Source organism: Micromys minutus, assembly GCF_963924665.1.
Source record: "Micromys minutus genome assembly, chromosome: 30".
NCBI classification, from domain to species: domain Eukaryota; kingdom Metazoa; phylum Chordata; class Mammalia; order Rodentia; family Muridae; genus Micromys; species Micromys minutus.
In genome coordinates, this window is record NC_137965.1 from 11794116 (window position 1) to 12037908 (window position 243793).

The 243793-nt window shown below is 42.8% G+C and overlaps 3 protein-coding genes and 1 pseudogene across 9 annotated transcripts; 2 read left to right on the forward strand and 2 right to left on the reverse strand.

The window, feature by feature from the left end:
• The first annotated feature begins 71695 nt into the window (after positions 1-71695).
• LOC308439801 (actin, cytoplasmic 2-like) lies at positions 71696-72686 on the forward strand (annotated as a pseudogene). The gene has a single exon. The product of its transcript is annotated as an actin, cytoplasmic 2-like (transcript).
• A 27317-nt stretch (positions 72687-100003) lies between these two features.
• Positions 100004-148626, forward strand: TAB2 (TGF-beta activated kinase 1 (MAP3K7) binding protein 2). Of its 6 annotated transcripts, XM_080941964.1 has the most exons (9): positions 100004-100355; positions 119260-119400; positions 121810-121873; positions 127447-127634; positions 132924-134424; positions 142190-142350; positions 142554-142647; positions 143639-143719; positions 146685-148626. In XM_080941964.1, exons 4-9 carry the CDS (start codon positions 127533-127535, stop codon positions 146825-146827), a joined length of 2082 nt encoding a protein of 693 aa, XP_080798090.1. In that variant the 5' UTR covers positions 100004-100355; positions 119260-119400; positions 121810-121873; positions 127447-127532; the 3' UTR covers positions 146828-148626. The 6 variants fall into 6 exon arrangements, with proteins under 6 accessions (XP_080798090.1, XP_080798091.1, XP_080798095.1 ...); XM_080941965.1 differs by lacking the exon at positions 119260-119400; XM_080941969.1 differs by lacking the exon at positions 142554-142647 and having other exon boundaries at positions 146685-146822.
• Positions 148627-168388: 19762 nt separating this feature from the next.
• On the reverse strand, positions 168389-203602 carry ZC3H12D (zinc finger CCCH-type containing 12D; the record flags this gene model as incomplete). Its single annotated transcript, XM_080941733.1, has 6 exons — positions 203547-203602; positions 196895-197278; positions 183947-184086; positions 173650-173884; positions 170321-170427; positions 168389-169167 (listed from the first exon to the last, which is right to left on the reverse strand). The coding sequence occupies exons 2-6, from the start codon at positions 197206-197208 to the stop codon at positions 168389-168391; spliced, it is 1575 nt and encodes a 524-aa protein (XP_080797859.1). The 5' UTR covers positions 197209-197278; positions 203547-203602.
• A 9871-nt stretch (positions 203603-213473) lies between these two features.
• On the reverse strand, positions 213474-242733 carry PPIL4 (peptidylprolyl isomerase like 4). Its single transcript, XM_080941654.1, has 13 exons — positions 242647-242733; positions 238666-238733; positions 238521-238585; positions 237195-237312; positions 235932-236074; positions 234978-235074; positions 234114-234230; positions 230959-231083; positions 228738-228804; positions 226012-226123; positions 224186-224282; positions 221283-221430; positions 213474-215094 (listed from the first exon to the last, which is right to left on the reverse strand). Exons 1-13 carry the CDS (start codon positions 242714-242716, stop codon positions 214849-214851), a joined length of 1473 nt encoding a protein of 490 aa, XP_080797780.1. The 5' UTR covers positions 242717-242733; the 3' UTR covers positions 213474-214848.
• Positions 242734-243793: the final 1060 nt, after the last annotated feature.

Below are 243793 nucleotides of genomic sequence, written 5' to 3' on the forward strand. Positions count from 1 at the left end.
GACTCAAAGGTAGTAACAGACATGGGCAATATTTACTGGGGAAAGGGGAAGGTTTCTGATGTGCCTGATTGATTGGGGGCTGTTGAACTTGGGGCACTGAAGTTGGCCGAACTAGACGACCACATCATCTGTAATTGGCTAGGTCTGCATATTTGGCTTTCTTTAATTGGTTTTAAATTGGAAGCAGAAACAAAGATTAGGGAAGTTGTTTCTTATTAATCAAGTCTTGGCCATTTGGAGCTGATACTTACAGTGTTGTGGCTTAGCTCCTAAGTTTTTACCAAAGATAGAGGGCTGGCTTTCCTGTGAGTCTGATGTATAGCAGGCTGGCTTCCTGTAAGTCTGACCTATAGAACCCTGGCTTCCTGGGCTGTTTTGCTACAGATAAAAGAGTTGGCTTCCAGGGCAGGCTGGGGCCAGAGCTCCATTTTCCTAGACAATAGAATTCCTGATATTTGTATATCACGTCTCAGTGGAACAGGTAAGAAAAGCCATCTATGAAGCAAGGCAAACTTCCATGCAGCTAGTATAAACAAGATTTCATAACTACAGCTTTCCTATGCCTTATCACTGTCATGAGGATGTGGTTGACTTGGCCTCATGACTTCTAGATTAATTTTCTCTTATGCTTGGGGCAGGAGAAACCCAGCAGCCTTCTGAAAAGAAAAGATGGCTCTTTAAGCCTACTTCCTGAGTCCTGGCCACTCCAGTCTCTCAAGTGCTGATCCAGAACAAATTTATTTGAAGGGAATAGAGAATTCTACAATTTAATTTAGATTAAAATACCTTACATGGATCCATATATGACTTGAAAGTATTAATTTTGGATGTTAGTACTCAATCAGACTTTGCTTAAGTCTGCTCCAACTGCCTTAATAAAATGCAACAGGCTGGTTGGCTTAGACAACAGACACATTTTCTTGAAGTTTCGAAGACTGAATGTTAAGATGCTAGATAATTCCATTTTATCTGAAACTTCTGTAAGCTATAGTGAGCTGCCCTCTTGTCATATATGCATATAGACTTGTCTCTGTGTTTGTACCTATCCTCATGGCTCTTTGTCCGAATACAGTCACATCTGGCATCCCATGAACTTGGCAGAGACACAAATATCTATCCCATAATCTTTCTTGAGCCTCCAGTTGTTCACCTAAAACTCCCACCTAGAAAGTGGGTAGTCACCAAGACTACTCAATGGTAAAATTTTAAAGTTACACCTCTCTACCCACCCGACTTTGTGTCCTCATTTTCTAATATTCACAATTTGAGCTGCCCATATGCTCTAGGGTGTGTCTGAATTCATCAAAGTGTAGTTTGCCCACCAGTGGCCATGCTCTTAAAAAAAAAAAAATGAGCTCTCTGTCTCCCAGCAGCTAGACGTTGCCAACAGCTCCTTCGCTATGGGTGAGATTTTGTGTCCACCCCTCCGATCCATGTTGGGATTTGCTCTAACTTGAGTTGCACAGGTCTTGTGCACAGTCACAAGCACTGTGAGCTAGCTCATAGTCTGTGTCCCAAAACTTCTGTTTCTTTGTAGTCACTCACTGCTCCTAGCTCTTAAATCTTTCTGCCGCCTCTTCTCCAGTGATCCCTGCCCAATGGAAAGAGGGGGGTATGAGATATGTCTCAGTAAGGAATGAGCATTCTAGCCTCTTACACTCCACATCCTCACCAGATGTGGTCTCTGTGTAAATCGCATACTCCTATGATTGGAGTTGAGGGATACACTAACCCATGGATATGATGCTAAGCCATTAGAAGTCAGTTTAATCTTATCATTTCATGAATGATTAGTAGGTTCTCTCCTAGGGCCTATGACAGTGACAAGCATGGGCTTTATGCTGGGAAGTTGGCTTTAGGCCATTCAAAAAGTGGTTGGTTGTTCCCATGTCATTTGTGCCACTGTAGTACCACTGAGCATATCTTACCAGGTTGGTCATTATTACAGCTCTTGGGGTTCACAGAAGGGTAATGCTAATGATTATTTTTCTCCTCCAGTAGTGAACATAGAACCTACATATGGAAGCTATTGAGAAGAGATAGAATTTGGTCAATATCAGCTTGATTTCTCCATGTTCTGTGACTCAGGTATGTGGCATCTTTAGCAATACAGCTCTAGAACTCTTAATATCATCCTATACTACTCCTGACTATAGTTAAGTTTTCTTTCTTCTTTTCATTTCTTTTCTAAATATTTCTTTGCCACTCTCAGTTTCTTTAAAGTGGATATTTGGTGATTCAGACATCCCAAAGAAACCTACTTCTAAACTGTTACATGGAGTTCAGAAACTAAGTTTCTTAAATGGATTAAAACAATGATCCCAGACGTCAGAAAGGAAAGCATATATATTTGATCATAAAATTGGTATAAATAAATAAGCAAACAACTATTCTTCTTACCTTCTGAGCACGTCAGTAGTACAAAAAATAACCCCCAAAATAAAAAAAAAGTTATTATATGAAACTAAAAAGCAAAGCAAATAATGACAATTTACAGGATAGAAAAAGTCTTTGCCAACTATATTTCAAACAGAGTAGATATCTAGAGTATGTAAGGAACTACAAAAATCAAATGGTCCCTCACAAAACAAATCTTGCAATAAACCACAGGCTAGTGAACTGAATAGATAGTTATTAAAAGAAAACAAACACATATGAACAGTAAATATTGGGAAAGGCATTCGACCTCACTAGTCATCAAGAAACATAGCGTTAAAATCACTTTGAGACTCCACCTTGCCCCAGACTAACATCAAGGAAACAAATGATTATGAGGCCAAGATGTGGGCAAAGAGGAACCTTTATCCATTGCTGGTAGGAATTAAACTGTGGTGCACAGCCACCATGGAAGTCAGTATGATGGTTCCTCAGAAGATGAAAAACAGAACTACTGATATCCAGCCCTCCTGAGTATATAACCAAAGAACTCTACAGCCTACCTAACAGAGATAAGATGTACCTTGAATCTAAATAACAGAGATACCTGCACATTCACAATTATTGTTGCACTGTTAATATTAAAATTAATATTAATCTTTAAAAATATAGTCAGGCTAGCTATCCATCAACAGACATATATATATATATATATATTCACATATATATATATATATATATATATACATATTCACATATATATATATATATATATATATATATACACACACACATACACAAGGGAAGTTTATTCAGCCACAAATAAAAGTGAAATCACATTTTCAGGAAACAGACGTTAAGTGAAATAAGCCAGGCACAGAGAGACAAATGCCGTGTGGGTTTTCCCCCTCCTATTGTCTAGATTTCAGTTTAGTTATTTTTCGCTTGTCTATTTATTTTTGTATGTGTGTAGGTCATGAAACTACAGAGGGAGCCATAAAAGGAAGAAGAAGGTTTAAGAGGGTGTAGGTAGGAATCTTTTTCATGCATATGTCACACAAAGGCAGAAGTGGACCACTGAAGGCCCAGTGAGAGGAAAGGCCCAAGCAAGGGTGTTTAGGGAATGAGAACAGTAAGACCCAAGCATTACGAAGGGGCCATGGTGAACCTGATTGAGCAGACATGTCTGCCTGGTCAACAATGCTTTAAAGAGATGCATCCTAATAACCTATTTTTACTCGATAGAATGGAAAAACCTGAAAAGAGCCATAACATTCCACATTGGCAAAGCAAAAAATTAAATCCACTTACATACAGCTATTAAGAAGGGAAAGAAGAAAATTTATATATATATATATATATATATATATATATATCTTTAGAAACTTAAGCACACATATGTTCTGACCAGTTAGTTATCCAGTGTTTGAGATTCAGTCCTGTAAGAAAGGGACCGATGTACAAGGTTGAGAATGTTTGTTGAAATAGGGTGTTCATCTTGACACTCTTGAATTATGAGAGGAAATGACAGCAATCCATCATCTGGGGGAATGACTGGATAGGTCTAGTGTGCACATACCACGAAATATCATATAAACATTAAAATAATGACTTAGACAGGGTACTGATTATAAAGGCATGGGTGAGTTGTTAGCGCTGATTTCATGTAGTCCCGTTAGACTGGGTCACATGACCACTCTCAGCCGCAAACGAGGTCCCAGGAAATAGATATTTGCTTGCCCAGTATCTAGTAGAGAAAGACAAGGACAGAATGTGATTTGGGACAGCATACTAGTATCCAACCTTTTCCCACAGGTACTATGGGTTTTTTGTTTGTTTGTATTTTGTTTTTGGTTTTTTTTTTTTTGTTTTGTTTTGTTTTGTTTTTTTGTTTTGTAATTTTTAACCTTGTTTTCTCAAAGAGCTCCTGAGATGTGTGCTCCAAGTTTTTCTTGAGGAAATGGTTGATTAAGGAAGCTTTAAGTGCATCTAACATCTTGTCGTGGAAGAAAGGCTATGAAGAATACTAGAGTCTGGAGTTTGTTTAGGGAGCTAGCGTGAGTTTCAGCATCCCTTGCACTGCAGTACTGGTGAGTGTCACAGCATGTATGCCGGGCTTGGGGAGAGCCTGGCAACCTGCTACCAACTAGACATTGCTCCCTCAGTAAGCTAAGAGCGTGTACCACACTCCAGCTAGAACCAGAAAGGGGAAGCAGAAGCAGCTGTAAGCACACAGGAAGCCGAGCTTCTGCTCACCCTGGGAGCACGGAAGTGGTCTCAGCAGCGAGAGCCAGTTCTCTGTTTAAGGGTTTCCTGAGGCCAAGTTTGCTAAGAGTTCTCATTTGCAATGTATTATGGGGCTTTAAGGTGCAGGCTTCACAAAAGCCAGGTAATTACTGCCATTTCTGGGAAACAACAGCAAATGTTGTAAAGATTACAACTTCAAATAAAACCAAGTATATGCTGCCAGTTTAAATATTAGAAATGAGCAGGATTATCTCACAAAACCAATACAGGCTGCACGAGCCAGCCAGGAAATAGGCGGATATGTACCGTGCGTTCTCAGGCCACGGTATAAAAGGCCTGGCTGAGGAAATTCTGAAAGAGCAGGTGAGAGCGGAAGATGTCAGAATGAACGCTGGTAAAAGGAAATCACTTTACTGCTATGGAGGTAGGAAGGAAAGGCCATTTAAAACAGACAAAAGCATGAATCTCTAGGACTCTTCTCCCTTTTACTTTTAGGTCTTCAAAACCATGGGCTTGACCACCAACGTCCATGTAAGAACTCCTCAAAATAACGACATTATATTCTCCCAGTCCTTGGGATCAGTCACTTGGAGGGGGAGATTGTACATCAGAAGGCTGCTTTTTGTTTTGTTTTCCCTGATCACACAAGATTATCCAAGTAATAGCTAAATAGCTGGTCCTTTGCCCACGATAAGAAGATGGCTTTTTAGAAAAGTTTTGTGGTTCCATGGCTACTTTAAATCTGGGTGGTCTGAAAACCAAATAACCAGTCGTTTTATTACTAATTTTTCTCAGTGTTAGTGGGTCACATCCCGGGCAATTTGTACCATATTTTCCTGCTCTTGCTCTAAATTCGCTTGTTGTTAAGCACTCTAAGAAGTTCTAGAAACACTTAGAATGTGACTAGCTTTGAGGGGAGCTGGAGATTCCTATAAGCAGAGGCAATGCAATATGTTTAATTCATAATATAACTGCCGAGTTTTATTTATGCTTTATTTTTCTGAGACAGGCTCTAGCTTTATACCCAGGGCTGGTCTGGAATTCACTATGTAGCCCAGGCTATTCCCAACGTTGCACCAGCTTCCCTGCCTCTGTTTCACCAGAGCTAGGACATTAAAGGCAGGTACCCAAGAATAAACTCTTAAGAAAAACAATCCAGGTCTCATTGTAGGTAAAATGGATGTCTTTATAGCTAAGCCTAAGTGTTTCAGTTAACTCGACACATTAGGTCAATTGATGGAGAGGAAGTTAAAAGTTACGTCCTCAGCAAAGGAAATATAGCTATTTCCTTTGTCTTATAATATTTGTGGTGCTTCGTCATTGCTGGGCAGGAGGAGGCAGGAATGCTGAATGCAGTTCATGGATACAGGATGCAGGATGCTGGATGCTGTTTAAGGATGGCAGATTACGGGTCTCGTTGACTTGCTCTGCCTTGGAATGCCACTTAAAGAACATAAAAGAGAGTAAGTCCATGAGAGGGCTGAGGGCAGTGGGCCAGACACTTGGAAGGATTTCAGATAGCAAGTATGTGGGATCGTATTGAGCTAAAAATCTGCTTTTTATAGACTCTGGTTACTCTCTAATACAGCCTTATCCTAACTTACTACATCTTCAATGGCTCTGGTAGCAAATAAGGTCCCATCTGGAGTCACAAACGATTAGAAGTATGGCATGCCCTTCAAGGGAAATAAGGCTTACCCCAAAGCACTGTCATTTATCTCGGGATGTACATCGTAGTCTCTCCCTCTTCACAATCCCCACTCTATTCTGTCTTTCAGTATTGACCCTGACCACTTACATTTTCCAGACTACTTGCCAAAGTGGCCTCTGGAATCCAATAGAAGGCACTGGCAAGAAGCTGGCAGATGGGAGGAAAGACGAAGCCAGGCTCTGGTTCTTTTTCTCCTCTGGGCAATGTCTCTAACACTAGCCAAGAGTACCAGGATTTCAGCTCCCACTAGGGTACTGGCTCCAACTTGGAGGGTCTGTTGTGATGCCAGCCTCCAGCTGCTGGAGTCAAAGCTGTGAGTGGCTACCTCTCTGCATCTAAACTCATGTTACTTCATCATCCTCTTTGCTACTTCTCTGCATCTAAACTCATGTTACTTCATCATCCTCTTTGCTACCTCTCTGCATCTAAACTCATGTTACTTCATCATCCTCTTTGCTACCTCTCTGCATCTAAACTCATGTTACTTCATCATCCTCTTTGCTCTGTCAGCATTTCCAAAGCCTTTATAATTGACTCTCTTAATTACATTCCCTCCGCTGAATACCTGGCATAGATTCTTGTTTCCCAACAAGACTCTCGACTGATAGAAGTTTCAAGAGACGCCAAGGCCTGTGCTAACAACTAAAGAACAGGAGCTAGCCAAGGACCATTCATGTGTGGAGGGCAGGCACCCATCCCGTTCTCTTCCCAGCAATGGTCAAAAGGAGGGCATGTGAGAAACAGTAGTTGCAGTGGTACAAAGCCCTTCATCTCTCTAAGCAGAAAGCCAAGGGCAACAGCCAAGGTTGGTGAATGAACTGAAAGAGGACAAAGCATATTTCTAGCACAATACAAGTAGCTATGAACAGAATTAACGAAAGCTGTTAGCAGTTACCACATTGGACTCAGACTTGGGGGGAGTGGGAATCAGCTTCCTCGTCTTCCTTTTCTCTTTTCTTATGCTATTTGAATTTTTGTAAATCAGTGTGTCTGTTACTTCTTGAATTTTTTTCTAGGCCAAAATACAAAGATTTTGGGTCTTTGAATAGTAAAGAAACAGCATTTTTAAAATTGGTCTTTTTTTTTTTTTTTTTTTTTTTAGTTTCTGACTGGGCAGGAAGGTAGAAAATTAGAAAGTAGGCACATGAACAAATATGCTACTGATATTAAGCTACTATATGTGCTATTACTATTGCCCACTAACTAAATAATTATATAATTATATAGTTGTGAATGGGAAAAATCATTACAGAGTACTTTATAAGGTAGGAAAAAAATGCCTCTTTCTTGATATGGATGCTTTTGGGGATTACTGATTGTGAACACATTTGATCAAGATTTTATATATATATATATATATATATATATATATATGTTTTTTAATTCTCATTTCTACTTCTTATATGTAAGACCAGAAAGAATAAGGGGCTCATTTCTCCTTCACAGCACCAAAGGCCAGGAAAGAACTTGAACCATAGCCTGCTCTGGACATGAAAAACTGCAAGCTCTTTTCTACCACCATGCAAGGTGCCTGTTTTCAAGGCAAACCAAAGAAGAACAATGGATCTGGAGAAAGGGACAGCTGGGTTTCCCTTCTCCTGTTCACAGTGTGAGACTCTTCAGCTCTCTAAACTCCAATCTTTACTTCTGTCAAACAAGACAACATTTAGTCCTTATACAAATGTCATGAAAAGCTAATGAGATCAGATGAGCTAGGAATCTGATAAAGTCCTTGCATGGAGATAGGCCTGTAAAATATTACCATTATTAATGAAAACAGAGATCAAATATGGCTATGTGAAGTTGTGCATAAACCAGAAGACCACTGTTTTACTAGTTGCTTCTCCTCCAAACACCTAGGTGCTTCTTAATCTCTGCTTCTCCTCAGTGTAGCCAAAATACTTACTATCTGTTCTACTGGACATTTTAAATGGGCTGAAGACGAATGGGAACAGAAGCAGACAATCCCACACAAACCCATCACTTCCAGCCTTCTCAATGCTTGCCATGAGTACTGGGAGCAGACTGAGATGAAGCATACCTTAGTGAAATGGGCTGAGAAAGATGGGAGTCCTAGAGACATATAACTCTGGGTTCAGGGTGTGAACTGATTTGGGAATTCTATTTGTAGTGAGTAGGTGAAAGGAAGATGCTATCCAGAAAGAGGGCCCAACATCCCCAACATCTGTTTCCTAATTTCTGCATTACCTCATATCCCCAGGAGCCACACAGACAAATGGACGTAGACTGAGAAAGAAAGAAAGAGCAAGAGAGGAGAAGAGTGAAAGGGTCTTCTGAGCAGCATAGTTAGTCCCAACATCAATCATTTGATTTGCCTGTTATCTAATTTGACAGTAACAATACAACCACTTAATGGTAAGACTCTGTTGCTGAAGATACACTTTGGTAACTGGACAAGGAGAAAACTAGTTGTTACTGACCAGGAAGCATCCTCCCTGCTAGATATTTTTTGTAGCACCAGAAAATGCTATGTAGACTGCTAGGGAGAAGTTATCAACACTTTTACTTAGCTTTGAACTTAATGAGCTGCAATCATGAATGGCTTGGAGATATGTGCTCATGCACGAAATAGTGGCACAGATGTTATGTGGGCAATCAATTGTTTTCTAGTTGCATTTAACCTACAGGATTAAATACATGCCCGATACTATAAATCTAGCTAAGGACTCATAGTTGAAGAGCATACAAGCCCTAGGGATGAAAGTACTACTATTATTCTGCTAAATAGACATTGTATCACACTGGCCTCCAAATTCATACTTCTATTTTCAAGTATTAGAGAAACTCTCAGGCATCACGAGAGGCGTTTTGTTTTTCATGCAGTGGACAGTGATTAAAACAGAAACTCAAAACTGCTCACAGTACACGTCAGTAGAAAGCCCAGCCACAAATGGGAGATCAATGTCATCTCCTACCCTAAGGCTCAGGTACCATCTTAGAAGAGGGGAGGAAAGATAGTGAGAGCCAGACGTCAGGAAGGACTGGAGCAACAGAGTGTCTTCTAGTTGCGACACAATCACAGCACTCACAACCCCACAGCAGCTATGCTTGTCTACACAAGACTTGCACAAGATCTAGTCAGTCCACATTCTAGCACAGAGGGAAGAGGCACTCATGGGCCTCTACCCATATCTGAGGAGCCAGGGAAGGAAGGCTCGGTTTTCTCTAAGGGTATAGCCCCTGGAAAATCAACCATTCTCCAAAGGACAGTCTCACACCCAGGAGTACAGTGGACTTGGTGGGCTATTTAAAAACAAGCAAAACAAGGAACTCAGAGTTGAGCAGAGAGGAGGATCTGGGATAAATTATGGAGAATAGTAGGGTGTGTGTATGATAAAAATACATCCTATTAATTTTCAAAGAATGAAAATATTGCTTAAATCATAATATCCAGAAATCTCAATAGCTTTTCATGATAAAGGCTGGGTTTTGTCTTCTTGATTATATGCCTGATATAGATGAGGTGGCTTGCTTCCATTTTGAATGCGGGCCAAATGGAGCACACGGTCTCCATTAGGAGGGGAGAGAGCTGGGGAATCTCAGGGAAGATCGTAGTGGAAGGTCTGAAAATAGTGTGTTCTATTTCTATTTGCCACTGTAATCCATGCCTGTTTCTTGCCATGAGAACCAGGAAATGCAGAATATTGCCACTGAGTCAGCACAGAGCACCTGTGCCACACCCATTTTTAAAATGTATCTCTCTAGTTGCTTTGTTTTAATTGCTATTGCTGAATATGTGTAATTGTGACTTGGGGACTGACTTAGTCAAGACAAGAGAAAGATATTAATTAACGTTTAAGACCGAATCAAAACAAGTATTGGGCACACCCTCTTTGGAAGCATCTCAGTACGATCATTCTAGTAATGAGTTAAAAGATGCTGTGTATTTACAATGGACAAAGACAGAGCTGCCTTTATATCTCCAGCCACAACGCTGAAAACTGCCAACATTAGAGCCTATTTGTTTTTATTGAGAGGAGCGATTGTTGGCCCGAACACAAGGGCTTCCCATTACTCTTTCTGGAAGAAAAGCAATGGGAACTTTAGTTTCCCTCTGGATGACTACCAGCAACTGTCAAAGGAACCAAGAGTTCACATCTCTCTCTAAAGAGCACTAGAATGCTCAACAGTCCATCCAGACTACAGTGGTGTCTCCAGTAGACAGAGGTCCAAATCTGAGCTCTTTTGTATCTCATGGAAACAATTCAACTTGTAAGCAGAAAACACCCAATGCCTGACCTAGAAGCTATATGAAACTGGTGGCTAAAGGTGAAGAGATGAACACTGGGCCAGTAGCAACTTCCCTCTCAGAATTAATGCTGTGTCTGGCAGAATCAGGCGGTGGCCTCCCATAGAAGGGATTACATCTTAGTGCTGCAGTTGAATCGAGGTCAAACCCTTAGGCAGAGAGGATTTTCTCTGAAGGAAATTTCGAGGTCAGGACGAGCTAGAAACAAAGCTGTGTCATGTGGAACACAGGGCTCCCTCATTTATCTTTCTGGAAAGGGCCATGAGATCTCTAACTTTCTGCTGGATGGCTAGCCACAACTATCAAAACAAGCACACGTTTCTCATCTCTCTGCAGGGCACTTAGAGATGTCTCAAAGCTCAGTTCTAGAGGTCAATTCACTTCTGGTTGTAAGTCTTCTGAGTGCTTTCCTTCGGTTTCGGTAGCAGATCGGTCTTCTCAATCACAGGAGAAACAGAGTAAATCTCACTACCTGAAAGATGTTTAGATGTGTGCTTTCCAATTTCTGTCCTTTTGGTCTCTCTACCCACCACCGTCTGGCTTCTACCTTTCCAACGCCATGGAAACAATCTCAGCTACCTCTGTGGCCAAAGCTCCATCCAATGAACCCATGTGAATCCTCTCCCACTGAGCACTGCTGTTTTTTATGCTCTCCTGTTTTCTATCTCCTGTAATTGCTGACACTGTGACCATGTCTCTTGAATGTCACACTGCCATCCATCTCCCAGGCACTACTAATACACTGGACAAGACTTTCTTCAAAGACTATTCCCTCAAGGACTATGCTAAATCCCATTAACTCCACAACCTGAAAAATGGCACCAGGATTGGCAGGAGAAAGACAGACAGGATGAAACCTATGCCTGTTCTCAAGGGCACATGCTCTGCAACTCACCCAATGGCCCCAACATGTAACCAGGCTGAAAACTGAGTCCTTGCAGATTCCTCCCCACAGCCAAAATAGTACCACATACAGTCAGATCTCCGTTAATATTTTTAAATTTGTTCCCTCATCTTCTGTGTGGTCAGCATCAAAGTTCTGGCCTTTGTGATATCTCACATGAACTGCTGGGGATAATTCACCAATGTCCATCTTGACGTCAGCCACACTCACCTCCAACCTCTCCTGTATTTTGCCTACAGGCTAATACTTAAAAATGTCAGTTCAGGTCAGCACAGTAGTTTTCAGTCAGCTCCTCTCCTGGCTTTCTGTGTGCTGGCTCCTGCCTGCCTTTCTCTCCATGTCTGGGTGACTTTTGTTCACAACTAATAGGCTTTCAAACTAATAATCAGTGTAGAGTTTTCCTGAGCATTGTTGGCACTTTATGGAACGTCCAGGCAATGGCCTTAATTTTGCAGCTCAGGTGCTTTGTATATCATGTGTCTCATTCCCTTTTCCATCCTGGATGTTGTATATAAAAGCATAGTGACCTACATGCCCAGCAGCCATCTCATACTTGATGTGTTCGAACTAGAAAAGAACCTGCAGAACCTGTTCCTCTCGGGTTTGTTTCCATCTCTATGCTTACACCAACAATCTAGGACACAAACATGAGTCCAAGCCCTTCTGATATACTCAAGTTACCTGTCGACTCCACACCCAACATGTATCTCCGTCCTGCCATCACATGGCTCCCTCTGTAGCTCAGGACACCATTCCAGGACATAACACCCACCATGTCTTTCAGCACCATACCTCGCCTGCTCAGGACCCCGGCTTCTCATGCAACTCACATTTTTTGATGAACCTAAGCCAGATCTTGTCTGCCCCTGCTTAATACTCCAGTGGTGTCCTTGAAACTTACAGAAAAATTCCGTTTTAGAGCCTTCTGTGTCTTAGCCATGTTCTTCCCCTTCCCTGATCTCCTTTAACATATCTATTTTTCCCTCATTCATTGTCCTGTAGACACACTGGACTCCTGTGTTCTAAATACTCTAGCCCTTTCTTATCCAAGATAGGAAACCCCAGTATCCATGGATACTGTTCTCAAATGCTGGCTCTTCCCTCCCCTTAGCTCCCAGCTTTGCTCTCACTTTAAGATTACCATGCCTAGACCACCTGTGTCCTAACACTCCATTTTTGTGTGTGATGGTCCTGAACATCCTGACTTGTTCATTAGCTGCTTTTTTAATTATTCATTTTTATTCAATGTGTATGAATGTTTTGCCTGTACCACATACATGTCTAGTGTCAGAGGGACTAGAAGAGTGAGTTATAGATGGTTATGAGCTACAGTTGAATGCTGGAAACCAAACTCAAGTGAGCTACAAGTTGTTTTAACCACTAAGCCAACTGTCCAGACCCAATGGCTCAATTTTCCTAATGGACTCTCTCCTCCCTTCATAACAATTTAAGATACACAATATACACAAGGTATATTGCTGGATCTACTGGTGGAACTCAAGTTATTTAACAATAGGTATGGCATAGACTCTGGCCCATCAGAATAGATGCCTCTTTGAGCATTTAGATGTAGTGGCTAGATAAAGTATTGTTATGCCAATGGCTCAATAGAGCATTAACTCTCAATAAAGGTCAGTTGGGTTCATGAACCCAACTCATTCTTGCTTAGCTTCATTGTCCTGTCATGGACCTAAATCTATCCTGAACCATGTGTATGTGTCTACAACTGGCTCATCATGAAAGAGGGACAGAAACCAATTTCCCATTGACAAGCTCAATGTTTGGGCATTATTGCATCCAGTTGTCAGGTCCTGAGCCAATCCCTTAACTTCTAGTCCATCTGTAAACAGATATATAGCAACAATATACCTCACAGATGGCGGTGAGCAGTTCCAAACAGAACAGGTCAGAGTATCCATCCAGTTACACCCGGGGAGATGTTCAATGAATGCTAGTCTCACATTGCTTGTCTCCACCCTTTAACAGCTCCATGAAGATCAAATGAGATGACATATATGTACTGCTCTATAAAGCATGTGCACGGATCAGATCATTGATGTTATCTCAAAAAAATAAGCTATTCTAGAGTTGAGAATATAGTTTGTTTTCCAGGAACCATAAAGAGACAATATGGTGATTAATCCTTATGGCCAACTTGATTGCATTAAAAAAAAAAAAAAAAAAAAAAACTAAGAGATTAGTTTAAGTACACCTTGGGGGTATATTGTGATGCTGTTCCTAGAAACAATTAGTGAGGAATAGAAACCTAATCAGAGATGTAATCTATTGATGGGTGAAAAACTGAATAAACTTCCAGGAGGTGATAGAGCTGGGGGGTGGAGGGGAATGGGGAACCTGACTAGAGAAAGTAGGTCACTTGGGGTATGCTGTTGAAAGATACATTTGTCTACCCCTTTCTATTACTGCTCTCCCTCCACCCCCACCATGGCCTTCTTTCTGATGGACCAAAACTGAGTCAGAATAAATCTTTCTATTTCTGAATTTTTCTCTCAGTAATTTGAAAAAAAAAAAAGGCAGGACCCATCATGGGAAGGCCAGTGTTCCAGTCTAGTAGGTCCATGCTTTGTCTATGCTTTGCTGGCTAAATGTCATAGTGAAGCAAAAGACAGCAGCACTTGAGGAGCAGTGTTTCTGTGCTATACAAGCCTGCAGAAAGCTAAAGAGTAGACCTACTGGATACTTTCAGAGGGGTTTGCTGCTGGGTTCAACATTTCCACAGCAGCATGAACACTTCATCCTTTAGCTGTCCTCCCAAACCAATGTCTCTCCATTTATCTGAAAACAAAGTTTATCCAGGTTTTGGTCTCCAGTGACTTTGGCTGTCTCATCTTTCAACTCAGCCAGGCTCTTTCTATTTCTGTTTTCTGCCTCCATCTACAACAGGAACATCCTCGGACAGGTGTAAACCATACCCTAAACATGGAGCTGGGCTTTCATGTTCGTTTGGAGGTATAGAGAACCCCAGTCAGCTCACATCTACCAGCATCCATGCCTCCTCCAGAAACTCTGCTAATTACAGTGATTCTGACCGAGAGAAACTGAGGAAAGGAAGACTGAAGGAGTCTCTACATCCAGCACTTTTAGCTCAGAATGTGTGCACTACATCAAAGTTTTCTTACCGACACACTTCAAAATGGCTCCTTCCACTTTAACTGGCCAGTCTTACTAACTCTGCACTAAGCTGTTCAAACTGGTTATTGAAGTCTTCAGTGCCTTCTGAGTTTGCTGTTTTGGAACAAATTCCATTCCCACGGCCTCTGGCTTGCTAGACGTCTTTGGAAAAGAGGGTGAGAATGGGTTGTAGAGACGGTATCTCCATTCAAATCTATCTTCTGTGCACATGCCCTGCAAAGTCAAGAAAGATGCTGCATTTCTCTACCCCAGGTTCTTGATAAGCTTCTCTTGAGGCAGAGGAGGAGGAGAGGGAGGAGGGGGAGAAGGAGGACAGGAGGAGGACACCTACTTCAAAGGGGTTTGTAGGAAACTGTTATAGGGTATAGTATAAGCCTGTGAAGGGCTGAACACAAAGCCAAGTACAATGATAATCAGAGACTAGCTGTCCATTGTATTTTACTGTTTAAATAGGTGAAAACCTACTTGGTGAATCCAGCCAAGCACATTCATTTACATACCATTAGTGGCTACGATCCTCAAAGTTGCTGAGTGGCATCCTAACAACACCATAGTATGGGTACAGCATGCGACCCATTACAGGCAAAGATTGACAACCTTTGGATTCGTTTTCTCCCTATCACCACCATCAAGAAAAGCTTCCACTGGGCACAGGTGCTGCTAATACCTTTCCAGCGTTTCTTTCTAGATCTTTGCCAAATCTTTTGTAATCTTGGCCAGTTTGGAGTGGCAATTGTAATTCCCATACTCCTTTGCTACCAGAAGTGGCCATATGACAGAATCCTGCCCGATGGGATACAACTGAATCTTTTATGCATCTCTTAGAGAGAGCATCCTGAGGGGACTTCCCTACCCTCACTCCTGAAGCCTAAAATGCTAAATGTGGAGATGACAAAATAGGAAAATGTGAAAAGTGTTCTTATCTTAGAACATGGTGTGGCCTAGAAAACGAAAGCTCTACTTAGCAGAACTATGAGACTGGAGCAGCCTAGACTCTGCTCTTCGACGCTGCATACTATCTGGAAGAATATGCATCATGTTAAGTTGCTTATTTGGAGTCTTCTCTACTTAGGCAAAACTAGTCCCCAAAAATACACTAAATAAACCAAGCGAGAAAGACTGGGAAGCTGATCATGACTTCCTTGGCCTCTGCTTGACACTCCCAAGAAAAACTCTTTGTGGTAAAATTGGCCCTCGGATACATTGGTTTGGGCAACATGGAACCATTTATTCTTACCGAAGGCCAACACAGCACTGCACATGTCTTATGTTTACTCAGGAACAAAAGAATAACACTCATTCAATGAGAAAAAAAAAGATTTAGAAAAAAATGCTTATCCAGGGGAAAAAGATTAATGTAGATTGAATATTAAATATGGGGATGAATAAAGGGAGAGTGGCATTAAGTTTGAAGACGTGTTCGAGTCTCCAAGTCAAGGAACTGACTCCGTAGACATAGGCTTCCAGCTTGAGGGATGAAGACAGGATGTCATCTTCTTGCAGATGAGCAGACTGAAGCTGGGGGACAATAACTCATTCTGCTGCTGAGCAGACCTAAACCCCCATCTGGCTCAGCTCTCTCTTGGTGTGCTGTGAATGGAAAGGGACCTAGGGCAGAGTTTAAGCCTCCACAGCAAGTCAAACCCAGGACACAGGAGGCGGGAAATAGCCAATGTGTCTGCATAGAGGGTCTATGATCTTGAGCTCTGAGTCTGTTTGGTGAACTTCTCCATGGAGAGATCTGGGGAATGCTCACTAATGAGCACAGGATGGAAACTAAGAGCTTTTAGAATACCATTAAAATCCCTGACTGCAGACAAAGAGACCGCTAACATTTTGCCAGATTTATAAAAGAGAAACGGTGTCCAGCCAACTTGTGGACTTTCTTTCTCATCCACATAGCCTTCCCTTATGAACGGTCTGTCCTTCATTACAACTTATTCAGATGCTCGCAATTTATCTCGGGGGATTACTGGGAGTGGGAGGGAGACCCACAATAACCAGAAGGTCACAAAGACCACACAGAACACATTCTAGACTCTAAATCACCAGAAGCCAGAGACTCAGAACCTCCCAAGAACCAAAGAGGGCAATAGAAACTAAGGAACAAAACACCCACCAAACAAAGACAAGACCAAATTATCAGTACCTAAAATTACACTTATCCTAAATCCAGATTCATAGATTCAAGCACAAAACAGTAACAGCCAAGACAATATGTCTCCTCTAGAGCCTGGCAATCCTACTACAGTAGGGCCTGAAAATTACAACATTGCTGAAGCACAGAAACACACACACACACACACACACACACACACACACAAAACAAAACCAAAACAAAAAAAAACCCAAAACCAAAAAACTTAAAATGCCCTTTATGGATATGATGGAAACCCTTGAAGAAATCTATGAACACATAGACAGTGGAAGAAAATGAATAAAACAGTTCAGGGTCTAAAAATGAAGCTAGAATCAGGAAAACCCAAACTGAGGGAAATCTGGAAATGAAAAATTTAGGAACTCAAACAGGAACCACAGCTGCAAAGCTTCACCAATAGGAGATGGAAGAGAGACTCTTGGATTTTAAAACTATGATAGAAAAATGGATGCACTGGTCAAAGAAAAGGTTAAAGCTTAAAAAAAAAAAAACCCAGGGAATCTGGGACTCTATGAAGAGCTCAAATCTAAGGAATACAGGAAAGACACAATAAAGGCAGTTAGTTGGAAGAGGCAAGTTCAAGCACCAAGTGGATACATTAAAATTTTTGAGAGACCTCTTACTAGTAACTTAACAGCACACTGGGAAGCTCAACAGCAACCATCATACCCCAAAGGAGTAGATAACAAGAAATGAACTCTGGGTTGAAATAAATAAAATACAAACTAGCAAATTAACAAAAATACAATCAATCAGTGAAGCAGAGTTTGGTTCTTTGAGAAAATTAGTAAAACTGACAAAGACTTATCCAAATAGACCAAAAGGCAAAATATGGATATCTAAATTTAGAAAACTAGAAATAAAAAGGGGACACAACAGATATAGATAATCATAAGGACATACTTTTAAAACCTATACTCCAACTAACTAAAAAATATAAAACAAATGGATAATTCTCTTGACAGATACTACTTACTAAAATTAAAACAAGATTAGATATGCACTTTAATAATAAATAAGTGGTTTAATTTAATGAAATCTATAACCCCTGGCGAAATAGAAGCAGTAATCAAAAGTCTCCCAACCATAGTACACTATCAGCACATATAGGCACATGATTCTGTTACATCAAGTACTGGCCATTTAGAAACTCTATCACTTCAATAGTTCAAATGTGGATACATTTCTGCCCAATTATAGGCCTGTTAATATCAGTAAAAACCTTGTCACGGATGCTGTTGAGACCCCAGAAGATTCAGCTTAAGCATCTCATTTTCACTTGGAAACTCAGTTTTTATCATTGTCAACAAATACTGTCGATTCTTTCCCTTGAAATGCTAGGCTCATTTTGCTCATCGTCGGGACAGATGGCTGCCATCCACCCAGGTGTCCGTTTGCCTGTTACTCATTGTTCAAATAAATAAAATGGGGTTTCTGAACAACCAGCCAGCTAAGCTCAGAACCCAGCAACAGCTGGCTGCCTTCTTAAGCCCACTTTTGTGTCTGCACAGTGCAGCCCAGTGATGATTCAATGTGCTGTCTTCTTTGCCCAGATGTCCAAACACATCTACACCTAAGGATCTAGCTCCCTGAAATTATTATTTTAAGGCTTGCCAGGTACACACTTAAATGATACTGCCAAATCTTACGAGCAAGTGGGGGACAGCAAAGGACATGGAGACTCTTACCACAGTTTGTGTGGCTGTCTTGACGTGTCCATAGCATGGTCATTTTGGGCTATGGCTATGATGTCACTAATACTAATGTCAACCTAGTAAAAAACAAAAGGTATCTGCATGTTGTTTATTATAAGACAGTCTTGACCTCATGACTGCCCCTTCCAGGGGTTACAAGTATCTATTGTCAACCCAGAGGAGAATCTTAAAGGCCAGCTTTTTTTTTTTTTTTTTTTTTTTTTTTTTTGGCCTTGACCCTCCTATAACAGAATAATTAATATATCCTGCAGTTGAAACTTTTAATTTTATTAGACAGAATCTCTACATTTAACCTACGCTAAGGTTATATATATTTGTTTATATGTTCTAAGCAAATTAGTATTGTACTAGACATCAGTCCTGGCATGAAGACAGAGAAGTACATTTCTAACCGAGTCCTGGTCTGACATTCAGAAAGGCTAATAACCCATTCCGTATTTCCATTCTCTTTACCAACTGGAGGAACGTTCCTCATCTCTTCTTGACCCCATGACTGTGTGTACAATGATTAATTACATTTGCCAACCTCACAGGGCTGAGGGAGGCCCAGCTAGCTGGTAAAACATTACTTCTATTTGTGTCTGGGAGGGCAATTCCAGGAAAGATTAAGGCATGTATCAACACTAAGTAAAGAAGATCTCTTCCCACAGTGGAGTACCATAAGTCAATCCAGAGTCAAAGTCCAAAGATAACAAGAGGGAAAGGGAAAGGTGAATTCCCTCTCTCTGACAAAGCTAGAACACTCACCATCTCTTACTCTTAGATATCTACACTCCTAGCTTCGGGCTTTGGGGGTTGAACTACAACAGCCCATTGGTTTTCCTGAGTCATCAGCTTTTGAACCATGAGATTCCTTAGTCTCCATAATCACATGCACCAATCCTCCATAATAAATCTTTGTGTGGGGAGGGAGGAGAGATGTCCCATTAGTACTGAACACCCTTCCTTCCAGAACGCTCTGACTCATACAGCTGATAAAGGTAACTGGGCTTGAAAGAAACACATCCATGGAAGCCATACATACTCTTTTCTTCCTGAAGCTCAGGGCGTCTGTCAGGCTTTTATCTCTGTCACCAAACTGACTTAAATAAGAGAGGAAAGATTCATTCTGGCTCTCAGTTCCAAAGGGTTCAGTTCAAGGTTGGTTGGCCTCACACATGTGGGCAAAGCATCAGTATGGCAGGAGAACATGACAGTTCTTCACCTCATGATAGACAGGGAACATAAAGAGAAATACAGGAAGGAGCCAGGACAAGATATAGCCCCAAGGACACACTTCTAGTAACCTACTACTTCCAGCCAGTTTCTACCTCCTAAGGATTCTTCCCCTCCCCCAAATTCACCAACATCTGTGGTCTAAGTATTCAACATAAGAGTCTGGAGGGGGTACTTCCTACACAAATCATAATACCTAATCACAAACAACAACAAGATATTTCTTTTCTTTTTCAATAGTTCTAGTTCAAGACCACCTGTGTAGGGATAGTACCTCCCACAGTGGGCATAGCCATCCTATACCAATTAACAACAAAGACAACTCCCCCACAAACAGGTCCTGCCTGATATAGGAAAATCCTCTCAGTTGCCCTCTCTGCCCTCTCTTCTCCAAAGACTCTAGGCTGAGTCTAGATAAGAGTTAAAGCTAACCAGAATAACCACTTTAATGGGATAACAATAACAACAAAATGTTAAGCAATATTACCACTTGACAAGGTGATTGAGTGTTGTTTAAAGCACGCATGCCATCTTTCAAATGCACCAATAATTTAGCCTGAATACAAATATTCCTTCACTTGGTCTGAGATGACACATATCTTCCCTTAGAAAAAAGAAGAAAAAATACCTTCTAGATGGTCTTAAATAATTTTACTTAAGTGAATGCAGAAATTAGGTACCACAGTGTTTGGCTCCTGGTGACCTGTTTGAGCCAGATACACAGAGTACACACTAGTCTTTGCCTTTTCAGATATGCAAAGCTAGGAAGACAACAATTTTACAGTGGCATATTGGACACATCCCCAGTCAGTTATAACTAGACTGCAGCTGACCTTGGAGGAAAATGATGCTGATGATGGCAGCTCATGAGCTAGAAAAGGTGATAACAAACAAGATGTGATCATGTATTTTGGCACTCACTTTGGATGGTACAAGGAGTTAATTGCATTTAAGTATTATCTTACAATGTGGTGACCCAATGGTTTTTGGATGATAGCCCAAACTCTCCCTTTGGAAATAGGAAAGACCTATTTCTTTTAAAAGCAAAGAATCATTAATTTTTCCTCTCTGAAAGTTCAAAACCCATTTTGCTGGATCAAGTTAAATTGCACGAATTTTCCCCATAAATTTTCCCATCTGGACCGTCAAAGGCTGACAAGTGTATCAGCGGCTCCTGGGTTGGATTCTAAAAATGATGGATCCTGTTTTCCTTTCTCCCCAGGTAATCCCCGGTTTAGGGTGACTTACACACCACTTACTGTGATTCTTGCTCAGATTACATGAAGGAAATATTCATCCTGTCAGAGTCTGGTGCCTGTCCAGGGATGCATGCCAGCCTACACTACCACATGAGGTAAGAAAGAACACACACACAAAAAAAAAAAATGTCTCCAAGAACAAAAGAGCAACAGGAAGAAACTAGTCCTCGAGTGGCAGGCTAAGACTGTGTATCTCCTTGCCTGTTAAAGGTTGATTAGGAGATTAGTGCTGTCCGCAGACCTTAGTGTGGGAGTTAAGCAGGTTCTTGACAGAGAAAGAGGACTGACGAATGAATTAAGGCATTTTCCTCCTACGGACACACTTTCTCCCAACGTGTCACTGTAATTAATAGCGTATGTTGCTCTGGCAAATTTTCAGCTCCATGTATGTACAGAACATTGGGGTTAATTGGTCTCTTTCTGGAATTTGTGTTTTGGTCAAGTGCTTTTAAATTCTCATAATAATCTTTTTTAAGATGACATTTTTCTACTAAAATAGACTTAGCACTGCAATTGTATATTGTATATTAGCACCAAACAGAAGAATAAGAAAAAGGCTGGTTCCAGAGTTTGCATGTCAAGCAATGGGCATGGGGAGGTTGTAATTATTCCAAAAGTCGGCAGCAGAGACACAGATCTTTCTTTTGGAAAAATCAAAAATGTCAACGTTTGGTTATCTCTAGGTGTTTGTGTTTTAAAACTTGACCACAACCTTAATTCAATCCATACTTTGGAGAACCAGAAAGAGAAAGAATATGGAGCCATCAATGCGGAGAGGACACGGGATTCAATATCAAAGGACAAATTTTCAAATTCTTTTCAGATTCCCATGGAAATGTAAAGTTCTTTGATGTGACCAAGAAGGACAGGAAATGGGGCAAGTATCTTGTGGCCAGCTGGAAGACTCAGACAAAGCAGAGTGACAAGTTACTTGGGTGATTCTGTATGTCTTTCAGATCAATCTCCCTGTTGGGATATTATTGGAAATGTTGTCTCCCAGTTGACAACAGGAAAAAATTTTTAAATCTGATGGACTGTGAATAAACCCATCCAATACCACCGTGAAGCATTGAAAACAAGTTATTCCCCCAGAGGACTTTATTATGAAAGTATGTTCAATTATTAGGTAGACCTGATGTTTAAAAATTAAGGGAAATAAGATAATAACAGGTCTAATATTCTAACACACACACACATGCACACACAAGCACACACACAATGTAAAAGAATGGGGTTGGAAGCAGTTAGAAGAAGAAAAACACATGCTAAGCATCCAAGATGCAGACTCTTGTTCTGGGTCAGGTGGGAACCTAGCTTTAGAATAAGGCCTGCTCTTTACAGAGCACAAAAAATAAATAGATATACTTAAAGTCACGGCTCTGTTCTAAGGCTGAATCAAAACATAAATAACAGATCAGTGGGGATACGTTTCCTCAATTTTTCCGGACTCCAAAGAGTATGGGCGTGTTACTATGACTATGCTGATAAGGTTGCTCTGTGTGTGAATATTTGAATACATAATTAAGTGTGCAAGTGAGTAAGTCTGAATATGCATGTATGTGTGGATAGGACCACTTTTGTGAGTGAGTATGGAGTGTATGGGCTGGAAGGTACCAATGCATGAGCATCATAGGCAGCAGCCATAATCATCTAAAGCCTTCCTCACAGATTGATGACTTAGGATCCTTTGCTCCCTTCCCCAGGTCAAATAATAACAATAATAATAATAATAATAATAATAATAATAATGTTTCATCCTAGTTGAATTTGCTTCAGAAAACAGAGGTCAACGTAGACAGGCAGATCTTTAAACCCTTTGGCCCTCACCACAGAACAAAGTCTGTCTGCTCACTGAACACCATGTTTTGAAAGACAGACATCTGCATCTTTCTAACAACAATATCAGAGTGCCTTATTGTAGCCTGGGTCCCAAGAAGCTACTATTTCAAACAGCCAAAGATTAAACTAGGAAGTACTAGACGTTCCCAAATCCAGACTTCCGTAGCATGCAAATTAAGACAACGTTTAAAACCCAAACATGTTGGAGACATGGACCGATGGAATGTTGAGTGGACATCAATGGAAGTTAGTTAAATGCTTACCTAAAGGTGTCGCTGCTCTTCAAACAAGATTATTTCAGACTCTGGTGGGTTCCAAGACTCAACTGAAAAGGGTTGGGGGGGAAGTGTCCACATACTCCCCCCCACACACAGAAAGTATAGATTTCCCCCCTCTTCCTGAGGAACATGGACTCGTTTTTCTTTTTTAAACAAACTTTGGTAGCGGGATTAAAAACTTTTTTTCTCGATATGCTATCTCAATAGCAGAAAGTAGAAATAACAAGGAAATTCCTATATTTTTCCCTATAGGTACTTAGAGGTCGTCAGTTATGGTATTGATATATTTCACCTAGGATTCTTTTTCAATTACTTTCCTTTCTTGGCTTCAGAAAACCCTGACCCCCTAACTTTATAATTCACTATGTTCCGTATATATAGAAAAAGCATAGCTTGCTTGTTGCAGAGTCTGAATCCTTATCCCAGCTGTAAGCAAGTCTGAGAAAACCAAAACACTTGATACAGGCTTCCAGAGAAAGGGCATCATGTTACCTCCAACTCGCCGACAGGGCACATTCCCACGATGCCCAGCCAGTGGTCAGGGCTAGAGGGGAGCAGAGGCACTTCAGGGCATTCCTTCAAGGGTTTATGATATCACAGGAAGTAAGGCTGTCTTGCAACCGGCCTTTCCCCTTTCAGGAAGCTCTAACTGTCCTCATTTACAGTTGCCCTGGAGAGCTGTTTCCAGATGTTGGGGAAAGCCTCAGCCATTCCTTCTAAAAGCCAACACAACTTGCTGAAGCAAAAAGTTTCCTCATTGTGGAATTTAAAGTAACCAGTGGGGTGGCAGAGGCAGTCTGGGGTGCTCTTATTACTGGGTGTGGGTTCATGAAGATTTTTCTGAATTAGTTTCTTTGTTTTGTGTGCGATGTCAACTCCTCTTAATGTGTCTTTAAAGTTCTGCTAGGATACTTGAAGGAGGGAGCTTCATAGCCCGGGAGGGAGAATGGGCAGGACATACATACTAACTCAGCCTTAGGAATAAAAACCAATCAGTACCTGTTGTCCTCCAGTCTAATCAGCACTGCCTGGAAGCCACTGGCCTCTGTGTGCCTATCCAGATAAAACAGCTGCAAAAATAGAAGTGGCCCAGCCTTGAAACCCAAGGCAAATAATAATTGGAAATTTAAAAACAGAGTTTCTGAAACGAATCCATTTGCTCCTCACTCCTAATAACAACTTTTCATTTGAATTATGCATCAGCGTGAGCATTTGAATTACAAATGTACGAATTATTCATTATTTGTGATGTGACTAAGTGGTTTGGCTTTATGTTGAAAGCTAGTGCTAAGCTTGCCTGGGTTCTGGATGACAAGGGGAGGGTGGGTATCTGGGGACCCTGACAAGGCTGGTTGTCCTTCAGACTGACAGTGTATAGAAAAGGCAGGGAACAGCATACTACACAATCTTAAATTCTGACCTATTCCCACCAAGAGATGTCCCAGTGTCTCCTGGCTCTGCAGCATGTAACAGCTGCTACCCACTGGCACCACCTACATCCTAAACCAGCTGGAGACAGAGTTCTACGTGATAAGCCTGTTACATTTGCAGAGTAAGCAGGAACACCTAATGGCTGGGCCCCCTAATGACTCAGGGACCAGGCTCTGACCAGCCACAGCAAAGCAGGGGGAAAAGAAATAATTAAAAGAGCCTTTGTCAAAACTCCTTCTAAATCAGTCTTTTTAATGTGCTCAATTTAAGAGTCCCTAAGTGCCCATTCTATTGCACTGGTCTCTAAGAACGATAGAAATCCCCCTCTGGTGGGGGGGGGTTTGCCATGGCCAATTAGTGAAACAGAAGTGTGTGAATGTGTGTCTGAGTGTGTGTGTGTGTGTGTGTGTGTGTGTGTGTGTGTTTCATGCATTCGTGTGTTTAAAGAACCAGCACAGATGTTAGACTCAAAGAGTCCCCATGAGAGAAGGACGCATTGAACCCCAAATAGAATCATTCTTTTCTTGTTTGAGAGACCCTTAGAATGACAGCAGCAAAGAGTGGCCTGGGTGATAGAAAAGGTTCATACATGGGGGTGGGGGCTTTAAAAGCGGAAACTTACAGAAATCCACAGGGAAGATCAGCAAGGCAGCTGCCTGAAACCTAAGGGTAGGCATCATAAGGGACCAGAGGGAGCAGGGAGACAGACAAAAAGGAGAAAGCAGCAAAGATGCCAAAACCAAGGGGTGTGGGGAATACACAGTGTCAAAAAGCAAATGGAGGAACAAGCCTGTAAAGAAAGTGGGGTGTCTATGTGTGTATGTGTATTTCTCTGTGTCTATGTGTCCATGGGTCTGTGTGTGCCTATGTCTATGAGTGTTTGTGTGTGTGTGTCTAATCTATGTTGTCTGTTTGTGTATCTGTGTAAGTCTGAGTGTCTATATATATATATCTGTGCATCTCTCTCTGTGTGTGTACATCTGTGTGTCTATGTGTTTGTCTCTGCATGTGCTCGCATCTATGTGTGTCCATGTCTGCATATGTGGTGTGTGTGTGTGAGTGTGTGTGTGTATGTGTGTGTGTGTGTTGATAACAATGGGATGCTTTTGCTACACCAGACCAGATGCCTTTCCCTTTGCTGGGTGAAGCAGTCACTGGGGCGAGAGGGGGGTGTATTTAGTGCCTGGGGACTGTGAGCCACATCAGTGCTACAGGGATTTATTCCATGAGAGAAACTGAAGCCCCTACAGTGTCTGGAAGGGCACAGAGAGCAACCCTGGCTGTGTAGGGCTCAGTAGATAGAGTTTCGGGGGATTTCATGGAAACTATAGATAGACCTGCATGGAGAATTCTTTCCTCCCCTCCTGCACTGGGGAAGATTCTAGTCTCAACCCTGCCAGTTCTAATCCCAAATTTGAACCTTGTAAGGGATCTGTAGTGCCAGCGCTGCACCATATTTGATTGTTTTGAAAGCACCGAGAAAGAACACTGCATTGGTTTGTTTGCTCTTTTAGTGGTCAAGCTATTTGAAACCAAAGCTTTAAACCTCTCCGATTCTAGGTACAATTGTTAAAAAACACTGGCTAGTTCGAAGCTCTGGAAATACCTCTCCAGTAAGTGGGTAAGAAGTTAGAATAACCACAGAGGGGGCAGGGAGGGGAGAGGGAAAGAAAAGAAAGAAAGGCTTGGCTCCAAGTTCAGCTGAATGCCCTAAGGTTCAAGTTTGGCTGAATAGACTTTGTGTAATGAAATCCCAGCTCTCCTCTCTGCTCCTCCAGGATGAGACTGATGAGATTAATTAAACAATGCAAGAGACACACAGTCGGCTATGTTCATTAGGATTACCTGTTAGTAAGAAACAGCGGGAGCCAGGGAGCTAGTTCTGTCAATAAAGTAGTGCCTTTTGAGCAAAGGACTCGAATTTGAGCCCCAGAACCCAAGTAAGAGAGCCAAAGTGAGGCTTATGTGTAATCCCAGTGCTGGGCAGGCGAAGACAAGAGGATCCCTGGGGCTCAGTGGCCAGTCAGTCTTGCTTAATTGGTGAGCCCCAGTTCCCAGTGAGACTCTTAAAGGAGTAGATGATATTCCTGAGGATAAAACACATGTACAGGCACATGTATGCTTGTTTGCGTATGCACACACATGTGTACACACATGCACACACACACACACACACACACACACACACACACAAAACAATCCCCCAAAATCCAGTAACCCTCCAGTTTCACTCTGCATGAAAAGTGAATTTTTCACTGAACCTTCTACCCCCCTCTGCAGCATGTGCCCCATCCTGTGCCTGTTAGGACTAGTGACAAAGCTAGTGACAAAGCTGCTGTCCAGTCTTTACAGGCATTAGCCCATGGAAACGCGTGAAGCCTCACAAATCCGAGAGCTGTGACTTTCCTGTCCCTCGGCCTAAGTCTCTGTCTCCCCTGATCGGCAGGGTAAGGGGCTTGAGCCTTGTGCCTTAAAAGGACTGGGGAGCTAGTTTAGAGTTCAACTTGGATTAGCAATAGACGTTTGGTAGTGCCTGGGGGAAGGGCTACAGGCTTTCAAATGAAAAGTGTCGGCTTCTCTGGCTGGAGACTGGAGCCAAGCTCACTGATCCATGAGATGGTTGGCTCGGTTCCCTGACCGATAAGCAAATCAATTGTCCCAACCAGCCGCAACGTACCGTACCGGGAACTCGGCACGCTGAATGATTCTATAGCTCTTCGCCCTACAAGGCTATGAGGAGGAGCTGTAGTGAACAGAAGTTCTATTTCTGTCCTGCCTTACTGTGAACACACTGGCGGTCACAGGAAAGATTGGGAAATGACATTAAATGTGTTTCAGGGTCAGACGGATCCTCGGCCTTTCTGGAGAACTGAGAGCAGGGGGCTGCTTCCTGGGCACACTGGCTGCACTTTTTTTTTTTTTTTTTTTTTTTTTGGCAAGAGAGCAAAGAACTGTGGGAGGAAATCGGAGCTCATTCTCCGGGCATGGCGGCCCACTTTCAACCGATACTCACAGAAGGAAAGCCTTCAAGAAATAGAAGGCAAATCTCTTGGCCTTCAGGATACTTAGGCGGTATCCGAGGTGGCCACGCTAGCCTTGAAGCCTTGGCAAGGCAATTCGTGTGCTTCTGGGTTTTTACATTCATCTCTGAGGAACGTTAAGACACGGGAACAAACTGCAGACAATGACTCCCTTTTACTGCACACGGAATCGGCAGCCTTGGGAACTTGAACAGTAACTACTTGAATGCCGAAGACTTTAGAAAATGTTAGAAAGGGTGGTTAGGAAAGAGGCCCGCCCCTGCCGTTACATGCTGATGGGATTAGATGCTTGACTGCATGTTGCAAGCTGTTCTACAAAGGTGTAAGTCACTGATTATTCATCTTGATTTGAGAAGGATGCTTGCAGCAAGCTTAATACATCCTAAATACCTTTTCTCTATAATACTGACAGCCTGAAGAAAGCACTTCAAACAATGCTGAAAGAAAAAAAGAAAAGAAAAGGAGAGCATGAATATTCCTAGAGAACAGAGAAGATTTTTATTGAGGATTTAAAGGGGACAGTGGGCATAGAGAAGAGTCCAGGCTGAACACAGTCAGTAGACCATGAGAGAAGACATAGGGAGAGAGAACAAGAAAGTAGCCACAGACCAAGAAACTCGTCCTGGGCCAAGAAACCAAGAGACCAGATCAGCAAAAATGGCTGTTAGATAGAAATCAGGCTGGGGGTGGGGGGGAAGCAAAAGTCTGGCTCCTGGGAGGGAGGGGCTTAGGAAAGGGGGAGGGGAGAAGTACTGGGAGGAGCTACCGGAGCAGAATGAAACTTGTCCCAAGTTTCTTTGAGACCTAACAAAAGGCATGCATCTGATTGCTCTTGGAAGAAAAAGAGTTGAATTAAGCTAAGGTGGAGTTTCTAAGTTACAGTTGTAAACCATGTGTGAAACTCCCCTTTGGAAAGTGGGGGAAAATTAAAAGGGTACCTCTGGTCCTCTGTAGGAAACACACATACTTGGGGGAGGGAAGGACGCTTAGACCTCTTCTTCTAACTGACGTTTCTTAGCTTTGGAAAAGGCACAAAGGAGCAAAGAGCAACTGGCCCTTGCACAGAGTATGGGAGAGGGTTGTCAGTTCCAGGGCTCCCCATACTGTACTCCTGAACAGAAGGATGGCAGCAGGGACATGTTGGAAGTGTGGATAGGGCACACAAGGTTGACCTCCTGGGCCATTAGTCCACACACCGATCTGGGAGCACAATACTGTGAGACAAGGAGGATCCGTGTTCTCACAAGAGCGGTGAATCCCTACACGGAATTGTCTTCAGAATAGAACAAGTCTGAGAATACGTGTTTTGGATCCTGTCCCCTAAAGGTGCTGCCAAAGGGTTCACAGTTAACACTAGCAGGTATTAACTCCTCCTGTCCCAGAACACAGCAGAGCTTAGACGTAGCTCCACATATGTAGCATACAGAATACCTACCTAGCTTCTTCATACTCCATACTTGAATAGCTAGGTCCTTATGGAAATCCACTAACCTGAGGGTATGGGAGAGCTTGTGAGTAAGAATAAATGAAGAGAAAAAATAGCCAGTGAATCAGTACATGAGACAGTAACAGTCAGTAAAATGGCTTTTCCAGGCCTAAGTTATGGCTGGGGCTACTAGCATGGTAACCAAAATCTCGGCATACAGGTAAGTCCCTCTCACCATCTCGCCATCCCAGCTCTGTGCTTCCATGGGTAGATTCTTTCTGCCAAGAGCACTCACAAGTCTCACCTCTGGAGAGTAGCAAGCCAACCTGGCTTTATCCCTTACAGAGTCTGCCAGGGGCCAGCAAATGGCCTCTACCTTTATTCTTTATGGCACACATAAATGCCATGGTAGAACCATACATCTTCTCCTCCACTGTGTGGCAAAGCCTCATACCATCCAAACTGTATCATCCCTGTCTCACCAACACAAAACCACAGCCCAACACAAATCCTACATGATCACACCAAATGACCCCCACAGACCCAGATGTTCTTCAAATGAAAATCTTTTCGTGGGGACTTTTTTTTTCCAGTTGATTAGCACTGGCTTTCTTTTGTGCTAGCATGACTTGGTTGTTCTGTAGATTTTTTTTTTCAGAGATTGTTATAGATTTAATTTTTAACGTCCCTCCAACAGGTTCAAGTCCAGAAGGCTTGGCACCCCGTTGGTGGCACTACTGAGAGAAGGGGAATCTTCAGGAGGTGAGTCTAGTGGAAGGAAGTGGGTCATTGGAGGCTTATCCTTGAAGGAGAGATTCAGACCCTGGCCTTCCTCCCTTGTTTTGCAACGTGGATACCTCAATGGTTTTGTCCAATCCCTGGAACAAAGTGCTGGTTCACCAAAAGACCAAGAGCAACAGAACCAACCAGCTAGAGGCCTGCAACCATAAACGCTTCCCCCTTCAAGTTATTTACCTCCAGCATGCTTGTCACGCTGCTGGACGTCTAACACGAGACCCCAAATTCACCATAACCTACACTGAATATGGCCCATTGCAAGCTCTCCACAGAGGTCACATCATCATTTTCCATCACCCTTGTCCCTGTTGTTGGGATTCTGTAAACCCCACCTCTCAGTTACCTAGCAACAGCCAGGTATACCCCACCCCTCAATTACCCAGCAGTGGCCAGGTATGCTCCCGCCCCAGTGACCTGACACTATAAAAAGAGCTGCTTGACCCCTCCTCTCTCTCTTGGCCTCTCTTGCTCTTGTGCTCTTGCAGCCTTGCTCTCCCTCTTCCCTTCCCTTCCCCCCTCTCTCCCATGTGCTCATGGCCTGCCTCTACTCCTCTACTTCTCTCTCTCTCTCTGCCTCTGCCACCCTCTTAACTCTCCCATGACCTGAATAAACTCTATTACATACTATACCGTTGTGTGGCTGGTCCCTCAGGGAAGGGATTCCCAACATGGACCCACCAGAGGCATCTCCCTTGCCCTCAGGCCTCGCCGCACCTCCATGGGCCATATGCCCCCCACTCTCTTCATCCTTCCCCTAACATTGGTGCCGTGACTCGGATCGTTATCCTTTCACAACATTGGTGCCCTGTGACTCTTCCTTTCAGTGACTTTTCCTTTCATTGGTGCCCCGTCATCTTTTCCTTACACCTGTAGCTATCCCCCCAAAGGCAAAAGCCAAGATGTGGTCAACCTCCCAATTATAGACTTGCATCATTTATTTATTTATTTTTGAACACTTAAAATTTTGAAAGTTTGTCACTGTGTGTGACATGCATGTTTATGAGAACCCAGCAGCCCTGACCCTGCCTTATGAATAATTTCTGTTTTCCTTTAGAACCATCTCACCCATCACTTGTGTTTTCAGTTATGCTTTTAATGAATGACACCTGCATGATTCCCCAACAGCTCCTAGCATGAAGCTTCTCACCTAGCAGGCTTTAAATAACATTTTTTTTTTTTTTTTTTTTTTTTGGAGATGTAATAGAAACTCACAAAAGCAGACTTGATAAAAATCTGAGCTTTCTCTGATGATAGCTGTAGGCTTAAAAGTGAAATAGAAGAAATCTTGCCACTTGGGGGTTTTAGAAACCAGAATAATAAAACCAAGGGTCTCTAGAGTTCATCTCTTTCTTTTTTTCTCCCTCTCTCTTTTTTTTTAAACTGGATATTCTCTGTATTTACATTTCAAATATCATCCCCTCTCCCCTTACTCCCATGCCCCTCCCCCTCCCCTTGCTTTCTTAAAGAGCTTCCAGAAGGAGAAGCTGGTGCTGATTGGGAGTTGCAGGAGAGAGATAGAGAGAACGGTCAACAGGATGCAAGCCATACCTCTGGCTAACTATAACCCACCCATGCTCCTACTTGCCGTGGACCAAATCCACTGTTGACTTTGGGCACTCCAAAGAGCACACATGAACAGACCTAAGGCTCCAGCTACATATGTAGCTGAGGATGGCCTTGTTGGGCATCAATGGGAGGAGAAGCCCTTGGTCCTGCCAAGGCTTGATGCCCCAGTGTAGGGGAATGTGAGAAGGGGAGGGGAGAAATATCCTCATAGAAGCAGGGGAAGGGGAAGGGGATGGAGGGTTTACGGAGGGGAAGTTGGGAAATGGGATAACATTTGAAATGTAAATAAATAATACCCAATATAATAAATAAATAAATAAATTTTTAAAAAGAATAAGAAAGAGAGAGAGAGAAAGAGAGAGAGAGAGAGAGAGAGAGAGAGAGAGAGAGAGAGAGAGAGAACCAGCTGCTCTTTGAGAAGACCCAGGCTCAATCCTATATTGCACATACATGGCCCACAAACATACATGTGGGCAAAGCAACCAGATGCATAAACTTTTTATAATCTATTTTTTAATGTATGAAAATACAAGAGGAGGTGACTTGACATCAGCAGTTCTTCTGATAAAAACAAAAAAAAAAAAAAAAAAAAAGCCAAGCGGTGTATTGATAATGATCCATCCACACGTCACCCCATCTGAGTCAAGAACGTAACACACTCACTACAAGTGAAAGCGAGTCCCGTTTGCAGTTGTGTAAATAGTGTTCAGACAAAGGCTAGGAGACATCTGACCAGAACCTGAACTAGGCAAAGCACCAGAAGAAGTTCAGTCCCACACAGTAACAGGAACCTTGATAAACTGGGCTGGAAGCCAAGAGAAACAACACTGAAATGGCCTCGTAAACCACAGTGCCGAGCAGGTGTCAAAGGAAACAACATTCAGTCAAGGAAATCTTAGGAGGGCGGAGCAGCCGACTCTAAGATCTTCCTCAGTTATGTCGAGAGGGGATCAGGTGTACTTTATGTAGTGACAGATGAACTTCAACCTCTGGGATAAAGCTGGAGGGGCTACCCGGTATCAATTATGGCCTTTTCTAACAATCGAAAGTTATCCGATGGCTTGAACACAGCTATTCGGTGTTCAGGACCAAGCTGAGGACTCAAACAACTCAGGACTCCCGAAGTCCTCAGTATCAGGGATCTCTTTACCATCCTGCCTGCCACTGCTTTGGGAATAAAAGGCTTCCATAAGCTCAGTGACGCTCTTCGAAAGGTCTAGGTCAGGAGCATGAGTTCTAACATACGTGCATAGTCACATGCTTGTCCCTTGACTGTCCCAGGGAGGTGAGAGAAAGATTCAGGAAGGTGGGGTAGCCATTTGGACTTATTTGTCTGACCTAAGATGCTTCACAGAAAGCAGATTGTTCCTTGAAAGAAAAGCAGGGTTATGTGAGAAAGGGGTTAAGGCCCTCCCCAAACAAAAAATAGCCACTAACAAGAACACAGGATGAAATTCTTCCTCCGTATTATATCAAGGTGCAGAAATGGGATGTCCCACTAGGCCATGCACAGTCAAGATAGTCAAGCCCAGGTTATGGGATCCAATTGACAGGGCTCCAACCTGAACTTGGAATTCTTTGAAATTTTAAACTCTGATCTCTCGAAGTAGTTTCCAACTTGAAGATATGTCAGGTTCCTATTAACAGGTTGGTGGTTTTGTTTTTTTTTTTTTTTTTTTTTTTTTTTTTTTTTCTTTTTTCCAAATTATTTCTACCTATTTCTTCTAATATCACTTTCTTCTTCCTCTCTAGCTGGGAAATCAATCAAACAAACAAACACTTAGACTGTGAGAAGGCTCAGCTGGGAAGGGTGCTTACTGGCACACAAACTCGTGCACACTCACACTCACAAACACATGCACGTGCACACATTCAATGCAGCGATTATTTTTTTAATCATCACATATCTGCAAGCACAAAACCTGCAGAGTATCAAGCCAGGTGACACCCTTACCCATGGAAAGGGGAGAAGCTCATTGGCCTCCACCCTTAAGTAAGCTATGTAGAGTTAGTGGTTCTGAAGGAGGGGGGTCCACTTCCTTTAAGGGTATAGCCCCTGGTAGGAAGAACATTCTCCAGAAGGCGCTACACCAATGAGACTAACTCAATAGGTTTTCATTTTTACTTTTTTACATTTTTTTTTTTTGGCTTTCATTTTAAAATGTTTTATTGGTTATTTTAAAGATTTTTGTTTCCCAAGAAGACATGAAGTTAGGAGGGGTGGAGAGGTAGGGATGAATCTGAGTTTGGAGGCAGAGTAAACAGACAGTGAGAAATGATCAAAATACGCTGTTTAAAAATTCTCAGAGAATTAGTAGAAATGTTCTATTTTTTTTTAAAGAGAACCATATCTGAGTTTTATTCTGTTTGCTTCATGCCTTCTACTGTAAAAAAAACAGCCCAGACTAAAGAGAAATGATGCTAATTAAATTGGAAAGTTCTTTTTTTATTATTTAAAAATCTTTCATGTACTAGGAATGTCTAATTTATAGTTTTAGGCAGCATAAAAAATATCTTCAAAAAAAAGTGGAAAGGGGCTCGGTTGAAGAAAATTAATAGTTGAAGCTATCTAACAACGCTACAAACGTTGGCTTCGTCCACTCCTGTTTTCTTTGGAGTGGGTCCAATTTTCCCCTTGCATAAGAGAAGAAAGGGGTTGTTTGAAGCCATTAACAACACCAATAGGAGGAACATTTGAATTAATAACCCAGAGGCCAGCCAGCCAGGAGCAATTTGGAGCATAATCTTTTCCTTTGCCTTTTGTCACAAGACTGATATTTTTTGCTGCATTATGCTTGATCTGACATGCTGCTGCAGAGCCAAACAATTTATCTCCCAACTCCCTTTGTTTTTTAAATTGACCCCAGTTAAGTGTTTTAATTTATTTGCACTGAGATCCCTCCTGTGGTCTGTGTTGGGCGCTTTGAAATGAGATTTCTAAATTGAAAGCATTTCTTGGAATTTGGATAGAGAGGTGTAGGAACATACAAAGGTGATCTTATAAAACACTAAGGAAACAGTGAGACAGAGTCATGGTTTTCCTTCCGCTTCCTGTAAGTTTTTGTGAATGTTTTCTTTTACCTTATTTCATTTATCTCCAAGCGCTTATTGGTCTGACCTTACTTTTAGTGAGATCATTGTATAATAGCTAGAAGATTCGTGGTGGCTTCTATGTGCTCAGAAGCTGGTCCCAGTTCATTTCCTCCTCTCCACCCTCTTCTTCCTCACGAGAAAGAAGCTCCCCTGTTCTCTTCCCTCAAAACACCCTCTGCATGACCAATGACATTCTGGCATGCTTTGGAACTGATAAAGTGGGGCTCTGGGCCCATTCTGCACTAGAGTAGGGATATGAGCCATCCTGCCCTCTGTTCTTATGTATGACAATGGCTTCCAGAGTACCATACTGTCTTAGTTAGGGTTTACTGCTGTGAACAGACACCATGACCGAGGCAAGTCTTATAAATAATAACATTCAATTGGGGCGGGCTTACAGGTCCAGAGGTTCAGTCCTTTATCATCAAGGTGGGAGCATGGCAGCATCCAGGCAGGCATGGTGCAGGAGGAGCTGAGAGTTCTACATCTTCATCTGAAGGAAGCCAAGCATAGATTGAGCATCCTTAGGCAGCTAGGAGGAGAGTCTCCAAACCCAGCCCCACAGTGACACAGCTTCTCCAACAAGGCCACACCTTCTAATAGTGCCACTCTCTGGGCCAAGCATATGCAAACCATCACACATATTATAACAACAAAGGTTCTGACTTCCACTACAGAGTCCACCTTGAGGTCTAATGCCCCATACCTTATACCTGACAACCAACCTCCTCACAGTGCAGGAGCACCATCGTGACCCAGACAGATACCAGTAGCCTCAGAGATGAACAGTAACACTCACTCCCATGGCTGTCCTCTGCCTGGCAAGGTCTGTGACCCAGCAATCTAACAAGGATGGAGGTGAACAGCCATGAAGCTCTACGTCGGAAGTTGGGGTTTCTAAGACCCCTCTTCATGTCTCTAAAGGTTTCTACTTCTTGTCTCTTACATCTGGCTCTTCACGGCATTTTCTCCATTCCTTTCTTCTCCCTCAGTGAGGAGTCTCAAGCTGTACTTCACTTCTGTCTGGGATCCCAAACCTAGCATCATCCACATAAGACACTGACGCGCTTCACACTGAATGCGTTAAGTCTCACCAGTCTGACCTGGTCAGAGCCTCCCCCACCCAGAGTGACATGACATCAGGGACATCTAGCAATTCCCACCGAATCCTGTGGTCTGAGTTACTCCCACTGTAAGAAGAGGTCCTGAGCGACATGACCTGCACCCTGGAAGTTGTCACAATTTTACCTTCTCCTACAACTCAAATGGCCCTCGATCCCTTCCCCGGACTATATAAGCATAACCAGCCCTCCTGCTCCATGGCAGCTTCTTTGCTTACCCATGTAGACTATGACACCCTAGGTGGCTCAGCCAAAATATTCTGTTACTTCTTTAATGTTTGTCTGGAAAGCCACACACTGACCGGAGATGAGAGGGAAAGAATATCCAATCTTAGCCATAAAAATCACATTTATCATATCCAGATGGCTGGTTCAGCAGAGAAAACAGCAGCAGAAGAAATATCTACTAGACGCTGATGAAATTAGCCCAACCAGCTATGGAACCGTCAGTACCTCACCAGCCAATACCTATTGTGGAACTTCTCCTCCGGCTCTAACTCCAGTGCCTCTGGGGAAGGGACCCCTGCAGAAGACACCATAGAGATTGTGCATTGTGTTTCAAATGAGGCTGACCTATCTGTTAAGTCACTTGATGGGCAAGTACTCACTAATGCCAGGGCCAGTTCCTTGGTCACCATTATGATCATCTTTGCCTGGAGCTGCCACAACCACAGCTTGTTGGGATTATGTGGTGAGTTCACCTGGACGCAGGAAATAGAAGCTAAGCTATCTGATAGGCAAACCGTGGCTCCACCCACAACCTTACCATCACAGAATAGTCCAGATTTGTAGTGTTCTCAGCATATTAAGTTGCTGCCACATGGCTCTAGGAAATCGGAGGCAAAGGTTTCAGTATGGAGGTAGGACCATTCGCTTCAATTTAGTGAGCTTAGACAAATGCCAGAAAACTCAGTTTGCACTCTGAGAAGCTGCCGCTGCAAATGGGTTTATTTCATCCCTGTGTCTCTTTGATCCCCGTGGTGTTGATGGAAAATGGGCTACCCCCTGACCTTGGCACCCCTCAAGGGTTAGTATTATAAATTGTTGAATCCCCACTGACCACTTGAGTTCTTGTCATGAACCAGGCACTGAGCTGGTCTCTAAGGACATGTGCTGAACATGAAGAAGCAATTCCAGTCAGTCTAGGGGTGAGTATCTCAAAGTATGGACCAGGTTTGTCTTCACAGGGTCAAGGACACTCTGTTTATGTCCTCAGCCACAGGCTAGAAACAGATCCCAAATAGAGAGCTTCAGGGACCCAAGTGTGAATCAAGCCAGGTAAGCAAAATGCTTTGCAAAGCACTGAAAAACTGCCGGATAGCATCACCATCAAGTTTATGAAATTACAGTGGTAACAGAACGTCACAGCCCTGGTAACTTCAGCCTCAGAACCATTACCTGCATTTCCCTACTTGTTCCACTTACTTTTTATGTCTTTATTATCATATAATTTATACAACACATCATCAGTAAGTTATAAACATATAATAAAAAAAACTTTTGAGTGTTTTCATTCCTTTTTAGCTAATGTAAAGTCAAATGAGAATTTTTACCTGATATAAATACTTAGGACTGTAGACTTGATTTGAATATACGATACAGATTAAAAATGCTTTCTAAATTTGTTTATTCTTCTCTCACATATCACATCCCAACCACAGTTACCTTCCATCTGTCTTCCCATCCCCCCCACCCACCACTTAAATTCTCCCCCAGATCCAATGCTCTTCTTCCCTTCAGAAAAGAGCAGGCCTCCTAGGGATATTGACCAATCATAGCACATCAAGGGATATTGACCAATCATAGCACATCAAGTTGCAATCAGACCAGCCACAAACCCTCATATCAAGGCTGCACGAGGCAACCTAGGAGGAGGAAAGAGGTCCCCAAAGCAGAGACACCCTCACTCCTTCTGTTAGGAGTCCCACAAACACAGAGCTACACAACCGTTACCTTTATAAACTTTTATGTTGGAGCCCCAGTGTTAAATAAGGCTTCTGTAGAGGTAACTAGGATTAAATTCAGCTATAACGGTAAGACCTTAATGCATAAGCTAGTGCCCTTATTATGGAAGAGACTCAAGAGCTCTCTCCCCATCTACATGAGCACAGAAAGGAGTCAGATAAATGTACAGTGTATAAGTGTCTCCCTAGAGGCCAAGAAATGAGACCTCATAACTTCTCCAACACCTTGAATTTGAACTCCCCAACAGGGAGTTCCATGGATGAAGCTTCTGTGAGTTTTATCCATATTAAGGCAGACTTTTTGGTGACACAGCTACTTTTGGGTTACTTTACAAGTAACCCTCACTCATGCTCTGGTAAGCAACTCCAACACACTCACTGGTTCACCAAACTAGGCTTAGATGGGTGTCTCTGATCCATCAGTGAGCTATTTGGAGTGAATAGTTGATTATTCAGATCTCTGTGGGAAAGATCATAAAACATAACTGGCAGCTAATCAGGGACTAACAGAACTAAAAATGAGTTAGTGAGAAGGTATGTGGTCCCTGTAATAGGAGATGAGATATCAAACTGAAGCTAATCCCTCTGATGGGAGGAGGGCTTTGGTTCCTATAAGACTACTTTGCCCATATGCAGAGATGATGCACCTCCTTGCTATGGTGGTAGTTATATTTTTCCTATGCTCTTCAATAAAAGAATACAACCAAGACTGAGCTGAGGAGTGAACCATCCTCAGGGAGGATTCCAAGGACCTGTCTTCCTTTTCGTGGTATGAGGTGGCATCCCTTCATGATTACTAAAGTGTACCTTTTAAGTGTACAGACATCGCTAAAATGGCCAGTGAGCAAGATAATAAAATAATATAATAAGGGGTATCATCTACAAGAAAGACCCCCATAAGCACGTCATTGTATCAACTAAGTGGTCTTCTCTGTGGGCAGTAAGATGTGTGGCCAAGGCTAAGCTTTTTATCTGGAAAGTGCTTGCCCATTTGAGGGGTAAATTACATGGGGATAAGAACACAGAAGTGATATACTCCTCGATAACCTGTAGTTGGCAGGAAAGGTGAGAAAGGGGAGGATGAGATGTTGGTGTTGATTGGCTTCCTTTTAAATGATAAGTTCGCTCTGCCATAAACAGTCCTTCCTGGGTCCAAAAATTTAGAACCTAGGCGGGAAAAATAGGCCAGCAAAGAGAGAAAACAAGACAGAAACGATAGGAGATAGCTCAGGTTCAACCATTAATAAAGATGAAGGCGAAATTTATAGAACAACATACAAACAGGGGCCTAAATAATGGCCCAGTAGAGGAAACTATAATAATTGGGAAAATTCCACATCTAAACTACTTCAGTTGGTTTTTTGTGACTGTAGGACATAGTAGAGTCTGCTGGCCTTGAAGTTCCAATCTGCCTACCTCCACCTCCCAAGTGCTAAGGTTTGAAGCTCTACACTCAGCTGGGAAAACTTTTAAACAAGAAGTGAAAGGCTCTCGTGGCCTGGGTCACAAGTCTATGGTCCATGGGAGCACCTGGGATGAGTCTGTGATGCAAGAAATGAAACCGCTATAACTGCTCATCCCTCCATAAGACAAAGGCTGCACAATCTGATTGATTCATCTGGTGGTGGGGAGGGGGGTTCTTCTGAGCCCCATAATTGTAGGAGAAGGTCTCGCAGATCTGAATGATTTAGACGGACATATAAATCAGGATTATAAATTGATGAAGCATCAAAGGGGTGAGAGAGAAGGACAAAGCCAACAAAGGGAACTAAGTCACCCTTTTTGACATCTAAGGTAAATATGTCAAGCCAGAGTTCCTAGAAGAAAAGAATTAACAGAGAGCTAATGTCATGCTAGTGGGCTTCTTAAAAGGTTTAAAGACAAAAAAAAAAAATGATTCAAAGAAGACATAAATGATAAACAGCAGAGATGAAAAAGATTGTTTGTCCTAGAGATGGGGGACTTTTCACCTCTGAAACTTTTCACATTTTTCCCCTGCAAGAAAGTATTATTCTGGAGGTGGGGATTGTTCACCCAGACCAAGGCTCTTGAAGCAGCTAGGTCCTCTTTATGCAAGAGCAAGACCAACACTGCTGGTCCAGAGCCTGTCAGAACCTGAAAGCTGGTTTCAGTGGCTGTGAAGGCAGGCTGAAGCATGTCCTGCTCCCTTTGGGCCTGAGCCAAACTAAGCAGAGCGGGCCAGCCCTGCCAAGACTAAGGTAAGAAGATATTACTACAGAAGCTTCCTCTAAGATTCCTTTCATCTTGGAAGAAACTTCTTAGGAAAAGATATTTACAGTCAGTTGAAACAACAGGACTGCTAAGCCTTAGAATCTAAGGGGGATGTGAAATTCTGACTCCTGTCCAGAAACTCATTAAGTTGGGAAGTCAACAACTCAAAATAGCTTCAGGAAGTCCCTAAAACTGACTAGATTCACTATGCCCTACTTCCTCAAGTGTACATAAACAGTAAAGCTGGCTGAAAGTCAGTATCAGATAATTCCAAATTGAAAGAAGGAAGAGGAGGAGGAGGAGGAGGAAGAATACAAGGAAAAAGAAAGAAATGGGAGAATAAAGAAGAGGAAAGAAGAACGGAGAATGAAGAAAGAAGAAAGAAGAAGAAGAAGAAGAAGAAGAAGAAGAAGAAGAAGAAGAAGAAGAAGAAGAAGAAGAAGAAGACAAAGGCGACTTACCAAAATGCCTTAAAAAGAAGACCAGCCAAATTGCCTAGAAGTGGCTCAAACTACCTGGGCCACCCAGAAAGAACACCAACAAACCTGTTGCACTGCCTGCAGGTTGTACAATGCACTTCATGTGTCCAGCTTTTGTGACCTGTCACCCAAACTGAAATGGGCTTTGAGCTGACTTTGAGTCATTTCTGCTCTTGTAAGTAACCCCAGTAAAACCCACCGGTTCACCAACTTGGACCTTGGTGGTATCTATATTTCGGCTTCCTATCAGGGGTGAGTAAATGTTTGCTCATATCCTTCCTGGAATCTCTACAACAGATAGACAATGGTCCTATAGCAGGAGCAGCATCCCAAGATGAGGAGCCAGGATAGTGAGGGAAAATGACCTTCACATCTATAAATGCCACTGAACCCAACATGGCTTTTTTTTTTTTTTAATTATGATTCATTAGCTATGCCAACAAGTCTTGTCTTGTATCCTCTTGGCTACCTAAGACTACAGATGCTTGCTTGGAGCACACAGTGGCGAGCCTCCAGGAACTCCAGGATGCCCACCCTCTGTTAAAAGGTTACATTATATAATCCTGACTCCTTGAGTCTTATGGATCTGAAAAAAAAAAAAAAAGATGGAAGAATCTGAAAAATGTTAAGGAGTTTGAATTAAGGTACCCTGTGAAAACAGGAAAGGGAGTTCCCAAGAGTCATAAATCACTGAGAGAAAATCTCAAATGCCATGGCTGAACTACTCCCCTATGCTGCTCGGGAAGGTCCTCAACCGCGCCCAAAATATAAGGAGCCCTGTCATTGCTGTTGGTTTCACGCCAGAATCAAATGACAAGTCCCTGCTGCTAAAGTCACCACAGACTTTGGCTGCAGGACACAGGTAAGTCAAAATCAAGCTTGGCCAGAGCTGTAATCTCCTTCCCTGCTGTCTGCCTCTCAGAGTGGCAGAAGGCACCAAACGGACTGCTGGGAACGAATTGTTACCCACAGTCTTGCTTGCCCATGGACCCCGAGTACTACAGAAGCAACGACATACCAGGCAAGGTGAAGCCACTGCTGTGATTGTGACTCAACTGTAATAAGTCCAACCAAAAGAGATGCGTATACGAGTCAGCGTGTATGGTAGAGTATGTGTTCTGTGTGCTAATGTGGGTGCACAGCCGTGCACACAGAGGAGCGGGAAGAGGACTTCTAGGACCCTGCTGTATCACTCTCTGCTCTAGGGAGTCATGGGACTGAGGGTGGGATTTTTTCCACCACACCGCTGCCTCTCAGTTGACCTTACTCCCGCAGGCAGTCTGGTGAACTCATTGACCCACACCAAGCTGGACTTGGGTGGGTTCGTGTCTTTGGTCTGCTGTGGGTGCTCAGTCTGAGGTGAACACAAGTTGGTCAGTTCATATTTCCCAGGGAAGCTCCAACAACAGTGAAAATTACTTTTCACTTATTATGATTTTTTTTAAGTTGGAACCTAAGAAGACTAAGTCAATTAATTTTAGGCTATGTTTAATATTAGCACTTGATAATATGTAGAGAGAAAAAAAAAAAAGATGTTCCCAGGTTTTGTTTTGTTTTGTTTTTCTTTGTAAACCATACTGACCTAAGATTCACAGAGATCTGCCTGCCTCCTAAGTGCTGGGATTAAAGATATGCCACAGTGAGCAAGTCCCCCAGCCCAGTACCACACACCCAAGTGAGACCTGACTTCACGAAGTCCTGACAGGCAAATCAGGCCTGAAATGACACCTCTACCCCCAGCTTAGTGCCCTGTGAACTGGGCAGGCAGAATATGCCCAAAATGACCCCCACCAGGTTTCATGCACAAACAATGTCTAAGACAAACCCCACCACAAGGGCAGAGTGTTCAGAGCAAGCCCAAGATGACCCCCAGCCTGGTGACCTCAAGCCACAAGGTACAGGTGGGGCATAGCACTCCTGAGGTGACCCTAGATACCCGAGACCCTGGGTACCACTAAGATGAGCAAGTAGGTGGTGGAGAGATGGGAGAGAGAGAGAGTAAGAAGCAGAAGGATGTGTGCACAGTGAACAGAGGCAGGCTGGAGATCAAGGGATAGTGTGGAAGTACCTGATATGCCCCACACTGAGGGGCAAGTCAGGGTCTGTGACCCTGCAACAACGAACTTCCGTTACAACCAAAAGCCAGGCAGACACATCTGGTCTGGGCTGCCACCTGGGGCCATGTTGATGTCTGAGGGCTGTACAGACCTGGCCCCACTCTTTGCCTGGGCATCAAGAAAGAGCTGGCCCAGAAGGCCTGAGAGCTGGAATGCAAGCCCCGCTCCTTGCTAGCTGCAACATCCAGGAAGGCACCCCACCTCCACTCCCCTACCCTGCACCTTGCTTAGAAAGCCCAATAGAGCTGGCTCTGGTTTGGGGGGTGGAGGAGAGGCTGCAGGTGACCTGGCCACCAAGGGTGGGAGTGTGGAGGAGTTGGCCCTGCTACTTGACTGCCATGTGGAGGTTTGGGCAAGGGGCATCTGACTCCTGCAGCAGGCAGGAGAACTGGGCCCAGGGTCATAAGACTGCTAGCGCTGGCTATGCCCGTTGCCTGCCTCAGCTTTGGAAGTGCTTGTAAATTAATTCCGTTAGTCATTATTTCAACACCATGAGTAGAAACGTGATGACTACGAGATTTAATTTAAACACGAGAAAGTTGAGCTGACCACAAATCTTCAAGACTATGTGCAAGAGACCTCTGAACACAAACCTCCAGAAATTCATTCCACAGACTGTGATTTCTCTTATAGGTCAATATGGCCACCAGTCTTAGTTAGGTATGAAGAGACACCATGACCAAGGCAACTCCTATAAAAGACAACATTTAATTGGGACTGGTTACAGAGGTTTAGTCCATTCATGATGATCATGGTGGACGGCATGCAGGCAGACATGGTGCTAGTGAAGTGACTGAGAGTTCTATATCTTGACAGACACAGGCAGCAGAAGGAGACTTGCTACACTGGGCATAGCTTGAACGTATAAGACCTCAAAGCCCACCCCCACAGTGACACACTTCCTCTAATGAGGCCACACCCACTTCAACAAGCCCACATCTCCTAAAACTGCCTCTCCCACTATGGGCCATTTAAACATTTAAACATTTAAACACATGATTCTATGGGGGTCATTTCTATTTAAATCACCACATCACCAAATCACATTTTATACTGGCTTTTATAAGCATACTCTCCTGAATGGGCCAGAGAGAGCGTTGGGGAAAGGTACATATTTCCTCTGAAACATATTTTTGTTCTGACTGATGTCTATTCTCTCCCATGCCTCTCAAGGACTATTCTTGGCAACAACATGCTCCTAAATACCCATACCCTCTATTGCCTTCCACAGGCTCTTTACTAATTCTTACCACAAAACCTTATCTGCCTGTGCAACTTCCTGTTAGGAGACTGTTGTAGGTAGAAAATAGGAACATCACTGTTTGGTATGTCTCCCTTCCTGCCCATTAAACATGTTTGCATTTAAGCCATAATCTTTTTTGTATTGGTTTATAGACCCATCATGCATTTCCATTGCATTTGATTCATGTTTATCTGAACAATAATAGAACATGATGATACACTCTTAAGGCTTAAAAAAAAAAAAAAAAACTCAAGTAATAGCCCTGGGCCACATCAATACACGCTAAATATCAATAGAAAGTAATATTAAAATGTAAATTAAAACCTACTAGCACTTGGAATTCTAAATAAGTTTATTCTTTTATTTATTTTTGATGTATAGTATTGCAAAGTACATAAAGTTGTATTTGAGCAGAACTGATCTCTAAAGAGGCATTTCCCCCGCAATTGAACTGCCAGGAAAAAATGGAGTGTATTCCAAGATGTATGTTTCAGAAAGCCAGCATGGGACAAAAAACACAGTTTTGCCCTTGGCAGACTCAACGCTCCAAATCCAAAGGCGCTTTCACCACACAGAAAAGAAAATAGAGTGCTTGCTACAAAAGCATGAGTTTAATCTTCCAGAATAGCCTGTTTTTTTGGTTTTTTTTTTGTTTTTTTTTTTTTAAGCCAGGTATCCTTATAAGTCAATCACTGGGGTGGCAGAGATAGGCCACCGATAGAGTTAGCCAGCCTAATTGACAGGTTCCAGGACAGTGGGAGAAACCAGTCTCAAGAATCAAGGTGAGACTAGCTAGATGACTCGCCAGGCAGACAGGCTTGAAAGCCTGAAAACCTGAGTTGGATCCTCGGATTCTACCAGGTAGCAAAAGACAAGCTACCCCTTAGAATTGTCCTCAGACCTCCACATGCATGCCGCTTCATGTTCACATATGTATATCTCAATGATGAGATAATAAACATTTTAACATATGGTGGACATCACCCAAGGGATGAAACCCAGCTTGATGTCTGATGTCTACATGAAAAAGAGCCGTTGGCGAAGAAGAGAGAAAAGGGTGTGGTCTTTTTCTCCTGTTCAATCTCCTATCCAAGATCTGACCCCCAAAGAGGTCATCAAATTGACACAATGCCTAGACAAAGTATTCAAGGACAGAGACCACGCATTCCCTTCTAGACAGGAGGATTAACAATAGTATTTTACTTATCAGGCAGTGGGCCGTAAATATTGCCTCTGGAAACCCAGTCTTTCAGTTAATCTGCTATAAATTAACATTCCCCAAAACTAGAATCTGAAGCTGAGATTCTGTTAGTGTCTCTACATAGGTTCAATATTTAAAAAGAGGAGGAAGTGACTATACCTGGTATTAGGCCAATGTCTGAAACTGTCATGTGCTGATTTGTAATATCAACACAGGGGTTAAATCTCTCCTTACAGAAATCTGTCCCTGTGCACAGTTTTTGTCTGTCCAACCACAACATCATGACAAGCCAAAGGGCTGCCAGCACTGCCCCGTTGCCTTTCCTGATTTAGGTAAATAGATATTTCTAGGCCAACACTCTCCAGACATGAATGTTATTTCATTAAGATATATAGTGACATAAAAATATTTATACTGTCAATATATCTTGTGCAGCTTGAAAAAAAAATCTAAGACAGGTCTCCAAGTGGTCTCATTCTCCCAGATCAATTAGGCTAGTCAGAAGGAATGATGGATGTTGGAGACGGCATTATGTTTGTTCATAGGAGGCTAAGAGTGTCTAAGTTGTATGCTAAGACATGAAAATGGGCTTGTACAAACCCTCCCCTCCCCCCACAGCCTACAACACAGAAGACTCTTCACCTAAGCCATTTTCTTATATGTTCTACCTCTGCTGTATCTTCAAACGAGACATGAGTGAGTTGTACTTTTACACAGACTCTTCCTTGGCTTGATGATTGCCAACAGTATTATCCCATTAGACTTTTAAGTTGACTCTTTTTAGCAGGGCCTCTTTAACTGGTCCCATTCAAGATCCTCACCTTGCCCAAGAGTTACCACAACAATACAGCATCAAAAGGAAGGAGTCCATGAAAGGAAGGGAAATTGATTCAAGGAGCTGGGTAGAGGTGACAGATGACTCTTCCTTAAGATTTCTGTTTCTTTTCTGAAAGCATCTCTTGAAATTCTCATCATTGTCCTCAGGACAAGGGACAAGCTTCCAAGAGAAGATGCCAACACACTTCCTCACCGCCACATTCTCTCATCTAACTTGGCTGAACGGAAAGAGAGTGGTCTCCCCCAGTGAGCCTCAGCTGCTACTGCTGCATGAGTAAACAAGGGAGTTTGGAAAGCCCATGGATCCAGAAACATGGGCAAACTAGGGAAAGATTAAATACACAACAGTAAGATGTAGGGACCGATGGACATAGAAAGATGTGAACACAAATGCTGACACTCTCTGGTGTGTTTGGAAAGAGCCTTAAAAGGGGAAAGGATCCTGGGGGTAGATTTACCCATCCAGCTACCATACCATCTATCCATTCCACATCTATGGTGCTTACTCTACAGGCAGGCACTGTGCCAAATGCCAGCAACACTGCTGAAGGACACTTGATTGCTGACCTCGGGTGGATCATGGCCCAAGAGTAGGAGGAGAGAAGAAATAAAAGTAATCATGCAACAGGCGGGGGTGGGGGGGTGGGGAGGCACCCAAGGAATGGTGCCTGCTGTGGACAAAGTACAGTGGGAGGAGTCAGCAATTCCTAGGGATTCAAGAAGGACTGTCTTTCCCAGGGGTGGTGACAGAACAGAACCTGAGATGATAAACAATGAACACAGTGGTCATATGTGGCAGGCTCAGTCACCACATGCAAGCATGTCACTTGTTTTTAAGTTTTGTTTTAGTTCTCATGAGGACCTGTGTGTGTACTGAAGAATTCTCCTTGTTTCAAGATGCACAGGAAGATTAAACATCTTTCCCAAGTCAAAACACCCTGTGTGGCTAAGCTAGATTGAGCTCCAGGACCCACCCTGGGACCCTCAGTGATAAGACTTTGCCAGGCAAATGTGAAGTGATATTTTTAGGGGGGTCAAGGACATTTTTGGAGAGACAAGAGAGAAGAAGGAGAAGAGGATATTGAGTGTCCAGAGATTTCAAAGATCCAGCTTTGAGGAAGGAGATAATGGTTGTGATGAAGATTCCCCGTGGCTACTCAAACTGGGCTCAGCGCAGCTACTGGAAATACACAATAGCAACCAGAGCAACCAAAGACATTGGAGTGATGTGTGGTGCTCCTCAGTCCTCCCAGAGTCACAGCAGGAGAGTTTAACTCTCTTCTCATGTCAGATAACCTTAAACTGTAGTTTCATAAAAATTATCATAACTCTTTTTTTCTATTTGATATCTAACTAAAAGTGACTCCTTTAACACAGTGTGTGTGCGTGTGTGCGTGTGTGCGTGTGTGTGTGTGTGTGTGTGTGTGTGTGTGTGTGTGTGTGTGTATGTATGTATGTGGGAACTAGGGCTTGATATGTAGGCTAGGCACAACCATGTGCTACCACACCAGGCTTTTTATACAGCTGCTAGGGATAGAAGATCCTAATTCTTGCACAACAAGCTCTATACCAACTGAGTTATCTCCTTAACCTTCCCATATATAAAATTTTAAGAATCTGGATAGATGGCCCAGCAGTTAAGAGCACTGCCCTTGCAGAAGACGTAATTAGTTCCCAGAACTCAAGTGGTTCATGACTACCTGTACTTTCAGCTCCGGGGGATCTAATGCCCTCTCGTGACTTTTGTGAATACCTGTACTCATATGCATGCATGCACACAAACCACACACACACACACATACACACACACAAATTCACATAATTAAACTAAAAATAAATCTATTTTTAAATCAAACCTTAAGTATAAAGTAATCCATAAGCATTTAGCCAAATAAAACAAACCATAAGTATATAAATAAAAAATTTGGTTGTTAAAAACTGCACACAAGTTATTTTTTGTCTCTTGTTCCCTCCAGGTAATAGTGCTACCACAGTCCATGTGTGTAAGAGTTGGGTGTTGCTTTGTGTGAGTAAAATTAAGGTGTTTCCCACAGTTAGCTTTACTCACAGACAGCACCCTAACCCCTTCTGTTAATAGTCACACACTATTCTATGCCATCCGTGCTGTGGTATACCAGAAGTCTCCTGTGTTTTTAAAGTAAGACGATTAAGCTTCACTGTCGACCTTAACTGCATTTAAAATCACCTGGGAGATCAGTAAAATTCACCTCTGGAATGATGTTCATGAGGATGCTCCTAAGAGGGGTTAACAGAGAGTGGGATGCACTCTAAACATATGTGTCCCTGTCTCATGGCCTCCACGACTGGGTAGTGGAAAAGGAGTAAGTAGAAAGCCAGAAGACCCCCCAGCACACACGCACCCTCTCCTCTCTACCCCTTCTCTCTGCTTTCTAAAGCGAGCAGCTCTTTATCATATGCTACCATGATCTCTAAGTGCCATGAGTCAAAACAAGCATGAGCTGAAACCTCTGGAATCAGAAATTATACAGTGAATTATACAGAAATTATATATTATCTCTTACATCAAACCCCTACTCTTACCTTTTAGAGGACGATGCTTCCTAAAATTTGCTCCTTGGAGCCAAATGACTAGGTCCAAAGTTTCTGTTGTGTTTCAGAGTCTACTTCTTACAAGACAGTGTTTCTCGGGTAGGTAGCATATAACAGTTGACAGCTAATGGAAGTGTATCAGTGTTCCTGAATGGCTTCTTCAACCTACTTCATTGGCACCGTTGAAACACACACACACACACACACACACACACACACAATGTGTATGGGCTTGTGCATCTATCTGTATGTTTATTTGTATGTGCGTATGTGTATATATAATTTTTACACGTATTTATTTGCGATGTGCACACGTACGTGTGCACACCATGGCAAGCATGTAGAAATCAAAGAAGTCTCACAGGTTCGTGAAAGTTGGTTGCAGGGATTGAACTCAAGTTGTTAGGACTAGCAAGTGCCTTTACTCACAGAGCCATCTCGCCAGCCTGAAAAGGCTTTCTCTAAAAGCACTAATTGAGACATCTCAAGTTGCCTTCCACTTGACCATATGTTTTCAAATTAAAGCTCAATGTCCAAACAATCCAAGCCCATAGCAGATGCTCCTAGGCATTTAAGTGGTAATTGTCGTGATCAAGCACAGGAAGCTGGTGGCTCAGGCAGGATGACCAGTTGTGATTCGGACAGCAGCTTGTAGTTGCTCTTTTGCTTTCCTTTCTCTAATAGCTGGACCTTTTGCCATTTCAAGCTCTCTGGTGAGCCAACAGAATGAAAACAACCACAAGTGCAGAAGTTCTGCTTTTTCTGCTCTGCCTGCCTTCAGTCTCGGTGCCCTGCCATTGGATCAGCTTCTGTTTCTGACAGTCCTCTTCCTGCTCCTCGGCTCTCCCCATCTACCTTCTTTTAGTCTCTAATCAGTCCTCCCTCCCGGACACCACAAGGTTCCTCGATCTCACAGTGGCCTTGGCCTCTTTCCTCAATGTGCACTCCCATAGGAGGGAGGTCTTAGTCCCTTGCGTTAGCATCAACTTCCCTATGACCTGAACAGAACTTGCATTGCACAGACTGGAGGACACAGGTGACTTTGAGCATGTCATATACTCCCCAGATTCTATTCCAAGTGATTCCCATACATCACACTTCATTTATCTCTCCATACAACTCTGAATAGTAAGCTGCAGATGACCCTTTCCTGAATATGGAAGGATTCTCATGTTCTCAAGTCCTGGGCTCTCTTAGTGTCCCAGATATGCACTTTTGATCTGGCTGAATGGTACTGTAAGCATCTATGCTCTTTGCCTGCTTTTTGTCCCCTGCCCCAGTGCATTCTGGGTATCCCAGTGCATTCTGGGTATCCCAGTGCATTCTGGGTATCTGGTCTCTGTAGAGATTCTAAAGCCTACCAACCTCCTTATTCACTTTCATCATGGTCACATGTTCCTCTTATCAGTCCCAGGACTTACCTTCAGACATAGAGCTCATCAGAGAGCTGTTTGGGGAGGAATCTTTTATGGTCAGTCAGTCAGATCTGTTCAACTTCCAAAGTTACAGTAACAGTTCAGAGGGCACCATGATGGCCACTTGAAGACTTTTTCTTCTCAAATCCCAAGCCTCCGAGCCCTGTCCGCCTTTCCTTGTACTTTAGGTAAACATTCTCTATGGAGTTGGTGGAAATTGTATGTGTATGAACTTCCCTCACCGGCTCTCACACACTTTCTGCCAAGGTGTGAGGAGCACTGTGCTCACACAAATTCCACGTTGCTCATTAAAATTTACAGAAGCTTGCAATGTCCCTAATTCCTTCTGTGACCCTCTGGGGCAATGAAAGCTTCGGGTAAGCTAAGTCGGGAATATTTCTTTACAGCCCTGCTGTAAAGGATATGGGACACCCTGATGAGACTGCTGAACTAACCCCTCCCCCCCCCACAGCTTTACTCCAGCTGTGCTTCTCTATCGTGAGGTGTGGGGGGGGTCTCCAGCATCCTCTCCCCCCTTGCCAAGGGAACACCAGTATTCCCCACTTTCTAGCCACTGTCTTTCTACAAATCTTCAGGTATATGACAACCCTCTTCCCACTTTCCCTCGCCCATCCATACCAGCACACAAAGGGGGAAGTAATTTGAATTTTCTTTCTAAAGAATAGGAATTCGTATTTAGGCCGTCTCTCTGAAATATCCACTATGGGCTATTTGCACAGAGAAAGGAATCATTGTTTCTGCTTGGATGCTGAGGGAAGACTGTAGTGCTGACCTAACATGAACTGGGTCCTCAAAGATGATTTCTCTAGCAAAGGTCAAAGGTCAGGAAGGACGCTATAGACAAAGGCAGCATAACCAATGAACAAGAGGAAGAGAAGACATGGAAATGACAAAGGACATGAGATGTCACTGTATGGGAACAGGGTACGGCAGGGTTTTCATGTACCACCCAGAGCCGGAAGAGAAAAGGCTAGGTCCCCAGGAAACACTCATGTATGGATGTTGAGTGAGGGTGGGTGGAGCCAGATTTCAAGGAGCATTTTATGGCATGTTGAAAGGCCTAAGCTTTGGTTTGTAGCAGTGAGAACTCACCAAGCTTTCTTTAAGCAGGGAAATGGCATATTTACATGTCTTAAGAGTATGTGTAAGGTAGGTTCTGAGGGAGGCCATTTGTGAAGAAACACTTTGGCTCACAGTCCAATGGACTTGGCTTCAGCTTTTTCCTTCTTTTGCTGTAGTTTTGTCCCAGTCTTGATTATTCTCAGGAAATCATACGCCTACTCCCCCTGCCCCCACCAGTGATGGCTGACCTTCAGTGGCTACTTGGAAGTACATAGGAGCCCCATCTCTGGGTGTGTCTGTGCAGGGTGTTTCCTAAGAGAAGCCACTGAAGAAGGAAGACCCACTGTGCTTCAGTGGGCTGGAGTGCAGACGGAATAAAAGGGGAAAGGAGAAAGCAAAATGGATGCCAGCATTCCCTATGTTCTGCTTCCTGGCCCACTGAAATGTGCAAAGGCAGCCTCCCGAATCCACCGAGCCAGGACTCGTTCCTGCCCCTAAGCCTCTCTCACTATGATGGATTGGACCTTCAAACTGTGAGCCAAAGCAAATCCTCCCCTTAGACCATGTTTTGTCAAGTTTTTGGTCTCAGCAGTAAGAAAACTAGCCAACGTTCCACACTACCCCCTAAAAACCCACTTAGCGTCAGTAATAAGAGTTTGCCACATTGCCACAGAGGTTCCCAAAACCGGAACTTTTTTTTTTCTTTTTTTACTCTCTTGAGAAACCTCATTAGCTCACACTCATATTCAGAGATTCAGAGGGCACGAGGTCTCTTGTTTTGACAGTTTTTTTGACCTTCTGATTTCTGTTCCTGTTTCCACTCTAATCCCCCACTGGATGTAGATGTCACCGTGAGTTGATTCCCCTCCCTCTTCCTGTTGCTGGTCTTTCTGTCCCTTACTCAACTCTGAGTGACTGTAAGTGGGGACGGGCTCCACAGCAGGATAGGATCCCTTAGAATTGGTCACATCTCACTCTGCTTGGTTTGTTGCTCGTTGCTACCCTTTCCCCACATCCTATAAATCTCTAGGTACAAGGGCTGAGGGAAATGTATCCCATGCAGTAGAAGGAAGCGTTACCCCTCATGACTCAGAATGAGTCTCAGTTGGAAAAATAAGTCATAGCCCTAGCGTTTCCCACTAAAGAAAGGATTCTCGCTCTAAAGGACAGGATTTGGCATCCAGTCAGTCTTCAACTCGGTTTGCTTGAAAATCATTCTGGGTCTAATCCTGCAGCGGTCATGGATGCAAGGCAGTTCCACACAGGAGTCCTGGGGACTTTGAAGACTTTCTTGTTGCCAACATCTTAGCCCCAGGATTAACAGATCACTCACCAAATGAAACAGAAGAACCTTCTCCCAACACAAATGGATGCTCATGAATTCCTATGCCAATCTCGTTTGTAAAAAGTTAAGCACCCATGCCATAATCTGTGGCCCCTCCAAAAAGATTTTTCCCCCTGGACTTTGTCAAAACAAGCACTGGATTTAAAAAAAAAAAAAAGTCTAAAAGCATTATGAAATTCAGCCTTGCTATTATGAAGACACTTGTGCTGCCTTACAAATTCTAGTTTTCCTGGAAATTGTAGCTGCTCTTAAGCCAACTACGGAATGACAGTCAACTTTCTTATTTTTCCTTTTTGTCTGAAAACATCTCAAAGAAGCTTAATTCATGACAGTGTTTGCTTGAGATTATTCCTATTAAATATCACAGAGATTTCAAGGACCACCAGACACTTGAGCTACAGGTGCGAGAGGACACAAACAGCAAGCTCTGAACAAGAGTATTCTTTGTGCTTCTCCTAAACCTGAATGTGGCCGTCCTAGGAAGAGGACGTGAAGTTGGCAAACTGTGGAGCATTAACTCTCGTTTTTGTCTTTTTTTTTTTTTTTTTTAAGTGCTTTGCTCATCATGAAAATCCCCGCATTACTTTTGAGCTTTAAAAATATTCCATAATGGTACACAGGGATGCAGCGTTCCCCGTGCAAGTGAGAGGACCTAAGTTCAGATCCTGAGAAGCCATGACAATCTGGATGTAGCTGTGCACATCCATAATTCCACTTTTGCTATTGTGGTGGAGGTGGAGACAGAGTCTCTGGAGGGGCCTCGTGGCAAATGTACAAAGACAGGGAGACCCTATCTCTTTTAGAAGGCAACCTTTGGTTTCTGTCCTCACCTTCAATACATGCAATATACACTTACACACACACACACACATACATACATCATATACAGAATAAGTTAAATTTTCAAATGCTTCGTTGGTATTTATCTTAACTAACTGTCTGGACATTCCCTAACTTTTAACCCATGACCATGTTTGCTCTGCTTGCTCCCATCTCACCACTGCCTACATCACTGCCATAGTTCCAGTGTTTCCCAGTTACACAGACAGAAGCTGTTCTTCCTCAAACTCTATTGTAAAGTCTGCCATATGCTTTGCTTGAACCAATAGAATGAGACAGAAAAGAATAGTGGTGTTTCACTCCCAAGGTTAGGTTTTGTTTGGGCTGCCATGAAGTCACTGTCTCCAAGATTTTTGTCACTGTGACCAGGAGAAATGTCCTTTAGTCTCTGGAGGAGAAGCTATATGGAACAGAGGATAAAAATAATGGAATGGAGCCACCCCAACTGAGCCTTATCAAGCCAAGACACAGACTGTGAGCTTAGTCCATGCTATCACTGGGGTTTTGTGGTTTCTTGGTACTTGAAAATGTAGTACACACATCACCGTTTCCCCTTGGTCAAGCTGGTTATGAGTTAATCATGGTGATCCCACAAGCATTCGCCCTGTCAATAACTGAAGAAGAGGGTGTCTAGTCCCACTGGGGACTTCTAGACAGACAGACAGACAGAGAGATTTGATAAGAGACTTCAATACAAAATGTTCCTTTTTCTTCGGAGCTCTGCCAAATTCTCCCTCATTCTTTCTTGCTTCTTTGTGACCAAGAAAGCTCTAAGCTCCATAATCAATAGTGGCTGCCCAAAGGTCTCCAGGGTAGCTAGCCTGAGAACAAAGGCCATCCACAGAAGCCTGCAAAGCTGTGTAACCACGAGAAAGTGGAGTAGTATTTTTAATTTGTAACAAAAGTGGGGGAGGGCTTCTAGATTGTCACTAACACAGTTTGCTACAGATCTTGACCAGGTTGAGTTGGTTTCTGCTTCTTGTCTTCAAAAGATTCTCAGCAGTTGCCCTGGAGTGTAGGAGTCTGTCTGAACTCAGATTAGGACTCCTTATGTTCTTCCACATGTTCTGAGTGAGCCTCTCAGTGACCTACAGATCATAGTCATTACCAACGGGTCTATACTGCTTTCTTCTGCCCCCTCCTACTGAGAGTCCCACATGGTTTTTTTATATTCTTCAAGCCCCCTCCTTCTGTTGTGTACCCACACTTACATAAATAGGCTCTTACTTCCCTTACCCCAGGATATTTCTATTTCAGGATGAACAAGAGAAGGAATGATTGTGATGAGTTACAGCATTTTTATATGGTAAGACAATATATATCCAACTTATTAATTTGGCAAATATTTAGTCAACACCTACTTTAGTCTGGGCACTGAACTGTAGAATACTTGATAAGAAGATGCTGAATAGAAACTGTTTAATAATCAATCTACAAAACATTGATACAATGTCTGGTTTAGATACAGTACTCAGACGAACTTTGAACTGTAGATTTTGAAGTTGATGCCAGAATAAGTAAAGACTTCTAGGTCTGTTGAAATAGAATCAATCTATTTTGCATAGAAGAACAAAATGAAGCTTATGAGGTCTGGGACAGTTTTGAGGTTTTGGGTTGTTTGTTTCTAAGGCGATTTTAGAATAGTCAGCTTTGTGAATGTGTGTACATGCATATTATACAGACAGAAAAATAAGGAGAGGTTTGAATGGAGGCTGGATCTGCTGTGAGAATGTGCGACCTGCATCTTACTGTTTCCTCGCCTGGCTCCAACTCGCCACTCCATCACTGCATACACAAGGACACAGAAGATGACGCCTTTAACAGATCCAGTTCACCTTACAGTGCTTATAGTCTAGGCTCACCAGATAACTCAATCGGGAAGAATGCAATTTCTTTCTTCTTGCAGTGGCCCTGGGCTTCAGCACATCTATGCGAAGTTACTGTGTAAGCCAGCAAGAGACAACGAAACAAAGGAAAGCAGGTTTCCCCCATTAATTATTTATCTAAAATTATATTTTAATAATAAATTACAATCGTTCGATATTATTATTATTTATATATTTACTCACTTTACATCCCAATTGCTACCCCTGCCTCCTGGTTCCCCCCCACACACAGTCCCTCCCCTCCCTAGTCCTCCCTTCCCCCTAGTATTACCCCACCCTGGAACATCAAGTCACTTCAAGACTAGGTACAGCCATTTCCATTAAGGCCAGTTAGGGGACCGGGACCCAGAGACAGGCAACAGCCCCTGTTTCGGTTGTTAAGGGATCCACATGAAGTCCAAACTGCACATCTGCTATGTGCAGGGGCCTAGGTGTCTCGAGCCCTGTGTCTCGCCGGCAAGAACGAAGTGAGACAACAGGATTCTTTTGCGAACAACCTTTATTGTACAGTACTCTTGATCAGGGGACCACGTGAAAGAAAAATGCACTGCTTATATATGCCCAGGAGACTCGTGTTGCCACCTGATTGGTGCGCCCTCCAGTAACTCATTAGTATGCCCTGAGAGCGGGCTGTGACGTGCATGCGTGGTACATGCGCACTGCGTCCCTCGGGCTGGACAACAGCTCTGTTTGCTGAGTCATCGGCGGAAAGCTGGCGCCATCTTTGGGTGCGGCACAAATGGCTTCCAACACCTAGGTTCAGCCCATACATGGTCTTTGGTTGGTGGTTAAGTCTCTAAGAGTCTCCAAAGGTCTAGGTTACATGACTCTGCTGATCTTCCTGTGGCGTTCCTGTCCTCTCCTGGGCATTCAAAAGAAGATTTTTTTTTAAAGAACCAGAAAACCATCTTTATATGGAATCTCCTCACTTTATGTCAGATCTGACATTTGGAAAAGAACTTTAGAAAACTGTTTCTCAAGAACATGCTTATTTTTGATCCCCACAAAAAAAATCTGGGTTCACTTCAAAGAAAAGCAAAAGGGGGAGGAAAGGGGGAAAAGAGTGGAATACCACAAGGCCCTTTCTGTGGCCGTTAAAGAACCAGGGTGGCTAACACCCTCCTCCCTGGTGTGCAGGGAGCACCCAGCTTTCTTTTAACTCTGAGCAGCCTGCCTGTTAAAAAAAAAAAAAAAAAAAAAAAAAAAAAAAAAAAGACCCACATGGAGCTGCAAGGCTTCCACAAATGCTGAGGGGGAAAAAAAAATGCACATTTTAAAAGAAAAAGTGAAAGGAGAAGAAACATTGTACAATATTCATCTGTAAGCATGGACCCTGCCCGCTCTCCAAATGGAACGTGGTGGTCTCATCTCAAAGAGCTGGTCCATTATTCCAGAGAGAATGTTTGAAGGGGGCCGGAGGGAGCAAAGCTCAATCTGAAACAGAAGGCTGAAGTGCTCCACCTGAGCAGGGAATTCCAGCTGCACACAATCGTTAGCATATGTTTTAATTTCATCTTAATCGCCAGTGCCGAAGACAAATCTTCATTTTCTATGCAAAAAAAGTGACCTACGCAGAAGGGGTTAAGATGCAAGTCTAACTTCTATATAATCAGGGATTTTTAAAATTAAATAAACTATATTAATTATGTTAATGAGATATAGATATCTTTATTAGAGATAGAGATATACTTCATTCCCAGCATTTTTAATATGTTTATTGAACTATAAAAATTTTGATTACACTGGGGAAAATTTTTACATATGGGAAGACACCCAGTTCCCTTCCCACAACCCAAGGATATTCCTCCCAAGCCCATGAATATTCCAAAAATATTGGGTGATTGACATGCACTTGATCTTAAGGAGCAGACGTCTTTAGAAAATTACAGGCTTTATATTAATTTTTTCATTACTTTTTCCTTTACTAGAAATTTACCTCCATGCTAACTGAAGAATTGTATCCTAGAAAAAAAAATAATTTTTAAGTATCTCAAATATCAGAGAATTTGAGGTCAAAAACTCTTAAAGGTAGCAATTTCACTCTCCTTTGAATCAAGTCAGTATAAATTAATTCGGACCATAGTTTTCAAGAAAGGCAATCTGATTCCAAATATTTCATGTGTAAAACGAAGAAGAAACAAAACAGAGCTAGAAACCACACAGCCTTCTAAAAATTTTCCTGCTAAGAAAATTGCCACAGTCCAAGTGGTTTGCAACTGAAACACAAGTTGAGTTGGTCTCATTAAAGCCAAACCTGGCTCTCAGCAGACATTACCTATGGCTGCGAGGTTGAGTTCTGGACAACAATCAGGAGCCCTGATGGGTCCAACACTTGGGGAGGGGGGAGATTAAAGCCCACAAGCACTGATGATCATGAATTTTCATATTTGCGCTGGATAACATTTGCATCAAAAGCTTCCTTTCCTCTGAGCTGAGGAGCATGGGAAACTGTACTCAGATGAGAATAAACTTCGCCTGCCCGATGGAAATGGAGGGAAAGAAACCCTAGAGAGCAGTGATTCTCAACCTGTAGGTTGTGACGCCTTGGGCAATGAATGACCCTTTCACAGGGGTCACCCAAGACTACCAGAAAACACAGATAGTTATATTGTAACTCATAACGGTAGCAAGATTACAGGTATGAAGCAGCAACGAAAATAATTTTATGGTTGGGAGGAACTGTGTTGAAGGGTTGCCGCATTGGTTAAAAGCCAATGCTCTAGAGAATAGGATCTATATTTCTTTCATATGACTCTGCTCTCTCTCTCTCCTCACTGAAAATCATCAAAATATAGCCAAAAGGCAGCTGATGTTTGGCCCATGGGCCTTCAAGAATCTTCCAGGCTGGGTCAGTAAGTGTGACCCACGAGCCTCTAGCCTCAGAATTTTTTTGATAAGGGTAGTGAATAATAGTCTCTGTTGTTATGACAAAATACCTGAGGGAAATCAGCTTACAGGGGCGAAAAGGTTGGTGTCAACTATGGCTTCAGAAGTTTCATTCTGTTGCTGTGATAAAGCACTCTGGCCAAAACCAACTTAGAGGAAGAATGGGTTTGGGTCAGTGTACAGGACACAGTCATTCATTAAGAGAAGTCAGGGCAGAAATTCAAGCAGGAACGTCAAGAAGACACTACAGAGGAATCATACTTACTGGCTTGCTTGCAAACATGTGCTTACGTAGCTTTTGATATAGCGCAGGACAGCCTGCCCAGGATGCCACCAAGAGTGGGCTGGGCCTTCCCTCATCCATCAATTAACAGTCAAGACAGTTCCCCACAGACATGCACGTAGGCCAATCTGATCTTTGTAATCCCTCGACTAAGATTCCCTTCTCTGGTGACTCTAGCCTTCATCAAGGTTGACAAAGCTGAGTAATGTCAACACCATGGCTGTTGATAATGCAGATTCGGTGGGTCCTTCTTGGTTGGAATTTCAGGTGACAGGGTCTTAGAATCTGCATTTTAGCAGCTGTCTGATATTTGGGTAGAAGTGATCTCAGAGCTACAGAAGAGCAAGACAAACCTGAGCAGGGGTAGGGGAGCTCAAACAACCTACATGAGCTCTTCATCCATTCCCTACTCCTCTGCTCTAATAACCAGAGCAGTCTAGGTAGCACTGGACCTTTGGGGCAACCATGTTTGTCATGGTAACCTTTCCCTGCCTAGTCCTGGGAATTGCCCCTCCTCTAACTAATGTCATACAGTGTCTTTGTGTACATGGACTGAAAACGAAGGGTCTCTATACCAACAATGTTCTGGCTAACATTTAATAATGGCCTCCCCAGGGAACACAAACCTCTGGCTTATAGTAAGCACTTGCCAATTTTTGTGATGTAAATACTCCCACTGTGGCTACACCTAGACCACTGAACATGAGCTCACTGAATATGAATTTATGAAAATATAGGCACACAATGGCTCTCACAAGCTAGTGAGAGACAGCTCTGGCATACAACTGTCTACACACACACACACACACACACACACACACACACACACCACACACATCACAACCATCACCACCCCATACCATATATTTACCACATAAATACACATCACTCTCCTCTACAATTTATCATTTTGCATGCCTATATATAGGGGGAAAGTGTCCTTGTTGTCTATAATTGAACGCATGACTGTTCTTCACTACCTATGCATTAGTTCAGAGTTTTCCCCCTAATTAAGTCAGGTTCTGCATCACAGTTAACCTGTCGTGGTTTTTATCTGACAAAATGCTAACATGCTTATGAGGAAATATGCAGATTAACCATACACACTCAACAGGTATGGATGGCCTAATTTTCAGAACATGTGTATATCATGTGACATGGTAAAGAGGAATTAAGATCACAGGTAAAAGCAAAGCTGTTAATGTCTGATGGTAAAATAAAGAGGTTATACTGACTATGTGGTTAGGATTGGCGTTATCACAAAAAGTCCTTAGATAAGAACAAGGGGACAGAAGAGTCAGCGTCCAACTGATGTGACTTAGGGTCCATTGCCAATTTTCAAGATGGAGTAAAAACCGTGGCCAACATATCAAAGACAGGCAATAGACCCCAGGAATGATGGAGAAACAGACTTTCCCTACCATACCACAATAAAACCCAATACCACAGACACAAGGGTTTTAGCCCAGTGAGATCTATTTTGGACACTAAGTTCCAAAACTGGAGAACAGGCTTGTGTACATTGAAGTTTACCATTGTCTTTGAAAGAAGCAACTGGATTCTGGTACACTTTGTTTTCAGAAACAAACTTTAGCAAACAAACAAAACAAGGAAAATGTATAACTAAAAAGCCATAAATATCCCTAGAAATGTTAATCCCAGTTGCCTACAATGCAGGCAGAAAAGGCCTATACATGATGCTCCCCCTACACAGAGACAGAGACAGAGACAGACATACACAGAGAGATGAGAAGGAAGAAATGCCTTTGCATGTACAATTGAGCACACACTGGATGTGTGGTAGGGATGCTAACCTAAGGAAGCATATAAATCTCCCTAAGAAACACATTAGATTTCTAGGAAGCTTCAACCTGTCATTTTCTCTCAAGTCCTCCCTTAGCCTCTCAGTTCCACATTACCTCATCTGGATGCCTTAAGAAGCTCCGTGAGACAGCAGTATGACCATCAACCATCAGATGTGGCACTTGGCCCGGCCCCACCTAAGCAAAACCGGATATTCAGAAATCTCCAGAAGAATTAGACAGCCTCTCTTACAAGTGCTTATTAATAAAAGGGTGTGGAGAGCCTTGAAATATAAAATAGGCTGTCTCATAGAGTCTATAATTTTCTGCCTTTGAAACTTCCCCACTGGGTTAGGAGACCCATTAGTGAAACTTGTTTATTTTACAGAGGCAGGAAGATGAAGCTGACTGCCCAAATCACCCTTTCTGCTCATTGTCAAAACCAAGCCTTCAAGATGACTGCTTTGCTCAAGACCTGCTTTTTCCTCTACAGTTCATGACCTAGATTCTGTGAAAGAAGAAACTGAATTCTACGTATTAAACAGTCAAAAAAAAAAAAAATAGACGCTGACAGTTTTGATAAGCCATGTGACTTTTATAGGATTGTGAAAGAGGGCGGGGCTCCCAGGCTCCTTCTCTTCAGTTTGGCCTCACAACCTGCTATGGTTCGGATATGTCCTCTAAAACTTCATGTGTCAGGCCCTTCGTTAGCATTTGCAGCGTGGAGAGGTGTGAACCCTGGAAGGTTAGTGGTACACTCGATCCAAGTGTGCTTCTGTGGCTCCGGGGTATTTTCTCTTAGAGAAAATACGAATGATTTCAAATACATTTGGTCTGATGAGGCAACATTGGGTCATAAAATAGGGCAGCAGGCTGTTTTCTAACATGCTTCCATTTCTACATAAAGGGACAGATAACTGACCCGGGACCCACCTCCTCGGGACAGGCTCCTTAGTCATCAGGAAAATGCAAATCAAAACTACTTTGAGATTTCATCTTACACCAGTCAGAATGGCTAAGACCAATAAAACCAGTGACAGTTCATACTGGTAAGGATGTGGAGTTAGGGACACACCCATCCATTGCGTGGTTGAATGTGCTAATACCAGCACTGGGGCAGGGGGGTTGAGTGGACCCTGGGCTTGCTGGACAGCCAGTCTACACTGTGTGGTGAATACTAAACCAATGTCAGACCTGATCTCACAAGCCAAGTGGGAGATAAAGAGATGGCTAGGAGGTTATGAGCACTTTCTGTTCTTCCACAGGACCTGGGTTCTGTTTCCAATACCTATTTCAAACGCCTTATAAACACCTATGTCTCCAGCTCCAGGAGAGCCAAAGCCTCTGAGATCAACCACAAACACGTGGTAGACGCACACATAAACTTTAAAAGTAAAAATGTAAAACACAAAAACAAAACAAAACAAAAAAAGTTGACAGTGACTAAAGACAACATCCAAGCCTGACACAGACACACACACATTCTCATAGAGGCATAAACATTCACTTACACACACACACACACACACACACACACACACACACTTACTCTCACATATTTATGCAGTCACACACACATACACATATATTCACACATACACACATATTCACACACACACACATTCTCATACAGAGGCATAAACATTCACTTACACACACACACACACACACACACTCACATATTTATGTAGTCACACACACATACACATATATTCACACACACACACATATTCACACACACACACACACACACACACATACACATACCCACACATACATTGCATGTATCAAATTTTCAAGTCAAGCTGATGTGTGTGAGTTGTTATTTTTCCTTGTTTTTATTTTTTCCCTCACCTCTCAGGAAAAGGCATATAGTACAAACTTTAAGACCACAAAAAAAGAAAAAAAAAATGACACCTGACCCTGCACACGTTATGAAGTGGTGCTTCTACAGATATTATGTTGACTGAAAGAGGCCAGGCTCAAAAGAGTGAACATGGTATCCCCATGCATGCAGTAATCAAAAACAAGCAAACCTCATTTACAGAGACAAGCCAGAGCAGTTATAGCATGGGAAGAGGGTCAGGGGGTGGAGTGACATACGGGTTGACAGGAGAGCCAAGGAGCTCTCTGGGAAGCATGAATCTACTCTCTGGATCCAAAGAGCAGCTGCACAGGTGTAACTATATAGAAGGCATGCATCGTCCTGGGCTCAAGTCTTGTGAACTTTTATGTATGTTATTTCTTGCATAAAATCTTATTTTCCAGCATTACATGCATAATTCCATAGGACCTTGTAAAGACAATGCATTTCTATTTGTTGCAAGTATGAAATACTGAAAAGTTAGAGGCTGTATTTGCTTTGAGAAAGTTGAAAAGCTGGTATTTGACTCATCTATTGGGTTTTACATCGCTAGGGTTGGGCACCACTCACAAGCAAGAACTCTATCCCAAGCTATACCCCGAACCCCTCGGGTTTATGTCTCTAAGCTTATATTTTCTATTAAAAAGCTCAATGGCCCTTTCTCACATACTTTACCTGAAACGGAAAGGCGAGGTGAGACGAAAACTCTTCAAAGAGTGACCATATTTTGATTGTCCACCATTTTGATTTATAGAAAGGTGACCTATGCTTTTAATCCCAGCATTCTGGAAGCAGAGGCCTGAGGATACCTGTGAGTTCAAGGCCTCTCTGGATCACATCACAAGTTCCAGGCCATCAAGAGATAAGGGATGGGGGACTAGCTCAATACTAACAAACAGAAATTCACAATCTGTGCTGGCATTTGAAAATGTCCAGTGTCCTCTTTGCTGTGCCAAGTTGCTCCACAGTTCCTCTCTCTATAGGAAAATTAAAGGGGCATATAGAAGCAGGCTGGGAAGTTGTGACATGCGAAATAGTTTGTAATTGTCTTGTTTAAGAGTTTAAAGGAGAGGACGTAAAGTAAACTACATCTCTACTGGTATGGGGACAGATTGAGGCCCGATACTTTCAATTTTAAAAATGAAAGAGCTATTTTACAGCATGTGTTTTTCATAGCATACTTTATACCAACAATTCTAGGGTTTCTATTAAACAGAAAAACAAACTTTAAGTCTGGCAACCACAAAGATGAACGGAAGCAAAGTCTCCTCCTAAGCAAGACAGACTCTAGGCAACAACAGAGCGGTGATTACCACAGCATAGCAACAACACTGTTCAAGCCCAGGGTTGCATTTAATGATGGCTGACTTGGGTCTAGGGACGTCTGACTGCTGATGGGGATGGAGGAAAGGAAAAAAAAAAGGAGAGATCAAGTCTCCTCAGGGAACAGCTGAGCCACCTGGCCTAGCTAAGACACTGTAGCCACAGCTTAAAGAATTCTGTGGACCGAGCCTGACCCTTCCATGCATTCATAATTTTCCAGAGGTTTTCTCTGTGTATAGGGAAAAAAACATCAGCATCCCAAGAGAAGATCTGGACCCTGACTGCACAGACCCCAATTCGAATGAGGAGTCTTGTCACTAAGCAGCTGGGACTTCGTCTACCGATGGCCTTTAAATGTGATATTGGTTCAACATCATCAACATCATCGACAATTCCCATTTTTTGAAAAAAAAAAAAAAAAAAAAAAAAAACTCTTTTTTCTCTTTGCCAGGCAGTTGTGAACCAATATCACCAATCTGTGGAAGCCTAAGCCCTGCATTATAATCAGGCTTATTTTATATATTATAAGCAAAGAATACTATTGGACTCTCAATGGTGGCTGCGCTCATATTGGAAGCATCAAAATCAACAATGACAAGATCTGCTTTTCTGCATAAAAATTCCAGGTGCTTGAGTTGTTACCTGACAAAGTAAGTCCTGGGCTAATAGAGGGGTCCTTGACTTGACTCCTCAGCATATAGGGGTCCTTGACTTGACTCCTCAGCATATAGGGGTCCTTGACTCCTCAGCATATAGGGAGGGGTCCTTGACTTGACTCCTCAGCACATAGGGGTCCTTGACTCGACTCCTCAGCATATAGGGAGGTGTCCTTGACTTGACTCCTCGGCATATAGGGGTCCTTGACTTGACTCCTCAGCATATAGGGAGGGGTCCTTGACTTCACTCCTCAGCATATAGGGAAAACAACCTATATGTTCAGACATCAAGAAGCAACCAGTTTAGGAGATAGTGAGATGGCTCAGTGAACATGAGAATGTGAGAGGCACAAACACGAAGACCCGAGTTCAAATCCTTGTCACCCACTAATAAAACACTGAGCATAGCCTAGCAGCATACCCTTCTGTTGTGGTGAATGGAGACAGACTCTGTGACTTGCTGTTCCCCGGTCTAGGTCCAAGTTCAGTCACCAATCCTGACTCAATGGAACAAGATGGAGAACCATAGAACAGGATAGCAGTGTCCTTCTTACCTGGCTTCTACATGAACATGTATACACACATGCACATGCACGTACATATGTACACACATGCACACACATGTAGCAAATCCCTCTCACAGTCCACCATCTTCACTAACCTTCGCTCCTTCCCTGACCAGCTTTGTCCCATACGTTAAGTCCAAGTGGACAAAAAAAAAAAAAATGGAATTTCCTATTTAAATTTCTCAAGGCTTTTGCTTTTAATTCAATGTTCTTTTGTGGGGGAAAAAGAAAGTTCAACTGACACACTTTAGGAATAATATCCTTTCCTCCTGAATTTGTGATGAAGATGAACAGCTCCTTTCCAGAGCTGTCAAAATATTGCCCACTTGTTAGGAGCATTGAGTCACTTTATGGTTACTACAGAAAACCAGATAGTTTTCATTAGAAATAAATCAGTAGTTATCCATATCAAAACAATTTTTTTACCTAAATTTAACAAATTCCCATTACTACGCAGACACAGAAACCTCAATTTAATTTGGCAGCCAACTCTGCACAAAATGTTACGGTGGTATGTACTATCTGCTTGCCAAGCTGGATCAGCCACCACCCTGGAGGAATTTCCAGTGCGAACAATGTGTAAGAGAGGTAAGTTGGGAAAGCTGGCAAAGGCCTCGAGGAGAAAATACCATGTCAAGCAACCAGAAATGGCTGCTCAGATGTCATCAGGTAGAGATGGACAGAACATTCCAGATGAAGGGCACAAAGTTTCTCCAGTGGTTGAAAAACAGCTTCCCTCCCCTGCCCTGCGAATACAACTTAATAGGGTTCTTCGTTTCTACAATCCAAGAGCTCAATTTCCCTAAAAGAAATCGTTAATAGGTATGGGGGAAGTAGGCCAGCTGCTGGTACACTAGAGTCACCCAAGTGGGCCAAGGCAAGCAAGCCTCCCAGGAGGATCCCTCTCACAGGCTGGTTGGTAGGCGGTCATTCTGGGGCAGCAGATCTCTCCACTTTGGAAACTGGAGAGCCTGGCAGTGTTTCCTCTCCTTTCCAGGGCATCCTCCCAGCCTGCCAGCTGCCAGCTTCAACCGAGGCTGCGGAGAGAGAGTCTCGGGGTAGCCCAAAGAGATGCCCGCGCTGTAGCTTGCCAGGTGGATTAGAACGTGAAAGGCAGAGTTCTGGAGAATGATCTCCATGTCAGACCCGGAGACCCAGAACCTCCTAGATCTCACAATGAGGCACAACTCAAGTGTGCCCCGGTTGGTTGCCGAGACTGACTCTCTTACTTACCTTACAGAGAAATACTGTCTTTGCCCTGCTTTGCAAGGTTCAGGGTGAAAGAACCTCACCAGAGGTATTGTTTCGAAACTCCCAAGACCAAACTCAGTGAGAGCTTTGACCTTAAAATGGCCAATAAATAACCAGTGGCTATTTGTGCCTAATATAAAGAGTAAGTCCCCCTGACCCTTAATAAAGAGCTATAATCACGGCAGGGGAATTCTTAACCACACGCCAGCGCAATGCCTAATGACAGGGAATGGAGCACCAGGACCCTTGCAGGAACTCTAACATGTGTACCAGCATGTCAGACACAGCCCCTGACACAAGGCAAGACATGGCAGGAAGCAGCAAGGGGTAAGGGACTGTCGAGTGTAAGGGAAGTGTATCTTCAGAGAAGAATAATAGTGACTAAGTAGCAAGGTCCAAGCCACGGGGGGGGGGGGGGGGGACACATAGATGAACCAAGGTGGGGGAAATGTTAGGGAAGCCCACTTGGTTCCTTTAGGTCACTGTTGATCAAACGTTTTCCATTCATGCTAGCTGGAGTCACTTGGGAGTTTGGGACATCTTGATGCTTAGACTCGTAGCACGTCTAAATCTGATTTAGACAGACACTGAGTTGGAGCCTGAAAGTGCACGGTGTGGGGGAAATACTGTGTTGACTCATTTGAAATGATGCTGGAAAAAATGCATTTTAAATGACTAGGGTTCAGAAGCCATTTTTTTTTTAAGCACAGCAGTTTCCAAGGTTTACAGTTTTGTGGGTCTCTAATGGAGAAGACCTTACATAGCAAAGCCAGCCCCGCCAGCATGCTCTTTTACAATGCCTTTGGAATTCGGTTGAGGTTAAAGATGTTTCCATAACGTAAGTCAACACCTTCACTCCCTTCCAGCATCTGAGCATTGCTGCCCCTCTCTTATTTTGCTGTGGCCTTTCTCGGCTTCCCACAGTTGGGGTAGAGTTTCACATCCGCAGGAATGGAAATTACCACCAATAGCTCACTTTCCTCTTCTGTGGTTCGTGTTTGTGTTTTCGCTCCCGCTCCTTTAAGCTTCCTCAGCCCCTCCATCTTCCCTCCAACCACTCACCCCCCTTTCAAGCACAGTTCCAACCAGCATCGTTACTGAGAGTGAAGTTAATGAGAACAAGAATAAAGGGCGTATAACAAGGACTATATTACAGAGTTCTGAACTGGGACTCATGATGCTGAGATTCAACTCTAACTCCCCAAGCCACACACAGAAGCCTACAATAGCTCCCTGATGCCTATATAAGGTAGGAAGTCCTTAGCCTGGAATCTGAGTTTTCCACAATCTGAAATTGACCCACATCAGTCACCCACCACAGGTCCCACATAAATTCTCTTCTCTGGCCAACTGGGAGGTTGCCCCTAAGTAAGGCGTACTAGCTCCTACTTTGCTGAGTGTCCTGCTTGACTATACAGTCCTGCCCATGTCTTGCCCTCTGACGTACTATTGGTCTGAAGCCAATCCCTGGGTGTTACCGTGAGTTACCGCATGAAGTATCAGAAGCAAGGTCATGACCCCTATTAAAAGCAATATACATTAAGTGATATCTACTTTCAGATGACGTCATCTTAAAAGTTAAGTTCAGAAATAAAGATAAGAGCAGTCAGCCTCTGGTGTTCATTAAATATGAAAGAGGTGAAGGGTCAGACCCGTGTGCAAAGAGGATATTTAATACACATAGATAAAGGCATGATTGGTTTGTATGAAATCTAGAGAAAAGAATTCTCAAGGAGCCCATATTGGCTGGATGTCTGTGTCATTCAGCTGAGAGTCCAGGCATTCTAATCTAACTGGTAGACTGTTCCCTTAGGGGACATGAACGCCACACTGCCATAACCTCATCACCTTGCTCATTAGACTGCCCGTGCTTCTCTTTGTCCTGGTTTTCATATGCATTCAAGATCCATGGGGTCATGACTGGATTTTTCAGTAGCCTGGACCACAGAGTGAGAGGGTACCAGAAGCATGAGCATCCTGAGTCCACAGCATCAAAGCAGAGATGTGGCTAGGACTAGCCTTCTATATTTCTCTGTTGTAAACTAGTTTTTGCCTGAGCTCATTGGCAAGAACCTGGCTGACCAGGCACATTGAATAAACTAATAATCTAAGAGTCAGAATGCACATGTGGCTCTTGTAAAGACTGTCTCCGAAATGAGCCTTATACGAAAGGCCATTCCAAAACCCTAGGGTCTCTGATAATCTATCCACAACCATGACTCGAGTTTGCTTTCACCAGCAAAGCTACAGTGATGAAAGAAAGAGAATTCACACCAATTAGTTATCTTGGCAAAACTGGAAGACAAAAAAAAAAAAAAAAAAAAAAAAAAAAAGACCATCTTTCTAAGACTTTGAAGACTTCAAAACATAGCCCTGCCCTGCCACCCAAGATTGGGGAGCAAAGGTTTGGATCTTATGAAAATTTAGAAGCCTGAGGAAGAAAAGAGAGGGTCTCTCTACAACGCTGGAATTTTGTCAACAAAGAAAGGTTCCCTGCAACTGATGCTGGTATTTCTGATAACATTGGATGATGGATCTCTGTAAGGCATCCAACATAGACCTCACAGGCCCCACCTTCCTCTCCCTGCCAACCAGTCTTTTCCTAGTTCGAACTATGGGAAAGATCTCAGCGCAGTCACAAGTACTTGTCAGCCATTTTGCCCCTTCATGGCAATGCAGAGGAGAAAGCTAGGTCTGGAGCCAAGACCCATTTACTAGCTATGTTTCTGTGTTTAGGTCTATGTTCTTGTTTCTTTCTCATCCACTTCAGCATTAACTCCAAGAAGGTAGGAGTTTTATTTCTCATCACTACAGGCTCCACAAATGGTTTTTCCTTTTTTTTTTTTTAAAGAAAGTCCTGAAAATAGACAATATAGACAGTTTAAAAAAAAAAAACTCTTTTGCACATTTTAAAAATAACTGCTGACCATCCTATGATAGTTTGAATGTACAACGTCCCTCACAGGATCGTATGTTTGGATTCTTGGTTCTCAACTCCCACACTCTTTTGGAAGATATGGAAACTTTAAGAGGTGTGTCCTAGATAGAAAAATTAGGTCAGCAGAGGCTAGCCCTGGAAGGTTAGAACTACCCTCTTCATCTCAGTGTGCTTCTTGTCTGCTTACCGAATTTCCCACTACACAGATAGTCTACCTCACAACGGTACCAGAGATATGAAACCCAGTGTCCATGGACTGAGACTTTTAAAGCAATGAATGAACCCAGACACATTTTTTTTAAATCTTAAATTGTGTCTGGTTCTTTGTCACCTGGAGTCAGGCTAACTAATATATACCCCCACAAGTCTTCCTCAAAGTTCAAGAATCTTGTCCCTGCAGGGTCCCCATTAAGGAAATGGGCTCTGGAGTATGACTGAGCTCGAATTCAGGCGGCATAACTTACTCAATGTGTTCCTTAGACAAGTCTCTTAACCTGTGGGTCTACCATGTTCTCCTAAGGATGGGGGTCCTTGCATATCTCCTAAGAAGAGGATTGTCACAGTGAGTGACCTACAAATGGTAGTGCATGCTTGTCTTCCCCAAATCATCACTTCACCTCCTGACTGTGTGCATTGTGTGAGATAAGAGTCCACACTTTGTCAAAGACAGAGTGTGCTTTCCATGATTCCTCTGCTCTGGGCATCTGCCAGGGTCTCCTCTTCACGGACATCAAAGTATTAGAAAGCTCGGGAGGAATTCACAATTCCCTGGCTACTTCTCACTGAGGCATGGGAGATTCCTCGGCTCTGAAGAACCAAAAGTGAGCCTGGGGTGTGGCAAGAAGAGGAAACTGTTGGTAGTGAGTATTGTACCTCGGAATACATTTCCTGGTAGTAATGAGTGGTGAGTGTCGGAAGAGAATCAACTGCAGTGAGAAGGAAGGAAGGAAGGAGGAAAGAAAGGAAGGAAGGAAGGATTTTCCTTCTACATTTAAAATAAATAAAATGTATTTTATATGCATTTTTTCTTTTTGGTTTTGGGGTTTTTTTGTTTGTTTTGTTTTTGTTTTTGTTTTTGTTTTCTGAGACAGGGTTTCTCTGAGTAGGCCTAGCTGTCCAGAATTTGCTTTATAAACTAGACTGCCCTATAAACTCAGAAATCTACCTGTTGTTGCTTTCTATGTGCTGGGATTAAAGGTGTCTGCAGCCACACCCAGCTATGTAGATGCAACTTCTTAAATCAAGTTATCCCTATTTTCTAACTTCTATAGGATAAACCTGTGCCAGTTGTATAATAAAAACCTTTTAGAACGCACTATCAGTGGTTCTTTCCAAGTCCTTCGGTTACAGAATAAGCCCAAATTTTCCATCTGAGCTTCGTTTTCAGTATGATTTTGTAGACTGAGCCTGCTTCCAGGGCCTGCAGCTGACACATCCTGCTCAAAGCACTCACTGTGGGCCTGGCAATGCCTTCAACCTCTTACATTTTAAGGTTCCCCATGCAGGGATAAAGGGATGCTCAAGAACATTGGGTTATGCTGGCTGTTGACCTTAAGGCCAGCTCAGTCTACAGAGACTTCCAAGACAGCCAGGGCTACAGAATAGAGATGCCGTGTGTCAGAAGACAAACAGAAAGGAATACTGGTTTTTTAGTTAGTCAGTATTGACCAGCTATGAAAATATAACACACTGTTTTGTTTAAGATGAAAATTTGAGTCATAGTATCTAAGTATAAGCTATTTTCATTGCTGGGAAAAGAAAATGATTTTTTTCCTTGCGTGTATCATAAACATCAAAACTTCAGTAGCCTTGGGCCCTGAAAGTTGGGACTCACTTTGGATGACATGGAGAAAGAAGATACTCTTGGTCCATTATCACAGTTGATAACGTGTGTACTTATGACACCATCAGCACAAGAGATTCTTGAGAGGTTTACTTCGGGGGCTGGGAAGATAGCTCAGCACTGGGTATTCTTTCAGAAGGCCCAGGTCTAATTCCCAGCACTTATATAGTGATTCCTAACCATCTATAACTCCAGTCTCTGGGGACCCAAAGCCTCCATGGGGAACCAGTACATGGGTGATGTACATCCATATACGCAAGCAAAACACCTGTACACGTTAAATTAAAATGAGTAACTTTTTTAGCTCACCACCCTATTCTTTTTTCCCATTTGACAGTAAGATACAATTCACGGATTAATCTTTCCAGTGCAGAGTTGTTCAAGTTCCAACAGGCATAGTGTTCTCTGTACCCAGCGTGCCAGTGGAGTGGATAGAATTCAGACAGCGGAACAGCTCCATTGCCCTGGTCAAACCCTTTCTGTTCCTTTGCAGTTCGACTCTCTGCCCAGCCTCAGCTCGACTGTGTGTCTTCATCTCGCCTTTTTAAGATTACCCTGCCATTCACTGCATAAAATAAAACCTTCCAGCATGTGCCCTTGCCCCCTTTCACTGAGAGGATGCATGGAGGATGTTGTGATGTTGCTCCAACTGTCGGTAACCCATTCCTTTTATTGCTGAGTGTAGGATTACGAGGCTATGTAAATGTATCAAATTTTGTTTACCTATTACCCAGGTGAAAGACATTTGGTTTCTTCCCAGTTTGGAGTGATTATGAATAGAGCCACTGTAAACATTCACACACAGGTTTTTGTGGGAACATGGGTGTCCATTTCACTTGAGTAAACATCCAGGAGAGGAGATCCTGGGTCACAAGTATGTATACATTTAACTCCTTCTGAAGGGCTAGGCCCTTTGTGCCCATAGCAGGAGATCAAAGTAATAAGTGTTCCCTGCCCCAGATAATGTTTGCAGAGGTCCACTTGTGTTCAATTGAATGGTTCTAAACAGAACATTTGATGGTATTTGAAATCCCCAAATGGTTAATGAGATTAAACATCTTTTTTTATGAATTTCTCTACCATCCATATATCTCTTTAATGAAATAGCCTGTTCTCTCATTCAATAGTTTGGTCATTGAGTTTGGAGAGTTCTTTATTCTAAACATAAATCCTTTTTCATGTGTGTGTGTGTGTGTATGTGTGTACATATATATGTGCATGTATAAGATAGATAGGTAGGTAGGTAGGTAGATAGATAGATAGATAGATAGATAGATAGATAGATAGATAGATAGATATAGATAGACAGACAGACAGACATTATGGCCTAGAGTGTGACTTTTCTCCTCATTCTCTTAAATCAAATTATTCTTTTCTTAGTTGAAAACATGTCTCTTAGCTCACACTCCACCACCGGCTTACATGCACTTTCTTCCACTGCCCCATCACCCCATCTTTTGCCGATAGCAATGGAAGAAGAAATTGACACTGACAATGTCTCAGGCATGTACAAAGCTGGCTTTGCAGGCGGCGAAGCCCCAGGGCCGTGTTTTCTTCCATCATTGGGCGCCACCGACACCAGGGCGTCATGGTGAGCATGGGCCAGAAAGACTCGTACGTAGGTGACGAGGCCCAGAGCAAGAGGGGTATTCTGACCTTCAAGTATCCTATTGAGCACGGCATTGTCACCAACTGGGATGACATAGACAATCTGGCACCACACCTTCTACAATGAGCTGCATATAGCCCCTGAGGAGCACCCCCTGAGCCCCAAAGCTAACAAAGAGAAGATGATGCAGATAATGTTTGAATCCTTCAATACCTAGCCGTGTACATGGGCATTCAGGTGGTGCTGTCCTTGTACACATCTGGGCATACCACTGGCATTGTCATGGACTCTGGTAATGGTGATCACACACACTGTGCCCATCTATGAGGGCTACACCCTTCCCCACGCCATCTTGCGTCTGGACCTGGCTGGCCAGGACCTGACAGACTATGTCATGAAGATTCTGACTGAATGGCGATATAGCTTTACCACCACTGCTGAGAGGGAAATTGTTCGTGACATAAAGGAGAAGCTGTGCTATGTTACCCCGGATTTTGAGCAAGAAATGGCTACTGCTGTATCATCTTCCTCCTGGGAGAAGAGCTACGAGCTGCCTGACGGGCAGGTGATCACCGTCGGTGATGAGCAGTTCTTCTTTCCAGAGACACTCTTTCAAGCCTTTCTTCCTGGGCATGGAGTCCTGTGGAATCCATGAGCCCACCTTCAACTCCATCATGAAGTGTGATGTGGACATCCGCAAAGACCTGTATGCCAATACAGTGCTGTCTGGTGGTACCACCATGTATCCGGGCACTGCTGACAGGAGGCAGAAGGAGATCACAGCCCTAGCACCCAGCACAATGGAGATTAAGATCACTGCACCTCCTGAGCACAAGTACTCAGTCTTATAAGTTCATAAAAATGTACAACCTTACCTGCTAAGCAAACATATATATTTCAAAACCAATAGCCTGGGGTCCAGACTGTAGGAACTCACCACAGAGCCATTCCACTGCAGAGCTTGGAGAGAACATCTTGGGTGCACATGGGGTCCATTTTCCAGCCATGCCTCTCCGTTTCTTCTCCTTCTGGATCCAGAGGAACCAGGTGGCACTGAGAGACTACATGCAGCTCCAGACAATGTTCTGGTAGATGGGCACGTGTGAAGAGGGCGTGAAGGAGCGCCAAGCCAGGTCTTCAAGAATGAGAGGCGCCAGGGACCGTGCTGCCACAGAGAACTGAGTTATCAGAGGTCTGTGGATGCTGTGAAAATGACGGCATTGGAGTTGCCAGGCCGTGCTGATCCCCGCCCCACACGCTTCGCCCCCCGCCCGCCCCACACACTTCGTTCTTACGTCTTAACAACAGCTAAGCAGAGGACATCACAAAGTTTTAAAGAACTACTCTGGTTTCATTCTGTTATTGTGACAACCGCCACAACCACGGGCAACTTACGAAAGGAAAGGGTTGATTTGTAGGTCACAGGTTATTATCGGGGAGATCATGGCAGAAACCATGGAGGAAGGCTGCTTGTTGGCTTGTTAACCCTCTCATTCACTCATTCTATTACTGGCCCACGCTCAGCTTTCTCATGCAGCCCAGAACCACCAGCATAGGGACGGCGCTGTCCACACAGTGGGCCCTCTAACACCATTTAACACCCCCCCAAGTTATGCTCACAGGCTGATCTGATCTAAACTATCTCTCAACAGAAATTCCCCTCTCCACTGACTCTGGGCTATGTCAAGTTGATAGTTAAAGCTAACTGGGATGGGAAAGCTGTCATATAGTACATTAAGAAAAAAAATGAGCAAGGGTTCTGTTTAAGGATGTGGATGATGTCACTGGCGTGCCAGGACATGCACTAGACAACCTTACTTAAGGGTGGAGAGCCAGCTCCCTTCTATTAGGCCATGGAAGGAGAAAGGTTCTCTTTCCTATGGTTCTCCCAGCTTCCTGTGCTCGGTAAAGCTAACTCACCAGAACTTATTTGAATTTCTCCCCAAGGGAAAAGAGGAAGGAAGCATAAGTCATTTCCTTCTACAGATTGACCTAGAAGTCACTAACGTCCTTAGGCCAGATCTTAATCACTTCTCCACAGCCAAGGTGGAGCTGGGCAGTTGTGAACTATTTAAAACCATCACTAAATCACCAACTAGTGGTGGCAATCCATCATGGATGGGAAACGGGGGTATTTTAATTAAAACCACATCTTCTTCCAGGCATGAGGGCATGTGCCTACAATCCCAGCACTCACAATGTTGAGGCAGGGGGATGTCAAGTTCCAAACCAGATCATCTTAGTTATGAAGAACCAGAACATCCCAGTTACCTTTTGCTAACTACAGAAGGCTTTACCCACAGTTGCTTCTGGGTGACTGAATTAACTGAGAGCTGCCCTTGCCTTAGAAAAGATGAAGCTGAGGGCGACAACATAATTCTATCAGCTGGAATCTGAAGGAGGCTGAATGTACTGTGTCAGACGCAGCCATAGAACCAACATCCAATTCCACTCAAAATGTCCTGAAGACTGAGTTAGTGGGGACATAAGGAGGCTATTGAGAAACTGTCCTTGTGGGGAATATATTTTCTTTTCTTTGCAGTGAGAGACAATACCTTCCCTATCCTAGAAGACAGAGGGGTTGAAGGCTCTTCTCCTGGCTGACTGAGAAAGACTCGGGGAAAGCACTTCTGAAAATCAAGATGCCACTTCTTGACCAGGAGCGGTTCCCTCACAGATACCCAGGATAATAACAAATTCTGGTTTGAGTCTGGATGAGGCATTTCCTGAATGCCTCTGTTTCTAGTCCCCACCATCAGAAATTAGCACAGACTCTGTGGCTTAAGGCAATGCACACTCACCGTGACCATACTGGAAGTCACAAGTCTCCTTAAAACTAAAACCATGGTGTTGACAGGATTACGTCTCTTCTGCAGGCTCCAGGGGACAATCAATTTCTGGGCCTTTCTGACTTCTAGAGGCTTCCTGCCTTCTTTGGCTCACAGCTCCAATCCTACCTTTATGCCAGAAACTTCAACACTCCAACCTCTGCTATTTCTCTGACTCTGTCCTTTCTGCTTCCCCCTTAGAAGGAGCCTTGTGATTAAGGCAAGTTCACCTAAAATATCCAGGATGAAGGTCCCACTGAAATAATCATCTCTGCAAAGATATTTTTGCCAGGTAAAGTATCACGTTCACAGGCTTGGTCAGGATGTATAGACTTAGGGAAATAGTCTTCTACATTTCTATCATGACATGAGATTCTCAGACCCTAACATATGAAAGTCAGTCACCCTATTGCCAGATCTTGGGAGCACATGAAAATGTCTTTTAGTCATCATCATCTTCCTCTAGTGGGTAGAGAGAGCTAAGAATCCTGTAGCACACCAGACAACACCTCATAACAAAGATGCCCAGCATGAAAAGAATATCAGGATTAGAGACACTACAAAAGGCAAAAATGAAATGATGCTTTTCTTTTCATTGATCTGAATAGGGAAAAAAAAACAGAAATGGGCATATGGGGGTGAGGAACATGAGTTTCTATTCTTGACACAGAATGGCCACTTGCATTTCCTGTAAGTTGAGTGGCTCTTGGGGACAGGTGCTGAGAGGAAGAAGACCTTCAGGCATCCCAGTCTGATGGTGTGCCAGGCAAGAGGTGGTATCAAATAACAGGGCAGACTTCTGGGGGCAGGGGTGAGGGAAGGGTGCTGAGCAATCTGGAAGAGGTTGAGCCAATGGCAGACCTTCCGGAAAGGGAATCACACAGTGGGGAGGCTTTGTGTGGTCTCCTCAGAGCATATTCATATGTCCGTGGGACAGCCTCAAGACAGCTGCCTCAGGAAAGGCAGCCTCAGCCTTAGGTCACAGCAAAGGAAGCAACAGCACAGACGGGTGGTTGGGGTCCATCCTGTCATCTGTCTTTAGGTCCTCCAGTTGGAGCACAGAAATGGGGCGGAAGGACAGGACACATGCCCCCTGTTCTCAGTAGCTTTCAATAGCTTGACTGCCCTGTTTGAAGAAGAATCTCCAATGTGCTGCCAGACCACAGTTTAAACTAGACTCTCTTTAGTACGTTCTCAGTGACCAGAAAGTCAGAGGAGTGGACGAAGACGCTAAAGGATCTGCAGTTAACAGAGGGGAACAGACGGACATGGATTCGTTAATAAGAAAATAGTCTTGTTCTTCAACCTCACTAAATAAGTCTTCAAAATAAAAGCATCTCCTTGGCTGGAGTCATCGGGCAGAAAAACAAAGACCTCTGAGCAAAAACTGTGATGGAGTGTGGTACCTGAGCCCAGAACCAACAAACTCCGTGGTGCTTTAGAATCTCTGTGAGAGAGTGTTCCTACCTTCAGTCACCTGGGCTACTCATGAGATCAAGTGACCCAGCTAAGGGACGCCAAAGGCAAATTAGGTCGATGTGACCTACATAGCTGGCTTTCAGCAGACTGCTCAACCTCACGGTAGAAATGTTTCTTTCTCTAAATTCTAACCGAAAGCCGTTGGCCGCCTGGCTTAATAGAAGAAATGTATTGATGTATTAGCTTGGCATTGGCTCAACATCTATCTTAGTTGGGTTTCTACCGCTGTGGTAGACTGTGGACTGTGACAGAAAGCAAGTCGGTAGAAGAATGGGTTTATTTCAGCTCATGGTTTCAGGTAACTGTTTATCCCTGAGGGAAGTCAGAACAGGAACTCAAAGCAGGAACCAGAAGCAAGAAACTGAGGTATTAGGCCATGGGGGAATAGTGCTTCCTGGCTTTTTCCTCATGCCTTGCTCAGCCTGCTTCCTTATGTAACGCCAGAGCACCTACCCTAGGGTGGCACCAACCATAAGGGATTGGGCTCTCCTACATCAATCACCAATCACAAAAAAAAAAAAAAAAAAAAAAAAAAGAACACATTACAGACTTGGTCACAGGCCAGTCTGCTGGGGTATTTTCTCATATCTTAGAATAAGCTAGTTCTTTTCTTGCAGAAACATACCAAAAATATTTTGAGCTCAAAGTCCCTCTGTCTAATCATTACATTTTTCTCTTTGTACTATATAAATTTCCTATTTATAATTCAACACCTAAGTTACTGTAATTATCATCCCACCCAACAAATTTTTGTAACTTTTATAATTAACGTGCCTATTGCATAAGAGAAAAAATTCAAATCCTTCCATGAAATTATCCAAATATTAAAATATAACAGCTTCCATACTCCAAGCATCACTGGGATTAATTTTTAATTTTTAAAAATGTAACAAATTGCATAATCATTACACCACAAGCTAAAAGAATTGTATAACATCCCTGTGTGCAAAAAAAAAAAAAAAAAAAAAAATACAACTGTGAGGGACACAAAGTTAGTTAGATCCCTGATAGGCGACTAGACAGGGAGAGGGGCAATGACCTGGTAAGAAAGACTTCTGCCTCCTTCCTCAGTCTCCTGTCCTGAGACAAAAGCCTGATTTTAAAACAAAGACCTTGTGGGCTTTTCTATCACCAATAGGACCCCCTGTTGATGGACTGGCCCAACAAGTTCAAGCCTGGATTCACGAATGTTTATATAACAGTTGTGAGACAATCAGACATCCTGTCTTCCTTCAAACCAACCAAAGCTAAGTTAGGGGAAGACGACCCTTCAAAGTCTTTGAAACCCCCAACCTTCAAGGAGGAGCCTGGCTTCTTCCCCAGTAGCTCTCACCTCTATTTTATGGAAGGTCTTTCCTTCCATGTGCTGGTTTCATACGTGTTTTCTTGCCTCTAATAAAAGCTTTTCTTTACGGGGTGATTCTGTTTTTGTTCTCTATATTTGAGATTCCCCTCCCTACCTCCCATGCTACTTAACACACTCAAGAGTTTTCCTTACTTTTAGTTAATGAACTGGCCAAGCATATTAACCTAATCAATAACCCTAGATAGTAACAACTACACAAGTAACACTTAGTGTGACTATTGGGTAGGAAAGGATGGATTATGATAGAAACCTGGAGGAGGAAGGATGCTCCTCCCTTCAAAAGGGATCAGAGAAAAACTGGACCCCATGAGTTAATGCCTGAAGAACGGTGTCTACAGAAACAGACAGGGTCGAGCAAGCCATCAACAAAATGATGGCCACTCTATGAAGTCTCGATGCATTCTCACTTAAAAACTCTTCTATCTTAGAGGAAAAGAATAGAGAAAGGTGGTATGGAGAAAGAAAGAATGCAAGAAAAAAAGAAAAAAAAAGAGATGGATACTTGGTGGGAGAAAAATGATAAAATGAAAAATGAAGGAGTAAAAGCTGCTTTGGGGTCCACACAGAGGACCCTAGTCATTCTGTTCAAAGCCAAGGTCAAGCAAAGCCCTCCTTCCCCCATTTCTCATGCCCTGCTTGCTCCTTTCACTGCTACAACCTGGCATCACTGCTATCAGGAGGTTCCACCTGAACCTCTAACAAGATCCCCCACGCCCTATTCTCTATTGCCTGCTTCCGTCTTGACTGGTCTCTCTGGGTTATTCACCTTGTGTCCTCTCTCACAATATACTTCCTTATATCCAGTGGTTTTCCACCATGGGGGTGTGGATTTTCTCCTCCCAGGCTCATGTATCTATGTCTGATACAGATTTGGGTTGTCTCAATGGGACTGGAGCAGGTACTATTGGCATCTAGTGAGCAGAGACCTGGAGCAATCCAGAACTCCCTACAACAGACAGGTTGGCCTCACACCGCATTGAATTTCCTGCCTCCAAAGCTGAGAAGCTGCTGTGCTGTGCACTCACCTAGCATATTCATAGCCCTTCATGTGTATTCACAGCCCTTCATGTGTATTCACAGCCCTTCATGTGTGTTCACAGCCCTTCATGTGTGTTCACAGCCCTTCATGTGTGTTCACAGCCCTTCATGTGTGTTCACAGCCCTTCATGTGTGTTCACAGCCCTTCATGTGTGTTCACAGCCCTTCATGTGTGTTCACAGCCCTTCATGTGTGCTCACAGCCCTTCATGTGTTTACAGCCCTTCATGTGAGAAAATGCTTAGGAGTAGGGCATGGTGTCACAAACCTGCAATGCCAGCACTTGGGAGAGGGGTGGGGGGATCAGGAATTTGAAGTAAAGCTATTCTTGGTTACATCCCTATCAGAGAGGGGGAGGAGGAAGGGAGGGAGGGAGGGAGAAATGGAGGGAGGAGGAAGGAAGGGAAGAGAAAAACAGGGAAAAGCAGGAAAGAAGGAAGCTTGGTTAAAATGATAATTAAAAATCTGATTAAATGTTTGATTTTACACCTTGTTTAACTGCAGTTGTGGCTCCCAACCATTCATAACTCCAACTCCAGGAACTTGAAAGCCCTTTATGACCTCCAAGGGTACCAGGCATGCACGTGGTGTAGATACATACATGCAGGCGAGACACTCATACACAGAAAACAAAGCAAAGAAATCTAAATGAAAACCAATTTTAAGCACAACTTTAGAATCAGTGACTGGAGAAACTAATGTAATTCTAAGTCAGGGGATGACTAACACTATAGGTTTAAACAATGCCAGAAAGCATTTCTAGAAAATATGCCTATATTGAAGAGAACAATAAAGGAAACTGCAAACATTTTTATAGAGGCAGAATCAATCATTAAGCTAATTTTAAAACTGCACTGGACTACGCTGTTGATGATGTTTCAGTAAGTAAATTAAAGTGCATAAAGGTTATGATTTAAGAAATCCAGCAAGGTTTTTATTTGGAAAGGAAAACACCTCTACAAACCAACAATGACCTTATTCAAAACTATTCTCAACAATAAAAACAACTTCTGGGGGGAAATCACCATCCCTGACCTCAAGCTGAATTACAAATCAATTGTGATAAAAACTGCATGGTATTAGTACAGAGACAGGCAGGTAGATCAATGGAATAGAATCAAAGACCCAGAAATAAACCCACACACCGATGGTCACTTGATCTTTGACAAAGGAGCTAGAAACATCCAATGGAAAAAGGATCACCTCTTCAACAAACGGTGCTGGTTCAACTGGCACTCAGCATGCAGAAGAATGCAAATCAATCCTTTCCTATCTCCTTGTACAAAGCTCAAGTCCAAGTGGATCAAAGCCCTCCATATAAAACCAGGTACACTGAAACTAATAGAAGAGAAAGTGGGGAAGAGCTTAAAACACATAGGCATGGGGGACATTTTTCTGAACAGAACACCAGTGACTTATGCTCCAAGATTAAGAATTGACAAATGGGACCTCATGAAATTGCAAAGTTTCTGTAAGGCAAAGGACACTGTCAAAAAGGAAAAACCAGCAACCAACAGATTGGGAAAAGATTTTTACCAACCCTACATCGTATAGAGGACTAGTATACAATATATACAAAGAACTCAAGAAGTTAAAATCTAGAGAATCAAATAATTCTATTAAAAAATGGGGTACAGAGCTAAACAAAGAATTCTCAACTGAGGAGTATTGAATGGCTGAGAAGCACCTAAAGATATGCTAAGCATTTGTAGTCATGGGAAAATGCAAATCAAAACAACCCTGAGATTCCACCTCACACCAATCAGAATGGTTAAGAGCAAAACCTCAGATGACAGTAGATACTGACAAGGATATGGAGAAAGAGGAACATTCCTCCACTGCTGTGGGACTATAAACTGGTACAACCACTCTGGAAATCAGTCTGGAGGTCCCTCAGAAAATTGGACATAGGACTACCTGAGGACCCAGCAATACCACTCCTGGGCAAATACCTAAAATAAGCTCCAACATCTAACAAGGACACATGTTCCACCATGTTTATAGCAGCCTTATTTAGGAAAGAACCCTTCAACAGAGGAATGGATACAGAAACTGAGACACACACACACACACACACACACATACACACAAGAAATGGAGTACTACACAGCTATTAAAAACAAAGAGTTCATAAAATTCCTAGGCAAATGGATGGAACTTGAAGCTATCATTCTGAGTGAGGTAACCCAGTCACAAAAGAACACACATGGTATGAACTTACTTATAAGTGGATACTAGCCCAAAAAGTTTGAATACCCAAGAAACAATTCACACAACTTAAGAAGCTCAAAGAGAAGAAAGGCCAGAAGGTGGATGCCTCAGTCCTTCTTAGAAGGGAAAACAAAATGCTCAAGGGAGGAAATAAAGGGACAAATAGAGGAGCAGGGATTGGAGAAAAGATCATCCAGAGACTGCCTTACCTGGGGATCCACACCCATATGCAACTACCAAACCCAATCACTATTGCTGATGCCAAGTAGTGCTTACTAGCAATAACCTGATATGGATGCCTCCTCAGAGGCTGTGCCAGAGCCATACTGATACAGAGGAGGATGCTTGCAGCTAACCATCAGACTGAACATGAGGACCCAAATGAAGGAGCTAGAGAAAGGACTGAAGGAGCTGAAAGGGTTTACAACCCCATGGGAAGAACAAAAAATTATCAACCAACCAAATCCTCCACAGCTCCCAGAAACTAAAACACCAAACAAAGAGTTCACATGGAGAGACCCATGACCCCAGGTGCATATGCAGCAGAGGATAGCATTCTCTGGCATCAATGGGAGGAGAAACCTTTGGTCCAGTAAAGGCTCGTTTTCCCAGCGTAGGGGAATGCCAATGTGCTGAGGTGGGAGAGAGTGGTTGGGAGAGGGAGCACCTTCATGGAGGCAATGGGATGGGGGATGGGATTGGGGGAAGGGGGTAACATCTGAAATGTAAATGTAGAGAATATCCAATTTTTTAAAAATCCAGCAAAGTTTTTATTTGGAAAGTAAAACACCTCTAAAGCCTCTACAAACCAACAATGAGCTTATTCAAAAATTGAGTCTTTTTATAACAATACAACCTATTTCCTTAGCATTTTAATCTTGAGTCCCTTTGTTTTTCTCTAATTAAAAAAATTATATAACGCAAGATAATTAAGATTTTACTGTTTCTCAATTTACAAAGCTTGAGTTAATTTTTTTTTGATGAAGCAAATAGATTTTTCCAAGTACATATCATGAGGTCACCTCTGACAAAAAATGTTGACAGGCAGAGTGGTTTTCCAAATGAGCTAGGCTGCTCTTAAAAATAAGACCAATGACTCCAGAAACTACCTTCCAGACCAGGCTTCCTGATAACAGGCCTTTGGCAAGGGGCTCAAATAATGGTAATAATATACCATTGCCGAATTTCAGGTTTCTCTTTTTTAGTTTAGAATTGTTCCATTAAGGAAAGTAGAGTATGACATGCAGAGAGTTTAATTCTTCTTTGCAGTAGAGTATAAACTTTTTGTATAAACCTACCATCTCATTCAGGATGATTAACAACGTGCCTTTTTTAATTCTAGACGGAGGACTGGAAGCAGCCATTTAGTCTTGCGTGTATGCTTGCACGCATGTGTGCTTTGTGTGAAGAAGAAAAAAATAGACATGGGTAGGTGGTGAACGGAGGGAGGAAACTAGATGGGAGAGGGAAACAGGAGCAATCAAATTTGGGGAGGACGAAGGAAGAGACAACAGGGATGAGGGGAGCATCTCTGAGACAAAGCAGAAACCTAGGATGTTGGAAACTCCCAGATACCTGAGGGCGACCATAGCTAAAACTCCTAGCAATGGAGAATATGGAGTCTGAAACCAACATCTCCAGTAAGCAGGCAAGACTTGCAATGGAGTGATGGAGACACCAACCTTCCCATAGAACCTTTCGACCCACAATTTGCCCTGCCTACAAGATGTGCTAGGATAAAGATGGAGCGGAAATTAAGGGAATGGCCAATCAGTGACTGGTCCACCTTGAGACTATGGCATGAGAGGGTCTATTAATCATATTCTTCTATACTTGCAAACTGGACCTAGCATAGCTGTTATCTGAGAGGCTTTACCCAACAGCTAATGGAAACATGCACAGACCCACAGCCAAACTTTAGGTGGAGCTTGGGAAATCTCGTGGAAGAAGGGGATAAAGAATTGAAGGAACCAGAGGGGTCAAGAAAACCTACAGAATCAACTAACCTGGGCCCACAGGGCTCACAGAGACTGAACCAACCAGAGAGCATGCATGGGATGGACCTAGGTCCTATAAACATATATAGCAGATGTTTAGCTTGGTCTCCATATGAGACCCTTCACAGAAGCATGAGTTGTCTCTGCCTCTGTTGCCTGCCTTCGGATCCCTTCCCCCTAACCTGGGCTGCCTTGGGTAGGCTCAATAGAAAAAGATGCACCTAGTCCTACTGCAACTTGATATGCCAAGGTATGTCGATATCCATGGAGACCTCCCTTTCTCTGAGGAGAAAGGGATGAGGATGGGGAATGGGGGCAGAACAGGTGAGAGGGAGGGCCTGGAAGGAGAGAGGGGCAGCTATCATCAGCTGTAAAAATAAATTTTTAAAAAGAAAGAAAGAAACAGTGGTCAGCTCCGAAGTATAAGAACCCACACCTATCAACTCTAAATCAAGGAACCGTGGCCCACATTGTTTTGAGACAGGCTCTTACTCTGCAGCCCTGCCCTGCCAGGAACTCTCAGTGGAGACCAAGCTGGCCTCAAACTCACAGAGCAGCCCCTGCCTCTGCCTCCCAAGGGCTGCAGTCCACAGTCCTAGGACTCTTCTCACTTATTACCCTCACCCATATGTATTAGTCGGGGTTCTCTTGGGTAACAGAACTTACACGATGAATCTCTCTAACTGCAGAAAAATCAGATTTATTAGAATGACTTACAGGCTGTGGTCCAGCTACTCCAACAACAGGCAGCTGTGAATGGAAAGTCCAAGAATCCAGTAGTTGTTCAGTCCACCAGGCCAGATGTCTCAGCTGATGTTCAGTAACTGCTGGAATCCCAAAGAAACTGGTTCTAATGCCAATGGAGGAATGGACTTGCTATCAAGGGGAAAGCTCACAGGCAAAAAGCTAGAGCCTCTGTCTTCACGTCCTTATATAGGCTGTCAGCAGGTGTAGCCCAGATTAGAGGCGAGTTTTGCCAGCACAGATGATCTGGATTAAAGGAGACTCTTTTCACCTCAAAATCTAGATTCAAGGCTGTCCATTCCCAGCTCCTAAGATCTGAATTAGAAGCAGGTCTTCCTACCTCAGAGATCCAGATTAGAAGTGGACCTTCCTATTTCAAATTAAGCCAAAATCTTTTATGGATATACCATCCACGTTTGGGTTTTCAGTTAGTTCCAGATGTAGTCAAGTTGACAATCAGAAAAAGTAGTTACACCATGTGAAAAGCATTTGTTATCTGTATCTTCATTTGATGTTCCCAATATTTCATCTTTATTCATGAACATATGGGGAGTATTCGAGGACAACCATGACTCTTGACTAAACATGTTACACATTTGAAATTGTCTTTTATTTTGAAGTAAGTACTTTTATATGACCACAGACTCAATTGTTACCAAAGCACCATCTGGAGGAACAGAAGTTATCAAGGATGAAGGCAGATTTTCCCACTTCAACGCTTTAATTGCTAATTTAAAACTATATAGACCATTTGTAAACAGTTTTAACTAGAAAGTATACAATTAAGCTTGATTGTAGAAACAAGAAAAAATAATATAAATGAAGTCCTAATGCTAGTTCTAATATTGGGGAAAGAACCACCACTACCACCACCAGCAGCAGCAGCAGCAGAGTAGGTGAAGTGGCCAGCTTGAGTGAAGGCCAAGAAATTAAAAAAACTAAAAACTCTCCTTTTGTCATGGCCTTTAATCTAGGGTGCCCCTCATGTGGGGGATCTCCCAAATTTATTAAGACATTCTACATAATTTTCCACAGGCACACCCACAAGCCAAGCAATACAGACAGCCTTTCACTGAAGTTCTTCCTCCAGGCAATCCTTTGTGACATTGAATTGACAATTGAAGCTGACCATCCTGGTATATATTATTATACAGTAAGAACAGTAAATGTTTGTAGGCTGCAGATTTAGTTCAGCCCATGGTATAGTATTTGTGCCAGCTTTGCATTCTACTGAACTACTTTAAATATATCCTATTCACTTATCCACTCAAGTAGCTGTCATATCTCTTACGAACAGGACCTGGTGCCAGGGACTAAGGAAGATGGGAAGGTCAAGATGATCTTCTGTCATCGAGGACATGGGATCTAAATGGAGAGGCTAGTTTAATAGTCTGAATGACACAAAGCAAGCACTTCCAAAATCCCAAAGATGGAAAAAAGTATTTGGAAGAAGGACTAGGGAAAGTAGCTGTAGGTGTGGTGTGTTAGTTTGGTTCCTGTTGCCATCATCAAGCAGGAATCCAAGACAGGAACTAGTGCAGAAACTATGGGGAAATGCTGCTTATTGGCTTACACAGCCTTATTTCTTAACAACCCAGAACCATCTATCTACCCAGGGGTGGCACCATCCACAGCAGGCTGGGTGTTCTCACATCACTCATTAATCAAGAAAATGCTGCCACAGAACTGCATTCAGGCCCATCTGATGGAAGAGAGTCAGCAGGTGAAGTTCCCTCTTTCAAGATAACTTTGACTTTGTTAACTAGCTAGTTCGATAATCAACCCATGTCATTAAAGATAAACACTGAAGAAATCAGTAAGGGGTTTGGTGGTGGTGATTTGGGTTTGGGTTTTGCTTTGGTTGCTTTTTCCTTTTGAACTTTGTTCAAACAGCTTAGAAATTTGGATCCTAGTTAATAAGTGCTTAGGAGTTTGAGATTCAGTGTGGTTCCCTATCTCATATGTCATAGGTAGCAGCTTTGTTCAAAGCCTGTCTTTTCTTTTACGCTCTTTCTGTTTCTATTTCTCATCCACCAGCTTTCTCCTGAAGGTGATCCAGCTTTCCGGGTCCTGAATTGACCCAAGGAATTGTTATCTAAAGTTTCAAAACTTGTTTTTCTGATACCTGATGCTATTTCCCCCAAGAAGAAAGAGCTCAGTATCTTTAAAGATGTTTTTGAAGTGATTGTATCTCCATTTTTACTGATGGGCACAGTAGATTTTTTTCCCCAACTAACCAAGTTTCCCACAGGTTTTTTTTTTCTGTTCTTCCTGTAACAAAAGCCTCTGCATTCAATCTGCAACAGTCCTTGCTCTCCAAGATCAACTCTCTGGGGAGTTCCAAGACAGGCATGCCAAGGTTAATGAAAAGACAGTGCATTATAGAATATGTTACATTCTGAGAGACAGAAGAAATGGCAGGCAAACCAGCAAAGGGATGGCTCTTGATCCTTTCTGACCTCATCAATGAGTTGGTTAATTTTGCAAATGTATAACATACGCAGGTGAACACGATTCTCCCACTCTCCCTTCATTTTGCCTAAAATACTCGACTCTCCTGGCTAACAAGCCTTAGCACTCTGCAAGTCTGAAAATATCACTTGGGAAATGTCAAGAACGATATTTATAAAAATTAGGATGTCTTGGCCCCAGGGGAGATGGTTCCACAGGCAAAACCATTTGCAACCATGCCTGACATGGCAACCTGAGTTTGATTTCTGAGGCCTACTTGGTAGAAAAAGATGTTTCCTACAAATTGCCTTCTGACCTTTACAGGCGTTCCGTGGCATATAAACACACACACATAGAAAAAGATAGATGATAGGTAGGTAGGTAGATAGATAAATGGATAGATAGATAGATAGATAGATAGATAGATAGATAGATAGATAGATAGATACATACGTACATACATACATACATACATACATACATACATACATATATACATACATAGAATAAAAACAGGCTATCTTTCTGTTCAAATGTCTTTCTGAAATGTTGATTTTAAATGGCATTGGCTTGGGGTGAGAGTATTCATTACTTACATAATCTACTATCAAGTTCTGCTACATGAACTCATACTGTAACTTGGCTTGTGACAACCTTAAAATTCAAATGTTGCCATAAGTTGTCACTAAGAATATCTTTCCTTTTCTGATTGCCCTATCCAATCTCACAAGACTGCTGGGATCCGGGAGCCATCAAATCTATAAAATCTTTCTAATCATTTCCTTATCTCAAACCTCTTGTCTAGTCTTCACTGCTCACAGAGAAAATGTTGAAAATCAAAACCCCCGAGGTTCTCATGTGGGAAGAAAACTAGTTCAAAGGAAAAACAAAACCATAGAACATAGAGTTCCATCCTGGTGCCGACTGTGAGCGAAACATACACAAGAAAATTATTCATAAATCTGAGGTAACATCCTTTTAAACCTTATTTAAAGAAATGCTATAGTAGCTGAAACTGGAGCCTACAAGAATTTCTATAAACATGTCATTTTTTTCCTCAGATTCAGACACATAGGCTTATTATTATAAAAGTCTCCAGAATTCACAAACTTTTCCATGCTACAATGGCATGCGTTTCAACATTTATTTTGAAAAAAAAAAAAAAAAAGATGTTTAGAAACGTTTGTGAATTTTTTTCTAGTAGGCAAACCAATAATTAGGTCTAGACAGATGAAAATTATCTAGTGTCTCTCCTTAACCCCACCTCCGAGCACCACAGCAAAGACTGTCTTCATGTTTTTTAAATTTACATTGGAATTTTATTCTAAGAGAAATACCAAGAAAGAGTGGGGAATGGAGATTATACTCCAGGTCGAAGAACTAAACAGTCTGATTGAACACACACACTTCTGGGGTGGCCAGGGCAGGCAACTGACAGAAGGAGTGGCTGGAGGAAATGGCACACAGACACACACCACACACACACACACACACACACACACACACACACACACACACACACACACACACACATGAGAAAAGAAACGCATTACGTTCACCATGCAAAGTTTTCGGTCTCCATTTTGTACTCTGTAAATGTTTTTCTTTTCTTTTTTTTTTTTTTTAAAGTAAGAGCTCCCTTTTAATGCAAGTGTTTAAAAATGTGCATCCTTGCACACAACAATTGTACCCCTATTTAGCTTGGGGCCTATATAAATGGTAGATTCTTTACTATAACCCCACCAAGTCTGCCTCCTTCCCAGGGCACCACGATCTGAGACTTAGTTGTTAGTCCTTTGTGGATGGGTAGCATGGTGAGTCACAGAACCGTTCTGAGATATGACGGCCCCTGAGACCCACAGAAAGGAGGTGGGGTGGGTGGGTTTGAGTTGGTGGATTCTTCTGCCAATAGTGGCTATAGGTTTTCCTTCACAGATAGAACATCTAGTTCTGTCCAGGTAGGCCTGGAAGAAGTGGTTAGGAAAGGGCATGCCGCTCTCTGGGATGCTAAAGCTTAGGATCTATACAAATGTCTGGTGTCTGGGGACAAGGCAGCGGCAGTCCCCTTGGTTCTCTTCAATTCTCCCACCCAGACCCTCCAAGGGACAGACTCATCCCTGATCCCGCCAGGGTTTCTTTTTCTTCCCCTCTTGTTTAGCCGTCTTGGAAATGAGGTTAGTCCTCTGTGATCGTCATGTTGTTCCAAATTCTCAGAATATTTTATGATTTCCAAAGGTCTCCTTCACTGATTTAGGACAGGAAAAATATAACTGTGCAAAACTCGAGTCTTAATAATAATTTTTTTTAAAAAAAATCGGCATTCCCAATTTGGTTAAGCAAAGGATCTAGGGTTGGTGGGGGGTTAAGAAATGACTTCTGGATGGTTTTGTTTTGTGAATCGATCTAAATATAATCATATTCACCACTAAAAATTGAGAAAATGTCAGCATGAAATGATCCTACCCAAAGACAATCTCTTTTATGGTTTAGAATCCTTTTAGACTTTTTCAGACATATTTCCATTCAAACACACAGTCACTCTACCAGAGGACACTGTACTTTTTTTTCTGCCATCTATTGTGAAGTCTACGTACCTTCTTCACTCATCATAATGGTGCGCCGTCTTTTCATGGCAGTGTGTATAGCTCCCTTTTAACCGCTACATCGTATTCTATTCTGCCAACGGACTTTAACTTATCACTTAATACGATACGTAATTTTCTTTCTTATTTTTCAACTATTGTAAGCAATATGGAAGGTCATATCTGCAACTACATACCTACTCCTTTTTTTTTCTTCCCCCAAATAGATTTTCTAGGTTAAACTGTTTACATATTTTAAATTCCAATGGGTGCTGCTAAAGGGCCAATGCAGCAAGCTGATACTGCTCAGGCTTCCACTACCAAGACATAAGAATGCCTATGTCTCCAGAATGCCAGAATCAAGATCCTCTCCACCATTTATAGACAGACGAATCTCCAGTTCCACCTCAGTGAAAGTGACCCCTGCAGCTGAATTTGTTTTTCTGTATTGATTGGCCATTAGCAACGCTTTTTTTTCTTTAAGTCTTCCAGCTGATCAGAACTAGGATCTGAGAGATGGGAGAGTAAATTTTTTTATTTTTTCTTTCTTGTGTGTATGTGTGTTTGCTTGTCTGTAGGCACATTGTGTACATGCATGCTGGTTCCCAGAGAACAGAAAAGGAATGTCAGAACCTGTGGAGCTGGAGTTCCAGCTGATGTGCACTGAGTACACAGACACACACACAGACACACAGACACACACACACACACACACACACACACACACAGTATGGGTGCTGGGAATCAAACCCAGGTCTCCTACAAGCACAGTTAGAGCTGAGCCGTTAGCATTCTTAAACACTGACCAATTTCTCCAGCCCAACAATTCTTTTCTTCTGGTTTCTCGTTGGCCTGTGAATTTCTTCCTTATGACTTTAATAACCTTTATAATCTAGGTTCTAAGTCGGTCTCTGTTAAATATAAGTTCCATGAAGGCCCAAATCACCTTCTTCATCGAACTATAGTTAACTCAGTGGTTCTCAACCTTCCAAACACTATGACCCTTTAAATACAGTTCCTCATGTTGTGGTGACCTGCAACCATAAAAGTATTTCATTGCTGTAATTCTGCTACTGCCATGAATCATACTGTAAATATCTGATATGCAAATGTCTGATACGTGAAGCCTGTAGACACTGTGATCCGCAGGCTGAGAACCGCTGCTTTACCGCAATGCTTAACCTAAGGAAGACATGCAGATGTGCAGAAGGACTGACCCCGCCAGCGCACGCTGGACTTTCCCAGTGTGTGACGTATCTTTTAAGCTTCTTTTAGATTTCTTATTAATATTATTATTATTGTTGTACGTGAGTGTGCATGATATGGGAAGAGGGTTGTGTGGAAGTCAGAGGACAACTTTTTGGGAAATGGTCCTCTCCAACTTTATATGGGTCTCGGAGCTAGCGTCTTTACCTGCTGAGCTATCTTGCTGGATATAGCCTTATTCTTAAATAGGTACACACATGCAAACACACATGCACGTGCACAATGACTCATGCTTGCAATCTCAGTAGTTGGGAAGCTGAGAGAATTGTTAAGAGTCTGAGGCCACAGTCCTTCTTAGAAGGGAGAACAGAACACTCATGGGAGGAAATAAAGGGACAAATAGAGGAACAGGGATTGGTGAAAAGATCATCCAGAGACTGCCTCACCTGGGGATCCACCGCATATGCAGCCACTAAACCCAAGCACTATTGCTGATGCCAAGTAGTGCTTACTTGGCAGGAACCAGATATGGATGCCTCCTCAGAGGCTGTGCCAGAGCCATACTGATACAGAGGAGGATGCTTGCAGCTAACCATCAGGCTGAACATGAGAATTCCAATGAAGGAGCTAGAGAAAGGACTGAAGGAGCTGAAAGGGTCTGCAACCCCGTGGGAAGAACAAAATTATCAACCAAACATACCCTCCACAGCTCCCAGGAACTAAAACGCCAACTGATGAGTTTGCACAGAGAGACCCATGGCTCCAGGTGCATATGCAGCAGAGGATGGCATTCTCTGGCATCAGTGGGAGGAGAGACTTTTGATCCAGTGAAGGCTCATTTTCCCAGTGTAGGGGAACACTAATGTGCTGAGGTGGGAGAGGGTGATTGGGAGAGGGAGTACCCTCATGGAGGCAATGGGAGGGGGAAGGGGATAGGATTGGGGGAAGGAGATATTTATCTGAAATGTAAATGCAGAGACTATCCAATAAAAAAGAAAGAATAAAAAAGAGTCTGAGGCCAGCCTGGGCTATATAATGAGCTCTAGCTTGGTTTAGCCTACAGAGCGAGACCCTGTCTCAAATACAAAACTGAACAAGCCACAACAAAGTTACCCCTTACAAAAGTTCTTAACTATCACGTTATCAATACAGTCTTTGTGCAGAGCAGGTCATCTACACCAGCTGATAGGAGGCCCCCAAGATCTCCCCAGAGGACTGCGGGGTCTGGACTCCATTCACCTAACCCTTGAGAGACTTGGAGCCCAAGGGAGTGGGAAGGTCTGGAGGGGTGGGAGTGGGGCTGCAGGCATCCTCTTGGAGATGGGGGGAGGTGTGGGATGAGGAACAATCAGAGGGTAGACCGGGAGGGGAATAAAGTCAGGACTGTAAAAAAAAAAAAAAAAAAAAAAAAAGATTAAAGAATAAATAAATATGCAAACAAACAAAAAAGAAGGGAAAAAAAGGCTACTCTATAGCCAAGTCTGTAGTCATTTTCTTGATTAAGGATTGATGTCAGAGGGAGAGCCCAGTTCACTGTGGTAGGTACCACCTCTGAGCAGGTAGTCCTGGGATGGATAAGAAAGCAAGTGGGTCCGTCATGAGGAGCAATCCCATAAGCAGCATTCCTCCATGGTCTCTAAACCAAGTTCCTACCTCCACGTTCTTGCCTTGAGTTCCTGACCTGACTTCCCTGGATAGTAAACTACAAGCTCCAAGATGAAATAAACCCATTGTTCCCGAAGTTGCTGGTCGTAGTGCTTTATCACAGCTCAGAAGCCCTAAGACATCCCGTGTTGTGTTCGAGCTGGAGAATGTGCATGTATCAGTCACGTGACCCATCCTAACGCGAATGACGGGGATGGGTGGGCAGCTCCCCGCTCCACAGCACTTTACACTTTGCTCTCTCCACACAAGTCCAATCCCTGCCCTAAGACCAGAAATGATCTCGTCCCCACACATCCAAGAAGATGGCAGACCCAAGATCTTTAATCATCCCTCTTTTCCTAAGTTTAACTATCTCGTTACTGTCCACATTCATTCTTCCTGAGATACAAAAATAAATCATGAAATCACATTTGTCTTTGAGGGTATAACTCGATGAACTTTTGCATACCGACATGCATAGATAACTGGTCAGAGGGAGTGATAGACCATGTCTGTACTCCGGTTGGCTCCCTCTCGACACTCCGAGATCCACACTTCTCATCCTGTTCCCCATGGAGGTGACTGCTAGGCTGGCAACTCATCATCATAACTTTTGTCTGTTCTTGAGCTTCCTGCTTAGAGGACTGTGGTGGTGTGAATAACAAGGGCCCCTATAGGCTTCTATAAGTTTGATGCTTAATCTCCACTTGATGAACTCCAAGGAGGTGTCGCCTTGTTGGAGGAAGGGTGTCACTGGGTTTGAGGTTTTAAAAGCCCACCTCAGGTCGGTGTCTCTGTCTGCTGCCTACAGATCAGGTGTAGCTCCAGCTACTTCTCTAGCACCAGGCCTGCCTTCCTGCCTCCACACTCCCCGCCATGATGCTAATGGTCTAACCCTCTGAAACTGTAAGTAAGCCCCCAATGAGAGTTGCCTAGGCCTTGGTGCCTCTTCACAGCAATAGAATTGCTGGGATCATGATGCTGTTCTTATCTAGTTTTCAACGTCTCACAACCTCTGAATGGCCTTTCTCGTTGAGTGTTTTACTAATTCATTCTTTTTAATATGGAATGATTTAAGATATAATTTTGGTAGGACAAGAACTACCGTTTTAAAGTGTAAAATTCAGAGGGATTTAGTATATGCAGAGTTGTAAAGACTACACACACACACATATACACATGCCACCAACATATTTAGGACATTTTCATCAGCCAAAAAAGAAAAAAGAAAGTCAGTATTGATGAAATATTACCCTTTTCTTCTCTTCCAGCTCCTGATCACCATTAATCTCTCTATTTCTGTGTGTGTGTCTATGTCTGTGTGTCTGTATGCATGTGTGTGTCTGTGAGTCTGTGTGTGTATATATTGACCTATTATGGACAATTCACATATGTTTTTCAATATGGAATTTCTTATTTTTGTTATTTTTCAATTTGACTGACTTTTCAATTAGTTGCAAGTTATTCAGATTTGTCTAAAGTATAACGCAGGTTAGCACCTCATTTCTCTTTATTATCAAATAATAGTCAACTGTGGGTGTGTCATATTTTATTATCCACTCATCAGTTGATAAATACATTTTTTCCTACTTCTTGGCATTATGAATACTACAGACAATTGTGTTCAAATACATGTATGGCTGTATACTATTATTTATCTTATGAAGAACATTTTAAAACTTTGATAACACCTAACCTACCTGGTTTTCTTTTTATAGCTCATGTTTTTGATGGTATAGCTAAGAGACCATGGCCACATCCAGGTAAAATTTATTTCTATGTTTTTATTTCTTAAAGTTAGGTCTATAACCTATTTTGAGTATCTAATTTTTGTATCTAGTATAAGGTAGAGTTTCAGATGGATATTTTTGACCTGAAACCCTGTTCTCCCAGTGTGACAGTTTGATGAAGGAGGAGGATGCTCTCTACTGCTCCTTTGAATTTTCTTGGCAATCGCTTTGAAAGATCAACTGATTATTGATAAATTAGTCAGTTCCATTTGATTGCTAAGTATATAATAAAATATTACACGACTTATTAATTTCTATAAACAAATACCATTGCCAATTTAGGGCAATTAAAAAATAAGGATGCTGGGCCAGGAAAATGGTTCAGTGTTTTAAGTGCTTTCTGTAGAAGTCTGTTGATAACCTAAGTTCAATCCGCATGCCAAGGTTAAAGGGAAGAACCGACTCTGCAAAGTTATCTTCTGACCATGTATGTTCATAGCATCCTCATCTTACCTGCTGAACCATCTTGCCAGCTACACACACACACACACACACACACACACACACACACACTTTTTTAAAGGAACAAGAATGTAACTGGCAAGATGACTCAGCAGGTAAGGGTGCTATGAACATTTGGGGTTTGCTGTCATGAATAAATGTGTTATGAATATCCATGCATGTGTTTTTAGTGAACAAGTGACAGCCAGATGTATTAGAGCTCTCTGGATAAACTAAGTCCATTGGTTGAGCTGTTGAGCATCTTCCTTGCTAGTTTCATTTCTTTCATGAAATGTCCCTGTTATCTACTGGCTGTTTAGAAGTCACCTCAGTAGAGCACTTGTTTTGGAGTCTTTTAGACAGGCTTAGTGATGCTCGTCTACGATCCCAGCATGTGAGAAAGAGGCAAGAGGATGAGGAGTTCAAGGCTAGTCTTGGCTGCATAGTACATTTAAGGCCAGATTGAACTGCCATAAGACACTGCCTCAAAATTTAAGAAAAAAAAAAAGAAAAACCTCCAATAACAACAACAGCCTTTCTCATTTTAAAATCTAATCTGCTTGGTTTTCTTACTGACTTACAGAATTCTTTTTGCTGATTCTGGATATGAGTCCATTATCCAGATGTGTGTATTAAAATAGTCTCCCTTCCCAACCCCACTCTTGATCATATCTTTTGATTAGTACAAGCTTGTTTAAAAACTTTCCTGCTTAGGTCTATGATCATCTTGAACTAATTAGTGTATATGGAGTGAGGTAGGAGTCAAATATCCTTTCTTTCCAGATGAGTAGCCAATTGTTCCAGCACCATTTGTTCAAAATATTATCCTTTCCTCGCTGAACTGTGGCAGTGACTTTGCTGTAAATCAAGCTCCCAAGTTCTATTTCTGGATTCTCTATTATATTCCTTTGGTATATCCATCTAGTCCTATGCCAATACCACACTGTCTCAATTACTGAGCCTCATAATGAACTTTGAAATTTTGTAGGGTAAGTCTTCCAGCTTTGTTCAGAGTCATCTTGTTATTCTAGGCCTTTGCACATCCATAGGAATAGTTTTCAGTGCGTGTGTGTGTGTGTGTGTGTGTGTGTGTGTGTGTGTGTGATTTATGTGCGCTCACACACACACATAAATCAGTTCTTCTCCTAAGTCAAGCATTCTTTCTGTGCTTTTGATGTTATTCTTCTATATTTCTCTTGGATGATCCAGACTCATTATTTCACCCCCTTCAGATCCTACCCCCACCTCCCGCTTCTCATCTCTGCCACCCCCAAACCAGAACCACATTTCCTCTCCTATCAGCTCCTTTTTCTATGGTCCTGAGTCATTTGGCAAAAGCCCTCGGGGTATCTTTGACTCTTATCTCCCCATCTTTCCTATTCAAAACCCGTTTACCTGTGAGAACCAGGGAATAGTCTGTGGTTCAAATATGACCCAGGGGGAGAGGTGAGCTATATTATATTCTATTGTCATAACAAAATATTTGACAAAAGCCATTTAAGAGAGGAGGTTTTGGGTCCGAGGAAGGCATGGCTGGTCACATTGCATCCACAGTCAGGAAGCAGAAGGAGATGAAGCAGCTGCTCACGTCCCTGTGGGGCAGTAGACCATGGCAGGAAACTTGGTAAGGTCAGGTGGGTTGGAAGCCCCAGACCTCACACCAGAAGACAGTAGGAGCATCACATGGCCCCGGTACCCCATGGACAGGGTCTCAACAATCAGTGCCCCAAGCCCCTCCACATGCAGATAAAGCATCCCTAACAACTCAGACCAAGCCATAGAAAGCATCTGCCGTCAGACTCAAACCCACCTCAAAATGCATAGAAGATCCTACCCAGAAGGAATAAAACTGTGTGAGAATTACTCTATCACTCTGAGAGCATCTGTCACATAAGAATCGTAACACTTACTTCCTGGGGAAGAGGGCTCTCTCCTGAAGCTTTAGCAGCTGGAAGTTTTCCTGGGCCTACCTGGCCTGTCCTAGCAGTGTCCTGCTGTAGCAGCAGCTGCAGAAGACAGCTCCAGAGACTCCCTATACCCTTCACTTGAGTCCTTCCACCGGGCCAGAACCCGCCCCCTAACCCTCCAGATCTCTGTGGATATCGTCCATTATACGGACTGGAAGGTCACTGTCTCTTTCTGGTTGTCTGAAACCCCAGTCCAGGAGGTAGTCACCCACTTGGAGGCAGGTCTTTCCACCACAGTTAAACCTCTCTGAAAACACCCCCATAGAGATGCCCAAAGATGTGTCTCTCACAGGTGATTCTAAGTCACATCCGGCTGACTATCGACCATCACCATCACAAGAAAACAGAAAGCTGTTTTAGAAAACATGTCCTCCTCCTCCTCACCTTTTCCTTCTAGATGTTAACATTCCAGATGCCTGCCACGACTCGGACCATCTTGTTAGCCTGAGAAAGATCTGAAAGCCCAAAACAGCAGAGCAGAAATGGAGAGAACCCAGATGCTGACTGTATTACTGCACTTGAGTCTTTCAGACCAATGTCTACTCTGTTTTGACGTCCCCAAATCTGGGAGATAGGGACCTTTATATTACTTAATGAGATGTTTTAGCTTAGCCTGTCCTCTAACTCACTGGAACTGAGGATGCTACGGAAGGCCTGGCCAGTCTGTCAGCACCTCACAAGCCCAAGCTAGGATTCTAGGTGTGCACCATCTTGGATCATTACTTGTGACATTTAAATCAAGAGTTGCTAAATGTCATTAAAAACGATCTAACAGATCACACCATAGCAACCTCACAGAGTCTCTCATTTGGGATACTGCACTGCTATATAATCTGTGCCTTTGACCCAATTTAATGTCCTTGTTGGTGGGGAAGGGGTCTTGAGTCACTTACCAACAAACCCCAGTGATCAGTCCATCTTTGCCTCCTCAGTGCTAGGATTAGAGATACATGCCACACTGACTCAATTTTATTATGGGGGGGGGGTCTAGAGATCAATCTTCAGGTCTATCCAGCAAGCACTTACAATGAGGTGTCTTGACAGCAGAAAGAGCATCCTTTATATATACATATAATTTTATTTACACTGTAGCTAACTTCAGACACACCAGAAGAGGGCATCGGATCTCATTACAGATGGTTGTGAGCCACCATGTGGTTACTGGGATTTGAACTCAGGAACTGTGGAAGAGCCGTCAGTGCTCTTAACCACTGAACCTCCAGCCCAAGAGCATCCTTCTTAAAGAACCATTTATTTAATAATGTGCCCAGCCGTGTGCTTCTCTCACTTCTCTCCTGCCTTGTTCAAGCTGCTGAAGCCTAGAACCCTCTGGCTTCATCTCCACCTGCCACAGGCAATCTCCCTCTTGAAACTTGCCCGGCTTCTCCTGTGTCCACACCCTGCAAAGTAATCTCTCCTCTCCTAAGCTTCTATGGTGACTATCACCGTCTACCTTGTGCAGATGCTATTTATACAGTATAATCTCTTCCACTACCAGTTCTCCTGAACAGCATTTTCTGTGAAGATGGAACACGTGGCTTATTGTGCACTTGAAATGCAGGCAGCGCAACTGTGCGTATGGATTTTAATTTGATTTAAATAATCGCAGGTAGCTAGAGCTCAACTGAATCAGAAAGCACAACACTACACTAAGATGTTGTGAATACCGAGAGGATTCCTGTAGCTGCTGCAGAGAATGCTCAGAAGACACAGTCTGCCCTTATTTTTATTCTAGTCTTGTGGCTAGAGAGGACTATTCAACTCGATAAACAGAAATCACACTTATCGGCTACATAAAGGCATCCCTAGCTATTTATGTATCAAATCAAACAGATTGAAAATGTTGGAAAACATACCCAGATAACCCAAGCCTCCTGTCTTGTTTGTGGGGCGAAACTAAGAGAACCAATCATCTATCTTGTGTTCACTTGAGCTAAGGAAACCCCCTAGGAGTTGAAAGTCCTTCTGTTTTGCTCTGTTGCTGCTGTGCTGAGGCTGAGGCCCAGGGCCCCACATAAGCGTATGTTCTAACACTACAATGCATCTCTAGCCCACATTGGTTTTTCTGAAAGTATCTGTTCTGTAATAACGTCAAACATCAGAAATTGCAAGATCTTTTGGGCCTGAGTGATTTTTGAGAACTGGACGGATGTTGCCCCAAACTTTCAAAACATGTCGAGACAGTATAGATGGCCTAGATTCATCAAATTTGACTTTTAAATTGCCTCTGGTTGACCAAGATTTAAAACTTAGCATCACTCTTTCTGTATATGTATGGCTTATATGAATGTATACACACAGAGATGGCATACAGGCCATTTTTCTGGGTCACCCGGAGGAAAGTTTTTACCTCTTTAACACTTCAGCGTGTTTAAGAATATTAGAATGCAGATCGAATGTGGGACAGTTAACGATAACACAATACTTATGTTCTATCAGTACTGCACGCCCAGCTTTACCCCATTATCCTAACAAAATACTTTGTAACTTTCTCTTCTCCAGAAAGGGATCAATGTTGGGGTCCCATGTCACATTAAGATGTCATGTTCCTTAGCTTCCTTTAATCCGGGGTCTTTGTTTCTTGCAAGATCCCAGAAGTTTTTTGTTCGTTGTTGTTTTATAAAGACTAGTTCTTTCATAGAATTTTCCTCTCCACAGCTGTCTGAGGCTATCTCTTCATTAGAGATCCGAGTTCTTCAAATTTGGGCAGGGACATACCGTTACATCTTCTCTTCCTTTACTCGCACCCATTGCATTTGTTTATATAGAAAATATATTTCTATTAAAATGTATACATGTACATTTCATAAAACAAATTTTGAACAGAAACTATTATTTTTACTTACCCCAATTCTATTATTACAGAAGTGCATGTTTTCACTGTTTAAGAGCAGTTTACTTAATAGCTTATTCAATTAATCTAAAGTCATTATACTGACTATGGAAATAATTCCTCAGAGAACTGCTGTAGTATTAGGTTCAATGACTTGTCACTGTGAATTAATGAAACAGCACCTACTATGTAAATTATAATTTACTTTTACTACACACACACACACACACACACACACACACACAACTTTTACAAAGTATATCCTTTTACTTTTTTAATGTCATCTCCAACCTAGAGAAAAACTTAAAAAGTTCCAATGTTGTAAATCATTAGCACTCTGACTTCTGAAGGGCTAAAAGTTTTTAATGGGAGCTAAACCCCAATATTTTAGGTTTCTTTCTTTTTTTTTAATGAGTGTGGTAAAGGAGGTGAAAGGGTTATATTTAAGCGTTTTTAAAAGGAGGCTTTAAAAAAACAATAAACTTCCGCACCTATGGAGCCTATACTGATAATAGAATAATAAAAAGTCCTTCGGGATTTTTCTCGGTAGTATGAATTTCTTCAAGGAAGAAACTGGCAGCAATATGCACTTTGGACAGGGTCAGGAAAAAAAGAGCTTTTTTTGCCATGTGAAAGCGCCAAGATTTTTAAATAAATATTTTACACTGTGAGAAACATCTGAACGTGGAACACTTCCCCCGCCCCCACCCCTGAGGGAAACCATCTTTAAGAAGACAAAAACTTGAAGTGTCCCCCTCTCTCCCCTCCAAGCTGAAGTGTCTTTGGCTCTGGTTCTAGGACTTCTAGGAACGTGCAGTTAAAACCGAAACAACTCCCTTGTATGATTTAGATCATTTTTCTCTCCCGGCGTCCCCATCCCCCTACACCGCTGCTCAAGGAGGGTCCCCGAGCCAAACTCCGCTCGTGTCCTGAGGCTTCCAAGACTCGTCCCGCACCGCCCGGGCCCCGTCCGTCCCGCCGGCCCCCTTCGGGTCGCTGGGCAGCCCGCGGCCTCGGCGCGGCCCGGCTCCAAGGGGGTGTGTCCGGCTCGCAGGCCCGCAGGCCCCGCAGGCCGGGCGCTCGCCTCCGCCGCAGGCCCACCGGCCCCGCCACGGCCTGCAGGGTCCCCGCCCGTCACCCCAAGCGGGGCCGCCGGCTCGCACGGCTCGCACAGCCCGCCACCCGCTTCCGGACCCGCGAGCCCCTCGTCGGCGCGCGCAGCGGTCGGCGCTCAGTTCCCCTCCCTCCCACCCTGCCTTCGGCGCGGCCCGGCGGGACGTGAGGGACCCGCACTGTCCTCCTCAGCCCGGACGCCGGACGCGTCGCCTCCAGCCACGGCGAGACGGGCGTGGGGACGGGGGCGGCCGGAGGGTGGGGCGTGGACAGAGCATCCCCGCCACACGGCGGAGGGAGCCCTCGTCACGGCCGCCGCCTCAGATCTCGCGGTGTTTGCCGGCCGCCGCGCCGCCATATTGTGAGGCCGTATTTTGATGCGGACTGGGCTGGTGGAGCCGCGGCGCGAGCGAGCGAGAGTTGGGGGGGTGGGGGGAGGGCAGGCGAGCGGCCGGGGGGTGGGGGCGGAGGGAGGCAGGGCGGCCGTGCGAGCCGGAGCCGAGCAGCGGGCCGCGGCGACGCCGCCCGGGCCATCGCTTTGATCCGCGCCAGGCGCCGGCGGCGGGGCGCCCCAGGCCGACCCCCTCCCCTCCCCCTCAGCCGCGAGCGGCGGCGGCGGCCGGAGGGAGTTGGCGGCGGCGGCCGGGTGGAGGGGGCTGAGCGGGGAGGGAGGGCTGAGGTGTCCCCCCTGCCGGGTGGAATCGGCGCTGGCGGCGGCCGTGGTGACGGAGGCGGCAGCGGCGACGACGGGGGAGACGGCTGCCCAAGTGGGAGAGGCGGCGGCGGCGGCGGCGGACGAGGAGGAGGGGGAAGCCGCGGCGGCGGCGAAGGGTAAGCGGACGGCGCTGCGGGGCCTCGGCGGGATCCCTAGCCCGGCTCCCCGCGCCTGCACTGGGTCGGGGACCGGCTCTGCCCGGCGCGCGAGGCCCTAGTGGGACGCCCGCGCCTTCCTCGCCTTCGTCCCCGCTCCGCCCGGGTCCTGCCCGCGGTGGCGAGGCGCAGGGAGGCCCCCCAAGTCCTGCAGGGAGGGTGGGGGCGGGGAGCCTGGGGCCTGGCCTGGGCTCCGGGGCGTCGGGGGAGGGGGACCGGGCCTGCCCTGGAGCCCAGCGCCGGAGAGAGCCGGGGGTGGGGGTGCCTTGCCCCCTGCCCGCCCCCAGGCCTGTGATCTGGAAGTGGGAGGGAGGGAACCAGACGCCTTTGGGGGAACCCAGGTCTGGATAACGATGACTTCGGGGCCCGCGAGTTAAGGGAGAGCCGGGGAAGTTTTAAGTGCAGGGTTAAGAGGAAGCACCTCGCTCCCTTTCCTTTCCGATTTTGCTTTTCCGCAGCCTTCCTCGAAATGGGGAGTATACCCCGCTGTGACTAGGTGGCCCCCTTAGAGTCCACAGGTCTACTCTGATTTTCTTGACCGATTCACCAGCCCGACCGTGAGGTGGTGGTTGAAAGCGGGAGGCTTAACTAGGGTCACTGGGCGTTGCTGACAGGTGACAGGTGGATCTGTCGGTTGCTGATGCTGTCGAATTGTTGGCTCAGAGTTGTAGACCGAAAGTGTCAGGGAGCATGAGTTTGTATTTACGTGTTTGGCCAAGTTTCATTCCATATATAGTATATTTGAGATGCTAAGTTTCCATTCAAGTCAGCTTAATTGTTATGGATGAATTCTTCAAATGTTTCTGATAAGAGGGGTTTCCAGGAGAGTGGAGGAGATTTGCAGCCACATGGAGCTTGTATTCTAGTCCCCGTGAAGGTTTGGTTCCCAAAGCACTGCGGGCTGTTGGTAGATGGGCTTTTACTCATTGGAAAGTTCTTGGACACAAACGCAGTATTCGAGGCAACAACCAGACACTGGAGCTTTGCATCCATTTTGTCAGGTCTGGGTAAGTTAGTAAAGTGCCACATCTTAGGGTTAGGTTGATTGCCAGTTTATAAGACGAATTCGTTTGTGTCCTAGTGCACTCAAAGATAGTGCTCATTATGCAGGTTCAGATTGTGCCAGGAATCTCACCGGGTACAGATGAGAGTTTTTGCTTGCTTGCTTGTTTGTTTTGCTTTTAGTTATCACTGTTTACCACCCTTGGTACAGCAAGAGTTTTGACACCTTTTCAGAAACACCCTTAATGTCTTTGTAAAAGTGAATCCATGGTTTCTTTTAAAACCACACATTTTGAAACCTTTTTGAAACTATACATATTTCTAATAAATGAACAGTTGCCTTTTCTTTTACTATATGCTTTAGCTTGCTACTTTTATTCGAATCCTTAGGAATAAATTTCAGATTCATGAGTTGAGCTAGTAGCCAGATAGTCCAGAAAGGATTCTGTAGCTTTTCAAACGTGTGTGGAATGAATATGTCGAATGGTGGTGCTATCTGTGTATTAGCAGGAAACAGAACAAAAATCCCAGTGATTCAGAACCTCTGCTTGCCCTGTACCGATGTGTAATAGAGAGTGCTTTATGCTTTCAGTCTTAAAGAATCAAACTGAAAGTTGAATATGGTAATTGTTATGTTATCCACTGAATACAATGCCGTGACTTCAACTTTCTTTTTGTTTCATCAGATAGTTTTTTCTGAGTTAGAAATGGTTTCCAAAGGACACTGGAAATAACACTATCAAAATGTTCTCTGTGACCTCCTATAATAGAACCTGGGTTTGTATAACTCATAACTAAGTAGATGAAATGATCAAAGGTGAAGATAATTCGCTTCTCGATGAGCAAATTTTAAGCCAACCCCACCTGATTGAAGAAGCCACCTGTTTTTAATACTCTGGAAAGAAGTGCCTTCCGTTAGTAAGGGTATGGTGAGATACGTAGTTGGACACCTAGTAAAATGAGGCAGATTCTGCAGTTAGGTAGGCACTGCCTAGACTCCCAACTATGTCCTCATTGAGTGTTTTATACTCTGGCAAAGGTCTTAATATGATTGTTTTGTGCCTTGACAGAAATAAAAGCTTTATTCTACTTTTATGTAAGGAAAATTACCAAAGAACTGGTTTGAAATCAGTGGGCCACCTTCATTTTGAGAAATAAGCATAAGGCATAATATGGATTGCTTGAGTTTATGAGGTATGTGATAGAAAAGTCCCTGTAGGATGAACTTTCTAAAACAAGTTACACACACGTGCACACTAAATCCTTATTTTATGAATATCAAGATACTTTAGAAAAGAGGTTTTGCCTTCCTATCTTTTTTAAAAGTTCCAGGAAATATTTATAATATAGATTATAAAACATGGATTAAAATTTTAAATTTTGTTATGTCTCTGCTTAGCAAGATTCATGAGCCCCAAGGAAGAGCAGTGATGCTTTTGTTTTGACTTATGCTGTCTTTTTAAGATCAGGATTACACAATAATAGAGGCAGGTGTGCGGGTCAGTGCTCTGCACACATGGAGAGGTAGATGCTAGCCGAGGATTGGATGAACAGTTAGGAAGATGGAAATGTGGGTATTAGATGCCTGCCAAGTATAGGAAAGTAACTGATAGCCACTTTTGATGGCCACTCACAAGCTGTGTGTGTCTTCACTTAGTACTGTATTCAAATGATAAATTTGGAGACACTAAAGTTAAGTGAAAATTAAATATATGTTCACTTTATTGACCTCTGGCTTATGTTCCCATAAGTATTTACCAGTATTTTAATGTTTTATGTCATAATTATTCTGATCCTTAAAAATTCAAGAACACACACTTAGTCAAAAAGGCAAAATCCCTAAGTACTCTCGGAGTTGCTAGGTACTGTGCATTCTCCTTGGTTAATCACTGAACTCAGTGTGAGGTTGGTAACAGAGGACAGTATTGAGGGGAAGGCTCTGTCTTTCATTTTCTGAGTATCCTCATCTCAGAACAGCCTGTTTATTATGATGGTGCTTTATACCCACGTTCACTCTTCTAGGTTTTGTTTTTTAAAGGAAATGGGAGGGGAATTACATATTTCACTTAGGTTCTCTTGACTCAGAGAATTGCTAGCTGACAAGTTCATGTTTGAAGATTTCAGTAGAAATTTTTACGTTTTGCCAGGCTAAAAGTGCATTAATTCAAAACTTAATTCATGAGGATATTTACCACCATCTTTCAGTGGTGTTTGATTAAATAAGGTTTTGCTGAATGTGACTACTTTATTGGCCTTTGTTTGTTTGAGACAGGGTCTTGATTTGAGCACTGCCTCGATCTTATAATGCATGCCCTTGCTCTCCTTCATATCATAATCATCACTTCCATTTCAGAATTTTTACTATACACAGAGTATTCTGCTTATAAAGAGAGTGCTATGATCATTGAATTTCTACTGGGTACCAAGTTTTCATTCACTTTTCAAGTTTTTATTAAGCATGACTAGTAGTGTCTGGGACACCTAGATCCTAGAGACACAGGACTGAGCACAGAGAAAATTGTCTGTTCTCATAGTTACATGTTAGTGGTACTCATCAAAAATGAGTAAAATGTGTCTGGGGGAAAGCAGGGAAGCTGAGCAGTGGACATTGTTTGATCTGAGATCTGCAGTGAGTACCAGTCTGGATTTCAGAAAATAAAACTATCCAGTGACATTTTTTCTTAAACCAAGAATATCCTTTATAACTTGGAAACAAAATTGTATTTGTGCTTCTGAATTACAAATTGTTACAGCGTTTCAATTAGTAGGGATTTCCTATTGTTAGTACTTTAGAAAGCTACTTTGTGACTCAGTAGAAAATTCTGGAATTTACCACTCTTGTTTGAATCCAAAGTTTTGGGCACATTCTACTTTGCCACTTGATTTAAAACCAGATTTGATTTCTTAGCTTCTCTTAGCCTATTTTCTAATCTGTAAAATAAATTGGATAAGGTTTCTGTTGATTAAGTGGTACATTGAAATACAAATTAAATGCAAGAGATAAATTGTGCCATTTTTGTTTGCTGCCTTTCTGGAGCTCTGCAAAATAAACACTGCCGAGTTGGTAACTGAAGCAGGTTCTGCCAGCACTATGTGGACGTTGTGAGAGCCACATTTCGTTTGGCTACTTGGAGCAGCCTTGCCTGTAATAGAATTTAAAGGACTGTCGCTGGTGCTTTCTGGAGAGTTGATTTGTGTCGTATCTAGTCTAATACAGGAGGACCATTACAGCTTTCTGGTGAAGGAGCATTATGGGCCTGTCATTTAGCTCAATAAACTGGATCTGAACACTTTGACAAATGGACAGCAAGAACTGAATAAAATGCCAGTTTATGCAGACACTTGAGGCATTTAGCACAGTGCGTGCATGGCACAAAAAATGTTGAGTAATACCAACTGTCAGTTTTTCTCCTTTATTGTATAGAGTATTTCATACCCTTTATACAATATTAAGGAAAACATTTACAAAGGTGAAATGTGTAACTTGTGAATGAGATTTTGAAGAAAAACAGAATAGCCATTCGAATTGCAAATCTTTGTAACACTGGGAGATGACTGAGCTCCTCAAAATGGAGCATGGCTTCCTTTCCTCTCTGCCTTCACAGGTTGGGGAGGGCATGGCCTGGAGTTAACAGGCTGTGTGCTGAGTGGTTGGTATTGGCTGCCTTTTGTTCCACCACTAATTGTGTGTAGGTTCTCAGAAACCTTTGCCAACCAGCTGGCTTTGAACACACCAGAGCTCTGCCTGCCTCTGCCTCCAGAGTGCTAGGACTAAAGGCGTGCTCTGTTCCCTGTGTTCTGTCTGTCCTGCAGCACTGTTCTTTGTAGTAATCTCCTGTCTGAAAGGTTATGGGCCACACTAGACTAGGTTTTGAGTGTGTGAGTTTTGTTTTGTTTTGAGGAAGAGGTTTGCCATGTGCCCTGAGCTGACCCAGAGCTCACTGCAGTCCGTCTGCCTCTGATGCTGTGATCTAGATAAAGGCCTGGCTGGGCTTCTAGCCTTAATGTAAGTAAGCATGGCCTGCGTTGTTAGGGAAAATCTTGTAACTTACGTATTTTTAAGTCTAGCAATACTTTTGAGAAAGAATCCTAGAAATCTAAAAAAATGAATTAATTAAATTACAGATAGGCAGTTGGTTATTAACTCTTTATGCTGTTGACATGAACATGAAATGGGGTGATAGTACCTCCTCCTGCCTGTTGAGCAGTAGTTTGCTCAGTGCATGCTAAGCAACGGTCTGTCATTAAGGTAGCACCTCAATCTTTCTTTTTTTTTCTTTCTTTGTTGTTGTGTTGTTTTGGGACAAGATCTAGCCAAGTTGTCCAGACTAACCTCTTATACTTCTGCCCTAGCCTTCAAAGTACCTGGGGTCACAAACGTGCTACCACACCCTGTGGGATATAGCAGCTTTTAAAGGCAAAACAGAAAAATAATTCACGTATAATTATATACCTTAACTAACTTTAGGTTGTTTATCCTTAAGACAGTTGATCTGCAGCCCTGTATGAACTGAATGGCCCAGTCTTTGCTGCCATTCCTAACAGGAGAATGATGGTGTTTGCACAGAGAGAGGAACATCCAGCACTCTCTTCACAGTGACCATTCTCTGTATGTTTAAATGGTAGCACTGGTCGGCTTTCTCCTGATGCAAGCATCCATTACCTAATGAGTAATGATTCTCGATTCCCTAAAATTTAAAAGCTGAACTGGCCAAAAGTCCTTGAGCCATTTATACAAAGTATTTCTTGAATTACAAGAAAAAAGATCTATCACTGGGCCAAAGAGATGGCTCCGCAGGTAAATTGCCTATAGTCAAGCCTGACAACCTGAGTTTGATCCCATGGACTACCGTGGTAGGAGAGAGTGTATTTCAGACCTCCACACATACCATGGTAGGTGCATGCACTCACACACTTACCCAACAGTATAAAAACAACCAAAACAGCCCTCACAAATAGTGTTTTTTTCAGTGTGTTGAAGTCTGGCACACTATGGTCTTATTTGGGAATTAAATGAAATGGTAGTTGAGTGTCTGTAGTTCTGTTATTGTTTGTCTGCTAATCAACTGTGGAGAAGGTCCGTGTGGCTCCAGGAAGAAAGTCTGGTTCACCGACAGGTCCAGCAGAGGAGAGCGGAAGTAATGTAAGAACATGTACTCTATTACTTGCCTTGCTAAAGAACATGGCATTCTTGTTTCATTTAAGGAACAATAACAAAGATGTGACTTAATTAAGGTCTTCTAGTTGAAGTCCCAGAAGCTAAATACTACTGTCCATGTTGGGAAGGTCCATGGAGGAAAGAAAGAGGAGGCAAGAATGTAAAGATATGCGTATAGTGGAACTATATGAATGCTGATTATTATTAAGAGAATTATTCAAAGGCATGGGTTTATTATATAGTAATTTTGATTAGTGAATTTTTACTTTCTAGTTTGTTAATTGAGATATTAAATAAGACTATAATTTTTGCATTAGTGACTTTTCATTTGACCTTTTATACATTAATGCTAACTTGACAGTGTTAGCAGATTAAGCACACCATTTGTGTGATCCAAAGTTACTGCTGGTTGTATCAGTGCACAGTCTATGGCAGTTCAGTAGGATTTTTTTTTTATGACTTATCGTTGAGAGAATAAACTTTGGGATAGAAATAAGTTTATCTGAACAGTTTGATCTTGCAGAACTAGTCGTGGGGTTTTTTAGGCAGAGAAAGTCTGAATCCTAATGAGCTGAAGTTACAGGTATAGAAAACTAAGTCACCTGATTTAATTCCACTCAGAAACTGGGGACAATGCTGCTTTTGAGTTGATCTGTTTAACTTGTCAGATTGTCAATCACTGTTGTATCAACTAAGTAATTGATTTCAGTGTGTTAGAGGTTTAACTTTAAGAGATCTGGCTTTAAAATCACCCGAGTCTAATTTCAGATTACTCAGAGATAGTAAATACTGTTGTTTAACTGTTATCACTGGAGCTCGGTTGCTGATATCATTCAAACTTTTAAAAAGACTTTATTGTTTTGTATTATGTGTAAGTGGGTTTATACTTGTGTGTGTGGGGTGTATACACAAGACTTCTCTTACAAAATGAATATTGTGTTGCCTAATTTACATAGTAATTGTAACTATATTTTCTTTAGTTCTTGTATTACCTAGCACAGTATCTACCTGGAGCCTAGTTGGTGTCAGTGAGTTAGTTGTAGCACCAAAAATGAAAAAAGTGATCCTATATCTTTTAAAAACCCAACTGTACGTAAAGCCTCTTGTATAGTTATATATTTGCTTCCATTTTTTTTTTTTTTTTTTTGGTTATAAATCTAGTTTTTCCAGCACTAATTTTTTTTCTTGATCTGTAGATTGTGTCTTTGTTTTTATTTTATACTAATATTTATGGATTATAGGTCTCTATTGGTGCTTATTATAAGTAGGTATAGTTATAGAGAGAAGCAGGCAATATAGGCACAGACAGTTTTGATTTAAAAGTTTTTAAAGAATATCTGTAATCCCAGTCCTGGGGATTGGAGGCATGAGGAAATAGAAGTTCAGAGTCATCCTTAGCTTTATGGTGAGTTTGAGTCGAGCTTGGAATACATAAGACTCTTGTCTCAAATGGAAAAAAAAAGAATTCAGAACAGATTACATGTAAAGCCACTGAGCACAAACATGTTCTGTATATACACTGAGGGTAACTGTTGGTGCTCACTCTGTGACTGGAATGTGGCACAGTTGAGCTCAGATGAAGTAGTACTACCCTATCTTCCTGATGACTTCCCAGAAAGGGGAAAAATAAATACAAGTGGAAATGGGGATTTCAGAAGAAAATTCCCACTTCCACATATGGTGATTCTGCTTTCTTATATATAAAAGTATACTTGCACACTTAGATTTTTAAGGGGAAGTGATTGGTTGGCCTGAGTGAGACATCCTTATTCTCTTCATTAGATTTTCCACTCGTGAACAATGACATAGATTTGGAGGATGACTGTCATGTCCCGTTGATGCAGTTTTGAAGTGGAATGAGAAGTTCCTTTTGAAAAAAAAGATATCCATGGGAAAATGGAGCTAGTGATCTTATAATCAGTATTTCAATGTTTATAGTGTCCCATGATTAAAAGAACCAGAAAACACTTCAGGTCTTACTTGCTTCAGTGACACACCTATGCAAAGAAATTTCACTAGAAAAGGTAACATGGAGGTAGGAAGGTCTAAAAATGATAGTTCTGTGGTACATTAAGTTCTAATGGTTTGTAAGATGGAAAATGAGGAAGAGGACAGAGTGTGAAGATATTTGTGTACTCTGTAAAGAACACTTTGACTTTGTCTTGTTACTGATGGAACTCTAGTACTTAGCATTCTAAAAAGACTGGCTGTAGTGGAGAAAATGCTGGAATAGGGGGGAAAGACAGGCTTTGTCTTTTTTAGAGTTGCCAGGGATCAGAATTCAGGCTTTGAAATAAAGGAAATTGGGTTAGTGACTGACGTGAGGAAGGAAAACTGAGTGTGAAGTAGAGGTAAAGGATCACATGTTCGTGGATTGAGTTCCTGGTGATCCTGACAACATTCTCCAATATAGAACAGACCAGGGGAACAATGAAGTTTGGAAGTTGTTTGAGTTTTGTGTAATGGTTTTAAGATTCCATTGTAGGGGGGGAAAGACATAATTTCTATTTATATGGAAGAAAATAGATTTTTGTGCAGGTAGTATTTGAGCAGGTATTTGAAATACAGGATGTAGCAAATTCAGAGACCTATTCATGGAAACTTGTTTGCTATCTTCCAGGAACTGAAAGGCCTTAGGAGCGAACATGAGTGAGGGAATGGGAAACTAGGAAATGCTATCTAAGTGTGTACATTCCCTGTAGGGCTTTTGATTGTGGTAAAGACTTTAGATTTTACCCAAGGTGAGCAAGGAAGATGAGCAAGGAGTCTTAAGATAAAACTTAATTTGCATTTAATTTGCATTTTCTTTACATCTTAGAACATGGTTTATTGTTATTTGTATATTTTTTTCTATATGTGTGTAGATTTAGGTAGTCATCATTGTTAGACTGATGTCAGGGTAGAACTTTTAATCATCATCAACTCTTTTGTCTTGTTCCTTTATAGTCTGTTTCCTTCGACCTTAACCCCTGACAAGCACCAATTTGTTCCCTACCAATACTAGTTTCATCACTGAGAGTTGCATAAGTGGAATCATGCATTATGTTACCATTTGAGATTAGCTTTTTATTTTAAGTATCTAATAACCCTTGATCCAAGTAGATTGTTATATGAATCAATATTCATTCCTTGTTAATACCAAAAAGCATGATATTGTTGGAATATACTATAATTTTTTTATACTATAATTTTTTAAAACATTCATTAGTTTGAAGGACTTTGGGGTCTCCGGTTTGACATTAGGAAAATAAAGCTGGGAGTTGTGTGCTGGGTGTGCACATGAGTGCACCAAGGTAGGAAGTGATGAATCAGCCGGTTCCTTTCACTTAAGCAGAGGATTCTGAGGTGTTCTTGCTGGTCTCTGTGTTGCTGGACAGAAGTACCACTTTACAAAAGACACCTTGCCTATTTCAACAGAAAAGACTAATGATTGGAAAAGGTTTTTTGCTTTTTGAAAGTAGCCAGATTTTGTATAGTTACTTCAGTGAGCAGGTCACTATTCTCACTAATAACAAATGAGATGTGGCCATCAGCACAGGGAAGTGTACCAAATAGTGGATGTTAGTCACAATATGGCATAGAAAATCAATAGTATTCCTACTAGGCCCAAGAGATGTGGCATATCAATATGTGAAAGGGACGAGGGCACTCAGATACATATGTAAGAGCAAATGGACTGGATACAAAGAATGTGAGAGAAGCAGTCATTAAGGCTTTTCAATTGAGTTTGTGTGCGAAATACGACACAACTCCCAGCCTAATTTTTATAGCCCCAAATTAGAGAATCCAAAATCCTTCAGATTAGTATATGATTAAAGTGTAGTACATCTAGCAACAGTATAGTTTCAGCATTAACAAGGAATGAATTATTGGTGCATAAAACACTTTTGTTGGATCAAGGGAATTGGAAAAGGCATAGAATAGGCGATTCTCCTTTGACTGCTGTTTGGTGTGAGCTCCTTTCCAAATCATGTTTTGTTTCCTTTAGTTTCTAAAAGTAAACATGGTTGGTTGTTGGCTGGCTGCCTGCCTTTCCAGGATATTGTGCCATTTACATTGTACTTAGAAATGTATAAGAATCTGTTTTTTCTGTGTTTTCACCAGCACTTAATATTGTCAGTTTTTTCTTTTATCTCAGCCAGCCACATAGGTAATATCTTATCGTAGCTTAATTTGTATTCCCTAATAACTAGTTATGTAAATATGTTTTCATGTGCTTCTTTGCTATTGATGTATCCTCGGTGGTATGCCTATATTCTATATATATATATATATATATATATATATATATATATATATATATATATATATATATTATATTTTTTAATGAGTTTAGAGATTTATGACATCTAGACTTTGGTCTCTTTAGTGATTTTTGCAAATTTTCTCCTAGCATATGACTTTTATCCTCTTAACAGTGTCTTTTATGTATAGGTTTTTTTGTTTTTTGTTTTAGTTTTTTTTATAAAGTCTAGCTATTTTTTCTATTAATTTTATCTTCTATGTGTTGTAACTTTTTTTAACTCTCAGAACTCATCTGTCTTCAAAGATTTTTTTTTCCTGTTATAAAAGGTTTCAAGAAGCTTTGAAGGTATTATACAGAGATGTCTCTATCATCTATTTTGATTTAATCTTTATATTAAGTTCTGATGTTTGGGTTGAATATTTTTGGCTTGAGAATAAATTGAATTGCTTTTACAACTTTGACAGACGTCACACGACCATAATTGCAAGGGTCCATTTCTAGATTTTTCTATTCTTTTGTTCTTTGGATCTGTCCTTCCCACTAATATTACACTATAACTACATGGTAAGTTGTCAAATTTCTCTAACTTTATTCTTTTTAATTGTTTTTGCTCTTCTGTTTTCTTTTCATATTAGTATCACTGGGATTTTGGTGGGAATTATATAACACTTATAGGTCAGTTTTAAAGAAAATTTACATTCTTATTTTATTAACTCGGTCCACAAACATAGTATCTTTCTCTGCTTACTTAGTTTTTTATTTCTTTCCTGAGTATTTTGTAGTTTCCAGCATACAAAGCGTACACTTTTTTTTTTTCTTTCTGTAGATTTATACCTAGGCCTTACAAGCAGTTGTAAGTGGCTATTATGTTGTAAGTTTGCCTTTTAATTGTTCATTGTTAATGTATACCAATATAGTTGATTTCTGGGGATACACATTGTATTCTGAGACTTTCGAAAACTATTTAAATAGTTCTGTGAGTTTTCAGTGTCTCATGAGCACAGTCCATTTTCATTCCTTTTCCGTGTGTATGCCATTTTCTTGCCTTACAGCTCTTGCTAGCTATTTTCAGATCTCAAGATGTAGTCAGTCTTTGATCATGAGGGATGTGTTGGCTGAATGGTTTTTGTAGGTGCTATTTATCAGTTCCCTTTCTAGTTCAAGTAGATTAAAATTTATCATGATTGGGTCTTAGACAATGCCATATACTTTTTATACATCATTAACTGATTATATAGTCTTTAAACAGGTAACTTCCGTTTAAAAACATTACAGTGTATAGAATAGATTTATGAAAACAAAACAAAGATGTAAGCAAAGAAAATGACTGAGAAGTCATTGAAAATGATTGCAATGATCCAGATGAGAGGCAATAATGGCTGGAACCAGGGTAATAACAGTAAAGGGTGAGAAAAGGTCAGATTTTGGATGTGTTTCAAGCCCTGTGTGGGTAGGAACTGCTGATGAATCGTATGTGAGGCATGAAAGGGAATTCAAGAATGACTCCCAAGGGGTTTGGCCAAAGCAGTTGGAAGCATGGAGCTGCTGTTGACTGAGTTGGGAAGAGGAGGGAAATGGCAAGTAGAGACTGGGCTAGGCAGTCAGCTTGCTTTTGAACACATTAGCTCTGAAATGCCTTCTAGACTGAGAATTCATAAGATCAACTAGGCAATTCATTAAATATTTAAAATGGAATTTAGGCATGAGATTGAGGCTAGAAATAAAAATTTGTCAGCTGAGGAAATACAGATTTGTTATGAATTGTAATTTCTTTCTGTTTAGTATACTTTGTACAGTAGCAAAATAGTTTGCAAAAGTGTAAATTGGTTCTGTTTATCAACAAACAGTTGGATATATGGTGTTAAGAACACCAGAAATCATACAGTTGGGAGATTATTTTGAGGATGGATATTTTAAAGATTACATTTATTTTGAACCATACTTATTTGGTAGATGAGTGGTTCTAATATTAGTCACCAAATAATAGTTCTTTATTAATAATTCAGAGCTTTGTACAAGCCTTTATAAACTGAAGTAGTCCTCGTAAGTATTTTGAAGAGCTTGACATGAGTAAGTCCTCAGATGGTATTCTGACAGCATTTACAAGTGATGAATCCATGATGAACAGGTACAGTGAGTTTGATGCCAGTTCTTTTGTGATTTCATGCAGCTGTCTTAGGGCTTCCATTGCTGTGAACAGACAACATGACCAAGGCAACTTTTATAAGGACCGAATTTAATTGGGACTGGCTTACAGGTTCGGAGGTTTATCATTAGGTGGGAGCATGGCTGTGTCCAGACAGGCATGGTGCAGGAGGAGCTGAGAGCTCTACATATTGATCTGAGGGCTGCTAATAGAAAACTGGTCTTAGAAAATTAGAATGAGGGTCTTAAAGCACACGAGAATAGTGATATACCTACTCCAACAAGGCCACACCTCCTAGTGGTGCCATACCCTGGGCCAACCATATACAAACCTTCACACTAACTTCCTTGGCTTTGTTTTATAAATTTCCTTCCTTCTTACCTTTCCTCTTTTGCATTCCCTACATCAGTACCCAAAGTCAATACCAGTCAACTCTAAAATCCCTTGATTCTCATAGGAACAATATGATAGGGCCCAGTTTGTATGTTGGGCATTTAAGAGGCCTGTTGCTGTTGTAAAGTACAGCTTAGCAAAGCTGTTGAGTAGGACAAGATATCAGCAGAACCAGAACATTAAGGTGGTAATAGTGGGATGGATTCAAGAAACTTGGTGGAGTGATCAGTGATACTTAGCCATTGATTGTGTTAAGATAGAAAAGAGTCAGAGGGAGTACTCGTGAGGTTCTTGGCCTCAGAGCCACACTGCTTACAATGCATTCTTGGGTAGGTGTTAGTGAATTGAGTTTCAGTTAAGTTGTTTAGGCTGTGTATTGTCAGGATGCTTGGTTTACTTGTTCCAGACCCACCCCTTCTCTCCCTCGTCTGAATTCCATTGCTGTTAATCTAAGAGCTTCCCTTTAGGAAAAAGTATTTTCTGTTTAGTCATAGCAAACTGCATAGATTATTATGTGTGGAGAGCAATCCCTTATTTCCTACCCTCATTCCTGTTCTCCTTTTGAGGTCTGCTCTGACCTTTATGAAGATTACCTAGAGACCATTCCAGTGTCATTACTGTCATCTCACCCCACCTCCAGGCCATGGGTAGACTCGTTTTTATAGTTTTATATGTGAAATAAAGATGTTGGAGCTATTTAAAGAAAACTGCAACCACATGCTGTGTTTACAATTCAAATAGTAACCAGCAAATAGGACACCATTCATCTCATATATCACTAGGTGAAATTGCATAAAGTAATTAAAACTACATCGTGTGTGTTAATAGATATATATTAATAAGTGTATATTTTAGTTCCAAGACTATTTCTTTATATTTCATGTTTCTCTACCTTCTGAAATAGGGAACCTTACCTACCTTGCATACTAAACCTTTTTATAGAAGACAGAAATAGTGTTTGCTTCATAGCTTCTGAATGAGTCAAAAATCCAGGTTCTAATCCAAGACCTGCCACTAAACTGTGTAAGAAACTTAGTCCATAGAGTTTAAGTGTGTATTGTGGGTACTTAGAAGACACTTTAAAATGAAGTATTTTCTTTCTACTTTTAAGGTATTCCTTCCCTAATTTACTAACTTAAGTTAATTAATAAATTCATGAGATTCCTTACTGCCCAGTAAATAAGTTTGTGGATTTTTAATGAGTACCTAGGTTCTCATTGGGGTTTTAGAATATCCATTTTAGCTGCTGTCTTGGGTTTACTGCTGTGAAGAAACACCATGACCAAGGGAACTCTTACAAGGATAATATTCAGTTGAGGCTGGCTTACAGGTTTAGAGATTCAGTCCATTATCAAGGCAGGAACATGGCAGCATCCAGGCAGACAGGGTGCAGGAGGGGCTGAGAGTTCTACATCTCCATCTGAAGGCTGCTAGAAGACTGGCTGGCTTTCAGGCAATTAAAACTAGGGTCTTAAAGCCCAAGCCCACAGTGACACACTTACTCCAACAAGGCCACACCTCTGAATAGGGCCATTCCTGAGTCAAGCATATTCAAACCACAACAGCTACTTAGTGGAATTTTGGCTTTCTTGATGTATTTTCTGATATTTGAAATTGTAAAACAAAGGACTGATGTTTGATTCATTAAAAACATTTTACTTATTTTGTACACTTTATATATCAATATTGCATATAGGCAATTTCTAAATTATTTAAGCACATAGTCCATGTCACCAAAAAAGTAAAACAATACAAGAAAAATGATGACTCGTGGTGTTTATTGGTCCACAGGAATATTAGTAATTGTAAGTATAGAGCTTATGAAGACTGAAGCATGGGAGAAGGATTCAAGAAGGTCAGAATAGAGTTGATGATGAAGAAGTAGTTTTAGCATGTGTCAAAAAGGAGAAATTGCATTTTAAGCAAGAACATTGTTCACTGAGGGAAGAAAGGGGTTTGAATATTTTCAGAAAGCCTGAATTGATTCCTAAGGATATAGGGACTGATGGGAAATAAAAGCAGATCAATTTTAAGAAAACAAATAATAATAAATGCTGGCAAGGGTGTGAGCAAAAGGAAATCGTATGTATACTGTTGATGGGAATGTAAGGTAGTCTAGCAACTATGAGAATCAATATGAAATCTCAGAAACCTAAAAAGAGATCTACCATGTGACTCACCCAAACCACTCCAGTATTTGCCCAGAGGCATCCAACTCAAATCACAGAGGTACAACAAAGAAATGAATGGATGAAGAAAATGTGGTGTATGTACACAAATGGAAATGCTTTCTGCTCAAAAGAAAATGGATATAAGTAAATTGAGTTAGTTTCAGAAAGACAAATACCATTTACATTCTCACTTTCAGATGTGATAAAAATACATAAAACCATATATTTTTTTTGTATGTAACATAAAAGTAGATGTAAGACAGTGGTGGGGTCAAAGAGGACTAATGGAGAGAAAAAGGAAGAGGGGACTGGAATGTGTTCAGAATGCACTTGTGTAAACAGTCCCTTCTGTAACAGGGTCATGGACGATGAATATACTCAAGGATTTTTTTTTTTTTTTTTGAAACTTAAAAAAAAAGTAAGTAAATTTAGCAGTAAAAAAAAAAAAAAAAGTAAGTAAATATAGTACAGGTGGTAGATGCTTACCTAGCTTACCTAAGGCCCCAAGCTCAGCATAACATAAGCCATGCATGGCAGTGCACACCTGTATGCCACTGGGGTGGTGGAAGCAAGAGGGTAAGTAAGCTGCCCAGAGAGTTTGAGGTCAGCTTAGGATATATGGGACTCTGCCATTTTTCTTTTAAAGGTACGTTTAATAGATTTTTAATCTAAATCGCATGACCCTAAAGATACCTAAGGATGGATTTGAAGGAGAGGTGCATGCGGAAGTGAAGGGTTTACACTGTAGAGCACAGTATAGTGTTGGCAGTGCTGTTTCTGTTGTGTGAAATATTTTTTTAAAAAGGAATCCACACTACTGCCAGCAAGGCACTGGCAGACAGACTGGCCTGCTCTCAGCCCGACAGACTATGCTCAAATTCCCAGCCATCCACCCCCTGTGGTTAGCTGTCACAAATCCCTGTAACCTGGTAAAATCAAAACTCTAGAGGCTTGTATTTTATCAGTCAGATTTATATTAGTAAATTCTCAACCCACAAAATGTCCTCACAATGGACTCAAAGTTCAATTGATAATAAACACAAACTACACACCTAGATGGGGAAAATTCACCCTGCTTATTATTTAATCATTTATATGACATTCCCAATACTTACAGCTCCTAGGACTGTGCAGTTCTTGCTCCTCTTCCTCTTCTATTGGTTCCATCTTGTCTCCTCCTCTCCTTCCCTCCCTCTCTCTCTCCCTGTACTCTCAGCCCGCCTTCTTTTCCACTGCCCATCACAGGCTTTCACCTTTTCTTGTGCTTGCCCTCACCCGCATATAGATCACGACCATGTTTCTCTATAATTGTTTTCATCTTGTGCTTTTACAGCCCTGTTTTCACTGATTGGCTGCTCTCCTCTTCTCTGGTGTAACCACTCTTAATTCCAGTATTAATATGTATTAGGGCGTGCCACATTGAACCTGACAAATTACATTTTCAAAATAACATAAATGTATTTTATGCATTCAAAACCAAAAGCTACTGAGGAAATCTAGCTTTCTTGACCTCTGATATAGACACCCAAACTGTTTTCTTGGCTTTTTTTCCATGTATAAAATATTAGTTAACAAGCTAAAATGTTACTGTGAGTAATAAGATTTCAATATAGTAGCTAATTATAAAATTATGTTGATTTATCTTCAGTGCTTTCCCTCCTTGGGAGTCTTTAAAGAAGTGAAAGTTCTCCAAGAGAGTTAGTGACAGGGAATCTCTTGTGACATTTTCCCCTTTCTGAGAAATGAACAAATAAAATACTATCTCTTCATTCTGAGTGACACACTTCCATGTAAGTTTTTAACTATTTTGAAAGGAGGTTGTGACATGAACACATCTTTAGTAACTATAAGGAAATGTTTTTCTTAAATTCCTGTGGCTGGTGACACTTGCTTTATACTTGGTAAATGGCAGAGGAGCTGTAATCTGATCTTAGAGCCATATTTGGTAAATAATAATTTTCTGTGAAACCCACAGTTCTATCAGTAAGAGGGAAATTATTACCCATATGTGGTAGAAAGCTACTCTTTTCTTTAACTGTATAAACATCAAGTTATATCATGGATTAATTACTTTCCTGGGTTTGTTGTTTTAAGTTCTGAATCCTAGAGCCAAGTTTTACCAAGACTATCGGCACACATACTGTTGGCAAGGGAGGAAAAAAACCTTGTTTTCTACGAACTGTCTTTGTATCCTTAATGTATATTTTACACCTTTGTTTATCTTCAGCTGTGCAAATTGAACTGTCTCATATGTTCATTCTTGTAGTTATTCTGAAGCCAGTGTTGATAAATCACTTACATCTTTTAAAATGTGATGCACTTTTATTACACCTAGAACTTATTAAACATGGCTGTTGCTTTAGTATTTATGAAATTGAAAGCTTACATTTACCTCCATGTTCAGAGCAGAAATAAAGCAAACAGAAAAGAATATATTTCATTATTTAGTGATGCAAAACAATGTATTTTAAACTCGATGTGCGGCAGGCTTTGGGTGCTTTGTGTGCACAGTAAAATTTCAAAGCAGCCCAGTGTGATAAATAGCCTGTTGTCTACCATTTGGTACAACAGAAACTTTGGGCAGGAAATTTTTAATTCAAGGCCATATTGAAGTGAGATTTGAACTAAATCTTCTGTCTTCTGGGGTTCTTTTCTCTAAAATAAGCCATCACAGAACATAGAAAACATATTTTCCAACAGGAGGGAAAGTATTTTTTTCTGTGCTTTTGCTAGATTGGTATGTATGGGAAGTGCAGGGATTTACTCATTCAGCATTTTACCTGCACTCCTTCACTGTTTCTTCCCGTTACAGCCCTCAGATAAATAGAGCAAAGATTTGTTTACTTAGTGTGGGACTCATTTCTTACAGAAACTTTTAAAGGTCCAGCCTACTGAGAATCGAGTACAAGGACATCATTCCTGGTCTCTAGGAAACTAACTAGGCTGCCACTTTTAATAGCCTACTGTTTGTCTAACTTCTAGAGTTGCCAGCTTGTTTTTGTTTTAATATGGGCCTAAGAAATATTTTTAAAACAAATGAATTTGTCTTGGTACCAGAAAAACACTTCCCAATGTGTTAAGAACCACTTTTTATGACCTGTTATCTGCTACCGCCTTTAAGCATTGGAACTTAAGCCAATGCCTTTACTCCCCGCCTTCTGGAGGCAGAGGCAGACAGATCTCTGAGTTTGAGGACAGCCTGGTCTACAGAGTTCCAGGACAGCCAGGACTACATAGAGAAACCATGTCTTGAAAAGCTAAAACAAAAATAGTTGGAAATTGAAATTCATGTTATTGCTTGAATATATCTAAAATATTTTCAAGCAAGCTTCCAACCGTGGGAAATAGGAGAGCAGTTAAGAGATAACAGGAAACACGAGAGGGAGGAGTAAATAACCTGATGATAAAGAATGTGTAATTCCAAGTTTATCAGTCACAATAGGTCTTACAGCTATTCTGTTACAGTTTGCACTGATCTCAGGCACAGGCTAGTGTTAGGAACCATTGGAGAGTTCCTAAAGGCACCTTTCCACTTCCCAGGATGGGGACTAGTGAGGCTTGGGCACGTGAAGACTACCTACTGAAGCAAATCACTTTCCTTGCAAGCTGTACTGAAGAAGTCTTTTCCTACTTGAATGTTCTCTTTGAGGCTGTAGGACTGTTCCTGCTTTCAGACCTCATGTTGTCTGCTCCACCGTTCTTATTCTGCCTACCTCTAGGTTTACTGTAGTTTCTCTTCTGCTTTCAAGGCTCCAGACCCAGTTCCTGGACCTCCTCTGGAAAAGAAGTATCCAGTAGAGATGAGCTCACTGCAGTTACTTAGTTAAACATTTGTAAACTGCAGATGAGCCAACCAAGGACAGCTACAGTTTGAATTTTTCTATTTCCAGGTATGGGAAAGTTGGGGCACTCCAGCTTAGGCTGTGTGGATCTATAACAACACACAGTTCACAACTTACAGTTCCCTTGCTTTAACCTGAGTGGCGTGGTAATCTCCCTAACATCTAGTAACACATGGCTAGCATTGACTTGTAGCCTAACTTTGCCTGTCTTTCTAGTTAAGCTTGTTTTGTTTGCTAGTGGTAGCAAACTAATGCAAAAATAGTTTAAGAGAAATGATGTGGTGGAAGGGCTATATAGTCAAGTCCTGTAAATGTGTGGAATAGTACACTGGCATTCACTGAAAAGTAAGCATAGAACAGCCATCCTCCTCCAGGGTTCATGTGTGAAGACAGTAATATTGGGGATTACGTGAGTGAAGCAGATTCACTCCCAGTGTCCTTAACTGTTCTGTTTCTGCTACATTCTCCAGTCATTTGAAATGATAGGGTTTATTTATAGATAAAACCAAATATTGTATTTACATGGCATATGTTTCTGAATTCAGTTGTATTTCAATTAACTTGCATATATACGCAAATATATATTACTTGATTGCTTGAAAGATGTATAATATACAGACTCTGCATCTTGATATTTTCTATCAGTTTCTTATATTTAGTAAATTAGATGTCTTACTCCACTAAGAAAAAGACTCAATTTTCCTTAATGTGGCAATACAATAATTTATTTCTTCGTGAAGGCAGTTGTTATTTGGATGAAGGGGAGGAGCACTGAGATGGCTCTGTAGTTAAAGACATGCCCTTGTCACCAGACCTGTTGCTAGGAGTGTGATCATAGAGATCCAAATAGTACAAGGAGAGACCAAACTCTGGAAAGTTGTCCTCTGACCACCACATGTTAATAAATTATATTCGATTTCTCATTTTCATGTATCAGGTTACTTCATTCCTTATAAGTGTTTATGGTTATGCTCTAAGATCAGACAGAACATGAGCTTTTCTAATATTCTAGTTTTCTTTTTTTTAAACCTATAAATAAGGATTTGTTAACATGCTTAGTCCCTGTTTTCTTTTAAAGATATTTATGATCAGGATAAGTTATCTGAAAAATTAAATGAAAGAGGGCACTGGAAAGTAACTTTGTTTCCATAGTAAAATGCTAACATGTTGGAAAGAAAATAAGATACAAAGTGGAAAATACACACAAGGTAGTCAATTATATAATATGTTTGTCTCAGATTTATTGCACTTTCCTTAATCCATAGAAAATGGCAGCACCCACCACAAAACCACAAAACGTCAGTTACTGACTGTGGCTGACCTGCACATTCCTCTAAGAACTTGTAAAGTAGTAAGCAGTGGTCAATATTCATGTCCTTAAGGCGCTGCACTACATGAAGAAATTGGAAAGGGTTTTTGTTCCCTTGGTTGGCTTTGGTTTTTCAAGATAAGAGTTTCTCAATGTAACCTCAGACTGTTCCTGGAAAACTTGCTTTATAGATCAAGCTGGCCTTGAACTCAGATTTTTCTACCCTCCTCTGCCTCCCAAGTAATGAGATCATAGGAAGGTTTCTTCGTAAAAAGAGAAGGCATAAATTGTGCTACTGACTATTAATGTATATTGCTTTTCTTTGAAAAGTTCATTATTCTAAGCCTGTAAAGTTGTCTGGTTTTATATAATACTTAACTTGCTCACTTCAAATTATTAAATGTGTTAGGTTAGACCATAATAGCTAACTTAAAATAATTTAGCATTTGGATAACTGGTTTGGCCTTTTGTTCGATTGGCACCTAATTGATTTTATAGTGTGATTCCATATTATGTCTATGACAGAGTCGATGCTAAAGATTGTTTATAATTTCATCTTTATATTTTGTTTTTTATTGAAACAGGGTCTCTCTAGATAGCCTTGGTTGTGCTATAACTCACTACATAAACCAGGCTGACCTCAAACTCAATTCATCTGCCTCTGCCTTCCAAGGGTTAAGATTAAAGGCATTTGCTACCGTGTCTGGCAGTTCTTATTTATCTTAAATGACAATAGTACTTAAATTTCAGATTTCTTATTTGAATGGCTATAATTCTTTTGTTTCTATCATAGAAAAATAATATTGACAGATAATCTTGTTAAAATTGTAACATCATACATCAAGAAATAAAATTCCAGTAATTTGTTAGAAAATACTAATGGCCTGGGTGTGGCAGCTCATCACTGTAGTCCTAGTGTCTAGCAATGGCAGGTGGAGGGAGGGAGTTGGTGGTCTACGTAAAGAATCTCAGGCCAGCTATTCACCCTGTCTGAATAAGAAGAGGAGGAAAAGAAAAATGTTGACATTTTAAGGCTGATTAGTGGCATTTGTACATTCTTTAAAAATGAATCAAATATTAAGTATTATATTTATATACCATAGCAGCAATGTAACATGGATGCTTAGATTATATAATTCTCTTTTTAGGTTTCAATTGGAAATCTTCATTGAGATCAGAAGAGTCTATAACTTACTATAACTTTAAAAGATGGTAGGTAACATCAACTATTCTGACTGCACTTCAGTTTTTTATGGTAAAGACATTACTTCAAAATAACTCATTCATAATGTCAACCATTCCAAAAAGCAGCATGACTTTCTTATTAGGAAATGCTGGTAGGGAGAGAAATAAACAGCCTGCCTTTCCATTGGACCCTGGAGAGGTTACTGTTCTAACAGCTGATGGTCACGGGGGTGTTGATATGTATCTAGTTCTGTTAAGATTTGATGTATATGTTGCTAAAAATTCCTGAAAGGATCCCTCCCTAAAACAGTGCAGAGCTGATAGGGGCAAAAATGAGATAGGAATACAGCTTTCAAAAACTTAAGTTGTAAATATTTTTTAAAGCTAAGAACCTTTATAGTACAGTTTTATTCATGTTAAAAAAATTAAGAAATGTCCAAGTGATGGTGATTCATGTCTTTAATCCTAAGTACTTGGAAGACAGGAGCAGACAAAGCTCTTGAGTTCCAGGACAGCCTGGTCTACAGAGTAAGTTCTAGGACAGCCAGAGCTACACAGAAAGCTAATCTTGGGGGGGGGGGGGGGGTGGGAGGGATTCAGAAATAAACAAAAGTAATAATGTGTAAATGCTGTAAGGAATATTTTACTTTGCCTCAAGCAAGACCTAAAATTTGCTTGTGAAATTGAACTTTATGAATTACTGAACAAAAAGTTCTGAAACCAAAGAAAGAAAACTGTAACACAGGGTGTGGCTAGTGCAGTGCCTAAAGAGGGTTCCAGTCCTCTTAAGCTAGAGTTACGGGTGATTAAGAGCCATCCCAACATGGGTATTGAAACTGAACCTGGGTTCTCTGAATTAGTGTAAATTCTTAACTACTAGCCATTCCTGTGTCCCAACCATATACTTTTAAAGTACTTAGTATACGCAGTGAATAAGATAGTCTTGCCACTTTGAAATGGTGAAACTGATGTTTTTGTGTCAAAATTTCTTGATGGCAGTCAGGGATTGGTCCTGAGCAGTGGAATTGCATTGTTAGAAGTAGGTAGCACAAGTCCACTGCAGCTTTCTAGCCTCTTGAATGCTCTGCTTCTTCTATACAGCAGCTTCCCACTACTCTCCCAGCTTAGCATTTCACAGTCTCCAGAAAGTCACCCCAGAGTCAGTTTTCGAAAATACTTAAATGGACTCCTTGCCTTCTTGTCCATAAACTGAGGGAGAATCCTAATGTGTTTGAGAAGGGAAATGTATTTATTTTCTTTATATTATTGTTTGATATTCAGCAGGTACATATTTTTCTTTGTTAAAATAATTAAATGTTTTACAATTAAATTCACAGTTTATAAGGATGAAACAATAACCCCTGCACTTAGGAGTTTGAGGCAGGCAGATCATAAGTTCAAAGGCAGCCTGGGATATATAGCAAGATCTTGCCTCAAAATTTTTTCAGTTTTTATGTAATATTAAAGCTCTACTTAAGTGTAACTCTGGATCTCTAATAAAACCTACCCTACAAGTGAGGTTTCACTGGCCTCTTCTGTCATAGCAACTGCACACCCTTATATGGGTTCCCTTTCCTTGGCTTCTCCTTTCTTACCCACACATCCTCATCATTTCCAGAGTTGACCTCTTTATGGTCTTGTTTCATCTCTAACAATATTCATAAAGCTGAACTTGATGAGTTTCCAACTCCCTCAGTGAAGATCCATTTGAATACATAGTACAGTTTATACAACTTCTTGAGTACTTGGGCACAGGCTTACATGCTGAAGGGATCTGTGTTTCGCTGTCCCAGTTTTTCTAGCATACATTAATCATTTGTTCTATGAAGACTGAAAAAGAGCACCTCAAAGATTAATCAACTTCAAAATTCTGCAGCCTGGGGAGCAGGAAGCCCTGATTGCTTAAATTTGGTTCCTTTCAACTTTGTGAGAACCCACAATATTCAAAATAAATAATCATTGTTGCTACCTGTATATACCTTTTTGCTCTAAGCTAGACAGGCTTAATAATATAATTAACTTACAGTGTATAATCCTGTAAACTTGAGTTTTTATGTTTTATAAAAATAAAATGATAGTATTACTATTTTATTGATATTTGATTTTTTTTGGTTGTCATTGTCATCTTAACATGGATTATCCATTTGAGTCTCATGACAGTTGAATACTCTTATCATCATTTTAGACATTATGATAACTAGAGTATTAAAATTAAATGATTTGCCAAAGAGGACAGTTCAAAAATCCTCAGTTTTACTTAGCAACTACTGTGTGTCAAATATATGTGTTTATATATGTTAGTTACTTCATTTAGTTTGAGATGAGATATAGTATTCTTTACTTCCATTTTTAACTATTGATATATTTTTTTCCTTTTTGTTTCTTTACCCTTTTTAACTTAAAAAAAAAAAAAAAACAACTTTAGAACCTAAATTGAATAGTGTTTCTTTTAGGATATTCTACTTTTTAGGAAATCTTTGTCTCAGCTAACATTGCTACCTTCTTTTATATTGCTTTAATATAAAAGAAAATACTTCTCATGTTTACAGTGTGTAGATTAAGAATTTTAAGTTCTGGGGGAGCTTGGGTGAATGGCCCAGTCTGAGTTCAGTACCTAGAACACATATATAAACATGCTAAGCATGGTGGTGTGCTTAAAATCCCAGTGGTGAGGAAGCAGACAGGTGGATTCCATAGGCTAGAACGGCTGCAGTTCCAGGCTAATGAGAGGCTGTGTTTTCATTGCTGTGTCTGTAGGGCAGCATTTCCCTCAGGTCTCTACATAAGATAGTTACCAATTTATGGTGGTGTTCCAGTGAAGTCTGGAAGATTCTGTGTCTTGTTCATCTCCTCTACTTCCTGTGCTCTGTACTACACATTAAAGTAGTAAACAGCGTTCTGTGAACATATTCCAATATTCCACCATAGTCTTTAGCAGTACTATTAAAGGATACTTAAGTGGTAACTGACAGGCAAGTGACACCACGTTTTCAGATAGGCTTGGCTTGGTTTTTGAGACAGGGTTTCTCTGTGTAGCCCTGGCCGTCCTGGAGCTCACTCTGTAGATCAGGCTGGTCTCAAACTCAGGGATCCACCTGCCACTCGAGTGCTGGGATTAAAGGTATGTACCCAACATGCCTGACTCATAGATTTCTTAAGATTGGAATTACTAAATTTGTTCTTGTTCCTCAACTTGAGCATAGTACCCTGTAAGAATTCTGTTGCATATTTCCTGCTAACCAGAGGTCATGGTTCCTCCACTTTGCAGCATTGCTCTTCACTGAGTATTTTAGAAAGAACTGAGGCAGGAGGATTGCCCCAAGTTCAAAACTACCTTGGGCTAGAGTGTGAGCCCTGTCTATAAATGCTATTTTGCTGGCCATAGGTGTCATTTCTCAGGTGGTGTTTAGATTTTGTCCCTGGTTTTTAACAGTTAAAGAATATTGAGCCTTTTGTATGGTTTTTCTTAAATAAGTAAATTTGCATCATTTACTAACTTGAGAAAATGTTAATCACAATTCCATCAGGTTTGTTTGTTTTTATCCACCTACTTACCACGTACTGTAGTTTCTGATCTCTAATTACAAGGACATTAAAGCTGGTACTTGAAAGGGTCTGGAAGCCCCGCTCCACTCACTCATAGCTCTGTCCACCTTCTAGATTGCTTTATTGTCTCCTCTTTCTACTCTAAATAAGCATGTCCAATGCAGTTCTGTTCCACATATTTTAGTTCTTAAATAGAAAAGTGCTATATACAAATTTCATGTATATGAATACAAAAATATATTCTACTTATTTTATTAGAAGTCCAAGTATATTCACCCTTGCATTTATCAGATACTTTCAAGTTCATATTGCTAATTCCAATAGCTAAGTCATTTTGGGTTTGTTCTCCATTGGTTGCCTTTTTCTTAAGTATGGTTTAGTTTTTCCTGTTTGATTTTAATCATTTAGGATATAATTAAGAACAGGGATGGTTTATAGAAAGTCTGGATTTTTTTATGTTCCCCCAGTGGATAGTGGTACTTAGTTTGTTTTAGGGGACAGGTAACTATGCTGAAACCAAACTACAAGCCCCTGAATCTCAGATGGGTTATTTTAACCTTAACCTGGCTCTTCCAAGTGTCTCTCTCATCTAAGTAGTTCAGAGAGCAAACCTAGTGTACAGTGTAAGTACTACACAAGATGAGCCTTCCAACCCGGGTCTCTTTCTTCATGACCTGCTCTGTCCTCTCAGAAAGTGGGCATAAAGTATAGTCGCACGTTTGAATAATGTTCCTCATTTGTGTCCTCATTGTCTAGAAAAGCAAGCATGCTGTGCATGTTTTAATAATGGAGGAGATTAGAATTTGTTTTCATTCATCTTTAATGAAGGTGTTTCATTTAGATGTTTACTTTTTCATTCCTGATACTGAGTGTAAATTATTTTTTCTAAGTTTAAGTCATTTGAAATGTGCTTTAGAAACTGTAATGTGAAAAAAAAAAACTTCACAGTAAAATTTTCATCTAATGATGTTGCATCCTTTGTGAGCCTAGATTTGGTCTAGTCTTGGGAATATAGTAGTTAACCTCCGAGGTCTTGATCCCTAGAGGTCATTTATAAACATCACAGGAAAAAAGTAGTATGTGGATGTGATTTAAAAAAAAAAAAAAATGGGCAGAATGATGAGGGAAGCTGTTTTCAGTGGATGGTATTTGATAAATGAATGTATGGAAGTAAATGAGAGCCTTCAAGTATCTGAGGGAATGTTAAGGAGGGCAGTTAAGTTCAAAATCCTCAGAGAAGATACCAGAAGCCCATTAGCCACTGGGGAGAATAGGAATGTGGTAGTTACCGAGGCCTTGTGGTATGCAGTTTTGAGCCACAGGAGTGGGAGTATGGCTGCTCCTGTGTACTGTTGACAATGGTAGCTTATGGGGAAAGACTGAAGGTGTAGGACACAGGGAAACTGACACAGAGAACAGCGAAGGTAGAGAGGGGGCCATTAGGAGACTTACAGTCATAGCTAAGTTGGAGTAAGGTGGCCAGAAAAAAGCAGTAGGGGTGAGAAAGAATTGTCAGATACAAAGTACATTTGCAACTAAACACAAACATGGGAGAAGGACTTATGTAAACAGGAAACTGCCTATGTGAGTGATAATGGATAGCTCCCGTAGGAAAGACTTCGGTATGCATTTCAGAACTGAATATAAAGCAACAAGAGATTGCAGCATTAAGTTTTAGATAAAATACATATGGTCTTTTAGAGCCATGTTTTAGATACTTAAAGGTTTTAAGTAAAATGAGTAAGGTTAAAAAGGTTAAAATGAGTAAGGTTAGAAAGGTTAGTGGTTCCCGATTCTCCCTGAAAGAATGAGGGAAGACAACATCACAGCAGTTTCCTAATTGGATACATCTTAGCACTGTCATTGTAGAGCATACAATATAGAGGAATTAGATCATTTCAAAATTGTCTGTTGGAAACAAAAATATGTATAGCTATATGAAAATCATTAAACCTAAAGAACACTTTTATAGTTTAGAGTTAGGTGCTGTGATTGTAAATCCATAGCAATATTCATTCTAAAGTCAGTTCTCAATAATTTTTTTTCTTTCACAGAAAATGCTTGGCCAGAAGAGATGAGTACTAATTCCACTCAGGCCTAGAATTGCCTATTGAGATAGTCCTGAGCAGGCGACATACGAATGGCCCAAGGAAGCCACCAAATTGATTTTCAGGTTTTACATGACCTGCGACAAAAATTCCCTGAAGTGCCTGAAGTTGTTGTATCCAGGTGCATGTTACAGGTTAGTGTTCAATGATTTCTGGATTTATTGATACAATACTATTTATAATATTAATTAATCTGACACGTGTTAGATATTGGAGGGTAACTGTTAGCATTACTGTGCTGTAATGAAAGCTGACCTTTGGTGTCTCACAGTAGCATGGCCTCTGACAAAATAGGGCTCTCGGTACCTGCCTGCAGTACAGGTCTTCGTTCTGCCCTCCATAGTCTCGCTCCCTTTTCCTCATCCTCTCATCAGAGTTGTAAAATCCCAGATCTTTGTATGAAAATGGGAGGGGGGGTTTTTGATTCAGAAAGCTTGTTCTGCTGATTGATACATTTATCAAAACATGTGAGTCACTTATCTCTGACATGAGGAATTTTTGTATGAACAGTGCATAACTTCCCATTTGTGAGGAAAAATGTTGTTTTATATTGCTAAGTTTACTTTATAAGTTTTCCAATTAATCTTTCTAATTTCTACGTTTTCTTAGTGTATAAAATTCTAGAAATTCATAATTCTAAATATTTAGTGATAGTTATAGCTGGCCGGCCATTCATCTAACCTGGAAATCTTCCTCTCAAAAAGTATTTTGGAGATCCTTCAAAATTTGACAGATTTTTTTTTAATTTGATAATTTCTGAAATTTATATCCTATTTTGTAGTGACTTCCTGTGTCATCCACACTCGTCATCTTTTATCTGTCCTTCCAGTCGCTCTGTTTGCTTTCAGCCTTAACCTAGTTGGAGTCCCACCAACCTATCTACTTCCTTTCTAAATGAAGAGATTATTGTTTCCTGTCAGTATAAATACAGGTTGCTATCTATTTGCCTTTAAATTTTTTTTCCATGTTCTCTAAGATGAATTTTAGGTTTCTTGACTATAATACTGTACACTAGCCTGTGGTCTGGAGTTCCCGCTTACTCCATAGCTTGATGTTATACTCTACACTATAGTTAGCCTCAGGTACATGACATTCTCCAAACTTAACCTAGTTCTTTTATACAGGGGTTAAACATGTGTTTTAGAATAAGCAGTCTTGAGTTCAGATTTTGATGATTACCAGTAGGAACATCTATTTCCTTATTTTTACTTCATTTTTTTTACTGTTCAATGAAAATAAAAATCTTCACAGAAAAGTATAATCCAGGTAAATTAACTGGTAGGACACGACTCAAAGTTCTAAAGAGTGACAGTAATGGAAGTTCCCCATTATAAATACTTGGTGAATGAATCAGTAGTTAGTTCACATTTATAAATGTAGAATATAAAGAAAAAAAAGAAAAAGTCAAGTATCTTAGTTGGGTTTCTATTGATGTGATAAAGACCATAACCAAAAGCAACTTGGGAAGGAAAGAGTTTAATTTCGTCTTCTACTTCCAGGTTAGTTCCCACTGAGGGAACTCTAGGCAGGAACTGAAGCAGAAGCCATGGAGGAGTGTTGCTAACTGGCTTGTTCAGTTTGCTTTCTTTTAAGCACCTGAAGCCACTCCAGCAGCAGTTATTAATCAAGAAAATTTCCCATAGACTTGCCTGCAGGCCAATCTAATGGATTAAATTCCTCAACTGAGACCTCTACTCCCAGATATGGCTATGTTGTGTCCAGTAGACAGAGACCAACCAGCATAAAAGTAATAAAGTAGGAGTCAAGGTTTTAAGAAGGTAGGAAAAGAGCAGAAACTGGAAAGAGAGGGGTAAGGTAAAGCCTTCTCTTAGAACCCAAGTCTGTCTTTACTAATTAAGTAAAAGGTAGAAATTTGTAGGAAAATAAGGGTGGGTGTTCAGAGAGGCGTTGAAAAACTAGAAAAATAATGTAATTTTCTTTAACAAATTTCACAGACTTGATGTTGAATTTATTTGTTTATTTATTTATTGAAACAGAATTTATGTAGATCTCAAACTTAAGAAATGACATGTCTCTGCCTCCTGAGTGCTGGGATTAAAGGCATGAGCCGCCACTGCCCTGCACCGTTATATTTAAAAATCAGTTAACTGGGAAAGAAATCAAAGTCTTTCATAGAAACTTTTTATATAAACTTTTATAGACCTGCTTGGGGTACTTTCAAAAAATAAAGAACTCTAATATAGACTCCAGTATAATATTTTTTTAACTTTATTTTTTTTTAAAAAGTACAGATTTTTAAGCATTTTTGCATAAAAGTATACAAATACAATTTTATAAGGTTGTAATTAAGTATTTGTGGGTACATATACATACACATATGTATATATGTAACAATAATATAGGAAAAGAGGTTATTAATTTGAGGAGATAGAAGAGAAACTGGGAGGGGCTGTAGGAAGGAAAGGGGGATGTGATACAGTTCTATTTTAATTAAAATATATTCTTTTTTTTTTCTTTTTTCTTGAACTTCACACAGTCTGTGGGTTGTTTCTGGGGTGTTCAGAGCTTTCTGGGGTTAGTATCTCATTATCAGTGACTGCATATTATGTCTGTTCTTTTGTGACTGGGTTATCTCACTCAGGATGATATTCTCTAGATGCATCCATTTTCTTAAGAATTTCGTTAGGCCATTGTTTCTGATAGCTGAGTAGTATTCCATTGTGTAAATGTACCACAATTTTTGTATCCATTCATCTACTGAAGGACATCTGGGTTCTTTCCAGCTTCTGGCTATTATAAATAGAGCTGCAATGAACATTGTGGTGCATGTATCTTTGTTGTATGTTGGAGCATCTCTGGGGTAAATGCCCAGAAGTGGAATAACTGGGTCTTCAGGTAGTACTATGTCCATTTTTCTGAGGAACTGCCAGACTGATTTCCAGAGTGGATGTATCAGTTTACAACCCCACCAACAGTGGAGAAGTGTTCCTCTTTCTCCACAACCTCACCAGCATCTGCTGTCATCTGAGTTTTGGATCTTGGCCAATCTGACTGGTGTGAGGTGGAATCTCAGGGTTGTTTTGATTTGCATTTCGATGATGGCTAAGGATGTTGAGCACTTCCTTAGATGTTTCTCAGCCATTCGATATTCCTTGATTGAGAACTTTTGTTTAAGTCTGTACCCCATTTTTTAATAGGGTTGTTTGATTCTCTGGTATCTCGCTTTTTGAGTTCTTTGTATACCTTGGATATTAGGCCTCTATCTGATGTGGGGTTGGTAAATATCTTTTCCTACTCTGTTGGCTGCTGTTTTGTTTTCATGATGTCTTTAGCCTTACAGAAACTTTGCAATCTCATTAAGTCTTATTTGTCAATCTTTGACCAGTGTAGTCTTGATGTAGTGAGAAAGCTAATGAAGCCTTCCCAAGGCAGAAGCACTGGGGGAGGAGGGAGATAGACCAGCCTTTTCTCACTTCTTGCTTGCTCTGCTTGTTCAAGTGCTGTGTGTGGACCATCAGTTCCTAGCGAGTTCTGGCATTTAATCTGACTGCTTGTAGACATTTTGACGTGCTTGATTTCTTTCTGGCTCCTAATTTTCCAGTGCTTGGATTTTTTTCCTCTCATGTCTAAGTTGTGTTAGTTGGTCTCTTGTTACTCTCATGCATTATCAGATACTGACTATTGCCTATCTTCTAACGGCTGCTTTGTCAAAAGAATATTCATCTCGATGATGTATGTATTAACAGAATTGTCTTCCCAAAATGCTTACTTCTCCGTTCATCTGTGTTCAGTAGCTCTCTCGACTGCTTAAGAACAACTAATGTAGTGCCGCTCGTTTCTTTAGATCCTCCATTACTTAAGCCCAATCTCCTTTTGCAACCATTCAGGTTTCACTCCAGCTAGAGTTACTTCATTCACTATTTGGAACATGGTTCACCTAACTCAAAGTCACCACCCTTTCACCAAGAACCTAGGGTCTCTATGTTAGTTTGGGTTTTGTTTTGAGGAGAGTTGGTGGTTGCCTATTTTCTCATCCAATTTGCATGTGCCCTGGGAACCATCAAGCTGTAACTATCTCATTAATCCAGAGGTGTGTGCACACTAATGTGCATAGGTGTAAGTATGTAAACACATGTCCATGAGTAGGGGCCTGAGATGAGAGAAACCTCTACTGTTGTTTTCTGGAGCTTTTCATGTTGTTGTTGTTTTGGAACAGATCACTGAGTTATTTATTAGTCTAATGTACATGTGTTTAGGGCTGACCACTTGGAATTGGAGGGCTCATCCCTGGAGAACACTGGGTCTCCCTCTAAGCAGCCATTGATTGCCTATAGCTCTTCATGGGGGGGATGGTGCCTTCCCCTGTCTATGCTGGCGTGCTAACTGTGTTGTCATCAAGTGGGTCTTATTTAGGCAGCCATATTAGGATTTCATGGGCGAAGCGTCCCTGTCATTCCAGAAGACACTGTCTCACAGCAGGCGTGTCAACTGGCTCCTAAAATTGTGTCATCCTCTCTTTCCATGGTGTAGAGGTTGTGTTGTGATGATTGATGCTGGACACCCCGCAGCTGATTACTCTCTGTAGTTTGGCCAGTTGTAGATTGCTGTAATGCTCTCTGCTGCAAAAAGAAACAGCTTTAATGAGGGATGAGAGCTACACCTGACTGGTTTTGTATAAATACTTAGAATTTAGCTGGGGTATTCTAAACCTAGCTAACTGTCCTTGGTAGATAGGTCATGGGCCTAAGAGAACTGACTCCAAAACTGTCTACCTGATTGAGTTACGGGCTCTTAGTGGGAAAAGCTCAGTTTTATTTGTCATTAAGTCTCAATGATAAGCTTAAATATATATGGCTACGTATATGATTGGTGTTTTGGTTTGGGTTTTGCTTTTTTTGGCATGTTGCTCTGGAATGGGTTCTTGTGGTGCTCTGTTGAAGGCAGAGACGTGAGCTCAGTTCTGTCGTTGGCTCCTTTGTGCTTGTGCTTCATCTGTAGATGTGTGTTTTATGCAGAGGAAGCGTAGGTAGACTTGATAAGTGAGCTTTAAAAGAATCTAACAATTGGCTACATAAATACTGATATTTTTCTAAGTACTCTGAAGAACTTTGCATTTTATCATTTTACTTTAAAAAGAAATTTAATTATACCTTATATTCTTAAAGTTAATTACTTTGTTCATTGTAAAAATTGTATTTTTAATTAGGCTGCATTTTACTGTATTTGGATGCGTCCATTTTACTAAGTAGCTTTTTAGACAATGATTTGGTTACTAATGTTTTTACTATACTAATAATGAGAATTAATAACTTAGACATATACATAAGGTAGTTCTCAAATTAAAAGATGTCTCTTATGATAATATTATCTATTCACTTGTTAGTTGTATAGTTTCTGTGGTGATGATAGTCTGCGTTCACTTGTCATGTCTAAGATTAACCTGTTCTTCCTTTGCTCTGTAGAACAATAATAACCTGGATGCCTGCTGTGCTGTTCTCTCTCAGGAGAGTACAAGGTATCTTTATGGTGAAGGAGACCTAAATTTTTCAGATGAGTCTGGAATTTCTGGTCTACGCAATCACATGACTTCTCTCAACTTGGACTTGCAGTCACAGAATGTTTACCATCATGGAAGAGAAGGAAGTCGAGTGAATGGAAGTAGGACTTTAACACACAGCGTTAGTGATGGACAGCTTCAAGGTGGGCAGTCCAATAATGAACTCTTTCAGCAGGAGCCACAAACAGCACCAGCTCAAGTTCCTCAAGGCTTTAATGTTTTTGGAATGCCCAGTACATCTGGTGCTTCAAATTCAACACCACATCTTGGATTTCACCTAGGCAGCAAAGGGACATCAAACCTCTCTCAACAAACTCCCAGGTTTAATCCTATTATGGTAACTTTAGCCCCAAACATACAGACTGGCCGTAGTACCCCTACATCTTTGCACATACATGGTGTACCTCCGCCTGTACTGAACAGTCCACAGGGAAACTCTATCTATATCAGGCCTTACATTACAACTCCTAGTGGCACAGCTCGACAGACACAACAACATTCTGGCTGGGTGTCTCAGTTCAATCCCATGAACCCTCAGCAAGCCTATCAGCCTTCACAGCCTGGACCTTGGACTACTTATCCTGTATCCAGTCCTTTGCCACATACCTCAGCCCAGCAGCCGAATCAGCAGGGCCATCAGACCTCTCACGTCTACATGCCTATCAGTTCTCCAACTACTCCACAGCCGCCAACAGTTCACTCGGCCGCTAGCTCTCAGCCCTCTGCCCATAGCCAATATAACATTCAGAATATTTCAACAGGACCTCGAAAAAACCAGATAGAAATCAAACTTGAACCCCCACAAAGAAACAGTTCTTCAAAATTACGTTCTTCTGGACCTCGACCTGCCAGCACTTCCTCATTGGTTAACAGCCAGACCTTAAATAGAAATCAGCCCACTGTTTACATAGCTGCCAGTCCTCCAAGTACTGATGAGATGATCTCCCGTAGTCAACCCAAGGTCTATATTTCAGCCAATGCCACCACAGGAGATGAGCAGGGCATGCGGAATCAACCTACACTCTTCATATCCACAAACTCTGGGGCATCTGCAGCCTCCAGGAACATGTCTGGGCAAGTGAGCATGGGCCCTGCCTTTATCCATCACCATCCTCCCAAAAGCCGAGTATTAGGTGGAAACTCGGCAACGTCTCCTCGAGTGGTGGTTACTCAACCCAACACAAAATATACTTTCAAAATTACAGTTTCTCCAAATAAACCCCCTGCTGTTTCCCCGGGGGTGGTCTCCCCCACCTTTGAACTTACAAATCTTCTAAATCATCCTGACCATTATGTGGAAACAGAGAACATTCAGCACCTCACGGACCCTGCTTTAGCACATGTGGATAGGACAGGCGAAGCCCGGAAACTGAGCGTGGGATCTGATGATGCTGCCTACACACAAGGTGAGGCTGATGTTGACGGGCACTTCTCCATGCTGGACTTGTGAGGTCAAAACACAAGTGAGCATCAGTGTGCCTTCTGATATGTTTAATTTGTTTGTGGTACTTGCCTTGCTACACCAAGTGTTCTTCTGCTTGACTATATCTCTGGCCCAGCTTCCATCTATAAATGTCCTAAATAACATCATTTTAATATTTGAAATTATTCACAAAAATTTTAATATGGTTATAGTCTGGAGTTTTGTAGTTACTAGCTCTTCAGAAAATCAACTTAGCTTGTTTGTTTTCAAATATTTTTCTTTATTTTGTTTCATAGTATGAATAATGTTTTACCTTCCTGTGTATATTTGTACCGTATACTTGCCTGGTGCCCACAGAAGTCAGAAGAGGGCATCATATCCCCTGGAACTGGAGTTAAGGATGGTTGTGAACACCCATGGGGGTGCTTGGAACTGAACCCAGGTGATCTACTATAAGATGACCAAGTGCTCTTAATCACTGAGCCATCTCTCCAGCCCCTTTATCCTTTTCTGACACACTGACCTTGTACCTAAGTTTCTTAGAGGACTCTGACCCTTTGCTTTTGTTTTGTTTTAAACTGATGCATACGAAGTGATTTTTCATCCATGCTACACCGTGGTATTTCCCCATCCCATAATCCTCTATAGAGAGTTTAAAACGTCAGGTTCCCAGGGCCCAGCTTAAACGTGCACAGTTAGCATCTTTGTATAGTGAGCTGGTGCACTTGTGTATTGTAGAGGTCAGTGAGGGATTCTATTTGTACTAGAAATTATGTTGATATTACCCCAAATTTCTTTTTTTTTTTCTTCATGTTCAGCAGTGCTCGAGTTTCTGTAACCTACTCAGTTCTTTTATCAGTCTTAGTTGCCTCTCCTGGCAGAATGGCAGGTTCCCTGTGTTTGGATATTTGCTGCTTCTTAAATGTAGAGCAAAGTTTTTAGGATGATAAAATATAATAAAGTAGACATTCACATTTAACTGGACATTTTAAATATTAGTTATTTGTATTTAACTTAAATGAGAAAAACAAAATGTTCCTTAAATACACTGTCTCCATATTGTTTTTCTTCCCATTCTCTGTAGAATCTACTACAATCAAGTTTTTCCCCAGTGCAGTCACCCAGAAAACTACTGTCAAGGTCTTTGGTGATGGCATTGTTACATCCTCAGTAGACATCTTTGAGCCTTCCTCTCCCTTCTCTGGAGATCAGCCACTTCTTGTCCACGAAGCACTGTTTCAGTGTCCTCACTGTCTCCCTGTGCATTCTCCCCTGTCTCTGATCACCTCTTTGCTCCTCCACTTCTTTGGTTCTGGTGAGACCATAGTCTCCTAGCTCACAATTAATAAAATTCTTAACCTCTTTCCTATCTGTTCTTTGAGTATCTCATTTGATCTTTTGATTTTTGTTATTTATTTAGACAAAAGAGTCCTATGTGCTCCAGTTCTACTCAAGACAAAATCTTTTGCCATAGTTTCCCAAGTATTTGGATAATGAATGGGTCTCTGCCACCATGCTTAACTCTGGCCTTTGATTTTAAAATAACATGATATATACCTTAAATTGGTAACTCCTAAGCCAGACTTCTTTCTTGAGTTCTAGGTACCTTGTCTGCACAGTCTCCCCCTCAATCCCCACACAAACCTCCCCTGCACTGAAATGGTTCATGGGTTTCTCAAATTTACTGAATCTTGAAACAGCCTCTGACTTTCCCACCAGTTTATTTTCCCTTACTTACTGGAACTGAATTTTCTAATGATTAGAATAACCTTGGGAACATTCTTGACTCCTTCATTTCACATGCATATCTGCCAACTATCCTTCCAAGGCTATCCAGACCCTGTCTTCCCACTCACATAGTCTGTGCCCTCCTAAATGCCACAACCTCTCAGATCAGTATTAGCACCTGGCCCTCACCTTGCCTCCTTGTGGTCTACATGCACCCAGCAGCCAGAGGGATACTGTTCAGAACTGTCAGGTCCTGTCACTGTGCAGGTGATGGCTATCTATTCACAGTAAAAGTTCTTGTGCCTGCCACGCCTTCTCATCTACCTTTTGGCTTTGTCTTTTTTACGTATATAGAATATGAGTATGTGTGGTTATAGGGTGTTCACACATGCATACTTGTGTGCTTGCATATGTGGGTAGGAATGCATGTGCTTCAGCATGGAGTGGAGGTCAGAGGACTCAAAAGTTTTCTCTCCTTTGACCTTTACATGGTTTGTGGGATCAATCTCAGGTTATCAACCTACGAGTGTCAAGTGCTATGCCCACTGAACCATCCTGCTAGCTCCGATTTTTCCTTTCAGCTAGTACCTCACTTGATCCGTTCAGCCCTCTGGTCTTTGTGGGTTGCCATGAACATAGAAGAAAGGCATCCCTTGGTGCCTCTCTACTGTTCCTACTATATGGACTTTGCTGAGAACCCACTGAGCTATAAACTACATTCCTCTTCCCTCCAAGAAACCTGGGGAGCTGTCTCCTTTCCCTATGCTGTCATTGGGCTGACACTCCTCATTAAGGCTGTTGTCACGGGGAAAGAAAGATACATAGTATGTGTCACAGAAGCAGACTAGCACTCAGTCTCTCTCCTCCAAGCAGCCTAAGAGTGATTTAGATGGCAAAGTGTGTTTAAAAACTTACATACATAAATTAAAATTTAATAATAGGATTTCAGTGTCTTGTCTCCAGCCATACTTGTGAGTCTGTCATCCTGTTAATATCAACAGAAGCATCAATTTTATTGAGCAATTGCTTCAACTTGAGCATAAAATAGAAATTCAAGTTAAAAACTTGTGAGTTGAGAAATGTATTGAGTTTTGTGTTTCTCGTTCCCTGTCGTCTCTCACCAACTCTTCCTTACAAGTCACAGCACTCCTACTGGAGATTTAATAAAATCCTGCTTGTGATGCAAATTCAGTGATTTTTTTTTATTTCAAAAGAAAACATAATTTAAATTAGTTAGTTTTTAATTGGTTTAATTTTATGAAGTGCCTCCCATAGAATTTTGCTTTATTTCATTGTAATCACATTACTAAATAATCCTCTCAATAATTACAAGTTGATATCAAACTGCTTATGATTTGTTTCAAGTGAGTCTCCCACCTGTTGGCTCTTCCTCTCTTTAAGTTTGGTGTCACTCTTAGAGTTAAAGCCATTCCTTAAATGTGCAGCACTCTGTCCAGGGTTACCAGTCCACTTCCCCATCAGCGCCATCAGACAGGATCCCAGTGACTGCAGATCTGTCAGCAGCTGTTAAATACAGTCTCTAGTAACACTCTCCTTATAATCACTCATATATAAATATACATACTACATCCATATGGATATCTGTAAATATATGGGTTAAATCACACCTAAGCACAGGTTGATGAATTGGACTTACCAGGGTTGTATCTGGACTGCAGACATAGACTTCCTCATTCACTAACCAGTACAGTGTGGCAGCTGTTTGTGTAATGTTTACATATTAGATATTGTCACTGAAAATCCAGAGGTATGCAGATAGTAACATTTTTTCTTTTTCTGAGACAAGACCTTTCTCTGTAATGCCTAAATGAGCTTTGAACTCAGGCTTTCCCTGCCTCATGTGCTCTATCATCACAGATTAGCTGATGAGCTCTGTTCTGCACCATCCCCACACAAGAACCAAATAGGAAAAGTTCATCTCTGCTCCGTGACACGAGAAATGCTAGCAAATTCACGTTCCTGCAGGAAGGGGGTTTTGGTAAAGCTAGTCCCATCATCGCCTCACCCAGCTCTAGGAAAACTGCATCCCACCATGTGACTACCACAGGAAATGCGGCCCCTTTCTGTGAAGTTTCTAGACCTCTGCACTAGTCTGTGTGCCCCATATGAGCACTTTCATAGTGTTCACACAAGTGTTCTCCCTTCTATCAAGTGAATAAATGATTGGGAAGAAAATACTTCCTTGTTCTGTCACATAGAAGTGTGCTGTGTGGAGGTTTTTTTAACCTGTCAATGAGGGAACGTGAGTGTCCTCAGGCACCATGTTTCTTACGTTGTGAGCATGCCTGTCACTAAGGGGCCTAGTCTACTTTTCTTGTAGCTTTTTACTGAACTCACTAGTGTTTACAGTGCTTTACTTTTGTGTATTCACATTTGCCAGTCTTTTCCCCTTCTAGTTTCTGGTATTTATATCGTAATTAGAAAACCTTTCCTGTTCCACAATTTGAAAAAGCAGACAGCAGAAATGTCCTGTGTTTCTCTTTGGTTACAGTGATACTCTCTGAAACCACAATGAACTAGCTTCATGACATTCCATCACAAACTTGAAGACCTCTATGTGTCTCCTTTTCTCTCTCTCTCTCTCTCTCTCTCTCTCTCTTTTTTAAAGATTTGTTTATTTCTTATATGTGGGTACACTGTAGCTGTCTTCAGACACACCAGAAGAGGGCATTGGACCCCATTACAGATGGTTGTGAGCCACCATGTGGTTGCTGGGAATTGAACTCAGGACCTCTGGAAGAGCAGTCAGTGCTCCTTAACCACTGAGCCATCTCTCCAGCCCGTGTGTGTCTTGAAGTAGAGCTGTCTAAGCTGTAAGCAGACTCTGAAGTAAGCTCTACACAGTGTCTGTGCCTCAGCACTGTGAAGCTGCACAGAGAGCCTTAGTTATGTACAGATAATGCCAGCAGTGCCTAGCACAGGCCACAGTTGTGTTGAGGGATTAGCTCATGTCTTGTCAGTCCTGAGGGTAAAGGATGTGGATGTCTCTGGTGCAGAGCTTCCGCATCATCTCTGTTTCCTTGTTGTGTCTGTTCTTTGAATTGCAGGCCCTGCTGCAAGATCTGATTTCAGCTAGCCTTAAAAATAGCAAAACAAGTGAAAACAGGATGCTTCAAAAAGCAGCCATCTTTGAATCTTCTGTGATTCAATCACCAAATAAATGTCTAGTAGTAATACAGCAATGTATAAAGCAGATATAATCTCTGCTGCCCACATATTGCAAGTCCAGAAGAGTTTCAATTTATTTTAAAAGCTGACATTGTACTTTGTTCATTCTAGCTTCAATATGACTTAGTCATATACCTAATTTAGGCATATTAAATTATATAAATTTTAGATTTGAGAAGTAAGGGTTTGCTACATTTTAGTGATGAAAATTATCTTTTTTAAAATCTAAAATTGTTATGTCCATCAACCTGAGACATTTTACAATGGATAGTCTTTAATAAGTGCATTCTTTTTTAATAGTTTTGAGTTTTATGTTTCTGTAAGAACTAGGCATTATTTACAGTGCCTAAATTATTAAAATCTAGAACTTGAAGTGTCTTTATAATTTTTAATAAAATTAAGAAAAGTTTGTGTCCATCAGAATCTGGCAGTTGTTACAAGGCAGCTTTTTCTAGAGACTCCTGAACTCCAGAAGCAGTGTTAGGACAGTCCTGGTAACCAAAGCTTCTGTTGGGTTGTGCAGAAGCTGGGAGGCATGCTTTCATTACTTTTATCCATTAACTTAATTTTGACAAAAAGACTTAAAAGCACTGGATGTGTTAGTAACACACAGACACACCCGTTTTCATCTGTTTAAGGCTCTCTGGAGTCCTGATCTTGTATCTTCTCTTGCCCTGGTCTCTCTGTCCCAGCAAACTCCACAGGGTGAGGAATTGCCTTTGCAGTCTGTCCCTGGGTTATTACAGTGTAATCACCTTTCAGCTTATTAGAAGAATGAGTAAGTGAGATGTTTCTATTACAAAGGGCATATATCTCAGTTTGTAAAATTGACTTTTTGGACTGGAGAGATTGCTCAGCGGTGCTGTTTATTATAAAGGACTGGGAGTCAGGTACTTGCACCCTCATGGAGATTCACAACCATTCCAGGGCATTCTCCATCCTCTTCTGACCTCTCCAGGCACAGGGAGTGCACACGTGCAGTCATATGTATAGAATCAAGTAAATATCTTTCAAAACTTTTGCTTATCTCTATCTCAAAGTGCATTTATTTGGGTTTTGCATCTGCTGTGGTCACTAATAACAATATAAATTATTCTTGTCAGTTTTTTTTGTTTTCTATGTCTTTCGTGTCCTTTCTTGGTTACTAGGTTTAAACATACATTCTTTCTCTCTTTGTTATTTTAATTTAAAAGCTTTTATTTTGTTGTCGCACTTGATTTCTTTCATTTGTGATCACAAACACTTGGCATGCTGGACTTTTAAGAATGGGCTTCTGTGTAGATGTAAGCATGGCCTGTAAAGGAGTCGGAGACGGTGGGGTTCACTGGGCCTGGGGCAAGGACCGGGAGTACTTACGAGGTTGTTCTTCCCAGTTCTCTGGTTCTAGTGTTTTTGTTTGCTCTGCTTTCAGCAGTCTGTCTCCAGCATTCTCACTCACTCAACCATGATTGTCTCCTGCTTTTTGTCATTTGTCGTTACGGTCCATCTTTATTTCAGCAGCTGCCCGTTGTTTGTGCATTCTCCCCAGCTTAGAAATCTGTTTATTCATCTGTACTCTTTGATGATTTAGTTAGGTGAACAAATTGTTCCATTATCTTCTAGGGTTATATTTTCATTTTCTTCAATTTGGGGACATTTTTATCCAGTACTTTTCAGATCTTGATTTTTCTCCACATGCTCTGCTTGCCCCTAGAGTTCCTTTTTAAATGAACAGGTAAACAACATTTAGGAAGTGATTGAGTCTAGAAAATGCCATGTAGCTAGCCCATTTATCAAACATACACACAACACGTCACTGTGCTGGATATCGAGACAGTTGTGATACAGTGCTAAGTATTTGTGTATCCAAACATTTTTGAACATAGGAAGCACTAAAATTACTGCAGGCTTGAGGTACTTTCTCACATCAGCTTGTTTTTTTCTGGGTAGCATCATCTCAAAGTGTCTTTCCAATCCGGTGTCCTAAAAGACAAAGTTCCCATCTCTCCGGGCTGGCTCCCAAAGAGATGCACCGACTTCGACATACATCTTGATGAACTTTCTTAGATAGCTCAGCATTTATACTACAAGAGTTATTGCTTCTTTTAGAAATCCTGCTAAAGTAATTTTACAAAATGTCATCTAAGAATGAGAAAATATTCATCTAAATATTACTTTTTAACTTGAAGTTTGAACAATTTGTTATATTCATGTGGTTTGAAGTCAAGAATGTTTGTTATAATCAAAATTATTTACCCCATATAAAATGTCTGTAAAATTATCATGTTAGAATCTCAGGCATAGACTGTGGTGTCACACTGGAGGAAAGAGGTTTGTCCTTTCAGGTGTCAGGTGTGAACTACCAGAAGAGCAAATTAATTAGGTTAGTTTAGTAATCTAGAATCTTTTGTAGAGTAACAGACTGGGCTGGAGAGATGACTCAGTGGTTAAGAGCACTGACTGCTCTTCCAGAGGTCCTGAGTTCAATTCCCAGCAACCATGTAGTGGCTCACAACCATCTGTAATGAGATCTGGTGTGTCTGATGACAGCTACAGTGTACTTGTATACATTAAATTAATTAATTAAATCTTTTTTAAAAAGTAACAGACCTCAGACACTGTCTTCAGCCATGATGTAGGTTTCATTCAAACTACTAAACCATTTTTAGGTAAGCAATATTTGCTTAAATAATTAAAAGTTTCCAGGTCAAGATTTTGGAAAATGTAAGTACATCCCAGTATTTTGTTTTAATGTAACTCTGGGGTTCTTGGCAGACTGTCACATAATGTGTGTGTGCTCGAGAGTTAGCTGCCGGAGTGGGCGGGTCCTTACACATGTGCTCTTGTTGCAGCTCTGCTGGTGCACCAGAAGGCCAGGATGGAACGGCTTCAAAGAGAGCTCGAGATGCAGAAGAAAAAGCTGGATAAACTCAAATCTGAGGTCAATGAGATGGAAAACAATCTAACTCGAAGGCGCCTAAAGAGATCAAGTTCCATATCCCAAATACCTTCAGTAAGTCGTATGCAACTGCCGTGGCCTATGCTTGACCAGGAGAATAGGCTGTCTGCCATAGTGTAAGGCTTGCTCTAGTTTCCTGCAAATGCTCTTGATTCATACTTGTTTTTCTGTCCTTCTCTCCCCTGCCAACTCCATTCTTTGTTCACTAATGACATGAGAATTCAATACAAACCTTTTTACATGGAATTATTTTTCAGCTCGAAGAAATGCAGCAGTTGAGAAGTTGTAATAGACAACTCCAGATTGACATTGACTGCTTAACCAAAGAAATTGATCTTTTTCAAGCCCGAGGTAAAGTTCAGTGCATTCTCAGCTGAAATTCATTGAGTTGATTTGCCAAGTCTTGTCCTGTGGCTGAGAACAAGCTTATCAGTCACAGTCTCAGAGTGTTTAGCTTTGGAGCCAGAGAGCGCTAAAGAACAGTTGGCTTTTTAGCCCCTCTTCCCCCATAAGCATGTAGTTGGTTCAGGAAAGCAAATATACTCAGTAGCCTTCAGCTCCTCTGTAGCCTTCTGCTGTACCTGTGGAAAGAGAAGACAGTGATGGTGTCTAGCTGCATGTGAAAGGTTTGGCTTCTGTGCGCACTGTTACAGGATTCATTAGAAGGCCGTGTCTGCATAGCTCCCCTTTCCTTTTCCCTTTTGAGAACCGCGAGTCGTCCTCTCAGCGGCACTGCCTGGGATGGTGGAGGAGAGAATGACGTAAAGTGTAGTCATGTTCCATGGACAGTGATAGTGTTTGATACTTCTCAAGCAGTTAGTAGCCAGCATTAATTTCTTATTAAAGTAAAAAGTACTGAGATTTTGCCTAGTTCTATAGAAAACATTAAGTTTTATCACTGAAACCTAATTATTAAGTTTGGGAGACTAGAAATAGAAAAAATTTAAAGAGAAAAGGGAAAGTTAACAAAGAAGTCTTGAGTCCCATTTCTGTGTTTAATTCAGCATCCATTAAACTGAAAGATGATGTATTTTTCTTAAATTGGTGCTAAAATGCCAATAAGCTATCATTTTAATTTGTCACATAGAACCAGGGATCTGCTTCTAATTCTGTCTTACAAGCATTAATTACACTTCTTCCCAGTTTATCATTTGCCTCTGTTTATGAGTACCATTTTATATCTATATTTTGAGATATGTTTTCAAAGTCTTACATATAACTTGAAATTAAGGGTATAATTTAAAGCATTTCTTCTGCTTATTTTTAAAAAGAAATGCTTGTTTTAAAAAGTAAAGTTTTTTGGGCTATAAATATTGATATAATTCCTTTTTATATATTTCAGGACCGAATTTTAACCCCAGCGCTATTCATAACTTTTATGACAATATTGGATTTGTAGGCCCTGTGCCGCCCAAACCCAAAGGTCAGTGTGTCCATTAAATGGGAACTGTTAGTTACATTTTGGAAAACAAACCTTAAAAAAAAATTTTTTTTTCAACCTTCCACTTTAGAAGTGCTTCCAACATTGGCTTCTGGAGTAAATTCATCAGGAAGATACTTATTTTTATTTACATTCTAGGGTTTGGGGAATTTGCAAAGATGTGATGTCTTTAACTTTCTAAAGTATGTTTGAGATCTTAGTACCTCTTGTGGACTCCCAAAACAGAAAGTTTGGGTTTATAACAAAGTGCAAAGATTTAATATCTTTACATTTTTAAATAGTGGTAAGGCAGGCACTTTAGAGAAATTCAGATTTTGAAAACATTGTCCTACATAATTCTGAGTCATATATCCTGAATTCCAGGTAAATTTCAAAAACATATTATCTAGTAACATTTTAGCACTCAAAGTCACAGAATTTGTGTTTACCGAGCTAAGACATGAAATAAGCCTGTGTATTTGAGCCAAGCATTAGGATATGTATACAGATGATACTGTGTGCATAAATATGACTGGCTGAAGTTAAATATCCAAGCATGTATATTTAGGTCACTATTTTCACTGTTAATTATGATGCATAATTTTCTCTAGCCCTAAGAGAAGAAAAATAAATAATTTGTAAATGAACACACAATATTAAGAAAGCAAATTAAGAAAAAAAAATTAAGCACAGAATGTGGACTACAACAGGTAGAAACCAAGTGAAGGAGGAAACCACATCATGTCAGTGGACACACGAAAGCACTGGGATGGAATTCTGTCCAGTCATGGTCAAAGCATAAAATCCAAACTTCCTGTGAAACGTGGTGGCCTGGATTCAGTCAGTGGAGAGAGATAACAACTGAAGCTGTCCTCTGTCACCCGTGCCCTGGCATGTATGCACACACTCCACACACATAACAAATAAAAACATATAAAGAATGTTGATAAGCAAAAGGGAATTTAACCTTGGCATCATAAAAGTCATTTATCACAAGACAGGTGTGCCCATAGTTCCTACTCTCTGTGGTACACCGCTATCACCTGAGCAGTGGAAGAAGGGACAGAGGCATCCCCCTCAGAGCTGCCTCTCGGTGCGGAAGTAGAGTGGCCACGTGGTCATCTCCAGCTGCAGCTTCGCTTTTATTAGACATAGAGAACTGTTTCAGAAGTAATGTATAACCTTTAGACGGCTCTCATTAGTGTAGTGCTATAGTCTATCTATGAGTTACTGCTCTTTTAATAAACCTTTATAAATCAAGTTTTATAGATATTTGTGTTTTAAGAAAAAAAACATTATCAGAATCAGTATTAGTTTCAAGCATTCACTGTTCAAAACCTGGTGACTGCATTAATGTTGTAGTATATAAAACCAGCCCACAAAAATCAGTTATGTTTCTTTATATAATTATGCAAAAGAAATTCAGATATTAAAAAAAGTTTCATTCATAGTAATAATCAAAATGTTAAAATAGAAGTAAATTCCACCAAAGAGGTAGAAGAATTTTATACCAAAATTATAAGCACTGAGGTAGGAAATTATCAGAAACATTGGTGGTTTTATTTTGTTTTTCAATGTGTATTGGTGTTCTTCTGTCTGCCTGTATCTGTGTGAGGGTGTCAGGTCACCTGGAACTGGAGGTACAGACAGTTATGAGCTGCCACATGGGTGCTGGGACTGGAACCTCAGTCCTGTGGAGGAGCAGCCAGTGTGCTTAACTGCTCAGCCATCTCAGCCCCAGTCTACAGAGTCTATGAAAATTCCAGGGTCATATAAAAATAAGAAAAATATTCTAAACCTCAGAGAGTTGTCTCAGTAGGCAGAGCGGGCTTGAGTGTGGGTGGGGCTGGAGATGGCACACAGCTGTTGCAGAGCGGGTGACAGGGACAATGATGCTAAGAGTTCAGCGCTGGCAGAGCATGGGTCAGAACAGGGACAAGCGAGGCACCAGTATTCACCTCTCACCGTGCCCCTGTTAGTAAGTGATGCAGAAAGCGGAATCTCCAGATGCAGGGCAGGGCTGACCCCTCCATACAGACAGTGGTGCAAGTGGAGCTGCAGGAAGGTCGGATGGTAAGGGCTCTTGGTGCTGGCCAAGCCTTGGTGACCCAAATTCAGTCCCCAGGTTGGCTGCACATGGTAGAAGGAGAGAAACAACCCACATGCTATAACACATGCATACTCACGCATGTACATACACAAATGCACAAATGTAAAAAAAAATTAAAATTAACTAGATTATAAATTTAAATACAAGGTGAAACTTGGTGCATGGAAACAATGGCATTGTTGAAGGCCAGATTTGCATATAGCAGCTAAGGAGCTGTATACTAAAGGCCTGTGCGCCGCAGAAGGTCCTGCTGTGCTAAGCCAGATTTAGGCTCTTACACCCTGTCTGAGTTTTAAAGAACATGGGGTGAATCTTTGACTCTGCCTTACTTTCTGAGCATGTTACTGCCACAAGTGTAAACACCCAGCACCGAGGACATCCAGGCAGAGGGCTTGGTGCAATTTAAGGTCAACCGGACTACAAGGTGGGACCCAGCCTCAAAAGGAGGGGGCAGAGAAGTTTGTCTTTTGTGTTACTAAAGACCTGTTTTTTTCAGTAGATTAAAGACACTACATTGAATGGAGACTTGTATTCCTAGTAAAAACAATGTAAACACGGCTGGGGCAGGGGGCAAAGTCCAGGATCACACTCAGCAGAGTGTGACAGCAGGACGCTTGACAGTCTGATGTGACAGTCAGCAGGGATGGTAGTGAGCGCTTACCCTTCCTTCTCTTGCACTTGGAGATATGACTGCTGTGCTCTCTCAGGACATGGAAGTGTTTGTGTCCAGTCGTATTGCTCTTCCCCAAGGGGAAGCACTTGTCAGTTCAGACACTTGTTCCATCTGGTCTCCAGTTTGGTAGACTTTGTGATTTTTTTTTTTAACTTAAAATTGTTTTTTCTTTTGCTTCCTTGCAGATCAAAGGTCCACCATCAAAGCACCAAAGACTCAAGACACAGAGGATGAGGAGGGGGCTCAGTGGAGCTGCACTGCCTGTACGTTTCTGAATCACCCGGCCTTAATCCGCTGTGAACAGTGTGAGATGCCTCGGCATTTCTGAGCCAAAGGCCCCGCCTTCCTCTGAAACCACATCTAACGTTCAAGAGCGTCACCTGTCATGGGGAAGTGTTTCACTGCCACATAGCAGTTAGTCCAACTGAAGGTGTGACGAGACAGTGGGGTGCTGTGTTGAGTGTCAGCCCACAGAGCTAATGATACCTCAGTCTAATGTCATGGGCAGTGGGAGTCACCACCTGAAAGGTGACCTGAGACACCAGGCTGCCTGCTGCCTGACCATGTCCAGTGTCACCGTGCCAATGCCCAGGTGTTCCCAGGACTTCTCCCCTCTTGTCACTACTGATCTTGACGGGAGGAAGGAACAGGATGATCGCTTTTTGTGTTTTTAAAGCTTTTGGTGAAACACTACATACACAAAGAAAAGGAACAAGGTTTGACTATTTAAAAACTCTGCTGCCACATAGTGCCAGTAGATGCAGGAAACGTCACAAATCTGTGGTACTTTTGGCCTTGTCCTCTGTCTTCCCTGAGGACGTCTCTGTGAAGCCAGCATCTAGGTGTGAGATCAAAGGAAAGCAGTGTGTCTGTATAATCCGCAGTGCGCTCTCCAAGCCTTTCCTCCTGTACAGATCTCTCACGTCTGCTTTGATTTCTTCATTATCTTCTTATATTTCTATATGTATAGTGTAATAGACTTTTGTTAACTAATGTTCTTTCCCCTTTAGTAAGCACGATCATGGTCGTTTTTTAAGCCTTACCTGAGAAAAGCAATGCCATAAGATAGAAAGCATTAATGAAATGAAACTGTGCACAACGTAACTTCCCTCTCCTCCTCCTCCTGTCCTTTGTCCCCTTGGTGCCAGTGCTCTGAGAAGACATGCAGGTGCTGCATGTGAGCTGCAGGAAACACTTCAGGCATGTCGGATGGTCATGCTGTACACTGACGTTAAGCAGTGGGTGACCAAACATGTCGTTTTGTCTTCTCCAGCAGCTTAAAGCAAAAAGTATTTAAGCCCACTGCCATCTTGCCCCAACCCGTCTGTGTGGTATCCCGTAGAACTCCACGGGAGGTTCTTGTTGGAAAGTGCAGTTTGAGAAGCAGCCACAGCAGCCGTTCCCACAGCCTCTTCTTCCTGGGAAGAAGTGTAGCTGCCGTACAGTTGGTCCACTTCTAACCCTGACGTGGTCACCGCCGTGTGTATTTATAAAACATAGTCATCTTTAGGACAACTGAAGAAAAGCTGGAAAAAGAAAGAAAACAAGCAGACTTGAACACTGAAGCAACCTCAGACATCTCTTTATTTTGATGATATATTTTTGTAAGGAAAATAAATATTCATATGATCAGGAATGTATATAAATAAAATCAAGAAAAAGTAACAGTATGCATTTTAAAAGAATTATGAAATTATCAGTGCTTGGAATGGGGCTAAGGGAGGTGCTGAAATATAGCAAAAAATAAAAGGAAATAATGTAGATTATCCCACTGTAATTGTTCACAAGTGGCTATGTTTTAAATAAACAGGATTCTTACAGATGAGTGTTAAAAAGGTCAGAGCCTTGGCCTCCGGGCTTTGCACCATATATAAAGAGATACGGCAACCATAGGTCACTAGTCAGCAGACCCCAAAACCCGTACATTTGATGCATTGTGTTAAAAGTAGGCCTTGTTTTTCAGCTTCCTCTGCAGTTCTATGTGAAGATTGGTAAATCAGTTTTTACTTGTTTTATTAATAAAACGTAATTTGGATATCTTGAGTTGATGGTTTTGTGATTTAGCTGGGTAAACTATCTTTGTAACAGATAAGTTATTTATAAAAATTAAAAAAACTTATATTCTAATGTGGATTTTGTGGCTTGTCTTTGAAGTTTGCGGGACAGTTTGTACCCAGCATAATGCTCCGTAGTTCCCTGAAGTCAGAAAGCAGCCCCTCACTCTTGAGTCTTCTCATGAGCTCCCAGCGGCCCCTCTGTGGATTTGTCAGTTTGCGCAGACTGGTTTCTTGCAGAATCTCACCAGGCTCCCATCCAGTCCCTAGTCCATCTCAGCTCCCCAGACCCTGGACGCTAGGGTGCTCTGCCACGGCTGGCTGTCAGGCTCACCTGATAAAGCAGTCCGGTTTCAACTGAAGGAAGAAAGTGGGTCATGGCTTCTTCCCATGGAGTACTTCAGCTGTTGGTTTCTTTTTTATTCTTAAAAATTCTACCCTATTCAAAACACGTGACTTTCTGGGCCCTTTGACCTAGGAGTCAGTTCATGTTTACTAAGCCCCTTGATACATTGGTCCTGAGTGTACAATGGTGCTTCTCTTGAGGGGAACTCTCATAATGGGATTTTGCAAAAAGAAATAAGACTAAAACAAGCAAAGTCATGTCTACTGGTATCGTTGACGTGGTCTGCGTGTGAAGCCCACCTTGAGCTTTTGAAACCTAGTGAGAGAAAATCTTTTTTTTCCAAAAATAGGAAGCTTGGACAGGACAGTGGTCTGGAAGCCAACTTTAGAAATGACTATATTGAAAAGAGCGTCACACCTGAAACCTTCACAGGAGCATCTGCCACCTTAGACACGCTCTATTCCCGGTGAGGGAACTCGCTGAAACCTTAGCCAGGGCAGCGTTGAGGCCACAGAGCCCACATGGTGGGAGTTGATGACCAGTTGTCTTCTAAGTGCTTCACAGGGGTATGATGTACTCAAGTGTGCACTCGCACACACACAAACGTGCAAGCTTAAAGGCAGCAGTCACCTTCTGTTACCATGTCTAATACAGAGACAAGCTTTTGTAAACAAAACTGAAATTCTTAAGTCACCATTTTTGCTCTTTGGGTTTGTTTGTTTGTTTTTCCAGACAGGAAAACGGTGTAGCACTCACTGGTCTGGAATTCACTTTGTGGACCAGACTGGCCTGAAACTCACAGATCTGCCTCCTGAGTGCCGGCACTAAAGGTGTGTGCCAACACGGCCTAGTCCTTTTTAGCTTATTTACCAGGTCTTGCTGCATAGTAGCTTAGGCTAGCCTAAGGCTCATTGTCCTGCCTCAGCCTCCCAAGTGCAGGAATTACATGTCCGTGTGCCACTGTGCTCAGCCATTTGCTTTCTCTCTTAATTGCACGTAATGTGTGTCTGGGTGTGGGGTGTATGTGAGTAATACCCACAGAGTCCAGAGGTATTGGGTTCCCCAGTGTGAGCTCTCTGAGGTTCCCTCTGCCTTTCAAGGCCTTTTCCTCCACAGCACAATTAACAGGTGAGATGCCCTGCATTTTGCCAGTTGCTCTGAGGACATCTCCACGGATCAGTTGGTGTTTCAGTCACGGAGACTAGAAGTCCCCTTGATGTCAAAGGTGGGTTGGTTTGCAGAGACTCGGGGGATGGGGGAGCTGTACATGGAAGCCAGAGGACAATTGATTCTCAAAGATCCACCCACCTCCGCTTCCCTAGCACTGTGAGTGGGGGCCACCACACCTAGCTGTGGGGTGGGGGCTGAATTTGGACTCTTACTTGCAAAGAATCCACCTTGCCCACAGCTGACCTCCCAGCCTGCTTTCCCAGGTTTGGTTTGTCTTTAATGTCTGGCTAGTCTAAGGATCGTGTGTGTGTGTGTGTGTGTGTGTGTGTGTGTGTGTGTGTGTTTCTGTTGTTTGTCCAGCTGTCTGGGAAGTGTGTGTTTTATAATGAAGTATAACAAATTATTTCTCCAGGATGACAAATGCTGTATTCAAAAGACACTCTGGGGATTGCCCGCTTCGATTTTTTGTGTGGCCTAAAATAAATCCACTGACCACTCCTTGCCTCTCGCTGCAGGTGTCACACCTGGGAACACAGCCACCAGGGGTTAGTAGGCTTGCAACTGGCTCCCTGCGCCACTTCTGGTTCTTAACCTGTTCCGGCATGGTAGTGTGTGACATACAATACAGGCAGAGAGAATGCCTCATCGCAGGCTCCTGTCCAGCAGTCTTTCCGGTTCTTAAGTGTTCACTGAGCTTGCCTCTCTGCCTCTGCAGGATCAATTCCATAAAAGCCTCGGACATCTAACATGGCCTTGTTCCCCTAAAGGACCTTGCACATCCCTACCTCTGTCTTGTTTGCCCTGGCTCTCTAATTGAGTTTAACCAATCAAGGATAGGGCCAAGATTGTGGGGGCCCCTGGGACCCACGTGGTGGAAGAACACACTGACTCCCCAAAGTATTCCTCTGACATCCACATTTACATTATGCCTGTATGCCCCATGCATGTGTGCATACGCACATACATACCACATTACAGTGGAGTGTTCTGCCAACTTCACATACACACACACACACACGATAAGAGGTCAGCAGGATATGTAATCAGTGATGTGCCTACCATGCACAAGACCCTAGATTTAGTCCTGGTGGAGTAAGGGACATGGAGACTGGTAATTGGTGGTGGTGGTGACTCTATTTAAGTTTTCGAGATAAGGTTTATCGGTGAAGCCCTGGCTGTCCTGGAACTCTCTCTGTAGACTAAACTGGCCTCAAACTCGGAGATCCTCCTGCCTCTGTCTCCTGAGTGCTGGGATTAAAGGCATGTGCCAACGCTGTCTGGTAATAGTGATGATTGTTAATCTGAAAGCCAAGTAGTGTTTCTAACATCTATTCACCCTCACCAGTGAGTGCAGCCTTTTGGAGCTTCCAGTGTGTTCCCATAGTAGCAATCTTATAAATGATAGGTTCCCAGGCTAGACCACTAATGGAATGCTGATATAGTCAGAATGGGGTCCATAGTGTAACAATGGCATTAGTAATCGATAATTCTTAGTAATGCCATTGTTCGGTACACAGCTTGTGCTGAAGGAAGGTAAGAAGGACGTCTATGGACAGTCTAAAACATTCACAAGGGACCAGTTGAAACCAAGATCCCTAAATTTTGTTATGTCTAATTGATTTTACTTCAAAACTGAAAATTGCCTTTTTGTGGACTTGTGTTTGAGAGGCTTGTATTTTGGACATAAGGGTTTTTTAAGAGGGAGGAGGGGGAATTAGAACAGAGAGGGACATGAGAGGATATTTTCACAAAGAAAAAATAACTGAATGCCAAGTGAATGATAACCCTGTGTTCCTGTGTCCCAGGTTTCAGACAAAGGCGGGAACCACGAGTGTATTTGTATGTTAAGTCCATGTAACCAAGACTCCGTATAATATGTGACATGAAACAGGTCTGTGGCTTATTATAGCAGCTGGCTCGAAGTCCTAATTACTACCTTTGTGGTTTTAACAAGTCTTTCCCATGGCCTTGTGCTAAACTGCCAGAGTCAGCTCAGAACAGAGCAGCACGCACGTTTGCATCAGGCACTTGTGAATCCAGACAGCCGAGCTTTGCGGAGCTAGTGAGAGGCACGCCAGGCATTTCCCTGCTGCGAGGAGTAAGGGAACTTTGTCGTGGTCATGAATGACCCAGAATGTAAGTCGCTACATTTCTAATGGCCAGAGTACAGCCTTAGGCTTTCCTGGTGTACCTCTCCCCCCACCCCCTATTCACTACAGCCTGTCTTCTCCCTCCATCCCTAATCAATAATGCACTTGCTGCGAGTGTGCTGGCTTCGTGTTGGCATTCTGAAAGCCCAGCTACAATTCTCTAGCACCGGAACTGGACAACCCTAGAATTAGAGACTCCGGCAGAGCTTTACTATGCCTCGCCTTCGCCATTCTGTGAGCGGGACGTTTGATTTTGTAATGCCTCACTGACTGCTCTTTGGGGTTCCAATGGGCACGGTACAGAGAGTCTAACAAAAAGCTCCCTTCGTCCTCAAAGAATATAATCTGGAGGTGGTGTTTTCCTCCTTCTTACTCTGCTCGAAACAACTGTCTTCCCTGATACTTAACACAGTAAATAACATTTCTCACAGTTTTAGAAGCCTGGGAAAGCCCAGAATCAAGATAACAGTTGGTTCGGAGTTAGGTAAAGACCATTCCAAAATCATAGAATCTTCTTGCCTTACCTTCAGGAAGTCAGGCTTCTGGGCCTCTTTTATGTTGTTTTACTCTGTTGGTCTTCCTACGTAGCCCAGGTTGGCCCCCAGTTTGCTATCATCTTTAGCCTACCAAGTGCGGGATTATGTGTTTGCACGGCCATGGCCCTTACGAGAGCACAATCCCATTCCCTCAGCCTTTGTGACCTAATTACCTTCCAAATGTCCCTCGGGAGCCCTGATCAATAGATTTCAAGGCCTGGTTTAGAAGAGAGACACAAACAGCAATCCATAATGTATAGAAATTTAAAACCATCAATACTTTGTAAAGGAAGCTAAAAACGTCCATGAGAAAAGTACCCCCCCATGGGAAGGGGTGGGGCACAGATGCATTCAAGTTACCAACCAGAGATCCCACAGGAATCAGCAAATAGAGAATAAAGCCCCAACCCATGGGCAACTAGAAAGCACAGCCGCCCTCCTGCCGAGGAGCAAGCGTGATCTTTACTGTTGCTAACATATCGTATGTAAAACTTCGCTTGCGTTAACAGGATATAATATAAACCACTCCCTCACTATGCCTTCATGAGTTATATCCAGTGTCTGCAACTGTCTACAAGAATACTGCAGCGAATACCCAGCTCCCTCCTCTCCTGGAACCTTGGGCTTCCACTCCTACAGCATTGCTCCTTTAAATAGGGGAAGGGGCCTCATCACCCCACTGTGTGGAGGAGGAGGAGAAGGAGAATTCTAAATTTTTCTTTCCTAGCCCCAGCTCCCGGAATGACTACTAGGCCTTGGCTCAATCACTGACTAGCTTGTGACTTGTTTAACCCATTCAAACTATTCCGTCTACCACTTGGATAGTTACATCTCCTCAGTCTCTGCTTCTTCTTCCGGGCCTTCCCCAGCCTCTTGCTGAGATCTCCACCCCTCCTCTCTCAGCATCTCCTCTTATCCTCTCCCTATTTCCCAGAGTCCTCTATGTTCCTGCCAGCGTCCCGCCTACTGTTTTCTGCCTCAGCTCATTGGCCATTGGCTCTTTTATTGACAGGCGATACTTAGATTCTCTCTTCACCTGTACTTATCGTCCCGCACAGCCAGTCGGGTTATCGCCAGGGGAGGGATATGAAAGATTCTCTAGGCCAGGCATCAGGCATTCTCAAAGTCTGGATTCTCTTCACAGAGCTGTGCCTCACTTTTGGTTGCTCTGTTTCCAAAGTCCTTCCATTAAAACACAAAAATTTGTCAATTTCTTTTTCTATAGCTAAAATACCACCAGCTGTGTTCCCAAAATAATAGCAGGTAGCCTGTCCAGCAAGCCCCCAACCGTGACCAGATAGCTAAGCTCACTACAGTTAACTTTCACCTGGAACGGCCATTGCAGATTTATTCAAGTTACAATATCTAGGGGGTACAGGCTGTGACACTAAATACATAGTCTCCTCCTGGGCTCAGCCCTCCTGGCCCAGGACTAATGTTATGCCATCCACTTCGTGAAATTCCTCATCCCTATACTGACAACCTTGAAAATGGCGTCTTAAGGCAGCCGAGGTGGCCCACATCTTAGTCCCCTCACTGGAGATAGAGAGGCAGGAAGATCAAAACTTCCAAGTCATCCCGGGCTACATAAGGAGTAGGGCGCTGGGTTACATGAAACTGTCTCACAAAAGAACTCAAATCCAGAGAGCAAACACAATGCCAAGTGTGTGTGCTTTTAGTGGGGGGGAACCAAAACAAAAAAACCAACAGAATCCTCTTTTGCAATTTTCAGGCTTCTATCTTAAAGACCCTCATGTTCATAGCTCAAGAATGTAGCCTCAGGCACCTTGGTTCTAGTTTTATCTGGATGCTGCTCCTGTTGCTACTGTAGTTGAGGTAGACTGGAAGAAAGCAGGTTCAAAGTCAGGGGTGCCTCAGTACCCTGAGGGCTGGAAACTTTGCCCCAGACCCTACATCGGCTTCCTTTTCCGCTGTAGTTTACCAGATCCTGCTTTGCCTCCTTCCTGCTGCTGAAGTTGGATAGAGATCTGCAGCTGACATTACTTCTCTCTTGCACACGTCTGCGTGCACTCTAACAGGGAAGGGGGAGAACACGGCACCTCAAAAAACACCTTCCACATTCAGCTCAGCGATGGGGAGGGAATGTTGCCTGAGTCCTTCCTCTAGACCGAGTCCTCGCTTCCCACACATACCCGATGCTGTCTTCAGACGGTGGCTTGATATGTGGCATGAGCCCCAAACTGCTGACTAAACAGAACGGAAGTGGGGGGGTGGCTGGGGGAGGGATTCAAATACAGACAGCATAATTACAAGGGAACATTTTACGTTGAAAACATTGCTTGGCCGGAAAAAATTGAAAGAGAAAAGCTTGAGCAAGCTCTTCTCAGTCCGGCCTTCAGAAACGTAGTCTTACAAAGTCAATCTTGCTGTGGTCCAAAGCAGAGGGTTTCCCTATAAAAGGAGGTTTCGCTTCAAAAGACGGCATTAGCCGACAGTAGGAAAAGATCCCTGGGAAGAGGACTCACAGGGGAGTGAAGTGATCTGTGTCCACACTCTACCTGTCCAGGGCCATGCCGGAAGTCACAGTGTGCAGACCTAAACTGCGCTGTTCCCTAGGCTGCGCCAGAACGAGGCCCTTCCTCTCCAACCTGAGTTAGACCAGCATTGCTCAACTTCACAAAGCTGTAAAGAGAAAAAAAGCGTGGTAACAGGGCAGTCTACAAGCCTGGCAACAAAAGGATCTTCCGGCCAGCCGCAGAGACAACTGGGAGACGGTGGGTGGCTCCAGGTCTCAGACTTCAAGCTGCTCCGAATCTGCAACTGCTTTCTGCCCAGTAATCCGGAGAAGGCAATATGCCTGGTATAGCACATTTCCCTAAGGGTTTTAATGGACCCTCATTACTAGAGATGCCACCCAAAAGCAGAGAATTGAAGTGAGGAGGCATCTCTGGCACACCCCAGTGTCCTAGCCTTAGTCCAGTTGGGGGAATGGCATACCAGATGGTGGAGGCCCACGGTAGCACACGCCTTTAATCCCAGCACTCCAGAGGCAGAGGCAGGCAGATCTCTGAGTTCGAGGCCAGACTGAGTTCTAGGAGCCAAGGCTACAGAGAGAAATCCTGTCTCAAAACAAAGGAGAAAGGAAACGGGACTGGAGCGATGGTACTCGCTGTTCTTGCAGAGGTCCTGGGTTCAGTGCCAGCATCCACGTGGTGGCTCACAATCTACAGTTCCAGAGGATCCAACCCCCTCTTCCGAGTGGATGTGTATAGTGCACATACATACACTCAGACAAAACACTCTTACACATAAAAACGAATCAATTAAAGAGTGTTTTTAAAAGCAAGTTAAGGGAAGACCCAGAGTGTGCTCCCTTTGAGAGGTGAAGCTCAGGCACGGGTCCTCATGTTGGGATTAAAGTGTGTAGCACCACACCCACTATTGTTTAGAGTTTTCTTGTTGTGGTTTACTATGTAGTCTGAGCTGGCCTGGAGCTCATGCCCCCCCCCCCCGGCTTTCTGAGTGTTCTATTACAGGTACATGCTGCCATACTTGACTGGGAAAGGGCTTGACAAGTGACCCAGCCTTCTTTTTCTTCCCACCCTAATTGGCATACAGACAACTGTTTCCTTGTGACACATTTGTATGCGCGCACTCCACCCTACTTCCGTTTCCGCTAGCCCCTCTCACTGCCTTTCCCATCCATCTTGCTGGTCCCTTCTTCCATGACACATAGAATTACCTCCCCTTGTTTCCCACTCCCTTTGTCTTAAATCTCTTCCTCCCCCTCATAGCGCCCTTTCTACCTTCATGTCACATATGTTTACATAGATGCATACACTCACATACATAGACGGGTGCTGGGAATCAAACTTGGGTCCTCTGGACAAACACTCTTTTTGTTGTTGCTGCTGCTGCTGCTGCTGCTGCTGCTGCTGCTGCTGATGATGATGATGATGATGATGATGATGATGATGTATGGGTGATTCGACTACATATTTGTGAGCTAGTAGTGTGCCTGGTGCCTACAGAGGCCAGAAGAAGCCTCTGGAACTGGAGTTACAGGCAGTTCTGGGCCACCATGTGAGTGCTGGGAACGGAACCTGGATCCTCTCGGAGGAGCATCAAGGCTCCGGAGCACTGAGACATCTCTGAAGTTTCCCCTAGTTTTACTCTGGTGCATGTGGGTATCTGTTCTCCTGTGTGCACTCCTGGAAAGATCAGGTGCCTGGAGCTGTGTGTGCGAGCGCTCAGTCCCGTTGCTCTGCGCAGCTTCGTGTCTAAGGCTTGATAATCACCTTACAAATAGCAAAGATGCAATGACAAGGCACAGACGGCACCCTTCACAGTGCTGCAGCTCTGGGAGCATTCAAGAAGCTACAACCGGAAGGAGTTCGCCGCGGTTTCGTTTCCTCTTCCGGTCCTTGCTCCCAGCTTCACGGCTCATTTCTGCATGGGAATTTACTTTAAAAAAAAAAAAAAAGCTCTCCTGTTCCTTCTTCACACGGATTCTTCTCCAGTCTGGTAAAATCATGCTCCATCCTTTATGTCATGGGACCAGCGGTGTAGCATGTCGCGTGATGCGGACTTACTGTCAAAAGCTCCTCTTGTGTGGCATCAAGACCAGACCATCCCTGGCAAGTGAGCACAGAAATGTCTGGACAAAGAAGGGTCAGGACACCAGGAACCATGTCACCTGGAGTTCCTGGTTTATCTGAAGTTGACTCCGAGCTCTTGCAGGGACAGCCGCGTGCTCTATTTACAATTTATCCATTACAATGTGCTGAGGAACCAGTGGGAGGAAATTCAGCAAGTATCCTTGGGAGTGGGCACAGCAGTCAGGATGGCCATGGCCATGGTTTTTTTGTTTTTGTTTTTGGTTTTTTTTTGGCTTTGGCTTTTTTAATAAAGTTTTTTCATGCAGAATATTCTGATCACAGTTTCCCCTCCTCCCAGGTCCCCTCCACCTCCACACCCATCCAACGTCACACCTTCTTGTGTTTTGTCTCTTTTAAAAAAACAAACAAGCAAATCAACCATAACAACAACAATGATAATAAATAACTAAAACCAGGCAACAATAACAGTAGTAATAACAACAATAACAGTAATAATAACAACAATAACAGTAATAATAACAGTAACAGTAATAATAACAATAACAGTAATAACAACAATAACAGTAATAATAACAATAACAGTAATAACAACAATAACAGTAATAATAACAACAGTAACAGTAATAATGACAACAATAACAGTAATGACAACAATAACAGTAATAGTAACGATAACAGTAATAACAATAACAGTAATAATAACAATAACAGTAATAATAACAATTTTTGGAAGCACAAGAAACACATGCACACAGAAACAACACCCATGAAAACACAAATCCAGAAGTCATTATATACTAGCCAAAGACTAATAATCTTTTTAGTGGATAAACAAAGCAATATGAGAACAAAAAGTCCCACGGAGTTTGCTTCGTTTTGGTAATCTCTGCACGAGATCTGCCCTTAACTGTGGTTTACAGACCCCGTAAGGCTCCACTGAAGAAAGTTAATTTTTCCTTTACAAGCAGATGTCAGTTGGAGATAGCATCCTGGTTGGAGACAGGAGCTTATATTCTCTCTCTCTCTCACCACTGGGGCTCCGTCTAGCTTGAACCTGTACAGGCCCTTGTGGTTTCTCTGTGTAACTCTGGCTGTTCTGAAACTCACTCGGTAGTCCAAGCTGGCATGGAACTCATAGAGATCCTCCTGCCTCTGCAGTGAGATTAAAAGTGTGGGCCACAATGCCCGGAGCCACAGTGGCTCGTAAGCTCTGTAAACTGCCTTCCTGTACCCAACAACTCCAGGTCCACTTGGCAGACAGACTTAGAAGCCCATGCTGAGAACACTCTGCCCGTTTGTAAACTGTGTCCTTGGTTAGACATCTGCACTGAGCAAGAGAGGAGATGCCAGCCAATTTTGGCCCATAGCCGTGGTTTGCAACACATTCGTCGCAACAGAACTCTTTCCAAACAAATCTTTACTTTGAACATATACAGCAGCAGAGAAGGGAGCTTGCTAGGGTCTTCGTGAGTCCAGGGCCCTTTCTGCCCAACCTTCTCCTCTTCCTCCGTGACCTCCAGGAAGCACTGATTTCAGTCAGTCCTGTTATAGATCTTGAGGCTGTTTTTCAGCTTCATTGAGACCTGTGTTCTCTAAGGGGTTTCTTCCCTGGGCGATACCAAGCCCATTCAGAGAAGACATTTGGAAATAGAGAAGTGACTGAGGCCGGGAGAATGAGACAGTTGGGGCCGGGGATTGGAAGGATCTTTGTAGGGAGGAGACTTCAGGGAGTACGGCAGCCAGGCTGGGAGGACTCCCCTGGTCAAAAAAACCTATACACATAAATTTTTTTAAACTAAATTTTTAATTTGTTTCCTTGTGCACTGGTATGGCGCTAGTGATTTTTTTTAGGGTTTGTTTTTGCTAAGGAAGAGCTGGGAAGGTGGATGCCTAGTAACCGCTAAGCTTGCTTGTTACTAAGGACTTTGGCAACAGCATCCGGGGCTGTAAAACATGAGTGACTTTGTTTATATCTAACAATTTATTTTGGGTGGATTCCAGAAAGTTTTAGGCCAAGATATTTTTATGTCTCTAACTATCTTGGCCTAAAGAAGGAGAAATAAATAAATAGTGGGCAACAAACTAGGTCGATTTCTGTCTCTTCCCTGGGAAAATGGAGTTCTAACCATATTGCATCTGAGGTCTCTATAGGATGAAAAAATACTCACATGGTATTATTAGAAGAAAAAAATGGAATTTTAAAATTATACCTGCGTAGTCCCTTTAACCACACTTCAAAAGAAGAAACCCTCACATCCTGAAACTCTAGAAGAAAATGCATCGAGTGTTATCAGTGTTTCTCTTGCTACTTGATTTCTTTGGTTTTTTCCCCTAAAATGTGACTCCCCTGTGTTGGGTTCATCTGACATTTATTTATCTGCTGCATGGCGCAGTGTGTGCATAGAAGCCCGAGGATCATGAGTTGGCCTTGTACCATTTGAATCTTGAGGGATGGAAACCAGGTCTTACAGCTCGGTGGCTCACACCTTTGTGCATGAAGCCATCTTGCTGTCTTCTTTCTTTAGTATTTCTTTCATATTCAAATGCGTGGGTTTTTTTTTTCCTTTTGAGAAAGAAATGGTAGGACTTTTTCATTCAGAGTATAAATGTGTGCTGTGAGTGTGTGTGTGTGTGTGTGTAGATACACAGATGGGGAGGGTGTAATTTCCCTTAGGAAAGGAGCAGAAAGCTGACTCCTCGGATACCCAGTACATGACAGAAAGCCCTGAGGCATCTTCTCAACGTCAAGGCCGGTGTCAGTACCAGTGACTTTTTATATTTCCCTGGGGAATCTGCAGTCTTGATTTGTATTTCCCAAGGCAGAAAGAGAGGGGGTGGTGGCTCAATAAACCACCAGCAGAGAGCCCCTTTGAATGACAGGAACAGAGGAGAAAATCTCCAACATCGTGGGACACAGTTCGGCCACAGCTGGGCTTTGCAGACACATCCACTGGCAGACACAGCAGCCACGAGTCACATGGGACCGTTGATGTATCTAATTAATTAAAGTTAAATAAAAATTAAAGCCCATTTCCTCGGTCACACTGCTCACGTGTCCATGTGTTATGTCTCCCAGGGAGCAGGGTGGAGCAGAAACGTCCGTGTCAGTGAGGAGCTTAACCAGCAAACTCCCTGTGCAAAGATGGCTCAGTGCTGCAAAATCACGAGGCTGTGTGTGGCGGCACATGACTGGGATCCAAGCGTTAGGGGTGCATAGGCAAGGGCCTGCAGGTTCAAAGCAATACGGTCTCCACAGTAAGATCCAGGCTAGCAAAGAAAGGAAGGCAGGCAGACAGACAGACAGAGAGAAAGAAAAGAACTCTGAAGAGTGAAAGAATGTAATTGTTTAAGTTTGCTTTCTGTCACTATGATAAGCACCATGACCCAAAAGCAAGTTGGGTAATATGGTTTGAATATGCTTGGGCCACCGGAAGTGGCTCTATTAGGGGGTGTGGCCTTATTGGAGGAAGTGCGTCACCGTGTAGGTGTAGGCTGGGAGGTCTCCTCGTGCTGAAGCTCCATCCAGCACAGACAGAGCCTCCTCCTAGCTGCTTGAAGGCGACAGTCCACTGGCTGCCTTTTGGTTCAAGACATAGAACTCCTCCAGCCCCATGTCTGCCTGGAAACTGCCGTGCCAGACTCTGCCACATCAGTCCACTATTGAGAAAATGCCCCACGTGCCCGCGGGCCAATCTAATGCAGGTAATTCCTCAGCGGAGGTTCTTATTCCCCAGTGAGTCAACTTGGTAGCCAAGATTAACCTCAACAGTGATGAACTGAGCCCTGGAATCCATGATTTAGTCAAACAAAAGTCAAAGTATGAACAACAGGCAGTTAAAACAGACGCAGGAAAAAGAATGCGTTTATAGTAATGATATGTACGACAAGAGTAATGAAAACTCCCAGGTATCTAGGAATTTCATTAAAATGCGTATCAATATCTGTTTAGAGAAAATTATAAATTATTATTAAATAAAATAACTGAATCAAGTATGAGAGATGTTAAGAGGCCGTTCACCCATGTAACTATATCCTTTAGAGTTTTCTGTGTTTAAAGTAGTGTAGTTTGACTTAAGATATAAGATGAAAATTTGCCTTTCTAGCTATCCATGATGTCCACGCTGTTAATATATCTGTCAGGTGGTAAACGTGGCTTTACTTTTCATGTTCAGTCCTCAACTACTCCCTGGTCGCTGGCTGGTAGAGCCCAGATGCAGAAGCGTGGTACCCAGGTCAACCAGACACGCTGCAACAGCGACACCTTGTGGTCATAACAGTGAGCTTCAGCCTCCTTGCCCCAGCCGCAGCAGAAGGGGCTGAGAGAAATCGTCTTTTTATATGATCTGTCTTTTGAATTGAAAGTTCTCTAATACATACGTAGTCGGGTCTCGCTAACATCCCTTAAGAAACTTAGAATATTGAGCATCTTTTCAAATGCATACTGGCCTCTCACAGCATTTTACCTTTTGTGTTATTTATTATGACAGGAGGGCAAGGCATACCACAGGGTGCTTGGAAGGACAATTTTGTGGAGTCAATATCTCCTTCCATTTTTTTATGTGTATTCCAGGTACCGAACTCAGGTCACCAGGATTCCATGGCAGGTCCCTTCTCCCTGATGAGCAATTCCACTAGCTTCGTATCTTTTAAAAAAAAAAAAAAAAAAAAAAAAAACTTTTTATTGTTTTTATTTATTTAGTTATACTATTGTGTATATATGTGTTCCTGTGCGGGTTTACATACCAGAGGGCATTAGACACCCTGGAGCTTTAGTTGTAGGCAGATGGGGGTCCCCCGATGTGGGTGCTGGGAACAGAACTCAAGTGCCTTGTGAGAGCAGCAAGCGTTCCTAACCACTGAGCCATTCCTCTCTAGTGCTTTCTTAAATAAAGCTATGTAGTCATGGTTTCACTGGTTTTATTAGTGATTGGCTTTCAGGGGTGGACATTTGTCCTTTTGTGAATGCAGGGGACAAAAACAAGTGTTTTTCCCATTTGTGGCTTGTCTTGATCTCTCGACACTGTCTTGCAGAGAGCAGGCCAGGCTATCAGGTTTGTGGACTTGATCATACTGTTGGTGGTGTGGTTTAAAGTCTTTTAGCTCACAGTCACATCTTGGGCCCCTCTTGAGCTTTTACAGCATTAGTTTTCCCACTGAGGCCTGTGATCCATTTTGATTGGATTTTTATGGTGTTAAATTTTTAAAAATCGTAATGATTGGACTGTAAAAAAAAATAAAAATGATATATATATGTACATATTTTTTTAATCAACAGCTAATTAGATAGAGCAGGTGAGTCCACACAGAATCTGACACTGGTCTGTCTCGTGGGCTTCTTTTTTAACCTCTGCCTTCCAACACCAAGCTCCAGAGGAGGCCGGGGAGGGGGTGAAGAATGGGAGAGGAGGTGAATCCTCTGCCTGGTCTCAGTAACAAATAACAAATTGTCAGAACATCCTGGGGCTGTGGATGGGGGTTTGTGCTTCTCACATCTGCTTCTGTGCATTGCTACATCTGGTTCTGCAAAGGACTAGATGCCCTAAGGCGGTGGTTCTCAACCTGTGGGTCTCAACCCCTTTGACACACTGTAACTTCCAAAATTGTCTAGATTCGTATTCATAACAGTAGCAACATTACAGCTACAAAGTAGCAACAAAATAATGTCATGGTGGGCTGGAGAGATGGCTCAGCGGTTAAGAGCACTGGCTGCTCTTCCAGAGGGCCTGAGTTCAAATCCCAGCAACCACATGGTGGCTCACAACCATCTGTAATGAGATCTGATGCCCTCTTCTGGTGTGTCTGAAGACAGTGACAATGTACAATGGATAAATAAATCTTTAAAAAAAATATTGTTATGGTAAAGGGAATGCTGGGGTTCTTATGTATTAGGAAGGTCAAGAATAACTGCCCTAACGTCTGATGCCATGAGAAAAGCAAAAACAGGGTTAGGTTTTCTGTTTTACTAAGGGGTCCCCTTGGAATCTCAGAGCTTCCTTCCACTTGAGTATGACATGTAAGTACTAAGTCGTGCAGCCCTTACAGGCCCAAAGAAGGAATCCTGGGGTTGCTCAGAGTCCCCTGACCTCCCCTATTTCATAAACCAATCCAGCTTTCCAGAGTGCCATAGGTCTTGGCTGTGCTCAGAGACTCTTGTAATCCATCAGCATAAACAACAATTATTAAAAATAATAATAATAACCATGCACTCTGCTTACTCTCAGCCAGTCAGCAGTACAGGGGCAGGTGCCTAAAAAGAAGAGAAGAAACCAGAGTGTAAGCCACAGGCCGCTGAAGACACAGCCCTGGCAGTCTCTTTGGGGGAACTCTTCGATAGTCACAGGCCAAACCCTGGGTGTGAACTGACAGGGAATCCGGTGAATCTGGGATATCAGGTCTCTAGTAGAGAAACATGGAGTCTCTTGGCCCTAAAGCTCCTAAATCCCTCTGGTAAACAAGCAAAGAAAAACAAGCAGATCTTGACCAACATCAGAGTTCTAAAGCGCCATAAATCACTTTATTTGCAGCAAACAGATCTTGAGGAATTATTTTGAAAACCAACCCCTTCCCCTGCCCCTCCCCCGAAGGTCTTCCCTGGAGTTGAACCAACTCAAAGGACATTTCAGACAAGGAAGTGTCAGACAAGGAAGTGTCTTCCTGGAACACATCCGGGTAGTACATTTCCCTTTCAAAGAATCTACTTTTCTGCATCACAATATATGGTCCACACTTGCACAGTTGAGCAATATTATCTGAATGATGTATCATTTCACATTCATTGAGTGAACCGTGTTTTCATCAAGCCTTCCATGCCTCAGAGTCCTCGGTCACCCATTATCTCTCTCTGGTCACCAGAAATTGCTTGTGATGAACTCCCTCCTCCGAGTGAGTCTTCCAGGAGCTCAGTGGGAAGTGCCTTCCTGTCCCTGCCCAGGAAGTGAAGGGCCGTGATGTGACAAGTTAGAGCCATCGTCATGAGGAGTTCCAGAACTCTGTTCTTTTTGTAACGTTGCCTCCCTTTTCCCTTGGGGACACCAGCGGAAGACACAACCCACACCCTTTAAGTGTGTGTATAGCCTGCTGGGGAAAGTCCAGCCAAGCTACAAAGAAGAATCCAATAAAGAAAAGCAACCATTAGAGGTGAGGGTGCCCTTAAGCAGCGTGGAAATGTGGGGATGAAGGCTACCCAGAAAAGATAGCTTTGAAGGAGCCTGAGGAGATTCCAGTGCTGTTAGCCAAGGGATCATGGAGTACAACTGAAGAAATGTGGGGGAGAGATGGAGTGAGGAAGAGACCAAGGAAAGCGGGGGAGAAGTGTCGTGGTCAAACAGCACAGAGTTCAGAGGCTCACCAACAGGTGGTTTTGAGTGGAGCAAGACCCAGAGGAATCGAGAGATGGAGATGGTGGCAGAAAGAGGGAACGGGACAGAAAGAGCAAAACCTCTGTGCAAAAAAAAAGCCTCGCTCCTTTCCTACACTGCCTAAACCTTTCAGAGAAATGCTCTCTGACTGTCTCTCTCAGAAACAGCCTAACTTGGGACCCTGACGTGACCTGTCATCATCACACAAATGCTATATTCATTCTGGGTGCAGAATTCGAATTCTGAATTATCAGAATTATCATGTGTAAGGGGTGCTATTTGAGCAATTGTCTTCAACAGCCAGTCGGGCAGTGCAGCCGGTTGGTCATACTCAGCATCCACCAGTAACTCAGTACCAACCAGGAAGTCACAACCGGCAACAGTCACTCAGCGTCAGCCAATCAGATAATCAACATACATCACTCAGCGTCAGCCAGTCATAATCAGTGTCTGTAGATCAATGTCTCAGTGCCAGCCTGTTGGTGTTTGTCACTGCCTCGTAAGAGCCAGTCAGTGAATCGGAACAGTTTGTCTGTCAGTCAGTCCCATCACTGTCAGACAGACAGTCCTTGGCCACCAGCCAATGACGTAACCACTGTCAGCGAATTAATGTTAGCTCAGTGAATGTGTTGGTGCCAGCTATTGTTGGTGTCTGTCTGTCTGGGTCAGTGGTCCAACTAGTTAGTGGGTCACTGGGGCTGTGCCTCGGTGATGATGTCAGTCAGTGTCTGTCCGTCAGTCATACAACACCAGTCACTGTCAGCCAGCAGGCCAGACTGAAGCAGGGCATTCGTGGGTTTCTGAATGCTTGTCTGCTGCCTTTCTGTTTTTCTCAGAAAACTTCTGAGACTTGGGACGACTGTCCCTCCTCCGTGTATGTGTCTGTCTCCAAGAGCTCACAACAAATTAACTACCATTGGGATCAATCAAATCCATTTTCCTTCATCTTCAGCCGCCCCGCCTCCACACCCACCTTTGGCGCCAAAGAGCCTCTCACAACTGTAGGGGTGTTTGGTGGTGCCAGAATTGGCTCAGTGACCAGGACGGCACTCCAAGCTCTATTGCATCAGGTTTTTCTGTCTCCTCCGTGACTGTGGATGAGCAGACACAAGGATCACCAAATAGGACAAGAGGTTGCTAGGGACATTCTAAGGCTTGGCTCAGTCCTCAGGTTTGAACATAATTATGGGCATGTGCTCTGTTTGCCTGTCTGTCTGTCTGGACAATGGCCCTCAAATTTTCAGGGTTTTGCTCCCCTCTTTCCAATGACCACCCATCCTGTAGGTTTGTAAAGAAACTAACCCTCAGATTTATACCCATGTGCCAGCCAGAGGTGGACTTGAGATCCAGGCTGATTGGTTCGGAAATGAGTATGTGACTCACATCTGTCACTCAGAACTCTTCCCCAGAACCTTTTCAAGGCTGCTTTGTGGATCTTTAGCTATAAGGTCATGTGTTTGAACCTGCTTGCAGAATAGCTTTCATTGTCCAGAGAAAAGCCTAGAAGAAAACAGAAAGGGGGAAAGAAGGAAGGGAGGGAGGGAGGGAGGGAGGGAGGGAGGAAGAAAGGAAGGTAAGAAAAAGAAGGGAAAAAAGAAGGAAGGAAGGAAGAAAGAAAGAGAGAGAGAGAGAAAGGTCAATGATGAAAGAAGTAAATCCAAAAGAACAGACACGAGACCAAGAGACACCTGGCAGACTTTGCAGCCTCCAATGATGCCTCTACCTCTGGCCTCCTGCCATTTGGTTCTGTAAGTCAGGGTGACAGCCAAAGAATCTTGCCTAATACGGCGTGATTGCTGCCAGGTGTGGGTAGCTCTTGCCCATTTGGATGTGGATTGTTCCCCGTGTGTTTGCTCAAATCTCTTGACTTCTGCACTCTCGAAGCCTGCATCAGGCCTGGGCAGAGACCATAGCAACTGCTCTGGTTGCCCATCATTGGGTTTTGTTGTTGTTGTTTTGGGGTTTTTCTATAAGGTGTGTGTGTGTGTGTGTGTGTGTGTGTTGGACTCTGACCTCTTTTGATCAGTGTTTTGTTGTGATCTCACCCTGGGTGCTAAGCAATCTCTCCTCATGCCTACCTTCTTTGTAGAGTTTCACAGAAGGCGTCCTGTGTGGCTACACAGGACTCTGTACGTAGAAGAGCCCCGTGCTTGGTTTAATATTCAGCTTCGCCATCTTGAAATCTGTAGTCATTTAGAAAAGAGACGCCCATACCTGATGCTGGCTCCATTGTGCCCGTTGTAGTGGGATTTGTGATGCCTACGAACCTCTGCAAGTCCCTAAATCCTCTACCTTCCTTCTTTCTTAATGTCCCTTCCCCTCCCTAAGATCTCTGCCACCCCCTTCTACTCCCATAGACTACCAGCCCCTATGGCTTCATCCACATTGCCCATGCCAGCCAACATCTGGTCCACGGCACTCCATCTGACTTTACATCAAACCAAAGCTGGGCTTCACTTTACTGTGAACAGAACTGAAATCAGCGGCTTTTCCCGGATCTACTGCTCAACACTTCAAGTCTGTGATTCAGCCTCAAACCTCCTTCCGGATGGAGCCTCTGGCGAAAGTACAGCCTGACCTCTCTGGGGAGAAACACTGCCGGGTTTCGAAGAGGGAGCAAAACTTTGGAGACTCTTTGGTGGATCTAGAATGGGGACCAGGTCTGGCAAACTGATGAGCGGCTGTTAACTTGTAATGGGTCCAGCTACTTCTGGGGTCGGGGGTGGGGCCGGGGGTGGGGCCGGGGGGAGCTCTAGCAAATCACAGCTGCCCCCGAGGGAGACAGTAAGGAAACTGGGCATTAGACTTCTCATCCATCCTGTTAAACTCGGGGGGTGGGGGGGGGGAGAGAAGAAGAAGAAGAAAAAAAAAAAACAGTGGCGAAGAGAACAGACAAGAAAAATCAACACACAGTTTGACAATCGAGTCCGGGTGTGGGAAAGGTGGTTTATTTTTGGAGCATGGTAACAGCTATGCAACTAGAGATTCTCCATCGATGTCTCTCATCCACCGTGCTGTGTCACAAGAACTAACACTTCGGAATATCTGAGATGAGCTGTTTCTCTCTCTCTCCCTCTCTCCCTCTCCCTCTCTCTCTCTGACACACACACACACACACACACACACACACACACACTCACACACTCACACACCTGTCCCTCACCCCCTAGTATTTTTCTTAATCACAGTGAACCACACAAAATAGCTTTACAGCTTACTAAAACTCAAACTTGCCTTCAGAGGAAGTAGTTTAAACATTCCAACTGTAAATTTGCAATGCATTGATTCGAAGCAGGGAACAAGGCCGAGGAATCAAACAGTGGGTTTAACAATCTTGTGGAAAGGAAACACACTCACACACACCACTTACACAACAAGCGTTTATATCAAACTCAGGTTGATCACCTTGGTTAGCGGTGATGACCATCTGGAACATCTGTGGGGTGCAGATGTGTTCTGGACAAAGCCTTCCAAACACATCAGAAATCACCCTGTCCCTGCAGCAGGCTCCGGCTTCTGGGAGCATCCCCAACATCCCCATGGGTATCCACCACTGAGGATGAGAAAGAAGTCTCCCACTGACTACCTTGGAAGAAAATGGTGTCTGATCGCAGTGACACATCCAGATTAACAAGTATCTTGTATCCCACCTGCCCAAGCGGCGAGTCAGGCCTGGGCCATTGCCCCTTGAAGTGTTATGAACCCAAAGGAGCACCAGTCTTTTGGGATCCCTGCAGGAGGGAGAGCAGAGCCATGTCTGAGAGCACAGGCCCCGAGGCCATAACAGGGTCCTCTGGGCCAGAAGGGAAGACGCTGCCGAGCGCACTGGCAGCAGGTCGAGCTGACCCCGAAGGTCCTCTAAAGGTGTCCTCGACCCAATCCGACTCGGACCAGGCCGAGTGACTCAAATAACGATAGGAGCTGGGCAGGAGGGTCCACGGGTCTTCCAGGGGTCTTGGCTGGGGAGGCAGGTCACTGTGTGTGGCCCTGGAACAGCGTCCAGGCTGGGCCTGTGGACAGATTGGGGACCCGAGATCGCCCGGAGAGAGCAGGCTGTTCGGAGCCCGGAGGTACCGCAGAGCCGGCGACCCTGGACTGGCAACGCTGCCCGCGGGAAGGGATGGCGAGGCCCAGGACGTGGGGGCACCCGTGGGCATCCAGTCCGGTCCACGCGACCGGGGCAGGACGTCGCTGGCTGCGGTGTCGCTGAAGGTCAGCTGAGCGAAGCTCCTGTTCAGGGCTGCGAGGGCGGCGGGCCGCGGGGCGGACGGGGGGTTGTGCGCGCCGGGCTCCCGGGAAAGCGGCCGGGCTGCTGCGGGACGGCTCCGGGCGCTCAGTGGCCGCGGCTCCTCGGCGCCACCACCCGGCCAGGCCCGCGTCTTGGCACGGAGTTCGTCGGCCACCGGCAGCTGCCCGTGGTGCGGTCTCTCGGGGTGGTAGAATCTGCACTTGACCCCGTAGGTGCATTTCTTGCCTAGAAGAGGCAGGGTGGAGAGGGCGCGGGATGAGACCTGGGATGAGCAGAGGCTATGATGCCTAGCCCATGCCCCCCCACCACCACACCCCGGACATCTGTTTGACTCTGAGTGTTCCAAAACGAATGGAAGATACAGAACTCAGAGTTCTGTATCCCCCAAGGTCAGCTGAGTAAGTAACCGTTCATCAGGGCCTTCCTTTGAGTATAAGGCCAAACGGGTCTGGTCACCCTTTGCCTCCACCTCCCTGGGGGTCCTGACCTTGAGAATAGAGACCACAGTAGGGATGCTGGTGGCGCAAGATCTCCATCTAGCACTGCCTCAGTTTCCACTCATGGCCACATACATTCCCCCTGCCCCAGCTCTAACAATTGCCTTCTCCCTATACCTGTTCTGACAGAGTGCCGTCTAAACCCAATCACTTTAACCCGACATTCTGGGCCAGCCCGAAGGGATAATTCTCATAAACAATTTTTGAGAGCTGGAGAGATGGCTCATTGATTAAGAGCACTGGCTGCTCTCCCAAAGGTCCTGAGTTCAATTCCCAGCAACCACATAGTGGCTCACAACCATCTGTAATGAGATCTGGTGCCCTCTCCTGGTGTGTCTGAAGACAGCTACAGTGTACTTCTATATAATGAATGAATAGATCTTTAAAAAAGAAAGAAACGATTTTGAATGCCACTGGTGTCTTAATGAATGTCCATAAGCACAAAAGGCAGGAGTATTAAATACCTTGACAAGGCAGGTAGGGAAAGATCTATTGGGCAGTTAGCTTTGACGAAACCCTTTGACGCGCCCACTTTGTAAGGGTGGGTGGGGGTGTAGCGGCCACACAGTGGGGCAGGTTAGGGACATAATGTACCAAGAATGCTGTGAGAGATCTGAAACAAGAGCTGGGGGGTGCATGGTCTGTATCCCCGAGTGTGGCTCTTCATCCAACCGTCGTGGTGTCAGCTCATCCTTAGAGCATCCTCGCTGGCAAACTGCAGTCCAGAAATGCTCGACTTCTCCCCAGGGTCAGGTAGCTGGCTGAGGGCGGAGCTTGCTCAGGCTGGAAGCCGGCTTGCCATTGGCCAGCTTAGAGCTTCCCCACTGTGCAGCCCGGTACCAGTTTTAAGACAGAGCCGACAAAACCTGGGTGCTACCCACCGTAGGGACAATGCTGCCAGGACGGCTCCGGGGGCCTTGGCCTCTTGCTTAGGAAATTGCTTAGTGTTGGTCCTCGGCGGCCCAGGGGGTCATCAGGAGGCATGAACCTGAAAAAATAACCACAGAGGGGCCACTTCAAGGGTGAAAGGGACTTACCAAATGGAGGCTTGGGAGAGGAGACCTGAGCCACCCAAGAGAACCAATACCCAGATGTCACGACCATGCACCCAAGAGGGCACATGTAACAACACACAATGTCCCTCCACATCAGCCTCTCCTACCGTAGCTTCAGAATCATCTTACAGCTTGTCACGCGACTACAGACTGAAGCTTGTTAGGCAGAATTAGATTTCCTGCCCCCCTGGAATTTACATATTTAACAGCTTCCTAGGGGTTTTCTGGGCAGGAAAGAAGAGGAGAACCTGGGTCTCCCACCCCTCCCCATCACCCTCACAAAAGCTTGAGGTAACAGACAGCTCCTAGGAGGCTTGGGAACGGTGTAAGCCCCTTGGAGGCTTAGGACTTGGTGATGGTTTATCTCGACTGTCCACTTGGAGACAGGCCCCCGGGCATGCCTGTTAGAGAGTATCGTGGTCAGGTTAAATGGGGTGGAAAGATGCATTCGTTGTGGGTACCACCTAGAACCAGAATCCTGGACCGTATAACAAAGAGACAAGGTGAACTGGGCTGAAGCATCCATCACTGTTACTGCAGAAACGCCATGGCCAGCTGCCTCGGCTTCTGAGCACTGTGACTCCCTCTCGCTATGACTGACTGTAACCCGGAACCATCAATCAAAATACGCCCTTAAGTTGTTTTTATCGGGGTATCTTATCAAAGCAGCAGACCAAGAAACCAAGACAGGCTCCTCCCCCTGCCCTTACACCGAGCCTCTCTGACATTAGTCTAAGACACCAGCATAAGCGGATGAAGCAGTAGCCCCACCCTTTGCAAACTCTGGATGCTGGGTTGGCCTCAGCATCTGGGGTTGTCTTGACTCTGTACACACGATCCTCTGATGCCAGCCTATCTCTCCTGCCTGCTCCTCCTCCTGGGCACAGAGCCTCAAACAAGAAGGGACTGTATTTTCCAAGTGGTCAGGGCACAAAACGGTAGATAACATGGCGCAAAAGCTGGGCACTAGACACTTATGCCTGTAGTCCCATTGTTGTGAAAGCTGAGGCAGGAGGATTGCCAGTTCAGGGCTGACTGAGTAACCTAGTGAGATCCTAGCTCAAATTAAAATTTAAAAAGGGGCGGGGGAGGGGTGCCAATGTGCTTGGATTAAGTGCTACAAAGTATACACAAAGCTGCAGAAACAAACGTATCTCTGGGGGAAAGATAATAAAGAGGAACAAACAGCACCCCTCCCATTGGCTAAGATCCTTCATTTCCAATAAATCCCCTGTTCCCAGGAGTCCCTTCCAATCCATAACAAAGTTCTAGAGGAGGTGGAAGGCATGGGGAGAAACCATCTCCCAAAGCTGAGTGAGCCCCGCCCTGCAGAGCTGAGTGACCTCTGACCCAGTGCGGACTCCAGGGTTCACCTCCAGTCACACAGCTGGCTTCTTTGTGGAGGTGGGGCCTGACCAAGAATCTGAGGAGCCACCCACTGCAGTTATTAAAAGTTCTCTGAGGATTACCCTTCTCTCTCTCGGGAGCAAGCGCTGCCAAGAGTACCAAGAGGGCCGTGTGGACATGCCCAGGACACTGAGGCAGACGCCCTCCCTCACAGGCTATCAAGCCCTGCCTTCTGACCCCCCCCCCCCTTTAGCAGAGAGCCAGGCATTAGAAGGACTTGGCCAGGGCCGCTGCTGTCACCAGGCTAGAGCCATGGCCCATGAGGCCCCAGTGAGGATTTCTGGAATCTCCTTTCCTGACTTGCCAGATTCACTTAGATTGAAACTGGACACAGAAAACCTCTAGCTCGGGACTCTGGAAGTGACAATGGTGGGGGTCACTACAGAGCAGCTGCTGAAGCATCCATCTGGGGGCTTGGGGGGGGGAAGGCAGGAACAGGTGGCAGTGGAAGGGGCATGTCCCCAGGAATGACTGCTACCCCGATAGGGTACAGTTCTCTCTAGGGTCCACTCTATCTGCATAGGGTACAAAGTCTTAGCTCTTTCTACCGCACTACACCGCACGCCCCAGCTTTGGGGTCAAGCACTGTTCTCTTATGCTCAAGTGGGCTGAACACCACTTGGAGGGCCGCTTTCTCTCCTCTCAACCCCTCTTTGCCTGGCCCATAGTCGTTGTTCATTCATTCCTGCAACCATCCACCCCTGCGTCACTAGCTACTGTGTTTCTGCTGCTTGCCAAGCATGCCGGGAACACGCCCACTGAACTGCGTTCTGTGTCATTATAGGGTCGAAGACCTTGTCTCAAAGCACATGCCAGGAGGCTGGTCAGAGACTGCAGGGGAAGAGTCCATTGATTTTGCCTGGAACAGAAACCAAAGGGCGGGGGTTGAAGCTCAGTTATAGAATGCTTGTCTTGGATGCACAAAGCCCTGGGGTAGTTTGATCCTTAGCATGGCGTAGACTGGACACAGTGACCAGTGTAATACTTAAAAGGTAGAGGCAAGAGGACTGGAAGGTCAAGGTGATCGTTCACTGCATAAGTTTGAGGGCAGCCTGGGATACAAAAGAGTACCTCGATTAAAGATTCATTTGCATTAGTTTTAATTATGTGTAACTATGTATCTCTGCATATGTGAGTGCAGATAGAAGCCAGAGGTATTGGAGCCCCTGGGAGCTGGAGTTCCAAAGGCTTCTGAGTTGGCTGGTCTGGGGGCTAAGAACTGAACTCCAGCCCCCGGGAAGAGCAGCAAGTGCTCTTAACCACTGAGCCATCCTCTCGGCCTCGGTCAATGTTTTTAAACTTGAAAGGAAATACAATATAGTTCAAATCCGTCCTCTGTTATAATTTAAATTTTTACTTTTTAGATTTATTTTTATTTTATGTACATGAGTGCCCTCCTCCCCGTGTGTGTGTGTGTGTGTGTGTGTGTGTGTGTGTGTGTGTGTGTAACACATGTATGCCTAGTACCTATGGAAGCCAGAAGAGGGCATCGGATCCCCTGGAATGACAGTTAGGAATGGCTGTGAGTCACCATGTCGGTGCTGAGGACCAAACCTGGGTTCTGTGCAAGAGCAACAAGTACTCTTAACCCCTAAGCCATCTCTCCAGGCCCACTCTTCACAGATGACTGACTTAAGGCTCTTATTTGAACGGAAAACAAAGATCTGCCTTCAGGAGGAACGGATGGGAGAGAGGACGAACGACAGACAGACCGGCTTAGGGCGGGCGGGCTTCCTCCCTTTCCTTACCTGTCATTTACAAAGGAGAACATGAGTAGTCGCTGCTCGATGAACCATTTCCACTCCGGGTTTTCGTTCTGCAGGTCCCGGTAGTTGTCATTGGAGACAATGACGCCATCCTTCTCGTAGGCCAGCTTCACGATGTAACGGTCATCGTAGCAGACCACTCGCTTGCCGTTCACCTTGCGGGATGGGGTGTACACCAGCACGGCTTGCCGCTCCAGCTCCTCCAACACGTGCTGTTCTGAGGCCGCAGATGGAGACTCGACTCAAGGTTCCATGGAAGGAACTGTCTCCCAGCCCAGGAACCCACCCTGACCCTTCTGGCCCAATCCCCGCTCCAGCCCGTCAGAACCAGACAGCTTCCAAAAGACTAACGTCTAGACTGGCTTCAACGTCACCGTTTCCCTCCTTCTGCCTTTCGAAGGCTGGGATCATTACGTTTGCCACCGAGGAGACCCTGCCTCGAACAACACAAAAGTGCATAGTGCAATACACCTTCAGTACTTTGCAATAAAAAGCGCCGTGGACTCTGAGAATAGGGCGTGTCCTGCCTGGAAAAGTCCCTGCTGCCCAGCCCTGTCCAAAGCCTCTGTTCCCCTAAGATAACCTGTTATATAACCTAAGATAACCTGTTATAAAAAGCTCCCTTCGCTTTTATTTTCACAGAGACACATGCGAGGACCAGTTTCAGTATGGTCTGCCTTGGACTTCACCCAGTGAATTGTCCCTACCCATACTTGGATAATGGTTTCTTTGTTCACTTTCTATATGGTCACGTGGTCTGGCCATGCTCAGGCGTTTGCAACTTTCAGCCAGCGAGCCTCCGGCACAAATAGTCAAGGAACCACCCAGGGCAGATCCCTAACATATTTTCTGGCCTGTTAGGCACAACGTGACCCCTTACAAGGTTTTATTTTGCATTTATTTCTGGTTAATCTTGGGATTGAGCATCTCTGTCTATTTTTACTGCCCAGTTACAGTTTTTCAAATAAAAGGCTATTTTAAAAAAAAATGAAATAGGTCATCTTTCTATGGGTTCCTGTTCCTGCCTCATTAATTTGGAGTAAAATGTAAGGTGTGGGGCTGAGGAGGTGGCTGAGTTGGCACAGTGCCTCCCTGTAATGTATGAAGCCTGAGGTTTGATTCCCTTGCTGCACAGAGCCATGGTGGCCTGTACCTGTAATGCCAACATTTGGCGCTGGAACGCAGAAGCAGGAGGGTCGGGCATTCAGGAAGGTACAGCCAGCCACAGCCTAGATCCTTTTTTCTCTAGTGCTTTCTCATTTCTCTTTGTTTGCTTTTGGCATCGGTGTCTGCTTGTGAGCCGACACTTTAATCTCAGTGTGGCCAATTTTATTCATTTTTTTCTCTGCCAAGTAAGTATGTTAGCACACACAGTACTTGGGAGACTGAGACAGAAGAATCATCACTGCTTTGGCTATAAAGTGAGCTCCAGGCCTGGGATGACTATAAGGCAAAACTCTGTCATAAATAAATAAATGTATAGAGGTCGGAGGACAGCTTTTGAGTTGGTTCTTTCCTTCTACCCTGTGGATTCAGGACGTGAATCCTCCAGAAGCAAAAGTTGAATGGCACATATGAGAGCCACATTTACTTCGGAAGTGGTTAGGAGTTGGCAACCAAGCTTCAGATGATGACAGATTTTAGAAAGACAGAAAGCAGAGACAACCATTTGGTGTCGAAGGAGCCACAGCCCAGAAAATGTCCACCACTATCTCTGTGAAAAAGAGGAAGACATTGCTAGCAAGGAGAATGGCCTCAATCTGCTATTCTCTGGAAATAAAGCTCTCCTTGTCCTGCATCTGGGGTGTGTGGTGGGCCCAGGGGCCTTGCTTCCTGTCTGTTTCAGGAAGGAGATTTGGAAAGGAAAATTGTCAGTGAATGCCCAAGGTCATCCCTGCTTCTGGGAAGAAGCCTCATTCTAGGAAAGAAACCCAGGGCATACTTGCACAAGTATGTATCTGACCAAACTGGGCTGGTGAGTTGGATCATTGGGTAAAGATGCTTGCAGCTAAACCTGACAACTCACATGATGGGAGAGAACTGACTTCTGTAAGTTGTTCTCCAACCTCTACTTGTATGTGTGCACATGAACATACAAATGCACACACATCTGCACACACAAACAAACAACAAATAAAATAAATGTGCCTTTTAAACCAAGCTTTCCTATGAACAATAAAGACATTGAAATCAACAGACTTTAAAGAAGAAAACCTAAGAGCAAGAAAGACTAAAATGAGCAAAGAGAAGGAAAAAAAAAATGGCCAAGAAAAACTTAATAGAAATCAAGAGAATTTCTTTTAAACATCCACATTAACATAGAAATATTCAAGATCCAGATCATGATCCATGAGAATATTGGCTTATTTAAAAACAAACAAATAGAAGGTGACAAGAAGCTATTAGTGACCATGTATGGAAGTTAAAATAAACTTACAGTCTGGAGAGATGGCTCAGTGGGTTGGTGTTTATCTAACATGCACGATGCCTGGGTTTAACCCCTCAGTACCACATAAACCAAACCTGATGTTGCACATCTGTAATCCCAGCACTGTAGAGGTAGACACAGGGGGATCAGAAGTCCAAGGTCATTGTCAGCTACATATGGAGTTTGAAGCCAGTCAGGGCTATGTGAGACATTGTCACACATACAGAGGGGGAAGAATACCTTTGGCTAAAGTCAGAAGGAAAAGCCAAGAAAAGTTTCCAAAATATCCAAGAGGTAACCACCATGCCTGTTGTTGGCTTGGCTGAAGTGCTACCATAAAGGTTTAGCACCTGACCTCTTGTATAATCCAGCAGAATGAGAAAACAGAAAGGGCTGAGAGCATAGCTAGGGAGAACGCTGGCCTAGCATGTGAAGGCTGTGTTCAAGCCCCTGGGTGGCAACATAATTATTAATAATAACAACAACAACAACAACAACAGAAAGTCTGTTCATTTAAATCATGGTGTCCTACTAGTTATAACATAGACTATCAACCAGCTTTAAAAATTAAAGTAGGGCTGAGGTCCTTTCATCTCTGTCTCTCTAGACTTACTTGTAGGAGCCCCTCTCTACACTAACTACATTCCCCTGGGAACTCGACCTCTAGGTGCAGATCCAGGGCCCTCTTAGGTTTTTTTCCACTAACCCTTGGGATTTCCTGTCCAGCTCATCTCCATTCCTCTGCTTCAGCTGTCAGGGCACAGAAACTGTTTTCTACCAGAGATCCCCAGTGGCCATACTGGGCTGGAATATGGGTAGCAGTCTTGACTATCTTTCTTGTCCTCCATTACAGTCTCTTCAAACTTACTATTGGTTTTATAGCAGCCTGGCTTCAGGAGCCCCTCCTCACACCACATCTTCACTCCCTGGGAATTCCACTTTCCCAATGGCCCTGGCTCTGACTTTTCAATGGAGACTCTGAGACTGGCCTGAACATATGCTCGACAAATTTTGAGAGACCATAGAGGGCAGCCAAGACTACTATACCCAGCAAAATTATCAATCATTATTGACTAAGAAAAAATCCACTATTAAAAAACAAGTTTAAGAGAGTGGCTGCTTCTTACATCCAAAGTTGCAAGTCTGAAGATTGAAAAACTGTTCTAAGGGGGCTTAGATAATCTGGGTGGGGGGGAGCATTCTTTGGGGGGAAGGCCACAATCATTTCAATATCAATATAGGCATTGTATCGGTAATCAGTTACCAATAATCAGCCAGCTACTTCTGTCTCTTTTCAAGGACATTATGTCTGTGGTAATTAACACCTGGTCCACATTACATCAAGAACTCAAACCCTTTTCCCATTTTGTCACACTTATCCTGCAAAAGGCAAAATAAAGTCAAACCTTTGGGGGGAAAAAATAAGTTTAAGCAATTTTTATTCACTAATCTAGTTTTATAGAAAGCATAAAAAGAAAACTTCCATCAAAGAGGTTAACTACACCCAGGAAGATGAAAGGAATAAATAATCTCAAAAGAGTTAATGAAAGAGGGAGGGAATACATACATGCCACAACAACGAAATAATATGAATTAATAAACACTCCTCACTGATAAGTCTCAATCTTAGTGTTCTAAATTCATCAATAAAAACAGGTTGGATTCGAAAAAAAAAAAAAAAAAAAAAAAACAGGATTCATGTTTCTGTTGCATCCAAGGAACACATCTCACCATCAAGGATAGGGAGAGAGACTTGGAATGAAAGGATAGGAAATTTTATCCTAAGCAAACAGATCCAAGAACCAAATAAAAGTAGTCATTTTAACATTTAACATCTGACAAAATAGACTTCAAACCAAACACACACACACACACACACACACACCCCAAACGGATGTTGCAATTTGAAATATTTATGCACCAAACACAAGGGCTCCCATGTTTATAAAAGAAACACAGCTATGGCTACAATCACATATTGACCCTCACACAGTGATAGGGTAACTTCAACACCTTACAGTTGACAACACACAGGTCATCTGATGAAAACTAGACACAGTTACATAACATCATAACTTACACAGACCTGGAAGATAGCTACAGAACATTTCACCCAAACACTAAAGAATATATTTTATTGGCTCTTATGGAACTTTCTACAAAATTGACCATATATATGGACACAAAGCAAGTCTCATCCACATACAAGGAATTGAACTAGCACCCTGTATTCTAACTGACGACTACAGGTTGACACTGGATATCAGCAATAACAGAAACAGAGGAAAACATACAAATTCTTGGAAACTAAACAGCTTACTACCTTGAAAACTGAGTCAAGACAAAACCAAGAATGAAGTTGAATAAAAACAGCATAAAAACCTATGGGACACAATTAAGGCAGTTCTGAGAACCAAGTTCATAGAATAAGTGCCTACATTAAAAAAGAAAAAGAAAGAAAAAAGAAAATACTGGAAATCTTATATTAGCAACTTAGTAGCACACCTGAAAGCTCTAGAGCAAAGGAAAAACAATACAAAAATAGTGATAAATAAAACGAGTAGATGGCAAGAAATAATCAAACCCAGGGCTGAAATCAATGAAACAGAAGCAAAGACAATACAAAGAATAATGAAATGGAGAGTTGTTTTTTTGAGAAAACCAGCAAGACTGACAAACCCTTAGTTTGTCTGTCCTAAGTAAAAGAGAGAGGGGGGGAGGGAGAGGGAGAGGAAGGAAGAGAGAAAAGGGAGAGAGGAGAGGGGGAGGGGGGAAGATGACAGGAGAGAGGGAGAAAGAGAGAAAGGAGAAGATCTAAATTAATAAAATTAGGGATGAGAATAGAGACATTGTAACAATCACTGAGGGAATTAAAAGAATCATAGGACATACTTAAAAATATATATACTTACTCCACCAAACTGGAAAACCTAAAAGAAATGGATGAATTCCTTGATATACATGACCTATCGAAGTTAAATAAAGATTTAATAAGCAGTTTAAATATATCCATAATCCCTAGTGAAATAGAAGCAGTATTTAATAAAAGTCTCCCAGCTAAGAAAAGGATTGAACCAGACCTTCAAGAATAATTAACACTAATACTCCTCAAAGTATTGTGCAAAATAGAAACAAATAGAACATTGCCTAATTGTTTTTATGAGGCCACTGTTGCCCAGAATACCAAAACCACACAAAGATCCAGTGAAACGTGAAAACTGTGAACATAGATGTAAATTTTCTCAAAAAAACACTGGTAAACCAAATATAAAAACACATCAAAAAGATTCTCCACCATGACCAAGTTGGTTTCATCTGAGAGATGTAAGGACAGTTCATTGTACATAAACCAATAAACATAATTCACCGCCTAAACAAATTGAAAGGCAAAATCCACATGGTTGACAAAATTTAACATCTCTTCATAATAAAAGTCTTAGAAAAACCGGAGATACAAGGGGGATGCCTCAATAATAAATACGATGTACCACAAGCCCACAGTCAACATCAACCTGAACAGAGAGAAACTCAAAGTATTTCCAGTAAAATTAGGCACAAGAGAAGGATGCCCACTCTCTCCCTGCCTAGTCAAAATAGTCCTTCCAGACTTAACTACAGCGATAAAACAACTGAAGGAGCTTAGAGGGGATTTGAAAAGGAAAGGAGGAAGTTCCAGGATCTTTATCTGCAGATGATATGAATGTATATACATGAATGACACTAAAAAGTTCCATGAAACTTCTACAGCTCATAAATACCGTCAGCAAAGTAGTAAGTTACAAAATTAACACACAAAAATCATTAGTCTTCCTATGACAGACAAAAAAAACCAGGGAAACAATACCTTTTATAATAGCCTCAAAAAAAAAAAAAATCTTGGAGTTACTCTAACCAAACAAGGATAAGACTTATATAATAAAAACTTTAAGACATTTAAAAAAATATTAAGGATGTCAGAAAATAAAAGGGTCTCCTGTGTTCATAAATCAATAGGGTTAATGTTGTAAAAATGGCCACCCTGCCAAAAGCAATCTACAGATTAAATATCCCCATAAAAGTCTTAAGACAATTATTCACAGAAACTGAAAGGACAATTTTGGAAACACTGCACACAAACAGAATAGCTAGAACCCTGAATAATAAAATAAAATAAAATAAAATAAAATAACAACAGGAGCTACCGTGGTGGCGCTGGACAAATAACTCAGTGGTTAAGAGCAATAGTTACTCTTCCAAGATGCTGGTTCAACTCCCAACATCCACATGGCAGCTCACAACTGTCTGTATCTACTCTTCCAGGGGATTTGACACCCTCACACAGACAGAGTGACATACAGGCAAAACACCAATGTACATAAACTAAAAATAAAAAGATTATTTTTTTAAGTCACCATGGTGTTGGCATAAAAACAGATGCATTGATCAGAGGAGTGAGGTGAAGGCCCAGGCAAGTACAGACACCCATGGACACCTGATTTTGTGACAAAGAGGTCAGAAATACACTGGACAAAAGACATCACCTTCAATTAACTGGATAGCTGCTTATAGAGGAATCCAAATATATTCATACTTATCGCCCTGCGCAAAACTCAACTCCAAATGGATCCAGAATCTTGTAGAAGAAAAAGTGAGAAATAAACTTGAACCAGCTGGCACAGGAGAATACTTTCTGAACAGAGCACCAACAATTAATAAATGGGACCTCATAAAACAGAGAAACTTCTGCACCACAAAGGACTCTTTCATTTTGGACAAAGCAGCAGACTACAGAATAGAATGGTGATCTTTACTAATTACATATCCAGGAGAAGGTTAGTATCTAAAATATATAGAGAACTGAAAACCTTGAGCATGAAGAAAGCAACCCAACTTTTAAAAATGGGCACAGACCTAAACAGAGGGCAGTCCTCAGCAGATGAAACACATACGCCTGAGGAACACTTGAAGAAATGTTCAACATTCTTAGTCATGAGGAAAAAGACGCAAATAAAAACCACTTTGAGATTTCATCTTACACTATCAAGAATGGCCAAGATCAATAAAACGGCATGACAGCTCATGCTGGTGAAACTGTGGGCTAAGAACACTCATCCATTGCTGCCAAGAGCTCATACTTGTATATCCACTGTGGAAATGAGTGTGACAGTCCTTCAGGAAGATGGGAATAGATCTACCGCAAGAACCTGCTATCCCACACTTGAGCATGTACCCAAAGGACCTCACATCCTGCTACAGAGACATCTGCTCATCCGTGTTCATTGCTGCTCTGTTTATGATAGCTGGAAATTGGAAACAGCCTGGATGTCCAGCAAGTCATGAATGGATAGAGAAAATATGGTGCATTTACACAGCAAAATGTTATCCAGCTGTTAAGAAAAATGAAATTTTTGAGTGGAGGTAGGAAAAAAAATCATCATCCTCAGAGACATGACCCAGACCCGGGAAGACAAATATTGTGTTTTCTCTTGTATGTGGATGTTAGTTAGTCTTTAAACTGTCAATATGTGTGCTAGAATCTCAATAGCCACTGGAGTTAGGTATCCAGTAAGCTACTAGCAAGGAGAAGAGGCTCTACCAAGGAAGAGTAAATAGAATATACTGTTATAGAGACACGAAAGGAAAACCAGAATAGGAGGGCTAGATAAGTTGGGAGATGGGAGAGAAGGGTAAAAAAAGGAACCATGGGAGAAACAGCTAACCACTAAGGCCATTTGAAAACTCACATGAGCCTACTACTGTAGAAGCTTCCTAACACATCTACATACATGAGAGGAATCTAAATGGAGCCAGCAAAAGATAGAAAAGACAAAGCCCCAAGTAGACATCTTATGCCGCTAAGTAAGACCTCCAGGGTCGGGAGTGGGTTATATTTTATTCCATCATCAGCCAAAGGGCCCCATGGCAACCCACAGACATCACCATCTGTTGCCAAAGCTGATGGTTATTTTTCACATCTTGTTGGTAAATCTCTAGTGCTGAAGACACAATTTATTGACATCGTCAAACATGAGAAGTTGGGTGGATGTCTAGCTAGTAGCATCCCCTCTACTAACTAGCGTTCATAACACGGGAAGGTGCTCTTAACAATACCCAGCTACAAACCTCACAACCTGCAACATGCTTGCAAGATATGTGTATTCAACAGGGGCACTTCTGTTTGAGGAGTAACAAACCACTGTCTGATTGGATTTCAGGCCCATGCTGTGAGACACTGCTAAAGTGGGCAAGAGACTAAAACTAGACAGGCCATAGGCCTAGTTAAAAAAAAAAAAACAAAAAACTTTTACTGTTATTCTGCTAAAGGAACAGAGCTGTTAAATGACTCCTAAAGATATACGCTAGACTTATAGATCAATTTCTCACTCGGGCTATAGAAGAGAATCTTCTTCTTGCAGTAGATGGAAACTAACAGGGAGCCCCTCTGGGGCAATGTGCAGAATATTAGAAACTCGGTAGCACGCAGTCCTACATAGAATGTCTTTATAGGACTCCTCCTCTCGAGGCTCAGGGATCGATGCAGAAGAGGCCGAAAGATTCTGAGAGGGAAACCGTGTCTTCCAGACGCAAGAGGCCCTGGTGCACATATGAACTCACGGACTGTGGCAGCAAACACGATACCTTCACGGGTTCAAGCCAGACACCATCCCAGCACTGAGTGGGGGAACTAGATACAAGGTTCCCCACCCCCAATCACGAAGTTATCTACCAATAAGAGCTGCTGGTAGACTATCAGTTTTCTCCAATGGAGTCTCCCTGAATACATCAGTGATCCTCAGTGATCCGTCAGGACAAGCCCTACACCCAGGAGGGCTTGACTAATGACAAAATGAACTCAGTGGTAGTTTTTGTGGCCATTTTACATAATTTTTCCTTTGTTTTGGGTCTTTTTTGTCTTGTTATTATTTTGGTTGGTTTTGATTTTCATTTTATGTTTTTGTTGAGGATTTTTTTTTTTTTTTTTTTTTTTTTTTGCTTATTTTTGGTTTATATTTGTGTTTGGTTTTGATATTTTGAAAGAGAGAAGGAATCTAAAGTTGGGTAGGTTGGAAGGTGTAGACAATCTAGAATGATCTTGGGGAGGGGAAAACATGATCAAAATATATTTCATGTAAAAAAGTTTTTCAATAAATAAAAATGGATCTGGGAGCCAAAAAAAAAAAAAAAAAATGGCTCATGGGCTGTCTTTGCAGAGAACCAGAATTAGTTCCAAGTACCCACACTGGGTGGCTCACAACCATTAGTAACCCCAGCTCAAGTAATTCAACAGCCTTTCAGGCTTTTGAAGACACCCACACTTGGGTGTGCACTCATGCATGCACACACACACACACACACATACACACACACAATATACATATATTGTGCATAAATAAAATATATTTTTAAAAAGTTGTCTAATAGAATGCTGATCCAGCATTGTGCAAAGCCTCTGGTTTGACCCCAAGCAATGAAAAACAAAAACACTAAAATTAAGTTTCCATATGTTTAGGCAGAGAGATTGGAGAGGTATTTGGCAAACAGCAAACATACCCTGGCAAAATGTCTCCTTCAGATCCCATCCAGTGGGTGTGAAGTGTAGACCCAATCTTCAGAGAGTTAAATGTTGTAAGACACAGTTGTTTTAATAGAGTAAATGCAATAAATGATAAAGGGATGTGCTTGTCTATAAGAGGACAAGTAAGAGTTAGTATCAATTCAACAAGTGTGTGTGTCCTTTCTACACTGAGGAAGTGCACAACGTTCAGCCAGGGCTCTCATGGGACTCTTGGTATGGGAGAAAGACCGTATCCTGGTAATGGGTAACTGACCACCATCATGAGGGACACTTCCACAGAGCAGTGGGTGGCATACCTCTAATAGGGGTGTCAGACCTTGACGGCTCTTTCCTCCAAGATGGGACAAAAACCTTGATGTAGGTGTGTCCTCTCTCCCTGAACCAGTCCACGGCCAGACGAATTCCCCGACAAGAGAAGGCTTCTTTGTTTCCATGGCTACAATGGAAGACAGAGAAATCTGAGGAGATGCAAAGAGACCCTGGAAGTATCCTCGGTCACGGCCTCAAAACTAAGAGGGAACTGGGCAAAAGCGAATTTTAAACGCAGTTCGTTCTTCTCTCAGACACAGCCACTAACTAAACCCAGGGAGCTTTCAGTAAGGATGCAGGGGTGCTCAGGATGCAGGGGGTAGAAGGCAGGAGGGGGGGTTGTGGGACAATATTCCAAGGGATAATTGACCTGTCCACTCTTTAGCTAAACTTGTAAGAGCCAACACTAAGGGGGAAAAACAACAGAATCGACATGAAATAAACAAGATTAGGCATCTGTAAAATTGCCCTCCCTCTGAGAGATGATTGTATTGGCTCTGCCAGGGCTCCAAAGTTCAAGCAAGGAAGCTAGAGCCTCCCAAATCCCACAAAATCCATCAATGTTTCAGAAAAGAAAGGGCTATGTGAGACCATGATGCATCTTGTCAATCTCTTAAAAATTATCTTCCTAGCCAGGCATGGGGGCATATATCTTTAGTCCCAACACTTACGAAGCAGAGGAAAGTGGATCTCTCTGAGTTCTGGGCCAGCCTTGTCTACATAGTGAGTTCTAGGCCAGCCAGGGATACACAGTAAGGCCATGTCTTAAGAAAAAGATATCATGGGCTAGAGAGATGGCTCAGTGGTTAAGAACACTGACTGCTCTTCCAGGGGGCCTGAGTTCAAATCCCAGCAACCACATGGTGGCTCACAGCCATCTGTAATGAGATCTGATGCCCTCTTCTGATGTGTCTGAAGACAGCTACAGTGTACTTACATATAATAAATAAATCTTTAAAGTAAAAGAAAGAAAGAAAGAAAGAAAGAAAGAAAGAAAGAAAGAAAGAAAGAAAGAAAGAAATCATCTTCCATGGCACATGCCTTTAATCCTAGTGCCTTGAAGGTAGAAACAGGAAGATCAAAAGTCTATGGTTATCCTTGGCTATTGAGGCTAGCTTAGGCTAGGTAAGCCCTAGCTATGGAAGAAAGGGTGGGGAGTTGTCTTCCTTCATTTGAGAGGGCTGAGGGACGAACATGGGTTTTAACTCTGGAATAGATATAAGACTGTGGGGGTGGGGGGCACATGCGCGTGGCTCCCAAAGGTTAGCTGGTCCATAGAGAACAGTGAGTGTGTACGGCATGAGATAAGAACCGTAGAAGTCATCAAACAAGTGTTACTGGTTAGGCCTGAGCTGCTGCTACTGCTGAACAAATGAGAATTAAAAGTGAATTTGGGGACAGCTAGAAGGTACCAGAACTCATTTTCTGGATGTGGAAGAGACAAAGACAGTATCGGGAACGTCCATGTGCCTCATTATCACAATGAGACGTGGAAGTGACTGGCAAAACGTTTCAGGTCCATCCAGGTTCCCTGTAAAAATGCACAATGGACCTTGAGCTGATGGGGGGGGGGGGAGGATTCTGGGAAGGGCTCTGATTGGCGGAAGGACCACTCATAAATTTGTCTTTGGATCACTAAGTAGACATGGTAGGTAAACATGAAGAGGTCAGAGGAGAGATCTGAGTGGTAAAGGTTGTAGATCACCCTTGTTTAAGCAAGAGTTGAAACCACAGCATGTACATAAAGAATCTCCCCAAGGTACAAGAAAAAAAACATCCAGGCGTACTGGGGTCCCAGCCGGCATTGAGGTACTGAGGTGGGACACAGCAAGACTGATGACCTCTGACCATTAACTCTCTTACTGTTCTATAAGCCATTGACTCAAGCTGATAACACCAGGGGGTTAAGAAAATAAACATAGTCTCTTGGGCTCTTTAACTTAATTCTTCATGAGCCAGAGAGAAAGAAAAAGAGAAAGAGAAAGTCATGTATACACACACACATTCGGCTGGGCCCGACCATTTGTTTTATCAATTTCATAAGTGTACATCATACTTATATTCATACATATGTAGACACACAGACATATATACATATTGTATAGACAGACAGACAGACAGACAGACATATATGTATATATACAGACACATTTGGTGGATGAAACAGAGCCCCAACAGTCATAGTTTCTTTTCTCCCAGCCTTTGTATAGCTTCTTAGATAAAAGTTCTTCATGAAATTACCTCATAGATAAAATGTCACACAAAAGGGGGTTACAGAAGAATGTTGATAGTACCTTCAAAGCAGTGTTTCATTCTATAAGTTCATTATAAGTTCAAAGCAACAGTTTCACATGGTCTTGGTTTATCATAGTGCAGGCATGTGGCTTCATCCTTGGACCTGACCTAGAATGAATGTTTTTCCTTCATCACACATCTGTCCCAAGCCTATTTCTCTTCCTAGTGCAATTAATAAACATGCATTGTTTTCTTTATGATTTTCTATGTTTTCTATTCTATAAGGAGAGGGCACATTCTATTCTTGATTCTAACTTTATTACATCTTTCTGTCAAAACAACTAAAACCATCTCCTTAAACTTTCTTCCTAAAATTATTTGAATCAAATCAGGAATTCCATAAAGTCATTAATTCATCTAAACAGCATTACTATATGAAGGTACATCTTCCTATTAATCTGCAGGAAATTTGCCAATAGAGTGGGGCTGCTGCACAAGAATCACTAGGTTATGTAATAGTGTCAGAAAATGAATACCAGCAGAGAAAAGCAATCCTGGACTGAAGTCTCTGGGGTCCACGTCTCTCAGAGCCCAGCCATTTAAAACAGTGGGCCACCTCCAGAAAACTCACTTGCTTGCCGTAACCCTTCCAGGTGCTCTCTGGTGAAACCTAAAGGCCTTACTTGGATGTGGTCACTTCAGGTCATTGGTGCTTTGCTGGAGACAGAGACAAGTGGCTGGATCTGGGACAATGTGAAGGGAAATCAACAGGCTGAGCCATGGCTGTGGAGGTCAGACCATTTTCTGCTCCCTACGCCTTCATCTCTGTTTTCCCTCCAGCTGTTTACTCAGCCATGCACCTCCCCAGAAGCTGTCACTGGGTCTTTGCAACAGCTACCTCTGTCCTCTCACTGAATTCAACTTCTGTACTGAAGTCTTGTCTCCTCGGGAAAGCGATCCCTGACTTAGACTCTATCACACAAACACTCTCTAGACCTTAAGACCATCCACGCCATCCAGACACAGTGATGCGCACTTGTGATCTCAGCACCCAGGAGGCCAAAGCACAACAATCACTTGAAGTTACAAAACCTTGTCAAAATAGAAAGCAAAACAGACAGCAGCAGCAGCAACAACAACACACACACACACACACATATGTGCTCCCAGGGGGTTCTACAGGATCAAGGTCCCAGGGCCTAACTAGCTTGGTCCCTGATTATTGGACTTACTAAAAACCAACTGAGGAGATTCACGATAGAAAAGATACCAGCCTCATAACCAGAAGAAAGAGGGACACTACAGGCAAAAGGGAAGATTGTCTGAAAGACCCTGATACAGCCCTATTCTGGGGACCAAAAACCCTAATCTGGTGACCATGTGCTCACAAGTCACAGAGGAAGTACAAGAGACATAGACACCAAAGCAGGAGGAGCCAGAGGCATTGGATCTGTCTAGAGCTAGAGTTGTTGACAGGTGGCTGTGAGCTGCCCAGTGTGGGAACTGAACTGGGGTCCTCTAGAAGAGTAGCAAATATTCTGAACTGCTGAGCCATCTCTCCAGCCTGAGACAGTTCTTAGAAGGCTGTCTAGAAGCAGCCAGCTCACATCTAGTTGAAGACTACACTGAGTTTCCCTAACTGGACTCTATTGTGTGACTGTCCCTGCTGTTTTCCTGGGACTGTGGGACAGACACAGGTTTACAGAGTAACAGGAGATGTCTAGGGAAGCAACTAATCTGTAGACCCGCAAGCCAGACTCCCCAGCGAATATCAGCTATCTCTGGGAATTTCTTCAGCTTCAGGATCATGACTTAGCCACCCAGGTTGACATTTCTCTCCTTAGCCACAGAGGCTGAGCTGGGGGCTTGCGCAAACAGTAGGGAGAAGATACCAGCTGCAAATGCACTGGGAAAGGAGAAAGAAGCTAAATGTTAGTTCCTTCCACCCACCCACACTGACTGGAAGAAGAAAAGACATAGGTGAAGAGGTCGTTCTCCAGGTTTTTCCTGACCACTCCTGCTTCTGATAATCCCTGGGAGGAACATGTCCAAACTCTCCCCAAACCAGGTTACCTGGTTTGAAAGTGGTCCATAGTGGAGCTGGAAACAACTCCCCAGACCTCTTATAGGCCCTAGGCCTGGTAGTTGTTAGAGAGCTAGAGATGAAACAACAGGTCCCCGCTGGAGGAGAATATTTTAAGCCATCATAGGCCATATCCAGAATTAGAGGCTCTGCCCTAGGAAAAGTCTAATAAGCACCAGACATGCTCCTTTGACGATGACAGTGATCAAAAGATGTAACAACCTCTTGGGAGCTGAAACAGGGGACATATTTTGACCAGGACTGCCTGACAATGCATGCCTCTTCCCTCTCTCCAAATCTCCCGTTATTTAAAGCTGAAGTTCATATTAATACTCTGAATTTAGGGCCCCTGGGTCCCTTTGTCTTTGCTTCTTCTCAGTGCACATTCGTTAAGATGGTTTGCTACTTTCTCCAATTCCTTTTTTAAATTAGCACGTTGGAACAGGTGCTGGGTCTTAGCTATTGGAGCTGCCAGATTTTTAACCTAAAATTCTCATCACAATTCCAGTTCATCAGGACACCCTTTGGCAGAGCACCATAAGACCCAAGGTCTCCTGTCTCAGCTATCACAGGTGAGGTCCCCAGTGGTTATGGAGAAAGGGGTCAGGGCAGGGATGAAAGCACAGAGTCTGAGTCACCCAGAAGGCTAGACCAGGAGGGAACACCATACAGGTACAAGCTAGAATAGGAGGGAACACCATACAGGTACAGGCTAGAATAGGAGGGAACACCATACAGGTACAGGCTAGACCAGGAGGGAACACCATACAGGTACAAGCTAGAATAGGAGGGAACACCATACAGGTACAGGCTAGAATAGGAGGGAACACAATACAGGTACAGGCTAGACCAGGAGGGAACACCATACGGGTACAGGCTAGACCAGGAGGGAACACCATACAGGTACAGGTTAGACCAGGAGGGAACACCATACAGGTACAGGCTAGACCAGGAGGGAACACCATACAGGTACAGGCTAGACCAAGAGGGAACACCATACAGGTACAAGCTAGAATAGGAGGGAACACCATACAGGTACAGGCTAGACCAGGAGGGAACACCATACAGGTACAGGCTAGACCAGGAGGGAACACCATACAGGTATAGACAAATGTCAGGTCAGCCCCTTCTCTTCATAAAAACTGTCCACCAAGGGAAATTCAAGAGTACTGTGATGGACAGATTCGCCCTCCTCCACATTCGCTCCCTCAGACACACACAGCTCCTGAACACAGTCACAACGGTCACTACCACAATTACTATGAAAAAAAAAATGTTTACTTGCTCTGTCTCCTGAGACTCTCCGTGGCTGTGTCTTAATCGCTCTAAAGCCATGTAGTATCTGTGTGTGTTGTTGGACTGTTGGGCACAGACTTAAAGACAGGTGCAAACAGCAACCCTCTTTGCAACCTGGAACACACCAGTCAACTGGAATGCTGACGGCAGCAAAAATAAATTTGGCTCAAAAACAGCTGACACTTAAAAAGAAATATGACAGCTTCCCTTCCCTGATCGTTTGATGGGTATGCTTGGGCAGAGAGAAAAGGAGGGAAACTGAGTCCCAGTAGACTTCCAGTTAGGAGGTAACAGCCACCCTTGGCCCCTTTCCAGGAGAAATGTGTTCACCTGGGCGTTTGTCTGTGTCTTTGCACCAACTTACAAACTCCTACTACAAGATAGCGCTGGGGTTAACAGACCTATCAGAGGTGCCCTGTAATTCTAGTATTTAGGAGGTTACAAGACAGACTGGTAAACTGGAGGCTAGCCTTGTCTAACGTTGAGTTTCAGACTAACCTACACTGTAGAGAAAGATCTTTTCTCAAAAGATTTCAAGCACAGAGCCTCAGGACATAGCTCAGTTGGTCCCATGCTTGCCTGCCACACACAAGACCCTGGGTCGTATGACGTCAAGCAGGTCGGCCATGGCGGTGCATGCCTGTAATCTCTGCACCCAGGAAGCAGAGTAAATCCTTATGTAAAGATCAGCTTTGGCTACCTTGGAAGTTTGGGGCCAGCCTGATCTACATAGGACCCTGTCTTAAAACAACAACAACAACAACAACAAAAAAAAAAAAAAAAAAAAAAAAAAAAAAAGCTGGGAGAGGGAGAAAAGAAGAGAAAAGGAACACCTGTAGTTTTGGGGTTTCTTTTTAGGGAAACGGGGGCCAGTAGGGAGGCAGCAAGCTCAATTGAATGACTGTAGCGAGTCCTGCTTACCAGACATGTGACTCACTTTGTCAATACATTACTCCCTTGAGGAAATGACTTTTCACCCCATTTTACCCTTATGGAAACTAAAGCAAAGAAACATGGCCAGCTCTCTAACCTGGTAGTAGCTCTATGAGTCTCTCACTACAAAGTCTTCCTTCTTCCTTGGGGCAAAGTAAAGTCCTGGACACTGAGAATCCTCCCACTTGGAGTAACAAGACACTGGGAACAAGACACTGTGGCCATGGGAAAGGAAATGAAAGCCTAGAGGTTTTGAATATTGGGAGGCCGGAAAAGGGAAGTGGTTGGTGTCCGAAACAAATTCTGCCTATATGACAACTGTGCCTGCAGCAGCCAGCTAGAGGACTGTCACTGTCACAAACTGGATGATATAATTATACACAGGGCATCCTAACTCATGTAGAGAATCCCCTGTAAGACGGCCCATGGAGTACAAGGTCATGGTCAAACCGAGAAGCTGGGCACGGGCTTGTATAGCCATTTGTTAATTATTTCCGAAGAAGTAAAAGGAAACTAATTTGAACCCTCAGGGCCTGCGTGGTATTAGCCGCACTCCAAGGTTTCTGCAGACACATGTAGCAAATAACCTCCACAGCAACAATGCAACTCTAGAACTTTCTACCCTCACAGTTACCATAGACAGCCTTAGGACAGTGCTCAAAACTTGGACTTCCAGGCACAGAACTACTCTGTCCTCTGACTCGGACCTTCTGTTTTCCCATGTGGACATGAGAAATGCAGGGGGACCGTGGAAACATCTGAGGCCTGGCTCCCCAGGGCCTGGAACAATGAGCATTGTACCATGTTACAACTCAGGGTTATTCTTTGTTTGACTCCTCCGTACAGAATGACAAAGTAAGCTACCAGTACGGCGTAGAGGAACCCAACCCAAAGGACTCCTCGTGTTCTGTTGAGCAAACGGAAGGCCATGAGTTTCTTACGGGGTAGCTCCACACAGTTAGTTCCCTTCTGTGTCGATGAGTCACGATCAGAAAGTGTTTTGTTCTCTCTTACCCTCTTGCTCTCTCCTCTTGTTCCTGCTCCCCCTCTTTCCCCATGCCCCTCCCCCTCTCTCCATATGCCTCTACTTTCCCTCCCCCACTTCTCTCAACTCCCCCCACCATGTCCTGAATAAACTTTATCCTATACTAAAAAAGAAAAGAAAAATGTTTCATAAATCTCAGACTCTAATGTGTCCTGAACAAATACATCCCCTTTGCTTATAAAAGTCTCCAATATTGGACCCGGGCCGGTTCATCTGGATTCGGCCATCATTAGCAGCTTTGGTCTAAACACAGCCTGAAGGACAGTACAGTTGAGGACACACCACTGGAAGCTGGGTCTAACTTGAGTCAAGTACTGACCTTCTCAAAACCCACCAAGTCCCTTCCTACCAGCCGGGACATTCAGATACCTGAACATTCGGCCCTATCTGAACATTCTATACTGGCTCAGGGCAGGTGACTTGGGGCATTTTCTATAACTTCTCATTGTATGTCAGTGGTCCCTACGGCTTTGGTTCACAGACCCTTCAATTATTTATTAGAATCTATACCTCTTTACAGAGAAGCAATAGTATGTGCACAAAATATGCCAAGTTACATATCACTTCAAAGTAGATGGACCCCAGATCAGGCCTGCAGGAAAAACTAAAATAGTAGACTCTTAGTCAGCTCTGCAGACACCTGGATTTTAACCCAAAAGCTCCTTTCAGACTTCCATGCTCCAGAAACAAAAGCACATGCAGACGTGTTGTTGTGAGCCATCAAATGACAGCAGGTGTTGGCCTGCAGGGAACATCTGGAACTCAACTTTCCAATAGTTGGGGGGTTGGAGGATGACCAAGCCTTGCTACCAAAAATCAGGCTACATTTTCTATAAGCAAAAGCGTGGGCCGCTACAGGTTCCAGGGGATAGGGGAATAGCCACTGGTGGAAGTTGCCCCTGCCAACAGTAGCCACGCTTCTTATAGGTTAGGGGTAAAAAGACGCATGTCCCACCAACACTTCAGGTTCTACCTTGTTCCCCAAGGAGCAGACAGTAGCCTCATCCCTCAAAGCAGAGGGTAGCAATGTCTGGGATGCCCCCAAGAACATCTTTCCAGGGTTAATAAAATGTGTTCAGGAGCTGAAGAGATGGCTCAGCAGTTAAGAGCACTGACAGCTAAAAGTAGTTAAGTGCTCTTCCAGAGAACCTGGGTCCAATTTCCAGCACCCACATGGCAGTTAGTGGCCTGTAACTCCTGTTTCAGGGGACCCAACACCCTCTCACAGACACACATGCAGTAAAAACACCAACATACACAAAATAATTTAAAAATTTTTTGTGCTCTGTAGGTAATGAAACACCAGTTTGGGTTTCCACCCTCCGTGCTCTGTAAAGGGGGACTCTCTGTGGCCATCTTCTTCATGGCTGAGGATCTGGTTGTCCCTGGGAACAAACTCCCACTGGAGGGTACAGTAGAAGGGACAGAGACTCTGCATATATTCCAAGCTCTCAGAACTTGGTCTTTGAAGGACATTGATTTACAGTCTATTGTCAAGGAGTTGGTTGTATTGCTTGTGCTTTTCCCTGGGATCCAAGGAGCAAAGAAGGGTGTGTGTGTGTGTGTGTGTGTGTGTGTGTGTGTGTGTATGTAACACTGAGATATTTCGTAGACAGAAAGTATAGGGAAACACTTAGACTTTGACACATTTTTGCAGTGAGTCTGTGTGACTGTTTCTGTTTGTAACCCACACAGATCAATTGTGGACCACAGTGGGAAGGGTGTCGTAGCAGAGGTGGCACTGAATAGACCAACCTGGGACATGTCATAGTCATGTAGTCATGTACAGATAAAAGGTGTGGTTTCGGTTTGAATTCCAGACTGCTACAGAGTCCCCTCTCTTCCCCCTTCCCCCCCAAAAAAAACCTCTGCCATGTGCAATCTAGCATCATTTTAGCAGTGTTCTCTGGTCCCCAAGGAGAAAACACAACCCTGAAGTCTGCTTGCAATATGACCATTTCCCATCCTGGGGCTGACATGAGCTTTGATTTATGCAATGTCACCTTACATTCAGACCTCTTTCAATTACTGCCTGGCGAACTTTGTCCAGGTCGTGCAGAAGGCAGGTACCTCTTCCCCTGTACTTTCTAAGGCTGTTGGAACATATTACGCTTATTTTTCTGTTACTTATTGATACGTGGGGAGGTCAGAGGTCAGATGGCAGGACTCTCTACTCCTCCTTTTCCATCAGGGGGTTTCAAGGGGAGAACTCAGGTCATCAGATTTAGTGACAATTGTCTTTATCAGCTAAGTCACCTCACTGGCCACTGTCCTGGCTAGTTTACTCTCAACTTGACAAGTTAGTTACCTGACAGCAAGTAACTAACTATTCTGAATATTGTTATCCTGGGCAAGTGGCCCTGGTGTGTATATCTTTAAAAAAAAAAAAAAAAAAAAAAAAGCAGGCTGAAAAGCTGTGAAGACCAAGAAATAGAATTCCTTCTTGGCCTCTGCCTCAGTTCCTGTCTCCAGGTTCCTGTCCTGAGTTTCTACTTTGGCTTTTCCCAATGACAGACTGTTACCTGAAAGCCAGTTAAATCTTTCCTCCCTGAGTTATTTTGGTCATGGTGTCTCATCACAGCAATAGAAACACCCTAAGTAAGATTGTCTCTTTAACACCTCAGAAAGCAAGATGTCACAGGTTTCCTATCTGCTGCAGAAAGGGGGCGTAGGAGAAACAGAGAGAGCATGAACGCACAGTAAGTACCCTGGAGGAGCCAAGGGCTCCATCACCCCTTGATCCACTTCTGTGGGCAAACCTAGCAGATAAAAAGAAAGAAGGGGGAGGGGAGGGAAGAAAGGAGGGAGGGAGGGAGAAAAGAAAAGAAAAGAGGAGAAAGGAAAAGAAAGGAAAGGAAAGAAAAGGAAAAAAAGAAGAAAACAGGAGCATATCCTCTTAAGGCACACCATGCCAGGAGCATGGGGACAACCATAGGGCTGGACCATTTCAAACTTCCGTCCTGCAGTGCCAAATTCAAAGTGAGCTCAAATCCCTGAGGGGAGCTTCGGATGCTTGTTGACACATTTGGAGCCGCTGATAACTGCTTTTCGGAATTCCTACTCAGCTTTTAAAAGGGGAAGCACAAGTATTTATAGCAGTGAGTGAGCTATTTCCTATGGCTCTGCCCTCTGCCCGCCTGGAACACAGCCAAGTTTGCGCAATGCCCTCCTCACCCGGCACCGAGCGGGGAATCTTGGGAGGCTGGGCTACAGCAGAGCTTTGCCAAGTCAGGCACAACCACGCGCGCCGTCAAGTTGGCATCCCTACTCACAAAGACGCCGTTACAATAAAATGACCTGGCTCTATCTGCTGCTCGAGGTGGGAGGAGAGACGATTCTTCCAGACTGGACTGCAATCTTGCCTCACCCTCGTCCCAAGCAGAGGGCTTTGAACACAACCTAAGCATTTCTCGCCTTCTGGTTCTCACGCATTAAGGGAGACAATGGAGATCTACTGGCCTGCTCTGCACAGAGAGGATCGGGATCGGAGTACTCTTGCCTTTCCGGAGTAACACAGCTGGCTGGGGACAGTCTCCCAAGAAGGAGCCCTTCTGCCAACACCTAACGGGGCTCCTGCCTATCTCTTGCTTCCTTCAGACGAGCACTGCTCCTCCCGTGAGCATGGACAGAATCAACTGGATGAGCATAGTACCACAGGCACGGCGCCTAGCTCCTCTCTAGGAAGGGCTGATCCCATGTCACAGAAGCAGAAAGCGATCCACCTCGTTCACACGGCTACCAAGATATAGAACAGGGTTTAAAAGACAGAACTAAGAGAAAGGAAGGAAGGAAGGAAGGAAGGAAGGAAGGAAGGAAGGAAGGAAGGAAGGAAGGAAGGAAGGAAGGAAGGAAGGAAGGAAGGATGGATGGATGGAAGGAAAAACAAAAGAACCCAACAAACTAAGATTTGATCTGGCTATACTCTCTCTGGGTATACACTCAGATGAATCAAACCAAGGATAGCATTGTCACGCCTTCATATCCCTCTTTACTGGATCCCTCTTCACAGATTTCAGGTTATAGAACCAATCTGACTACCCTTGCCCTTGCTTATAGAGAACAGTAGCCTAGGCTTGATTCCCCCCCCCTCGTGCACCCCCCCTTCCCCCAGCAACTACTGGAAAGTTGCGTTCCAGATGTTCCCTGCAGGCTAACACCTGCTGTCGTTTGATGGCTCACAACAACACGTCTGCATGTGTTTTTGTTTCTGGAGCACCAAAGTCTGGGGGTCGGACTTGGGGCCTGGAGAGATGGCTCAGTGGTTAAGAGCACTGACTGTTCTTCTAGAAGTCCTGAGTTCAATTCCCAGCAACCACATGGTGGCTCACAACCATCTGTAATGGGATCTGATGCCCTCTTTTGGTGTGTCTGAAGACAGCTACAGTGTACTTATATATAATAAATAAATCTTTAAAAGAAAAAAAAAAGGTCTGAGGGGAGCTTTTGGGTTAAGATCCAGGTGTCTGCAGAGCTGACTGAAAGTCTATTTTTTTTTTTTTTTTTTACTTTTTCCTGCAGGCCTGGATCTGAGGCCCATCTACTTTCAAGGCCAGGAATGGCCTGAAATATATGTATTATACCATAGGCACTTACCGTTGCTTCTCTGCGGAGACAATGTATACATTTTAATACATAATTAAAGGGGCCTTTTTTTTTTTCAGTCTGGAGACTAAAAAGTAATGTGGCGTGTATACACATGGCATATAAGTTTTAAAAAGGACAATCATTGGGCTGAAGAGATGGCTCAGAGGTTAAGAGCACTGACTGCTCTTCCAGAGGTCCTGAGTTCAATTCTCAGCAACCACATGGTGGCTCACAACCATCTGTAATGGGATCTGGTGCCCTCTTCTGGTGTGTCTGAAGACAGCTACAGTATATTCCTATACCTAAAATAAATATATTAAAAAAAAAAAAAAAAAAAAAGGACAATCATGTCCTTTGCAGGAAAGTAGTGAAACTTGAGATTCATCTTAATCAATACAAGCCAGACTCAGAGGTCGAAGACGGCACATATGTGGAACCACAGCTTAAGTTTTGTGTACATATATACGGCAGGAAGGATAAGGGGACTATTTGTTGAGGAGGAAGTGGACCAGTGGGAAGAAAGGATAGAAACAAGAAGAGTAATGGCAAGTGACCATGGGCAAAGTATGTGACATACATATATCACATCAGGACACCTATTATTTTGTACAATAGTTCATTAACTATTAAAAATTCACCCATCGGTCCTAAAACTCTTTGAACAAAACCACAGAGAGGAACATGTTTCCCAGGACTCCAGATAACAAGGTCTCCGGCCCCAGCACTCAGTAATAGGATGAAGGAAACCAAAGGTGCTACCTCATAGCCACATTGCTACCATCGATCACTATGGGCCGCAGGAAGCTGGCTGGATCTCCGCCAGCCTCTTCCAGGCCTGGTCCCAGGCCCTCCTGGGCAGAGTCTCGAACCCCGCAGCATCCGCGGGGCATCAGAACTACCCCGGTGCCACTGGCTGGATCCTCCTGGGCCCTTGGGCGGCTGCCGGTCTGGATCAACTCTTGCAGCACGTCATTGACCAAGGCACCGTCGCCCAGTTTGCCCAGCACCTTGACCACGTCCTCCTGGCTGTAGCCCAGTTTCTGGAAAAATTCCATCTTGCTCCGACGCTCCATATCGTGCCAACTGTTGCTTGGCCCGGCTCCTGCCCCGAGCTTCCTCCTGGCTGAGCGGCTCGGGCATGAGCTAAAAAGAAAACGCAGCAGTTAGAAGTTTGCTGAGCAGCCTGGCAGCCAGGCCCCTGGGTGAGAAGGGCATGCCGCGCGTGCTCCCCCCCTCGTGGCGTTATCTTTCAGGAAATCATGTGGCTCCAGGTCCCCTTGGGGATTTTCAGTTGCTTGGTGTGGCTGGTAAGCCACCGATGCAATCACGCCTCTTTTAGTGTATTCTCTGATGCTTTGTTCCTGTGTGCCTGTGCAGGGAAAGTGAGCCGGGGCCCCCGGGTGGCCAGAGCACACCAGGGGACCAAACCAGAAGCAAGATGCCATCCACCCAGATTTCTGGACTGAAGGGGTCAGCACGAATACCTCTGGGTGTCGCTGGATTGGAGAAAAGGGCTTTTCAAATCAGGTCTTTGGGGACACACTCTCACCCTACAGCAGATGCTCTACAAGAAGAGACAAGGCACTTTAGACACACGCATGGGCTTAGGAGGGTGGAGGGATTGCTGTGGTTGTGAGCAAGTTAGGGCGTGAGATCTGGGGACGAACCAACTGACTCTTCGATCCCCAATTTGCAGCCGCCAGAACAGTGACTTTCCCTTGTGTCACTTGACTGGATGGTTACAGCGGTGGCAGGCAGTGTAGACCGCTGGCTCACCCACAAGAGAGCACACACAGAAGGGAGGCTCTCCCAGAAAGGCGAGGCTACCCAGGAATCCATCTCTGTTCTCTAGCTCTATTAACTGACTCAGATCACACTTAACATTATAAATAAACAGTCCAGACTCCTATCTGGCTCTTCCTCTGGGGACACCCAGCATGGCCTGTCACATCTCCCTGTGTGTGTGTGTGTATCTGACAGTTGTGTTGAAAGGGTGTGGGGGGCGGGGAATGGGAATATTCAGGACACCCTGGGACTCTCTACTAGTCACAGAAACTTGACAGCAATTCAAAACGTCTAAAAATGTAGAGACAATCGTGAAAGCATAGGTACCCATAAAGAAGTCAAACAGCAGAAGTAAAAGGTATAAAACACCATCTACACCTCCAGAGCCTCCTACGCAGGTCTTCTGTTGGCATGTCTCCTGCGCTTTCTCTGTGCACCTACCTACGTTTAATCAAGACACACAGATATGGCCTTAGAATTGTCACTGGTTTATTTCTGCATTCATGACGCCAATGCCTTTCTCCTTTAAAACTCACCTTGGACATCTTGCCTGGCCAGTTTCCTGGATCTGGCTGCTATATGCCCAGAATCAAACTTGTCGGTGAATGAATGAATGAGTGAATGAATGGTGGTCTTTAGGATTAACCATTTGCCGTATGACACAAATTTAGTCCATCTTCTCTTTTCGATGTTACAGCTGCTGCTCACTGAAGATTCTTACCCATGCACCTGTCATTGCCTCCCCCACAACCCTCCCATCCCCCACCCCCAACCCCCACCTTCCCAAGCTATGGATTCTTCTGTTCTTCTGTATTAACCCTTGACAGCACGTGTGCTTCTGGGCTAGCCTCCCTACTTAGCTGTCGCATGCTTCTAAAGACCTGTCCCTTCCAGGGCAGGAACAGGGACAGAACTAAGTAGGTCAGAGCCTGCCAGGCACAGAGCATTTCAAATACAACCTTCTAGGCAGAGAGACCTCTACTGCTGCCCCGACATGCTTGGTCCCGCTCTGCTCCTACGCAAGCTCTCTGGACCCAGAATTGTATTTTTAATAAAACTCTGACCATGTTTCCATCTACCCCAGCCCCTAGTGACAGAAAAGACGCCAAGTTCCTGAACATGCAGAACAGCTATGTCACCCCGTGGCCCTGACCTCGGGCCACCCCACTACCTACCAGTGTGGTTCAGCTAGTTCTTACTCAGAGTGAAATGAATCTCTTCCTCATATCTAAATATTCCAGAATGTTCCCAAACGATGTGCTTTTCCCTGTTTTGGTTTGCCACTTTGAATTTCAGTGCACATACCACTGGGAGGGACCCTCTTGGTCTCTACAGACCTAATAAGAGCTTGGCCATGCCGTCCACCAAAGCACATGACACTTAGTGAGCCCTCACATGGATTATTATTGATTCTTCTCCAGCGACTCGATCGTTCTGGCCTGTCTGCCTCTTAGCAGCACCTGTACAGAGAGCTCAGTAGTTTTTTTGTTTTTTCTAATGGATGGTGGGCTGGGGTTTTCCTCTCTTCCTACACGTTTTTCCTTGAGTTGTAAATCTCAAAGAACAGCAACCACTAGAGGCCCCAAAGGAGACCACCCAGTGTCCCCTTTGATTACTGACTTCCACATCCAGCGAGTCAGTAACTGTTTCCTGGACACCTTGTGTACCCACCCTGCCCTCCACACACAGAGACACTGTCTGGTCCTCTCGCTCCAACCTACTCTCTCTGGCTCCACAGAGACAAAACAGAGCACGCTGTAATCTCACCTGCTCCTAATCTACTCTGGAAAACAGACCAATGTGTGTGTGTGTGTGTGTGTGTGTGTGTGTGTGTGTGTGTGTGTGTGTGTGTGTGGTGAGTAGTAAGTCATAAGCCAAAAATAAGCTTCACTGGTTGTTTCGGGTTTGGCTTTTTGTTTGTTTGTATTTGAGTGTGTGTGTGTATCTGTGTGTTTATGTCTGTGTGTATGTGTGTGTAGTTGTGTGTGCTGGCGTGCTCAGTGGTTGTCAGAGGATATCTTGTAAGAGCCTCTTCTCTCCTTCCATCAGCGTGGCTCCTGGGGATGGAAATGAGGTTGCTGGGTTTAGCAGCCTGTGCCCTTTCCTGCTGAGCCATCTCATGAGCACAGAACAATTGGTTAGAAAAATATGCTCCCCAGAGCTAGAAAGATGTCTTAACACTTGAGAGCTCTTAAGAGTTCTTGCAAAGGAACTGAGTTCAGTTCCCAGCAGCTACGTTTACCATCTGTAAATCCAGTTCCAAGAATTGGATGCTTTCTTCTGGCCTCTAAGGGCACCAAGCAAATACTCCGTGCAGGTACATACATGCAGGCAAAATACTTACACACACAAACAAGTCACATATTAGAGAAAGAATAAGAAAGGTGTGTCTTCAAGCTACAGATGAGGAATGATTTATCTCCTCTTGAGGGGTATGGAGGGATGGTCCAGGCTCGGCAGGTAAAGTTGCTCTCCACCGAGGGTGATGAGCTGAGTTTGATTCCCTGAGAGAATCGACTTATGGAGCCTATTCACATGCATCAATACGTACATGTAAAAATGGTGTCAGGGAAGGCCAGAGAAGTCCTCAGAAGGAACTCAACATGCAGTTTGTCCCACGCCACCCAACATCACTAATGCCAAACCATTCATTACTCAAAGACTCCGCTCCTCCAAACTTCCACGTTCCTCCATCCTGCTCAGAGGAAAGCTCAAAATTCATCCACAGGAGAACCAGGGCCTTACAGTAAGCTCTGTTCTCCTTCTATCCCCTAACTGCATGTCTCTGGTCCAGCCTCACCTCTAATGAGCACTTCTCTCTGGACCTAGGCCTAGGGTCTAACTTTGGACTAAACTTCACATAGGAAAAGCATCCTCCCCTCACACTTAAGTGGGGGGTCCATCACTGTTCCACAAGGCTTCTCCCCCATCTGGAATATCTGTTCTCCTCACAGGCTAAGCCTACTATTGCATTTTCTGGAAGCTTCTATGAGCCCGTCACCCCTCAGTGCCCTGCACCCCTGAACTTACTTCAGAGAGAAAGGAAGAACTGAAAGATGACAGCAGAGATAGATATAGTCACTTTCCCAGCTGGATGCAGTTGGGGCACAGATCTCTTTGTGAGTTCCAGGTTAGCCTGGTCTACAGAGTGAGTATCAGGACAGCCAGGGCTACACAGAGGAAATCTGTGTCAAAACTCAAAAAAAAAAAAAAAAACCAGAAACATACATGTTCCCACTGTGTCTTCCCATGTAGACAGACCATTTGTATGAACTCTTACTTAAACTTCCCGTTTCTCTCGTTGGGGAAACAGTCTAGATGCACAGGTTCTCCTTTCGGGGCTGGGGAAACTGAGGCTATGTAGCTAGTCAATGGCAGAGAGTAACCTTAGTAAGTGCCGGAAACAACTTGTTATCTTGAGTCATGGGCTCGGCACAGAGGTAGCACATTACCGTTGCAGAAATGGAAAAATCTAAAATGTCCGCCGAATGGCTTCAGCCCCGCAGCAGGAACATCTCCATGGGGAGCCCTCTGTATATTTTGTAACTACTGCCGTGTGGGACAAAAGCGAGAACACTTAAAACAAAAAGACTTGCCCCAGATGGGATGAAGCCTTCCCGCCTCCCTATGGCTGTGTCTTTCTGTGAAGCCAGCAAGTCATCTGCCACAGACCCTGTTCAGTGAAGGCTTTCAAAAGGTAGGTGTGCCACCACACAGCTGTTTTTAGACAGCTGTTAGTTACAAAGCTAACGGAGAAATCACCTACTTCGGAAAATAATTCTCCCTCGGGACCTTAACAGTGACTTTAGTTCCTTTTAAGACAAATGATTTCTAAATAAGGGAGGGACCAGGGGTAGGGGCCTGCTCTCAGGAGCCTCTCCACTTTGATGAGCTCCTCTTTGAGCTGTTAGCTCTCGGCTGCTTAAGTGTGACCTTGCTATTTTTAAGACCTTAGCATCTGAACAGCTTCATCTATGTTTTCTTCCTTAATCTTGACTGGGAGTCCCAGACAGCCCAGAAGATTAGTAAAAAAAAAAATATCTTACAGATTTCATCACAAGACCTCGAAAGCATCCCGACCCCCCCCCCCATTAGGACTGAGAGCAGACACGACTTTTCTGTGTCCCTTCTAAAAAGCAGTAAATCCAGGTCGGAGGATCCCTGAGTCAAAAACCTGCAATCCCTGCCTGAAGAACGTCTGGGCAACTGAGGAGAAACTGAAAGGGGAGGGAAGGTGAAGGAAAAAGAAACAGCAGTCCCCCTGTGCACTGCCTCATTATGAGGGGCTGCCTCCTGAATTGTGGAAACCCCACCTCCTTTTGAGGTGGAAAGTGTGACCCTGTTCCTCATGTGGTTGTTTGGGTGAGGAAGCTAAGGGAAACAGCCTTTGGTGCCAAGAACTACTAAATGGTGATTATTTGTCGTCCGGACTAGAGAGCGCCCTCCAGTGGCCACCGGTAGTGCAAACCCACAGCGCTGAGCCCCAAATTTCTCATTAGGCACCCTGTCCTGGCCCACAGGCCACTTGAAGTCCTCACAACGGTGAGGAGAAAGTCACCCTGTTCCTAGCTTCTCAACAACTTCATGAAGTTTGGTGGGTCTGCACAGATTTCCAGTCCCTAGGTGGAACTAGCTATCAGTCAGGTTTGGTTTGGTTTGGTTTTGTCAGTTAGAGTTTGAGGAAGTCACAGAAAATGAGTCTAAGGTCTCATCCCACAGGGCTGGCTTTTTTTTTTTTTTTTTTTTTTGCCTGCTCACTTCTGCCTTTTTAAAGGAGAATGTGTAATTTAAAAACACATCTTAGTGGCACAGTTCTTGCCTGGCATGCACAAGTCCTGTATAGTGAGTGGTCCACACACCGCTCACCCATCTCCAGAACTCTCCATCCCTTGAAATCCATCCCACCCCACAGCCCCCACCCCCGCCCTCAATATGTTGTTTGTGTTCACTCATGAACTTCTTCGCCGGCCTCTTGGCTACTGTTTGTCTTATGAACATGAACGCTCCAGCCTGGACTTCTGTTTTCTCCTCAAACTTATCCCCCACCCATACGTCTCTGCTGCTGTAGGTCACTTACAGGTGTGCCCGAAGCGTTTACAGCGACGGTCCACAGACCGACCCATGTTCCAGGTCCAGATTAGCAGCATCTGGCCTGGAGGAAAACTTGGGTGACGAAACTTGGGTTTCTAGTTCTGCAAAGAATTGGCCAAATCAGGCTAAGACCAGCCAATCTCTCCAGCCAGGAAACTAGGCACCCCCAAAACCAGTGTCTGAACTGGTAGACACCTTAGTGAGCCCGAGAAACGTAAAGCAATCTCCACGCCTAAACTCCACAGCATCCAACGTTGTACCCGAGCCGGCAGATGGAAGGTTTACTTCAATTGGCAGGATTAACCCCCGTTCTCCCCCCACTCCCCACCCCCACATAACAATCCTTGTTAAAAGTGAGCAGACACTACATCGAAAGGCAGTTAAAGATGCTTACCGTATTTCCATGATGTGAGTGCCTAACAGAGCTAAGGCAGCCCTCACACACCAGTCTCAAACCTGCCCTTCTCCCATGGCCCTTGACTGAAGTCTATACTGTGCCTGCCACGCTCACTGATAACAGGGCACAAGCACTCACCAGCAGGGTGTTTCCCTCGGGCTCTCCCAGCCGCCTTGGCCCAGCGGCCTGAGCCTCCACACTGACCCTCTCTTAGCAGCTAGGGAGTGCTCGCTCAGTCCCTCAGGAGTTGCTGGAGTCACTGGAGGGCCGAAAGCCCAGGCCACACCCCTGCTAGAAGCTGATCCACGCCTGGTCTGCGCTCCACTTCCTGCGCAAGTCACGTTCGGCTGCAAAAGGTAACTTAAGACTTTGTGTTAAAAAGAAAAGGAAGAAAGCAGTGAGGGGTAGGAAGTTCACGCCTCCGCCCAGAAAAATCAAAGTACAGCAACGGCTGCAAAACAATCGCGCCTCCTCCCGGGACAGCCAGAAGTCCGAGGGGAAAAAGCACCAGGAGGGTGGGAACAGCTGCTAATTTCCCACTCCTGGTGGCTGGGAAGCCCATCTGCTTGAAGATGCTCCTAGGGGAAGTTGGTGCTCAGCTACAAAGACCACAGACTCTCAGACGGAAGCGGGAAAGGACAAAGACCGCTACAAGTTGAACATGGAACTTGGGCTGGGAGGATTCTGCCAACCATTCACAAAGCTGCGGAAAAGGGACTCAGCGGCTCTCTTTCCTGCTGTTCCTACGTGAGTGACAGCTGTCAAGTCTGACCCCAGGACTACCCAGTGCGTCATTCTGCCGCTATGCAGGGAACAGGCTTGGCATTCTGTTTTCTGAATTTGGGTTTTTCACAGCAATGCAATAAGCAAACAAACAAACAAACAATTGTAGAGCAGCCCACCTCCCACCAGATAACACCCCTAACAATGACTTGCTATAGGACATAGTCAGGGAGTCAAGCTGAGGCTTGAACATAGGACTTGGTTCTGAGGAAGAAAGGGCTGGCTTTTATCTGGGTGGTGGAGATTAGAACTCAGGTCCTCGTGTTTGCTCCACAAACATGCTTACCCACCGAGTCATCTCTCTAGCACTTCTGTTATGTTTTTTGAAACACAGTCTTTGTATGTATTCTAGGCTGGCCTTGAACTCAGTCCTCCTACCTTGGCCTCCCCAGTGCTGAGATTAAAGGTGTGAACTTCTTAGCCTTGAAAGCTATTCTCTTAGGTCCAAGACAACAGGTTTTCGAAGCTCTGGGAAGATTATCGAGTTGGACCTGGGACGTGGGCTATAAAATCTCGATTTGCAGACAGACCATTGAGATGGGTCAGCAGCTAAAGGCACCCAGGCTGAGGCTGATACCCTGTGATTCCTACGACCCCCGTGTGGGAGGAGAGAACCCATTCTTGAAAGCTGTTCTCTGACCTTGGCGGAGAGTACATGTGCTCTCTTGCCCCCCCCCCCCACAAATCTAATAGACTTTTAAAAGAATTCTGGGGCTGGGAGGTGGTGGCACATGTCCCAGCATTCAGGAGACAAAGGTGGGCCTCTGTGAGTTCGAGGCCAGCCTGGTCTACAAGGCAAGTTCCAAGACAGCTAGAGCTACACAGAGAATCCTAGTTTAAAAAACAAAACAAAACAAAACCAAAAAAAAAAAAAAAAAAACTAACAAGGGCTGGAAAGATGGCTCAATGGTTAAGAGCACTGACTGCTCTTCCAGAGGTCCTGAGTTCAATTCCCAGCAACCACATGGTGGCTCACAACCATCTGTAATGAGATCCGATGCCCTCTTCTGGTGTGTGTGAAGGAAGCTACAGTGTAGTCATAAAATAAACAGATCTTTAAAAAGGAACAAACAAACAGAATTCTGCTTTGTGACCATCTCTGGGTCAACAGCACTTCTGAAGAGTATGGGACCAAGTGAGAGGCATCAGATTATTTCTCAGGAAAGATGATGGTGGGTGGTCAGATGACTCAGCAAGTATAAGTACCTAGCGACCTGAGTCCTATCCCCAGGACATAACGGAAAGAAAGAACAGCTCCCTTAAGTTGCCCTCTGACCTCCATTCTTATGTCGAATGTGTACCCACGTACATATATGCACATACACATGCACATATACATGTGTACAAACATACCCATATTCTCACACCCTCTTACATACATACACACACACACACACACACACACACACACACATACACACACACACACTCACACACACACATATGAAATCCTAAAACTTATGAGTAGAGAGTGCCTGGGGCACTACCTTCTCAACATATGAACATCTTTCACACACAGAACATACATGAAAAAAATGATGTTGTGCCAGCCAGTGGTGGTGCCTCCCTTTAATCCCAGCACTCGGAAGGCAGGAACAGGCAGATCTCTGAGTTCAAAGCCAGCCTGGTCTACAGATCTACAGATTGAGTTCTAGGATAGCCAAGGCAACATAGTGAAGCCTCCAAAAAAAAAAAAAAAAAAAAAAAAAAAAAAAAAAAAAAAAAAAAGTTCCATTGTCAAACTAGAATGTGTTTAGTGGTGGCCAAAAGATTTCAGTACCTTACTTCTTGGAGACACCATTTTGGCTGGAAAACTCGACACTGAGCTGTCTTTGTTGAGAGCTCTACCTACCACATGGTCCCTTTACAGTATCTGGTCTGGAGAAGTCAGGGCTGCATTCACACACGGTGTGGTGCTCCTGCTGCTCTGACTATGGGACTGGGGAAAAGTCCCACCTGTTTGAGTGACTTATTACCCACCGGAGGGAGAAAGAGCTACAGTGACATCCACTCCAAACTGAGCCCCTGCCTACAAGAGGAGAGGAAGGGGCAGCCACTCACCTATGAAGAGTCCCAGGACTTCATCTTCAGCCCCACAAACATCAGTCAACCAAGTAAGAAAAGGAGAGGAAGGTGCTTGGGCCTAGGTCTGCACCCCACAGATACCGTGGTTGAGTCCCGAGCAAGTCTCTTCCTTTCCTCTTCTGCCTAGTCTACTCCAAGGCTACGTCAGCCTACTTACACCCTGCCTTTCTGGTAACACTGGGGTCTGTGTCTGACCACAGAGGGAGGACAATATGCAGGTAGGTGACAGTCACACAAAGCCCCGGAAACCCAGGGCACTCAGTCTATGGCACCAGTAGACACCAGGCTCTGATGGTTTCCTGAGGGACCTAAACTGCATAGCACAGTGGGGACAAGGTCATGGGGTTGACCAGAAAGCCTTGGCATTCCATGCATGTGTTCACCAGAGGTGGGTGGGAGTCTCCAGTCTCCAAATCCTGCCGACACCGGGGTTTCCGGGCCATTTGGCTTTTTGCCAAACCCACATGTGAGGAAGTATTTGCCAAGACCGTCTGAGCCCTTATTCCCTCAGTACCAGAGCCACAAGGACAGTTCAAGCAGATGTCTCCCCCACAGTGGCCTATCATCTTATCTTCCTTTTGGTCCTTTTCTTTTTGGTTCGTATTATCTATCATGTTATTGAGGCCTTGTGTGTTTTGTGTATGTCGTAGGTACCTGTTCAGTTTTGTACACAACTTTTAACTTGTTTATCATGTTTCGAGGTGCACAGACATTTACTTTTCACTGAATGTGTTGGTTTTTCCTTCATAATTTACAGTTTGTATCTTGTTTTGATTTTTATTTTTTTAATTATTTCTCCCCTGGGATTGAAACATTTTCTCTCTCAAGCTAGGAAGATTTTTATAATTTTCTATGTGTGTGTGTGTGTGTGTGTGTGTGTGTGTGTGTGTGTGTGTGTTTGTTTTGTGGTGTGTGTGTATATGTGTGTGTGGTATGTGTGTGGTGTATGTGTGTATGTGTGTATTGTGGTGTGTATGTGTGTATTGTGGTATAGGTGTATGTGTGTGGTGTATGTGTGTGTATGTGGTATGTGTATTGTGGTGTGTGTGTATGTGTGTGGTGTATGTGTGCATGTGGTGTGTATGTATATTGTGGTGTGTGTGTATGTGGTATGTGTGTATGTGTGTGTGGATGTATGTGTGTGTAGTGTGTGTGTATGTGTGTATATGTGTGCTGTGTGTATGCATGTGTTGTGTATGTGTGTATGGTATGTGTGTGTGTATGTGTGTATATGTGTGTGTGTGTGCTTATGCTCATGTATGGAAGTCAGAGAACAACTTATAGAAACTGTTCTCTTCTGTGTGTGTTTGAACTCACTCGGATGTCAGACTTTGAAGCATAACCTAAAGTTTACTTTGCTGCTTGTGCTGAGGAAGAACCTGGCTTGGTTTCCCAGCTTGGTGTCCGAACGTGAAGGCTTGCAGACCACTCTATTGCTCCTCGTCTGTCTAATCTCAAGCCAATGAACAGCTAAGCTTCAGTTTCTATGCAAATGGGGCAGCACTGATCAGATCTGATGTAGAGCGTGTGAGAATGAATGAGTCTGTGTGACACAGCTAGCTTACCTCTGCCAAGTCCCAGGCCCAACACAGACAAAATGCTCTAAAAAGAAACACAAGGACTGGTCTATGTGAAATGCTTGGTTGGTGGCTGTTACCGTGTTGAGTATAAGCTCATTCGTTCTTTCTGTGTGTATGTGTTTCGAGGACAGAGCATCAGGCCTCCGTTTCCAATTCAAAAGTCTGTGGCTTTCCATGATGACAGTCTCCCTACGTATCTTGGACTAGCATCACTTTTGGCAGTGAGTTCTCCCCCTCTACCTTGTTGATATGTTTCTGCTGTTTACTACATAATCCCAGGACAGCTGGCCAGCAATTCCAGGCTATTCCCCTGTCTCTGCACCCCATTTCCACTGTAGGAGTGATGGGATTACAGATGTGTATTACCACATCTGGCCTTTTATGAGGGCTCCGGGAGTTTATGACATTTTTAGTGGCAGTGCCATCTCCTCAGCCCTGCTTTGGTTTCAAGGTCCCCTCCTGCCTCAGCATCCTAGAGCCCTAGCCCAGGAGTGCCTGACTCCACACATGACCTAAACATAATCTGTAACAAAGACAGGCTTACCACCATCAGCCGTGGCAAAGCCCAGCACCTAGAAAACCCTGAGACTGACTGTGAGGTGGAAGCTAGTAGGTCTAAAGAGGGTTCCAGGCCAGCTAAGGCTACATACTGAGACCAGGTTTCAAAAACCAAACAACTTCGCAGAGACTAGCAAAACTAACCTCCCAATCGACAGCAGAGGTGGGTGTGTTCACCCCACACAGACTGGGGTGCTGGAGAGACGGCTGAGGACCAGATTCGGTTTCTACCACCTGTATGGCATAAATAAATATCTGTAAGTTTGGTTTCAGGAGATTTGGTCCTCTCTTCTGAACATACATTCATACATGCATACATACTCTCTCCCTCCCTCTCTTTCTCTCTCTCTCTCTCCCCACCCCCTCTCTCTCTCACACACACACACAAACACACACATACAGGCAAAACATTCGCACGTATAAAAACCGATTCAATAATTATCATGTACTATCATGCACAGGCTGTTTGGTTAAGGTTTAGGAAAAACTTTTTTTTTTTTTAAATTTCTGGGCTATCATGACACCACAGCTTGGGAAAACTGATTGTCTCCTCCAGTGCAGGGATGTTGGACAAATCTGAAATGTGGGAAGGTCTGGCCTTCCAAAGGATCAGGACTGTGGGCTTTGTGAAAAATATGGAACAGAAGCAATGGTCCTACAGGGTGCTCTTAGCTTTCTATTTTCTACGTACACCCTCAGCTACTTAATTCATTTGCCTACTATACCAATGGCTCTCAACCTGTGGGTCGAGGCCCCCTTTGGGGTTCAACAACCCTTTCATGGGAGAAATATCCTGCATATCTGATATTTACAATTATGATTCATAACAGCAGCAAAAATACAGTTATGAAGTAGCAATGGAAATGATTTTGTGGTTGGGGGGTCACCACATCATGCGTGGAGTAATACAGACTGTAACAGACCACTGTTGGCTCTGGAATACCTCTCTTTCCTAGAGTTCAGAGAGAATCTTAGATTTTCAGAGAGCCCCCAAGGGAAATGCGATGTGGTCCATGCTAGAACTCCATCCGTTCCTGAGCAGAGATGCTTTGAACCAAAAGACACAAAGACGGATGGTCACTAACAGAGGAACTAAGATGAGCACAGGCAAGGATGAGGGGTGCTGCACGTGCTCGTCGAAGCCTTGAACCCACATTGTTTAGAAACACAGGCTCCAAGCTCATCCCAGCATCCTCTGCTGGCCTCTGGCCAAAATGCTACAGAAGTTTTTCTTGAGCTCCACAATACCTCACCCCACACGAAAGGTACCAAGTTACAATGCCCTCACCCATGTCTTATATCTGTGAACGTAACTTTATTTGGAACCCGTCTCTGTGAAAGGCAGGCAGGTAAGATGGAGTTGTACAGCCTTGAGCAGACCCTGAGGTAAATGCATCTTTATATAGAGAGAGAGACTCACAGATGCAGGGAAAAGGCCATGTGAAGACAGAGGCCAAGCTTAAAAGTGATGTGGCCTAGGCCAAGGAACACACCAGAAGCCAGGAAGAATCAGCAGCGTTTCGGCATCACATGTGTACCCACGTGGAGGCTGTGAAGTGGACATAGGCCGGAACACAGGCTCTCAGACAAAGCGAGAATGGTGGTGAGACCTATCTCATTATTTCCTGTAAGTATGGGGGAAGCTATGAATCTGTGCTTTTGATTTGCGAATAGTAGATGATTATCGATGTCATAGTGAAACAACCCTTCTGAAATGACAATGATCTGCCCTCTAATGAGACCTGCAGCAGCAACACCAAGGCTCTCCACTGCATGTCCTGTGTGTAGAGATGAGTTGGACAGGACGAGTTCCCGAGACAGTATGAGAGGGTCTGGGGCCTATATTAACTAGGGAGCTCCACTGACCCTGCTCCCGAACCACATCCATCTGTGGCCATTCCTTGAACTGCATTGATTGTGCAGAGACCGTAGACTTTATGTCTCAGATCCAGACCTCTGCTTGTGGAGCCCCTCCTCTGGGACTTGCATTAAATCCGGTTTGGGGGTCACATGAAGTACAGATATGGGGTGAGCTATGCACAAAGCAATGGAGGCTGTGGTACCAACCTGTTGCAGAACCTGTAACCAGCTCTCACTTTGTCTACCTTGTGCCTTTCTTCCTCCGGAACATGCTCGAACTTCCTACTGCCTGTGAATCAAATGTAGGCTTTGTGGATTTGTCTCCCACTTCCTCCTGTCTTTTGGCCCTTCCTTTCTCTTTACAATCCTCTGCTTTGCTCAGCCCATCACTGTATGCGCCCCTAGCTTTCTGCTCCTTCAACTGGTACAGACCTTTGTCTCTGACTCAAGCTTCCCAACTGGAAACCCAAACCTCTCCACTGCGCCAGGGAAACTGTACAAAGCAAAACTGCTTTCAGGAAACAAGGGTCACTGTGGCAGAGTTCTAGAATTCTAGCAGCGCCCTCCAACTTCTCTTTTTATACACACTATTGCTAGTATGTTACTGTATGTGAAATCTTTCTTGTGTGTCAGCTTCCCAGTAGGGAAAATGCTATCCATGTAAATAGCATCAACACAGGTTCTTAAAAAAGTCATTACGTTGGCTGGGCAGTGGTACACACCTGTAATCCCACAGCTCGGAAGGTAGAGGCTGATCTTTGTATTCGCAGCCTGGTTGGCTGAGCAAGTTCTGGGACAGCCAGAAAAACCCTGTCTCAAAAAACTAAAAAAACCATTACATATATTTAGTGTGTGTCTGGTTGCTCATGTGCCGGTGGAAGTCCCAGGACAACCTGAAGGACTCAGGGGTCAAATTCAGGTTTGGTGAGATGTGCCTTGACTAGACCAGGCACTTGGCAGCCCTTGTAATACCGTTTTTAAACTGCACAATAAAAAAAAAACACTCAACAGCTCACCCATCTGCCTGCTCAGATAAACAAGGAAGAGGCAAAACATAAACCTGCTAATTCTGGGCATTACTCACATTTCCCAGACCTGGGTGGGTTATACACTAGTAGGAATAAAGATCTGCAAGAATAACTGATGTTATTTGCTTTGAAACAGAGACGGTTTTGAAAATGAAGGGGATCTCCACATGTCCGCCTAACAGGAAACAATCTTCTCTCAAATTTCCCATCAAAGCATGGTCTCATAGCAACAGCCACTGAAAGGTAAAGCTTCAGAGATTTTGATTTTACTATCTGTTATGTATTCTTTGTGACTCAACCTTCAAGGGTATGAAATGTCAAACTTGAGGTTAAATTTCCACTGACCAAAATGCAGTTTATTAAAGAAACTGGTACAGTTGCTGAAACAACATGATGGTTCTCATTCAGCCTATTGAAGAATTATTAAAGTTGTGGCCAAAATCTTTGAAAATTCAACTAGTAAAAGATTAACGACTTAAACCGAAGTTATATTAACAAGCAATCTGGGGTTTGAAGTAACTGTTTTAACGCAAAACATACTTGCTGTTGATTTTTTTTTTTTCAAAAGTCAATGGAAAATCACAGAAGACTGGTTCCATCTAGTGCAGTGAGGCGATTCTTAGCATGTGCAAGGCCTTCCATTCAAGGCAAACACCAAAAGGGGGAAAGGGCAGAGTTCACCTAAAACCTACAGAAGCCAAGTCTGAGACAGGAACTTTGGGTCACTTTACCTAGACATAAGTAGTAGTAATCCAGATCAAACCTGTCCTGTATCTAATCAAGGCACATCACAAATATTATGACTAAAAATCGTAATTAAAATCACACGGTGAGGCTGGGCATAGTGGTGCATACTCTTAGTCCTAGCATTCAGAACCAAGGCTATATTGTCTCAAAAACAAACAAAAATCACATGGTGAAGTAGCTGGGAATGGGGCTCTGTTGGGAGAGGGCTTGCCTAGCGCATATAAAACCCTAGGGTCAGTCCTCAAAACCACATAAATAGGTCTGGTGGTGCACATTTATAAACCTAGCTCTCTGGAGGTTTGGGCAGGAGGCTCTCGTAGTTTGACCTCATACTCACCTAGGTTTGAGACCAGGCTGGGTTACAAATAATCCCATTAAAATAAAATAAAATATGGAAAAGATCACCTGGTGAAACCCACAGCTTCTCAAAAGAAATCCTCATGTATTATCTTTGGGAATGTGAATTATAGCCATTATGAAAAACAGTAGAGATATTTTGGGGAGACTGACCTTGAAGACAGTACTACTACAACCGAGGAGTCTAATGGGTTTCAGTTGGCACACTGAAGGGTTGTGTGTACTCCCAGCTCAGACACACAGTATTACAATGCCACATTAGTTACAATGGCTCAGACACAGAAGACATGTGGTTGCCTATCAATACAACACAGAGAGAAAACATCATGCGCACATCAGGATACTGTTTATCCTTTAGAAGGAAACTGTGATTTGTAACATGGGTGAACCTAGAAAACATTAACACTGAGTGATATAAACCAGGCGAGGAAACATAAATTCCACGTGACCTCAGTTCTATGGGAGTCTACACAAGTCAAGCTCAAGAACAGAATGACTGTCCGACCCCAGGGCAGTAGTTCTCAACCTGTGGGTCGAAACCCCTTTGGGGGTCAAATGACCTCCTCACTGGGGTTGCCTAGGACTACTGGAAAACAGGTATTTGCAATTCACAATGCACCAAGATTAGAGTTATGAGGCCGCAATGAAATAGTTTTAGGAGGAAGGTTGAGAAGCACTGTCCTAGGGCATAGTGATAAGGGATAGACAAGATTAGGTCAAAGAGTGTGTTTTCTACTAAGTGAAAGGAAGAAACGTCTGGAAAGGGGGCTGGAGAGATGGTTAAGAGCACCAACTATTCTTCCAGGGATCCTGAGTTCAAATCCCAGCAACCACATGGTGTTTCACAGATCCCATCTGTAACGGGATCTGATGCAGTCTTCTGGTGTGTCTGACAGAGGCAGTGTGCTCATACATATACATAAAATAAATTTATAAAAAGAAATGTCTGCAAAGTATTGCAGGAGTGCACACTACCGTTAATAATAATGAATAGATTTCAAAATCCCTGAGAGCAAACTCTGGCCAAAATAAAGAAAAAACTGAGACGATAGATGTTGGTAAATGGATTTATTTGTTCCAGAGTATGAACATATATCAAACATATTACACTTCCATACGCATATAAAATTACTGTCAAATACATAGGAAAAATAAAACAGCTTCTTGCAATTTGCAATCAAGGATGTTTCCCTTGAGATGCTCAGAGCTCTTATATCCAGTCTCAGCTGTCAGTAAGTAACTCCTCATTTCTCAGCTTGTCTCTTGCTCATTCTTCTAGAACACGTTTTAGATTCACCTGTGTGAGCAACACCTACAGTTCTGTATGCGGGACAGCTGTTTATTCAAGTGTGTGTGTGTGTGTGTGTGTGTGTGTGTGTGTGTGTGTGTGTGTACAGTTTGCACAGTATGTGGAGGCAAGAGGTGAGTACCAAGTGTCTTCCTCAGTCACTCTCACTGAGAAAAGGTCTCTCATTGCCTGCTCCTGTCTCCCCAGTGCTGGATTACTCACCTGCACTGGCACACCTGGCACACCTGGCTATGTGGTGAAGATCTGAACTCAGTCCTATGCTGGTGAAGAAGCACTGTACCAACTGAGACATCTCTCCAGACAAGATGCTTCTGATGTAACTAAGCTTTTTCTCTTCGTCAAAAATATGTACACTAATGGAGCGAATGTGCTCTAAGCTGTATGGTAGACTGATAAACTCATGGCCACCCCTTTCTCCATATAAATTCACATACCAGGTAAATTACAGCAACCATAACTCTAAATGCATCCAAAACTCAAACAACATGGCCAGATAGTGCCCAGCCGAAATGTTCACAGTGGCATTCCTTAGACAGCAGAACTAACAAACAACCTAAAAGGCCATCAACAGATCAACTGAATTACAGTCACACAGCTATGTAACAATACAAACAAATGGCCTCTTAAAACATGAAAGTCACAGAAGGAAACACACATGTGCCATCTGTATAAACTTTTGAAAGATACAAAATTAACAGCAGGGCAAACACAACTCAGAATTACACCTGCAGGGAGAGCGGACATACTGAACTTTCACAGTGAGTGACACTCTTATCTCTTACGCTGCAGCCAAGTACACAAACACTCCCATTTTCTAGGTTTTATGTCTTATATACACATTTATGGATTTCTGTGATATGAAATGATTCATTTTTAAAAGACAGAAAGTATGAATGATGTTAAATATGAATATTACCTTGTATGCCTAACAATAAAATTTGTATAAAAAAAGTATATACAAAACACCTCCCTCTCTTGCAGAGCCCCACACCATCAGTCTAACTCGAAAGGCAGCAACGCTAACATGGGAACCGCAGTCGGCTGCGCTGGCAGGAGCTGCGTGTGGCTGTGTGTGGCTGCGTGCCCCACGTCCGGCCGGAGCAGACCTACTCATTCGTTCTCCTCCTCTCCGCTCATCTGTACTTGGATTTTTCTTTGGACTTCTTCGGACTTCTGCTTCGGTCCCTCTTTCTGCTCCTTTCCCTCTCATAAGGATCTGTCTGGTACTTGGGTTTGTGGCTGTTGCTATAGTGACCATCCCTTTCTCGAGATCGGCTACGACTGCGGTTATGACGACGGTCTCTCTTTTCATTCTTCTGTTTCTCCCAACAGCTTTCTTCTTCTTCATAGTGACCAAAACCCATTTCCCTGTAGATATCCTGTTAAAGAAATGCAGCGTTAAAGTCAGTCAACAGAATAATCACCTCTGAGCTCTGTCAATTCATGAAGCCCCGAAAAACTGGCCATTAGCAAGCCACTGCAATAGCTCAAACTCGTTTCTTCATTTTTTATTTTTGTTTATTTTATTTTTGGCAGGCCCATGCTAGGTAGCTGGAGCTGGTAATAAACTCATTCATCTCTTTAGCCTCAGCTTCTCTCAGTCACCTGCCCTAATGGTTTCAGTGTATGCGTTACCACTAATACTAGAATCTCATAAACTATATTAAAGCAAATAATTCAGAAGAGTTAACCTTTTTTTAAAGGTCTAATTGGTTTACATCTATTCATTTGACCTGAAAGATCAGTCCCAAACACATGGAGCTGAAGTAGCCACATAAACACTGAACAGATCTTGTTTGTGTTCCTAATGGAGTCTATGGAATGAACCCAGGGCTTCACACGAGCCAGGGAAGTATCCACGACTCCCAGCCCCAGCACAAAGCCCAGTGTTCTGATAACATAAAGCCGTACTCCATTTCTCATTCTCCACCTCCCCAAACTGTGGTCCACCACTGAGCTGCAGGAAAACCACTCAAGTCCCCCAATAATTCCACAAAGCAGCTACCACTCAAATAACTTAGGTGTCGGCCATGCTAGAATGAAAACAGACCCTGAAACTTCAGCTGCACAGCCCCACAATCTCTGCCAGGCTGGTCTTAAACTCACTCTGCAATCCTCAACTCCTAATCCCCCTATCTCAACCTCCTAAGTAGCTGCAATTAGAGGCCCGTGTTGCCAGGCCTGGCTCATTAAAAATAAAACAAAACTAGCTTTAAAAATTTGCACTGGGGATCAAACCCAGGGCGCCTCTTGGACACTAAGCACACATCCTACTATCCCCCAACCCAGGTTAACTTTAAAGTGTCTCATGATATCATCCCTCTATACCTTCTAATACACTTTGGTCAGACTGAGCTGATAATGCTGTGCTAACACTCTTCCTTAGTAGTCAGACATTAAAGGTGGCGCACGCCTTTCATCCCAGCACTTAGGAGGCAGAGACAGGTGGATCTCTATGAGTGTAAGACCAGTCTGATATACATAGAAAGCACCAGGGCAGGACAGTCAAGGCTACACAGTGAGTCTGCCCTCAGACAAAATATCCTGTCCTTAAAAGTGACTCAGGAAACAGTGTATGCTGTCAAGAGAATAAAATGGGTGTGCCTGGGCTGGAGGTGCAGAGGTAGACACATTAGAATGTCACTTGGCAAGGCCAGGGCTCTCTGCTCAGTCTCTAGTTTAACCTGCAGAACATGGATGCTTGGAGAACTGAGACCCATTTTATCTACTTCAACTAAATGCTACTCAAGTTCCTGTAACCGTGTAAAAAAATCCAAAACCCCAACAACATAAAACCACCTATGGAGTTACGGCATAAGGTGAAAAATTTAACAGATAAGTTTCTGAACTGAATAGCAAGGCTGCCACTCAACAGCAACAATTTAAAGACACAAGTCAGAGTGCCTTCAGAAACTGAACTCTCCCAGCAAACAGCAGCAAACAGGAAAATCTTACCACACTTACAACTCGTACTGAAATTCCTGTTAGTAATTATTTCTTTGAGACTGAAATAGAAAACGATGCTGAGCTTTCTTAGAAAGAAATGGAATTAAATTATTTTAAAACGTAAGGGTGGGTGGGTGTGTGTGTCAGAGGATAAGTCTCAGCGGGGTTCATCCTTCCACTTTACCAAGCTGGGTCTGTTCTGCCGTCATTTCTGCTGGGTTGGAGCAGCATGTCCCCATGCTGGGCCTCAGGTTTCTGGGGGATTTTCCTGTTTCTACTTTCCACATCAGCACACAAGTACAGAGATTACAGATGTGTGGCATAAAAGAACATTGTTTTTTTTTCTTTTTAAAGGGAAGGTGTAGGGACTGACCTTAGGTCTGCACAGCAAGTGCTTTTTACTTGCCGAGCCAGCTCTTCAGCCCTTCCTATATATATATATATATTGTTTAAATTGCTAACAGCATTTCTTCCTTCTTACTACATGCCAAAAGAAAAAGACTGTCACTATAAAGTCCTAAGTAAGTAATCAGAAAGTAGAGGTTAGGGAGATGGCTCAGTCATAAAATGCCTGCATACCAGGACAATGGTCTGAGTGCAGATCCACAGCTCCCATGTGAAAAGTCAGGTGAGGTGGTACGTGCCTGTGATCCTAGCACAGCTGGAGAAGTGACAAACAGATCACCCAATCAGCGAGCTCTGAGCTCAGGTAGAGATGCTGTCTCAAAGAAAACAAGATGGAGTACAACAGAGGAAGACACCTAACTTGAACCTCTGGCATACACACACATGTGCACACACGTGCACACACACACATGCACACAGACCATATATATATATATATATATATATATATATACACACACACACACACACACACACACACACACACACCTGTACACAAACATATGCAAAAAAACCCCATAAATATACATTTAAAAGTTTCCTAACAGTGGGAACTTAAAAAACATATGCAGTCTTTGCATTTCTCTAAATCTATGATTATCTCCAACGGAACATTTATCTCAGGCCTGGAGTCACTCACTGAAATAAACACAGGTGTGAATGCCTGTAGCTAAAACCAACATGTGAAGAGGGTGCTTAAAGGCTTTAGTAGAAAACATGTTAAATATTTGTAGGAATGTGCTATGATGTCTATTTTAAAAGACTGGAGTGATCTAGAACTAAATTAACAGAAATTAAGAGAAAGAAACTGGGCTATGGAGATAACTTAGTGGAAAATGGCTTACAGGCCACTGTGGGCTGCAGAGACAGGAGGATCACTCAAGTTTGTTGGCTACCAGTGTAGCTGCAGGTTTGGTAAGAGACCCTGACGTAAAGGAATAAGGTGGAGCATGACAGAGCATGAGCCGACACCCTCACTCCCTGCATACATATACACGTGTACTAAAATGCACTCGCACACATACAAGCACATACTTACATAAGAAGTGTTTAGGGGAGGGAGGCGATACTCTGGTTAGGTCACCTGGAATACTGCACTATGGGTCAATTCTTTTAAAACAGCAAAGGACAGGGAAAGAAGAGGAGCGAGCGCATACTCTGGTAAAAACAACAGCAGTGACTACTCTGGTCTAAACTATCCGTGTAAGCTTGTCAGTGACAAGCTCCTCTGTCTTTGTTGTGAAAGGGGTAAAAGACCTTATTTTACATTTTACACACAGAACAAATAGCCTTTATTCCTTTCCTTTTTATGTATTTATTTGAGGAACATTTGAAGGAACGACCAAGAGTTAGAATCTGAAACAGGACATGAGTGATGACAATCTTTAAATCACTAACAGGCTGCAGAAAGGAGGGCAGAGCCCTGTTAGAGGACACTGGGGGCTAGGAACTTTATCAAATATATACTTAGCAAAATAATTTAGACCTAGGAAGATATTGAGTATCTGTATTCAAATCTCCAGCATCCGCACAAGTGATGTGTGAGTACAGCTCTCTAACTCCAAGGCCCGAGGGAACATATGATCTTGGGAGGCCTCTAGCCAGCCAGCTGAGCCAAAACAGCAATTCCAAGTTCAGTGACAGACTGTCTCAAAAAATAAGGTAGAAAGCTTACACAGGCAAGTGTACTTGAACACATCCATGTTAACACACACACACACACACACACACACACACACACACACACACACACACAGAGAGAGAGAGGGGGGGGGGGAAGAATACTGTAAAATGAAGACCAACATAAAAGACATCATTACCTACAAGAGAAAGAAAAAAGGGGATGGGTTGAGGTTCAAGTTCCACTTTGTATGTGTACTAGTCTGTGGATTTCTCCTTTAAAAACAAAAACCAAAACCGCAGAGCCTCTCTATAAAATTCACCCTGGCTTCAAACTCTTGGCCGTCTTGCCTCAGACTCCCAAGCAGTACAGTTACAGATGTGCTGCCATAGTGCTGTTAGATTTTACTTTGACTCTTATTGTTTTAAAATCTACAAACCACTTAATCACACTACCTGGGAGGCAAAGACAAGCAGATTCTGTGAGTTTGAAGTCAGCCTGGTTTACATGAGTTCCAGGCCAGCTAGGGTTACATAGTGAGATCCTGTCTCAAAACAAAGCAAGCCACAGAACAAAACTGTAAACCAAAAACAATGTTTTGTACATCCATTAACATGAACCAGAAAATGAGACCATTACCTGAAATAGGAACTAAAGCAATGTCCCAGCCACAAGGAGACCTACTGTGACCTTAGAGCTGCACCCTGACAGTACGAGCAGAAGGAATAAGATTAGCCAGGCACAGATATTTGCACACACTTGCCCACGTTTATTGTAACAACCTGTCAGGGAAGTTTCCTCTTCCTCAAGAAGAAAACTGTGACTCAAAAGTTAATTTGCCCAGGTCACATCAATGACAAGCAGTGCAGAGCTGTTGCCCGTAACTCTGACAGCGACGCCTTGACTCTACGCACTCTACCCTAACACATCTGTCTGTCTCTGTTCAGTCTTACACTCCTGCCCCCTCCCTCCTCACCTCAGTCTCCTGAAGTCCTTCTCACTCACCAAGACCGCTCAAATGCCTAACACAAGATAAAATACAAGTATGCAGTCAGGACGGAATGGCTTAAGTTTAACAAAGAGTTAAACTGGGCTAGAGATTATTTCCTTCCGCCATCACTGTTTTAGGACATATGCTGCTCAGGAGAGCTTTGGCGATATGCTTAATTATGAGCTCTATTTTTATTTTACATCTACAAAACAGACAGAACATAAAAACTTCCAGGGCTAGCCAGAGGTCATGGCTGTCATCCTATCAACTGGAAGGCAAAGGCAGCAGGATCAGTTCAAGGACAGCTGCTGCCACAAATCAAGTTCAAGGCCAACCAGGATTACCAGAGACCCGTCAGTAAACAAATAACCAAAGGAATCTGCAAGCCCATAGGCAGTGCTGCACATAAAGTACATGCTGATCACAATGGATAAGTTATGGACACAACTGATCGTCTAACAGCAGAGGAATGGGTGGGGAAATGTGGATAGCCTGAAAGTGTGATGTTTATATAGTAAAAGGAGGAATTAGACAGCCATATTCAGCAAATTAAGTCAGTCTCAGGAAGATAGCCTGTATAAGTCTTTTCTCATTTGTGGTTCTAGATTTTATATAGTCTTGTACGTATAGATTAAATATAGGAGTGAATTGTATAGGGGAACAAGGGGACTGACTAATGGGAAGGGAGTGGAGGGAACATGTAATATACAATATGTAATATACAATACATACACATAAAAAGATTTAAAATAAAATCAAGAGGCTGGAGAGGTTGTGCCTCTGACAGGAGTGCTGACTGGACAAGCATAAGAAGCTGGGCAAGGTCACAAGCCTTAACCAGAGTGCTAAGGAAAATGGAGGCAGGAGGATTGCTGGGGCTTTCTGGCTACCAGCCCAGCTCCAGGTTCAGTGAGACCCTGTCTCAAGGGTCAGCGTGCCCTCTTCTGGCCTCCTTGCACACATACCCTATGCACATACACTATACACAAGTACACACATCATTCTTAAACTTAGTTGTAAAGTGCTGAGGGGCTGGCACATGCTCAGCATTTAAGAGGATTTACTGGTCTTCCAGATGACCCACCACCCACATAAGGTTGCAGCATAACTGCCTGTACCTCCAGCTCCAGGGGATCCAATACCCTCTTCTGACCTCCAATGGCAAGTAACATATTTATAGACATATATGGATAAATTTAATAACAATGATAATAATAATAGTAATAATAATAATAATAATAATAATTTTTTTAAGTGTTGAGAAATTAAGCTAGCAATTAAGAAGAAATTTTTCAACAGAGACACATCTGGGGTTTTTTTTTTGTTTTTGTTTTTAGTGAAAATGAGTATCCACAGGTAAAGAGATCGCTCTTGAGTACAATGTAAAAATATATAATAACAAATTACTCTGCAAACAATATTTATATCCTGTGGAGTACATTCTTTAAAATTAAAGTCTACTATTCTCTGTGCCCATTCTATAGCTAAGAGTAGGAATTGCTATTCAAAACTATCCCTTACCTCCTAAATCACAGTACCAGATACACTGTACAAAACTATAAACTACTGATTTCTCCATATTTCAGCCTGAATATTAGAAATACCTGATTAGGATTTTTGATTGGCATGTAATCTTCATCTTCTTTTTCTTCCGAGCAGTGACGTGTTTTCTTCTTGTGTTTTTTACTTGTGTGTGAGTGACCTGATTTTGAGTCTTCCGCCTGCTCATCCAGTATAAGATCATATTTTGCACTGAAGCATTTAATTAAGGACAAATGATGTAAATGACAGATAAGAAGTAAGCCATAAGAAATATGGCAAATAAGGGAGGCCATAAAGCTAAATGTAGCTTAAGGCAAACAGCATCCGAAAGCACAGAATACATCTCTAAGTAAGTAACACTCCGTCCTCCCTGCAGCTCATAGAACCGGAAGGGATCCTGGGATCAGCCAGCATCTACCAGGCAAAAGTTATAAGGAGAATAGAAACCAAAATATTTTTGTCAATAATAAAAATACTTAATTTAGAAAAGTGAGGCACATCATCAACTAAAGAAACTAAAGGTGTTATGAACCGCAAGGCCAGACACACTCCACATAAAAGGTGAATTGCACGGCCGTCCTTAGGTCAGTTGGGAGAGGATTTGGCAATAAACAGTGATGATGTGGAAATTTTTATAAGAATTTATAGCAACCAAAACTATAAGTTACATGAACACAGATATACACATTAGAACCATTTTTAGTTATAAGAAAATGGAAACAATGTTTAAATATATATACACACATATATATCATAGCATGATGTAATATAAAAGGAGTTATTCATAATTAACAATAATTTAATAATTATTATTTTTAAATGTAACAAATGCCTATATGAAGATTAAAAGTGAAAAAAAGTTTAAGTCAATCACTGTATGAGATTCCAGGACTCAGGAGACAAAGTGGGCCGATCTCTTTGTGTTTGAGTTTGTAGCAAGCTCCAGGCTAGCCAGAGTTACACAGTGAGTCCATCTCAAAAGAAACAAGCAAACAAAAGTACACAGACTAGAGAGTAAAGAGCTAAAGTCTGGCTGCTCTTCTGAAGGAAGAGCATTCTGTTCCCTGCACACACATCAATTATATCACAACTGCATGAAACGCCACTGCAGAGATTTAACACCCTCTTCTGGCCTCTTCAAATGCCCACAGTTATACATGTGTATACCTATGTATAGATACACACATAAAACATAATTTTAAAAAACAAAAACTTTTTTAAAAACGTCATGCTCATACTTATAATCCCAGCTATTCAGAAGATGAGGAAAAAAAGAGACTAGTCTGAGACTAGCCTGGGCTACAAAGTAAGGTCCTGCCTGGGGAAAGGTTGGAGATCCCACATACACATTACTAGAGTTTTAATTTCAACAAACTCTATTAAAGATAAAGGACTGACAGGAAAAAATAAAAAACACTGTAAAACTATATTTTATTCAGCTGATGTAATTGTTATTCCCCAGACTAACCTAGGCCTAGTCCTGGATGTTTCTAGCCTCAGTACAATCTAATCAAGACCTAGAATGTTTTCAGCCTCTGAGACTTACTTTAATCTTACATGTTTAATCTAGGCACTTGGGAGGCAGAGGCAGGGAGATCTCTTATGAGTTTGAGACCAGCCTGGTCTACATAGCGAGTTCTAGGACAGCTACGTAGTAAGACCCTGTCTCAGAAATTAAACTAAGAGGAAAGCACAGAACTAGTGTAAAATAGTCCCAATCTCTGCAGTGGAACATGAGGAGCATAAGGAAGCATGACATACAAGTGCTGTTCAGTTGCATGTGGGATTGAAGTCAACGGTCATGCTCTGTAGGATGAGAATGTAATGTTTTCATACACATACTCAAGCTTTCTCAATGATGGGAACGAAAACAGTCTCAAGGGCCGGGGAATAGATCAATCAGTAGAGTGGTCACCCAACATTCATTAAAACATGTTAGGTGCTACAAACAAATATACTGACTTCCTTATAATCAGAAGGACCTCTGTACTAAGCATCTCTATTTTACGCCCTACGCTTCCATTCTAGGTGGTTAGCCCAGCCTTACCTCTGATATAAAGGTAACATTTGCACAGGCTCATCTATGCCTTTTATGACTCTAAGCTTTAATCAGATAGATGCCTTCTAATATCCTTTGTTAAAGACCGACCTCAGCTTGCTGGTCTGGCTGCCTGTGAAGACTTAGGGTGATGCTCTCAGCACCCTTCAGACACACCCCAATGCTCTGTGCAGTACAGACAGGAAACACACTTTAAATAAAGCCTGGGTATCTAAAGGTCAACCTGATACTCATCCTCCTTGATGAGCACTTGGAGAAGACATGCCTATGTAACACAGAAAAGAGAACCTCTTTTCATCAGCAGAAACTAGGAAACAGACACCTTTACCACAGATAGTCACCACAGAAATGGCCTCTGAAGGTGGAGGGCATGATCTATGATGAGATCACTATAGGTGAGAGACGGAAACAACAGCACACGAGCAGGTTAGCTTCACTGCTTCTGACCTGTCGCAGCTTAGAACCTGAATCACATGTCAATACATCTCTTTAATCCTATAAACTCTTGTGCTGAACAGGAAGAAGCCCTAAACAAAAATTAGCAAAAAGATTTAGCAAATTTTTGTCAAAAATTCTAATCGTGTGGCAAAGAACTACAAGATTTTGTTACCCAAGTAAGGAAATTAAATATTAGAGAATGAAAAACACAAGGTTATTTGATAGAAAGGAATTTAGAACATTAGTATACATAAAAGTAACAAATCTATTTTCTCAAGATCATCTGAGAAGTAAATAAGTAAGGTATTTATCATAAGAGTAGAAGGTAAAATATTTAGGCCTAAGGTTTTTTTCAAATCTAACTTTCTCCATAATACAAAGTATATTGGAAAAGCAGAGTGTATGGGAGACACCGACCAGCCGTGACAACAAACTGTTCTCTCACAAATGACCTCTTGTAAAGGATACTCCTGTTTGGGCTTTACTTTTTCTTTCAGAACCAAATTGGCTGGTTTATCCTGTTCCTTCTCATACTCCTTGAAATCACTCTTGGTATATTTCCCACCTATTTATTAAAAGAAAAAGAAATTAGTATCACCTAATAATACACTAACAATTTTATAAAACACAAAGGGCTACTTATAAAAGGTAGACACTGGGAGGTAGGGAAGGTGAGTAAGGACATAAAACCTCAAGCCTGTCTCTGCTGTTCCTTTAGTTGGAAGTGGATGTCCAGTTTACTTGGTAGTCATATACTGCCACCTACTGATATGTGTGATTACAACACCTAGCTGAAATGAATGGCCCTAATACACTGTTCAAGCAGAGCCACTAAGTCCATGAGCTCTAGTGTATCAGCCAGCAGCTAACACTATTCCTAAACAGACATGTGGTCACCCACCAATAGGACTATGATTGGGTATGGGCCTGCTAAGACTGGTGAGCCAAGCTGGGACAGTTTTCTTCTTCAACTACAAGAGAAGCCAACTCAGAGAGAAGCTGAGCCTTCTGCACTATGATCCCTCTAAGCAGTGGGTTGGAAATGAACGTGACTTATAAATGAGAACACTGGGCGTGAGGCTCTGGTTCAGACCACAGTGTGCACTGAAGAAGAGGAACCTACAACATGGCCTCTGCTGAGGTAGAGGCTGTTGTGAAGGAACAAGGCAGAGAAAGGAAGTTCATCACACAGACTAGATATTGTTTATTTCTTTCTCTGGATTTTTTTATAGGCCTTAGAAAGATATTGAAAAAAAGTCAATTCATTTCACAAACCATTCAAATAAGACAGGAATCATAAGGGAAACAGAGAGAGCACATGGCCACAGTCCACGTCACTTCCTCTTGAGAGATCACAGCTCCCAGTAGGCAGCTCTAACCACTGATCTCTCCCTTTTCAAACTCCTACTACTTACCACCAATTAATCCTATTTCTTTTTATTTTTTAAGATTTATTTATTATGTATAAGTACACTGTAGCTGACTTCAGACACACCAGAAGAGGGCATCAGATCTCATTACAGATGGTTGTGAGCCACCATGTGGTTGCTGGGATTTGAACTCAGGACCTCTGGAAGAGCAGTCAGTGCTCTTAACTGCTGAGCCATCTCTCCAGACCTATTTCTTATTTTTAAAATGAAGTAAAGTCATGGAAAAGAAATTATAAATGGGATAGAAAAGTTAACCTTGTGGCTGTAGTGATGGTTCCATGGTTAAGAACAAGGTCTTGCATAGGACCTGGGTTCGACTCCAAGCACCCACATGACAGACAGCTCAACCATCTGTAACTCCAGTTCCAGGGGATCCAATACTCTGGTCTCTGCTGGCACCAGGCATACACATAGTACTCATACACATATGAGATAGAATATTCAGACACATAAAACTGAATCTTTATAAAAAGAAAAATCAGTAATTTTAATTTTCCAGGTAAAATTTAGCATTATATGTGAATTATTACCAAAGTGAAACCTTTTTTCTGTTGTTATTTTGTTGTTGTTTTTCTGAGACACAGTCTTAACTATGTAGCCATAGCAGAAGTGTTTTTTTAAAGAAAGCTGGCCTTGAACTGACAGAGATGTGCCTGCCTCGACCTCCCCAATGCACAACCCTAAGTGAGGCCTTTTTAAACTCGCTAGGAATGCAGCTCATGATAGAACACATGCTTAGCATCTATGAGACTCCTGTGCTCAATCCTTTGCACGAACTCACACACACACACACACACACACACACACACACACACACACACACACCAGAAGCACAAGGGTAAAAGGAGAAACAGCAACACACACCTTTTCCTTTCCATTTGACCTTGGCAACCGACTGGCTAAAATCCACGTGGATTCTCCTGTCGTCTATGAGCACATTATCCATCTTGAAGAATGCTTTCTCACAGTCTTCCTCCTATTAGTGATTACAAAAACTCAAGCATGAACATTTTCAGGAAAGACTTCTGCAGCTAGAACAGATACTATGAATACAAAAGGCTGTTGTTACCAGAACTGATACTCAAATACTTGTTATACACCAGATAGTGAATGTGTCGCATCTACTATCTCAACCCTGCTGAGAACCTTTGGAGGCTCCATCTATCTATTATCTTCATTATTTCAAAACAACGACAAAAAAAAAAAAAAAAAACAAAAAAAAAAAACAAAGATGAACAAAAGTTAGCATGCTCACTCTAAGATGTCTAACATGGATGGGGCACCAGCACCTAGAACTGGACTTTAAACACATATGAATGTCTGGTTTATAACAAAGGTGGTCCCATAGAGCTCTGGAAGGAGGGAGACCTTTATTTTCAGAGGGGCTGGGTCATATGAGTATCCGAAGTCAGAGAAATGAAATGCGATGTAATCCAAATAGGTCACAGACAAATCACAGACCCCAATGCAAACTGTCTAATAACATGGTTTGTGAAAACAGTCCAGTGGGGCTGCAGAGACAGGGGGCTTAGGAGGTTTTTGCATTTTCTGCTTTTGCAAAGGCCTCATGTTTGGTTTCTAGCACCCTTTAGCCCACAACCACCCATAACTCCAATTTTAGTGAGTGCAGAACTCTCTTATGGCTGACAAGGGCATCATACATTGTGTACATGCATATATGTAGACAAAAACACTCATATACAGAAAATTTAAATAAAGCTTAAAAATATAGAGATATTCTCATGTCTTTAGAGTAAACAGATTTTTTAAAGACCATCTTGAGAAAATGTTGACAAATAAAACTAAATTAAAATTATTACTTTTGTGTTTTTCAAATGGGTAATCCACAGAACAGAAGATATATACGTATGACCTGTTTTTTTTTTAAAAAGAACTTACATTCATAACATATAAAGTTTTCCTTAAAGTCAATAAAAAGCAGAAAACTGTAGGAAAGTAGGCAAGTAACTGTGGAATAAATCTGATGGCACAGAGAGAGTGAGGAGCAGGAAACCCTGCACGGGCACTTCCTTCAGGAGTGCACTTGGGCCAGTGAGAAGATTCAGCAGGCTTCTGTGCTTGCCACGCACGCCTAACGCACTCAGCTTTATCCCTCGAGCCGACATAAGAAGGCAGATGGATGGCATGCATCTATACTGCAATTCCTACAGCAAGACGGGAGGTACAGACAGGAGGCTCTTGGAAGCCTAGGGCCAGCTATGCAGCACAGCAGAGACAGAAACAACAGAAAGCTTGTCTCAGAACTAGACGGAAGAATCAACTCCCAAAAGTTGTCCTCTGACCTCCACATGTGAGCTGTCGTACATGTGTACCCCCCAAATATGATAATGATAAAGCTTGGATTTTGAGATTTTATTTTTTTATGAGTGTTGTCCTGAAAGCATGTCTGTGTCTGTGTAAAACACTCTAATTAAGGTCAAAGTCTACCACTGACCTTCGGAGGCTAGTGCATAATGGAGGTCTAAGAGTTGTACATATTACATACAGAAACAATGAGGTAATGTCCGACTTAAAGTGAGCACTTGGCCAACCACCCTCTCATCACTAAGGCAGATCTAGCAGCACTACCTGATCCAGTCCTCACACTGCACACTGGGCGGGGGGAAGCCTTGGGAAAAATTAAGTAAGTGAGCTCTGCCTAGTAACTGGCTAGTAATTGAGCCTAGATCTTAACACTCCACCATGTCTCCTTCTCGTACTCAGTTATATAATTAACAGTACGTGAAGGACTTTTTCTAAAACAATTACGTTCAAGCAGATTGTAGCTGAACTTATAATAAACAAACATTAACAGCAGTAGTTGTTGTATTTATTTCTAATGTAAAGTTAAAATAGTTAATGTTCTTGGAGACTAAAGAAAACCACAACCCTAGAATCTGAAGAAAGCACTGCAGCTTTGCATCTCTGAGATGCTCAGACAGAAGCTAGGTGCAGTGGTTCACACCTGTAACCCCACACACGGAAGCCAGTGGTTCACACCTGTAACCCCACACACGGAAGCCAGTGGTTCACAAATGTAACCCCACACACGGAAGCCGGAAGCCAGTGGTTCACACCTGCAACCCCACACACGGAAGCCGGAAGACAGTGGTTCACACCTCTAACCCCACACACAGAAGCCGGAAGACAGTGGTTCACACCTGTAACCTCACACACGGAAGCCGGAAGACAGTGGTTCACACCTGCAACCCCACACACACGGAAGCCGGAAGACAGTGGTTCACACCTGCAACCCCACACACACGGAAGCCGGAAGACAGTGGTTCACACCTGTAACCCCACACATGGAAGCCGGAAGACAGTGGTTCACACCTGTAACCCCACACACGGAAGCCGGAAGACAGTGGTTCACACCTGTAACCCCACACACGGAAGCCGGAAGACAGTGGTTCACACCTGTAACCCCACACACGGAAGCCGGAAGACAGTGGTTCACACCTGTAACCCCACACACGGAAGCCGGAAGACAGTGGTTCACACCTGTAACCCTACACACGGAAGCCGGAAGACAACTAGTGTGACACTAAGAAAGAAAACCCAGAACCTGGTGTATTTAGATTGTGACATACCTTTTCAAATTCAATAAAGGCATAACAGAGGGACTCTCCTGTTTTCCAATCCCGGATAACTTCACAACTGAAAAAAAAATTTTTTTTGAAGTCACTTAAAAAGAAAAAGAAAAAGAAAAAGAAAGAAAGAAAGAAAGAAAGAAAGAAAGAAAGAAAGAAAGAAACCTCTGTCACATCAGAACGACTAAAGCAGCCATTAAACTCACAGCACTCTCTATGGTTCCAAAGCTCTCAGCCCTAATTCTATTTAAACACATGCAACACAGCTTATCAATCCAAAAATAATTATCTAAAGTCTACGCCAAAGACACAAACTAGGCTGAGGGTGGTGGCGGGGGGGGGGGGGGGGTGAAGCTTATTTTGAACAAAAATAAACTGCTAAATTAATTTCATTTTAACATTATTTCATTTATTTTTACATTTCTTATTTCTAGATTTCTGAGATAAGGTGCTCTGTGTATCCTTGGTTGGCCTGGTATTCACTATGAAACCCAGGTAACTTTAAAATTATAGGAATTGTCCTATGTCAAAGATTAAAGAGGTATACTGAGATAAAAGATGTGTACTATCATGTTCAGTAAATCTTTAAATCCTAAGTCTTGTTTAGTCCAAACATAAAAGACTTAGATATCTGTTACATGTGTAAGTTCTCAGTAAGTTTATGCTGTGGAGTGTATCACAAGGACCCACTTTGTGGCCAGGCTGTCCTGGAACTCAGTGTGTACACCAGGCTGGCCTTGATCACAGACATCTTCCTGCTGCTGCACAAGTTACCACGGTTTGGGCTTATGCTTTGGATTTTAAAGTAAATGAGGCTCAGATTTAATGCTGTAAGTACAGTTACCATACAGAACTAACTTACCAAATAATAACCAAGGGAAAGAGCCCAGAAGGCAGGGTTGAGAGCAGCTGGCTTGTCTCTCCCCATGTAGCATTTGATATGAGCCTTTTTAAAAACATTAAATGAAAATGGCATCCTAACCATAGCACATGCTAACCAGTTGGAAAAAGTCTCCTTACTAAAGTTTCATATGGTTTTGCATTAATAATATAGGGAAGGGACCCCTGAGATGGGTCAGACAGGAAAGGCACTTGCTCCTGAGACAAATGAGCTGAGGTCACTTCCCAGCACCTACATGAGAGGAGAGAACCATCTACTACAAGCTGTCCTCTGATCTCCATATGCACCCAATAAATATATTTTCTAAAAGGCTGGTAACAATTTATTTTTATGATGATGATGATGATAAATGATAATGGCCGGAGAGATGACTGATTAAGAACACTTGCTGCTCTGCCAAAGGACCCAAGTTCCGTTCCCAGCAAACCAGTGGGCAACTCACAGCTACCTAGAACTTTAGTCCAGGGATCTGGTACCCTTTTCTACCCTCCAAGGACACCTGCACAAGAGTCACACACATGCACGCACTCACACAGATGGACATGTGGTTAATTGAGGAAGTGTTTGAAGAAGCCCTAGGCTCAAACCACAGAAACTGAGTGTGGTGGTCACCTATAATCCTAGAACTCAAAAGGTGGAGGCAGGAGGAAAGTTTAAAGTCATCCTTAGCTACATGAAAGGTTTTAAATTTGAAAAATTTCATTCTGACATGCTGCTGATAGTTTTAGGAGCTAAATTAAATGAGTAAGCATTTTAAATATTAAATAATGTTGAGAATATTACAGAAGTAGTCATAAATTGCTCAACTCATTCTATTGTGAAAATTTGTTCTAAGAATTGAAGAATCACTTAAATATTAACGTGTCTGAAAACACACTTTTCTTTCCAACTCTTGAAACACTTACCTGTAAAATCACCCATATGAAATTCACCAAAGGGGGTGGGACTATGTCTCAGAAGTAGAGAACGTGCTTAACATGCATGAGGACCTAGTTTTGATTCCCAGCCCCACAAAAAAGTAAAACAAAATAAAATAAACAGTAAATTTAAAAATTCACTCAAAATTGACAAACTCACCAAAAAAATGTGTAATTAAAAAACCTCTGCTGAATGTGGTGATATGTGGCTTTGAGTCTTAACACTCAGGAAGCAGAGGCAGACAGATCTTGAGTTCAAGCCCACTATATGGCAAGTTGCTAGCCAGTCAAGGCTACATAATAAGACCCTGTTCTAAAAACATCAAAACATAAAACAAGTACCCACACCAATCAATCAATACCTAGATAGTTCCAGTTTCTCTTTTACTAACTCTTGCACTACCTTCTTATTGGCCCAAATCTTGAGAATATTATCTCCAGGTCCTCATCTGTGGTCACCGGATTCAATTTACACACAAATAGCACATTTTCTGGAGGTTTAATATCCGCGTCAGGTAGGTCTCCCACCTAGAGTTACACAGAGTCAAGCAAAAAAAAAAAATTCCTTTAGTTTCTACTTCAAATATTTTTGTCCAAGCCCACAACACTAATTTCCTAAAATCATCTAAATTTACATCATAAACCATAGATTCAGGGTGAAAAAATAATCTAAAAAATATTTCAAGGGCTAGCAGATATCTCATAGCAAAGTGCTTGCTATCAAGCCCAATGACCTGAGTTCAGCTCCCAGAACTCATATGTCAGCGCACAGTCCAGAAATGGAGTCCTGTGAGACTTCTGAGCGCTTGTGAGAAAACTCCAAGAAACCAAGATGAGTCCTGTGACCTCAGTTTCTTTAAAAGCATGGAATTATTCTTGGATTGTGCTTTCCTGCCCCTCCCACATGTAGCAGCAGACAGGAGTGAGTTTACTTCTAATTATGTATTAAAACTGGCCACTGTTATATTTATGTGCCTGTATGAAAAAATATTTTTTCCACGTGCAGTTTGCCTGCCTCACTTGCCCTTGTCTGTACACTCACGTGACTCCTCTTAACCCTCAAAGTATAGACTGTGCAATGTTCTGAATAAAGTGAGTTACTGCATGAGACTTTAGTCGGCCTAGTATCACCTCCATGCTCCCATGTCCCACTGCCTTTAGAGCAGTAAACACAATGGTGGAAGAATCAACTTCCAAATGTGTCCCTCGAACTGCATGTAGTTATACACATATGCACAAAAAAATCTAATAAACAATTTTGCAATTAAAAAATGTAATACTATATATCTCCTGGCATTAATAATACGCCTATGCTATGTTTTTACCTAACCTGATAACTGCTGCTAGTTCTTCAAGCAATACCATGATTTCCATCCCTTTACTTACTTTTAAATTTCATTTCTATTTCAGACAGGATCTTACTGGAGCTCTGACTGGACGAAAACCTGCAGCCCTACTCCCCTCCCCTTCTGAGTGCTGATATTACAGGCCAGTTGCACCATAGCAGGCACAATCTCTATTTAAAGACAAGCGCAGTGAAATCAAAAGGGTTATAGCTAGGACACAAATCCGGACTTACCCTGGCTTCAAAACCCAAGCAACACCCATGATTTCTTTATCTAAGTATTTGACATATTGTTTGTAGAGCAGAGGTTATGAAGGATAACAATAAAAACCACTGGGGCTAGCTCAGTAGTAACGGCATCTGCCATCAAGCCTGATGACCTAAGTTGGACCCTCAGGGGACAGATAACCAACTCCGGTATGCTGTCCTCTAACCTTCAAACATGCACCTAATTAACATACAACCACACACAAAATAAAAATTATATTTTAAATAAAACCAACAAAACAACCTGGCCTAAGAACAAATACACTCCCCTGGGCCCACTGTCCTGCTTCTCTTACAAAAACATCACTTTTTTTTTTGGGGGGGGGGGGTGGCTCTTCCTTTTCAAATCTGTAAGATGTTTACCCCATACATTATCAAGCAATATATTATTTAGTTTTGCTTGTTACTGAATTTTGAAAAATAATTATGTAGAATCTAGTCTTCAGTGATATGTAAAACCCAATTTTTTTCCCAGACTGCTTTTCAATATGGAACCATAATTCCCACATAGTTTCCCCCTTATACTCTCAACTTTAGACCTTTTACTTTATCCAAACTAAAGTCAAGATCAAAGTCAGCTGTTACAGCAAACAGCACACTGCAAGTTTGCTGCGCACGCTTCCTGCTGAGGAGACCAGAGGGTAGCAGTGCGGTGGAACCACAATGACAATAACGTACTTCCCACAAGCATTTTGAGGGCAGCAATATTCCTTTTTATGTATATCTGAAAACTGAGAGGATCATGTAAAGAAATGCTGACTGAATAAACACACCAAAAAGAAAATCTTAAAATCCAAAACATAAAAGTCATAAATCTGTTAAACATTTCTGAAGCCTGCCAATGGCAACAGCAGCCTATTAGCTATGCCCAATAAGAAGTATCACAGCCAGGCATGGTAGCCCATCTAGCACCCAGATACTTGGCAGGCTGAGGAGTCTAGGAAACTGAGACTAACTTGCGCAGCGCAGTAAGACACTATCTCGGGGGGAAAAAAGTATCATAACACCAAGGAGAAAAAAACAAATAAAAAAAGTTAATGGGAAAAAAATGCAGGAAGCTGAAGAGATGGCTCTGTACTGCTCTTTCAGAAGCCTAATAAACATCAGGAGGCTCACAAACCATCTGGAACTCCAGCTCCTTGAGGACCTGATACATCTGGCCTCTGTGGGCATCTATGCTCACCAACTTCATACTCGACACACACACACACACACACACACACACACACACACACAATTAATTGGGCTGATACAGTTAGCCAAAGAAATGTGATTAATCAGCTCAAAATAAATCGTTCTCTACTATACATGAAAATGTAGTCTAATTAAACAATATTCAAAAATTATATGAATACTAAACTAAAATTTAAGTAACAGGTATAAATTAGATAACCATCTCCCATTTTTTTAAACTTTTTTTCCATTTATTTGTGTGTGTGTGTGTGTGTGTGTGTGTGTGTGTGTGTGTGTGTGTGTGTGTGGAGGGGGGTTCTGATGAGCCACCTCAGGTCATCAGCAAGAGCCTTTACTTACCTCCTCACCTTAACCCTTCTCGTTTTTAAAACAGCACTCAGAAATTTATGGAAAAGAAGCAGAACCAATCTGTTTATTTTCATGTTATTGTGTCCTACAAAACATAATCAAAGCCAAGCAGTGGTGCATGCCATTGATCCCAGCACTCGGGAGGCAAAGGCAGGTAGATCTCTGAGTTTGAGGCTATCCTGGTCCATACAGTGAGTTTTAGGACAGACAGGGCTATACAGAGAAACCTTGTCTCAAAAAAAAAAAAAAAAAAAAAAAAAAAAAACAACCAAACACAAAATTCAGGAAAAAAAAAAAAAAAAAACTCACTAAATCTTTACTAGCTTATTATCACAAAAGCAGATAAACTCCCCAAAATGTGTTATGTAAGTTATATACAACTATTTGTCCAAAATTGTTCTTACCATCTCTAAAAGAATAGCTTGAGTTTTAGCCTCTTTTTCGGCCTTAATTTCTTCTACTTCTTCAGCTGATCTTCCTTTAAAGTCATCAATTTCTTCATCTGCTCCTATTCGACCACTCTGTAATACAGAAGTTAAAAACCTGAGATCATGGAAGACATGTTTTATTTTTACCTTATTATAAACATCTAGGCATCCATTTAAATTAATTCTATAGTATTTGCCAGATTATAAAATCAAAAGAAATATTAATATAGATACGATTATCCAACTCAGTGTTCAGTAGAAAGGATACATAATTTTAGAAATAAATACCAAACTCAACCATAAATTCAGTTTTGAGAAAGCCTAGTAAATTTAAACTTTAAATGCCTGAGAGAATGTTCTCTGCGGTCCACAGAAATGGCTCTAGAACAAACCCACTGAAGAGTGTCTTAGAAGACAGTTGTTCAGTTTGACCCTGAGGCTATTCCCCTAGGAGTAGGTGATAGAGAAACTTTCAAAGCACTGTTTATATAAAGTTTAGGAACTGAGACTTCCAGCAAAACAGCAACTAAAGAGAGAATTTAAAATATATAATGAGACAGCTACAAAAATAACCATCTCTAAGGGTGAGAAAGGAATTCTAAACTTGCTCTTGGGTAACAGATCAAACAAGATAAGCAATAGAAATATTTTAATATACTGTACAAGAAGGTGCTACTAGCTGGGGGGTGGTGAGCTCCTTTAATCGTAGCATGACAAGAGGCAGGCAAATCCCTATGAATTTGAGGCCAGCCTGGTCTACATAGCAAAATTCTAAGCCAGCCAGAGAGACTCTGTCTCAAAAGAAAAGAAACAAAAAAATACCACCAAGGTGCTACTTACATCTAATTGTTCCTTTGTAGGTTCTGGTGATCGATCAGGAATTAATAAATCAGGAGGGTCATCAAATGGATCGTCTAAAATCACGGTATGATTTATCCTTACAAAACAAATCCAAGTCAACTGTTACGTTTATTTCAGAACTCATACGTTTGTCATAGACTTTAGCATATAAGTATTTCTACTGCCCGAAGGCTCCACAGGGCGTGGGCAGTACCGACATACAGTACACTTGTGTAAAGTGAGCCTGGCATGACGGCCAGCACCTGTAATGCCCAGCACCCAGGAGGGTGAAGGAAGAGAATCACAAGTCTGAGGTTCCAGGAAAGCTGGGCTGCAGTGAGACCCTGTCTCACAACACACACACACAAAACTAAGCAGGGAAGAAAAAAGTAAATGCCTAAACCTTGCTACTTGTACCCTATTTTTAAAAAATAATTTGCCTTTAAAAAAATAAGCTGAAGCAAGAGTCATTCTAACCAATATAACAATTAGTACAAAAGAAAAATATAAAAGCTCCTTTTCACAAGGATTCTAATGATCTCACATTAATTCACATTTTAAATTATTAACTAGTTGTGATAGTTAATTTCAATTGTCAACATGGAGAAATCTGGAAACTCCTAGAAAGGAGCCTAGGTTACAGTGGTCTGTGGGAAGACCCTCCCTGACCGTGGGAAGCACCATCGGGGGCCTGAGGAGGAGGACCTGTGCACGGCACTCATCTGCTTCACGGCAGTGGATGCAATGGAACGAGGACCCTACTGCAGCCTGGAACTGTGAGCGGAAGTAAACCCTTTCCTCCTTGAGTTACTTATTTCAGAGTAATAAACCACAGAAAAATAAAAGAAACTGAGATATTAGTCCTATGTGTAGAAACCTCATTCATGCCAGTACATATTCAGCACCACAGTGTTAAAACATTCTAGTATATTAAGAAAGTAAAGCTAACCATACCTGATATCTTGATATGGTACAAAATCCTTGTCCACAAAGGTCTCGTTGATTTTCTTAACTATGTCCATGCCTTCTGTCACTTCACCAAACACTGTATGTACACCATCAAGGTAATCTAAATTTTCTCCTGTAGTAATAAGAAACTAGACCAAAAGGCACATAATAAATATTTGAAAACATAAGTAACTGTGAAATCACTTAGAACTATAAAAACACAATGCCAAAACTCTACATTTACTGCATCAATTCTCGTTGTGGGTCGTCCTGCAGCTGTGTGTATTTTGATGCTAATTCCACTTCCCCAAGTAGGGCTGCCTAGCCTGGAACTCGGGTGACTTCATCAGAAACTTCTCCCCATTTTAACTTGTAAAATAAAAGCTAGAGCCAGTGATTGAGCAGGGGAAGGGAAGATGGAGCTAAAAATTTGAGGGGAAGGAGAGAGGGAAGGGAAGATAGAATGAAGATGGAGCTGAGGCGTGTGGCCTGGAGAAACTGCAAATTATAAAGGATCTCTCTCATAGCTGGGGAATAGAGTAGTGTAGTGTAGATCTGCCCAATCTAATAGGCATGCTGCTTGTATTCATATTAATTAAGTTGTGTTTTCTTTGCACCGGCTTATTTGGGTTGGAGAGGTTACTGAAACAAATTCTTGTATCCTTATTTTTAAAACTAAATTAAAAACAGAGATATCAACAGGTACAAAGATGTTCCCCTGATAATTTAAAATACTTCAACAAGGGTTGGAGAGATGACTTAGTAGGGTTAAGAGCACTGACTGCTCTTCCAGAGGTCCTGAGTTCAATCCCAGCACCCACATGGTGGCTCACAACCATCTGTAATGGGATCTGATGTTCTCTTCTGGTGTGTCTGAAGACAGTTATAGTGTACTTATATATAATAAATAAATCTTCCAAAACAAAAAACAAAAAAACAAAATAAAACACTTCAACAAGACAGGTGTGGTGGCACACCACATGTATACAGTGCCCACGAAAGCCAGAAGAGGTCATCAAATGTCCTGGAACTGGAGTCTCAAAGCATTGTGAGCCATCATGTGGATGCTGGGAATTAAGCTAGAAACTCTGGAATTTGCCCCACTCCAACCCCTGCACTTTGAATGTGGAAAAGAAAGAATTTGACATCTCCCCTCCCAAAATGTCCTTAATACATTTTCTCATTACTGAACAACTTAAGAAGGTAACTCCATAGGCTTCATTCAGTTCTTCATGCCTAAGCAAAGCTCATCTCCATCCACGTTCTAACCTGAGATCCATGTTGATCACTGCCATTATTCACCATTGACACAGTGCCCTTCTTCTTGTGCTTAATCCTTGGCACTTTTTCTGCCTCAAAAAAGCTTGCTTGATCACCATACAGTTGTCTGAAAGTACACAATAAAGTTATAAAACTTCAATACTCCCAAAATGAAATACAGAGTGTGCAACAGTGTGACTGTGTCTTTATGAATATCTCACGGATCCAAATACTCCTCCTTTTTCCTTTTAGGCAAACTAAGGACATATAGGAACTTAGGGACCTATTGTAGAGTTTGACTCACTTTAATATGACTGGACTGCCACTGCCTGGAAGACTTAAGTTTGAAAGCAGGCCTGGCAACACAGTGAGCTCCAGGACAGCCTGGACTAGAGTGAGGTTCTGGCTCATGAAGCCAAGTCAACAGTAACTGAGATGCACATCCATAATCCAACACCTAGGAGGCCAAGACATAAGAATCTCGAATCTGGCCAAGCGGGGGTGGTGCACACCTTTACCCCAGCACTTGGGAAGCAGAGGAAGGCAGATCTCGGAGTTCACACCAGGCCAGCCAGGAACAGACGTCCTTTTTCAAACAAACGTAACAAAAAACAAAAATTTGAGTTGAGAGTCAAGCCTAAGCTACATGGTGAGTTCCGGATTAACCTGAGTTACAGAGTAAGACACCACCTCAAAAGCAATCAATAAAAGAATAAAAATAGAGGGTAGAGACTTAGCTCAACTGGTACAATGTATGTTTAGTACACAAACTGTGGGTTCAATTGCCAGCACTGTAAAAATAGGGGTGATGGTGTGTGCCTCTAATCTCAGCAAGAAAAATGGAGGCCGGAGGATCAGTTCAAGACCATTCTCAGCTTGGTAGGAACTGAGTCCAAGATCAACCTGTATCTAAATATATACACACACAGTCCTGCCTGGTTGTTTTCTCATCAACTTGACACAGCTAGAGTTAGTTATCTGGGAAGGGGAACCTCAATTGAGAAAATGGCTCTATCAGATTGCCTGTAGGTAAGTATATAGCACATTTTCTTGATTAATGATTTATGTAAGAGGGCCCAGTTCACACAGGGTCAGTGCCACCCTGGCAAGTAGTTCCGGGTTATATAAGAAAGTAAAGTGAGCAAGCCATGAGAAGCAAGCCAGGAAGAAGTGTTCCTTCTGCTTCAGTTCTGCCTTGAGTTCCTGTCCTGACTTCCTTTAGTAATGAAGTGTTACCTGAAAGAAATAAACCCTCTCACTTCCAAGTTTCTTCTGATCATGATGTTTTATCCCAGCAGCAGAGACTCTAACTAAAATGCATGCACAGAAACTTACCCGAATATAGACTCTCCTCCACGGCCAGTCCCTGTGGGATCTCCTGTTTGTATGATAAAATCCCTCTGTAATACAGAAAGTTCTTTATTAATTCAGTTTGCCATGTTTCAATAACAAAGAGCATGACTAATACCTGTCAACTCACCTGTACATTGTGTATGAGGCAATAGTTGTAATATTTTATTTTGCACAGCTTCAAAAAATTCAAGCAAGCTGAAAGAAAGTAAAAACTAAATTACAGGAAAGCAAAAAAATCAGTTTTAGACAAATTAATGACAGCATAATTAGTACAATTTAATCTAACTTTGCATTTTTATTAAAAGAACAACAAAGGTTCTATGAGCTGGAAATTTTAGGATGGGAGCCTTGCCAAAGAAAGTTCATCACTAGGGACAGGCTTTGAGTGTCCCAGTCTCACCCTACCCCTAGTTCACCCTCCCCGCGGGGTGCTCGGCTAAAGACGTGATCTCACTGCCACCTAGTCCAGTTGAAAGCTGCCATGCCTGTCACACCATTATGAACTGTCTCTTTGCAACCATAATCCAAAATTAACGCTTCCGAAGTCACTCTCTGGTCACGGTGTTTCAGCACACTAGCAGAAGAGTAACTATACAGCCTTCTCGATGTTTGGCACTGGCATCACAGACAACATTAAATTATGTTCATGCCCTTGAAGAACTCAGAGATACATGCTAACAAGTTCTTAAGGCACTAAGAAACCACACAGAAGGTAAAACACAGGAGGCTCCTTGCCTTTGGTAAATTTCTATTTATGAAACTAGGGTTATAATCAGGTATGATGGCATATGCCTGAGAAGAATCAGAACTATGATTTTAAAATTATATACGTTAAAACAATCTCAAAAGCAGACAAAAGAAAAAAACAACAAAAACCAGTATTACAAAGGTCTTCACAACTAAACATAAAACAATGACACTAGGTATTTTTAATATGCCAACTATGTTATTTAAGTAGTTATATATACATAGCTATTACACACATACACAGTTTCTCGAGATCAGGGTCTTTCTATGCAGCCCACTGTAGACCAGGAACTCCCTCTGTAGACCAGGATGGTCCATATCTTGGAGATCCGTCTGCTTTAAGTGCTAGGATTGAAGGCATGTACCACAGCACCTGGCTCTGTACATAATTTTTTTTAAGGTAGTTTTAAAATGCTACAAGGGTTCAAAAGAAAAAAAATGTTTATAGCTAGGGAAGTTAGACTATATGGAGTCTAAGGGTAGAGATTAAAAGAGAACTTGGAGACTGGTGAGTTGGCTCAGTGGATAAGGGAGCTTACTGTCACACTTGATGACCTACATTTGACTTCTGAAACCCACATGGTAGGAGGGAAACAGGCTCCCAAGTTGTCCTCTAATCTCTACAGGAGTGCCTCTGCATTCGAGTGCGCGCGCGCGCACGCGCACGCACACGCGCGCGCGCACACACACACACACACAGGCACTGAGTGATCCAGAGAAGGGGACAAGAGAGGGTGGGGGAGACGGCGCGATTTTACAAAGATGAAAGAGGCCAGGAATGGGTGGCACATGCCTTGAATCCCAGCACTGAGGAGGCAAAAGCAGGCTGATCTCTGTGAGTTCAAGGCTAGCCTGGTCTACATATTGAGTTCCAGGACAGCCAGGGCTACATAGTGAAACCCTGTCTCAAACAAACACAAATGGTGAAAGATAACTGGCGAGCAGAGTAAAATGAAAGATGGGCCGGGCTCAGCTCAGCATTAGTGTGGGCATGCAAGAGGGGCCTGGGTTACATTCTTAGGCATGTGCCACCAAGCCTGCTCCAGTTATATTCTTTTTATTATGTTCTTTTACAGATAAACACCAGTTAATTTCAGATTAAATAAATCCATGGAGGTGGGGGGAGGTGTTGTAAAATAAACAAGATTAGCTATGTATTGGCAACTTGTAATAAAGTTGGTCATGGAGACTTAAGACTTTATTTACTGATTATCTTTACTTCTGTTTGCTTAAATTTTCTCAACAATAAAAAGTAAAAAAAAAAGAAAAGGACTCTGCATATGCTTACTATCATCAAATATATATATACACAAGTAGATGTCTTTGGTGTCCCAAGCTTTCCTTGCAGAACCCCAGCTTGTGAATAATGTGTAATAACTCTAGTTCCATTTCAGGAGTGCACAGCTCTGTGGAAAGAGGTCCATGCATTAAAGTGCTGCGATGCAGTGTCAAAGGAGCTCAAGAGAAAAAAAATGCAAAATCAAGAGAGAACAATACAGTTCCAGCTGGGTGGTGATGGCCATGCATGTCTTTAGTCCCAGCGCTTGGGACTAAACTGTGAGTTTGAAGCCAGCCTGGTCTACACAATGAATTCCAGGATAACCAGGGCTCTGATACACAGAGAAACCCTGTCTTGAGAAACAGAACAAAAATCAAAACAATACAGCCCCATAGCTTCTTTTGAGCCTTCAGATCCAGTCACCCTCAAGCATCCAAGTTTATCACAGTAACAGAAAGCAAATGAGCATTCTCTACCACTTGACAGGGTGTTAAGTAACCACACACTCCTACGCACTATGCACTTTACCAAACCATTAATACAGTGAGTGTTCTTAGAGTGGAAGATGCTACATGAGGCTGCTTCTTCCTCCTCCTCCTCCTTTAAGATAGGGTCTCTCTTTGTAGCCCTAGATGTCCTGGAACTCACCCTGTAAACCAGGCTGGCCTTGATGCACCTACTTCTGCCACCTGAGTGCTGGGATTAAATGCCTGTGCTACCACCGTCCATCTTGTACCAGGTTCTTAAGATAATAAAGATATTAAGGCACAGTTCTTGCTCTCCTTGCAGCACATCACTGGGAGGCGGCAACCATGCACATAGTTCCAGGACAGTAAGTACATGTTCTAATAAAATGAGTGCCGTTCTGATTTCTAAAACCATGACAGACAGAACAGAAGAAACAGATTAACTGTAGCTGATCTTTCTGAGTGTTGCACAGAAGAGCTCATGCTTTGGACTCTTCTTATATACAGTCAGGAAGTTCTCATAAGGACAGGGGTGAGGCGGAGTGTAGGCACTGGCAACAGTAAGAATATAGAAGGCTGCAAGAGAAAGTGAAGTGCTTGTGGGGGAGGGGAGGAACAGTGGAGTGTGGGAGACGGTGTACATCACTCCCTGTGTAGTACCGCGGCTTCTTTCCTTCCCTGGTAATCTCTGCGTTCCACGGGGCGGGGGGGGGGGGGACACACTGATTGGAGCTAATCCTGGTTTCCCGATTCTTCCAACCGATACACTCTCCACACAGCTGCCTACTATCGCTTCAAGGCAGGTGTGCCATGCTCTAATCCTGAAGCCTTCAAGGCCTGTGGCGATCATCATGGCTCAGAGGACTTATTAAGAACCTGGCCTACTAGTATTTTGGCCCGACTGCAAGCTGTTTCACTCCATATACCAATTTGTTCCAGCCATGCCAGATTTCTTGGTATTACCAGAAAAACTCCAAAGAAGCCGCTAAGAAAACTTCACCTGCCACTCATCTCCGAAAAAAAGCTAGGTTTCTTATGTGGCTTCTTCCCACCTCTCTGTTTTCCACAGCAATGTGCACATCCTTCTAACTGGAGCCCGCTTCGTTCTCCCTCAATGGACAGTCAGACGCCTAAACTCTAGCTGATCCCTGACACCCTGCTGACCAGTCAGACAACAGACACAGGTGTCATATAACCAGGAAGAATGCCATGGTCACCTTCCCGAAAACCAGACGCATCCTACCTACTTTCATCACCACAAATAATGTCATGTCAAGCCGTATTTAACCCTTTTCCTTTTACAAGTAAAGAAAGAACAGCATAGCCAACACACACACAGAGAGAGAGAGAGAGAGAGAGAGAGAGAGAGAGAGAGAGAGGAAAGAGAGAGAGAGAGAGAGAGAGAGAGAGGAAAGAGAGAGAGAGAGAGAGAGAGAGAGAGAGAGAGAGAGAGAGAGAGAGAGAGAGGAGAGGGAGAGAGAGAGAGAGAGAGAGAGAGAGAGAGAGAGAGAGAGAGAGAGGAGAGAGCGCTAAGGCCCGCCAGAAACAGCGAAGAAAAGAGAACACAGGCAGTGGGCTCACGGCCCCGCCAGGTCACAAAGGCCTCAGGCCTCACCACGCGGACGCTCTTCGGTGTACAAGTCGATGACCACGTCGCCCAGAGTGGTCTCCAGGAGAACCGCCATGGCGCCGGCTTCTCCGCTGGAACAAACACCCCGGCAATGACAGGCGCAGGCGCAGCTAGCGCGCGTCTACGCCTTACGTCACAATCTGTGCGACGGCTTCTTGCATCATCCGCAGACGCAGACGTCCTCCTCGGAGGCGCCACTTCCGGCAGCCTGGTAGGCGGGTCTTTTGGCCAGGCGGCTGTTATCTGGCGCTGGCTGTCTTATTTATGGCTGTGGAGGTTGTTTGAAGACTCTCCTTCGCCCTTGGTGACCCGTATCTCAAGAGGGCCATTCCATAGGAATAACTTTGCCATCCGAGAGCTGGGAGACCTCCAAGCCCGCGGCGTATTCTCCCCTCGCCTTTGTAAGAGGTTGCCCTGGGGTTTCCACAGTCTCCATCAAAAACGCCAGGCCAGAGGCATCGGTTGCTACCTGAAAAGGTGACTCACAAGCTTTGGTTTCTGGTTTTTCTTGTTCTTGATTTTAAACATGCTAGTGTGTAGATCAGAACTGTAGAAGGTTTAACACCACAAAGTTTTTGTGCAACAAATTATAATAAAAAAAGGCTTCAGTCTTCCATTGGATATGTGTGTGTGTGTGTGTGTGCATTATATGCATTAAAAACTACCGTTTTTTTTTTTTTTGGATGCTGATAATATGTTTTAATACACTTTCCTAATCAAGCATATTATTCACCTTTATGTCGTTTTAACGTGTACTAGTGAAGATCAGAGATATGCTATGACAGATCATAGGCATATCCAGGAAGATGAGGAAAAAGGACTTTTTAAAGATAAACTTGTTTGTGAAATGTTATTTGGAGCAATCCCATGACTAGAAGTGTTCACCCAGCATGTAGATTCCTTATATTCCAGGGAAATTAGGAAACAAATGATAGTAAAGAAAAATGAATTTATTTACAGCCTGGTCCCATTTAGAAGTGCCTAATCCAAAATCCCTGTACCTGTTACCATCATAGGAGAAGGGCTAGAACACATGTAGACTTAACTGTGCAGGAGATTAGTAACTCACTGGACTGATTCGTTCCCCTTACCAGTAAAACCATCTTGAATAAATCTTTCTTCTCTGCTTCTC

Coding starts and splice junctions, on each gene's coding strand:
- TAB2 (XM_080941964.1), top strand. CDS start 127,533: ATGGCCCAAGGAAGCCACCAAATTGATTTTCAGGTTTTACATGACCTG. Junction 142,648..143,638: donor TGATCTTTTTCAAGCCCGAG/GTAAAGTTCAGT, acceptor TATATATTTCAG/GACCGAATTTTAACCCCAGC. Junction 143,720..146,684: donor TGTGCCGCCCAAACCCAAAG/GTCAGTGTGTCC, acceptor GCTTCCTTGCAG/ATCAAAGGTCCACCATCAAA.
- PPIL4 (XM_080941654.1), bottom strand. CDS start 242,716: ATGGCGGTTCTCCTGGAGACCACTCTGGGCGACGTGGTCATCGACTTG. Junction 234,231..234,977: donor CTACAAAGGAACAATTAGAT/GTAAGTAGCACC, acceptor TCTGTATTACAG/AGTGGTCGAATAGGAGCAGA. Junction 224,283..226,011: donor GGTCAAATGGAAAGGAAAAG/GTGTGTGTTGCT, acceptor TTTAATAAATAG/GTGGGAAATATACCAAGAGT.